The sequence below is a fragment of the Tauraco erythrolophus genome, chromosome 1, assembly GCF_009769465.1.
Source record: "Tauraco erythrolophus isolate bTauEry1 chromosome 1, bTauEry1.pri, whole genome shotgun sequence".
NCBI classification, from domain to species: Eukaryota; Metazoa; Chordata; class Aves; order Musophagiformes; family Musophagidae; genus Tauraco; species Tauraco erythrolophus.
The window spans coordinates 11,806,998-12,031,401 of NC_141465.1; the positions used below are offsets into that span (position 1 = coordinate 11,806,998).

The 224,404-nt window shown below is 43.3% G+C and overlaps 2 protein-coding genes across 9 annotated transcripts; one reads left to right on the forward strand and one right to left on the reverse strand.

Annotated features, from left to right (window-relative positions):
- Positions 1-5,366: 5,366 nt before the first annotated feature.
- BBX (BBX high mobility group box domain containing) lies at positions 5,367-153,022 on the forward strand. 4 transcript variants are annotated; one of them, XM_086617237.1, is made up of 18 exons: positions 8,191-8,222; positions 22,193-22,281; positions 40,198-40,337; positions 50,093-50,198; positions 91,924-92,094; positions 93,650-93,892; positions 100,001-100,199; positions 104,826-104,893; positions 112,534-112,614; positions 114,833-114,913; positions 124,589-124,669; positions 126,883-127,798; positions 128,713-128,851; positions 132,153-132,226; positions 139,684-139,770; positions 146,042-146,239; positions 146,714-146,906; positions 149,690-153,022. In XM_086617237.1, the coding sequence occupies exons 4-18, from the start codon at positions 50,196-50,198 to the stop codon at positions 149,775-149,777; spliced, it is 2,622 nt and encodes an 873-aa protein (XP_086473363.1). In that variant the 5' UTR covers positions 8,191-8,222; positions 22,193-22,281; positions 40,198-40,337; positions 50,093-50,195; the 3' UTR covers positions 149,778-153,022. The 4 variants fall into 4 exon arrangements, with proteins under 4 accessions (XP_086473380.1, XP_086473358.1, XP_086473363.1 ...); XM_086617254.1 differs by lacking the exons at positions 22,193-22,281; positions 40,198-40,337; positions 50,093-50,198 and adding exons at positions 5,367-5,384; positions 121,237-121,317 and having other exon boundaries at positions 8,150-8,222; positions 132,078-132,226; XM_086617246.1 differs by lacking the exon at positions 139,684-139,770 and having other exon boundaries at positions 132,078-132,226.
- A 40,039-nt stretch (positions 153,023-193,061) lies between these two features.
- Positions 193,062-215,667, reverse strand: CD47 (CD47 molecule). Of its 5 annotated transcripts, XM_086617265.1 has the most exons (11): positions 215,599-215,667; positions 211,643-211,993; positions 210,209-210,256; positions 207,985-208,074; positions 204,680-204,781; positions 204,197-204,289; positions 203,553-203,648; positions 201,319-201,411; positions 199,779-199,810; positions 197,409-197,433; positions 193,062-194,382 (listed from the first exon to the last, which is right to left on the reverse strand). In XM_086617265.1, the coding sequence occupies exons 1-11, from the start codon at positions 215,642-215,644 to the stop codon at positions 194,327-194,329; spliced, it is 1,032 nt and encodes a 343-aa protein (XP_086473391.1). In that variant the 5' UTR covers positions 215,645-215,667; the 3' UTR covers positions 193,062-194,326. The 5 variants fall into 5 exon arrangements, with proteins under 5 accessions (XP_086473391.1, XP_086473398.1, XP_086473419.1 ...); XM_086617272.1 differs by lacking the exon at positions 210,209-210,256; XM_086617284.1 differs by lacking the exon at positions 197,409-197,433 and having other exon boundaries at positions 194,334-194,382.
- Between the last annotated feature and the right edge of the window lie 8,737 nt (positions 215,668-224,404).

A 224,404-nucleotide genomic window follows, 5' to 3' on the forward strand; every position in this document is an offset into this window, starting at 1 on the left:
ATTCTTCTGAAACAGGAAAAAATGGTGAACACCTCCTCCAGGTGTAGTAATATTTCTCTGAAAAAGGGAGGCACTATGAAAGGCAAATCTCAGAGCAACAAGGCAAGCAGTGCACGGAGCAATGCATTGCAAGTTAGAAGCCCAGATTTGATTCCTGACTTTGCTGCTTCCATACTGTGAGATTACTGGCAAGACACTTCACTTGTCTGTTCCCCTTCCTACTTCTCTTGTCTAACTTGTCAAATGAAGCTGCTAGCAGCTTAGGCCAGAGGTTGCTTGTAGGATCTCAGTAGCTCTTAGTAGCTGGGTCTGGCAGAGGGTTGCAGTTGTTAATGCTCCACTAATAAAAAGAGGCATAAAAAATAAGAAAAAGAGTTAATAGGAGACAGTGGGAATTAGATGCACAGGTATAGAAAGAGAACGTTCAGAAGCAGCATCTCAAAATTACGAAGAAGCAAATATCCTGATTATTTTAATGCTGTGAAATAACAGGAGTAAGGAATAGGAGCAAAGAAATACAGTCAGAGTTTAATTGTGCCTTCCTACAGAGACACCAACAGAACAAGTTGGCCTTTCTTTGATTTCTACAAACTTCTGTTGAGTTCTCAAGAAACTGAAAGTGTTCCTAAAAGGGACTGAGGTGGGAACAATGACTTCCTAAAAGTGTAGCTCTTGAAGAATGGCTGTCCCACACTGATCCTTTGGTGCTCAGTTCCTACTCTAAAGTGGATATTCTGCAGCTTTAGTTCAGATAAAATGCCTCCTCCCTTCAGTGCCTGCACATAAATTGCTATTAATGTTACCATGTTATACAAGTGCATTGAGGAGGAAAATAGGCCCACTAATGCATTGTCCTGCTCCAGTGTTTTTTAACCTGGAGGATGCCACGCTATTCCATGGACTGTGGGTGGGCACAAGCCACAGGAAAGAAAGCAGCAGAGGTGGGACAGGCTCCATAAGGCTGCATCTGCCTCGCCCTTTCTTCCCCATGCTTCTCCCCAGGCTGTGTGCAAAGCTTAACGCAGATAAAGCATATGCTCCCAGAGTTGCCTTCTGGCCTTCCTTCCCTGCTCACATGACAACCGTCACTTGTAGTCAGCCATGGTAGCAGCTCAAAGGGATCCAGGGCCTGCAGGCTCGGGCTGCAGCTGGCTAGTCCGAGCCTCCTTTTTGTTATCTGAATACATTTGAAACAGCCATGGAAGCACGCGCCTACCTCAGCCCGGGAGAGCTACCACTGGTCAGCTCGGCCCCACGGGCAGCAGGTAGCTTCCAGCCTGGGCAGGAGGAGGAGGGAAAACGGTAACGAAGGACCAAACTCAGCACCCCCGCCAGCGCTGGTGAGCTCCACGGCAGGCCCCAAAGGAAGGGAACGGAACAAACCCTGCTTACTATTATTTATATCAACGCTATTATTTTTCCTGTTGTTATTAAATAACAACAAAGTGAAGAGAAGTTTTTTTTTTCCCTTTTGACAGAGCATAGACACATGGCTACTTCTGTCCTTTATGTTGTGCCATGGATTAATTAAGAGGGGATACGCAGCTGGGAGGGAGATACTCCACCGTCAGTTGAGCGTAAAGCAGGCAAACTCTGATGGACTCAAACAAATGCCACAAACACGCAGCTTCGAAGCCCCAAATCCTGCTGCGCGTGCATCTGAGCAAACTACTTTATCTGTGCTGAACGGCACCGACTCCGGCGGAGCACTGGCTGTACGCGGGAGTATGCGTGAACGGTCCACAAGGTAGGGTCGGGGCACTATTCTTTTGAAAATTAACATGAATTACACAGAAGTGACAGAAAAGTGCCATCTGACATTTCAAGTTTCTGCAGAAAAATCTGGAAATGCAATGTAGTTTTAAACCAACTAACAATCAGCAGGCAATTTTAAAAATTTCAGCGCTCGCTATTCCTCAGAAAATTCCTCACGGACTCTGGCTAGCACCTTATAACTCTTGGTAACAGCGACTGACTAAAGCTAGAAATATCTCCAAGTGGGCACGTAAAGGGATTAATTTGCTTAAAATCATATATAGAGAAATGGAAACCCAGAAATATTTACCATCCTCTACCTTTCACGACCTGAGTGTTTGCAGAAGGTCCTGGATTGATAGCCCAAGAAAATACAGTTTTCTCTTTCACTATGGACACAATAAATCAAAGGCAGTGGAAACTCAAGCGTTTTATTTTCTGACCATACCTTAGCTTACTCATCTCCCTTAAAGGGGGACAGAATACTTCTGCTCCTACAGGCCTAATAGGTGGCTGCCTTGCCACTCATGAAGCCATTTGTAACCGCACAACGTGGACACAAAACACAGCTGTTCTAATTAGCAGCACTGTATATCCGTTCCGTAGAGCTGTCAACATTACATTACACGCAAGGTGTCCCTATCTTGACCTCTTTTCTGAAATGGCCAGTAAAGGCATCGGGTGTAATAGAGAGTCCTGTTAACAAGAAATTGAAGCGTCCTTTAAAGTGAACTTCATGTATACTATCAGGCATCTACATCACTTATATTGCTCAGTAATTACCTACTTTGGCAGGATTTTAGCAATGAACAGGTATGAGAGGCTCCATGATGTACTATTATTAATATTGGTAAAGGAATCCAAGAAACAACGCGTTAATACTGAGAAGTAAGAAACTCTACCATGTAAGTTTTGACTGTCTGGCTTAGGCCTCTTACTCTCACAGGCAATTCCTTACCCCTGCTGAACACACGCTGCTTACCTACAACTGCAAAGCACTACAAACAGAGGAGGAAGCTCTGCCTAAAAATTAGGCCAACCTTTTCAAATGCAACTAACGAAATTTGCATGCCTTCACTTGCCAGTGTCCTGACCTGTGACACCTGACGTGCACCTGACTTCCAGGGGATGGATGGTTGGCTCTGCTTTCTTAGCACCGAAAATGAAAGAATGAGGCAGAATGCATGAATTACAGAATATGTTGATCCTATCATTTTTGTATTATTCAGGCACTAACCCACCCCTGCTTACAACAAGCAAGATCGTGGGGCATTTAGAGTACTTTTCTCACATCTTAACAAAAAATGTATGGGCTAATTTAAAATGACTTCTCAAAAACATGGATATAATTTAATTTTCTAAAAAAAGTTTGTACATTACCCCATCATTTGATTCAGACATAAGAAATATTATTTCACGGTTATTTAACATAATTCTGCCATAAAGAAAAATGAGGGGAAAACTGGAAGAAGAGTAGACAAGCAACGGGAAGATGCCAATATGAACCATACCACAAAGGAAAAAAGCTCAGGACAGAGAATGTATAGAAACATCCTTGGAGCGTTGGGTATGTAAAGCTGTTGTGAAGCACAAACATTGTTCTTTTATTGGAAAAAATGAATGAACTTCAGTTTCCGTTGCTATTATTACTATTATTATTTCTGACTTTCTTTTTTTAATACGTCAATTGCTGACTGGAAGTCAGAGTCCCACTTGGAGACAGTGCCACACAAAAATTAGTGCTTCCTAACTGTAAGAATAAATGCCATGTGTTTTCTCCTTAAAACCCAAAAAGGCTTAAAGGTGCATATATTTGAACCCTTGTGAACATTAATGTCATGTCAGTGTACGCAGTATGCTTTCTGTTGTGTGTGATTCCTGCAGCAGAAAGGAGCTTTTCCAAAAAAAGTTAGACTACATTTCCGTAGGGCTTTTCCAACACCCGTCAGCACAATCGCCACGCAGCCACCCAAAGGCTGCTGGCCTCACACTGTCGCTTTGTCCGTGTCAGCCTGCGAGTCACACAAATTCTCGGATGAATTCCACATCCATGTGGCTGGTACCGTATGTGAGGTGCAGGGCAGAGCAGCAGGCACGACCCGGAGCGCGGTGCGGACGCCAGCGTTCTACTTCACTAGTCCTGCCAAGTAAGCGCCCGCTTTCTCTACGGAAAGCTGATGTGAAGACCGCCGTGCTGTCGGTGCTGGGCCGGCGAGGGCCTCTCCGCCACGTTCGGGCGAGGATTACCACGGCAGCAGGCACCACCCGGTGCTCCGCCGTATCCCCGGGCAGCGCCGCTGCCTGAAACCCTCCGGGCAGGTCAGCAGGCGACCGCCGGCCTCGGCCCGTCTGCCCGGCTCCCCCGGGCCGCGGGGCTGGCTTCCCGTGTTTACTCCCCGAGCGGGGGCTGTGCGGATGCACTGCTGCCTCCCTCAACTTCTCCGCTCGCCGTGCTTCGGCCTCTGAATGAAACCCGCCCAACTCGGCACAGTAAGTTATCGGGGGGCAGCGCAGCGGGCCGCCGGGGCTGGGGCCGAGCGGGGCCGGGCCGCGCCGTGCCCGCCGCCCGCACCCCGCCGAGGCCGTTACCCCGCGGCGCTGCCCAGGGCAGGCGTAGTTCACTCTCGCAGCCCTCCCCGGGCGGCCAATGGACAGCGGCTGCCGGCGCTGTGGCCGGCGCGGCTCCGCGCTCCCTTCAGCGCCGGGGGCCGGCGGCCCCCGCTACCTGCCCCGCTCCGCCACGGCCGCCGCCGGCTCCTCAAACACCGCGAAGAGCAGCGCGACGATCTTTGTGTGAGTGTGTGCGGGGAGTGTGTGCGCCAGCGGCTCCTTCGCGGGCCGCGGGTGTAACGCCGCCGCTGAATGGCTGGCGAGCCCGTCCCTCAGCGCGCCGGCCAATGGCGGGCCGCCTTATATCCCGAGGAGTGTTGTGGCGCTGCCCGGGTTGCATGGCTCTGTGTGGAGCCGCGTTCCGCGGGCGCCGAGGCGGAGGGGCTCCGCTGCGCGCCGCGCCTCGCTCCGGCCCAGCGGCGCGCTGCCCGCCCGCCCGCCGGCCCCGCCGAGGTGAGTGCGCGCCGCCCGTCGCCCCTCACCGGGCAGCAGGGAGACGGACGGAGACGGGCAGCGGCAGGCAGCGAGAGAGAGGGGTGCCCTCGCCCCACACTTTCCCCTCCGCGTCCCAGTGGCGGGGCAGCCCCCCGGGACCCCCCCGCGGCGTTGGCGAGCGACGGGGAGGCGCGGAGCTTCCCCTACCCTGCGCGGCGGCTGCCGCCGTTCCCAGTCACTTTTCCTCCCTCTCGTCAGCCCTGCCTTCGTTTGAAAGTTTGGGCAGGGGAGGACGGGTGGGTTGGTGCCGGCAGCCCTCTGCCCGGCCGGGAGGGCAGGGGTGACCGGGGGTGTTTTACCGGAGGGGGGTGAGGGGAGGCGAGGTGAATTGCAATACAGCGCAGTGCATTTAAAAAAAAAAAAAAAAAAAAGAAAACAGAAGAAGGCGGCAGGGGTAGGCCAGCCAGTGCCAGGCTGCGTTTGAAACCAGGCACCTCTCGCCGCCACAGAGAGAGAGGCAAGAGCAGCGGCGGCCGCGGCGGAGGGAGGAAGGGGAAGGAGGGCGAGCCATCGGCCGCCGCTCGGTGTGTGCCTCCGGGGGGACTTGACAGGGAAATCGCGGCAGGCAGAAACGAAACTTCATCCCGAGGGGCGGCGAGGCGAGGCGCAGGGGAGAGTGCGCGGATCGGTATCGGCTGCCGCCGGCCTGGGGGGGCTCCGCGCCACCGCCGGGAGAAGAGGGGGATCCAAAACCAACGAGGGCGAGGGGAGCCGATTCGGCGGCCGCACGGGGCGGCGGGGGAGGCGGGAGGAAAAACCCCGGCGCCGACCCCGACAACAACAGCGGCCGGGCTCGGCCGGAGAGTTGGGCTGTGCGTTTTCCGGTAGTCATCAGCGATGCACCCGGGGCGCGGCGGCACAGCGGCCCCGGTGGGCAGCGGGGGGGCGGGGGCGGGCGGCCCTGCCGGGGTTTCGCGTGGATGTGGGATTATGTTGTGTCAATAAGTTTAAGGTGGAGAGGGAGAAAGGGAGGCGGGCGGGGGCCGGGGGGGGGAGGCGGCGGCAGGCCTCGGCCGCGCGAAGTCCTATTTCTGAAGGTAAGTTGTGACATTGGGTGGTCGCGATGACAGAAAACTTGGCGGGGGGCGCCCCGGGGAGGGGGCGGCCGCCTCGAGGGGGGCTCTCTCCGCCGCCGGGAGCCGGATGGGTGCTCGGCTGTTATTTGCTGCTGCGAGATCGGGTCGCTGGTAAATTACAGAAAGCAGCCCTCCTCCTCCTCGTCCCCCCCCCCCCCCCCCCCCGCCAGCCGCTTCGCTCTTCCTCCTCTCGGGTTTATTTGCAATGTATGAAACTTGCATGGCTGTGAGGAGAGCCGATCCAGTGTAGGTTTGCGAGGAGGAGGAGAAGGAGGAGAACGGGGAAGGAAGGGTTGGAGGCAGGGGAAGGGAGGCGATCGCGTTAATCCCGGGCGCCGCACGGCAGCAGGTTTGCGTTAGAAATATCGGTGGCAGCCCGCCGCCGCTGAATGAGGAAGGTAAAACGAAGCGATGCGAGAGCCGCCGAGGCGACATGTACGGCGGCGGGGCGAGAGGCACCGGCAGGCGGCTGCCCGCCCCCTCCCTCCCTGCCTGCCTCCTCCCTCCCTCCCCGCCGGGGCGGGGAAGGACCGTGCCCGGGTCTCCCCCGCTCGCCGCCAGCCGAGCCGGGGGGCCGCGGGGCTTTAACCGTGTGCGGGGCGGATTCGCCACTTTTTCCGGGGGAGGCCCGCGGTTAAAAGTTTTTTTCCGGAGGTGAGTGTGTGCGGGGAGGCCGGGGCGCCGCCAGGCCGGCGGTGGTCACTCGGGCCTGGGGCGCCGAAACCATTGCCCGTCCTGCTGGTGACACGTCCAAGTCCCGCAGCCCGCCGGGGCGGCGGAGGGGCCCGGCCCGGCCGCCGGGGCAGAGACGGGGTGCCGGTCTCCATGTGGCTCTCCCGGCGGCGGCGGCGGTGGCGGCACCTCCTCCCCGGTGGCAGCGGCGGCGGCGGCAGCAGCGGGATCATCGCCCGGGCCCGCGGGGAGGAGGAGGGGAGCAGCAGGGAGGTGTTTGCTGCCAGCCTGCCTCGCCAGATCCCGCCGGGGAGGGCAGCTGGGAGGGCCGGGGAGCCCCCCGCGCCCCCTCCCCGCGCCGCCGCCCCTTCCCTGCTCGCCCGCCCGCCCCCAAAGGTGTTGTGTAGACTTTTCCCCCGGGAGGGTGAGATTTATGCGCTGCATTATTGCTCCTCTCCTCCCCCCTCAAAGCAAGATGGACTCTCTCTTCTCTCTCTCTCTCTCTCTCTCTCTCTCTCACTCACTCTCACTCTCTCTCTTTCTCTCCCCCCTCTCCCTGTGTCTTGTCAGCCTTCAAGATCGACATTTTGTAACTAAGATGCAAACTTGATGGTGACCGGGGGCGGGGGGGAGGGGGGGGGGCGCGGGGGGGAGACGGGAAAACCCTGGGTCACGGCGGTCTTTCTCCATATTTAATACCTTTTCTTTCCACCCCACCCCGGAGCCCGGATTCCGGTGGCCCTACACTTTGCACGGGCGGGGGTGGGCGGCGGCCGCGAACGCCGCTCCCCCCGCGGCGGCCGGGGGTCTCGCCGCTCTCCCCGCGGGCTGCGGTGGTGGAGGGGCCGGCTGGGCGGTCGCAGGACTCCGGGCGGCTCGGCTGGGCTCTGCCGGGGGGGGAACGGGCATTACCTGAAACTGTGCTCCGGCGTTGCAGCCTGCCGTCCGTCCCTCTGTCTGTCTCTCGCTGTCTGTCTCCCCGCGTGGATCTCGTACCTGCAGTCTGGCGTCGCCTTCTTGTTGTTAATTTTGCGTTGTTTGGCTTATCCGCGCGCGGGGATTGATCGCTCACTTGTGTAAGTTCCCGGGGGTTATTGTTATGTATGCCTCCTTGCAGATGGTGGTCAACTTTCTGCCTTTTATTTTGATAATGCGTGCGTGGTTCTCTGTGTGTGCATGTAAATAATTGCGTGATGCATCCCCGTGTGTATGCATAGATGTCTGTGTGCGGGCATAAAAAACATGCATCCATGGGTACGAGAGACACAGAGGGAAAATAACCCACCCTGCCGACGCACACTCAGATGATTTGCTCCATTTGCCCAGTCCTAATGCCCTTTAAAGACACGGTGCATCTTTTGTTTGCTCCTTACGGTTTCCTGCGACTGTCATCTTGTCTAAACGACAACTTATCTGGGGTGGGGGTGAGGAGGAAGCAAGTTAGAAGTTTTGGGATCTCTCCTCTTGTTGGCGTTGCGGTGAGTTGCAATATTGTAAAATCATGGTGTGCTGATGATGTGCCTTTATTTGATACTTTATAGGTCACTATCACATGACAAAGGCTTTGAGACAGCTTCATCTTCGTCTGTCTGTAATTTCCATTTGCTTTTCTGGGTAAGTATGTACACTGTACACACAGAAAAAGAACTCGGTTGTTGTGGATAAGATAGAGGTCCTCGTGCTGCCACTTTTTACATGGAAGATGCTTGTTCAGGTTTTAGTGCCTCAGAAAACATGTCTTCTCCGGGTGCTCATAGCAACTGCTACATTACAAAGTTTGTACGTAGGGGTGGATCTGAATAACCTGAGAATTGAAAGGCTGTGCATATTCAGATCTCTCTTCACTTTTTTCTTGGTTTCTCTTAAGCGTTGTTTTGTAAAGATAATCAGCTGATTGACTTAGGGCAAAAGTTTTAAACCCAAGCAACAGCAGAATATGCAAAGTGCAACACACAGGTTGAAAACTTCATGAGAATGTAGAGTCCTTTTAAAATTCAGTGGAAGAAAAAATATGAAAACATAAACAGAATAGGTAATTAGAGATCTCTGGAGGTCAAGAATCAGTGAGAAGTTTAGCAGAACTGTAATATTACTGCAACAGGAGTTGGTTCAGTTTTAATACGTAAACTGAGAGCTGATTAGAATACCACCCTTGCTCTTTCTGTGTTACTGGTTTTTCTTTTGGCATTGATTAATGCAGGTACCTATCAATTTGAAAGATGAATCTTAGTGACTAATTTACTGGTATTCCTAAGCTTTCAGGTACACAACTTTTTTTTTATCTGTATGCTGGGAAAAGTTTTGACACCTTTGGAAGGGTTTGACATCTTTTAAGCTGAAGTAGAAGCGGTAGTTCAAAGAAGAGGTTCTCGATTTGTGGAGTCAGGTTCATAGATGACATAAAACGAGTGGCACTTGGAGTGCTTCTTGTACAGTCGCCCATGGTGGCACTGAACTGCATTTGGCCCAAAATGGGGAAGTGGAAGGTAACTTTTTTTTTTAAGATATTATTGTGTACATAATTAAAAACAAGACAAGACATGTATTTGGGATAAGCTTAGTACTCATAAATGCAAATGATTAATAACATACTCTTGACCTTTTCCAGGCAGTGTATAGCAGACATAGGATAAGTAATGGTCCCAAACATGCTGGCTCAAAGGGGGCTGTTGGGAGCAGCTGTTCTGGTGTGATATTATGACCACAAAGCCAGGCTTGAGGCTGGGATAACCACTGTGGGGAGATAGTTCGAAGGGAGGATTCTGACTGTTCTCCAGTTCCTGTAGAATTACACCCAAATTTCATTTTTTTCGGATTTTGTGGGCAGTGAGGTTGATGTGTGTAGGTCTGAGAGTATAAACACCAAATTAAATTACTGATATTCTTTCACAGGCTAGTTGCATAGGAGAGTATTACTTTCAGTTTTATAGCATTACTGACCAGGATCATGCTCTGTGTAGAGTAGTTGGTGCAACAAATTTTTACAAAGTAAAAAAGCATTGGGAAACTCAGAAACTGACAGATAGACTTCAAACGGTTGTTCAGAGCTGAATACAAATGCACTGATTTCTGAGCTTAATTTTCTCTGTTTTCAGGTAAGAGTCAGATTAGAGTGCTGTAAGTGCTAAAGACTTTCTTTTTTTTTGAGTAATAGTAAAGGATACTGAACAAGAATAGCTCAGGGATCTTGCTTCAGACAGTATCTTTAGTTGTTAACTGGTTTTAAATTTAAGTGATGAAATCTTCTGGATGCATGGAATTTTGATTCTAGAAATGAAGTGGTGATCCTGATCTGCCCACAACTTCAAGAGGAGTAGACCTTGATTTTTATGCACAGTGCTTAACGTAGGTCTCACCTGATGTTGTACTGGCATGAACACATTACAAAGAAAAGAAGGGTAAGGTATCTTTTTGACAAAAAAGGCTTAATAGAAGCTTTAGAGGAAGCAAAGAAATACATTTCCTCATAGCTTAAAAAAAGGTAATAAAAATAGTGTGCCTAGTAAAGGGGAGAGTAGAGATTTCATTGTATTTGTCCATGACTAGAAACTTCCATTTACTTTAGGGAGCTTTTATTTTGGTAGAAAAGAAGATTTCTTTTATTATACAGTTCTCAGTAAAGTAACTATTCATGAATGGAGTTTAGTAATTCAGTCGTGATGTGCAGGAGAGACACCTGGGTTCTGGTCTTGGTTAACAAGTGCCGAGCGCGGAGCTAGTGTGTCACGAGCTAAAAGGGAGCGAGGTGCTTAGCAAGGGGTCTTGTGAGTGCTTCAAAAACTGGCCCATGGTCTCAAGAGTTCGTTGCATGCTGCTGTCCCTCTTGGCACGGCAAATTGATCAACCATTTCAAACAGACACATAATTTATCAGAAATGTAACTGGTTTCTGTGTTGAGGCAAACTCAGAATATTTAAGAAGCTTGCCCTTGATGCTTTTGAGTTTTTTGGGGGCTGCTTGCTGTAAACCCCGTCGCCTGCAAAACTTCCATTGGTTTCAGGAGGAAGTTTATTTAGGAAAGGAGTGTAGGAGTGATGGTGAGAGGAATTTGTCCATGTTTTTCCCGTTCAAGGAAGAAAACCTTTCTCTTTCATAGCTGTTGTGTGAATAATTAAAGATGTTAAATGTCAGTTTTCCACATAAAATATCAGAGGTAGTCGTGCAGTTATTTTATGGCTAACATTTTTCCTTTTCATCCAGAATGATCTTAATACACTTTGTTCGTAAATTAGTGGTTCCATAGCTTGCGATCCCGTAAGCATGTGAATATCTTTAAGCAGGTGACAAGTCTTGTTAAATTCACTGATACGATTGCTCGTATTTGGAGCTTGAAGTTATCCCAGGTTGCTGCTGCTTGCGTTCCGCGGGCTGAGGATGCGCGACGTCTCCGAAGCTCAGTCCGTGTGGCGTCAGGCAGGGCAGTCCTCTGGCATAGAGCTGGTAGCAGAGCTGTACGAAGAAAAGGCGTTTTGACGAAGTTTGCTGGGAGAGTTGCTCTTCCACTGCGCGCCGCGGTGGGGAAGGTGCAGGTGGGGTGGACGAGGCTGCGGCGTGCAAGGCTGCGCTGCGCGTGAGAGCTGGAAGCGCACCTGCATGGAATCTGTGTGCCTGGCAGGTGGAACGCTGCCTCTCCTGCCACAGCACGCGGTGCTGCGGTGTTCAGGCCTCCCTCTTCATTCGAAGGTGGCTCCTTGGTGGAGGAAGGCGCTACAAATTACAGCTGGAACCAAACCGAAACTCCAGTTGTAGTTTCTGAGCGTGCCACAGGCTGTCTCTGTGAGCTTTGGCAGGTGGTGGTGTCAAAACCAGAGGCCGCCCCAAGTTTTGGACCCAGGTCCAACACCTTGCGGAGGTGGCCCGCTGCAGCTGCCGGTGGGGTCAGCGGCACTGCTGTGGCCCGCTGGCATCTTTCAGGGTCAGAGTTTACTTTTGGAAGCACAGCCATATGTCCCTTTGCTACTGGCAAACAGAGACTAAGGATGCTTCCCTGTATCATTAAATCATATGGTGTCCATATATTGGGACACTTTTCCTAAGGGAATGAAGTTGGATTTAAAGCGGTATGGATACTGTTTTACGTTACCGTAACCTTAATAATTTATGTTTTCTTTATTACTTAGGAGTCTGTAAAGCTGGATTGAAGTAAGTCGTATGTATTTAAAAATATTCTTGAGAAGAAACAGGAAAAAGTCAACTTTCTGACTTGTGTAGTATTAACTTGATTTCTTTTCCTCCTACCGTTTTCCCCCCTTTCCTGGGATATCATTGTCAGAAGCTTTTTCATTCTGTGCTGTGTCAAAAGATTGTTAGGACTTAGTTCCTTTTTATTTTTTTTTTTTTTTTTTTAAGATCAGTAATGATACAATGTTTCTGTCTGAGAGCAACGTGGTGAGCCTGATACTAGTGGAGGTGAGATTTTTCACAAAAGACTCCTAGAGCTGTCACCCCTTGTGACAGTTTCAGGAGGGGTAAGACCTGAACCAATGTAAGGATTACTCTTAGCTGTAAGAGTAGCTTGATGGGCTGCTCTTTGGTTGCATTGTTTGGAAAAGGTAAAAAAAACCATCACACATTACTCTCCCAATAATAATGATATTATTAATAGCTGGCAGTTGTAGGCATCGCCTTGTTCATGTGCTTGTGTCGTGTCTGGCGAAGTACATAAGCCATACTGTAATCACATACCTCAAAACAAGGAACAACAATTTTTATCTCCCTTTTGGGCATCTGAGATACAAAGCAGTCAAGGAGCTTAGGCTTGCCTGCAGTCACTTAGCAGGTTGGCATTAGCAGGGGATGGAGTAAAATCCACATCTGACTCCTTAGTTTTGTGTCCTTTCCCTTGGTGTACCCTACTGCTGTGAAGCTTTCCTGCTAAACGCCTGTCTTGGCATGTGAGTAGTCTCACTGAATTCTGTGCCAGGTGGGCATCTTTTGCTAATACTCAACTTTCATTCATAATGCTACTTAAAAAAAAAAAACAAACCCCAAAAAAACACCTTCAGAATAGTGTGAAGTTACTGACTTTCAACTCAGTTATATTTATTGACAGGAGAGTTTACTTAAGAGTTTTTTGCCACTAAACATGGCGTTTAAGCTGGTGTGTATATTACACTATTTATTATATTACACAATTTATTTCCTGCTAACTTCCTTGTATTAACTTTATGCAGTAAGAGTGATTTTTCATAGAGACGTTTTTAAAATATGCATTGGTCTGAAATAGTTCTTTACAATTAAATTATTTTTCATAATCCTAATCTAATGTGAAATCACAACTAGCTTTCTTACGAAACATGCAATTGACAGAAGCAGTGACTTTGACACTCTGGCAGTATTGTGATAAATAAGGTAACTTACTAATTTGAGCTTTTATTTCTAAACCTGCTAAACATATTTCATCCTGTAAGACTTTCAGGTTTGCTGATTACTGGTGTTTTGTTACTGAGAATATGGTTTGGATTTGATTTAAAACGGGCGTTGTATTTGAGGAGGAAAGTGTCCTTTACTTAATGCCTGAGCGTAAACCTAACTGTAGTATTCTCACAGTGATAGCAGCATTTTATTATTTTGAATATTTATAAATTTGATTACCTAAAAGATGAATCAACAAAGAGGAGAAACATGGTTTTGACACTTTCCTATGTTCGTGCCTTTTCCTTTATCACACACAAATGCATAAAGCAAGTCCTTATGGGCATGGACAATTTGGCATGTGAAAATAAACTAGCTTCAGGCATATCTGAATACAAAGAAAGCCAGTGCAACAAAATTTCAGTTTTTAGCGAGGGGAAGGAAAGTTAACAGGATTTTATGAGACTATGCTAAGAAAATCAGTTGCTTAGGAAGCATGGAATTTTTATTGTCAGAAATCTTCTATGTGGGTGTTTCAGTATAAGAGATTATAAAAACCTAGCGATCACTGAATATAAGAAACAGCATTTTATTGACCCTTCATGTCACACAGAGCCCCATTCAGCAGAGGTAAAAATAATTCAGTGGACTTGCACAACGTGGGATCTATGGAACTTAATTCAGGTGGAAGCTCTCTTGACAAGAAGCTTAACAAGTCCTGTCTGCACTTTCCCTGGCTGAGGGGAAGTGGGAAGGTCCATCTTCCCTGTGCCTGTTTGGTGGTTTTTGTTTGTTTGTTTTATTTTTTAATTATTTTTTCTTTCGAAAAGGCAATGTGTATATAGCAAATTGTTGTGGAGTCTGCTTTGAGACATTGTGAAAGCCACGCTAACTGTGTGCCCGGCTGTGGGGTCGCTCTCTGCTTACGTAGGTGTAGCAACAGGAAGATTTCTGCCATCCGTGCTCTCAGGAGGGGCTTCGTCCTGCCCTTCTGAAGCCCAGAGCTCCCCGTGGCAGGGCTGGGTGCGCTGTTGGTGAGAGCTGAACTGGCCCATGCCAGGGTTCAAGTGAGGAAAGCCTAAACCTGCTCCTGGGCCTCTGGTGGGCCGGGTCGTGGAGTGGTGACTACACCGTACTGCTGAGTGTGCCGGGCAGTACTTTGCTGCTGTTGGGTTGATGGCCTTGAACCCATACCTTTCAGTTCTTTCCCCAGTGTGTTTTTTTTCTGCCAGCTACATAAGAACTTTTAAATATAAGCCTTGTCAGTAGTTGTCTTTCTCTTTTTTTTTTTTTTTTTTATTTTGTTTTGTTTTCATTTGTACCCATGTCCTACACAATCAGAAGTTATCCAGCAGCGGGAGCAGGCAAAGCTTGTCACACGGTAATAGTTAGGATTGTATCTCTTACAGTAGAATAGTAAGTCTTCACTCTTCAGCCTGTATTTTCTTTTATGAAGCAAATAATTTTAGGTTTTTGTTTATGTATGTGAGAGAATGCATTTTTTTGTGGTTGTCAAAGCAGTATTTAAGAGAATGGCATCATGAGGGATTTGGAGATGAAGCCAGATAAAGAAAATCTTGGGAGAGAATGGAAGAAGTGACAGAGAACTTGGTGTCTTATTTTAGCCTCTTCAGTGTGAAGTAACTCCACGAAAGTCAGTGGAGCTGAAACGTTGTGATGTTCTGTGTTAAAATCTGTCTGTGAAAGTTGAGAGGAAGTTGCTCTTTTTTTGCCAGGTTGATGAAAAAGGCATTTTTGCGGTTGGCCGTGTTTGATTTGCTCTCCACAAGTGATCTTTGAGCGATAGGAGTTCTACAGTGAGCAACATCATGCTGATTTTATTTTTTTTTCTTTATGGAGTAAAGTACAGGGACATCAGTGTATCTTGTCCTAATGACTGAAGAGCTTGATCCTGCAGCTACAACTGTGCAATTGGATTCTTGAACAAAAAGCCAGAACCAGAGCTGCATCAGCAACATGCACTCCTTCCCAGATCTGCTGCCTGAAGTTGCTGGTGGCCTGTAATTCCTCAAGAAAGCTGCAGATTTCACATTATTCTTAATCACGGATGTGCAGATAGTCCTGCCAGGGTCATGTATGTGTTGTACTTGGTGATCAGTGGACAAGCTTATAGACAGTCCCTGACCTGATGATGAGTGATGCAGGAGGGGCCAGGAATAGAGACATTGCTGAAATACGTAGAGTTCCTGTAAATGAGAAGAGGGTGGAAAAATGTAAAGTTTGAGAATGCCATTTGGTAGATGATACATCTTTTGGCACGTATGCCATTTTGTTTGAGTGCGTTTGCTTCCCAAATTGGTTGTGTGGCTCGGCAGAGAAAACATTCTGATGTACTGCAAATCAATGGTTGGATATGATGGATTTGGAAAGAAGTGGCGTTATCACCTCCACTTCATTGCTAAGTCTGGCTTTAGGTGTTCTTTCTCTTTGCAGAGGGTTTCTTTATACCCAGATTTCGTGTTGAAGAGTGCAAACTTTCTGTCTGGTTCTGTTCTTCTAGTCAGCGAGTGCTCCATGCCACAAACTTATGAGTTTCAGGGGTTACCTCTTGTTTGAATGCATCTAACTTTTTTGGTGTTTAAGTAAAGTGTCTTTATTTGTGTTTCTTCCCTCTAATTTGTTTGAGATACTCTTTCATACATTGTGTTAAACATCACTCATCAAGTGCTCATAATGTATTTTGAAACAAGTATGCAAAATTGCAGCATGATCCAGCACTGATTACAGTGCTATGGCATACGAATTAATAAGAAAATAAAAATAGCATCATTAATTTCCAGCTGCTTTTGGAGGAGCAGAGGTGTTTATAGGGGGAAATTTGGTGTCTGTGAAATGAGGAATGACAAAACTGGTAGCAAATACGTTAAAGCAAGTAACTATTCACAATTTACTTCCTCTATTTTACTGATTAAAAATGGGTTCCAGTGCTGAAAGACTAAGCAGAAGCTCCAGTGCCATTCTTTGAAAACTGTTGGACTAAATAAAGAGCACAAGTGTCAGAACTAAAACAAGGAGAGGAAGCTTTTAATTTTATTTCTTAGTATAGAAAACCTTAAATCAGGGAAGTAAATTATGGATGGCTACGTGTGATGGTTGGTTGAATGTGTCCATTTCCCATTAATATGAGAGAGAACTGCCCGTGTGTGTGTGTGACGGGAAAGTTATCTTTCAAGTGTTTCCCGTGGTGTAGTAAATCAGTATTTTCCTTGCATCTGTGTGCTCGCTTGTGCTCGTCTGTGTCACCTCAGCATCACGTACCGAAGCAGCAGAAGGTAAATAAAATCTGTGGTTAAAAGTGACCCAGGCAAAGCCTCACCCCGTGAGGGCCCTGCCCGCAGCCTGGACCGTCGGTTTCCTTCGGAGGCAGCCGTGGAAGGGATCTGGATGCCGAGTGGCAGGTTTTGAAATCTCACGCAGTTCGCTGTTGCTGGGAGCTGACCTGTTGTTCAGGTGGGAGCTCCGGACAAAGCTCTGGGCCCGCGTGCTGGCAAAGTCTTCCTGGTTTTCGCTCGGCAAAGGAAGATCCTGCCCTCCTGAGAAACGTGCCTAGAGGAAATGGGGTTATTTATTTATATAGTGAAGCGGACTCTGGAGGATGTCCCTGTCAGGCTTTCCGTTGGGCTGTGCCGTGTGGCGACGGGCCCGAAGCGAGCGAGGGGGTGCCAGAGCGTGGGGAGGGAAGCGCTGGAGAAAACTGGCCAGATGCTGTGTTGTGCCTAGGAATTGTCCCGCTGGTTTCTGTGCCACGGGTGATTTCGTTCCTGTGTGCAGTCTTGCTTTCCTGGATGGACCCACAGGGCTGCGTTCGACGCTCATTGTTATTCTACCCTTACGGAGACAGAACGAGAGAAGTCGGAACGGGAGGTGAGGCGGTCGTCATAGGCATCCCCGTGCAACCAGTTGCAGGAGAGAAGGGCACAGTGCGGGTCTTCCAGTGAGGACAGTATGTGTTCTTATCCAAGGATCCTAGAGAAAAAAACCTTTGTGAGTGGGGGATGGTGTTTTGTGGAACACTAACGGGCTTTGCGGAGATGGAGCAGGGCTGAAGGAGAGAGTGGGGGCAGGCACACTGGGAGCCAGGGGTGTTCCTACACCTCCTGTTCCTGGTCCTCCTCAGCCCCCTGTACATACGCTTATGTGTCTGGTGCCTTCACGTTCCGGTTGCACCTATTGAACCAATTTAAATCATGATTTTGGGCAATAAACACTTGGTGTAAATTGGAGCTTTTAATCTCGTTTTGCTTTGGTATTTTTGTATTTGTTTTCTCAGAAGCAATCTCTATTGGTAGACGACTGTTAAAATATGTTGCTAAATATAGCCTTTACACTAAATTTGGCACTACTTTTTTGTTAGTTCAGAGGATGCACTGTATGCCTGCACACTTCTCAAGTGATTGTGTGGCTTACATGCATTTATTTAGATTGCAACTGTTAAGAAAGTTTTGATTTAGGACATGACAAATGATGATTTATTTGTTTTTTAATTGCGGCCTTTAAAAATGTCCTGTTTATTAAAGCTACCCTCATGCACGAACACACGTGCACACAAGTTAATGCAAATAGAGTTTGCACTTAAAATGTAAGTGAAGTGTAATCCCTAATAAAGTAACTGATTCCACTGTAACAAAATGCAAGCTTGTAGAGTTAGTAGAACTCAAACGTCTCTGCTTTGCTTTCTCAGATGAGGAGGAAAACAAGTGATCTTGCTTTTTCAGTTCACAGTTAGTGGAGATTGGTGTAAAGTTGAGAAACTAAGTGACTCATGGAGCAAAGACATTTTCTCTGCAAATGCAGTGGAAGTTCCTACTTTCAGGTAACTTAGTTCTAAACCTGTTTGTTCTTGGTCCTTCGCTGAAGACTTAACCTGTTCAGTATTTGAACTTTGTTTACAGTTTTGACATCAAACATCTGTAAGTTATTTTAATTTAATATATATTGAGTTGCATCGTATTACAGTAGAATTTAACATTGATTTATCATAATTTAAAGGTACAATACAATTAGATATTTTTTATTAAAATACATTTAGCATCAGTTAACAACTGATTGAGATTTGAGTCTGATTTCTTTGTTCAGAAAGGGTTCATTTGTAACTGTATCTGTTTCTGTTAAGCTGATCATATTTTCTCAGATGACTTCAGTATCTTTACCCAAAGTTTCTGTTTGTAATAACAGATGCCTTGGGCAGTATCTTCTGCCATTAAGAAATGCAGAGTAGCTCACTAGGTGACACTGTCGCCATATTTACCTTTTTTTTTTTTGTGGGAGCTAGACCCCTCTGTAACTTCTAGCAGATACAGATCAAGGGATACCCGTCTGTTTACACAGTTATGTACTTAAAGTTAAAAAAAAATGGAGGTGATTGTTTTAAAAATGCCGTTGCAAGCTTTCCTCTAGACTGTGTGGCAATGTGACACTGACTTTAATGGTTAAGAGAGGACTTTATGACTTCCAGGAATGAATCTAGCACCACGGGTGTCCCGAAACCAAAAAAGTGAAACTTAAGTTACTCAATGCTGAATGTATTACTAATGGATTAGATGGAGAAAGTAAGGAAAAAAAACAATGAAGTAAAAAAAAAAAAAATTGATAAGTATGTCATAATAACTCTGTGGGCTAACACAGGTAAAGAATTCTAACCCCCACCCTACCAAAATATTAATAGCATCTGGGCAGAGTCAGAGAGCTTGATAACATGTATTGACTCTGCAGCTCCACGCAGTTTTTCTGCAGCAGGGGAGCCATGTAGCAGTGTCTGTGACCATTAAGGAATGCAGAGTTAGACCTCAGGTAGTGGAAGGGTTGTGCTCAGAAATGTAGAGTGTGCCTGAGGCCTGGTGGCACAGTTATACAAACTACTCGTATGTTGAGTTTTGCTCCCACCTCCCACCAAGGAGGAGTTACGTACTTCAAGAAGTGTTTTTATGGCCTTCTCTCCCTAGCGCAAACATAGGCTTTGTCATCCTGTCTTTGTCTTGTTTTGCCATATTATTTAGCATCAATGTATAGAGTATTCAAACTCTCAGCAGTTACTGTGGTCTTAAATATATGTTTTATTAAATATACTTTATTTAATACTGTGGTATTAAATATAAAAAGATTAGAAAGCTAAATGGAAATTAGAAAATAATCAAAGCAAAAGTCAAAATGCTGTTGTAGGTCGCAAATGTTTAAATAGTCAATTTTTAAAAAGAAAAAAAAAAAGAAAACCTTCCTTAAAAAATTGAAATGGGAAGACTATGAGTATTACCAACTTTTTTTCTTAAGAGGAGAACAAGCCAAAGTAAGATGAATCACTCATCCTGAAAGGGTCATCATTTTCATTTTCACTTGCATTTGGTACAAGATCAGTAAGAAAATAAAGTAGTTGCATATTTAGGCAACTTTTCTGACAGAAGCTGTTTATTGCTGAAGCATTCATGTTTTATAAAGCTACCTTAAAACAATTAGCTCTTGTTTAGCATGTGTTAAAACAGAATGCTTTACTAATGTGACTGATGTTGTAGTTATTGCATTTCCATAGGATTGAACTATTCTTGTTCTAATTTGCCTTTTCCCCCCGCCTCAAACATGTGAAATGTTGAGGCTTTCTTCCGGTTCAGAAAAGAAGTATTTGAGCCAAGATTTTCTCAGGAGAATTGGTATCTTTGAGGGTGCTCTCTGAGATGTCTCAGAAGCCTGTTACTCAGCATGTGCTTAGCAGTGTTTTCCTGCTAGGTTACGTTGAAATGGGCTACTGGTCAGACTAATAAAAATGGGATATAAAATTCACTTTGGTCTGAATTCAGAGTTGGTGTGAGCTTATGCAATTCCACTGAGGCTGCTGAACAGAATTTGGCTATCTTAGTCATAGGGTTTGTGGCAAAACCAGCTAGGAGCAGTGCGTGTTTAAAATACTGCTGTAACTACATCAGTAACACTTGATTGGAAGAGCAAGACACCCTCACTCCTTTTTGTTTTTTATTTGTGGAGGAGGGGACTTGGTCCCATCACTGCAATTAAAGCTCCCTTCTTTCCCTTTGCTTTAGAGAGTTAGTCAGATGGATCAATTTAGTGAAATAATCCCACCACCAGCCATATTTAGATGACAGGCCAGTCTTTTTCTTGAAACAATTTTATACTCGGGAATCTTCACAACCAGAAGTATTTCTGCTAGTGCTGAACCAAACTAGTGTCGCTGCCAAGCAGTCTGCTTTCATGGCAGCTCTAGCCAAGCATAGAGGGAATGCAAAGGCAGGTGTGCTGTCTTAGCCCGAGCGCTCCAGGTTTGTATAAGGTAAGCTGAGAGGAATATCCTTTGCAAAGTATTGTACGTTTTATTCACTGGCTGCAAAATAGATTCTGTCACTTTCCCAAGTACTTTTCCCCCCACACTCCCAAAAGTGACAGGGGCAACTAACCATATGTGTGATTCCCCCACCGCTCATCCAAAAAGGAGCTATGCTGTTACCCAGGAGCTGCATCCCATTAGGTCTAATCACTGTCACAATGAGTTCAGTGAGAACTTTGCTATTGACTTCAGGGGAAATAAATTCTGGCTTGTAAGAAAGCCTTCATGAATCTCATAGATTCTTTAAAGATCATCTGTACTTCACTGGTGTAGTGATACTGGTGATTGGTGTGAATTTTACTGCGGTACAAATGTGGGTGAAAGTATGAGCATGGGTGCAGTAACCTTAGAATAGAAGTACAGTATGCCACTACAACTAAACCAAAACCCCCAAAAAGCAGTAAAATCTCTTTCACAACGGTGTGCTTGCATTTTTGTAAGTTTACTTTTTTGCCTTTTTGAGGTACACTGATATAATAACTGGTGTAGAAGTGAGCACACAAAAAAAATCCCTCGCTAGGTATAGAGTGGTGTCCTGGTGCAGTAGTACTTGTTCTGATTGTGTTCTGGTGTAGCTGAAACAAGACTGTTTTCTAAGGTAGACAAATTCGTGGAATAATGCATAAATTATGCTCTAATGGCGCTGGGAGTGAAGAAGATTGATCTTGGAGAGAGTTTCTAGTAAAATGTGTCGCAGACTCTGAATGAACTTCTTGAAACACGACCTGGGGCATATGCAATGCTATATCGAGTACAATTTACTATTAAAGCTCAAATGTATTCAGAGGGATGGGTGAAAATACATTCCAACTCTGCAGTTATATTTTAGCAAGCAAATGAAAGGTTAGCACTTCCTTCTAGGATTCTGGCAATAGGTGAAATTTGTGCTGAATGGAACAGGAGAAAAAATCCTCTGGCTGGTGCTGCAGTTTTTACCATTAACTTGCTTCATGATCTCAGGCAGGTCACTTCCTCTTTCTTTCTTTCTTTCTTTCTTTCTTTGTTTCTTTGTTTCTTTCTTTCTTTCTTTCTTTCTCTGTTTCTTTCTTTCTTTCTCTGTTTCTTTCTTTCTTTCTTTCTCTGTTTCTTTCTTTCTTTCTTTCTTTCTTTCTTTCTTTCTTTCTTTCTTTCTTTCTTTCTTTCTTTCTTTCTTTCTTTCTTTCTTTCTTTCTCTCTTTGTTTCTTTCTTTCTTTCTTTCTCTGTTTCTTTCTTTCTTTCTTCTTTCTTTCTTTCTTTCTTTCTTTCTTTCTTTCTTTCTTTCTTTCTTTCTTTCTTTCTTTCTTTCTTTCTTTCTTTCTTTCTTTCTTTCTTTCTTTCTTTCTTTCTTTCTTTCTTTCTTTCTTTCTTTCTTTCTTTCTTTCTTTCTTTCTTTCTCTGTTTCTTTCTTTCTTTCTTTCTTTCTCTGTTTCTCCATTTACAAACTTGGGATGGTGATGGTTTCTTCCTTTATAAAGTGTTTTGCAGTCTTGGGAAGAAAAACTTGGTACTGAGTAGCAGGGCTGAAAGTTGGAAAGAGTGGTCCAGGTTATTATTTTTTTTTATTACCTTACCTATCATGGAGTAAAATAGCAGTTGCGTTAGTTGTGGTGGTTATAATACTTGGGGAGAATTTTACGCTGAGGCTCAGTTTTGTTTGGTGTTTGTGAAAAATCTAGAAAAGATGCCTGCTTCTTTCTCTAGAGAGGTGGACTTTTAGCATTTCATCCTACCAGAGAGTCAAAACAGTTCACTTTCTAAACAGGTAAATAAACAAAGTCTATAAGAGTGTGTACTGTAGAATGCAGATGGTGGTGTCATTAGTATGTGTTACATATTTTGTAAAACAGTACATCATTAGGGTGTAATAACACTTTGCTCTCCTATTGTGTACTTTTACAGGCATCAGCTAACTACATTTTACAAACATTTCAGAACCAGTGTTACCACCCTCGTTTTGCAGATTGCAGAGTAGACCCAGGGATGTTCAGGTAAGACCAGATGGCTGGTGACAGAACCAAGTACAGAACTCCTGAAATTCCTGCAAGTTTCTACGTCACTGTTAAATTCATTACACCAACTACCTCTTTGTTACTGAAACATCTGCCCTGTGTATGTGCATATATTACTTTTCCATATTGGTAGATGAAAAAAATGAGAGTGAACTGTCATCTATCAGTTTCAGGCTTACTGGTTACGTATTTGAGCTTACCAAAAGTTCAATTCAGCATTCTTCTACAACATTTAAGTCCTTGTGCTACGTGATAGAAACATAACCTTATAGGTCAGAACTTTTGGACCTGGTGTTTTTTTTTCTTCCAAGCCAGGGTCTCCTCTTAACTCAGTGCTGCATGAATATTGCCCTCTGTTCTTCCTACTTCTCTGAAAGTGACTTTTGCAAGGATGCATAAGCGTGTTCTGTTTGTGGTCTGAGATGTGTGAAGGTGATAAACATATTTATGCTGGTTCCAGGCATGAGTTAAACTGTCGCTTGCCCAGAAGGGCTTCTTAGGCCAGGCTTGGTCTGTACTTACATGTTTCAGAGTGTTCAGTTCAGCTCTCTAGCCTGAGCTTCTTGCTCTAAGGATTGGCACAGGTAGTCTGGAAGGAAGCCGGCATTGTGGCAGTGTGGGGTTTTGTGGGACACTTCATAGTTCAGGTCACAGCTTTAAACTTGTAGTTTCATAGCAGGTCAGTAACAAGGAAGCCTAATGACTGACTTTTAAAGCAGATTAGACTGAGAATACACGGATCTGGTGCTTTCTTTTCATAGGCTAGTGCTGTTCAGAGCTGCGGAGACTTCTGTGCCAACCTAGGGTTTGAAGCATGTTCCACTTTCTCAGCTGGCACACTGTCTTAAGCTTACCAGAACTCAGTTTCACAGAAAACTCTTCATATCTTGTTCACCTTGTGATTTCAAATCCAGTCATCTGTGTCCTGTACTGTGAAATAAAGCAATAGAAAGCTAAGAAGACAATCGGTAAAATCAGTAGATCCCAAAAGAATTCTGTCATCCTTGCTCTACAGTTCCGGCCAGCACTATCAGGATTTTTAACTGCTGACCTTTCTTTAAATGCTGCCAAACTTGTATCTTTTGGACGGAGTTTTTGTGTGTTGGGTTTATCTTTAAGACAAGGGCCATGTAGGGTTTTCGTCTGAGGGAGATGGGAAAGAATTACTAGAATAAAAATATTTATCTTCAAGGAAAAAAAAAAAACTACCAACCTGGAAAACAACTTCTAAAAAAACCAACAAAACAAAAAATGGGGAAATAGCCTATAGATGTTAAGGAGCTTGGCCTGAAGAATGCTGGTCCTGCTAGCTGTCCAAAGAATCAATTTTTATTTCTCAAATACAGAAGTTTTTTGTTTGGTTGGTTTTTAAGAATTGTGCTTCAGTTGTGGAGAGGACAAAGATCTTTATATACTTGATTATTTTAGGGCCCAGTTCTGCAGTGCCTCTGTCATAGCAGTCTCCCTGAGCTATTGCAGTTGCAGGATTGAAGCCCTAGATGCAGCTAATCTTGCAGGGACCTGATCCTGCTCTGAGACGTTTTGGCACAGATCCCTGGGCACGTGCACAGTTCTGAGTAAGCTGTTGTGGCTTGGCATCGATGAAACAATTGGTGAAGATGGATCTGATTGTGGATTCTGGTTTATGAAGCAGCAAGGTTCCTCTTGGAAATCTGATAAGACTTGTTACATACAGAAGTTTGTAAATTCTGTAACCTGAGTGATTTTTAGGGGAGTTTCTTAAGAAATGGAGGCAATTACATTCAGAACTTTCCTCTTTTCTCCTCAAAATGTGAGGCTAAACAGTTTACAGCAAGAGGAGATCAATAGGGGTATAGATAAAATAAAAACAGAAGAGGTAAGTGGCCCGATAGTGTGTTAGGGTTTTTTAATACTTCTTCCTCCAGTTAATACATGAATAAAGGAATTAATTTATGTAACTGCTTGGAAAGTTCCCTCAACAAAAGTTTACAAAAGTCAATTAATGTTTTTGTAGAAAAATAAATATTCTGAGGCAAAAAGTAAAACAAATCTTACCCTGACAGCTAAGAAACAGTGCTTTAGATGGGAACCAGGCGGAAGCCGTGCTGTGATGCTTCCTTGACCTGGACCAGATGATTCTGGTTCCTTAGAGAACTTACAACTTTAAGGAAAGTTAATGCTGGTCAGTTTTTGCTGCTGGTGGACAGCAGTGAGAACTGAAAATCATCAGGTACTTTTCAGTCTGCTGCTTGAGAGCGCTGTTATTATCAGTTCCAACTCAGTTACCCTAACAAGAAGTTGTCCTCTCGGTGAGTCTGCGAGGAGTGTGTCTGTGCTGCCACTGGTTTCAAACCATCCTGAAGAGTAATAAGGTGGTAGCTCAGCTCCCTGGTACTGCAGTTAGACTGCTATGAGTGTGTAGACAAGCAGAAAGTTAGCACAGGGATCCTCCTCCTTCGTTGGTAATACTGCAGAATACAGGACTAGTAGAGAAATAAAATGGGATATGGCAGGATACGATTCACTTGTGTCAAAGTAGAATTTCTTGTAGGGTCCTAGTATTTTCCTCTCGTGCCTTATGGTGTTATTGAGACCTGCAGTGGGTGTGGGATCTGATCCATTCTGGTGCTAGAGCATGCTGTTTCTTTTTCTCTGTAGCCAAGGACTGAAGGTGGCTCTTAGATACGTGTCTGCAGTTACAGTGAGACTGACTTAACACCATGGTGCTCCAGAGCAGGCAAAAAGCTGAACCAAATAGCTCCTGACAAGGAGATGTCTGTATTCCTAATACCCAGAGTGAGGTAAGAGTATAGTGGTACCTGAGCAGTCCTTGCAAGGTGTTGGCTTTATCTGGGGTGGGTAGGGTATGTCCTGCAGTTCCGATTCCCTGATCATCCAGATTGTGGACTCTCTGGTAGAGCTCCCTGCCTATTTGTCTGTCTGAGTTTCCTGTAGTGGAGATTGGGATGGGTAAGGAGAACTCTGAGGAACATTTTGGTGTCTTCCAGACAGTCAGAACACAGACAGCTCAGTCTGTGAGGGATTCTCAGTAATGGAGCTGAGGTGTGGTCAGAGATTGTCACAGACATCACAACTTTGGCTTCTAAGTTAATTGTATGGCTAGTAGGACTTCAAGAGTATATAGGAGGAGGTAAGGGGAGGGAGGAATGTGATAGCTGTCAGAGACAACGCCACTTGTGAAGTTACCAGGGAAGCTAGTGAGATTGTAAAACTTCTTATTCAAGAACACAAAATTTCAGTCTCTCAGGTATGTTGTGCCAACTTGATTTGTTGCCTGACATTTTGTCATTGTTTCATCTTTTAGCAAAAATGCGTTTCGCTCGTGGATGAACACGGACATTTCTGCTGTATTTCCTTTGGCTGTGGATCTGTAATTATTGTTCTTGAGTTTATTTATGAGCTACTAAGGCCTTTACTAAAGATTATTTGCTTGTGACATCAGGAAGAGCTGTTCCTGTTTAGAGTCTGTTGACAGTTTTTCCTGTACCAGAAGGAAGTTCCTTGGAGTTAAGTTTGCTACGGTTGGCATCAAGTACACAGCATGGTAGATCTCCACCAGGTTCAGTGAAGCAGTGGCGGGATGTTGAGGGGGAAGAAGTGCTCCCTAACTGTTCTTGTATTTCTGTGCATCTTTAACAAATCACTTAGCTCCGAGAATGGAAAGGAGCAGGTTCATTGAGGCTGTTGATCAAGTTCATGGAGTCACATCATCTGTGCTCATCTGTGCTTTTTCATTTTTGAGATCTGGAGCAGCAGAGGTTTCGCTTAAATAAAAAGAGAACCTTGTATCTTCTCTGTTGTTTGCAGCTGCTGTTGTCTTTTGCATCCCCACAAAGTAGGTGTGATGAGTTACCTGTTTGAGAGGCAGTAGACAACATGTAAGACACGAGGATGGGGATCATGGATCTTCGCTTGCTTGTTACTGTGTTGAGAAACTTCTTCCATTCCAATTGTCTCATGTATCATTGGAGAGCTTCACTCATTCATTAAGTCAGCCACGTACAATAGGGGTGGAGGGGGATGAGGAGACGAAGAACATTAAATGGAAAGCAAAATTGCAGTTGAAAAGTAATCACGTGGAATCAGATCTTTTGGGAGAACTGGACATGTATTATCACCATATTAAAAGTTAAGCATATGCATAATTCCTTGTAAGACTGAGGTTATTATTGGGTTTCAAAATTGCACCTGACTGCAAGGATTTTCAGCCTAAATTCATATTATTTCTATGTGGAATCTATTTCAAATATGTGAAATTTACTGCTGGTGACAAGTATTTTATCATAGTGTTATTTAAACTTAGATGTATCAGCCTCCAAAACTTAGGATTGTTGACAGATATTTAAATATTTAAAACACCTTCCATAATATTACTAAATCCAGCAGCTCAGCTATATAAACAATGCTAGGAATAATGAACCAGAAAATACTCGAAATGGCATACCCTCTCCATAAATATTTCTCTCTTATATTAACATTCACTGTGGTGAAAGGCAAGGAAAGTAACTCCTGACTGCTTATTTGTTTTAACCAACTAGCTTGCTGCTGAAATAAGATTTCAGGGAAATCCGTGGAGTCCCACAAGGTGGCAGGAGCTTACTGTTGTATGCTAGAGCCCTGGTCTGAAGGGAAGTAAAGGTAATAAACTGATTTTGCTGGTTGCATGCATTTGAATCATGAGCAAGTTAGACCAAAATTTCAAAAACCCACCTTGCGTAGGTGTTTCTTGGACTTGTGAATAATTTGGGCAAATGAACGAGATGATCCTCAAGAAGATTACTTCAAAAGATTCAAGCAGTCTTACTTTGCCAACAAAAAGGACTTTTGTTTTCACTCGGTGGTGGTAATTTGCTTCTAACGTGAATCATCACTGTGAATGGAGAGCAGGGATGAAGCCATGCAGGAGCTTGCTGGCATGTGAGGTTCGCAGTTCAACAAACTGACAGTGAGCATCTCTAACTTGCAAACTTGCCTTGACATTACGGGAATGCTGATGAGGAGGTGGGACACAGCAGCTGGGGCTGAGGGACTGCTGGAGTAAAGGAATTCTCTGCTGCTTCAGTGAGGCTGTAGAGATGTTTTTCTTTGGAAACTCCGGAGAACCGAAACGGCACTAGAAGTGTCCAAGTTTGGGGGTTATTGGAAGTAATCAAAATAGCTCATCCTAACTGGTGGTACTGTTGGCTATAGTGTGCATAAGGCTGAAATGGATTCCTTTCTGTTCCCACTGCCCCGATATTTCTTTAGGCTGCTGGAGTTTTCGTTTCACGTTTTCTTGCTTTTGTTTCCACTTAGCTGCTGATGGTCTGTGCTCTCCTGAAGCGTTCTGTGATCAGGACGTAAAGCTCTGCAAAAGAGCGAAGGGGTTGATCAAATATGTGTAATCAAAGGGGTGATTTGAGACCTGTGGTTATGTGCTCATGCCTGCTTAACCTTGCACTTTGAGTTCTGAGTCTCTCGGTTTTGCCTTAGAACAAATCCGCGGGCCTCAGGGTTTTAGTTGGCAGAAGTAATGCCCAACAACTTAAGCTGAGAACATTTGAAATCAGTTCCGTAGTGACTTACAGACCTGTTGCACTAGCGTGCATCCTGCGGTAAAGTACCTACACCTCGCTGTACTGACAGGAGTGACAGGACGAGGTGTAGAGATGCATGCTTTCGGCAGCTGCCACAAAGAAGTAGCCTATACCATTGTCTTGCCAGAATATAGGAGTTGAGAAGCATTTATTTTTATACCTCTATTTGCAGGAATGCGTGAAACTTAGGAAAATATTTGTTGTTAGGGCAGACCTGAATAATTTAAGATGATGCTTATAATTTCAAAGTGAGAATTTTGTGATTTCCGGTGGTTACACCTTTCACTTGCCTCTAATTTGAAAAGAATTTTAGTTCTTACATAAACATCCTGAAATAATGATTAGGGAAGTAAATAACTAAGCAAGGATTCAGAGTTTGATGAGCACGCTACTGAAACCTGTTACATGCAGTTGAAAAGGCGCATGATTTATGGTTATGTACCAATAGGATTGGACTGTCAGTTAGAATTTAAATTAAATGTCTATCAGCTGTGAATTACTAAGCAGTTGGTGCTTATTGAAGCAAACTTAGCCATATCCGTCACTACTTCTGTTTGAAATTCTTCTGCCCCTCTACTCAGCTCTCGTGAGACCCCACCTGGAATACTGTGTTCAGCTCTGGAGTCCCCAACACAAGAAGGACATGGAGCTACTGGAGCAAGTCCAGAGGAGGGCCACGAAGATGATCCGAGGGCTGGAGCACCTCTTCTGTGACAACAGGCTGAGAGAGTTGGGGTTGTTCAGCCTGGAGAAGAGAAGGCTATGGGGTGATTTTATAGCAGCTTTCCAGTACCTAAAGGGGGCCTACAGGAAAGCTGGAGAGGGACTTTTTACAAGGGTGTGTAGTGATAGGACAAGGGGCAATGGCTTTAAACTGAAAGAGGGGAGATTTAGATTAGATATAAGGAAGAAATTTTTCACTCAGAGGGTGGTGAGGCAGTGGAACAGGTTGCCCAGAGAAGTTGTGGATGCCCCATCCCTGGAAGTGTTCAAGGCCAGGTTGGATGAGGCTTTGGGCAACCTGGTGTAGTGGAGGATTTCTCTGCCCATGGCAGAGGGGTTGGAACTAGATGATCTTTAAGATCATCTAGTCGTGAGACCTCACTTGGAGTATTGCGTCCAGTTCTGGAGTCCCCAACGTAAGAAGGACATGGACCAGTTGGAGAGGGTCCAGAGGAGGGCCACGAAGATGATAAGAGGGCTGGAGCACCTTTCCTATGAGGACAGGCTGAAAGAGTTGGGGCTGTTCAGCCTGGAGAAGAGGAGGCTCCGGGGTGACCTTATAGCAGTCTTCCAGTACCTCAAGGGGGCCTACAAGAAAGATGGGGAGAGGCTGTTCAGGAGGGCCAGTTATGATAGGACAAGGGGTAATGGTTTTAAAATAGAGGGAGGTAGATTCAGGTTGGATATTAGGAAAAAATTTTTTACCATGAGAGTTGTAGAACACTGGAACAGGTTGCCCAGAGAGGTGGTGGATGCTCCATCCCTGGAGACGTTCAAGGCCCGGTTGGATGAGGCCCTGAGCAACCTGATCTAGTTGGAGATATCCCTGTTCCTTGCAGGGGGGTTGGACTAGATGACCTTTGAAGGTCCCTTCCAGCCCTAACGATTCTATGATTCTATGATTCTATGATCCCTTCCAACCCTAACCATTCTATGATTCTATGAAATTTTCAGTCACACAAGTGAGGTGGGTGCCTCGTTCTCATTGCAACTCGGTGAGAAGGAGCGGGTCACTTACATTGACTTGAAATACTCAAATTCCCCCACCTATATGTACATATGATGAAAGAAGACAGTTTTAAACTTGAAGGTGGGAGACCATGTATTACCAAGGTGTCTGTGTTCACCAGTATTCTTTAAATGGAGTTCCTGTATACTATAGACACGTGGACCTTGATGTGGCTCTCGGTTTGCTACTGCTGCACATTCAGAGTAGGATAGCAAGGTAAAGTTTGATTCTTAAGTTTCTTCATTCACAGAAAGTCAGTGATCATGATCATACCAGAGGTAGAAAAAGTAATGCAAGCAACTTGCTTTAATTCGACCACAGAGTCAATACAGAAAAAGGCTCCAGAGTGTATGGTGACCCGTGCCTTACTGGGCAGAGTGGTAGCTTTCCAGAGAATGATGGATGCTGTGCTGTGTTTCTCAGCAGTGATAAATAAACAATCATGAGAGATTTCTGCTTTGTGGTGTACTTAAAATTATTACAGTGAAACAGGAGGCCTAGTAAAGATTACTGAATAGTTTGGCAATTGATAGCAGTTGCTGTATGACTCCAAATCAGTCATTGTTACTAAGGGAAATAGAAGTGGGAGGTGGAGAGGACTGCACAGGACTGTGCATCTCCAGTATAAATATCTTTCAGGAAACCCAGGGTCTTCCCATATCTGCCAAACTCTGTCTTTAATGTCTCAACTATTCTGTTGCTTGTGGTTAATTCGGGGACAATTGGAGTTGTCCCATCCACCAAATCCCCTACCGAGGTGCTGAATGCTTTTTTTCTCTCCATGACCTCCTTGAAAATGCAAGGCATCACTGGCCTCTGGTAAATGCCCAACACAGCTAAGGAGTTCAGCCAGACCAATAGGCAAATATACTGCCTGTTTACTAACAAAACAAAGTTTTCTGCATGCTTCCCAAGTCTGGTTTGCAGTTGGATTTGATGGATTTTGACGTCTGAAGAGTTGGCTGTGCATTATGCAGGGTCTTAAAAAAACCCAACAAACAACACAAAACCAACAACAAAAAAAAAAGTAAAAAAAAAAAACCCAAACACAAACCACACCACCAAAACCCAAACCTCAAAAGATTCATTATTACCAGCTTTTTAGAAGCACTTTGTTAAAACGTAGCATTTCAAAATCCAGCCTATGGATAAAACTTGGCATAATCTCCAACCTTAAGGGTGTGTCTACATTGTAGACCACTGTGTTTCGTAGTTAAGCCGGTGTGCTTTCAGTAAGGTAGAAAAAGTACCAGAAGTGGTTTGGCAGTGGTAGCGTGGAGCTCTGTGCACACTAGTTTATCCTGCATTGAGTACAGGTAAATTAGCTCGTGCAGAGCTGGGCTGGCTGCTGTACTGAGTCCGTTGCACTCAGTTAGTGGGTTTAAATCGGATTTCTGTGCCTTGGAGCACGGGGCTGCCGAAAGCATGTGGAGTCTTTGCAGCCAGTCGCTGGCAGTTGGTACCGTACGCAATGGGGGTGCGTCCTGGGCGTTTCTTCAAGATGCAAAATGTGTTTAGGCTGCAGTAACAGCGCTTTCTGTACTAGCAAGTTGCAGATCCTGTTTATGGACTTCTTTTATGGCACTGGATTTTGGAAAGAGTACTTTCTCTTGGGAAATTATTATTCAATTAACTTGGTATTTATTTTGATATTAAGTTTTGTTGTTGAAAGTGGGAACTAGTTTGGGATAAGATCTGCTTATTAGAGGGCTTGTTCTTGGGTTTTATAGGAGTGAGGGAGGCAGGGAAGGATCTGTGTATTGCCTTTGGTGCTCAGCTAGAATTTTTGCCCTGCTCTTCTGCCTTTCCTTAAAGAAGCTGTAATTGAAAACTGGAGTCCTTGGGGAATGTATGTGAAATACAGAAGTCAGTCAGCACTGAGGCCACGTTACCTGTGTTTATCTAAAGTGTCTAGAGTGTACCAGTTGATTTAATATCTATTTAATTCCCATTGCTTAAATAGACCAAGCTGGTCTTTTAGTGGCTTCAAGGAAGTCAGGTATGTCCAAATTAAAAGAAACTGTAAATGTAATGACTGACTAGTTTGTGCTCCAATTATTGGGCCAAGCCTTGTGCTCTTACAGCAGCATAATCCTTAAAGGCCATGTTTAACATTCTACCCCATCCTCCCTCCAGTCTCTTTTAGAAAAAGTAAAAATAACAATAACAATAATAAAATTAATACAGCATTTAGTGTGCTGAAAATTTAAATAAGTGCCTGTTGACAGGGATTTATTATGTTTGTGTGGTTCCTATACTGCGTTGATCTACAAGTTACGCAGTTAAGTTCACAACCCACATCTAGACCCAGGTCAGAAGATCAAATTACAGTAGTGGAATCGCTTTGACAAAAATGTGAACGTCAGAGAAGACGTTGGATTTCTCCAGCTTGCTTGTTCCAGCAGCCTCTTTCTCCTAGAGGAATGCGCTTGGCCTTTCTCGGGTCTTTTCAGCACCAAAGCTAGAAGCTACTTTTGCTCTTCCTCCTTCAGGACTGTACCAGGCAGGGTCCCAGAGAGTAGCGGTGGTGGTTGGCTCAGCGAGACCCAGGGACGCAGCCAGTGGCTTCTCTAAACTTAACCAGCAGCAACTGGTCTCCCATGGGCCCTTGTACCTTTCTGTGGCAGTATAAAATGCATCAGTAGTGAAAGTAGCAGTAGGTCAGCTCTGCAGCCACTGCATTTCAAGTGTGAGGTTTTCATGCAAATAGCTGTTATTGTTAACGTGCCTTTAACTTCAGGAGTGCAGGACAGGTGCAGGAATAGGAGAATTTGTGTTACTGGCAAGCCAGTGTTTTACCGTAACAACTAGAGCATTTGTTGCATTTCTGCGTAGACCAAGGTCACAGTTTGAACCTATAAAGCATTGCGTCCTTTGGTAATGAGTGGCCTAGCTTAAACCTTTTCTTTCTGTCGATTAAAAACAAAAAAACCCAAAGAACTGCTTGTTTTAGACTTGAATGCAAGCAACCTGTATGATTTTCCTTGATGAAGAGATTTGTTGTATTTATATGTGCATCAATCAGTACTTTACATAGTGCATTGATTTTTTTGGTGGCAGAATGTAAAAAACCTTTAGTTTGGGGCTTTTTTTTGGGAGGGGAGAGGTTGCACGTTTGAAGTAAAAACTCAGTTTTGAATGTTGGTAATCTGTTTTGTGTTCTTTTATAGTAAAGTGAAGTGTTGCATAAGAGAAACTTTTTTTTAGCTTTAGAGTGCCACACAAACACTGGGGGAGAAAACCACAGACCAGAGAAGAAAAAGCATCTTTTTTTTTTTTTCATTGAATGAGAAAAATGACTCATTTCATTTTAGATAGTATTCTGACAAAGTATAGAGAAACTTAGTTAGAGAAGACCATGGGGTAGCCACTTATTCACAGGTCTGGCTTTGGGGTCAGGTCTTTGGGTAAGAGTGGACATCATCACGAGAGTTGTTACAGCAAGTGTTTTGCTCTCGTGTATGAAACCCTAAGCAACACTTATTACTGGAGAGGAAATGATAGGGCTGTTTGTTTTGTTTTTTTAAAGTAAGTTTGCAATTAGCCAAGGCTAATTAATGGTTTTGCAGAAGCACCTTGACTTCAATTTGTTTGCAATCATTCAGAGGAAGTAGTTGCTGGTAAAACAAAAGAACAGCTGAAGACTGGATGACATGTCGTAAATCCACAGGGATGGTTTAAAATTTTACTTTATTTGCTGGATTTGCATGCTGAGTGTTGTATTTACACGTGGTTTTCTTGCTGGCGTAACCCCCACTCTCATGTTTCCAGGGAGGAGTCCTCTGTCCTTGCTCACAGCTGCAGTGGCCTTGGCTGGGGCCAGCCGTCCTCCTAGCAGCTCTGCTTCTCAGGGGAGGCTGTGCCAGGCCCGGCCGTTGCCAAAGCCGTGGTGTGTGCTGGGGTACCCCTGCAGCAGGGCAGGCACCCACGGGCAGGGTGGGGTGCCTGGGCCCCTGCTGCCGGAGGGTGAGGGCGGGAGGGGAGGTTGCGGAGGTGGGAGCGCAGCCGTAGGTTAAAACAGTGTAAGGACAGTTAAAGGTCAGGCCGGGTTTGCTCTTCAGTAAAACTGGGCAAAAATGATTTCCCTGCCATTTTTGCTGCCCTCCTCGCTTTTCCAGCAAAGCACGTTTATGGAGGAAGATATAACCTGGATATGCCAAGAACAGGATGGCAGCCCACCTGCAGGGACCTGACCTCTCCTCTGTGCTCGCTTCGTCTCTTGCTTGGTGCTGCCACAGAGACTGATTTCTGCTCCTGCTGTGGCTGGCACGGCCGCCAGCTGTCCACAGATGTGGATAAAGCACGTTTCCTGAAGGCACTTGCCTATTTTCTAAATCTTGCCCACTTTGTTACTTCTTCCTATGCTTATAGAAGTCTGTCAGGTTTTTGGCCCTTAAATGTAAAAGGAGCACATCATAGATTACAGTCCAAAACAAAGCTAAACTTCAGGTTTCTGGCAAGTGTCATACCAGTGGGACCAAGCTGCAAAAATCTGAGCTCTAGTTGTGGTGCTAAAGTCTTACATTGCACTTGATTTCTGTCTTAATTATGAACATTCAAATAAGTTCCGAACTTGGACTTTCTAATGTGCAAGCTAGTACTATAACCTGAAGAAAATCACAAGTGTATCCTGAATGCAGAACTAAGGCTGCCATAGCGTTTTTCCAGCATTTCGTTACAATAAATTAAGTTCGAAAGATTTATTTTTATACGTATCAAGATTTGAGTTCAATGAAGTACTTGGTGAATGAGATGTGAAGCTGGAGGAATTTTTTTTCTGAAGAAAAGATGACAATATTTGGCCCAAACACTAAAGGGTTCTGTAAAAACAATTAGGTGTACTCTGAAGGAAATCGTTCAAATAAATAGTTGTGTGTAGTGGCTGTTTCTAATTGGGCTTGATGTTTTATCACAGTTAGTTTTCCATTTAGGAGGGAGGATAGGAACCATAAAACTATGCAAATTAGCAAAGTGAAATAGCATTCTCTGCAACTGCTCTTTGAACCTTTGCATCTCTTTTAAGAATATGCTTACAGAATATTGCAGCAGTACATCTAGGACGAAAACTGGGCTGTTTTAAAAGACAGGAGTGTATGTCTTTCTAGTGAATCGTTTCTGATAGGAGAACTAGAAAATAAGAGAAGATTATACTAATGCAGTTTTATTTTTAAAAGTCTGTTTTGCATTTTAATCTCGTGGAGAACAACTCTCATTATTCTTAAAGCAAAAGCTAGGCAAAACCTTCCTAACTTAAAGAAATTTTCATATTGGACTGTGGTGGGGTTTTTGTGCTGCAGGTAACACGTGACCTTAATGTTGTGAGAAGTAAATTTTGGCATCTCCAAACTTGCCAGTGTCTTGTTCTGGTAATAAAGCTAAAAAGGGGCAACAGTGTTAGGTTTTTATGCTGCCACAGTGTATGTGGTATCTGAGTGCCTTCTCCCTGTAGCAGAGAAGAACTTGGATTTAACTTCTCAGGATAACAGTGTGGGGGAGGAATAAGAAGGGACAAGCACGCTGCTTGTGGTAGGATTTTTGGCTTGGGTATTTTGCACATTATTTACGTATGACATTTGTACCTGAAGTTGTTCTGATGCTCGTGACGGGTGGGTGTGTGTCGTAGGTAACGGTGCAGTGGCTTTCTGGGAGTAGAAATCTGCTGTTGCATGTGTGCTGTTCGTGTGCTACATAGCTCAGTAAGCTGTTGTGTCTACATGTACGTGTATGAAAATATCTGATACGACTTCTAAGAAGTGCTGAGGTCTGGGAATCATTAAAATGGTGGTTCTGCTATTTCTGAATGCACAGATAGTTGATGGTGTTTTCTGGAATGCTTTATGAATTAATTTATCTGTTTAGTGTTATTAACTGTGTGGTATTGCAGAGTTATATCAGCGTTGGATTGGGAGATTGTATCCATTTTGAGCTGAGTAGAGACTTTGTTTAGATTTAGTGATTAATACTGTATTTCTTTATGGAATTGGAACAAAATACAGAGCTTCAGTGGAGATTATAATTTATTGATATTGCTGCAAACTCTGTATGTATATGTGAGCACAATTCTTCTGTAGATTTTGCAGGAGGCAAGGTTACAACAGTAGACTGTTACTGCAAATTTGATTGCTTAGGGAATTTCTTGCATGTCTTCACTGACAGTCACTTCCAGGTTAAGTTTTGAAGTGTTTTAAATATGCTCTCAAAATGTTTGTTTGTTTGTTTCCATGGTTGTTTGCTGTTATATTTCCTTGCTGGTTAGCAGGAGAAACCTTTCAACCATGCAAGAATCACCAGTGTTACTTCTTCCCTATGTATCTTCTTTCACCAGGTCTTTCCTATCTTGGTCACTTTCTTAGAAACTTTAGTGCTCATAAAGTACCAGAGTAACCGGCCAGGAGAAGTCATGTCAGTTCAGAGGAAGATAGACGTACTGATGGTGTGAGTAAATTTGTGATCAAACTCTTTCCAGACTGGCTTGTTTTAAATAAATACAGAGACAATTTGGGGCCTGATCTCCACCTGCCTTTAATGCAGGGATGAGAGGTCAGAAATTGTCACATAAATGAAATTTGACAACTGTAGTTTAAGCGATACGAAGATTTCAAGTTAATGTTAAAACAGTACAGAGTAACTACTTGATGGGAAATGCCTGAACTTCTAAGTGTAAGTCAATGAATTTAAAGCACAGGAGTGCGTACAGTTCTAGGTACTTGCTACTTCCTACTTCACGCCTTCTTTCTGAGGTAGGTTTCTATCTCGTCTAGTAGCTAGAAGGTGATTATACATTAGATGATCCCTTTTCATGACGATTTTCAGACTTTCAAAAAATTTGTATTCTCCCTGCAAGAAAAAAGCTGACACAATTTAAAGTAGTGTTTTTTTCAACTTCTTTTTTATTGCTTTAAAAACACTAAAAAAGCATCCTATAGATAATAAGAATGCCTGAAAAATGAATGTAAGCCTACCAGCAGTGGACTAATCTTACTTACTTTTGCAGACCCGTAGGAAATAACGACTGCAGTGTAAAAACTGCTGATCTAACGCTGCATATATACTGAAGTCGGAGACCTCTGGACAGGCTAGTAACACCGGCTAGTGAAGATAATGACAGAAGTCTAACTGTTAGGTAGTGTTAAGCACAAACTCGTCTGCTTTGAGAGGAATGGTTGCCTAATAGTGGCATTCACAGTCCTGCCCCTAAAATCTTACAAATGGTAAACTTTGATTTTAAAATGTATTTGTTATTTTGATGACCTCAGTCAAGGAAACTTGGGAGGGGCAAAGAAGCAGAGAGTAATTATTTGAAGTACAAGCAGATGCTACTCTAGTTTCTCAAGGAAGTTTCTTGCGTAAAAAGGCAGAGTTAAAGAAATGGAGCTTTTTGTACTGAAAACAACAGAATACTTTAGCCAGTGTCTCTTCAAATTTCTCTTTGTATGACCTGTCATCTCAAGGATGAAGTGCTTTCAATAGTAAAAGACTGAAGTGGGCTGGTAGAGGAGGGTCTTTCAGAATACTTACAAAAAATTGTTTGCAAAATAAATAATAGCAAGTTACTTAAAAACACCTATGAGAGTGTTTTAGTTTGTTACTAAGTCAAGAGAGACTGAAGTTAAAGATATGCCTTTGTTGTTAAAGGTGTGCATTGCTGAAGTTAAAGATGTGCCTTAAGTGATTTCTTAGTCAACTTCATAAATTAGTTAATGATTTTTATTTACTAACTAAGAATACTTTTTTTTTTTCCCCCTTAAAGTGTTTCTGGTGTTTTCTAGGTTGTTGGAGTACATTGTCTTTGGCTGTCATGTCAAGGGTGCCAGAGATTACTCTTCTGTATCTAATGAAATACTCTCACTGATGTACATGTGTACTTGAACTGAAGAAGTAGAGAGGAGAAAGGAATACAGGAAGGTACACTGTAGGAACAGCATACCTGTCTGGTATTTGTGAGAATTGAGAAGTGCCCTTTCAAAGCTAAATATCAATCTGAATAGCAGGGGAAAACCAGTACGCAGTGCTGTAGACTCTCTCTTCTATAAAGCAGGTAGGAAACAGTTTCTCTGAAGTACACGCCATAATCCTGGGATTGGAGGTGGGCTTGTAAGCTCATTTATCCCTGGTGTGACAGACTCCCAGAGCTGAGTGATGCTGTACGAGTGTTGGTTTTGATTAGAAGAGAAGCCCAGGCATTTATGTAACAGTAACCGTATCAGAAAAGGTTTGGGAATACTTTTGCTGTTCCTCTTAAGTTGAGCTTTTACCTGTGTTTTAACCTAGCCTGCTGTTTGTCCACACACCACCGGCAGCACGACATCCCATGCAGCTTTTGTGGCTGCTTGGTTTTAATACTCACTAAATCTGTTCAGCTGAGCGTATAGATTATGTTCCCAGTTCTGATATAGTTCTGTCTTTAAACTATATGTTTTCTTAGTGAGGAATCAGCTGTATGTCACTTCAGTGCTAATAGTTTTCCCTAAAAAGAATGAGTAAGTTCTCCTGAGAGTGAAACTAGAGTGTCTCAGTATGTGAATGAAAAGGGATAAAGCTGCAGAACTACACAGGCACTAGTGCAGAAATGGCTTTGAGATTGAGGTGGGTAGGATCCGGCGTGCTGCTGCTCGTACACTGGCTGGCCGAGCCTGCATGCGGAGATTGAGGCTGCCTTTAGTCTCCTTGTGGCTCTGCTGATGCTGCTGCAGCACCTGAAGATAACTGCTGCGATGAGGCTTTGCATCCACCGTGTCAGAGCCGACTGCTCCATCCGAGTAGCTGTAGGTAGGGATGTTTGCCTGCATCAGTGACCTTCAGCTTACAGCCTGAGGAGTTAAGGTAACTGCAGTCACCAAAGGTAGCCTGGGAACTGAAAATGCTGAAGACGAAGGCATGGGGCCTGTCTTTCCACGCTTGGAAGTGAAGGCCATCAGGCTCTGCAGAGAGGTAGGGAGAGAAGTGTGTCTCTAGCTCAGTCTGGATTTGACAGCAGACTGAGTATAGGGCAAACTTCAAAACAGTGTCAAAAAGTGAACAAGACAAAGAGAACTTCAAAGGAGTCAGTAAATGCTGTGTCAAAAGTTGCTGGGTTTCATAATCTTCTGGAATGGGATCTTCTGAATGTGAGTTAAAGACATGCTACAGGTTCCTGTATTGAGCAGGTAATAGAAAATACGTGAAAGAAGTGGTAAAGATAAAATTGGTTGTCCACCTTGGTTCTCATTTCCCTTCTTCTGTCAGTACTAGTGTAGAGGATATCAGACAGGATTTTACAAACTTGGCTTAAACTGGTTTACTGTTTTGTTGTGGTCCTGTGAACCAAGTGCCCTGTACCCCTCAGAGCAGAATACCTGCAGGTCTTGCCATGCAAAGCTAATGAGGCAAAACATTGAGACTTGAGAGAAAGCAAGAGACGTGTCTAAGGAGGAATACTCTCTGTGGTTATCTCCACGGTCTCGTGTGGAAAAACTATAAACACATAGGGTTTGTCTGCTTTTGGCTGAGAGGTATGGATCAGATCCTGGCTGTGTGAGTGCTCGGGAGGTCCATTGACATGCTGTTTTCCATTATGGGTTTTAATTCTTCTTTTGGAACAACGGCTGATGGCTCCCATGGTGGTCAGTCCACTTTGCCTTGTATCTTTTTGACTCTACCTTGATGCTTTGTTTTCTAAGCTCACCTTTACTTAGAGGATTATGTATTGCTCTGTTTTAGGATGGCATTACAAAACCCCACATAGTGACATGAGCAAACCTCGCTCCTGGGGAACGTGGGGACAGCGTGGCAAGGGGCAGGTGCAGCCCGACTCTTGCAGAGGCCAGGAGGGCAGGCGGGGGGCTGTGGCACTGTGGGAGCAGAATCAGCCCTGCTGGGGGCCTGGGGGGGCGAGCGTATGCCTTTGGGAGAGACGGTTTGTGTGGAGCAGGGGATGCTCTTACCGAGTTAAAGCCCAGCTTGGGCTCGGTCTGAATTTGAGCCTGAAAAGCCTCACGGTTCTTGAAGCTGTTTTCCTAAAGAATGCCCCCCCCCCCCTTTTTTTTTTTAATAACTTTATCCAAATAAGTTAAGTTATGTGCAGAACAGGGCAGTACGATCTTGTAGAAGATACCATCATCTGTAAGAGTTTCCTGCAGTTCCAAGAGCAGGAGTGTTGGGTCCGTCCTGCAGGACGTGCCTTTTCAGAGCGGCTCACGCGTGGAAGCGGGCTCGGCGGCACGGCGTGGCGTGCGGGCAGCCTTCGCCCAGCCCGGGGCGAGCGTCGGAGGGCATGGGGGGCACCTCTGGCAAGGGGGGTGGGAAGAGGGGGTGTCGCTGGCACCCGTGTCAGCCATGCCACTGGTATTTCAGTCATGCAGCGGGATTCAGCCGCGCTGCCAAAAGCGAGCGGGAGCGGGGAGTCTTTGCTCCACTTTTCCTCACGCCGTGCCGCTCCGCCCCGTCCGTGCTGTCCGCGCTGCTGAGCTCAGCTTCCTGCTTCTCCGTGTCGTCAAAACGCTGTTACTCCTCCCCCAAAAGAGTTATTCTCAGCGGTCTGGAGTTAATTTTTATGGGTGGCTGCAGCCTTTTTTGTTGTTTTTTTTTTTTTTCCCCTCCTGACAGGCGAACGCGCCGAGCTGGAAAAGCGGTATCGTGGTGATTTTGTTGTGTTGCGGCGAAGCAGGGCTGTCGGCAGAATGGTGGTAGGCTGCTGCACCGCCAACATTGCTGTGCCAGCTCTGTGACCGTGGAAGGCGAGGGAGGTGAGTGCCGGTTTTACATCGCGTAGATCCAGGGAGTTGTCAGAGGTAGAGCCAGAGTCGCGACCTACCGGGGCTCAGTAACGAGAAATGAGCGATTATGCTGCTACGCCTCTCCCATTAGATGCGTTTGCTCCTACTAATACCGTAATGGAGTATACTCAGGAAATGATGGATTTTGCTCCAGCAAAGAACTGTAGTCAATGCAAGTTTATAGTGTGTAAATCTGTATTTGTCAGTGGGAAATGTAGATGGATATGGCACAAATACAGCAATAAAGGAGAAACGATAAAGCAAAAGTTCGCTCCAAACAACTTACAATACAAAAAACACTCGGATAAGTACTTTCAGAACTTTTGGATGGATCGAATGGTACCAGAAAGAGGCTTTGCAGTGATTTAGTAATAACTGTGGATCTAGAATAATGTTACATATGTGAGGGAATTACATGATTTTTAACGGTGGGAATAAAATTCTAGGTAGGAAAAATAAAAACAAAAAAACCTCACAAACAAAATTCTTTTTATAGTTGCTGAGCATCAGGATGGAAGCGAGGTTGGTTATAAAAAAGCAGATTTTATCTCAGTTGCAACAAACACGCAACTCGCATAGAAATGTGTCTTCTTACATTGTTGTGATTTAAAAAAAAAATATATATTTTTCTTCATGGGATGCAGAATGTAAATGCCACAGGTTCATTAACCAACTGTCAGCTTTTTAAACAAGCGAGCATCATTCTCCGTATACCTTCTAATGGAGCTCTAAAATCACTAATCCATAACTGGTGGCAGGTTGCTGTGGTCTTTCTTTTGCTGCCTTCTTGTTACTGCTGGTTAACAGTCAGGTTAATGGGATGACTTTGTTTGTTTGAGGTGCCCTGAGTGATTTTGCAGCTGACTACTCTTCATAAGAAGTCACTGAACAAGTGTAGGAGTGGTGGGCCAGCTGGGCGTTGGGTGTTACCATCGCAGCTACAGGGCACTGCTGCAGGTCTGAGGTGCTCCCCAAGTGACAAGGGACAACTGGAAGAAATCAAGGATCTTGTTCAGGATGATGGAAGACGTGATGTGTCTGACCAGAGTTGCTTGTGCTCTTGATCCAGACCAGAGTACATGCTTTGAGTAGCTGTTTTCTGTGATGCTGAGTTGAAATTATTGGTTCTGCCATAAAATGAAACAAATGTAGCCTTTGATGAGTTGTGGGAGTGGGGGATATCTCTCTTACAATGCAGTTCCTCAATAGCTGTGCTGAAAGCAGTTCTGGGAAGCTTGGGTTTCAAAGTTTGATGTGTTTTGATGAAAAATGGGAGAGGTGTACAGTAAATTAGAAACCAGGGTTTGATGTGTAGTAACATTTTGGGGCATGACTGACTTTCCTTTTTTCCTTGGTGGAAATTAGCACCGCTTCTTTCGGTTGTGGGGCAAGTAGGAGGGTATTTTCTTCAGAGTATGTTGCATTACTGGGCCACACTTACCGCTTGTAATTGAACAGCTTTGTAGATAAACGTTTATGGTCAAAAGAAAAACAAAAAACTGCTTTTATTGCCTAGTGTGTGGCCTCCACCGGGGTGGTGGTGGAAGAGCATTGTGTAGGAAGTAATAATGGAACTTCCAGTCATGTATGGCCCTGCATCTTTTGTATTTGGTTTCAGGCACTGAGCGTACTACACCGCGTGGTTTTGCCTCTGTGCAATCTGTAAATTCATTGCTGCTTAAGTCCACTTCTTGCTATAGACTTCTGCTCAAGAAATTAACCCTGTGTTATGCCATTACTCTGAGATGATGAGATGAGAGCGTGGTTAAAGACATCTTACGTGCTGTTCATGTCAGTATGTTAAAAAGATGATGCATGCTCATTTGCCTCAGTGTGTTGATTCTAAAGGTAATTCTAAATGCTAATGTTTCCATAAGAAATGTGTGGGAAATGTGCTTATCCTATAGATGCAAATAGGATGGGCCCAAGTACCCAACTCTTATTTGCCAAAGTTACTATCTTTTTACTTGCGTTCTGCCAGTAGAGAAACTCTGCAGCACTGAGAACGCAGGCATGATGTTAAGCGCTAAGCCCAACAGCTGCTGGATTTCTGTACAGTTTTACTAATTTTGTACTTATTTTCAAAACTTTCATTCTGATTGTTAGGAGGCTGCTGTAAAAAAAATCCAACCTGTATCAGTAGAGTCAAGGGTTCCTACTAGTGGCTTGAAAATTTGTATTTATAACTGATTTGCCAGCTTGCTGACAGCTAGGGTCAAAGCATTTGCTACTTCTCTGTCATGTTTTGGCAACCTAGTCTTCTGTTAACTTGTGGAAATCTGTTAATTTGTTTTGGAGTGTACTGAAGGGAGGTGGATAGTTCTGTCTGCAGGTTGGATCCTTCCTTGTTGGAGACATCACAAAGGTGTTAATAAGTGCTCTGTATTTGTAGGCATGAAGAGAAGAGTGAAGGGTATGGCTCTCAGAGTATTTTTTTTACCTTCAGTTCACTACATGGCTAATGCTGACTCCGTCTTCAGTATAGAGAGAAGATACGTTATTTGAACTACAGTTCCCTGACAAAAAGTCAATAAGGCTTATTTGACAGAGGTAGTAGTGAAGCACCATGTTTAAACGGCTGCACTGTCACTGAAAGAAATGATCCCAGCCTTGGACACTTGCATCCTACCCCAAGGGGCCGTGCTAGTGTTTTTGCAGTTGTATAATAAACTGGAGGACTGATCATAGCTAAAACTAATGGGTTTTATTAGCTTAACTTTTTGTGTCCACTAAAGATAGAACTGACCACCACTGGGTGGATCGTATGTTGTGTCATGAATCAGACCGGAGAACTGAACAGCTCTGTTGCCCAAAGGAGTCCTGGAGTGTGCGGAATAGAAGCAGGACAGGGAACAGAACTGCTTTTGGCTTCAGAGCTGGCTTATGCCATCTCACTGCTTGTCAAGCTAGAGCCTTAAGGGCAGGCTAAGTAAAATGCAAGAGGAGGAGGATGTATCTCCAGAAATAGACTACTATTGTCAATATTTCTTCTACTGGGGACATATATGCATCTTTTAAATGTGATTTTTGCAGTCTGGATAGTTTCCAGTCCAGATAGCATCAGTTAGTTACTGATGCTGAAGATAACATGTCTTAATTGTGATGTTGCTTTTATCTCTCTCCTGTGATCCTTCCTGAAGTAGGTGCTGCCTTGCACAGCTTTCCTTTGTGTGACCCAGCATAGCATGCTGCATGTAGGGCTCTTCTTAAAAGTTACGTGGGACTTTCAGTGAGTGTGTTTGATAATTGATTTTAGCAAGGTAGCTCCGTTGGGATGCAGAATACCAGTTTACTGCAAATTCAAGGTACTGGTTAAATTTTTCAGTCCGGAGTTCGTGCTATAAATTGTTCATATGATCAATTACTCTGAGATTTTGACTAGTGGCAGAATATCTCTAAAACAGAAGGTAGGTTCTCCTCCAGTGGCCTGTAGGAAGAGTACATATCTGTGGCCAGTACTTTAATATTTTTTGTTTGGTTGGTTTTTGTAGTTGTTTTTTTTTTTAAATAGCAGAGTGACAGTTGTTGGTTGTGTGTGATTTGGGGAGTTGAGAAAGCTTTTGTTAGTGATTTTTCAAGCTTTTTTATGTGTGCTAGGTGCTGGCAAAAAGCAGCAATAAATATTTCTATGTGAATTCCCTGGGGCGGTGTGTTGGCTAGAGTAGTCAAATATTGCATCCCAAGATAAAGACCCGATTTTGAGATTTGCTAATGTAGACCCATGCATTTGATCAGGGCCTTGTTACCCTCTGTGAGACTCCATGCAAATACAGGAATCTGTGCTAGTGGATTTTGACAAGGGATTAAAGGATTGACGTTTGCTTTGCTTGGAGGTTGTTCAGATAGTAGAGTTAAGAGTTGAAAATATCATCTCTACTCCTTCCCGTGCCCTACCAAAGTAAACTGAAAACCCTCAGCAAAATGTGGCACATTGACGTCTCAGGTTTTTGAGTAATACCTTCAGAGTACCGTAAGCTGTGAAAAGATGCTGTCCAATGAAAACTTTATACAAAACAAAAATTGTATTTGTGGGAGAGGAACAAAAGGAATGATAGTTTCAGGATGAGAAGGAAAACTTATTTAAATGTTTTTATCAAGTTTGCACAGCATGAAATTCAGTTGGCTTTTATAAAACCAGGAGGATTGAAAGAACTACCTAGATTCCCAAGCGTAAAAAAATAAGTAATTAGCAGTTTGGTTTGATTATATCTTTCTTTTGGAAGGAAAAAGAAGTCTCTCTTCTCTTTCTGTATGTGGAGAAGCTAGTTAATGAGAGTAAATCACAAGAATAACGCTTTATTTGTTAGGCAAATTACAGCAAAATACAAGGGACCTAACACCTTGAGAGTTGATGCAGCTGGGCAGTGACCATGGTTCTGGAAGTACACAGCTTCTGCTGGTGAGGACGTGGAGTTACTGCCCCTGTTGCAGCATCTCCGAACAGTGTTGTGTCCACCCTCTGCATGGACGTGGTGTAATGGCAGCAGCGTTCTCCACAGGTTTCTGTCCGGGATGATGCTGAGAGTGCCTTGCTGGGAAGTGCTGTCACAGCTGTGGAGAGGGATGTTGTGGGAAGCTGGTGTGATGTGCTGCCTCAGGACATAGTCTTCCCCGATGGGCAGCTAACCTAAGTGGAAAACCTGGCACCATCTGAGATTTTTCAGATGTGAAACTTTAGTATGGCAGGACATGTTTCTTATAATGAGGGCTAATGCTTCAGAGGGGACATATATTTTCAAAAGCAGCCCCAAAAGATGCTACTGGAAAAACTTGTGCATTTCAACAGGGTCCGCTGCAGAGTTAAGCTGCTCAAAATAGATCCCTTCCCTTTTATCTGTTAGATCACTACTGTATGGTCAAGTGTTTTTTATGATATCAGGAGGTTAAAATATTTTCAAATTGAAGTGATATCTTTATGCAGATGTTCAATCAAAATATGTTTCCCAAACTAATTCAAAAGGGAAACTGTCTGTTCCCAGCAGGGAACAAAAAAATATGGGTTTTAAGTTTAAAATTATAGCAGTGTAGCTGTAAATGTTTCATACTTGGCTAAATTTCTTTTTGTAACTGATGATGCCCCTTGAAGCTTGTTAGTGTATGAAGTAATTCAGAAGTAGCAATCAGGTGTGTGAACGCCTGGAAGTTTCTTGGGTAAAACTGCGAGCAAATTCCATGTGGGCTATGTGTGTTGAGGAAGTCTCAGTCAGCAGTAATACCTCCCGTGTCGGTGGAACTCGCTCAAGAAGCAGGTTCTTGTTAGCCAGGGCCAATAAGGAGTTACTAGATTTAAGCTATTTCCTCCTGCTTCAAGGCTGCAATAAGGCAGCCAGCTAGCCAGGCCCTGTTTGAAAAAGACTATGACATGTTCTAACAACACAACTGAGGCCTTCCCATCTGTGGTGGTGCTGTTCATGGTTTACTCAAAATGATCACAGGAATAAGACCGTGGTAGAGGCTTTCTGACTTGGATGCTGGGCTTTCGCTGAACATCTGTCTTTGAGTCTCTGCTCTGTGAATGCTGAATCTCCACCTGGAAATATTTGCCGCAGGTATGGACGTCTGCTCTGTGGTGGACCTCTAGTGAGACCAGGAATCCAGATTGCCGCGTTGGTGAGGTGGTGGTTAGGCAGAGGAAAAAGAGGTACTTTCCAGCTGAGCTTTCAGAAGAAGTGAATGTATTTTAAATATTATCAGCAATTTACACTGTTGCTTCTGATTAAATTTCCTGCAGTATGGGTTGACAAATGTATGTAGAAGCAGATATATCCTTTGCTCCTGGCAGTTCTGAGATGGGTATTTCAGCTTGTCCTGCAGATCAGCAAGCCGAGGAATGATAGGCAGGCAGGGCCCTTGGAGAAAGGCATCTTCAGTTGACTGATACTGTTCAGCTGATTTCTGCTGAGTAATTAAGGTGCAGAGAGAGGCTGTCTTGAGCTGCTTAGGCTTCAGTCAGTAACATATTTGTTTTAAGATGGTCAGCCTCCTTGAGTTATACCTGGAAATAATTCTGGAAAATTGTACCATCTCTGGAAGATGAGTATAATATGTTCCCTTTGTGAAACATCTTGGGGGGTTGCATCTACCCAGCTAACCACAGCTCCGAGGTAGTCTGTGGTAAGACCTTTAGGAAAGACAAATTATGGCTGTCTTTTGAGGTGATAAAAGCCTGATCAAGATAATAAACCTTTTATCAAAAGGAAGTATGTCAACCCAGGTCTTTGCGGCACTAAGAAAATATAGCCATGCTTTGGCTGATCTGCATATTAAGCAGTAGTAGAAGCTCCAGAAGGAGCTTCACATTTTAATTTTAATGTACAAAGGAAGGTAGATATTTTAAGAGTGACTGTGCTATTTTGCAGTTTCTTGTCTTTTTATTCCAGTCTGCCACTGTTTTTCTTCTGCACAGCTACTTTGCAGGCCAGCCTACTGTGCGGTGTTTGCTTCTATCTTGCCTGTACCTGCAAAAAAGTATGTATGGATGCATACACACATAAACATATATGTCTGTGTACGGTGTATATGTGTGTAATATAAAACGTGTGTGCATCTTTCTTGTAACAGTGGGACAGAGTGGGCCTGAGTGGCTGTTGCTGCTCCCTGTTCACTCTTTGCGGTTCACTGAAAGCATGGTGTGAGACAGGGCAGTGAGACTTGGCCTGACACAGATATATCAGTAGACCTCTGCTGTAGTCTACTGCTCATCAGTGGAATTTTTTGGCATGCTGTTCTAGACTAGTAGTGAACCTACTCATTCACTGCTCTTTCTGAAGAGGATCTTACATGTAAAATATGTAAATGAAATAAAGAAATAAAAGTAGAGTGAGTTAAATTTGTGTGAAAGTCTTGAGTGGCATTACCCTACATATGATGTTGGCCAGTTAAGACTGCAGAATATCAATATTATTTTTATTGACAATACTAATTAGGCCTGTTTAAAAACTAGAAAAATAGATCAAGGGTATGCTTGTGCAAACCTTGGAGTGCTGCAGAACTGTTTTCTAACTTCCAGACACCTCTGTGACTCATCCCCTGAGCAGTGAGTGGCAACAAACAGCTCTTAGTGATTTACTGACCTAAAAGGGGAAGATGTCACTCACCTTACAGAAATAAATGTGCTTTAGAGATAGTCTTTCCCCAGGTCCTCCATGTAAGGCAGATCTGACCATCGCTTGACTTGCTAGACCTGTCAGCAAGCAAGGTGGAGGTGTTGCCTGCTGAGATCAGAGGGTGGCTGAGCTAAATACTCACTTTCAACATCACTTAGCTGCTGCTTATGCCACACCAATTCGAAGGAGCCTTCTCCATTTAACTCTGACATTAAGGCTTGCAAGGCTCACTTTTCTTTCTTTCACCTGTTGGTGTAGTTGTGGTACCGCCGTTTTCTACCTTCAACTGCAGCTTAGAAAAGGTCAGAGCTCCTTAACGATACCAAAATGATAATTTGCACTTTTATAGCGCTTTTCACTTGAATTACTTGAGTGATTTATAGGATTGATGAAGAAAGCTAGGTGACACCTTTCTGACTGAGGTGATTGAAGCAGATAGAGGCTCTGAGTCACAGGTAGGTTAGGTATGAATTTAAGGAAGTATTTTGGCTTGTTCATGAGAGCGCTGAAGAAGCTATAGTTCCTGATTTTAGAGGGAGTGGGGGGAGGCTACTGCTGCCCAGATTCAAGTTATAAGATGTTAAACCACATTAGTGGTGGTGGTGGGGCATATTCAGTACCTGATGCTTGCTGCATTAGGTTCATCTCTGAGCAAGAGTGCAAGCATTTTAAAAGAAAAGATGTAAATAGCAATGTCTAGTCTTTCTTCCAGAGCCAGGCATTAGTGTTGGAGCAAAGTGATTTCTAGAAACAAAAAGAAAGTTAAGACAATCTTACTCTTTGTTCAGGTGCCTGCAGTTCAGTCACTCAACAGGTGACACAGATCAACACAGAGTAACAAAAGTTGATGAGAGTCGGAATTTGTTTCAAATTAAGGTGTTTATGTGACAAATCAGTACTGATTTTTTCACTCTTTTGTTTCTAATATAGTTGAAATGACCATTCATCTGAGGGATGAATATTTGAGGTTTTCCGATAAAGTTATACTGCCTTACGTTTCTGGAGCTTACGAGACTGGAGGTGTTGAACAGACAACTGGTACAGCATTACAAATTTTCACGAAGCTTAATAAGATTTTTATAGATATTAGTACTGTTTCTCAAAGTGTTATTTTAAATCATACTTTGGATGCCTGTTTAACGTATTACAGTTCTTGCTGAGTTTTGCATGTTATGAGGCAGATGGTTCTTCCATGACTGAGACACCTTGCCTAAATACTTAGGTGCTTTGTCCAGACCTGCGCAGGGAGCTTGTGGCAGAGCAGGGATGGGAACAGAGGGAGAGGAGTTAGCTTGCTGTGCCGGTGCTTTGCTCCTTCGTCGGCGGGCAAGAGACTGTCGCTTGAACTGGTGCTTCACGTGCGTAGCGACGTTACTCGGAAAATCTGTTTGCCTGACCCTGAAGAGGAACAGCGAGCTACATACGGGTTAGGAACAACACAGCCGTGTCTACTCCCAAGCGTGTTTAAGGACAGAACTTGAATTTGGCCTTGACGTGGGCCAGAAGTGGGAAACTGACGCTTAGGGTGTGATAGGGAGCGTGAACACGGAACATCATGAACGTGGATGCCAGGACGGTATCACGGTTCAGATGCTGGACCTTCAGTGGACTCTTGTCAATGCGGTGTGTGATTTAAGGGCTCAGAAATCTTATGTCTTGCCCTGACTGCCAGACTGCAGAAGCTGGTGGGGCTGCAGGAATTATCTGTGGCCACTAGATGACTCCTTCAGCCTGCCTGTAGGTAAACTCGGAGCTGAAAAAAAGCTGTGGAGGTGAAGAGCTGGTAGGGGAAAGAGCTGGTGGGGGGAAGAGAGGGCTGTTCTTGGTCCATACTGAATGAGATGCACCAAAATAAACGGGTCACGTACCCTGCAACTGAAGGAATTGTTAACATGGTTTTTAGTTTGAGTTGAAGTAGTTACAGGATAATATACCTCTATAAATCACTAATTTGTGAGGTTCGTTGATAATGCACTTCAAAAGCATTTGCAAAATAAAGTTCCAGACCTCCTTAAGGTCAGAGTGGACTTATTGAAGCAATGAACATGTGAAGAAGCTAATTTTACAAACAATACCTGGTTTTATGTTGAGCTCTGTTGTTACAACTCTTACTTTGCAAGCTTTCAAAAAAAGAAAACACAAAAAACCACACCCAAACCAGCAGCAGCATTATGCTATCTTTGCCTCTTCTTTGCATCTTGTAGATGGATGGATGGATGAATCCCATTAGGCTGGAAAAAATTTCAACAGACTATATTGAAATTAAGGCAGAATTTCCACAAACTCCCTATAGATTTCACTGTATGCTGAGAGGGTCCTCTCACCCTACGATACTCAGGATTAAATAATCTTCCTGTCATTTAGATACAGCATAAATGATGCTTCAGTTTCATAAACATGTATTTGCCAATGTCTGTACTAAGCACGTAGTCACTTTATCAAGGTAATTAGATGATGAGGTGGTACCGTTGTTGCTCCATATTTTTCTCTGACATCCATTTTTATTTCTGAGATGTAATAATGAATCATTAGTTTCCATTAAATATGGTGCAAAGTATGTGCTGGTTAAAACATTAGTGCACCTGGCTGATGATGTTTTTTCAAAATGTTTTTTGTCAGCCAAGAATCCCATAGAGATGAGACTTGGCCCTGAAGTATCGCTTGATCTGAGAAGATTTTGTGTTATTCCTTGAAGTTGTGATGTTTGAGTACCTCAGTGTTCATGGTAAGCATAGTGCTAGTCCTGTTTTTAAACTTGATACATATTAGGAGTGTATATCTACTTTCGAGTAAGGGTCAAGTGTACCAGCCTTTCTGCTTTTATCATGTTTGGAAGTTTTCTTCAGCTAAAGTTTTCCCTTTTCTCTCTTAAATACTTAAGACCTGTTGCTAAGTCATAGAATCATAGTCATCAAATGGTTTGGGTTGGAAGGAAGTCCAAAATCCCTTCTGAATTAGCTTCCAAAAATGCAGTTCTGGATTCAGTTGAGTCTTTGCAAACCAGGACTAGAATTTTCTTCACCCAAACCTATGTCCCTTTTGAGGGTTATGTTTACCCAGCAGCATCTTGACATTTAGTTCTTCGGATGCATCACAAAGTCATGATATAAAAGCTGCCGTTACATGGGATTTTCACTTACCTTCTAGTCATGTGCACGGGACGTGTGTGTAATACAATTCTTTATATATAGGCAAACATCCTCTGTCTCTTGCTCGTTCTCTCACTCTCAAAACATGCATACCTTGACATACACACCTAGGCATCCTTCCCTTCCTCCCTAGCTTTTTTCCTGCCCCAAGACCCCGTACTTAGGGATTTTTAAGTTTAAAAGCCATGCTATAGCAATTTTATACTAGTCTGAAGGGAAACTGCATCACCCATAATTTAAAACTTGACTAATAATTTGTAAATGGAAGTATGACAAAACTGATGAGGAAAAGTACTGAAATAAGGAAACTGGGTTTTTTTTGGCATTTGCTTGAATCATTTCCATCGTTCTTACTACTGATTCATTATACTATTTAACACTGAATGTTCTGTTTAGCTTGCTTTCTGAGATTCCCATGTTTTTATTTATTTACTTAAAAGCCAAAGCTCTAAGGCGATCCTTTGCCTTGCTTAATTGAAAGGTCAAGGAGGAAGGTTCAGGGGCAAGGCTAGGGAGGAAGCTGATTACCATCTATTTAAACTTACTTGGTGTAGGTGAATTCAGTGCTTTAATCTTTTACATGCAGTGAGAGAAATAAAATTGTGCTGCAGCATGTTAATATCAGACCAGTAAAATGTAAAAAAAAAAAAAAAAAAAAAAAAGGAAAGGAAAAAAAAAACCCCCACAACACAACCCCTAATACTGTAGTTCCCATTAACTTCTCACTCTTAAAAGTGTTTTGTTGTTGGATTTATGCCACTTTTCCTGCTGCTGTCAGTGATGGTTGTAGATATGAATATAAGGCAGCATGTAGCATGGATCAAAGTGAGGTGAATGAGCTGAATTGGAAATTTACCATGCTTGAGCTAATCTGGCAGTGGAAATGAGATGAGCGGCTTAATTTTATTTAGAACTATGCAAAGAGAGAGGCATTCATGTGTGTGCCGGTCCTATCTCCGCCCGCCTCTGACGGGTCCCTCTTCTCGTTCTCCTGGGCCCCCAGTGACATGCTGGGATGTGTACAGGTTATCAGCTGGAGGGGCATCTGGCATTTCAGGAATTAGTTGGGCTGCTGCAGCAGTCGGGAGCACAAGTAACGGTGATGTGATGTGTTTTATTTTAACTCCCTCTCCCAAGTGGCGGAATTGAATCAAGCGGCAGGGAAGAGGCTGAGCGAGTGGCATCGTCCCTCTGCAGAGCTGCTCGTGGACTCTGTGTGCCTGCCTGCCTTTCTGCTTCCTCCTTGTTCATCGGCTATCGTGTGGTGATACCGTAGCCAGTCCCTTCGATATTTCTTCCCAACCCTTTGCATAGTAAATTTTCAGAATGGTCAATTGGTGTACTTTGTAATGTTATGTCTTGTTGTGCAGAGGCCCAGGGAAGGGAGTGCTGGGAATGGTTGGGCTGAGGCAGATAATGAGGGTTTCATTGTGTTTGTTTAGAGGAAAAAAAAGCACAAAACAAACTCCTTTAGAGGCTGAGAAACTCTTTTGAATGAAGAGGAGAATTTGTTTGAGCCAAGGTTGTGCAGCAGTTGAACTTACACAAGTTACTGGATTTAGGATTAAGAAGTAAAGCTTCAGATATTTCTTACCCACTTCCAACAGTTTTCCCCTCAAATACGAGCATTTGATAGTGAAGTAAGATTGACTTGTAAACTTGAAATCCTGTTGAGGACTGATGCAGATGTCTTGGAAAAAGTTTGCCTTTTCCATTTATGTATTGGGTTAGGTAATTGTAAACTGAACGTGTCTTAAAACAAGGGCTCCTAAAAGTTTTAATTGGTCCTGCAAAAGCCCAGGATTTTTCGTGCCTTAACCTTGTATTTTCCAAAGGTCCGTACCTGTGTAACTGTCGGCTGAAGTGCAAGTAACATTGCTCTAGCACTTTTATGAAGTTTCTGACAACTGGAGTCTTTCCCAGCATCAGTTTTGGAAGTCAGTTTGGTTTCCTAGTGCCAATATTGACACAGTTCTGAGACTGGTGTATTTAGCATTCGTTCTGAAAGAGGGTATGTTCTTTGATGTGCATCCAGAAAATTGTTTTGTTGTGGGTGGGATTTCTATTGTACATGGGCACGAGGGTTCCCTCTAGGATTAGATTTCCTCATCCTCCCAAAGCTGCTTTAAGATGAATGCTTTTTGTACTGCTGAGAATTGGATTTGGCTTAAAAGCCTGTTCCAGTGCATTGTGTAGCAACTGCCTAGGCCACCCTACGGTGCATGAGAAGTCCTCCCCAACCAGGGTGGACCAGACTGCTACCATCTTCTTTACCCTTCCTGGCCTTCAGAACAGGAAACCTGTGGGAAAAGAGTGCTGAAATACTTCAATAGCAGTTGTTAGTACTAATACTTCATTTTAGGATGGTATTGGTGCTAATTTCACTGGTTTATTGAGAATCCTTTGAAGTCAGTCATAATCTCAGTCTGCCTTCTTTCCAGCATAATATTTCCAGGTAATTTGCAACTAAACAGCCTATTTATGGACTGTCTGTCTGTTTGTTTGGGTTTTTTTTGTTTATTATTGTGCCAGTACATCATGCTGGACACGATGACACATTTGCTTTTTGCACGTGCAGTAAGGAGGATCATAGAATCATAGAATGGCATAGGCTGGAAGGGACCTCAGAGATCATCTAATCCAACCTCCCTGTCATGGGCAGGGAGGATAAAGAATCCGTGTTTGTTTAATAAACCTTGGTTCTCTTAACTGAGGTTGCAAGAGAAACTCTGCCTAAGGTGATGCTAGAGACATCAAAGGAACACCTCACGCTGGCCAAGCTGGCAGCCAGGAGTCTTTCTCAAGCAGCTGAGAGCTGTCGATTGAGTTTCCGAAGAGATGAGCTGCTTGTAGGAGGGCTTTTACAGCCTGAGATAGGCTGCAGCAGATCCTATGTAGAAGTGGAGTCCTGATGGTAACTAGTTGATAGGTATTCTGAATTGCTAAATCCAGAGGGAGTCTGTTATTCCCTCTCAAATGTAAAGGAGCAGCAAAACAGACTTCAGATACAGTACTTGATATTTATTTGAATATAATAGCCATTTCATCTGTGTGATTGACAGGTTATCTCAATTTATCTCATGGTGTATTTCTGCATCAAGGCACTTTCTTTAAAGTTGATAGAGGTCTATAACACCTCAGTTTGTGACAGAATACAGACCAAGTTCCATAGATGTGATTGCACAAACCTGTTAAGTGTTATTCATTTAAAAAAACCAACCAAACAAAAAACAAACCACAACACCAAACACAAAAAAACCCAACCCTAGATTCGATATGCATGATTTTGTGTAAACAACAGTTCTGCAGTCATCCTTGGCGTTCTGCTGTTGACTCTCCGTACCGCCAGAATGGGTGATAAATACTGAACAGTGTTCTTGATGCTGTGGTGGTGGTGGTGTATTATTTTCTCAGAACAGCTGAATCTTGCTGCAAATGCTTTACAGATATGTTAACGATACATTCATTATTATGGAAGAAACAACTAAATTACATTTTTACTGTGCTGGAGACTCAAAAGTATGCCTTTTTTTTTTTTTGTCTAATAGACATGTACATATACAGATCAGGCATAGTAAGGAAATTCAGCTGGAAGCTTGAAGAGTTGTCTTGATGCTGTTTTTTCCTCCTCTGAAACTGAAAGTTTGAAGAGGTTTGTCCAGAAATCGTGAAAATTAGCAGTCCCATGTTCATTGATTTTGTTTTCTGACAAAATTTTATAAAAGACCAGCTTTTTTTATTAAAAAACGTTCAAATAATAACTAGTTATCTGTGGCCTTTTTGCCCACTCCCACAGAAACTGCTGTAGTTGACCACTCTGATAAGGTCTATAACTGCACGATTACATAGTGTTGAGGAATGAAGGAACATACCATGCTGTTCAGCAAATACAGTCTACAAATACAGGTTAATGGTTAACTGCATTTAAGTCTGGAAATGATCATATAGTAATTACAGTTAATTATGAGACGATATGAGTGCATTGCCATGCAATGTCCTCAGAACACACTGTAACTTCAAAACATGCTGTTAGGAAAAGGATTTGAGTGTTACCACATTGCCTGAAGACAGAAATACCGTTCTCCAGTATAAAATCGCCAAAGAGCCTTCATGGCTAAGTCTGGTGTTAACACGTGGCCTCATCTCCTTCTGTGACAGTTTCATACGTGTACCTCTAAAGGAAAATTGATCAGTTCTCTTTTTAACTGCAGTGATAATGTGTCCAGCTGTGTGGTTTGCTGCCTGTGCTTGGCGCTGGAGCAGCACGTAAAGCAAAGGTAGTTTCTCCTGATGCGTTTGCGGAACTACTTGGGAGCTTGTCCCTGTTAGAGTTGCTTTTAGGCAACTCCGAGCATGCTGTGTTTTGGCTTCTGCATATCTCTTGGCTCCGCACCAAGGTGTGATATTTAAGAGTGCGCAGTGCTCCCCTGTGACTGCTCTCTTTCTAGGGGCAGCCTCTGTGAAATCAGGATTTTTATAGCCGGTTTTCCCAGCCTGTCTGCCCTCAAATAAGAGACTGTGGCAGAACAAAGAATTGGATCTCTCGGTTACCATATTTTTATTTTTTTTCAAGGCAAAATTAATCTGGTCTTCATCTCATGGTATTTATCCTTTTTTATAATACTACTAGTAATTTTTGTTATTATTGGTTTGAACCTTCTGCTGAAAGCCAGATTCTGCGAAAAAAATTTAGCTTGTATAGCAGGGTCTTCTGTGTGCAGCCCATCTCACGAAAGTTTCACAAGGTCAACAAGAGTGCTGCAACGAGTCAGGGCTCAAAGGCCACAGCTCTCAAGTCTTGATCTTGAGAATATTTACACTTGGGCATAACTTCTCCACTGAAGCTCCCTTCTGTTGACCTCAGGGATTACTTGTGCGTTTGAAATGGAACCCAAACGTAAGCGCTCGCAAGTTGGTGACCACAGGAGGGGGAGGCAGTGTATAAATGCATGAAATTGAGATAAAGGTACTGCCTCATTGACTTTATAAAGTAGCTTTTCTGAAACTCTTAATAAAAATGCAATAATTACTGAAATCGTTGTCAGGGCCGTGACCAGCTGCTGCATCAATCTCCCAAGGCAGTCGTGATTATCCGAGGTTGTTCCCTTTAATACGCTGGGGATGCTCGCGGTGTTGGAACTCATGCTAAGGAAGAGGTGCAGGACTGATGGATGACAGTGGTTGAGTTGATCTGTGTGTGGTATTGATGGAGGCGGGGGGAAAATCCCAACGATATCCTTCAGCCCGTTCGGGTTGCTTCAGCTCCCTGACAGCCTTCCGGTTAATAGCATTGTTTAAGAAACAGCTCTGTGGTATTTGTAAATGCCTTTTATGAGGAGGGGAGAAAGTACTTACATAGATGCCTTCTCTAATTACATATTAAAATAAATACTTGTCTCTCTGAGTCACTGCACAAAGCAATAAAGGACCCATGACATCAACATTTCTTTAAAAAAATTTAAAAAATTATGTGGATTTTTTTGTTTTCATCCTTGGTAAGTTAGAATTGTTTTTCAAGTGATTTCTAACTGACCACTCACTGCTTATGGTGAAACTAATTTTGAGTAACTAAGCATCATTGGATTTGTTACATCGTAAAAGGCTACTACTGTAGCGAATTTAAAGCAGCTTTCTATTGTATAGTACAGAAACAAATACGTGATTTGGCAATGGAGAATAATAATCCCTAGCTGACACCTAATGCTCCTTTTTACTGCATTGCTGGGACTCTTCACAGAGGAGTTAACTGGTGTTGTCTGTTGTTTTCCAGAAAGCTGGAATAGGATGGATGTACTGGGATGGCAGCTAGTTAGATGCTGGAGTAGAGCCCTTTCAACACCTCCAGCACTGTTTCCAGTCTCAGCATGGCCTCTCGATTTTTACAGGAAAAGCCAATTATGACCTGCAACACTAAACATAACAAACTTACCTAGTTAAGATCCAGAATTTGGGGAAGACTGTGGAGCGGTACCGACTGAGAGAGTATACTTCCTTGAGGATTCCTGTGTAGGAAGGTTTTCCTCATACAGCTGGGCTCCTCAAAAGGGTGGGCACCATCACTGACCAGCATCCAAACAGGTCCATTTTCATGGATCTACATAGGAAAAGCTTTTGAGACAGGTATGAGACACTAAGTAGACATGTGGGCTACCTGGCATCTTGCCAGCAAAGCTCCACTTGATTCACAGTGAGATGATGCTCCCATCCCAGCACATCTCCTTTTTACTGCTCCCAAATTTATGTGGGGACTGCCTTGAAAGTTGAGCTGTTACCTTTTCTGCATAATTTCCATGGACCCGAGGGGGAAGGAGAGGACTGAAAATGTAACTGAAGACACACTTGGATAAAAATTATCAAAGATAACAGAGTATTGCAAATCCATGCATTTGTAGCAAGTTTATGTAATCTCTGTAAAACTTGGTACAGTTTTAATGTATGCTTGAGATGAAACAGGAAAAGCAACTAGGATTATTTTTTACCTTTTTAAAAAAAAACAGCTTTATTCTAAAACTTTTGTAAGTCTGGTTTTAAATTAATCTCTGTGGGCTTGTGGTCACTTAGAATATCTTTATTTCCTTAATTTAAATGCAGTGCCTCCCATTTTGAGACAAAACTGGATGGGAGAGGGGTTGTGAATAAGGCAGCCTCACTGTGAGAGTCCCTACTTTCCTTTAAATTAGTTTGGATCAGAAATCTTACTCGGATGTGGTTCTTTATTGAAACCATTGGCTCTGTCAGAGATGATATACTGGAAGCATCTATGGATACAAGCAAACCAGATATGTTTGGAAAAAGATCATTTTATTTTCCTTCCATTTACCTTGGTTGTAACCTTTTTGTATGTGGGTTAATCCTGCTCCTCTCAGTGTGTGTAGCTACTGGCTGTAATAGAAAGCCTGATACGGGGCGTGCACACAGTCTTCTAAATACACACAACAATGTGGGTAAATGTAGAGCTCCTGAAAAACAAGTCTTGTCTAAACTAACTAGGAAAAATATTTTTCCTGCAGTTTACTTCGTACATATTTCTGTGCTTTTCCAGATTGTCAAGAGTGCCTGGCATCTAAGTTTTTCACATTTTTTTTTTTCCCACTTAGGGCTTCTGTGGGAAATCTATCCAATAAAACTTGAACGGTTAGGGCAACACTTCTGAGATTTTACTTATTTTTGTACGCTAGGAAATAAGGGACTGCAAAGCTGTTAGCTGATGCTGGAACAGCATGTTGGGGGCAAAATAATTTCTTAATGATAAATTGCAGGTGTGAATGTGTGTATATATATATTTAATATATATTATATTTTTTTAATATCTGAGCCCATTATTTAGACCATCTTTTGTTCTCTGGTTGATCACAAGGTGTGAAAATAGAAGTAGGCACTCCAGTTGATTTTTTTTTTTTTTTTTTTTTTTTTTTTTAAACTGGCAGCTGCATTGTAGGAAAAGGTATTTCAGTGTCAAGGAGTATTTTGCTGCTCTGTGGTTTGTGGGGGTTTTTTTGTTTAGTATTTTTGGGGTTTGGGGGGTTGTTTTTTTGCTTCAAGGTTTTGTTGAGTGAGAATTTAACAAAACTTTTTTTGTTACTTCCTTCTTTCCCTGATGCATCATCAATTCAGTATTTAATAGTGTTCTGTAGAATTAAGAAGAATTAAGTCATAGTTTTTTCTCTTCACTGTACTGTTTTCCAATCTCATGTAAGAGCTCTAATTTTTTATACTAAAATCTGTCAGATGGTTTAAAAACAAAACAATGGAGAAGATTTTATCATTAATTTTATTTCTTTCTTTCTGTTATGAGGGCATACTCATGCTTTTCCAATTTATTTTCGGCGTTAAAAGAGAATTGAATAAGGACAAGGATCCTGTTGAGCTGAGCAAAGTGCAAATGAGCCTCGAAAGACAAATTGTGCTCCCAAGCACTAACCATCTAGAGTCACAGTTACTTCAGCTTATTAAGTGGCCTGGTTATAGTTCTGGACATAGGAGTGCTGCAGCTTGTCTGTCCATCCATCCCTTCCACCAAAACGCTTCTGCAAAACTAGAAATGTGTCTTGAACGTGGCTGGTGTGTGAACTAGCTGGGGAAGCTCGCCAGTGGGAGATGGAAGGGAGCACTCAGGAATTCCTGGTAAATTCAGCTTTACCATATGAAAAAGGCTGGTCAGGCTGCAGGCCAGTTGTAGGGTTTCTGTGACAAATCTGCTGAATGCAAAAGCTGGAAGAATGATAGGAATGTGCATTGTTTGTCCTGCTCAACGCAGCCTGGGGTGGCGGAGTTAATTGGGTTCTTCCTGGGGTTTTACTGTGCTCGATAAGGTTAATTTCAGGCCTGATTCTGCCTTGTCTGGCAGCTCTGTTGGGCTGAGCGTGGGAGAAAGGGAAACGGGTCACATGCAGAGAAACTGGTCTCGCAGACAGAACCTGGTGGGTAGCTTTGGTGATGCAGAGCCGAGGCTGCGATCCGCCGAGGCTGTTTATCCATCCGCCTGGCATTTTGTTGGCTCGGCGGTGCTGGTGGGAGCAAGAACTCGTAAAACTTTGTGTCGCTGAAGTGAGCGCTGACAGGGTGACTCTCTGCTGAGTCAGCAAATATCAGGTTCACGTCGCTACTTTTAGGAGTGTGTGCTTAGGGAAAGGATGTTTACTCCTAATGCAATTTCGTGCCTTTATACTTTCTCCATTTTGCGTCGTAAATAGCAGTTTGGCAGTGCAGTTTTTAACTTGGGACAATCCAGTTAAAATGTATGCAGTTAAAGAAATCCAGATGAGACTTTAAAGTGAGTATTCTTCAGAATAATAGAGGGATATGTGTTCATCTGTACTGGAGTTGGAGTGTCCTTCGTTCCTACTGTTTGCAGAATTAATGAGACACAGTGTATTGGTGTTTAATTTCTTTATGAAATAACATGTAGATTGCTGTTGCACATAGAAGGACTGGACAATTGAACCAAAAAAAGAAAAGTGTCTTGCGGAGTATAAATTAGCAGTATAACAGATTTCGCAGAACGCTTAAATTTCCCTTTTTTACGGTCTCTTGTTTGTTCAGGTTATATGTGTGTGTGTATTTATAAAATATAAACAAGTAAATAGCAAATAAATGTGTGTATATATATATACACATACTGTGTTTCATACTAAATAGGAGGCTTGAAAATTCCATACGCATCCCCCAAGTGTTCTCGTTATAGAAGTGAAATCTGAGTCCTTCCCAGTGTTTTCCTCTAAATATCTTCATGGTTCCATCAAACTCTGGCCAGGGAGTTGCTCCGTGCCTGACATTTTACTGTAGCAGGAGGCCAGGAGTTTCCATGTCGTCCTTTGATATGTGCTGGTCCTCCTTTAGCAGTTGAGGGGGACAGTTTCAACTGCTTAGATAATCTTATTACAAATGGGTTGAGGTGCAATAAATACGGCTTGTAAGCTGTATTACAGCTTCGTCCTGAACTCTGAACATCAGTGAGCAGCTGAAGCTTCTTGTTCTAGCAGAGGACCAATTCCAACCATGGGAGGGAAAAAACCCAAAACAAACAAACAAACACAACAAAACAGGCATCCAAGAACAATGGTTGCTTACCAATGTGTCCTTCTTTTTAATGAAGTTGGACAAGGATGCTTTTTCAACTCTGTGATTTTTAATTCCCATACATGCGACTTATGTTTTTAAACATTCCTCTGCAGCTATGAGCTTTGTCATCTTTTCTTCTGAAGGAAAGCAGAAACCGCTGGATTTCAAGAATTCGCAACGTGCTAATAGGATAATCATACCATCGGACTTTCCATATCTGTGTGCCCGAGTGGAACACAGAATACAGCTTGGAGGTGTGAAAGACTAGTTCCCCAAATACCAAACGATAAGCTATAAGGTTGTCTAATCTGACAACATGGTTGGAGGTGTTTGTTTCCATTCCCAGGGTGGCTTTTCAGCCTTCCAAGTGTATTCCATCGCAGGAGGAGGATCTTTGAGAGGATCGGGGTTCAGGAATTGTTTCCTCGGTAATCTGCAGAACACCTGAAGAAATGACTCGTCCAATAATGCTTTAATGTTCTTGGCCTTAACCTGTAACTTAGGGATGCTAAATGTTTGCTTTTGCAATACATAGTTACGATTTGTGAAGAGGTAATTTCCTTTTCCGCAATTGATTCAACCTCAAATCAAACATGTACTTCCTTTGAAAACCCAGTTCCTCTCATCTCCTTTTTTAGCGTTTGAATTGGAGTGTGTTTATTCAGATCCTAAAAAAGAGCAAACCTCACTTGCAGCTTGGTGGTGTTTATTTGTGGGTTTTGTGTGTGTGTGTATGTTTGGGGTTTTTTGTTTGGCTAGGGTGGTTTTTTTGGTGGGTTTTTTGGGGGGGTTGGTTTTTTTTTAATGTTACTATTTTTGCCTCGTTTACCATCTCTGTCTTACCTGGAGCAGTTTGCATGTCCATGCAGCCCAAGACCTTCCTGTAAGATTCGGGTGTTTTGTTTGTTGCCTTTCTCTAGCAAACCATGTAGCTTCCATGGTGCCAAAGAAAACCAAATCAGACTGGCTTAACTGTGTTCCTGATGAGAACGGGTTTAATAAACTACACTGGTCAGCTTGTCTTTATGATGTGAATCAAACCTTCTTATGTGCTTGTTTGTCTGTCCCGCCTTATTTTACAAGCAGGAAACATCAGGATTCAAATGTCGTAACGTTCAAAGTGGGGGAAGATACTGTTTTAATATCACTCAATTTGCATATTTTAGTCACTAGAGGGCAGACTTGTACTTCCCTGACTAAATTAGTAACTGCAAATAATAAATAATTAGATGCAAAGAAGTAGAAATAGTTGCCTAATTAAAAAAACCCCACATTTTGATGCTTTTTTTAAAATAAAGCAAACAGAAAAATTACTGTTTTAATTTTAGTTAAAGATGCTTCATTAAGGATTTCGTTGTTGCTATGTTTTCTGAATTGCTTCAGTGCTCTGAAATTTGCTTGCTCTAATTTGTTTGACATAACATTGGCAGGTTTGGTGGAGAACCTTGATTCCCTTGTGTCTCCCACTTTGTACGTACATTACCTTATAGAAACTGTGTATATGCATTTGTGCTGTGCTCATGGTCTACTGAGTCCACTAAATTTTTGTTTCAGTGAACTAACAAAAGAATACTGCAGATAGAAATGGGTCACTTGATATTTGGGGCCAAAATCACCATTATTGCACTATGCCTCTGTAATTCTTTTCCCAGTATGAAGATTGAAGATGGTTCTACCATGCAGATGTGAAGCATTTTGCACTGCTGTAAGAGATGGCATGCACCAACAGAATAAAGCCAAACTTTGTCTTGTTAAGGTACAACATAGGAAATATCTTGAGATTAATGGCTTGAGTGATTTTATTTGAAGTGACATTGAGATTAATGAAACGCAACCATCTCCCAGTCTTAGAATGTCACCACCACTTACTTGTGTTGACTATGCGTTCTCACTCATAGACCCTAATAGCAGGTGTGTTAATAAAATACAGTAATGGAATTGATTTGCTCAACACTGTCTTGTGGATCATAAACATAACTGTTTTATTGCTTGTTATCTCAGATTTCAAAACCAGTGAGAGAACATCTGGGATGAGCCTATATTGTAGTAAAAGGTTCATTTAGTAATGGTGTTAGCAGTTTGGTTAGTTGGTAGAGACACTAAGTGTGCTGATACCTGGCATAAGAATGCCAGTGTGGGAGGATTATCAGCTATTTGTGATAAAATTCCTTTTCATACACAAGAATTTATAAAAATAGTCTTCAAAGAGATGTTGCTAGTAACAGGTACTCCTTTCGTGGGTTTCATGGTATCTAATGACTTTTGAAGGTTCAGCTCTTAAAATTATGTTAATTTAAATTCTTGACTTTAAAATTCCTGACTTTAATTGAAGTAACCCCCTGTTTTTAAAAAAAAAAAATCTTGCAAGTCCTTGAAGCTTCAGAGTTAGACACCAAACTACAGATGGTTCAAACTTCATAATAACTTTTATTTGAAATCATACAATTTTTGACTCAGTGCCATTTACCTGCAATATCCTCTGGTCTTAAGACGTTCTCTCCGTAAGATTGTGTCTTCTACTTACCTTAATAATAGTGTAAGTGTCTTGACAGAGGAGAGCAACAACACCAAACCAGCCTTTTCTTATCTTTCTTTTTCCCTGAGCTCACGCTCTCTATCGGCGCGTTTTCATTTTCAGCTGTTCTCGTGTGAAGGCTGGTAAACATCCCCCTGCGCGGGCCCTGAGAAAAGAGCGGTGACCTCAGTTATGCACAAACACACCTCGCAGTTTGGCAAGGACCTGTTGTGGGTTGCAATGTTCGACAGAACCAAAGTGAAGGACATACACACTGTTCATGCATAAGATTTAAAATGCAGTAGGGTTTCTTCCTTTTAGTACAAAGAACTCTTTCAACGCTCTTGTGTTTTGTGCTTTTGTTTTATAGCTGAATAATTCCTGCAGCTTGCAAGAACGGACACTCATTTTGTGTGGCTCATTGATAAGGGCTAAAATGTGAGATGAATAACAGTAAAAATGGAAAGTATTTTCCCACCTCCTCTCACTTGCAAGCATGTCGCCAGTTGCCTAGAACAATAGCAGGTACAGCACACTCAGACCAAGTTGGGGTACTCGAAGGTGGTGCTGGACTGCAGCATTGTGCTCGGCTGATGAGAGCTGCAGCAGCAGCCAGCAGAAGGTGCCTGCTGAAGAGGTTGACTGTTGCGAGACATATCAGGATGGCACCTTCAATTTGAATAAACACTTGAGAAGTCGCAAAGACTTTTGAAGACTAATTGACACTTGTAGTTCAGCTTGTCTTTTCTGAATCGCTCTGTCTCCCTTTCTGCCTCCACCTCTCCACCTTCTTTTTTCGCTCTGTTTTGTGGTTCCCTGAACTGCTCAGCTCTGGCTTTTCAGATGCTTGTGTTCACTTGCCTTGCTCTGACTGCCCTCTCTGTAGGTACAAGAAACTTGATGTATGCTTCTTTCCTCCCAAAACATAAAGACTCGACTTTAATGTTTTGCTTAATGTTCTAGTTTGCCTGAATATCTGTAAAGAATTATAAAACTTGGGTGAATCAGGGCTGGAAATAACAGTTTCTTTCCTTACCCATATAATGCACTTTTAAGAGACGATGCTCAGGGAAACAAGCAATATCATTACATTCAGGTATTCTAGTATCACCAAATGATTAACCTTTGTTTGCAGTAAACATTTAATGCTTTAGGTAAATATTTTTCAGTGCAAAATGTTTTAGACTGCTCATTATGCTGATGATCCACAGCTGCTTGTGATGGATGCCTTTTTGGGAACACGTAGAAAGTGAAGAGAATTTGTTCAATTGAATTAAAATTTGCCCTATTCTGTTTGACAGTTAATCTGTTTATAGTTCCCAGAAGCTTTTCATTGAACAGCAATATATTGTATATGTGGTACTAAATAAATATCAAGTACTGCCAGCTGTACCAAGGTTATAGAGATGTTTAGGCTAGGGAGGGCACTAAAAGGTACATGTTTGGTGTGTTGGAATTAGACTGACACACCTTCAGGACCTGTCTTCCCATGCTTCAGGTGTCTGTGTAGAGGCATCTTCCTAGTCTCAGTAACTTCATTGCCACTGCAGGTACTTGTTTCATGGTTAATGTGTTCCCACATGGGTAACTGAGAGCTCTTGCTGTTCTCTCAGAAGTTGTTGCATACCAGTAGCAGTACATACCACAATTAGGTGGCTCTGCTGTGCCAGATTTACAGGCAAACATCTGCACTGTCAATCACCTCTTTTCCTGTGCTGAACAATCGTGTGTCTCTAGGAATAGGTCCCGTATGCTGGCTTGGAAAAGATTGGCAAGACAAAGAGGCTGATCCCTCCTAGCTCACAGTGGTCTGAAAGAGCCCAGGAGCACACTTAAGGAAATAGAAATACCACTGTTTTTTAAACTATCTTTTCATAGTCATGTTTGCAAACTTATTCAAGCCATGTAAACGTTCAAGTGAAAGTAACTTCTGCTCATATGGATAATGCTGGGAATCACTGTGCCTCATGCCAAGCTTTGTCTTAACTAGAAATTCTGTTGCATGACTATTTGAGGGTGTAAGCTGAATTAAACTATGAAAGTTACATTTTTCCATTAGAAATTGGTTATCAGTTGGACATCATCAGATCATCCCTTTTATCACTCAGCCTGTTCCTTCTCAAAGGGGAAGCTGCGGAGGAAGAAGAATGAAAAATTCTTTCGAAACTCAGGATAAACCCATTCTCTTCTCCGTGCTATGTTCCCTCTCTCTTCATCTAGCCTAAAGTGGGTAGCAACAACCTGTCCTAATTCTGGTGGATGCATAGGCATGTCAGTAGGTGTTCAGACGAGATGCCTCTGTGTTACTTCCCCCTCTCTCCCCCTTTATTTTTTTTCTTTCAGCCTCTCAGAATCAAAATCTCTTTGAAGTTAAACCAATGGGGTCCATTGGGAGGTGATGGTGAAGAGCACTTTTCGTATTTACATCACCCTCTGTTTGATATTCAGACAAAGTCCATGTGGATAAGCCTCTCATAAGTTTCTAGTCTGGATAATTTGGAACTATACCCAGGATCAAACCATGTAATATGATTAGCTGGGATGGCTCTTAGATCTCTAGCTTGTTTGTGAGCCTCTTCCAATTCAGAGATTGGTTACTGTTTTGTATAGCTTTCCGTGTCAGACACACAAGTGTCAGGTACTCTTTAAGCTATGAGGTCCTTAGGCCAAGCGTTATGTTGCTCAAGCATTTGGAAAAGACCATATGTGAAACACAGAAAGTTTTGGTATTGTACAACTCCCTCCTGGAAAAGGTTTGTAGTAGGAGATGACATTCGTTGCATCAGTGACTCTTAGTGAGCTGGTAAATGAGACTGAGCCACTGTTGTAGGCTGTAGGGATTCACCTACAGCTTTGCTTGCAGTTCCCACTCGCTTGATGGCATTTCTCAAACTTGATCTCTTCAAAGGGAGAGAGTATTTGAAGAGTTAGCAGGTGCAAAGCAAACAGGTAAGCAGTGTCCTGAGGGGCTTCGGGAGCAGCCATTTGGTTTCCGGTTACTTGTCTCTGTGATGCTTCTGTTTCCCATGGAGACAGTGGCCACCTGGGTCCAGGAGGGCTGCTGACCTCCTGTCCCCAGGCTTGAGTGGGCACCTCTAGCCTGCAGCACTTCCAGACTCTTAATATCTTCCCTAGGAATGATCTCTTTGCTAGATATTAGGTGAATGCTTCAAAACCTTGAAATCTTTCTTCTTTCTGGTTGGCGTTGGTTTTAGCAGCAGTCGCCATTCGTCCGGAGTCCTAATGGAGGAAGAAGGTGGGTAAATTTTACTCCTGTCAAGTCAGAGCTAGTGGTTTCTAGAGCTCAGGGGGGCACAAGAAGTTCAGTGATAACACGGGGCAGATCCCCTAGGCACTGTGAACCGGTGTAGTCAGTTGAAGAAAGTGGCTGTGAGGTTGTGACCTGTGACTTAAAATAGATAACAAAATTCAAGAATGTGGTGGTTAGTTGTGGCGTCTAATTCTGTCTCACTGTTCAGGAAGATGCCTGTTTCCCCATTTTCCTCCAGCTTAAGCTGATATTTATATTGTAGAATCATAGAGTGGCATAGGTTGGAAGGGACCTTAGAGATCATCTAATCCAACCTCCCTGTCATGGGCAGGGATGCCTCTCAACTAGACCAGGCTACTCAAGGCTCTGTCCAACTTGGCCTGAACACCTCCAGGGAGGGGGTATCCACAACTTCTCTGGGCAATTTATTCCAAAGTCTCACCACCCTCGTCCTGAAGATATCTTTAATATCATCTTAGATTAAGCCTCAGCGAATCCAGTATTATGCTGCTTCTTTCATGCAGAATTTGAGGAGTGCAGGGCACATGTTGAGCTTCAGACAATCCTTGTTTGCTTTTTACTCTGGGCAGCAGCTTTGTTGGGTTAGAGTGAGTTGGATAACCAGTATCTGGCCAGCATCTGATTCTGTGTCTGAGCCCTTTAACAGTGTGTTCATGGTCATGAGCAAATGGGTTGGGTAATGTCACTGATCTGCAAACCTGTATCTCAGACTTCGGCTGTAGCAGGATAGCTTTCCATTACTACAGTGCTGGCCAGCCTACTGTAGTCACTTGCCAGCCACTGCTGCATCCCCCTTTGTATTGTCAGGGATGCATTAAGAGCTGGCTGTTACGTGTTGGGTACATGGCCAGGCATGTGGTAGGACAAACCATGCACATGGTTTTCATGCATGGAGACTTCTGTATGGTCACAGTGGTCTCCAGAATGTGGACACCTGGTGGATGTTGTGGTGTGAACACCAGTCTGGTGCTCTGGTGGGATGGACCTTGCAGCAGACCACTGTTTGAGGATATGTTTCAGCAGAAAGTTTTGACAACTGCATATCTACAGCTTCTGCTGGGAACACTCATGTCCCAGTGGTACGGTAAAGTAGGTGGGCTCCACGAATCTCCTTTCATCGAATTTTCTTCATTCAAATCTCCTATCATTTGACTTTCATAAGACAAAAATGTGCTTGACCTGGCTTTTGCTGTAGGCTGAAGTGCACGGTCAGCTAACACGCTCAGCAGCTCAAATTGCAGTAACTTAGTCCTATTTCTAAGCTCATAAATCTATTTAACCTAAATCAAAGTAGTGAACTGTCTAAATTTGTCTTGTGAGGCTCCAGCTTTGTGGCTTCTTTCATCAGAAATCAGCTCATTTTTTGTGACACGCTGACGGTCACATGTCATGGATGTGAATTCCAACGTTTGGTAGAGTGTATTCCCCTGGCATCCTCTGAGCTTTGTGGTGTTGAGGAACCAGCCTGAGCTAACTGAGAATAAATGACTCATAGACTGACAGAATTGGAGGCATCTGAGTTTGTTTTGATTTACTAATGTGAGTTCCTGTATAAATAAGGGCTTATTCTTGTATATGTAATGTAACTTCCATAGCCTGAACAAACAGGAAAAGTCTGTTTGCTGATTTGTATTTCCATAATGGCCTGTGAAAAGTTGTGTGACATAGGTAATCCAGAAAAAGGAAAAATTTGAGTTACCAAATACTCACTCAGAGATGTAACTAGCTTCTAGTTTGACATAGAGCTTGCATACACTGTGTCTTGTCACTGAGCTCTAGCAGGCTGCAGCATGAATGGTCTTCTGAGATGCATCTTGCTAGACGTTAATGTCATAAAGCAATTAGTAATTCAGAAGAGTCTCTCTCTCTCTCTGAGGGTAAAATTTCCCTTTCCCAGTTCTTGTAAACATACGTGTACAGTAAAACAAGCAAGTCGGTGGAGCCACAAAATCCAAAAGTCGTACATATTAAACTGTATCTCAACTATTTCGATTTAGGTATTACTTCACTAGATGTGTAATACAAAAGAATAAAAAGTGTGATTTCTGACAAGTTACTTATTGTTTATTTTCTCCAGTGAGACCATTTAAAGACGTTCTCTGCATTCCGTATGCTTTTGTCGTGCAAAGCAATAAAAACTACATTAGAACTTTATCGAATATGAGTAAAAAAACCAGCCAAAGTCAGTTTTTCTTCACTAAATGCCCATTCAAGGCAATAACAGTGCTTACAGAATGCTCAGTTGTGTTGTAGAGCTATGAAATTACAAACCTGAATGTATTTATCTTATTTATACTATCTTATCTATCTTATTTATCTTTGGCTTTGACGAGGACTATATACGGTGAAGAGATGCTCCAGAACAACATCATAGAGCGGTTCAGGAGAGGTCTTCAAGCGTCATATAAGCTGTCAGTTTGTTTTCACTCTTTCTGGATCTTTCTTCTTCAATAAGATTTGATTTCTGTAGCCTGTTACAGGTATTGTAGGTCATTATGTGAATTGTAAAAGCTGCTTTTCCATGCAACAAGGCAGGCACAATCTCAAATTGTCTGAGGATGAATAAGAAAACTGACCCTTTGAGTACAAGCGTGTCAGTAGTTCAGTAATAGTCTGCCTGTACTCTCATCTTGTGCATGCTGATTTAATTTAGTTTTGAGTCTAAGCTTGGTGTGACCTTATATATTTTTATGGAGTTTCTCTGATAACACAATAGAGACTCTAGGGCTTCCTTAGCAAAACAAGACAGGGAGCAAAAAAGAAAAAAAAGAAAAAGAAAGAAGCTTGAGATTTTTGTTTGGTTTTGCCCCTTATCTGTTCTCCAGAGAGAAGTCTTTGTGGGGTTGTATTTTTTGTATGTGGTGGTTATTGTAGATACGACTTGTTTATAATCTTGTATGTGAGGGTATTGTTCTATTTTAATGAACGTCAAGGAAAAAAATTAATTACTTAAATGTACAGTCTTTTTAATAAGTAGAGATGTTTTCTCAGGCATTACACTGCTTTTTAAAGATGTTCTTGAAGCTGAACAGAGTAAATTCAAATCTACAATTCTGTGCAACACAAAGACCTAATATCATCTTCGGACTTCAAGAGATGTCCTCTGGAGTTTTGCCTGGAGTCATCCTGAGTACTAGCAGATACTTGGTATACTTGGTGTGCTGTTACTTGTGTAACAGTAACTGATGGCAGCTTTTACTACAAAAAAAGATGATCTCCAAGATCTACTGTCTAATAGATCTGCTGTCCCGTCACCCCTCTTCACACACACTCCTTTATCAACCTCAGGGAAAACATTTAAATACTAACTACTGGAAGGTACTGCTCTTTTAGGCGTTTTTGTTTTCTTACTCACTGTGCAGCCCCTTCTCTCCTAATCATTTTAGGCTGGTTTGTAGTCAGTTCGCCACTGTTGCAGGTGTGAGTCTTGCAGACAGGAAAGCACAGAAGTCCTAACTTTCAGCCCTGGGAGAGGGGGCTGGTGGTGTATCAGCAGCGGACTTTGCGGAGCGGATGGGGCCACGTACAGCCCCGCGCTTGGCACTGCTCTGAGGCAGCTGGCGCTGTTGCCAGTGAAATCTCTGCTGACTTCGACATAGGAAGAGCATTGCGGTACATAGTGAGGGAGCGAATCTGCAGCATGAAAAACCACAACGGCTCGAGGTTAATCCTGTATCTGGAAGCACTTGTCAGCCCTGCCACACCAGTTGTCATCTTTGGACATGGGAGGGATGCCCACGCTCACCTTCCCGCAGCCCCTGGATGCTGATCAGCTGCCCCAGTGACTCTAATGCAGTGTGTGGCCCTGTGGTAGCTGCAGGCAGGGACGTGGGTGGCCAGAGCCACTCACTGGCCACAAAGTAGCATGATTAAAAGAGCACTATGAGATGGCGACTACTGCATTGACCTTGGTGTTTTCAGAGAAAGCTGTGTTCATATGACACAGCAGAGTAAGGAAGACTTGGCGGTTATTGTTTGAGTGCAGCATGGGGTGTTGATTACTTCTTTCCTTGTCGACAATGGATGGTCAGTGTCCTGTCCTCTCAGCCTCTGCTCCTCTCTGTTGCAGGGGATGGGTGAACGTTCTGGGCAAGGCAAAGTTTGGGGGAAGGTTGATGAGCGACTAGTTTTCCTGCTGCAACAAGTGAGTTCACTGTGGGAAGGTGAAAAGGTGGAGGCTAGCTGTTCTGCTCTGTAGTTTAAAATGTCCTGCTTTAGTTCCTGATGCAAACAGGAAGGGGAGTTTGGTTGGCTTTGGAGAAAAACTAAAGGCAGATTTACCACACTTGGGTAAACCAAAATGACATCAAATAGGAAGTATTCCATGATCTGTGACTTCATTGTATCATTCACAATTACTTTGACATGATCAGTTCTTTAATTGATAATTGACTGTTCAGCAAATCATTACTAAAGTGGCAGAACTTAATGTCATTGCTGTGCCACTCAACAGAGAACAAGGGAAATTCTCGTCTGCTTGAAGAGAATCCAGCCTAGAGGAAGGAGCTTCCATCAGCAATTGTTCTCTTTACAGGAATAGTTTCATATTGATAGTTTCATTTCAATAAACTATATTTTGACTTATCTGCGGGCGCAGCTGCATTCGCTCCTTGGCCGGTGGCACAGTAGCTTGATGTAAAACCTTGAGTTTAAGACCTAACATGTATACGTAGTTAGAGGTAGATATATCTTGTCTAAATGTGTATCTGTATTTCCATCTAGGAATCTCTGCATAGGCATAATAATACATTTTATAAAGCTCATAAAAACTTCGGAGGCCTTCACAAAAACTCAATTTTACATGTGTCAAACAATCAACAAAGATCCCCAGTAGCGATCAAAAGAACTGGGAAAAAACAATATTCCCATCTTTGTTTCTCTGTGGTCATAAAGATATGAAGATAAAAACCATAATGCCTACCTGTAATCTTAACTACCCAATCTTGTTTGAGGTGTGGCTTACTTGTGAAGTGGCTTTTTAATGTTGGCTGGAAGTTTATTGTTTTGTTTTTTTTCCGCTGGAGAACTACAGAAGCAGTTTTCACCACCCAGCTGGAGCCCAGACTGTTAGAGTTTTTTTCATTAAGCCACTTCTTCTTTGACTGTTGGTTAAGAAATGTGAGTTTTACATAGATGATAATGTAAACAAAATGAGAACCCAAAGTTTAAGGAATCTATCTTACTAAGAGAAGTTCTCCGTTCTGTTTTTGTGGGCCTCAGGTGCTTTCTTGGTGGTTCTCCAGAAAACCTTGCCAAAAGGAGATGTAATGAAACAGTGCAGGCGGAGATCCTCTATTTGTGGCAACCTCGGTTTTGGCTGCAACTCTCCCAGTTTACAATTTTAGTGCATATTTTTGAGGTTTACAAGGCTTTACTAAAAAAGAATAGCTGACAACAACAAATAAAAAGGCAGCTGTTCTCCACACTTTTTGTATTCTTAATGAGCACAAAGCTGAATCCCAGGCCGTGTGACTCAGCAGCAGAGGGAACCTGTATGTGTTAATGCTCTCTTTCCAAACTTCGGTGTTAGGAGCGCCTACATCAAATATTTCATGCCATTTTTTTCATCCTTTACTTTTTTCTTTAAATCAGCTTTCTGGCTGGTTGAGTTGTTACTGGAAGTCGCTGTTGCTACCATGCGTGGTCCTGAGCCATCCTTCTTTTCGGGAAAATATTCAGTGTGTGAATGTTTTACTGAGTACTTTGCCTTTACGTTTTGGGAATCTTCTTGTGCTGTTTGTCTCTGTGGGTTTTTTCTGTTCAGTGGTAGGCCCGTGCAGTGGAAGTGCAAATTAAAGATAATTGACTTTGGAAGTGGTGTACTATTTCCTCTGTGCTGACTTTGCCGTTGTACTGAGAATATTTACAGTGATGAGAACTCACTTGCTCTTCCTAAGCTTTAGCCAAATGTTGGACTTGCCATAGTTTAACTGTGATATAGGGCAAACTGAGGTATTTAATGCCAGTGTCAGAAAGAGTTACCAAGAGCCAGTTTTCACAATCCGGTTTTAGTCTTCATGACTGGGATGAGTCATTTAATCTGACACAATGAAAACAGAAAAGCAGGAAAGATGTTGAAGCACAGAGGTGTCAGTTCATCTTCCACTTTTCACATTCCATAGAAAATCTTTCCAATCAGGAGAAAATTTTTAAGCTGTCTGCAGTGTAACTTCATGAAGATGCTCTGGTGTTTCCCAAAGAGCAGGAATTTGGGACTCTCTTACTGTTGATAGGGGAAAAAATGTCCTTAGAGTGTGCTGAACTAAAGGACTTCCCCTACTGAGTTCATATAGTAGCGTGAAGAAGGTAGGATTGATGAAACAACCTGGCATATCCACAGTTAAATCTGCTTCTTTCCCTTACCGTAACATCGCAGTTTAAATCAGCAGAGGAACTCGAGTCACAGATAATGAACACGGCGTAGGTGGTAGGACGCACTCTCTAGAGGAGCACAAGGCACAGTAAGCTGTGTAACAAGTATTTTCTTGTCCACAGTAGCCTGCCGTTATTGATACCCAAAGTCTTCAGGAGAAACCCATCTGTTTCCATTGGCCTTTGAAAACGTTGGATACACGTGGGGATAATTTTTTTTTGAGAGTGATGAGGACCTGAATGATTTATGGCTCATTGGCTGGTATTTTAAGAACTTTTTTTAACTGAGATTTTTCTCTTGGTTTATTGAATGGTAAAAAGTGTCCAGCTTTGAGTTGTACTGCATTGTGAATGGGCATCAGAAGATAAAAGACAAAGGGTCACTCAGTGTTTCAGAGATGGAGGTTTCTGAGTTACTACTTGGTGAATGACGTTTGTGTTCGTATATGCGTGAAATCCACCCGTTCTGAGAGGGCTCCGTTAAGAGACCAGCATTGAATAAGCAAGGATCCACGGTCAGGTTTGAGACGTTTTTTTTGTGTTCCAAAGTACTCCTCCGCTTAAAATCTTTTAATAAGAAAAGAAAAACTCTTTCCTGCTTCTCGAGGAAGTTCCAGTGCAAGCCTGTGCTGCTCGTAGAAGGAGCTGTCTCAGTTGATTTTAAGCATTTGATTCCTTGGTGGGCTGACTTCAGTCTCTTGCAGTGAGATCCTTTGTGTCACCACTTAAGGCTTATGAAAGACCAATATATCGCAGAGATTGCTGCCACATTAATGCATCCCATAGCAGTTCTAGAGTATTTAAAAGACCTTCCACTTGTTTTTTCCTGAACTATGGCAAACAGAGCATGTGAAGTTATTTTTGAAACTTGAATTGGAAAGTTCTGTCCAAGCTTATTGAAGTCTTTGGGCATCTTCACTGCTTCCAGTAGGCTTTTGATAAGCAAATTGTGTGGGATTGTCTGTCCAGTTGCTTACCAGCTCATCAGAGACCTAAACTTTCAGGGAAGACTTGTGTTTAGGCCCTTGAGCATAGAGCAACAGACTTCTAAACTAGCCTGTCCAGAGCAGATGTCTGAGGATGTTAAAAATCTGGATTTTAGAAAAAAATATGGTCATCAGGTGCCAGGCACTCTTATCCTATTCTTAAATTACACACGTTACTTGACCAGGAAGCTCACTTGTTTGCTCTTGCTCACTGAGGTTTTTTTAGGGTTTTCCTCAGAATCGTGGTAACTTCATGCTCTTCCCCCTACTGAAAAAAAAACTTTTTTAAAAAATAAAAAATATGAAGAAAAGCTTGGACTAAATCGAATCCCATTTCCAAGCACAATGAAAATACCACGCTATGTTTAACTCTCATAGATTCTTTTTTAATTATTATTTTTATTGAGTTGGGGGGAGGTGGTTGCAAACTTGGATTTGCAGTACTGGATAGCTTTCTGAAAAAATAACAGGAAGGGTTGAGCCAAACAACCTGTGCTACCTGTTCTGCAGCTACCTGTATTTCCAGCTCTTCTGCGTTTAGAACTGCTGACCAATATGGTAACGTGGTTGTAATCTCAGGTTACTGCAGGTCAAGTAAAACGGTGTCATCATTCTCATGAGTCATGCAAGAGAAAGAAGTCAGACCCTGAGGTGTTTAATTGTGCTCTAAGGCACAAAGAAACATCTGAGAGACAGCACACTGGCTGACCTCAGCTCAGACCCTGCGAGGATTGTGGCTTCCATGAGGACCAGTGCCATTTCCAGGCACATGAAAGATAAGAAGGTGACTGGGAACTGCCAAGCATGGATTTACCGTGGGCAAATTGTGCCTGATCAGTGTGGTGCAGTCAAGGAGACAAGGTGCTGTGGGCAAAGGGAGAGCAGAGGGCCTTACTTACTTTGATGGTACCAAGGTTTTTGACGCTTCCATTAGCATCCCTGGAGCCAAACTGGATACCAACTGGATGGATGGTTGGATGAATTACATAGTGTGTGAGAAATTGGCTGAACCAGTGGTTCAGCAATGAGCTGGCAAAGAGTTACTGGCGGTGTTCCTTGGGGGCTGATACTGGTGCCAGTGTTGTTTGATATTTTCATTAACGACACACATGATGAGATGGAGCACACCCTCGGCAAGTCAAAGGGGACACCAATTTGGTGGAAGTAGTAGATATGCAGGAGAGCAGAGCTGTCATTTAGAGGAACTTCAGGAAGTTGGAGTGGGCTAACAGGAACCCCATGAAGTTCAACAGCAAGAAATGCAGAAAACAGCTTTGCAGAGAAGACCTGGGCATCGTAATGGGTAGTAAATGGAACAGGATGCAGCAGCATGACCTTGTAGCCACAAAAGCAGACTGCAGGCTGAGCTGTGTGTGCAAAAACATAGCCAGCAGGTTGAGAGACGGGATTTCTCTGCTCTTCTCTGCACTTCTGAGACAGTGGATCTCCATACAAGAGAGACCAAAGAACTGGAGGGAACACAGTCGAGGACCACTGAAGTGGTTTGGTCTGGAGCATGGGACTTAGCAGGAAAGGCTGCAAGAGCTGGTTGTGTTTTGACTGAGAAGGCTGAGGGAGGCTCCAATTGACCCCAACTATCTGTAGGACAATTATGAAGAAGCTGGAGCTAGACTCCTTTTAGAGGTGCACAGTGAAAGGACAGGCAAGAGACAGTAGTCACAAGTTGCAGCAGGGGAAATTCTGATTGAGCATATGGAAAAAATATCCTCTGTTGTGAGGGTGGTGGAGCAGGTGCCGAAAGAGGTAGTGGATTCTCCATCCCTGGGCTGGCTCCTGAGCAGCATGATCCAGCTTTGAAGCTAGGCCTGCCTTGACCAGGATTAGAGACCTCCAGGTGCTATGAATTTAGCCTTTAATATTTCCCTTTTCTTGAAATAGTGATTTGTTAGTGCGTGAAAATTAATAATTATATTGTCTAGTTTTAAGAGGAACAATGCAAAAATATTTGCCTTCAATCCTTCACATGCAGCTCATGTCAAATTCCTAGCTTTAGATCTTTTGAAGTTGACACTGCTGAATCATGTGATTGTCTGTCCATGAATTAAAAATAAGCCAAGTCTCTTTCTCCTCAAAAGAGACTGTTATGTTCAGCAGACCTCGAGGTGGCGATGCATTTTTGTAACATTAGTGAGCATGCACATGCCTTAAGAATGGGAGCATTGTCTGTAACCCTGCTTACTTCTGGTGGTTTAGTTTGAAGCTTATTTGAGAGAGAGATTTTTTTTTTAAGGAAAAACTCTGAAAACTCTGTTTTATGGCATAAAGCTACCTCTCTGGCAAAGAACAGGTTTTTTTGGTAGCTTGCTTTCTTCCAGGAGTTCAGAGTCATCATGCCCAACATCCACTGAGCTTCAGGAGAAAGTGGCTCTAATGCTACGGTGAAATGCCAACCATTAAATGTAGGTGCATTGAGTTACACGCTTCTGATCTTGTGAATGTTGTTTACTGTTATACAGCATTTTCTAATTCATGCTGGTATTCATCAATTAAAGCAATTTTAAAAATCATTATATGAAAGACAGTAAAACACACTCCTTTTTTTTCTTAAGCTGTGTGTGTTTGACCTGCAGACCTTTTCCATCAAATGAAGTAGCTTGAGACTGTATGCAGAATTCTAGCCGACGTTTCACCTGCAGAAAAGCAGTAGACTTGGGCTTCGTGCTGCGTGGCATCCCAGGGGAAGTTCTCTGCCAACTTGGCTTGGATCATTTTGGTCCGTGGACTCTGAGTGGGCACGGCCCTGAGAGAATACACAAAAACACTCTTACCCTGAAGAGGATCGCAGCCACAGGGGCCAAAACTTCCATGCCTTCAAAATTAAATGCACATCTTTACTTAATGGATTAATTGAACAGTGAAGTGCAACAATTTCGACAATGAGATATGGAACTATGGGACTTAACAATTTCTGGTAGGGGTTAAAAGGAGAGTCTAAAATGCCGAATAGCTGAGGCTGCCTTTTTGAGGCTAGACATGCAGTAAGATAATACTCTTTCTTCTGAGGGTTTTTAAGTTATGTTGCTTATTCCTTTTTTTATCTGTGCATTATGAAATTTTATTACTCTTTCTGGCATTGTGTATGCCCTGTTCTTGTAGTCAGGGACAGCTTTGTGATTTCCTACATCTCCAAATCTTTGCATGGCTTTTTCTCTGATCCCCCAGAGGGAGTTGGCGCTATCCTATAAATTTTCCAGGCACTGTACGTGGATTATTACGCTGAGGATGTTGGATAAGCCTCAAATGAGACAGACACATTCCACAGCGTGTTTAAGGGCGTGCATGCACTACAAATGGGAGACAATGCTCAGGTCTGTCCACGCAGTATTTTGTTGGCACAAGCAACCCGGGTTGCCCAGCGAGCTCCTCGCTGCCGATGTCATGGCGGGGTGGTGCACGTGGTTTGCTCGGGCTCTGCTGCCCGCAGACTCTAGCCATCACCTGCACGTGGGGTGGGTTAGCACGGACCGTTCGGCATGTGGGCAGCGGCGTGCGCCTGCAAAGTGGTACGTGCATGTGCATGTCATTGTCTGAATTCTGCAGCTCTGCAGAAGCCCACCTGGAGGTGAATCTAAAACGTGCCTCGCTGGAGATGTTGAATGTCTTTGTAATTACCCATGTAACAAGCATGAGAAAAGATTGCTGAATGTGAAGGTTTTCTTTTCAGTTTCTTCATCTTACACCTTCTGGAAGAGAGAGACAGCAGAAGGGAGCAGGGACTGGAATCAGAGTCGCAAGCTCTCTTCCCAGTTTGACCATAAATTTGTTTCTTCCTTTTTTCCTGAGAGATTTCATCTCTCTCAGACTCTCTTTCCTAGTTGGAAAATTGGGAAGATATCAGTGTTCCCACCTTTTATTAAATTGCTTTGAAATCTTGATTCAAGACAATGAATAAGAGCTAAGCTGCTTTTTTTATTTTTTTTTTTTTCCAGTGAATTTCATTCTGCCACAGCGAGGTAGCTAACAAGTCTTTCAGTAGAAAAATAATAGAAGATGGTGTTTGGTAACGGTATGTTTTTAACTTTGGCTCTGTTTCCAACTCTGTGTTCTAATACTTTATAGAAATAGATACACACAAAATTATACATGTATTACCGTAGCTCTATCAAAGTATGTAACAGAGGTAGAACAACACGTTCCTTTCAGGCTCTCAGAGGTCCATTGTAAAGAAGCCCAGATATTTTCATTGGTTGATTGACTACCTGGCACTGACTTCCATATTTGTGTCTGGGGATTTCCAGGTGGAGATAGAAGCACATATGTGTCCTTGCATACACACTGCATTCAGGATTTGATGAGCTCTGCGTGTTTCGCACCGGCTGTCTGCATGGCATGCACCACAGGGTTGGTGCCTTCTTGGGCACGCTGTGTTCCATGCATGCGTTCAGCCATTTCTCGGGATACCTGGTCAGCCCAATTCCTTATACCTGGAGAATAAGAGGATATTTTAGGTGGGAGACAGAGGACCTGAAGTAATTGCTCTCATTATGAGACTAATACATTAACTCACCACACTTTGCCGAGTATCAAAGTTTTGGGCCTGTGTAAGATCATAGGTTGGGTTGAGTGTAAAACAGAAACCTTTTGATGTGATACGGTGGATTTTTGGCTTTATCTGGTGTGAGGAATGCTTAGAACATGCTTTATTCTCCAGGGTTTTCTCATATGTTTAGTTGAGGCTCTAATTACTTAAAGACTTAAGCATGTCAGAATTTTCTTATGGTAAGAAGTCATTAAGTTGTATTGAAAAAAGCTCTAAATAACGAACTGACACTTGCACCTTGTTTTGTTTCTATGGGTGAGATGAATAAGATTATATTTCCCTCCTTTTTCTTCTAATTCCTTAGTCCTGAAATCAGCTGTCTTCTGGCCCATAATCAGTCCATCAGGATGCTTAAACTTAGGCTTAATTTAAGCATCTACTTACCCTTGCAGGACCAAGAGTTGCATAACAAAATAATAGTAAGTGATAGAAATAACAAACTTGTTTAAAAGGTGAAGAAAGTTATTTTAAAACACCAAATTGAAATAAAAATAACCACTAGGTGGCACTTGAAAATTGTGTATTGAGATCATACATCTGCTCTCAAAATCATTACAAATTTTGATAGACCCAAAAGGATTTTATGTGGATCTACATAGCTCTGAGAGATGGTGGTGTTTCCCCCCCAAAAAAAAAGTTCCTTTAGCTATATCTCATTTTTCCATGATCAAATTAAACTACAGCACTAAGGAATCTAGTCTGCATTAAAAGCTTGACCCTGATTCTTAAATGCTGCCTTTAGAAATAAGAGAAATACCTGTGTAACTAATAAATGTGCGCAAATTTGTTTTCCATCTAATTATATCCAGCTTTTTAACAAAATTCTGCTCTGCCCTGGCATTCTGTTTACCTTCTTGAGTTATGCCTAAATTGAGACACAATGTATTTTGACAAAGTCTTGCTGCTTTAATATTTCTTTTAATATTGTTTTAAGTCATAGCGTGGGAGTTAACCAAGAGTCTGGTAGGAGAGGGTTCGGGAAGGGAATCGACTCCAAGATTCATGGAGCAGATTCTCCTGGGAACCATGCTAAGGCACATGGAGAGCAAGGAGGTGGTGGGTGACAGCCAACATGGCTTCACCAAAGGCAGGTCGTGCCTGACCAACTTGGTGGCCTTTTACGATGGGGTGACAGCATCGGTGGACAAGGGTCGACCAATGGATGTCATCTACCTGGACTTGTGCAAAGCTTTTGACACTGTCCCGCACGACATTCTTCTCTCTAAACTAGAGAGGCATGGGTTTGATGGATGGACCACTTGGTGGATAAGGAATTGGCTCAATGGCCGCACTCAGAGAGTAGTGGTCAACGGCTCGATGTCCAAGTGGAGACCGGTCACGAGTGGCGTCCCTCAGGGGTCCGTGTTGGGCCCGGCCCTCTTCAACATCTTTGTCGGTGACGTGGACAGTGGCATGGAGTGCACCCTCAGCAAGTTCGCCGATGACACCAAGCTGTGTGGTGCCATCGACACGCTGGAAGGGAGGGATGCCATCCAGAGGGACCTCGACAGGCTGGAGAGGTGGGCCCGTACCAACCTCATGAAGTTCAACCAGGCCAAGTGCAAGGTCCTACATCTGGGTCGTGGCAATCCCAGGCACAAATACAGACTGGGCAGAGAATGGATCGTGAGCAGCCCTGAGGAGAAGGACTTGGGAGTACTGGTGGACGAGAAGCTCAATATGAGCCGGCAATGTGCTCTTGTGGCCCAGAAGGCCAACCGCGTCCTGGGCTGCATCAAGAGGAGCGTGGCCAGCAGGTCGAGAGAGGTGATTCTCCCCCTCTACTCTGCCCTCGTGAGACCTCACTTGGAGTATTGCGTCCAGTTCTGGAGTCCCCAACATAAGAAGGACATGGACCAGTTGGAGAGGGTCCAGAGGAGGGCCACGAAGATGATAAGAGGGCTGGAGCACCTTTCCTATGAGGACAGGCTGGAAGAGTTGGGGCTGTTCAGCCTGGAGAAGAGGAGGCTCCGGGGTGACCTTATAGCGGTCTTCCAGTACCTCAAGGGGGCCTACAAGAAAGATGGGGAGAGGCTGTTCAGGAGGGCCTGTTGTGATAGGACAAGGGGTAATGGTTTTAAAATAGAGGGAGGTAGATTCAGGTTGGATATTAGGAAAAAATTTTTTACCATGAGAGTTGTAGAACACTGGAACAGGTTGCCCAGAGAGGTGGTGGATGCTCCATCCCTGGAGACGTTCAAGGCCCGGTTGGATGAGGCCCTGAGCAACCTGATCTAGTTGGAGATATCCCTGTTCCTTGCAGGGGGGTTGGACTAGATGACCTTTGAAGGTCCCTTCCAGCCCTAACGATTCTATGATTCGTGTGAATCCACGTGAAGATTCGTGTGAATCCACGTGAAGAAGTGACTCCAAGAGTTCACTTCTTAATAATTTTTCGCTTTACCTGCTTTATCTCTTGTTAGCGGGAGAGGATAGAAGGAGGTTGTGACAATTTGGTTCTGCAGGAAATGTGATAGTAGCTAGGAATTTATTATCAAGTGAATCTTGTGTTATTTCTCTCAGTGATCATCACACAAGCCTGCTTTATTTGCAGTTTTCATGTAGCCTCTTTATTGTTGCTTCTGAGATGCATAAGAGTTACATCACCATGATTTATGAGCTAGTAGTATTGAAGATGAGCAAAGCTGCGTAAATACTGTCTGCAGCCATTAATTTATCTTCATCTTTCTTCCATAGGAGGGTAGTAGTTGTTCGGAAGGGTTGTTTGGATAACAGTCTTAACCTATAGTATCTGAGTTGAAGAGAGTGAAAGTAGGCAAGCTATAATCCTCGTTTGTGCAAGGATGTTTTATAGCCTACAAAATACGTATTAAGGGACTAATTCTTTCATTTGCTCATGCAGCTGTATATGGTTCCCTTGACACTGGCAGTAATTATGACTGAATTTTATTATGAAAGCTTCGTTATGCACATGATAAACCTTAGAATGGATGACAATCGCGATGGACACAGCTGCGTTGTCCCGGTTTTGCAGAAGATGCTAGGACACAATCAACAAGAGGTGAAAAGGAGAGGCGAACAATTTTCCCATTCAGGCGCGCTCACCCTGCGACGTCTGCTGCAGGAACGCCTCCTCTTTTGTGCTGCTCCGAGCTGCGCAAAAGCACGTGGCCGTGTTTCTGCCGTGTCTGCACCCTACAGCTATTTGTGTGCCTACTAATCAAAGATAAAAAATGAAGAATGAAGCTTTGGATGGCAAGTCAAAAAGATTGCCCCCCCCCACCCCTTCCTTTTTTTTTTTCCCCCCATTCAGGGGGTCTCATCCTCTGAAGGCTGTGAGCAGAACTCCAGGCCATCCCTCTTGTTCATATAAAATTTCAGTTTGAGTTCTTACCCAGTAGGCCTTTCAGTGAGGAAGCTGTTGCTGAACTGCAGATGCCCTTGTGGGAATGAGGTGATGCTCTGAAATTCATTACGTCTTTCCCGTGGCCGTCTTACCTGTGATCTCACTGGCTCTAAAGCTCTTTACACTGAGATTAACCATTTAGAGATTTAAAAAAGCTAGAGGGAACCTCTGGTAATCCAGTTAACATATCACAAAGATTTTAATTTTAGGGCGATATTAAAACAATGGCAAAACACAGCAAGTCCAGCTGTATTTTTAGAAAAGCTGCTCTTCAAGCAGGCTCAGGTAGTCTGGATCAGGCAGGAGCACAAAGCAAATTTTTCAGTGTGTATGTGAATGTTCTCTCAGTTCTGGATGTTTGTTTTCACTGCTGTCAGGCAAATATTCTGTCAAAATTTCTCCCCTGCTTTAACTTGCTGAAAGTCAGTGTGTTTTGGATTGTGCTGTTGCTATGGTCCATGATGCTCTGCAGACAGGCACTCCTCTCCTGTCTGAGAGGTGGCTGCATTTCACAGCCTCTCCGTGTCCCTGGAGAAAAAGTGGGCTATTGATAAATTACTCTGGCGTCAGCAGAGGGCTTTTGTAGCAGGTGTTGTCATTATCCCCCTCTCCGTGGGAGGAAGCTTTGCAAAGTTGGCTGGGCTCTGCCTCCTCTCTGTTTTGAATTTCAGGCATTTATTCGGCTCACCTTTCCAGGTTTGTTGGCTTGCTCTCCTCTTGAGACAGCAGACATAGGAGCTAAAAGAAACGCTGCTTTGGAGCAAAAGGATGCCAAAGCTTTGCAGCTGGGTGGGTCGCATCTCCTTCACCGAGGAGCAGGACCAGGTTTAGGAGTGCAGGTGTCCCAGTGTATCCATCTCTTGCGTGACTGACCTCACAGACACATGTAGGAGGCCACTGCAACCTCCCTCTCCTCCAGCCCTGAGCTTGCAGGGAGCCTGCTCCTAGGAAACCTGCAGCGAGGAGAAACCCCTGCCTGATCCAAAAACTCTAGGTGAAGGAAGCCATTAGGTTAAGCTAATCCAGGTGGATTTTTGCAGGGGACACGGTGCATGGCTGTGGGCAGACCTGCTGTGGCAGTCAGTTGGCATGTGGGGCAGTTAGTGCCTGGTGTCTGGAAAGGCGGTTCTCACCCTCACAAGTGCTTGTCTTCTGCACTTCATGGCCCAGAAGTTTTGGCGTGGGCAGCGTGTCACCAGAGCCTCGTTAGCGTTTCGGCGCAGGAAGCGTAGCCGTGGGCTGCGATCGCCGGGTTTCTTGTTCTGCTGTTCCTGCCTCTGCAGCGGCTGAAGGCTGCAATGAATCCTGCAATAGCCAATGTCCTACTGTAACTTAAATTCGAGGCAAAAAAAGGGTCTGTTTCGGTTAAGACCTGAATCTTCAGACAACTGCTTTTTCTCAAGTGACTCTGGAGGAAAGCCATGCAATCTGGAAAAAAAAAAAAAATTAATACAGAAGGGTTATGGCTGGTTACTTCAAACTGCTTAAATTGCATTTTTCCATGGAGGCTCCTGTTCGGAGACGTTAAGGCGTTTGGATAAAGACGTTAGTGATTTACACCCCCAAAACCCACTTCTGGAATGTGAACCCTTCCCTGGAAGAGGCGCCCTGCAGAGACCACTGCACGCACATGGCTTGTGCGGCTTGGCCGGTGGTTTATTTCCACGGTGGGTGCTGCTTGATGTCGGGGTGTGGGGGTTTTTTTTTGTCGTTTTGAGTTTTTAAGTTTACTTTCAAAAGCGCGAGCCGTGGGCGCAGCTCCCGCTGCCTCCCTGCCTGCCCCTCGCCCCTCCCCCCCCTCGGGCCGCCGGTTTCGAACCCCCGTTGCCGGGGCCGTTCGGAACCAAACACCCCCGTCCCGCTCACCTGCCGCGGCTCCGCGTCCTCCCGCCGCTTCCTTGGCTTCCTCGCAAGCCTCGGCCGCCTCCTTGGCTTCCCCCTGGGCCCGGGAAGGTCCCCCCCGCCAGGGCATCGCTCGGCAGAGCTGCCAAACGCCGGCATGGCTTCTCCTCTCCCCCGCCGCAGGTACTTACTGCCGCCTCGCTCTTCCCGAAAACACTCGGCTGTTGGCACGTTGGGTGTAGGAGCCCTAAACCAGCCGACGTGCCCGGCCCCTGGCTCGGGGGGCGCGGTGCCTGGCCAGGCGGCGGGACCCGCCTTCCCCCTCCCCCTGCCCCCCAGCCGCCGCCGCCGCCGGGGGGTTGCCGTGCCCCGGCTGCCCCCCGGCCCTCGCCTGCCCGCGCCTCCCGGCCTGGCCGTGGCACAGCACACGGCTGCCGGCTCCGGCGCACCGGCGGGTGCCGCGATTCAGTCGGTTACCGGCCGTTCCGGCACGGGTCCCCGTTGGCACCGGGGAGCAGCAGCAGCAGTTCTGGTGGCTCCTCCTCGTTTACCCGGACCCGTCCTCCACGGCACGCCGGTCCCTCCTGCTCCCGAGTTGCTGTGCTGTTTGGGCAGGCGTGTTTCCCGTACCGCCCCCCCCATCCCATCCTCTTCCTCCTCCTTCTTCTGGATGTGAGGCTCACCCGCTGAACAGGCGTGGGGCTTGTGGATGTGCGTTGGTTTGGAGCGGTTTTGGTGTGGAAGCGGTATGTTTCTGCCAAACAGGAGCTGCGGGGCCCGAACAGAGCCCGCATTCCCTCTGGGTTGGTGGCTTTCCACTTCATCCACAAGGTTCTCATGCAGAGATTCTCCAGGCTCCCAGCCGACCATCCTACTTGCGTTCTGTGCGTTTTGAGTACATTTTAAAATACTTTGTATTTTTGTTACACGTTTGAAATGTCCTGCGCTGCTTAGTTTTCAAAATCAGATGAAATCTTTTTAAATTTAGGTTATGGGGTGAGGGGGACGACACCCAGCAGCTTGGGCAGTTCGTTCAGCAGCGCCGTTGCCCTGCATGCCGCAGCCGCGGGGGTCCCGGGGTGCTGGGTGACCCCCTCCCCAGCAGACATTTCCCTTCGGCTGCTCCCAGCCTGCTGCCTGCCAGGGAGCTCGCCAGGGCTTGGCCTCCGTTTTCCTTCCTGTCAGCAGAGGCCACCCGCTTGTGCTCTGCATTATGGATGTGGAAAATAGATTATATGCTGATGTCTTTTATCTATTCAAAGCCTCTTATTTTGTCTTTGTCGAGCTAAATGATGCTAGTTTTCACAGAGCTTTTCCTTTTATTTTTCTTTGCCCTTTTTCTTCATTCTTTTTTCACCCTTTTTTCTTTTCCCATCTTTCCTGGTCTTTTACTGTTTGCTCTTATTTCCTTTTTTAAATTTTTTTTTTTTTAGTGTATTTTCTAGACTACAGCTACCAACCTTTAGTTTAACGATTAGTTTGCTCTGCTGACAACAGGCATTTGCTGACAGTCCAACTGTGATATGCTCCTAACTTGGATTTCAAGTACTGTAGCTAATGTAGTACTCCCAAGTTTGAATTACATGCTGGATTTCAGGCTGAGTGTTGGTTGAAATACTCACTTGGCCGAGTAAGGTCCAGTCAGCTGTTTGTTCTCTGGCAGGGGTGTAAGGAAAACCCAATCATTGAGATCTATGCTAAGTTTTGTCTTTGTCAGTTTACTTATGCCCAGTAATGATAGGATCCAGTTCCTAAGTGTGTCTTTTGAGGGCAATTTTGTAGCAGGCAGTATCTGCCTTTCACTTATTTTAATGAGGACATTCCTAAAAGCTGAAGAACTCCCTACAAAGTAAAATATTATTGTATCATATTTCTTCATATTGTCTTTTATAAATGAAGAGAAAAAAAGAGAACAAGGAAGATAAACAAACAAGAAATCGTTATTTACAATCAGCCATTATTGAAAGACTTTTAATAGTATATTACATATCTCCTCAGGAGTTTCAGGCTTTATTTCTTGTATTATGTTTAAGTCTCATGAAAAGGTTCATATTCATTTAGTATCTTTTAAACACAGTTCCCTGAAATGGTGACACAAGCACATCTGGGCAGAATATCTTTTACACAGAATAGGCAAGTTTTTTCTATGTATTGAATTCTTGAGGCTTTCTTGTGCCATCCTGTGTACTTGCTATCTGCACGTGGTTTCCATTTTAAAAGCAGATTTGGAGACAGCTAGAGCTTGAAATGCTCTTACAACCGTTCTGACCGATAGCTCTGAAGAATTAACTATGACAGTATTAACCAAAAGCAAAACTAAATGATATGCACATGAAAAAAAGGCAAGTGACACTAGTAACAAATGTATCCTCTCCCTCCTTTTTTCTCCTTTTTAAATTTTTTTAAATTGAAGCATCCTGAAGTCATGCTAATGGTGAGAACAGTTGTTCAACATAAAGTGCATTTCCTACTAGACAAAACCTAGCTGGGTTTTTTTGCATTAAAAACCCTAAAGAACATCATATTTTTTGTGCATGTGTGAATGAGCAGGGAAAGAGTAGAGCTGAAGTTTAGAATCTATTGACTTTTATTATATGTTACTTTTATTCTGCTTTGGTAGGCATGAAAGATTCACTTAAAAAACCTCCAAACATTAAAAAAGTGCTGTTGACATTATTTTATTATTTTAATCATCTTGGGGTTTAATTTTATGTATTAGAGAACTAAGAAAGCAAGCCACTGAAGAGCTTAAGAGGATAAGGTACAATTTAAAATCATTTATGAAGATGGAAGAGTGTGTCATTAAAATTACAAGTAAGACTTGTTGCTACATTGCTAAGTCTTTCATGTGGTCGCAGTCTATCCCAAACCTCTGCTAGCAAACAGGACTTCATTGAATCTCAGCATGTCCCCCGTTAAACCATCACATCTCTGAAAGTTAGAAAGCTCATTAATGGCTTTCTGCTGTGAAAAAATGAAGAATATATTCACTGATTGGTCAGTAGTTGGTGCCAACTAGTTTTTGTCCTTCATTATAGAAATATTGTGGCTCAGTTATTCTGGAGCTAAAAGAAATTTACTTTTAAAAAAACTTACTATGTTTTACTGCTAGCAATCTCCTTTTGCTTTTATTTAAAAATTCAAATGCCTCATCAGCCCACTAGACCTGTGGGCTCCTGCTTCTTTGTTGAAAGTTCGGTTCACTGACTCGGTAGTCCCCAGAACACCAAGCCATTAGTGTCATAGTTCAGTCCTCTTTTCTCTCTTTGGTGTTTGTTTTTATAAAGTAGTAAAGAACTTAGTGTAAAACAGAGCAGAAAGTGTGGAAAATCCGCTTGAAATTTTGCCTTTGCTCCTTTGTACCAGTAATCTGCATGGAGTCAGCTGAAGGCTCAGCTGGACTCCAGAAAATGTGGTTTTAAGGTAACAGGAAAACAGAAGTTCATTTCCACTGTCTTCATAGAAATAAGATGAGTGTTGCTGAACTTCAAACGTTCTTCCACAAAGAGCCTTCCAACAGGGACTACACCGTAGTCACAATTCACATCCGAGGTTCTGCTTTTGCTGATCTCAGATTTCTTTCTAGCTTATATTACAATATGTGCCTTACAGCACTTGGTGTAGTATAAGGCATTTATAAGGATTTTGGTGTTTGTGGGACATCTGGTGAGTGCAGTTTGTGCAGCATAGGTACTAGAGGCTTTCTCGGTGACAAATTAACCTTGGGGTGAGATAGTCCCAAATTAGGACCACAGAAGTTGGTCACCTGTCTATATCAGGTTTTGTAAATAATAGAGGAAAATAGGAGGAAAACAAAACTTAAGGTAATCAAACACTTGTTGTTAATGAACACTTAAAAAATGAAGACTTGCATGTAGTTGTGTAACTGAAATAGAAATGTATGCCATAAAAAGCTAAACAATCATTCTTCTGCCCTGCTCTCCCCAACATCCAGCTCTTTTCGTAAGGGATCTTAAAATTTTTTTCTCTGAAGCCCTATTAGCTATACATATTTATAAGACATCCAAGGAAACTGTGGTTCTGATTAGTGTTTCTAAGACCAGAAAGGAGATAATACAGCCAGCACACACAAAAAGAAAAAGAAAAAGAAAAAAAAAAAAAGTAACATTTTTTTTACTGATATAGTACCTTGGTAATGTTTGATCTGTATCTGCACTAAAGGTAGGTGTAGAACATCACCCTGAAGGTGTCTCTTGCTGTCAGTGGATCATGAATGTCAGCCTTGACAGGTATCCTCTGGTGATGTTATAAAGCATATGTGGCTTATTTTAAGATAAGCTGTCCATGCTTTTGTCTTATCTTATTGGAATATTCCTACTTTCTCCCTAGTGTCTGTCACTTTCTTGCAAGAAAGTTGAGAAATATCTTATAAAATCTTGTTAGCTGGTTTTAGTTGTTTTTCTTCTTGCAGACTTCTAAAAGCTGTAACATCTGCCTTCAGATACATGATATTTTTACTGATGCTGTAGAAGCAATTGCGTTATTTTTTGTGTGTGTGTGATACCGTTCATAAATTCCAATTATTGTGAACTTTGCACTTTGGGTACTGTGTATCTTCTGTATTTTTAAGCCCCAAATCCTGCAAAGACTGCTCATGACTTGTTCTGTGACTTTTCATGGAACTGTTTAAAAGCCAAGCTTAAATGCATTCTTCAGTTCTTGTAGGGTCTAAGTCCGTCTCTCTTTTCAAAAGCTTGCTGGTAGGGATGCTTGCCAGCACTCAGGGATCCCTCAGAGGGAGAGGAGGAGCTGATACTTTTACTTGCTTCTGTCTGCCAGCTTCCCATCTCCCTTACAAAATGAGCAACTAACATGCTATTGATGATGTGTCCAGGGCAGAAAAAAATCAGGTAAATAAATAGAATCTGAAGAGTCCACTAAATGGATTCTATTGATGTTTTGCCATTCAACAAGTAAATAATGCCAGTAAAACTTTCACTGTTGTTTAATCATACTTGCGTTCACTTGACCGTGGAGCGTCTTGTCCAAGTATAGTTAATGCTATGTCTTGCCAAATCTTCCATACAAAAAATGAATGAAAGTGTCCATGTTAGCTGTGTTTTGCATTTGAGTGTTTGTTGTGTAGTTTGTTTTTTTTTTTTAAATGGAACAGCTTCTTTCATAATTATATAACTGTATGTGAATATATCAACAATTATGACAGAAATGCCCATGAAGTGTGGGGGTAGTAATATGGAAGATTAAGCAATCCAAAGGAAAACAAGTCATCTCACTATGTCAGCATTCATTTTTTAAGTGGAAAAGTAACATGCAATGTACTAGAGAATTAGAACATTTTTCATGATGCCAACCCTACATTTGACTGAGAGAGGCATCAGTAAAAAGCGAACACCAAAAAAGTCTCTGAAATGTAAGTCAAAACTTAAGAGAACTTGAATAAGCAAAACCAGGGAAAAATAATATGGAAATACAGAAGTGATAAAAAACAGGGGCTGAAATAGTTTGTCTGTTCATGTTATGAATGACCCCCTATTTTATAGGAAAGAAGAGAGGGCACAGAGGACAGAGTATATAACTTGACATAAGGGGCGGAGGACTTCCAGGCCATTCTGTGAAAGTAAAGTTTAAGTCAGTCTGTGGCCTCAGTCTTTCCATCAGTGGGGTTAAATCAGGGGATTTTGTTGTTGACCATTGCAGAGGTTCACTCGCAACTAGTGACTGTGTGTCTTTATGTAGTAAATGGTGCCTGTGTAACAGCCAGGATCTGACCTACTCTGTGTCTTGGATCTCCAAAATGCATGTTCAGCTGATAGGGTGACAACCCATCTTGCTAAAAAGCTGTGGTATGTTAGTTACTAGGGGAAAACGGTTCACAGCTTAAGACAACAGCCTAATGATTGTCACTTGAATTCCTCGAGCTGAGCATACATGTCTGCTTCAGCACTAATGTGCAGTGAGCTTTGGTTAATTTCTTTTAGGGGTAAGTCGGTGTTGAATAACTAGCCTTCATGCATGGAAAACAAAAATTATTTGTGAGCTGGGTGATAGTAGAGACGCAACGTACTGAGAGCCCCTTTGGGATTTCCAGGGTGACCAGTGCCTAGGGTCTGTGCTGCCGTGCCGAGCTCAGCGTGGAGGATAGGCAGGGCCTCAGGGGTGATGCAGAACACGTGTAAAATACCCCGTGGGATCACTTCAGTCCTGTGAAGTTTCCTCTTGCTCTCCTTTAGAAGGGCAAGAGGCAGAGAGGTGCCAGCGAAAGGTGATGCTGTTGTTGAAACAGCACTGAGATTTCAGCTGAGCTTTGTAAAGGAGGATCATGGAGCACTCTTCAAATATTAATTTAGTTTCACACTAATGAGGTAGAAGGCTAGCAGTAATACTCATCTTACTTAGGAACCATAGGATTAGCTCACCTGGATAAGTCGGTGGTAAGGGCTGGAGTATCTGACTGCCCATCGTACTCGTAGCGCATTTATCCTGCTCAGAAATAGGCCACGTCCTTTATTGACTACAGTAACAGTCAGATCTCTGTCATTTAACGAACTCTGAAACTTAACGAATCTCTGGTACCCACAGGAGCTGAAGTTCCTGCTCAAGTAGTAACTCAGCTGCTTTGTTGATGTGTATCCGAAAATACCCCAAACAAAAGCAAGTGGTGGTTCAGCACTTTAGGAAGAGAGGCAGCTGGGGAGCCAGGGCGCAGTGTGGTACCAGGCGGTCACGGTGGGACAGAAACAGCATCAAACTTGCATTTCGTGGTACTGGATTGCAGCTGGATTTTCCACGCTTTACTGTTCTTTTAAAGCCAAAGGTGTTTGTTTCTGTGTGTTTGGATCCGCTTTGCAAGTCACGGACAAAGATTTAGGTGAAATGGTAGGTGATTATGTGCCCTGTAACACTTGCTGAAAAGACAGGAGTTGGTTATGGAAAATGAACAGAGGAGCAGGTGCGGTGAAATCAAAGTTTAAATGTGCTCCATGTAGAAGTAGTGTGATGGGGACAGCAAAGTGTGGAGCTTGATGCCAAGCTGCTACTAAGTTATGGGGCATCCTTAACTGGTGAGGGCCAGGTGTACTGCTGACGAGCAGGGAGGAACTAACAAAATCTAATATGCACCCAGGAAAATGCCATTTTTAAACGTAGGTTAAAATTTCTGAACCGACTTCCTTCAGGGGTTTACTTGTTTCCTCTCGCAAGAGATGTCCGAAGGTCCTTCAGCTTTCTTTGCTGTTGAGAGTCCGCAGGGCAAGCATGTTTCTGGTGCAAACAAGGGCATATTGCCAAAATGCCAGTGAGTTAACCAACAAGAAATGCACACGGAAGAGATCAGCCAAAACCCGAATGAGTGATGGCTAATGGGTGCGGATACGTGGGAGCGCGGCCGGAGCTGTATGGGCTGTAGCTGCTGAGCGACGCTGTGTGAGATTGAGATGGTCCTGGCAAGGCATTCACCCCAACGGTGGCACAAGGGCTTGGACAATGGGTGTCATACAGGTGTTGCAGCTTTCCCTTCTGCCTCTGTAGGCTGAAACATTAGCACTCTAGCAGGCATCTTCCAGAAAGCAGCATCCTAAATGTGATGTGGCCTCACAGTACAAGACTCAACTTCTTTTCGTGCCCTTCTGAGAGTCAACAGCAGAGCTTCTGCTGGCTTCACCTGCGGGACCAGGACTTAGCCCAGCTTCTTTATCCTGCTGGTGAGAAGTCCCTGTGAGACTTCAATTTCTGTTGGCTTTATAAAGATCTAGTTGGCTAGCCACTCTCCAGTTTCAGTTTGTTTTGATGTTTGTGTTGTCTTCTTGGAAAGCCACCCATGCTCCTGTCAGGATTATCCGTTGACATTATACAGTGTAAGCAGAAGGCTACGCGGGAGCAGACTGTGTGCTGGCAGTGCTTGTTTCCTGTGGGCTTTGGTACTCGGAAGTGGTGTGCTGATTTTATTTATTTATGTTTATTTGCCTCTTATTTTGGTAGCAGATCTTTAAGCCACCCCTTAAATTGGTAGTTAGCATGTGTTAAGCATGTCTTTTTACTGAGACGTAGTTCTGAGGTATTTTTTTAGATAAGGACACACACACACACACACACGCACACACACGATAGGTGTGTAAGTAAATACGATTTACCTTCCTCATGCGCGTGGTTCAGCGGCGGATGGTTTGTTTTGTTTGCTGTGCAGGGACTTCTGTTGATGAGTACTTTGGAAGTGTCAGGGTAACTGCTTCTGGTTGATTGCTTCAAATTCGTGTGTTAAAATTTGCTTCTCTTGGGCAGGGAGTCAAATTTCCCTGTTGCACCTTTTAATGGCACTTGGGAAATCCTAGCTCATAGTGTCATGGGGTTCTGCATCAACATTGCTATATATAAGCGTATGATTAACAGATGAGTGGCTGGCGATACACTGCTAAAAAGAGGGATATCCTGACATTTTCAGAGGCAAAATGTGAAAAACTACAGTGGACGCAGGTGTGAGAGACCTGTGGAGTCCCTCACTCACTTGACTAGTGAAGTGCGAGGGCTTTTCTGCTGTCCTTCAGATGGGAGTGCATTCGAGAGCTGAACTGGCTGGTGTCCTTCATGCTCTTAAGTTGTATGTTGCTAGTTACCCTGGGCATTAGGTAGAAATGTTAAGATTGGAAAAGATACATCCATGCTGTTGTTGGTGACTGGAATAAATCTCTATCTAATATCTTGCCAAAAACTTCTGAGAGCCTTGCAGTAGTGCCCCGTGTATCTGTCTGTGGTTTGTTTAAGTATCTATATGATGGTTATTTATGCCTAAGGGTTTATTGTGAACTTACGACTATTTTTGCATGACAGGTCACAGTAATGAAAGGCAGTAGTAGGAATAAGGATCATTCGACAGAAGGAGAAGGAACTGGGAAGCGACCAAAAAGAAAGTGTCTTCAGTGGCATCCCCTGCTTGCCAAGAAACTTCTTGAATTCTCTGAAGAGGAAGAAGAGGAAGAGGAAGAGGAAGATATTGATAAGGTAGACTTCATTGGATGCTTTGACCCTAGAAAGTTAATGGCAGGTCAGGTTCTCCTTAGCTGTGTTTTATTTTGCTTGCTTCTTGCTGTTCTCTTTTGTGAATAAACACAGCCAATAAAAAGAAGTGATGCTGTGCCCATGAGGCTATAAGGGCAAGTAGCAAATAACACCAAAAAGTGAGTTGTCAATCATGCTTTTAAAATCTTGGACAAAACGTTCTTTTTTAGAGACTGTAAGGGGTTTAACTGGGTTGTTTTAACAACGTGTTGCACATCTTGATCTTGATTGCTCAAGGTGGCTTTTTGACGTGGTTTTGTTAGTTGTTTATTTTAGACATGAAATTAGCCTGTGCTTGATAGCTGCTTCTTGTGGCTCTGAGGGCATACCAAGCTGATAGTTTTCTTTATTTTTTTAAAGATTAGAGAAATACAAAGATTAAAAAAGAAAAGTTGTCAACAGTTTTTACCATCTTTGCATGTGAAATTCAAATTGTCCTGCAGAATGTGGAGATCACAGGTGGAATAATGTGTCTCTGATTTGACACTTGGTGTTTTGGTATTGTTCAATGACGTTGGCCTTACTCTTTTCTCGTAAGGACCCCATCATGTGGCTCCTCACAAATGTACAGTTAGACTCATCCTCTGTAACAAGAAGTAGGAATGGGTTAGGGAGACGTGATGTTTCCATCACGTGTATAACGTTCATATCTGCATCTCCTTGGTGCCTTCCTAAGGCAGGAAGGGAGAGGTCAGCACTGAGGAGACTGCCCTAAGCCACATACTGGTGAGGAAGGGTGACCTTGACAAGAATAAGGAGCAGCAAGGAGGCGCCTGATGCTCTAATGGTGCTTTACGGTGCTTTCTGTTGACCTCACAGGTTGCTTTCACAATGTGGTATAAAGGAGCAGTGTTGCAGATAGGTAGGAGATGGTTTTCCGTCTCATACAGTAATTAATTTAGTCAGAACTAGTCTTCTGTGTTGCATCCTTTGTAGGAATGATACACTGGCCTGTAAGTGGAGAGAGTGTATTTTGGCAGCATATTCTGTTGAGATTTGCCCTGAGGCTCTGACTGGGTGGCTTTGCAGTGGCTGCACTGCAGCACAGTTCGCAGGCTCAGCAATGAGCGGCGAGAGATGAGGAACAACGGTTACCTCTGCACTTTCCTGCCTGTGCACTCTGTAGTTGCAGACACATGTGACTGAGGTTCTCTGAGCTCTGCTCACCTCATCCCACTGAGATGATTTCTAGGTTGTAGGAAGGATCTTCTCCCTCCAGCCCCTTTAGGACTGTTACTAGAAAACGATCCTCAGCTTAGAAATCTGCTCCACTTGCAAGTCAGAGTTTTAAGTCTTGCAGAGAGCACGAACAAACCTTGGACTGTCAAGTGAGGAGTCTTGATGTAGAACTCCAGGTCCTCTGGATGGAATGGATGGCCTTTGGAGACAGCTGTGCATATCTGTGTGTGTCTCCCTTGCTCACAAACAGCATACGCAGACTCTCCATGAGAAGCGTGGATAACTGAGTTGCCACCCCCTTCCCTTTCGGTTCCGCTAGGTGCCGCTCCTTGGCGCTGATGGTTTAGAGCAGGATGCTGATGAAACCGAAGATGATGAGTCCTCCGAGCAACGAGCTCGCCGACCTATGAATGCATTTCTCTTGTTCTGCAAACGCCATCGTTCTCTCGTGCGAAAAGAACACCCTCGCCTCGATAATCGTGGCGCAACCAAGATCTTGGCAGATTGGTGGGCAGTCCTAGATCCGAAAGAAAAGCAGAAATACACTGACATGGCCAAGGAGGTATGTTCTGTCTGAATGGTGGATGTAAAGGGAGCTCATTACGCATTTGTCTATCTTCTGTTTCTCTATGTATTAAATGTTTTCAGTGGGGTCTTTCTCTTCCCTGGGTTCCTAAGCTTCCCCAGTGGGATTATGGTGCCCAGAGCTGCAGCTGTCCTTGCTTTGATTCATTTGGCCCTTTGGACCAGAAAGGAAAGAAACTGGTCTACGCAAACTAACTTAGTTCTAGAAGTCTTTGACACAAATACATGCACTTTGTGATACATCTCACCTGGTAATTCCTGCGGTAGAAGCATTAACACGTGGATAGTGTGCGGCCGTTGAAAACAGTAAGTTATACAGTTCAGTGTCAGCTGGCTGTAGTGATGCTTAGCTCAAGCTCAGGCATTTGCTACTGATACCACAGGTTGCTATTATAATGCAGGTGGCCCAAACCAAAAGCAGGTGGCCCAAACCAAATAAACGTAGTCCCTTTTTAACTTCGATGCTAAATAATTTGAAAATTATTAGTGTTTCATGGAGTACTCTCCCTATCTGTTGTTAACCACTTTCTGACAGAGCAACCTTTGGTGAGGCAGAGTCCAATACCCGAATCAGAGAGCAATACATGGTCAAAGTCTGTTAACTGGGAGCAGGGAAAAGAAATTTAGCCCCATATTTCACAAAGTATCTTTACGTCAATGTAAAATTTAAATGAGGCTTTTTAAGAAATAGCTTCCTTGGTAAGCTAGCCCCAGGAAGGCTGCGGATATCGATAGCAGAGTGAGAGACACACAGACAATTACTTAGGCTGATAATATCGCCCCAAAACAGATCCCTGTAATTACCTGTGAGATGTAGATTGCAGGTAACTATTGAATTCAATCTTAGCAAAAATAATAGAGGGCCAGTGAGAAGAAGGAAGAACATCTCTCTCGTTTGTCGAGTAGTGCTAGCACACTATGAGAAGCACAGATAGGTGTGAAATAATCGGGGAAACTATTATCCATACTTGCCCTGTCACCCAAAGTTGTCTGCTACTGTCAACATGTGTTTATACAGTCTGGCTGTTCAGCAGTTGATGTGAGCGTGGAAGGGTCCACAGGAAAAACCAAGTGTTCTGCATGGCAGGTCCTTTTTGAAGCAGGATTGGTAGTACCTCTGTAGTTCCCCATCTGTGACACTGTTGAAATACTAGAGTCTCAGCTTTGTCCAACCATTTCTGATTTGTTCTGCATTCCCACTTGCACATTAGCGATGCTTCTTGAAATGTGTGGGAAAAGGGCAATTAGGAGATCGGGTACAGATACAGAGGAAGCAAAGATGAAAAAGAAGAAATAATTTTTGGAAGAAACAAACCTGATGTGGCTGTTTTTCGTAGCCTTTTGTCTTGCCGAAGGAAACTCATTCATTAAGAAGGAAAATAATTGCAGAACTTCTGTATGAAGTGACAGATCTGAAACTATTAATCATATTGTTGTAGAAATCATTGTTCCAGTAGTGATTTATTTATTTTTCTTGGCACAAAGAACAAATTGCATATTCAACGTCAAAGCGAAACAATAAATCTAAGTAGTTTACATCATTACAACTAGTTCCAAGAATGTGTAGAAGAAAGATAGTGTATAATTTTTATTCTTTAAACCGTTGTATGTTACAGCAATAATTAGCAGCTGTAATGTGCTATTGAATATATTTGGGCCTTCTTCACCAACACAGGCCCATTCTGTGTGTGTGAATCGGTCGTTTTGTTTTAACGCTCGCTTTTGTATTTAGGCTTACTGCGGAGACTGTCAAAAAGATGTTAATGTCAACTCTAGTGCAAACTATTTATTGGTATTTTTCTTTTTCCTAAGGAGAGCTCATTTAAAAATCAAGAAGCTGAATGCCTTTGGAAGGACATAAAATTACCATTGTACCGATAATCTTCTGTTTGAGTACTTAGTGTACAAGCTTGTTGAAGTCTAAAATACAGCGGATGAGCTTCTGTTACTTAAATGTAGCTTTTTGGTGCCCTTTGGCTTTCAGTTTTCACCACATAGCCTCTAGCTACTGCCCTGGCAGGGCACACATCTCCCAAAGGACCCTGTGTCACATCCGCTACCCCCACAACGTGTCTTGTGTACCCTGAGCATCTGAATCGCTCTTCCAGAGATACGAATGGGCCTGGCAGAAGTGGTCCCTACTGCAGTGGCTACAACCCTGGTTGTTTTACAGTCTCAAGAATGTTTTTGCTGCTTGAAGCCACAGTTTACAAAGCCAGTTAGCTTAGATCAAGCGTCAAACAAGCAGCTTTCAGTTTCTTACCTGCTTAGTACCAGTAGTGATACTACTCAGCAGTGTGGAAATCGAGGCATTTATATATTTACTTACATATGTCTAGCTATATGCAAGATCTAGGATTTTGGAACCGAGAGTGAGACACCTAAACTTTTTGCCAAGTGGAATTATGAGAAGTTTTCTAGTGAGTTGGACATCTATCTCTGATTCCCATTGAGAGGATAACCAGGTCTACAGTTCATTTAGGCACTTCTGGAAAATCCCATTAGGTACCTCTCTGCACCTTGGGGTGCCTCAATTACCAAGAAAAACCAGCCCCATGCTCCCTCCATTTTCAGTCTTGTGGTCTAAGGTCTCTTGTAGGAACAACTGCCCTGGAGGCCTCATACTGTGCCTGCAGAGCTCAGTGTCAGCTTCTGCTGGTGTTTTCTTTAGGAGCAGGCTTTCTATTTGTATCCTGCAGACTTCCTAGATCAACTTAACTTTGAAAATTTCATTATCTAGGATATAAGTCCAGTAGCTGATAAATGCTCCAAGTGGAACCACAAGTGTTCCTGCCGTTTGTTAGCACTTCCCTTCACTGAGAGGGAAAATGAATTCTCACCACTCATAAATACGCTCCAGCGTTTTTAGTTACTACAATAATAGGAGTAGTGTGTTTTTTCTGTTAACTCTTACAGGATTTTCACTATAACCACCCTGTTCAGGGACTGGGAATATTTAGCTGCCTTGGAAAATAGCCAGCGAGATTATTATTGTTCAAACCTTTTTTCCCGTGCTAGAAAACACTTTGTTTTTAAAGGTGTCCCTGCATCAGCAAAATCCAGGCAGTCGGAATTGTTTCCTGTAGGGAGCAGCCTGATGAATCCAGGCTGCTGCTGTTCAGCAGCAGAGGTGAACATTTCCCCCACCAGTGCTTGGCCAGTGGTTTCGCAGGTAGTGAGCTCAACTGGGAGCTCGCCGGCCTTGCTGTGCTGCTGCTTTGGCAGCTGCCTCGGGCTGGGAGGGGACAAACGTTCTGGCTTCCCAGCTGGAGTCTGGCAAGTTCGCTGAGTGAGGTATGGACCATAACATGTAACATGAACCCTACGTCCCTCAGGAGTGAAAAATGGAGTGTAGTATTTTCTGGAGATTTTTTTGTTGTTGTTAGATCTCTGGGTTTCATGTGACATTTAATAGCCAGTTGGTGGGATTTAAGCATACATTTAAAGTTAAGCACGTGCTAACTGCTACCCTGAGGTGTAGCTGGAATCCGCTTGTGAGCTCCTGTTCCCACCACCCTGGAGAAAGCAAATCTTTTTTCATTTGGTGATGAAAGCAACTCGGGGAGTTGCACTGAAGTGCAGCACCTATTTTAACCTCAGCTCTAAAGTGGCACTGGTCCCATTGTGTAATGCATCTTTCCCCAGGCTTTCACAAAACAGAAAGGATACATCAAACAGATCCCACAAACATATCCTGTGCTTTTTTTATCTCACCTGGAACATCAGGACGTGACCCTGCCAGGCCATCCCTGCCACTCCTGTGCATTCCAGGTTAAGGACTTACAGAATCTATCATTTAATTTTAGGTCTTGGTATAATAGTCACAAAAATCAATCCCTGAAGTCTTTCTGAGATTTGGATCAGGCCCCTGTATGCATTTTATAAAACTACTTCTTGGCCATTGTTTAACTTTTTTCCCTTTTCATTTATCTCGAGCATTGAAACTGTGAAAGGGGCCGATGAGTTGCCCTCCCTGTTTGCTCCCTCCCCTTCCGAGAGTGCGGTTAATGTTTACTTCTTGGCTTTGCAGAGGAAAAAAATCCATTAATACACCACCTCACTTGAATTGCTCCTGTTGGAAACTGATTAAAAGCTTACTACTGCCTCGTCTCACAAATGGCGAGCATTCTGGTTCTCGTTTGATGGGCAGCCTGTTGGCTTGTCAAATTACTCCATAGAATAATCCAATCACTCAAAGCAGCGATGCTGATACGAAGAGCTTATGTACCTTGTTGCTAGAGATTCTGTGCTTTTCACTCTGCAGGATGGAAACATGATTTGTGAGTGGGCTGTGGCTTTAACAATGGAAGGCAAAGCTGCTGCTCTCTGTATTTCCTTTCCACCTCTTCCTTTGCCCCCTCCCCTTCCCTTCCCTCCACCAGGCTATTTTTGTGGTGTTCTGAGCTCCCGAACCAAACTGAGGGAAAGGGAAAAGGGGCGAGGTGAGAGGTGTCGCAGTCCTTTGGCTGCAGATTTAATACACACACCCTATTCAGAAGATACAGCGTGTATGTGGGTCAGCGGTCCCTGCAGATTTTTATTATTTATAGCCATTTCTATAAATACGGGGCTTCACACAGCGAGTTCGCACAGTGCCGTGCTTGTAAACTGAAACGTTTTTATCCTCGCTGCAGTCTGGAGGTAGCAAGTGCCAGCTGATGGGTTAGGATGGAAGTGAAAGTAAGCGACAGACGTGCGATGGTGATCCTGCCACAAGGCATGCCGTTTATTGATCTGGGAAAAGGCTGCAGTGACTCTATCAGAGGACAAGGTTTCCAGTGCTATTTCTGTGTTTGAAACCCAAGGGATTTTTTTATATTTTCCCCTCTGCATGTTTTTCTGTGGAGGCATGTGCATGAAACCTAGGTGCTTCTCTGTGCCGTAACTGGGACTGATGACAGCTGGGTGGGTGGCAACACATGTAATCATGGAAGAGAATTCCTGCAGCAGCCCTGCCACGTACTTCAGGGTAAAACAGCTCTTTTGGTCGTTTGCCGCCATCGAGAGCTACCTAGTGCTTGAGAAGGTATTGGATTCCTTCGCCCTGCAGTGAGCACTGGTGCTTACTGGGTGGGCTCCCACAGCAGCCAGTGCCGTATGCCCCTGTGACTTGTTAGGCAAACGTTTGCAGCTGGCATGCGTGGCATGTCCTCCGATTCACCCGTTCTCCACCTTGCATAGCAACACATTTAAAATACTGAAATTTTAAATACTGAAACTACTGTGCTCTTTTTATCACTGTTAACATTAAAAATGTCTTGTTCTGATCTGATCAGCAAGTTACTTGGAAAACATCACTGTTGTATTTTGTGAATAAAATAGATCCCTATTCTTCCCCCTATCCCCTAAACTCTGTAGGATCCGGACCTTTTCCACCATCACTTGTGTGTAGTCTGGCTTCGTTTGTTTTGCTGCCGCATACAGAGAATATAGCAAACAAATGAGATGTGTACTTTGTGCTCAAGGCCATGGAAAGTTTGAAATGGTCCCAGTTTATTTTATGCAGCTCTGCAGCATGGTACATTTTGGAAGGAATGCTGGGATGATGTATCAGACGTTACTGAAAATGAGATGATACTCGTAGTGGTTTATTTTCAATCCCTGGTTTGGGAAGGCATATACTCAAATATTCTAAAATACGGAACTATTAGAGAAAAATGAGCAGAAGGTGTGGAGTATCATGCTGCATTTATTGCTAAATGTATGTTTTCATTTCATTCAAACTAGAAAGTAAACAAAGATTGTATGTGCAAAAGAATTCAAATAGCTGGCTTTGTTTCCCAGAGAGTGAATGTACAGGCGCTGGGGAGCAGCTTGCAGGATCAGAACTTCAGAGTGCTCCGTGCGATAAACCCTCAGGAGAGGAAAGAGAAAACTCCACTTCTTTAAATACAGCTCTATTTATCCTAATGTTTCTTTTCATCAGATCGTGTTGGCGGTCAGACTCTTAAGCATGTGATTAAACTGTTAAAAAATCAAGATATTTAAGGATTATTTACTATATTAAATCCTCTTACACACAGTGCACTCTGTTGCCCTGTGGTAGTATAGTGTCATGACTGGTAATTTTCCTTTTCTTTCCTAGTACAAGGATGCATTCATGAAGGCCAACCCAGGTTACAAGTGGTGCCCCACAACAAACAAACCTGTGAAAACCCAAACGTCCACAGTCACAAACAGGAAGAAGCTATGGGCCTTTACATCAGATCCTGCAAAAGATTTGCCAAGCCCAAGGAAAGCAACTAAAAGCGAAGAAATGCCACAGCTTAACTTTGGGATGGCAGGTGAGATTTCCATTCATGTTACTCAGATGTAGCATCCTCGTTTTGTTTTGAGGATGCGGCGTTGAAATCAAACTGCGATACCGGTTTTCTTTACTGCAGGCGTAATGTAGTGCAGATACCTTTCATGTCACAAATAAGGTACCAAGACTCTAAGTAAACCTCTGCCTAACAACTTTCTAAAATTTTCCTTAGTGCATGATTGCTTTCAAGAGTTGAGTCCAGATATGTGGCATCATAACCCATACAGCAATCAGGGTCTGGATTTGATTTATTTTTTTCAATTCCGGCTTATCTGCTGTTAGAAATTTCCATTTTCTAGTCAAAAAGGAAAATGCTGATCGTGTGCATTCTTCTTCTCTTTCATAAAGCCTTGTACTATGCTTAGTAATTTGCTGTTTACAAAAATAATTTATGGGTGTCTATGAAGTTGGAGGTGTTAATGTTCTTGTGGATGCATGTACTGGTGGAGCTAACTTTTTGTATTTAAATCAAGAGAAGCGTAATTTAATTTCACTTAAAATACTCTCTTTTGCCCATTATACCTCAAAGGGGCAGATTCTACTTTTAAACATCTAAAAAAAAATGTAAAAAAATCCGTGAATAAGTGTAGGTGGAGCACCTGAACTGGTGAAAGGCAGATAATCTTTCACTGATATCCACAAATAGCAGAATTGTTGCAATAATGACCTTGAAATACAGAGACATTAATGTTAAATACTGGCAGCTTAATGTAACAGTCAAGGTAGAATATAATTTTTCCCCCAGCACCCTTTTTTTTTTCTTTTTGTGGTTTAAAGTTTCTAATTTTATAAATACTGATGCATTTGAAACTTCGTTGTATCCTACCTAGTTTATGACAAGTGTGTGGCAGATAGTACTACTCTGCTTAGAGAGATTGTGCGAGCTGAAGAGTGGAAAATGATTTTATGGAACAAATGTAAAAGGATAAAAAGTGATAAAGACATGTATACCTTTTTGCCAGTATAGTAGCATGAAAATTCCTGTAACGAAATTCCTTCTGGCTATGAAGGAACTGTGAAATGTGATCAAAATAATGTTTTTCATGCTGCATGGTTATGATATATGGGAGACCAGTTCTAAAAATCGCAAACCTCTTCATAGAATCATAGAATGGTTCGGGTTGGAAGGGACCTCAAAGATCATCTAGCTCCAACCCCCCTGCCGTGGGCAGGGAAACCCTCCACTACACCAGGTTGCCCAAAGCCTCATCCAACCTGGCCTTGAACACTTCCAGGGATGGGACATCTCCAACTTCTCTGGGCAACCATTCATCCCATTTTGCTTTTGCTATCAGAGGAGTAAGTTCTATGCTCCTTAAAGGTTTATCGACTTAACACAAAGACAGGCCTTGGTCTTCCTGTCTGCCATCCCCCACTGCTCCTGCTGGTGTCTCCAAATGTGGAGTTTCGGAGTAGAGAGAGATTTGGAATCAACACGTGTCAGAGCAGAGGACAGAGAACTTAAGAATTAATTAGAAACTGGTCTAATCCACTGTTTTATCTATGGAGCCGTTCGTTTCTGAAGAAGGTCCTTTTGTGCTACATGTGATTTAAATTTTTTTTCATTATTATTTATTTACTGCAAGCTGAGTCAATGAGCGTAGTATTTCGTAGGGAGTCTCACTCCAGTCCTCATGCCAGTGAAGACTGGTTATTTCTCGAGCATAACAATAACTTATAAAATAACAACAGCTTCTGACAGAGATTTTAGTAGCGTCCAAATCATGACAAGTCTGCCATGCCGAATGGATTACTGTTTTGTCAACTATATACCAGTTTGTGCTAATGATATTTTCTTGTGTTTTTCTCCTCTTGATTTCATGTAATGGTTCAATTCAATTCTGACTCTTCTATCCAGCACCACCTCTTTTAAAATCCAAGCTATATACTGGCTGGCGAACTAAGATGTAGCTGAACCACCTCAGAAACACTTTTACTTTTGAAATTCCATTGATTATCTTGCATCTTCAAGGCAGATAGCTTCCTTAGGACAGGGATTATATGATTCCAGAATGATTCCAGGAAACCGGTTTTACTTGTTGCTAGTTGTTAATCCTGTCTTGATTGCTTTTTGCATTTCCATTAAATTTTGGAAGATATAGAGAGTAAGATCTTCCTGGCTTTAAGTCCCACACAGGCCATATCTCTCCTTTATTTTTGGCATTCCAGCGATCACCACCCCACTTCTAAGTCTCTTGTGTTGACCTATCTTTGTGTCAAGAACCTGAGTCGAGGCACCAAGCAGTTGGGCTTCTGACCTGCAGACCTGCTATTGGTGTCCGTGCTCATCCAGCCTGGAAGTTGTAATTTTGCGTGTTTTTCTCATGACAGTGGCTCACCTGTGATCTGTCGTAGGGCATAGGGCAAAGACAACTGCTGTTCACAGGTGGACTTGACCATGGCAGCATTTACCCTCACAACTGCGGAGCTAAGCGAGCAACAGCTCTGCTGTACAAATGTGCAAGATTCCCTATACTTTCACATTTCTGCATCAGAAGAAAACCATTTGAGCCAAAAAGCTTTTTAGGGTGGAAAAAATACACTTCCTAGAGTAGGCAATATTGATAGAGATGCAATTTTTGGTTTTTAGAAAGAAGCTTAATTCTGCACCCAGGTAGAAGTTAGTTGAAACTGGTAGCTGCTGACCTTCTTTCTCCTTAGCTCTTCCTCAGTTTGTTCTCTCCTCCTGCTGAAAAGTTGCGATGATGAACAAGTCAGCCTGCTGAGTTTTTAACAAGAGCAATGCTAACAAAGTCTGTCATTCCCAAATAGTGAGATGGTTGTAAGTTTATTCAATATTAAAAGCTGTTGAGAACATTGCGCATCGCCTGCTGTTTTGCAAGTCAAATATGTGTGCTATTTTCTCACTACTGTGAGAAACTGATTTAACTGTAAATTGCTTTAAAATGGCACTTAAAATTCTTAATTTTTCATACCAGTAAGTTCTTAGTGCCATAAGAGAAACACTGTTGTGCTGAAAAGGCACTATAAACATATGGCAGTGTTTGTATATATATTTTGTCTTCTCTTAGATGAAGTTATTTTGTAATTTGAAACCTTAGTGGAAAGCTTTTTTGTTTCTATCATGATCAGGCATCTAAGTGCCAGCTCTCTGCTACAGCTGCAGCATAAGTATTCGAGTTGTTTAAGCACTAAATTAAACTTTCACTTTCCACTTAGCTGTAATTTTTTTCCTTCCTCTTAATTTTTATTTTTAAACAAACAGTTTAAGTATTTGCTTACTTAGGGAAAAAAAACAGTCCTATCCTTGTCCTGTTACGATAAGCTACATATTTGAAGGGCAGAAAGCTGAGACCACCAAGAAGATATTTAGAAGAGGGGGAAGAATTTTAAAGCCGTAAGCTGGGTGTTCTCCAGCTGGCCAAAACTGAGGATGAAGAAGAAGACCCACAGGTAGCTGAAGGGAAGCACAAGAGAGCAGCTGGGAGCCAACAGTGCGATATGGGCATAAGAAAGTGCTGTACTGCACTGTGTCAGGTGAAGTGTTTTTAGGAACTGTAGAGAAGAGTCAATGCCATTGAACAGAGCACAGCTTATCTGACATGGTTGCCCTGCTGATCATTCACGTACAAGAAAGATGAACTCCACCTGGAATAACCGGAGAAGAGAGCTGCAGGGATTGCTGGGACCGTGGGAGGTGGACATGCGCCCCTTCCTCTTGCACTGTGGCTGTTGCTTGAGACGTTTGGGGCTCAGACTGCCCCTCTCTCTACATGACTCTCTGTTAAGTCGGGCCCCTACATTACTTCCAAGACACTCCCCCAAAATCAGACAATTAGTCTTCATAACGATGAAGAGCAACCACTGTTCTGAGTGGAAAAACCACTCCGTGAGTAATGCAGTGCCAGTGTTTATTGCTTTCACTTGTTGTTTTCCGAGCTCCTGAGGTGCAGGAAGGCTGGAGGCGAGGAGCTGTCAGCGTCAAATACTTGGAGAAAGAACATTTATATCTCTATTCTACTTTCCTCAATTGTATATTTTATTGGCAGGGCAACAAGTAGGCAGGCAGCTTGCCTGGCCAGTGCCTGCACTGTTCTGGCACAGAGGATCAAGCACTTCATGCTTCAGAGCTGTCAGGCTGGCACTTTTCACCACTAAATGCAGCTCTAAATTAAAGCTAAATGAAAACAGAAATTTTGCTTCAAAGCTTGATCATGTAATTTTGTTCCATCCTTTTACTTGTTCAGTGGCCAAGGAAGGGAACCTCTCCCTCAGTAGGAGCATCCGTTGGGTTATAAATGTGCAATATTAGAGCATCTTCGTGTATATTTATGTATGAGATCATAACAGTTGCTGTTTTAAAGATACCCATCTCTGCAATACATAAAACCTTTGGCAGTAAAATTGTAAATCCTCGCAATGGGGTGTTAAGCACACAAATCCAATTAAATCCTTCAAACAGCTTTGAAAGCCTCTCCCAGAGGGTACAGAAATGGTTATTTGTGATTCTCTTGAACTGCCTTTTATGGCAGCTTGCTTAGAGTGTCTGTGGCAAGTAGTCTTCTGGGGGTTTAACACTGCAAATGGTAGGTTCTTTAAACAAGCAAATGAATAAACTTAAGACTTGGTTTTACTCTTTTAACAGATCCTACACAAATGGGAGGCCTCAGTATGCTTCTTCTGGCAGGGGAACATGCTCTGACTGCACAAGAGGTAAGGAACTCTCTTCTCTCCCTTACCACACGCCCTCAGTTTAGAGAGCTCTGAAGAGGAATATTTTGACCGGTGGGAAATGAAATTTAAGATACATCTTGGGTAACCTCAGGTGGGACTGAAGTGCAAGCCCTGTCATAGGAGTCTTGTATCCTGTGAACTTAGAGGTTGAGCCCAGTTTTTATGTTGGTTCAGTGTTAACTCTGCTGACTGAATATTTGATCAGACCAGGCAAGTCTGCCCCATGAGAGGATATTGTTGCAGGTAGAAGGGTTGAAATACAGTGACTGTGTTAACAAACAGGTGGTTTACAAGCTCTTTTGGGCAAGGATTTCATACGCTTGTGCAATGCCTCACACAACTGTGGCCTTGGCACCAATAGCAAAATAAATACCTAATAATTTCCGTACTGTCAGTGTCATGATATATGCATTCTGAAACCATGCAAGTGCTAACAGGTAAAGTATCGCAGTCTACTCCTATTCACGAAGTCTTTATGTCTAAAAAGAAGTTTTAGTTCAGTTGCCATCACAAACATTTTGTTTTCATGAAGGAGTCTAGTAAATGAAAGCGTTCCTGCTTATCTCCAGTAGTGCAGACACCTCTGGTCTTTCTTTAGACTGATTATTATTTGTGACCTATATTTTGGGCCAGCTTTGAAAATTGTTCAAAACGCGGCTTGTACGTTGGGTAGAATTGGGTAGTCACTGCCCTCAATCTCTAGCCTGGAAAGAATAGCCATGAAAGTGAGGAGGGTTTCTTTTTTGCTTTTTTGTTGCTATTGGGAGGAAAAGCAACAATTAACTATCCATATGTGATACCCTCAAAAGCAAAATGTGTAGTCCAATTGAGGTGGATTGCTCCTGTACTGCCAAGATTGACCCAAGACTCCTCAATGCTTTGCATACCAGTTTGAGCAGTGGAAGTCTTTGTGCAGATGTGGGTACTGGCTTTGTGCTGCAGCATGAAAAGTACGAAACGCTAGGGTAAGGTTGGCAGAGAAGTGAAAAGAAATTGATTATTTTGTGCTAAAATGAGAATGTCTTGTAGTTTTCAGACTTTGAATCTCTCAACTTGGAGTTTAAAAAGTGTTTTTACTATGCCGTTGCGTTTGAATGAGAAGGAAGGTGTATTGTAGTCAGGGATAATCAGTTCCATTAAGAGTCTTTGCTATGACCTTGTGAGTTGAGCTTTCTTGGTTTTACATGAAAAGTGCCTCAAGTAGTATGATTTCAATGGCAGTGAAGGAATAAAATCTACGTGTGGATTTAGAGAAAAATCAAGATGGATGTTGTGTGGTTGTTTTAGTATATGAACTTTTTTTAGTCAGAATTTTCTTTTTCGTTTTTTGTTGTGATCTTTTTTTGAGCTAAAGACACAGTTCCTACATGCCTACATAAACCCCGTTTTTTCTGGCAGAAGCACGCGATATGGCTTGTGATGTAATATTTACTTGATGTATAAGCTGTGCTATACCGTTCTCTTTTGAGCCTGTAGTCGTCTTTTGAAACCTGGCCCTCCACATCAGAGGTGCAAGCTGTGTAATCTACTTTCCCACAAAGTGTAGGGCTAAGTCATTGTCATAAATACAGCCTGAACAAAACTGAGTTTGTTGGCTGTTGTTAGCATCATGATGGGCCAGAAATCAGCCCATACTTACTAATGAGTTACTGTATTTTAATTGTCCTACACTATCTGAGAAGCTGGTAAGTAACAGAGCACTTTCCCAGGGAACAAAACTGCACATCTCTGATTCTTTCAGAGGGTCTCCTATGTAAATACATCCTCCAGAACAATCTGGGTGCTCGATATTCTAAAAAAGACCCAAATAAATGAAGTTCATAGAATCATAGAATCATAGAATCGTTAGGGCTGGAAGGGACCTTCAAAGGTCATCTAGTCCAACCCCCCTGCAAGGAACAGGGATATCTCCAACTAGATCAGGTTGCTCAGGGCCTCATCCAACCGGGCCTTGAAAGCTTCTATAGGTATGTAGGGGACAAAAGGAAGTCCAAGGAGAATGTAGGCCCCCTCCGGAAGGATACTGGTGCTCTGGTCACCCGCGACATAGAGAAGGCTGAGGTACTCAATGAATTTTTTGCCTCAGTCTTCACTGATAAAGCCTCTTGTCTTACCACCCAAGCTGTGGAAAGAACTAGCAGGGACTGTGAGGATGAACCACCGCCCACTGTACTTGAAGAGCAGGTTCGGGAACATCTGAGGAACTTGAAGGTGCACAAGTCCATGGGACCTGATGAGATCCATCCGCGGGTCCTGAAGGAACTGGCGGATGAAGTTGCCAAGCCACTGGCCATTGTATTTGAGAAGTCGTGGCGGTCTGGCGAGGTCCCCGATGACTGGAAGAGAGGGAACATAACCCCCATTTTTAAAAAGGGGAATAAGGAGGACCCGGGCAACTACAGGCCGGTCAGCCTCACCTCTGTGCCTGGCAAGGTCATGGAGCAGATTCTCCTGGGAACCATGCTAAGGCACATGGAGAGCAAGGAGGTGGTGGGTGACAGCCAACATGGCTTCACCAAAGGCAGATCGTGCCTGACCAACTTGGTGGCCTTTTATGATGGGGTGACAACATCAGTGGACAAGGGTATTTCCAGAAACATGTCACCACACCCTAATGAATCTAAGTTAGATACCTCCGAAAAATAGTACGGTCCATGTTTCTCCATTGACTGAAGTGGGAGTCAAGACAATCAGTCAGTCTAAATGTACTACCTTGGGTCAGCAGAAGTCAAGTGACACAACCACTAGTTCTTTTGTATCGGGACATGGTATATCGTCAAATCTTTCTCAAGGGCATCTGTGGTTACTCATTTAACCTTTCTCGGTGTGTCAAAATGAGATTTCAAATTGAGTGAATTTATGAGAACAGAAGATCTGAGAAGAGCTCTCAGAAAAGACAGCCATTGGGCAGGCTGACTGGGTGTCTCACCTGATGAACAAACCTCACGTGGCTTCTCTCCATGAAGGAGCACTACTCATCATTCAGTATTCCTCCCTCATAAAAAGTTGTCTAACTGCATCTCAGTAGGAATTAACTCTCCAGCTGTGTTTCTGCGCACTGGGAAATTTCCTCAGTTTCTTGGCAGTCCTTGTGCATCTTCCATTTTCCTTTGTTTCCTTTTGATTTGCTGTTTCAGTGGTGATTAGATGCAGAGCAAATATTTCTTAGGCTTGTGTTTCCCCAAATACAGTAAAGATCCTAAACCTATTTAGACTTGGATAACTGAACTGCCCTTCTGGCTTCCCATTCTCGAACATGTGGACAGAGATAAGACGTAAGATGTTCATCTCTGCATGCCTATGGGACAACCTATGATTCTATTTCCATGATTATGCTTGAAAACAGTTTCACCCTCAAAACAGCATTTGAGAGGTTAGCAGAACCTGCTGGGAGGTGGTATGACAGGCTCAGTAAGACACTTAGGAATTCACTGTAGAATTGGTAAGCTTTCCTCTTCAGTGGAGCGAGGTTAGTTGTGTTGTGTTAGAGTTGGTATTGATGTGGGGAAGAATTTGGTATACTAAGGTGACTGCTGAGGTATTGTCAGTGAAGAGGTTCAGAAGTTGCTTAACTATGGAAAACATAGATACTGTTATTATATGCATATAAGTATATGTTGTATATCTAAAACCCTGGCATTTCTGTTTCAAAAAAAAAGGACAGATGCAGCGGGGTTTTTTTGTTTTTAAAAGAATACTGTAAATGATATCATGTGGTCTTCATTGTCATTAAAGTGTGTGTGTGTACACGTAAGATGCTCACACCTATGTATGTATGGTCCTTACACTGGGAACCTGCTAGACATAAGATTACCTGTCAACATGCAGCTTGGTTGGTTGTCCATATGTACAATTGTGCAGACTTGGGTGGCCTTGTAAGCATAGGTCTTAAATACTATTATTGTCTTAAAAATTGTCAATAGAGAGGAGGGCAGCACCGGCATAGTTTGCTCAGAACTCGGGAGAAGATGAGGGGAAGGATACTTAGAGGTCTGGTAATCCCATGTAAATGCATTCAACGCCAGCCGATTTTTCTGTCAAGTGTATGTTAAGTGGATGTATGGGGACTTTTCAAGTCAGGTATTTAACCTTGGAGTTGTCAGAAGCTCAGATGTCAGGTAACAAAGTGGACAGACACCAGCAGGAGGACTGGAAGAGGCACAACAGTGATATTTACAAAAGTGCTTTGAGGCTTCAGTCACCATCTCTGTATATCACCAGTTGTGTTCCTATTTTTGTAACTTGTTTCAATAGACTAGACTAAAGTTCTTCTTCTGATAACAGAATTCGGTGTGGGTACATGAGTGATTTTCAAGCAGTGGCTGGAGTTACTAAGCAGATAGGCAGGAGAAGCTGCAGACCTTACCAGCAGTAGACGAAGGACTGGGACAGGCAGTGAGTTTCCACTTGGCTTCTGGGTCCTTCCGTCAGTTACGCAAGACTGTGACGCATATATGAGCATATTTTTGTTGGACACCCGAGCAGAAACGCCAGACGGGCCCGCTCCAGCTCCTGTCCTTGTGCTGGGCAAAGCCTGGTCCTCCCCGCGGGTTCGTTCGCAGAAAGGCTGCAGGTGGGTGAGGAGCGCTCCTCGCTTGCCCTCCTCTCCCTCCCTCGCCCGGCCGGCCCTTTGCTTGCCCTACAGCAGCACCTAGTGGCCTCTCTGGAGGTTACTGCCCAGAAATCCCGGGATTTGTAGCGTAGTCCAAAACGTAGCTCTTCTACCAGCGGCTCTTGCCGCTGGCGGGCACATCTGGACGGCGTTCCAGCCTGGCGTCAGTGGGTGCAGAAGGTGGGCCGGGGTCTGTCCTTCCCCTTCCTTCGGCGTGGGCTGTGTTAGAGCGGGTTACGGTAACCTGTGGGGAAAGGGAGGCCACGGAGGCGTTGTCTGTGCGGTTTCCTTCTCTTTGAGAACAAAAGGTTTTCTTGCGTGCGAGGCAAGGGTGGTCTTGCCCAGGGTGTAAATCAGAAGTGGAAAAATCTCTCAGTGCAGCTGAGGGTAAGCTGAGAGGAGGAAAGAGAAGGAGAAATGAGATGTTGAGGACGTTTTCTTGTAGCAGGAAATGAGAGGTATGCAATGGCACTATCTGTGCATCCATTCCCTCCGGTAATTCTTTTAACGCTTTGATCAGCTTCAGCTTGGCAGAGGGTAGAAGTCCTGGAGATAATAAATTTCCCACAAGTCAGGAGCGTGTGGGGAGCAGCAGAGTAGAAGAAACAAGCTCAAATTAGTGCTTCTGTTAAGCAAAGGCAACAGCATTAACTTCTTAAAGATAATGGAAATTGATAGGAAAAGTATAGTTGTTCTAACCACAAAATCGCCTCTGAGTTAGTGGGCACCAGCAATTTGTGTGTAAAGTGGGCACCTTTACACACAAAGCCGTAGGAGACGGCTTCACACCACCTTCCACAGCTCCTGGTTCCTGCACCACCGCGTGAACAAGCTGTGCCTGACATCCAGCACGTGGCCTCTCGGGAGGGCTTCTCCACTCTGGCACGGTGCTCCTGGGGTGGCACGGCTCAATGGCTCCCAACTCAGAGCTGGTTTGTGCCGTGCCGGCTTGGGCGCGTGTTGACACATCCATGTATATGTACCCCTAGATAGGCAGAGGAAGCTGCGAGGCCGCAGTCTCTGTTAGAGCGGGTGGGCAGAGTTCAGGCATGCGTGGCCCTGCGGCGCTTGCCTTGGGGAGCGGGGAGGTTTCACACAGCTTCCTCGCTCACATCACTTCTCCTAAGGAAAACAGTGCCCTTTCGCATGGCACGTTGAGTAGCCTCCGCTTGCAAACACATCGCTTCAGCAGACACCACAAACTAAGCTTCGTAAGGCAGCTGGTCGAAGTGCAGAAAATTTAAGTTACATGGGGAAGCAAATCCAAAATTTGGTTATTCCCGAGAGAATCCCACTGGTGAAGTGGCCTGAAATAACCAGATGAGCGCTCAGACATGCAAGCAGCATCCTGACATGTTTCTCCCCAGTGTAGAGACTCAGATCTTCAGAGACGAGTCACTCCGCATCAGCACGATCGGTGTGCGCCTCTGGTGCTGTCCACACTGCTGCTGAGGCACGGGCGTCTTGAACAGATCATACAGAAACATAAGAAAAGCAGTAATAAACATTACGTTGGTGAAAACAGTAGCACAAACCATTGAGAAAGCAAAAGACAGACCTTAAAAATATGTTATTTGTAACCCTTTGGGTCGGTATACTCCCATAGTACACTGATAGAACATCCTGCGTAGTGTTTAATAAATACAATGGAAGCAAAGATCGTAGGAGGCACTGTTATTGCTTGGCTTTACGGCAGGAAAGAAACAATTCCAACTGTGTATGTAAGCAAATTGTCATGTGGTATAGTTCCCCTTGACCTGTGTGGGTTGCTACATATGGATTTAGTGTTTTCAGGGGAGTATGGGTGGCAGGTTCCTGAAACGAAATGCCACTGGTGCTATTGTAGTGCTTCAGCATCTCGGACAGAGAGCAGCAGGAGCAGCAGAACGAACGGCGTGTGCTGTGGGCCTGCTTATTCTGTGGTGTTTCGTGCTTACCGGCAACAGATGCAGTTGCTAGCTAAACCTCATGTGTGCGTTCACTAATAAATGCTATTGGCATGCTTGTTTTGGTGATAAATAAGAGAAAAAGCATGTTTGCATCTCAGTGGTCTAAATAAATGGAAATTTCAGGAAAAAAAAAAATTGTGAGGGGAAAAAAAATTCCATCCTGTTACTTTTTCTAAAATCCCACAAAGCCTCCTACCTTTCTTCTGTTTCCTGTAAGCCGTGTTACATACCTGATTTTATACTAGCAATGCCTCGTGCTTCTAGGAGTTAGACATGTAAATCTTTCACACTCAAATGTAACATGTGATGAATGTGTTATAGTTAATACAATTCCCTTACAGAATGATGCTTGATTAACACATTTCTGGCTAATAAGAGTAGTACGGCTAAGCTCTGTGTTAATTTGAATAAAGCTGTTGGTTTTGAACAGTCATTTCTTTGTATTTTGATTTCAGAAGTTAGGACTCTCTCTTGCACTGCTTCTCATAAGCACCTCTAAATGGATGTTTAGATACGTTATTTGAGCAATTCTAGGCTTGTGGTACCCTTGACTACTCATTTTCATGCTGTTAGGTGATTGGGGATTATTTTTCTAATAAGTATTTCTGTTACTTAGCAACCCTCAGTGTCTTAAAAAGTTTTTTTTTACCTTTAAGTAATTTTCATGTTCAGAATAGTAGCACAAGTTACAGATATAGCAGTGTCAGTAGCATCACCAATACAGGGTAGCTGTGTGTGTAGCCCAGTATCATCAGTTGAGTATTCTGTTACACAAAACTCTTTTCCAAAGTTTGGAATTATAAAAGAAAAAAAAAATCCCTGGTGTTTTTGTGATCTTTCTTCTTAGGCAATTTTTGAATGCATTACAATGGGTGCTAAACTATATTTTCACCTATAAATTTGATTTAACCTGTCCAGGACTGTGAAACATTAGATTAACCATCTTCTCTTAAACACTGCTTCTTGTTACTACTGCCTGGGATTTTGTTTTGCTCGCTGTTGTTCTTGGCTTGAAAGAAGCACCTTTGATGTCTTACTCTGCACACTCCTTGTTTCAGATTTCCTCCAGTACTTGCCAGTCTGATGCAACTAACTCTACAGAAGCCTGCCAGAAGTCATCACTGTTTCAGTTTGCAGAGGTGAGTTTCTTTTGAAAAGGGTTGTCTTCCTAAGTGTTTCCTTTTAAGAAGCATCTGATGTTCAGCTGAAAGAGAAATCAAAAATCTTTAACTAAAATTCATGCTTTCATTTGTTCCTTTTTTTTGGGTTTATGGTACTGAATCGTTTCTCAGGTAGGTAGGTCAGACTTGAAGTGCAGGAGAGTGTGTTTAGGAACCCGGTGGAAACCCTAATGCAATAATGGAGCTCTACCTCAAGCAGCAATTTAGAGATATGTCTTTCCTGCCCTTAGTTTTAAACTAGAGTCTTACTAACCGAAGTTATAACACATATATTTGGATGTTACATCATGTCCTTTCTCTATTGTGGCTGCTTCAGTCGTTGACTCCCCCAAAAATAACTGCAGTTCTGGAATTTCCAAAATTTTCTTGTGTTCTTGAACCACTAAATAGCTCTATGCAACTATACTTTAGTTTTGCAATGTACAACATTTTTGTCAACATATTTCCAGTTATTGCTAGAAGTGCAACTGAGGTGTTTTGTTTATTTTAAAGTATACACTATTTCATCGAGGTTTTAATGAATTTCATTGACGTAAGTAACACAACAAGAATGAGGTTGCAAAGAATCCTGGTCCTCTGCAAGCATCACTTGCATGTTTATATTTTTACAGCTTTTGAAATGATCATAATCGAGTGACATAGAAATATTTACATGTATAAATATTGATTGTACAGGACACTGGGTGGTGTTTGAGTAAGTGCATATGGAAGAAAGTTTTGTCATAGCAGGGGCTTCTTTTTATTACCTGTTTTCACACCAGCTGCGAATCTGACTCCCGTGTCTTTAATACTCCTGTCTGTCTGCACCTTCATACTCCTCCCTAAATGTCATAATTTACTGAGCAGATACGTTGTAATCCTAGCACACAGAAAATATTATTTGTTTTGTTTTTAACATCAGCCTACAAGACCTTGAGTTCCAACTTAAGATCTGAGGCTTTCAAAATGAATTAGAAATAAATTAAAGCACTGATCCTTTATTTCTGATTAAAGGTAATGTCCAGAGTGAAGTACATAACCTGTAATTAGGGTCTGAAACAGCCTACTGGCTTTTCTTGTTAGGAAGAGGAAACACTTGGTCTGCCAGCAGTGAAAAGCAAAACTTAGAATCTTCTTAAAATTGGTTAATACCAGTGTCACTTACAATACTTCCGTGATAATAATTCAACATCCATCTTCCAGTATTTCTAAGATGCTTTTGCCTACTTACGCTGTCAGTTGAGCAACGTCCTATTTGGTAGTTCCTCTTGATAACAGTCTGTTTCTTGGATTTCACTGCTACGTCTTTCAAGAAGTAAGACAAATACCAGCTCGATTGTTTCAGTTCATTTTACAGTGCCCAAGCAGGAAAGTGCTCGAGCCATGTGGTAGTAGGCAGGAATTGTGTTGTGGGCTGCAAGATATGGTCTTGGTAAGGACTTGTGACCCTTGACTTTTCCTGACCCATCAAAGAAGAACTTCAGGGTGTGCCAGGAAACAAGCTCATCTGCTCTGCTAAAACATGAGGGTTTAGTAGCTCACTGATGATCAGTAATTAGAAATGCGTATTAGCTAATCTTACTCTTTGAAGATGTTTAAACAGCCTGTAGTGAGGCTGCATCTAACCAGTGCATGGTAGGTATGTGTGTCAATGGCAAAATAATTGGTACTCGTACTAATGTCTAACATTAATCACAGGTGTCATTTGCAACAAAAATAAATGACACAAGTTAAACAGTATAAAGTGCAGTTACCTTAGTGTCTGGGATAGATCTGTTATCTTGAAGTACCTGCACACATTGTCCCTGTCCACGCTTACTTTCCGTGGCAAGTAGCAATTTGTGCTCTATCAGCACCACCGTTCTGCAGTCTCAGGTGTTTCGTTGAGCTGTGAAATACAATATAGTGTTACGTTTTTGTCGGCTAGCCCTGTTTTGACATATCAGCAGGTAAATAAAAGCCCTTCAAAAAAATATTAGTCTGTTCAGTTGATCCTAGGAAAGATTTTCCTTGTGAAAAGTAATTCAAGATCACCATTACACAGATGCTGTTCTTTGTATGGATGTGCTGGGACTCATTTGCATGCTCTTAGGTACCAGCAGTCTTTCTGTACAATGGATCAGAAATTCAGCAGGTTGGAAGTTTGATAATGAAACTGAAGAGTTAGGTAATACAAACATAATTGTTTTCCTGACAGATCTCTTCAAGCACATCACAGCCTGGAGTCCCAGGAGCTGTAAAACAAACGGAGGAGTCTGCATTGTTTCAGTTTGCCGAGGTATAATGGCTGAAACATGGTGGGGGAGGATGGGAGGAAGCAAGGAACCAGTAAGAGTTGTCACTGAATGGCTAAGCACCCTGTCTTACAAGGGATTCTCATCAGTAGATGTTTATCATCATGACAGCGTTGTATTAAGAAAATTATGGGGGGAATAACCAGTGATTTGAAGAGATGTTGGCCAGTTCTACCAGCTGTAGCATACAAAAGATACTGGGCTTATGAACGTTAGCTGGCCTCCATACCAAAGAACCACTGCAGGTGTTTCTTTCCAAATGACCTTCGAATTTACATCTAGGGAAAAAACAAATAAAAGACGTTCTGAAATGATGCTGTGCACTGCCTATGGAAGAGCTGCAGCAGTGCAAAATGGCAACTGCCCTAGAGGCAGGAATCCTTTGAAAAATAACCTTGCAGGTCAAAGGAAGCTTATCACAACAGCTACAAGGGTATGCAACAGCATCGTTAGGTGGTGACTTACAAAGCCTGTAAGTTACCCGTAAGAGTGTAAGATACCCTCCTTCCTCCACGTTTTGAAGATTTGAAGTTCTTAAAGATTGCTTTTAAGAATTTCTTCTCCCATGTGTTCAATGTGCCTTTATGAATTGACTTTCCACACATACACTCTTCTTGCCCATTTGGGGGAGTCTGGTACTGCTTGCAGAATCAGTTATGCTAAAGGTATGTTCAGGGTGTGTCTGAGAAGACTGGGATTGGATCTGGTGCTGTTGTGGAGGAGCACAATGGGATTAAAAGATACCCTGTTTGTTATTCCATGTGCTTACGGAGGTTTGATTACATACAACACGCTTCTTTCTGTTAAATGTTAAGCTAATTGTGTACTGTGTGTTTTCAGCTTGATTAGGGTGGGCCTTGATGTGTTTCCTAGGAGATGCAATTGAGAAAAAACAATTCACTGATTCAGGTGCCATAAAACACCTGGCTACAAAACACCCCTGTAAAAGACACAATAGAGTTAATATCTCCAATCATGAAGATGTTTTCATATGTGCCACCTTTTTTTAAAGTTACAGGTTAATTTAGAAAGTTCTTCTGAGAAAACTAGTGAAATTGAGAAGGGTGAAGCCATGTGCTGAAGCTAACCTTTTAACCAAGTAAAAGATACAAGATAGGGAACGTCTCTTGTGAATTTTGTTGCAAAATATTACACGAGTGAATCTGCTCACTTAGTTTCAAAAGTCTTAGGCATCTTACATTTTAATTAAACATCAATTTTAGATACCTGCAGAGTTGCACAAGGTGTGATTTGCCTTTAGTACAACATTTTCAAATTGTCATGTAAAACCTAACTTCCATACTTTCAAAATTTCACAGAACCTGAAATCATTTCTTCTCCTAATTGAAAAAACAAAAAAGACAAACCTGAAAATTGTCAAACAGATGTGACAGTGCAACAGTGCATTGAGTTGCATACCACTATGCTGGGCCAGCTCACTTGGCACACTGAAGTGCATGTATGAATCATGAAATGTTAGGTAGAACTGGTGCTTAGAACGTTAATTAGAAACTGGAGAGGACAGTTTTAAAGTCAGGATGAATACCTTTTTCTTGTAAAAATATTAAAATGTGCATGCAGTCTGGAGGAGGCTGTGTTTTTTGGTAGTTTTTTCAGTGTCTGGAAATAAGGGACAGAGATCCGGAAAAGCGAAACAAAACAAAAAACTACAAAAAATCCTTGTTGGCCAAGGTTATTTCTCCTGTGTTATACTGTTGTTGTGAAACCTTGGTGGCAGTGACTAACATCATGTTTTATCTATAGCAATAGAGAGATGGCTTTTTTTTTTTAAGATTGCAGCCTTTAGATTGTTCCAGGGTAAAGTATTGCGCATGCTACAGAACCTCGTTAAGCTTTCTTCCCCCACTATTAAGCTGCTTGTGCTCTTTCAGATATAAGGGCTTTCATTTGCACAGGGTGTCTTTGTTGAGTTTGGCAAAAATCCCATTCCTTGCCGTGCCACTTCTCACTGGGTCCTGTCTATATGAACGCACTGCTGCATTTAGTAAGCTAAATTATGGTAAGCGATTTGTGGTAGGCTGCTGTCAGCAATGTACAGTGCTACAAAAGAAAAGAGGGAGGGAGGGAGGGAAAGTAGTTATTTAGCCAGCAGCCAAGTAGACCTGTGAAGAAATGCGAAGTGTGCTGTGGTCAGATGTGCCTGGAGACTTTTGGCAGCCATCCCAGCTCAGTTTTGGTTCTGGCTGGGTGTTCTTCGTATGCTCCCTTTCTCTTCGCCGCCTTTGCGACAGAGCGAGTAAGAGTGCCTCTTTGTGAAGACAGTGATCCCATTGAGTACATTTGCCATTTAAAACGGACACCTTTACCCCAGGAGTACAAGTCCCCGTCACTCAGAAACAGCTCATTATATGTAGATGTAGCATGAGATTCTTTCTTCTTCCCAGCCTGTGTTAGCCTTTCATCTGTTTGTCTGTCCTAAGTGTTATAGTCTTCAATTAAGGCTGCTGAGGTTGTGGCCAATGAGGTCTGCCCAGTGACTTGCCACACAGATAATGAAAATCTCGGGAGTAAGACTTGGTTGGGTCCTGCCCGTGTGTGCCTTGGAGGTCTTGGAAGATGATGTGACTTCTTCATGAGTTTTTTGAAATTTAGAGTTGTGCTAAGTTTACATGATGGAGTTTTGGTAGCACAGTAGGGGCTGTGAAAATGGCCCCTGAAAGTAGCTGTGAAAAGCTTCCCTGGCTCCAAAACCAGTCGGACCAGCTTCTGGCCTGGTCAGACCCCTCATTCCCTCAGGCCAGGAGACGGCCACAGTGGGCGCAGCTCAGAGAGCTCCTCAGCGCCCTGCTCCCAGGGCACCCGCTGGGCAGAGCTCCTCCTGCCGGGACTGACGGTGTTCATCAGGCCTGGCACGGCTGCAGCGGAGAGAGGACTGAGACTTGAGAGAAACGGCCACGCAGACACCAGGTCAGGGAAGATGGAGCGGGAGGAGGTGTGCCAGAGCTGGGATTGCCCTGCGGCCCATGGCGAGAGGGCAGCAGCCCCCTGCAGCCATGAAGATTAACAGTGGAGCAGAGATCCACCTGCAGCCTGCGGAGAACCCCACGCTGGAGCAGAGATGTCTGTGCCTGAGGGAGGTTGTAGAAAATGGTCTCAGTTTGCTTCTGGAGAGTGACAACAAAGACGGAGAGGCATCTGCAGCCCATGGAGAACCCCACGCTGGAGCAGGTGGCAGCGCCTTGAGAAGCCATGACTCTGTGGAGAAGAAGCCCGCACTGGGTAAGGATTGCATCCTGCGGGAAGGACTCCTGTTGGAGAAGTCTGTGCACTGTGCCATGAGGAGAGGATCCACTGCAGCAGAGGAAAAGAGAGTGAGGAGTCCTCCTTTAAAAAAAGGAGCGGCAGAAACAAAATGTGATGAACTAACCTGCAAGGCTGCCATTCCCCATCCCCCTGTGCTGCTGGAGGAGGAGGTAGAGCCGGGAAGAAGGGAAGGGTGAGGGAGAAGGTATTTTTGAGATCTGGCTTTGTTTCTAATTATCCTCTCTGAATGAACCGTTAACAAATTAAATTGATTTGTCCCCAAGCTGAGCCCATTTTGCCCAGGGCCATGGCTAGTGGGACATCCCTGCCTGTTCTTATCTTGACCCTCAGGCCTTTTGTTACATTTTTCTCTCTCCACGCCACCGAGGGGGAGGAGTGCGTGAGCGGCTGCGTGGTGTCTGAGCTGCCACCTGGGCTCAACCACGACAGGAGTGTTGCCAAGTTTTGCTCTTGTCTTTCTCATTCAGCTCTGACCTTGGAAATACTTGGCCCTACTTTTGTCCTTCTCGTTTGCACCTTTATGGAAAGCCATTATATAGGCCAGTGGTTTCTGAGCAGTGGGCTGTGTTCCTTAGCGTGGTGGCTGTTTGCAAGCTGTCTGCTCACATGGGCTGGTTGCTGTCATCCTCCTCGCCATGCGAAGGAAGCAGAGCAGATGGGACCCCTTGCTCTCTTGGTCTTGCTGGATGTGTGTTTAGCAAACGCGAACAGATGGTGACGACTGCTTCATAGAGAAGAAACACAAGTACCTCTTAGATTTACTTGGCTAAACTTTCATCCGTTATTAAAGAAAGAAAATGCTTCCTCGGGGTGGAACACATAAAATTGCTAGTTTACCCATCTTAAAAGCAAAATGAAGTCCAAAACCACAAACTCTTCGCTTTCAATGCTTCTGAAGTTTTTCTCTAGGTGATTTAATCAAAAAAACAGCGCATGAAGCGTGCAACAAGGTAGAATTTTGTTTGCTAGTCTAGTAGGTTACTATCATTTAAGAAAAATCTGTGCTGGAGGATGATTTTGTCCCTGCTGCATTCTTACATACTCATTGTGAGCGGACTTGCGGGCAACCCTTTCTGTTTATTTCTGTGCTGAACAGAAGGTTTGAATCCAAAACTTTTGATCAAAATACCTTGAAATTGGGAGTGTGAGAGCTAGTCAGTATCTTCTCTTCCAGCCTTCCCTTAGGTAAAGCTGTAGTCTTCCCAGGTAAAGCTGTTACATAAACCAGAGGATTATGTTTGCTGTTTGCCTATATACTGATATTAAATATTCGTGTTGAAGTGAAATACCTATTCTAGGAGAGAAATGAGAGTGGTACCATGACACATGCTTCTGATGCAAACTAGAATGTAATGTAGTAGCTAAAATGCTGACCTGCATTGTAATAAAAGATAATAACTTGATTCTAATGATCCCCGAGTTAAACCTCTATGCAAGAAGGGGCTATTTGTGTTGTCATACTGCAGGTTCTTATTATTCTAATTAAAACTGGAAGATGGTATTAAGACAGGGAATGAGATCTGTAATATCACTGAGAGCTGATTCATCAGCTGTCCTCTTACTTCTGATGTTTGGCCAGCAACTTCGGCGGAATGAGTTCTAAGTTTATGTCTCTTGCAGTTTGTTTTCTTGACTATGGAGAGAATTTTTTTTGCTGAAGTGAGATGCTGGCTTCCTCTCTTTCTGTTAGTACTACAAGGATCTCTCTTGCATTTTGTTAAGAGCACCCGTTCTATTGTCAGAACAAAATTCATTACTCTTTCCTCACATTGTGCATCAGGAGGCAAGATATGCTTGCATGTTCTGAGGTTGTAATTCAGTGTATGGGTGTTTTTCCTTTCCCTTTTCTGCTGTTCATATTGCGCTGAAGAAATCATTGAGCTGAGAATATATTATGCTAGAAAGATAAAAAGTTGAGGCCTTCTTCTTGCCAGTGCAGTGTACAAGATCACTTACTCCAGTGGGGTCTTGAGCATGTTCACTGAACTGTCTCAAAGCAAAACTAGGATTTTGAATTACTTCAGTTTAATATTAAAAATTGTTATTAATGCACACTGAAATATTCACCATATTTTAAATAGCTTGCAGTAAAACGGATGTTCTGGATTTGGGGTGGGGGCTGTAATGAGTCTCCTTGACAATTGAAAAGTAAACTCTTCAAATAATCTAGTTAAGAAGAAGGACATTAAATATAAAGAGAAAGGCTAAGCTGATAATTTTTGCATCTGAAGGATCTTGGTCATAGGCATGATTTTTGTGATGAGGCAGATACCATGGAAACACGGGTAGCCTTCCCCTAGTCTTACAGCTTTTCAGGGCTTCCAGGTCAAATACTACCATGTAATGCCGTGCCAGAAAGCTCAGATATGAGAAATAATGATTAAGTCTTGCATTGGTGTATTCTTAATGCTGCACTTGGAAGCAGATCAGAAAAAAATTGGCTGCAAAAGCAATTCCCTGAAGCGTGGTGGTAGTTACTTACTCAGTGCTGGTGCTGGCACACCATTGTCTATGTCGAAGGCTAGATCTGATCTCCAGACGTAAGGTCTTAATACTTTTTTCTAGCTAAAGAAGGTGAAACAAGCAGTGCCTGTGAGGACATATGGACCTCTTTTTTTATCTAAGCAAATGGGAAATACTGCCCAGGCTTTCTGGGAGAACTTTATTTAACCTTGACCACCACAGTTCATGTTTTTAAACAACAGGTACATCTTGTTCACTTAGTCACGTAAAACACACAGCATGATAGAATATTAGCTGTGGACAATACAAACGTAGAAAAGAATCCATGAGCCTAATCTATGGAAGAAATTCTGTATTTGCTTGTGTCTTGCTGACTTCTAAATGCCTGTTAAGTGTTTCTTGGATGGGATTACCTATCTGAAGTAGGGCTTTCTGCCAGAAAGATCTGAAAGTAACTGATGTAACTAACTCCTTAATTTTGTCATTCTTTTTCTCTCTTCCTTCCTGTCTTTCCTTTGTGCCACTGAAATATTTTCTCCTCTGATCATTTAAAACCTAGATCTCATCAAATACTTCCCAGTTGTCAAATCCTGAGCCAGTTAAGCACTGTGGGAAGTCGGCACTCTTCCAGTTGGCAGAGGTAAAGTTACACCCATCAGCATCACAGTGGGAAGATGTTTGTATCTTTTTCCCAAAAAAGTATGAATTGAATTGCGTAAGATTTGCACTAGTATCAAATTTAGTATTTCCAGAAGCATAAATTAGTAAATAATGAAATAGCAAGAGAATTAGGCGGAGACAATGGCCCCAGGGACCTAGCTTTTCTTCATATAACGTGTGTAGTTTCTTGGAGACGGCACAGAAAAAGCTACGCTTCTGTTTAGGAAAATTAATCTTATAACTGTAATAAAAACAATGCTTAGGACAATAGCAAAGAAAAGACAACAGCATTGTTCTTAAACGAGGAGCTGGATAGCAGGATTCAAAAAGTAAAGCTTTGGTAATAAGGACTGGAAGATGCCTTACTGACTCGGGGACCAAGAATAAGAGGAGAAAAGTAGACTTTGAGATCATCAGGAATCTCTATGAAGAGTTGAAAGTTGAAACAATGTATGGAGCTCTGAAATCGACAGCTCTCAGCAGTCATCAAGAATACTAGGTCAGGTTTCCCAACAGTCCTAGAAATTCTCTGAGTCTTAAATATAACCTTGTAGAGATCTCTTCTTTGATATGGATGAATCACTCAAAAAACCTTTGAGGCTTGGTGTGCAAATAATATTTTTCTTGATGATTGAGAGATAGGATACATGCTGTGTTCCAGGTAAATAAGGAAGGATGCTAGCACCTTACCTGTACACTTTGCTTGTTGGTGGTTTGGTTTTGTGTTTTTTTTTCAAAATTACGTCCTATTTTAGTGAGGAAAATGGCTTTGTGGATCCCATCTATTGGCATCCAGGCATGTATTCTTGCTGGCGAGGTTAATCTCTCTCAGAAAAAAAGACAGATATTAGAAGCATCATATTTCATGCTTTGTTCCGTGGATAGTAATGCTACTGTCTGACTTTATAGGAACTTATATGAGTGGAAGAAAACCTGCCTTACCCTACAGGCAGTTCCTGGCTGTAGTAGAGTTTGTGTGTGTGTGCTACATTCTTAGCAGTACTTATGCAAGGATAGTTACAGTGGTCCACAAGGACATTTGAGTATTGCAGAAAGGCTGATAATATTTAGTCAGGGACACCAGAAGTTTCTGAGGTGTCCTCTTACAGGACAGCAGCAGGCTTTGAGTAGTGCTCTTCTGGAGTAAGGCTGTTGCTGTGCACAGATGGACTTTTGGAAGTCAGCATTAAAAGCTGTGATGTGGCTGTGAAGCTTGTGAAGCCCTAATTTGGGGGAAGGACAGGTGTTTGTCCATAGGAGTGCAGAGTTCGTGCTGCAGTTGGCAGAAAAAGTGAAGCTAAGTCTGCCAGTGTGACGTTTGCATGTTGGACAGGTTCTCATGATCGCGCTCTCAGTGATTGCTCAGATGGATTCCTACAAGCCTAATTTAATGTACAAAATGAATGTTACAGACTATGATTCAAACTGAGAAAAGCATGGCAGATGTGCTAAGCACATCCTTCTTTTCTCTAGCTTTTGTAGGACATTAGTGCTGTTGATTTTATTTTTTTTTTACCAGTTTTGGAGATCTCTGTAATGTTGGGTTGTAATTGGATAAATAAAATGTGAGAGATTCAGCTTAAGTTTTCAGATGGCAGTTCAGAACCTGTTTTGGAGCATCCCAAATAAACTGTGTTCATTATCACCTCAACAGTGTCTTAGGTTTGCAAGTTCTTTTGGCAGATGGCTGTGCCGTGCCACTGTAACTCCACACCGCAGATGCTGCGCACTGGAGGGGGCTGGACTGCTGTCTCCGTGCTGCTGGCATGGCAGGGGGGTCTGGTGCGTGGGAGCCTGTCTGCTTCAGCACGCCATGCTGCTCTGCTCATCCCTCATCTCTCTGCTACATGGTTTATCCAATTTTATCATCTTTTTTTTTTTCCCCTTTTTCCCTGTGCCTTCTTTCTGATATTTCGCAGATGGTGATAAAATGCAGAACTGGGTTAAATTATTTTCTAAAAAATTCTTGAGAATTTCTAAGTTTCTAAAAACGGTTGGAGCAGCCGCTCTGCATTCCGAAGCCTGGGAGGCTGCTGCGGATGAGCTTGGCTGCATCTCTTGCTGTGCCTAAACGCATGCTTTGTCTTTAGCCTCCACGAGAGTGGAGGGCAGCAGCAACGAGGGTGCACGTCCCCTCCCCAAGGCAGGGAGGTCACTTCTGCCGTGGAGAGCCAACGGCACTAACAGGGCACCATTTGGAGACTTGAGCTGTAATGGTTGGCACTTGGGAGATGCTGTGAAGAGCTGCAGCTTCCAGGAGATACAGAGATAGCATTGCTAACCCTTTTTGTTTATTTCCTTTATGGCAATGATGGGTTGATTTCTGCAAACTCGGCTTTGTGGGCTGTGGTGGTTGAAAGCGATGAAAACTGAGTTTGAGGAGATAGGGGGAGCTAAAAGGTTGCAAATGCTTTAGTTCTCCAGTCCCTAGAACTCCACTTCTTTCTAAGGAAGCAAGTATAAGAAACCTGCGAGCTTGAACAGAGATTATGGGATGCGTCCTTAGAAATAGAACATTTTCTTCTTCATGCTGATGGCTGATCCAGACACCAGTGCTTTTAATTTGTTTAGAAAAAGTTCATTTCTTTCCACCTAGGTCAAAACTGATACAAAACACTCTAAAATATTGAAGAGGATCATGGCCTGATATAAGAAAAAGATTCTGGAGAATGTTCAGCTACCCGCTTGCCAGACAGCCTCCCATACTCTGAGGAGTAGTAAAGGCTACCAAAGGCTTGAGGGCTCCCACTTCGCTTTGGTTTCACAGCATCTCTTTCATATGAGTCCTATAGGACACCAGCAGGCAGTGCCATAGCCTGACAGGAATAACCTTCTTAAGCTATGACAATGAAATGGTTTTGCAATCAAATGTCCCAACAGCCTTCAAAAATGCCACCAGCTGGATGGCGTGCTGGTGTAGGTTGGTGCTTAGTCACCGGAGTCTGGTCATGTGTGAGACAGCTTGTGCTTCAGTTCATCCGACTCTTCAAAGGGAGTCCTGACAAGAAGATCCCCAAATCTGCAAATACCTTTTAGTGTCCAGTGGTATTATCCACCAGAGCAATGGTGGAGCAGGGTTTTATTCATAACAGTGTGCACAGGTCTGTGCTTCTTTTTCAACATATAATTTTATGAATGAATTTTGGGAAGAGGGAGGAAACAATCCGTTCAAAAGCTGTGTGATAAACATAAAAGAATCGTGCTGGTAAAAGAATGTTTTTCTTTTTCCTCCCCCTCTGTTTTTTCTTTAGATTTCTTCAAGTACATCCCATTCAGGACCTTCTGATTTAACAAAACAGTGTGGAACATCAGCATTATTTCAGCTGGCAGAGGTAATATTAAAATACTGGTGACTAATTATACCGCAGGTGCAGTGGGGCGGAGAAGTTAATGATGTTGACTGCCGAAGTCTGGAAGGCAGAGCAGTGCTACAGTTATAATTACACTGTTGCTTATAGAAGCATGAATTATCACAGTTTATGTGCCACAAGTCAAGATTTCCTCACACTAGCCATCAGCTTAGAGGTTTCTAAGAGTCTGTGCTGCTGCTGGGAGGTACCAGACCCTGATGGCAAAGGGACTTTCCAATCACCATTGAAATTGTTTCAATTCCTTGTTTTAAGGTTTGGGGTTTTGACTGTTGGGTTTGGCTGGAAGGGCACGAGGAGATGAGAGAGAGAGATGGTTTAGTCTGTCACTCAGATTAGGGCATTGCCATTACAAATACCTGTTAATGGTCATTAGTTGCTGCCGTTTACTTTTGCATTTGGTGCCTACTGCTTTTTGAAGTGAGGAGTAAACAAGTCAATAACTTCTGTTGAATCTCTTCTATGATACTTTCAGCAGATCTTCCTTCTGGGAACAGTTAAAACCCATGGCCTCTTATTGAAATGTTGTATTTCTCTAGTTTCTAAGCTTTTTTCTTTTTAAACTTCCCCAATCTTAAAAGACTGTGAATTGCAAGTTTTATTTAGAGCTCACAAAACAGAAACTGCTTTTTTTGTAGCCACATCCGTAGCTCTCTGTACTACTGGCTACTGCAGAAGAAGCAAAGGTATAAAGGCAAAAAAAATCCGTTGGCGAGGGCTGTGTTTAATTGACAAAACATTATTACTGTCCAGTGAGTTGCATTTTAAAGATTGATCTTTAGCTTTTGAAAATCACAGGCTATGTTTACATTGCAGTGCAGTAAAAAAGTCACAGAAGTACCTTGGTACCAAGAACCCACCTCTGCATAGTTGTGAGGTGATTCTCTGCATAATTTAACCTGCTTCCTAGTAGACACTGTGCTGCCTAAGCTTCAGTGTTTCCAGTGCTCGATGTAGCTTGACCTGAGCCAGATCAGGAGTTTCTACTTTGTGCAGCACAAATTTTGGAAACTTCGTGCAAAGCATTCTGTCATTGGTGTTGTACTTATATTGGTGTAAGAGACATTTTTAATTTGTAAGGAAGAAATGCCTTGCCAGTTTGAGAAATCTGAAACTGACCTAAAGAGAACCCAGAGACCTGGAGGTTACATGCGTACTAACCACATGGCCCATGGGCTGAGCTGCAAGATAGGGAAACTCCTGATGTCTGGTTGAAAGTAAGTCTCTTCCATCTGGTTTTGCTCCAGATGTCTGTTTGGATGACATTTGTTTTTAAAACAAAATAGCACTGGGAATTCAGCCAGGGGGCTTTGAGAGGGAAAGTAAGAAGAAGAAAACATGTCTTTCCGAAGGGCAGCTGCTTGGTGCTACCCTCTGTAGCAGTGTGAGGGTAGCTTATAGGTGATCCGAAACAGAGAGGATTGCCCAGGTCAGTGCTGCAGGGACATGGCAGTTTGAGGACTTCGTTACAGCTCTTTTTTTGAATATTGCTGCCCCTCAGACAGTATGAGGGTTTTAGTTTCCATTAATGTTATCTCCAGGAGGAGATAACCATGGCAACCACTGCTGCTTTGCAGTTCTTTGCAAAATAAGTCTGTGACATGAGAAGAAAGATTTGGAAGGCTTTTTACTACTTTCCAAATTATTTTGCACATTTGAGTAAAAGAAAATAATCTCGATTACTGAGTTTTGATTAACTTCCTCCCCACCCCCCTTCAGGGCCATTTGGAAAATGGAGGAAAGAATTGTATATGGGGACATTTGGGAGTTGAAGGGGGTATGGATGTGAGATTTCAAGTAACTTGTCTGTGGCAATAGTGAGAGATACTGTATTGTTCTGTTGCGTTTAGGGTATTCTGAAAATCAATCTAGCAGTGGGTTTCCAGGTTATATAAAAGGCACTAAAAGGATCACGGAAACACCATTGAGATCAGTTGGAGTCCTTCTATTAGAGCAGTAGAACCTGCCAGCCTTATTCTAGCACTTAGCCACCATGACATCGCATCAGTTTCAGTAGGGCTTCAGTGTATTTTTCAGTATCGTCCTTCAGTGTAGTTTGCTTTCCTGAACTAAGATGCCAGAGAGGTTCCTTGTGTAATGCTCCTGTTAATATAGGTAAGTAATGTTAACAGGTGATGATGTTTGTTTCATGGGACTATTTTTTTAACCCCTTTTAGATGTGCCTTGCTTCAGAAGGAGTAAAATTGAAAGAACCTGGGAAAACAAAAGTGGAAGCACTAGAAGATGTGGGAGGAGAAGTTCCAGAGGAAATGGAAGTAGAACTGGAGAGAACAAGAATAAGAGACTCCTGTAAAGGAAAAATAGAACAATCAGAGATAGAAAAAATGCAAAACTGGGATGAGACAAAAGCTGAGGAATCAGAAACTGCAAAATGCAGAGATTTTGCTAGTCTTGCAATGGAGAGCAGTCCTTACGAGAGAAATGATAACACAAAGGATTACATGTGTTGTTCTCCAGAGCTTTCAATGGCTGACATGAATCTCCTCGGGCTAAAGCCAGAAAAGATAAAGAAGAAAAAGAAAAAAAATAAATTGGACCGTCACACAAATGAAAAATCCACCCCCAAGAAACCTTGTAAAAAGAGGCAGTCCTCTGAGTCGGACATTGAAAGTGTAATGTATACAATTGAAGCCGTTGCAAAGGGGGACTGGGGTGCTGAGAGACTCGCGGAAAATCCCCGCAAAAAAGCCCGCCCTGTCTCAAATGTGAAGGGAAGTGTGTTGGATACAAAATCACCAAAGAAAAAAGTGAAATCGAAAGAGAAGAAAACATCAAAGGAGAAACCCATGGAGACCACCAAAGAATCAAAGCCTCCCGATTTCCTTAGTATTGCAGCCAGCAAGGAAGTACCCTGTGAGGCTTCCGATAACATTAAAGTGGAACCACTGACCCCAACAGAGGAGGTGGTACCCCAGAGCTTACCCGGACAGGTCAAAACTGAGGACAATGACTGTGTTAAAAAGATAGAAACCTGTGGCTCCAGGAAATCGGAGAGATCTTGCAAAGGTGCTCTTTATAAAACTCTGGTGTCAGAGGGCATGCTCACATCTCTGCGTGCCAACGTGGACAGAGGTGGGTGGCTTTGAGTGTTTCATTTACAGCATGAAACGCAAAAGCTTGCCTGGAGTGAAAGGAAAAGCAAAACTCCATGTTTAAGCTGGAATTTGAGCAGTGTGTGACGGGAATGCTGTGGGGTTGCCTGGGATGCTGGGGGCAGGTGGCGGGGAAGGACTTCCTGGTCCATGGGAGGTCTTCTGGAGTCCTGCTGTCTGTGCTCTGACTGACCTCACCAGCTCTTAACCTCTCCCCGTTTGTCGTTCATGATCTGAGATTTAACTTTTTGACCGAAGGCTTTGTTGGTTGATTTGTCAGCTTGCTGATACATGTATGCAGGACTTGTGTTGTATGTAACCCTGAACAATTAGCTTGTTTCTATATAAGCAACTCTTGGGGCTGTGGTTGTGAGCATAGTTCTCAGTCCTACAAGGGGCAAACACGTTGTGCTTTAGCTTTGGTTGTTAGTTTTGCTGTAGGTGGTGAGTGAGGACCCTTTAACTGGTGGAAGGATAAGTTTGAGATAATTTCTGGAAGCTTTCAGTGAGATGGCTTGAAGTGTATTTTTCTGATTATAATAAATTTATATGTGTAATTAGAACAGTCAGAAAAGTAAAAGACGTTTGTAATTCAGGGAGGTTTATAACTGTAAATATATTCCTATCTTTCTCCTCCTTTATGCCTTGAAAGATCCTGATTTTAGAGGTGGTGTAAAAACGGGGGCAGAAGGGAGGAGGGAATAGTTGCCAATATCATCATTATCCAGTTTAAATTAAATGGATAAATGTTTTCTAACCTCTTCAAGAAGAAGGGGTTAGAAGGTCAAGCATCATTAGTTGCAGTACTGAATGGGTACGCAAGTTCCTTCTGAACCCACTTTGTTTTGGCACGTTTTTCTAAAGATGAGAAACAATTTTCTACCTTCATCCCAGGAAAAAGAAGCGCAGGAAAAGGCAACTCCTCAGATCATGAAGGATGCTGGAATGAAGAAAACTGGGCTTTTTCCCAAAGCGGAGCAAGTGGGAACAAAAAACTGAAAAAGCCTAAGCCAAAGGAAGAGTTTGTTTTTGGGTAAGTTGTGGCTTAACACTTCATAGTTTTAGTTAGATCAGCCCGGTAACTTAAGAGTGAGTTGTCCTCATTGCAGCTAGTGAACTGCATCCAGCACCCAAATAACCACAGTTGGACAGAAATCCTGAAAATTACAAACCCCGCTAGGCTGAGTCATGCTCTGGATACCTGTTGTTTATATACCGAAGTAATTCCTTTGAGATCTTTCCTGGTTTGCACTGCTGTAAACAGATTTGAATTACCTTATTTGCTCACTTCTAAAAAAATCACGCAATATTTACCTGCTCAAGAGGTGGCAAAGAGGGTTACTTATATTTTCAGAGTGTGGGTGTTCAGTCATCATAAACAGAATTAGACTAGAAATAAATGTTTACCTGCTTAGAGAGGTTGCTTACAGAGGAAGAGTAAACGATGTTCTAATATTGGCAAATAATTATGATAAATAGATCATTTTTCCGTTGTAGAGACAAGATATTTAAACTGTTCACGTACATCATGAAATTAAATATATCAGATGAATAATTAGTGATTACAAATGCATTAAAATTTAGCAAGGCTACACAGAATTACTTTTCTAGTATATAAATAACGATTTTTGTCAGGGTATTACAGATTTATTTAACTGCAGGCGTAGTTGTTAAATCTGCTTAGCCATTCAAACTTACTTGCAAATTCTTGAAGACTTCCAGTTATCTGAATTCAGAGGTTGAAAATGAATTAAAAAAGAGTAGATTTTCCACACTTCATGCTCAAAATTGTAATGTGTTTCTTTTGTGCAGGCTTGGGGTAGCCTTTTTTTATAACCTAGTCTATGTGAAATTTAGCTGCAGCTCACTTTACAGCAAAGATACAAAATTGATTAAAATCTCCAAGTCTTGTTTGCTTGGAATAGTAGAAAAAAAATTAATGCAACACTTCTTGTATTTTTAGCACCTTGTATACAAGTTCTGTAAATCTTTTTTTAAATTTAAGTTGAAAGATTGAAAACTTTTCACGCCTAATGGTGTGAAAACTGAATGCATCTCCTAGCCAAAAAAAAAAAAAATGAAGTTACAAATGGTTTATTCAAAGGAGCTAGGAAAATTGTGTAAATAATTAATTCATTCAACAAATGTTCTACCATCATTAGCTGATTGGATGGGGAAAATATGTGTTTGCCACTCTTGCTTCTTGATTCAGTTGCGTCATCACTGAATATTATTTAGTGAACTTCTAAAGGCAGAATGGGTAATTTGTGGAGCGTAAGTGCTGGAGAAGGTATCCGTTATCCCTGTTCATTGCACTACCTGATCTTCCGGCTACTTGAAGAGCTAGGTTTACCTCTACCTGCTCCTCCTGACTCTTTCTGCTCCCTTCAGCGTCATCCTTCAGCCTCATTTTGTGTTTGAGTGTAGCGGAGGGCCCTCACCTTTTTGGAATTATGTCTTTCTGCCAGTGTCCTGTTACCTTCTTCTCCATTAGTAGTTGCCCACACTTCCCTGCTGGTCGCTGTCAGGTGTGCTTTGTGCATGTGCAGCCCACTTCTTTGCCGAGCAGCGCTCTGGCTGCGTGTATCTCCCGTCAGGACTAGGCTGTACGGCGTGAAGACCTCACCTCAGCTACGTGTGTCCGACCAGGCTTGTGACATGCTCTGAAAATCCATGACAATGTGAAGGATTTGATTTTTGTTTTAGATAATTAATTGGTGACGTAGCGATAGCACTCTCTGCTGCTTCCATGTCACACAAGCTATGAATTACTAGCCAGGATGGCAGCTCGTTTGCTTCCAGCATAGGTCCTTCCTAATTAGAGCTGCAGCCTCTCGTATGCCCCTGGGGCAGGAGACGAGGGAGATGGCAACAGGCAGTGGGAGAGGAAATGGGGCAGAGGATGGAATTGCATGACAGCTGTCAGAACAGAAAATCGGTTTGATTTGTGGTTGTCAGGGAACATCCATGTGGAAGAGAAAGGTAGCAGTACCAAGCACCACTAATGTCAGATATCTTTGTGATTTGAAAACAAAACAAAACACGCATGCGCACACACCAAAAAAACTCAAAACAAACAAACTCCACCGTGCAGGCAGTCTGCCAAGAGCCAAGGCCGCATTTTAAGGTGGAAGATTGTTTACTTAAGGAAGTAACGATTACAGAGGTAACATGAAGTATCGTTCTGTGTACCAAAGCTTTCAGAATGCAATTTGTTTGAAGCGCTGCTTCAGAGAGCAGAGAGAAATGCCATGTTTCTGGTGACACTTACAAGTGTACAGTGTGTAAGGGCAATGCCTCCAACAGTCATGCCAACTTCTGTCGAGTTCAGCTTTTCCGTAGCAAACAACTAAAGATGAGTAGACAATGTCATTGTTCCCCTGTCACTGCCAGTGCTATTTATAATCTGCCTAGCTGTGTGCACTGCCTTTTATTAAAATACCATTCCTTCCTGTGCTCCTGCCTGGCTGCAAGGATTTGCTGGAACAGAGTGACTGTGTGTAGTCATTACAGCCAGAAATGCCATGCCGTACCATCCTGTTGGAGCAGTTTTCATCTGGCTGTCGGGAACAACAACACCATGTCTGTGGATTTCTTGAGTTGTAGGTAATCTAGTTACACTCGTTAAGGTTGGGCTGAAGTGTGAGGGTTGTTGAGTTTCCTGAAAGCATGAGCTGGTTGCATTTTTCGTCTTGCAACACATAAAATATGATGGGAGAAAATATAATCCCTGAAAACAAGTACAAAGCTAATTCCCACCCCAAAGCGTCAGGTTTTAGAATATCCCCAGAAGATTGGAGTTTGACATTTTTCTTCTGGTTTGAATTGTCGTTGTTTTCGCTGCAGTGTAAGGACTTGCATGTGAAGTCATTTTACTGGTTTGTTTATTTATTGGTTTTATTGTCTTTTTTTCGTTCCCGTGTTGTACAGGATATTTGTCTGTTCTGTATCTGTGCAGCAAACAGCTACGTGTCACCAGCATGATACTGATTTTTAAACTTTTTTTCCTGATTTTAATATATGCAACTAATGTAATCAGTTTGTGCTGAGCTACAAATACAGAAGCTGGCGTGTACGTTCTCTTCCCAAAGTTGGGTTAATTTATACTAGTTCATTCACAGTGTGTGTGCCTTATCTCTTTCCCCCTCTCTATATGTAAATGGATTTGTATATACACACACATGCTCCTGAACAAAATATTTTTTTTTCCTCCAGAAAGGGAGTTACATTTAATTTGATTGGTTTTGTTTCCCCTTTAGCTTAGCAAAGTTGGAAGAAGAATTTGAAAAGAAATTCAACAGCCTCCCTCAATTCAGTCCTATTACCTTTGACAGGAGAAATTCATCTGTTCCCAGGAAAAAGAGAAAAGTTGGAGGCGGCTCGTCTGAACAACCAAAATCCAACAAAGGTAAATTACCATGCGCAATACATTCTTAAGAAACAGCAATGCTATGACAAGCTCAGGAATTTATACTTTCTTTACTGTTGTGTGTGAAAAGTATGAAGTCAAAGAAAACATTTTTCTAGCACTGAAGTTACTCGGTTCTCGCCTGGATTCGTTTCCAGGCTGTACCCTTGACCCCTGATTTTCATGCTGAGTAGAACTGGTTAGAGTTTGTACGTGAAATACATACCTCATAGCAAGCAAATTTGCCTAAAACATGAATGTTTGTGAGGTCAGTGAATATGACGAGTTTTCCCAGGAGAAAATGAGGTAAAATGGCAGATGATCAAAAGATTACATTTTGACATTTTTCAAAATGTAGTTTTATGGTTCTGTTGCTGAGGCTCTTGGAGAGAAACTCATGACATGTTTGGCTGTTGTGTGTACAGACAGCGTGTGACACAGGGGTGGCGGAGAAGTGAGAATATGGTACGGAAAACTCCTTTCAGACTGTGGCAGAAATACTGATGCATACGTACGGTACGGAAGCATCACAAAGGGAAGGAATGACGTACCAGTAATTCTACAAGACAAAAAGGACACTCAAAAGAATCCTCATTAAGCAGAGTTCCCAATGCGAAGCTGGTTTCCTTTTCTGCTGCTATGGTAGTGCCACTGACTGACAAGTTTTCGGCTCTAATACGGCTGTTTTAGCCAGGTGACACTGGATTAGGGCTATGCGTTTTGAATGCTTCACGAATAATCACATTACGGTATGCAGGATTGAGCAGCTGTTCTTTTCTAGAGCATGCCAATTTTGGTATTGATTTTTGTATTTCTATAATTAGATGTGGAACAGTCACTTTTGCAAAATTAGTCTTGTGCTAATACCAAGCGAGTTCTGACTTCAAATGCCTTTCATTTTTTTGTGGTATGTATTTGACAGAACCTCTTCGATGAGAATGAATGAATTGCTTTACAGTATGATAATACAGTGGTTAATTAAGCAACATCTTAATTGTTGGGAACAAGATCTCTCTATCTACCATGATTTGGCAGTTGAAGTTATAATAACAGCTCCTTGGATATCTCGCTGCAGTATTTACCTGTTTAAGTGTCTGTGTGTCTAAAAATTCTGCAGGCCCTATGTTGTTTCGGAATGGCAAGCTGGAATACTACCTCCAGTCAGGTAGCCCAAAATGGCATTCTGCTTTTGGCTAGGTTCATATGTGAGAGCCTAATTTTTGTCCTTCTCTGCATCACTTTAAGAACTTTGGAACATATTTGGCCATGCCTCAAGGGGAGGTCAGAAACATAACTGCAGGCAGGTTACAAGCCTGATATAAGTAGTTTTGGCACAGCCCTGCGGAGGAGGCCATGGAGCATTTCCCTCTAGCTGACCATAAGGGCTCTTTAAACTAAGCCAGCTGACTTTGCACTGAAGCAGATGGTAAACAGTCACATGAACTTTTCCACCAACTGAGCTGTGGGGTTTCAACAAGCAGCCCCAGGGCAGGGATATCTGATCGCGACACTGCTGTTTCTGTAGCGAACATCTAACTGCAGCCCCAAACTAAATCCAGACGGAGCTAGTGATATCTGCTCCTAATTTTAACGAATGTTGCATTCGTTCAAGTCAGCTGGGCAAGCTGTCAGCTTGTGTCAGTCATTCCACCTCCCTGGAGAGTGAAGTTCAGCTCTCAAGAGGAGCTGAAAAGCTTTCTGACAAACCATTTTTCTTTTGGAGAAGAAAGAGTGCTAAAAAGTAAATATTCCATGGCAATGGGTCGATTTTAATTTGTTCTGTTTTGTTAGGATGCTTAAAATCAGGATGCGAGTTGTGGATTTGAAATGACCTGAACCAAATTGCATACAAGCAAGCTTACTAGCTTAGTAGGGAAACTCTTCCAGCTGAGCCAAACATTCATTAAGTTAAATCCTCAATTTAATTTTTGGTGTACTGACAGGCCATTCAGCCTCGTCATGCTGTTGGCTTGCCTGTGAGCTGAGACAAGTCCAAAGATAGTTAGAGAATACTGACCTCCAAAGATGTTAAGCTTAGAGGTCTGCAAACTAGGTTCCTGCAAGTGTTGCAGGAAATGAAAATGGCATATTGTGCAAAATGATATGGTTTGGAATGGTTCTGGGGTTTTTGAGTTACCATGTTTTTAATCAGAGTTAAACAACAGTAATACCGTATTCTTGCAGTGTGATGAACATGAACCATGAAGGGTCAATATAGTCTTTTGGGTGTGACTGTGTTAGGATGTAGGAGACCTTAACTTTGCTCTGCTGTTCTCGGCATTACCATGTCATGTGGAGTGGTTTCTGCTGCCTTGCTCTTCCTGAGGATTGTCTGCTCTTCCTGAGGATTGTCTCTGTAAGGTAATTAGAAGAGATGTCCAGCGCAAATAGTGCCTACTAGTGGCTGAGGCCTCTGGATGTTTCCAAACAACAGATAATAATCACTAGGGGTAGGTTTAGTAAACACTCTTAAAAAATAAAAATCATTCCCTACTTTTTCTGAATAAACATGCAGGATCATAAACTTCCTAGGCATTCTCAGTTCTCAGATAGGTGCTTAATTTTTGTAATCTACAGATGAGTGCCTACTAAATTACATTTAAAATTTGGAAAATAGGTTGGAGTGCTGCACACTGAAACTTCCCCAGGATGTTAGGTGAACAAAAATGGAGAAATGTTTTGGTTTGTTGGTTTTGGGGTGTTTCCCCCCCCCTCATAACTAGGGCTGTATGCCTTAATAAGTTTTATTTTGGAGTAAATGGTGCCACATTGATTTTCTGTCAAATGTCATTAACCTATACCTACAAAAGGCTTGACCTGCTGCCTAACCCAAACAGCCAGGATTGTCAGGATGTTTTCCTACTCCTAAGCGGAAAATGAGTGAGTCAGTGCCCACTGACTCCATTCATTGTGGTCGTCATGTCCAGTCCTCGCTTCCCGTGTTTTTACATGAAGAGAGCTGAAGAACTGAGTAACATGAAAGCTGTTTCAAATCCACATGTATAAGAGAAAATTTGAACTTTCTTAAATGAGAGGCAATTTATTCCCCAGAGCTGTCCCAGTTGTCCAAATTGTGCTCCCATTGAAATTGATGGGGGATCTTTTTAGGTGGGAGCAGGCTTGAACAAGCCGTAATGTTTTGGCAATTCTACCTGAAGCTTTTGAACTGGGAGTATGTATATATAATAATAACATCACAAAATGGCTGAAAAATGTGGCTACACTGAATCTGTGCAGATGGCCTGCTCCAACGTTTGCTGGAGCTGTGACTGATTTCTTTTTTTTTTTCTTCTTTCCAACGGCATATGTGCCAAAACATCCCACCACATAGAAGTCAGCAGTCTGCAGTGAGTCACTAGCTGCTTGTATGCAAAAATGAGCAACAGGCGTAGTCATTATTCCTGCCTTGTGCTGTGAACTTACACACTAAACAATTCACTAAAGCTTTCATTTTGGGAAGGCAAAGAGAGGAATGCATGGTGTTCTTTTATTTGGGAAAGGGATTGTCTACAGGGTTTTTTTTGTCTGTGGCCTCTAGGACTAGAAATAACTCATCAGCTCAAAATGGATGCTTCTTTGTGGCATTCCTCTTGGTCTTAGCTTGAGGGTTTTTTTGGCTCAGTTCAAAGCATTCAGATGCCTGGAGATCTCGTGCTCTAATGTTCGAAAGATCATGACCTAAAAATACAGCATCTTCCTCCTGAGAGGTGTAGAAATACACAGACGAATCGTTTTTTCCTGGTTTTCTTAATGATCATGTTGAAGTTCTCTATTTGATCAGGCCATTTGAAATAGGGAACTTTGTGAGAACGGAGGGGGAAATGTGGAGGAAGTGCAGTCATGGTTCCTTATGTATGGTGGGCCCGTTTTCTCACCTGCTGCTTCCCCAAGCAGCTGCTGTTGGCCGTAGCGAGTATTCCCAGGAGGAAATCCCTACTGCCCTCAGTGAGCACAATGAATGAGCCCATGATTAGCAGGTGGTTAAATCCTGTGGCAACTGCTGAAGTGCTAGGGAAAGGAAGAGCCATGCAGAATATTTCCAATAGAGAACAATGAGCAGGAGAAAACGACTGAACTTTACACTTAGAGATGGCTGTATTACAATAGCAAGTAAAAAAATATTACAAGTGTTTTCCAGCTTTCTATAGGAAATCCCATCCAGAGTCCACTACCTAACAGCAGCCTCTTAGGTAGGTTACTTTTTTCAGTGGTGGATTGAATGTTGACAAGTGGCATTTGTTCAAAGTCTCAGAGTGCCTGCCTTTTATCCCCATGAAACAGGTGTAGCCCAGCCAGCCATCCTGTAAACTTCTACAGGGGTGAGTGTGCCTAAGCTGTGCCCCTGAGACACCTGCTAGAGTTAATATCCCTTTTCAGGCTCTCACTATCCCAGTCCAAACCAGCACATGATGTCAGGAATGCCTGCTTGTTCAGCCTTTCCTACATGCAGATGTCCTCTCTGGTGCAGACTATATTTTGCCTTCTCCATGTTGTTTTAGTTCAATTCATTTCTATTAAAAGAAAAGCTTTGGTTTTCATACCTGAATGTGCCCTGCAAACATCCTGCATTTGGTAGTTCGCTGGCTTAGGCCTTAATCTAAAGGCAGGATGGCATGTGGCCCCTTCCGAAGAACCACCAGATAGTCTGTTTCGTAATCAGTAGACCATTTGTGTGTGTATGTGTGAAAGTGATTTAATTTGACTTTTCACAGAGGGCAGTGAGCATATTCCTAGTTCACTCCTAAGTAGTTCAGACAGGGAGTGTGGATGAAGTTTCTCATGGAGTCAGAAGTTGTATTCTCAGGTCTGAGTGCGACCTGTTCTCAGGTCTAATTAGCTATTAGCCCATGTTCACTTTCAGTCTATTCATGGCCAAATGTTCAAGTGTCAATGGGCACTGTCTCACAGGAATAACAAATAAAAGGGTAGGAAATTGGAAGTTTCCTTGTGAAAGGCAGCTTCTGTTTAGACTCCAATGAAGTCAATGTTCTTGGGTTTTCCATTTGGGAACAAAATTCTACATGCAAGTGGCGTGTGCCTTGGAGTACCTAACATGTCACAGATACAAGCTTATGACAAAGGTGCCTTGGGTGGTACAAAAGAGGTGAAAGATCTTTTTCTGAGTTTTTTTCGTCCCAGTTGTTCTGGTAGCACTGGCTGACAGTCTGCCATACTCATTGAAGTGGTCTGTAGGATGCAGGTCGAGCTGTAGAAATGGAGGATTCTGTGATACTATGTAATGTGTTGCTTATTCCAAGCATCTGCAAAAATCACGGATTTGTTAATTTAAAAAAAAAAAAAAAATCATAAGAATCATCTAGTTACATACCTCTGTCTGTCTTCTTGTGGAATTGTTGTGGGAAGTAAGACTTGTCTCTGCTGATGTGGAGGAAGTGTTTGATCTTAGTCTTCAGAAAAGCTCAAGTTTTTTGCTTAGGCTTTTCTTCAACCTGAGCCTTTTCATTCCTTGTTTTGTGTTTTTATGGCACTGGCACCAGACTGCTTATCCAACTCGGTGATACTTGGGAAGCTATTGTAAAATTGCAGGGTGGCACTTGGGTCAGTTTGAGTGAATATGGCCTCTTCCATTGAACTTTCTGTTCTTTTCTGTACAAGTTCTAGTGAAGCTATTCGGATTCAAGCTGATGTAGCTTAAGACAGTGTATCGCTTGGATTGTATTTGGTTTGTTGTTTAACTTCTAAATTTTTGGGAGATTGTTAATCTTTTCACAAAGATTTCTTCAGTAGTAAAAAACAAGCAGCAGTGAGTCACAAGGCCAACATGTACAAAATCTCAGGGTTTCTATGCTTGTTTCTGACTGGATTTTAACTTTCAGCAATTTCCAATATTATTCAAACAATCTAGTGTCTATGAATAGTTTTCCCCTCGTAAGACTAGACTCTTCTTCCATGTGCTACACACTTTTCTCCTGCTTTCCCTGCATGTAGAGTCAGCTATGGCGAATTGCAGATGTGTGATGTAGACTTACCTTGACCGCATGTCACTACATGGTTGCGGTTGTATCTCAGTAGCCAGTGTGTGCATCTGGTTCCTTTTAAGGATGAGGAGGAGTGGAGGAGGCCGTTGTTTGTGGTGGGTAGAATCCTGTTCCAGGGCAGCTGCAGATGGGAAGGACACTTTTTTGTTAAGCTTTAAGCTGTCTTGTCACCTGCAGCGCATTGTGTCTCTGTTTGGGCCAGTCTGTTCTGAGCTAGCCTGAAGATTTGCTTGCCTGCCGTATCTTTGGAAGTAAGATTTAAAAGTGCATTTTCTGAAAAGTCACTCCATAAAAATGGCTTTGCAGTGTAGAGATTACACCTGTTGTATCTTTGGTCTGGTATGTCTATGGTGCTACTGTATTGTTGTTTACTCCATTGGTGAGACAAAGGATGGCTTTTTGATGACCTCTGCTAGTGGCATACTTTATGGTTTGATGTCATATAAGATGTCTTCTGACTACTATTGGTAAAGACTCTGCTATCAAAGTAGGAATGATACCATGAGCTGGGCATAACCTCACCTTCCTCTCCTGGGACCTTTTACTTCTGCACTTAGTATAAGCTCATTTCTGGTCACCAAAAAGGCAAAAGTAACTTGCATCCAGTGGTGGGTTGGCCCTGGCTGGTAGGTAAGTCTCCACCCTGTCACTCGCTCAGTCTCCCCCAGTGGGATGGGAGAGAGAATTGGAAGGGCAAAAGCAAGAAAAAAAACCTCACTGGTCAAGATAAAATCGACAGTTTAGTAAGTGAAGGGTGGGGTGGGGAGGAGCAAGTGATGCAAAAGCCAGGACTCACCACCAACAAACTGGTGCCCCACTGGTCCCTGGGCAATGACTACTTTGAAGAAAAACTGTCCCCTCAGTTTTATTGCTAAGCATGACGTCATCTGGTCTGGGATATCCCTTTGGGTCAGTTGGGGTCAGCTGTCCCATCTGTGTCCTCTCCCAACCCCTTGCGCACCCTCAGCCTACTCGCTGAGGTGGCAGAGATAAGAAAGAGAGATCTTGATGCTCTGCAAACACTGTTCAGCAGTAACTAAAACATTTGTGTGTTACCAACACTGTTTTGGTCACCGGTCTAAAACACGGGACCATCCAGGCTGCTATGAAGAAAGTTTGCTCCATTCCAGGCAAACCCAGTATGCATCCAAAAGAGAGCGTATCTGTAAACAAACAAGCGAGCAAAACCTGTGTTTTATTGTATGGCTAAGCTTTCCTGAGGTCATCATTCTCCAAAATGCTTTAAGGTGTGTGCTTAAGCGTTGGGAGCTGATGGGTTGAAGTACAGCCTGCTGAAAGCCTCCAGTGTCCAGTCTGGGCTGAAGGTCAGGTTTTGTGCTTCCCCAGGAAACAGCATCCTGTGCTAGTGGAAGGGGAGGTTGTATAGTACATACTGTGACTGTTGTACTTTTTTTTAAACTGCTAATTAAAAGTATGTATTATTAATGTTGTCTGTAGGTTCATTCCAGTCTAAGAAAAAGAACTTATTCCACAAAATTGTCAGCAAATGTAAGCACAGAAAGAAGCTTAATGTTCCGGACACAGGTACTGGTGCATTACTTAGTTAAGGTTTTGGGCCGCCTTCTCTCTCGATTCAGTCTCGGGGAAATGCTTCTAGACAGAGGCTACTCAGCTCTCTCGTCTTTGATTGCTTTGGTCCCTTATTTCCCTGTCTGCTTTGACTCCATTAGCTCCTGGCTCCAGATGATCATATTACCTTATTCCAGTATGATGCTGTTTTGGCTTTAATTGGCATCTCCCTTAATTGCAGTTTCCCTGCTCCAAATGCCGTGCAGCAGAGCTGACAAAGCAAGGGCAGTTCTGCAGTTGGCCCTGAACTCTTTATCTTCCACAGCTCATTACTCTTTAGTCCTTTGGTTGCTCTTATCTCCATCCCTTCTATATCAGAGACCGTATTATCTATCTCTTTGCCAGAGCATTTATCCATGTCCCTGTCTCCTCTCCCTGTGATTTCCCGCTGTCTAGAACTTCACTGACTGCCACTGGTCAGGATGTAAGAGCTTGCACCAGCTATCAGAAATACTAACCTAAACCAGTCCTCCCTCTGTAGAAATCTTAACCAGCTTTCTATTTGCCTCAGATTGAAGATAGCTTTGACAATTTTTAAGTTATGTCCTGGACTTGCTCTGCCCGCAGTCCTTCTGGTAGCTCTCCAAAGTCTTATTCTTGTTACAGTATTGTAGTCCTGCATACCTACACATTCACAACTCTGAAGAGCATTTTCAAGTGTACATATATACAGGATTATAGCTTACCTTGCTTCTCTGGGCCCCCCCCCCTTTTTTTTTGTAGTCATGTTGCCCACACAATCCAAATCACACCTAGGCTGTTCCTTAGCCCTTCCGCAATGGAGTTCTCTCCCACATTATCCCTACAGTGTGGAAGAGCCTCTCTGGTTCTGCTTACTTAGGTAGCTCCATGAATTTCTTCAATTTTTTTCACCCATCCCTATCTGTGTCTTTTTAAGATAATAAAATGACTATCCCCATCTCCAGTTCCCCCAGCTACCCTTATGCTTAATATCTTTCCCTAAGGGTTGGCCATGTCATTTCTTCTCCTTTCCTGATGCTGTTTTGTGTCCTCTTGTGGTGCATGTACACTATTTTCCCACATAGGCTCTGCCAGCTCTGCTGCATCAAGGGTGCAAATGTTTTGAAATTACTTGCTCTGTTACGATGTATTTGTACAACAAACACATGGTGGGAGTCAGTCATGGGAAGTAACTATCTTGCTTCCATGCCAGTGTGAAAAAGGCGTCATATATTAACATAACTTTTATTGGGCGCCATTCAGATTTTTGTCCCTGAATTGTTAATAGGCCATGTAGACAAATTACTAAGAAAAATGGGTGTTTAAATTCTCCTGTGGGAAAAGAAACAGGAAGTATTTAATACATGGTAGAGTAAAAAATACAAATATCTTAAAATCTGCAGATATAAAATATGGCTAAACACAATGTCAAAATCTCAATTTGATTAAAAGAAACCAGCCTGTTTTGATACAAAGTGAAGTGTGCACTATGATCAAAGATTCAAGCCTGGCAAGTGTTGAGTACCCTGGCCTCATTCCAGCACAACACAGAGGCATGTCCTTGGAAGTTAAGCATGTGAATAATGTCATCGTGCCTAAACATTAAAGATGTGTCTGTGCATTTGCTGGAGCAGGGCCAGTTTGCTAAGTTCCTCCCAAGACAGAAGCAGAAACACGAAGAACTTAGCAGCCTTACACAGCCCACATGGAAATCATCAAAGGAAATACAGTGGAGATATGTATATTGGTGGAGAACTGCAAAGGGGAGAAAATCTGGGGTCTTGGCCTGCTCTTAAGTGTACCACGTAGTGACACTGAAAGCAAAACGTTGATCAGAAAAGTGCAGTTTGGGTGTGGCCTTGGCATACAGCGTACGGCCTCGCCACCACGTGCTGCCTACGTAACTTCATGCTTTCGTGAGTTCCTGGGCAGCGTGACCCTAAACTCTTTGACTCCGCTGTCCCATACTCTGCAGCACTCAAGCTGGCAATCACAGCATCTTCATTTCAATTCAGATATAAAAGGTTTTAGTGAATCAAACACTAAATGAAAATTTCTTCTCCTTTTTGTGGTTAGTCTATACTCGTGGTGAGTCACAAGTCTATATGTGTGGTTTTGGTTTTTATGGAGTTAATTTTGCTGACAGCTGGAGAGGAGACACTTGGAAGGGTTGCTGTCAGCAGGGGTCATGCTGGATTCATGTTTTGTCATCTTGAAAAGTGTGTGTGTCTGTTTTGAATGAAGAACAGTAAGTGCAGTAATGAAATTGTCAGTGTGATTGGATTGATGTTGTCTGGGTCTGTCTCTGGTTTGAGCATCTGAGTGAATTTTGACTCCACGTTGTGCACAACATCACCATTACAAATCACCATTTTACAAGTTTGCAGGTGTCTGCAGAGATACAGCCCCGTAAAATACCAATGGACATGCCACAACCCCTGCTCCTAGCAGAGAGCACACAATAACACTACTGCATATATGCAGAGATACGTCACTGCCTTAGGAAGGCTGACACAAGCACAGCTGGACCCATCCCTGTCTGGGGGGCTTTGAACACCACTCAGCTGAGAGATGTGGTTTTTCCACATTGAAGGCTTTCCGGTGGGAAGCAATACTTTAAATAACAAGGGGTAAGCTGCAACTGTTGACTCCTTGCAGGTACATTTTAGTGGGCTGTGCTGAGGGTTCTTGCATGGCATTCGTAAAAATCAAATAAAATGCTGGCCTTTACACCAGATGGACATACGCACCAGTCTCAGCAGTAGCTGCTGTGTGGAGGAGCAGAATCTCCTGCGGCTGGTTGAGCCAGCTGCCTGCTACTGATCATCCACCAGCTCTGCCCCCTCACACACATTAGTCTGTACAGCCTTAGCACATGTGTTTGAGCAAGAACTGAAAGTGCAGAAAAGTAGCAGAATTACCTTCTTTTTTTTCTTTCTTTCTGCTGAGAAAACCCTGTTGTGTGGGGCCTGCAGCCCCGAGTGAGCCAGCAGCTCTGTGCCACTGTGCCTTTGGCATCCATCCTGGCAGTAAGAGGTCTGGGTCAGCAGAGGCTCGTGCAGCAGAGCTTCCCACCCAGGCAGCTGTTCCGAACACCTGGCTCGACCATCTGCTGCCTTGTTGGCCAGTGTCGCTCTGCTCATTAAGCCCTAGCCCTTGCTGCAGCTCCGTGTGCAGCCCAACCCCACCGGTGGTGTTGCAGCAGCATCCCGTTGTCAGAAGAGCTGGAGTGGAGCCTTCATGTGATTTCCTCCGAGTTAGGTTTATCTCTGCTTCAATAATAATCCATAAAGAAGTCAGTGAAATGATTTCTCATCCCAATGGTCACTAATCCTACAGGAGAAGAAAAAAGCAACTCTTCCCTTCAACACCCACCCCCACCACCTAAAAAAATACTCATTCACTCTTCACCCTTAATCCTTCTGTCTTCAGAGCTGTGTGGCAGCAATGTTACAACAAAGTGATAAAGAGCTTACTTTAGAGCTAGAAGTGGAAAAAAATCCCATAGAGCACTCTCAAGTCTCATTTCAAGGACTGAGAAAATGTAAAACATGGAGGAGTATGCTTGCTGCATCCTGAGTCTGTCAGCCACCTTCTGCCATTTCTTAGTCAAACAGGCCGATGTGGTATGCTCCCGCAACTAATCTGTTGCATATATATTTTACATAGTTTTATGTCTTTAATAACTACCGCCTCTTTCTATTTTTGCCTTTCAAGATTTTTACTTTAATTTCTTGAGCTTTTTGATGCATACAATATGAGAAAGAAAAACGTAAAAGGGAGCTGTCTACTGTGTTGGCCAATCAAGTTAATTTCCAGTGACCTGACATGGCCTGTAATATACGAGACCTCTAAATTAAAAACATATGAAATCAAGTTTATCTCTATCATATGGTTTTTTATTGTTTGAACTCATGCCTTAATATTTTTATTAAATGTTAAAAAAAAAGTGAGTTGTATTACTAAGATTAAAGCCATTATAAACTCAATCAAACTAGAATTAAACAGTACTGTCAACGTACTCTCTATTAGAGCAAATCCGTGAATCAGAATTAACAAATAGTGCTGTACTACAACCAAACCATTACATTAATACATAATCAACGCTTATGAATTCCCAAATCAGAAATCTAGGGAGAAAGCTGCCCGTTTAATTATATATTCCAGTTAAGTGCAGTCAGCTTATCTGAACATCTCAACTATTAGCCCAATTGAGTTACTTGAAAGTCACATCTGCAGTCATTAACGCTTCTACTTAATTGGACTGTTACAAGGCAGATCTTTTCTTGTGATTTCTCTTGCTCTCTTTACAAAAAATAAGTTTTACAGCATAACTCTGCTCTGGAAACATTAGCAGCTGTAGCTAAACACTGAGAAAAGCTGAGTGAAGCTATGTGCTTTTTTTCAAAATAAAGAGCGTGCAGAAGTTCAAAAAATGTTTTATAATAGAAGATAGGAAGGTGAATTAAGAACATAGATTAAGATTTGGAACACTTCCAAATGTTTTTACACATATGTAATAGATCTGATTGTGTTCTTGTGCCATAAAACATTAAAAGGTCCCTTCCCACTTAAAACAAAAGAGCAAAGGGCAACAACTAACAAGATAAAATGTGTTACAGCTGTTCTCTTCACCCAGTCCACATCCTCACACAATTAACAGTTAAAGAAGCTTGAAAAAGACAGAGGTTTTATTAGCCACGTCTTTGAATAGGAAGCTCATTAAATCTACAAAACAAACAATAAATAAACAGTAAATACACACTAAAATGAAAGAGGCCAGAGTCCATGCAGACGGCTTGGCTGTTGTGCACGGCTTGTGGGCTTGGGTGCTCCTGTGTGGCACAACCAGTCTCGGTGTAGGAGGTTGGTCTTGTTCAGTGCTGTGCCCTTCTGAAAGAGCAGTTGTTTGCACTCCCGCTAGAGTTTTGTAATTTTTCCTGGTCCTACCATCCAGAACAAATGGATCTTAAACATACCTTCAAAATGAGAAGAAAGATGGAAAGAAACTGTGGGGAAGAGAAGGCTAACTGTACACAGAGTAACAGCTGTAAAATCTATAGTGGCAAAGAGATAGGGTATAACCTGATGAGTAAAAAAAATAGCGAGCTGAAAATGCAGCAAGGGAGATGAGATACAGGCATTAGGAAAAAATACGTAATCACCCAGGATGACAGTGCACTGGGAAAAAATTCCCCAAGGACTTGGTGCAGATGCCATGACTGCCCCGAATTTCAAAACAGGTTAGACAGGCATCCATAAGAAATGACTTGGGCATTCCCTTTACTACCTTCAGTCCCTTTCTAACCCTAGCTTGCTGTGATCATAGATGGCGTAGGCCTCATAATATTTTCATCACAAGAGTAAAAAAGATGTCCCAGATTGAATTTATGGACTAGTGATACCCTATGGTATCAGCAGTATGGCTTATTAAATCAATGGAAATTACGAATGACAAGTGACTTTGGAAGATTAAATACATTTTGTGATTCCTGTCTCTGACCAGTTTCTTCATGAACAAGATTAAAGTGACCGTTTAGTCAGAGGAAAATTTGTGATCGTCTTCCAGTTCAGGGCAGAAGGTTGCTTTGAAACACCAACACTGGTACTGTTGAGAAAGATTCAAACCGTTCCTTTCTCACTCTCTGACTTTATGTAGGCAGTATTTCCGTCACAGTATTTTATCCCATGCTTACTTTCTTTTTTTAGCATTCTTGTCTTCAACTGTGATCCAGTTCTGCATTTGTATTTACTGCCCTTTGGGTGGTTTTTAAGATCTGTTGTTTTGTACAAGGCAGCTTTTCCTTCTGCTTAGAGGAGATGACATAGAGGGACTATAGAGAGAAGACTGGGCGTTTGGAATTCCTGAATTCTGCTTATGAGTCCATCTGTGAGCTAAGAGAAGCTTACATGAGCACCGTTATTGTTCCTTAAATACATTTATGTCTTAGCTAGTTGTTGGCATCCTCTGTTGCAGAGCATTTTATACAGACTGTGTGATACCCTGCTTCCACCGAAGTGCTACTGCCAATCTTGCAGTTTCCTTTGCAAATATTAGAAACTTGAACTCCCTGGCATGTCTTTTAAGAGCTGATGCTACTATTCCTCTGCAAATATCTGCAGCATTCAGATCATATCTTGCCATGGGTTATGCTCTGAGTACCTGTGAGGGAAGGCTTTATGCAGATAGATGGGAAATGGTGAATGAGCATAGCTAGTAGCTGAATTGTTCTACGTGTAAAACTGCATTTTTGTCCTCTTTCAGCCATACTCTTAGAAGACAGAAATTCCAGTGAGTCTGCCTGGAAGAATAAAATTTCTATATCTGCCCTAAACACTCCAGAGCCAGCAATGATGCATGAGCCTTTAGTTGGCAGCCAGAAAAGGAAAGCAAGGAAAACTAAGATCACACATCTTGTCCGAACAGCAGATGGTCGAGTGTCACCAGCAGGAGGGACACAGGGTAAGGAAATTGTCGTTTAAATTTTGTTAAAATTGAGTGGTTGGAGAAAGTTTTGGAGTATGAGCAACCTGTCAGGGAAGTATTTTTCAGTTAGCTTAGCTTCATACCTGTTTAGAAGGATCATTCTTTAAAATACAGGTATCAGTTGAGGAATCGGCGAGTCCATAATGGCCAGCTTTTTTTGTTTGAATGCCCAAATCTGTCTTTTCTCCCTGGATGTTTCTCTCTAAGAACTGAGAACTGATACAGAGAGAAATGAAAAACAATTACCTTTCATAATCTGTTTCCAGTACAGCAAAGAAATTACACTGCACGTAGTTATAGGATGTAAAAAAAATAATTTCATAAGAATGACAGTCAATGCCACAGTCCTTGCTGGAGTCCTCTGCTGTTAATTGCTTAACAGTTAGTATATCGATGGGCTGCTGGGAATTCAAGGGCTGGATTTGCAAGCTTAACTTTCTTTTATTGCAGAGGAGAAGCCAAAAGAGCTGCCACAAAAAACTCTTCAAAAAACATCAAGTACAGAGACAGATTACAACAGTGAATGCTCCAGAAATGCAGAGGCAGAAGGAAAACATAGTATTACGTCAGATATGCCAGCGGTGTCTGCGTTTTTTAGCTTAGCTGCTCTGGCGGAAGTAGCAGCCATGGAAAACGTACACAGGTATGGTTTTCTTTTCACCTTGTTGTCTAAGTGACTAGTATGTGACTGCCAGCTTGTTCAAAAAGCATGTGAATTGCAAACTGTTTATTAATTTGACCTGTGTTTCCTCTTCCACAGCTTTCTATGAGTGTCTGTTTTACACCACTTGTTTAGTAGTGTTAAGTCTTTGCTTAAAAGAAATGTAATCTATTTCAGTAGTCAGTACAATGATCCTCCCTGTTAAGCTTGCCTAACAATTTTTGTATATAAACAGTTTTGTGTGCTGCTTGAGATCCTAATGAGTGAACACTTCCAATTATCAGATACTGTTTGTCAGATAGTAGATTTAAATACCTATTGCATGTTGATATGTGTTTTTCAGTGGCCTAAGACTGTGGAGAGAATTTCATATAACTTCAGCTGAAGTTTTTATGGTGAATATGGCTGAAGGAAGCTAACTCTGGGTGATGGAAAGCCACATTAGTTTGTGTTGGTCTTCTCAGTGACTGAGTAGACTCTCCAAACAGATAAGGTGGAGAACGTGCAGGTTACTTAGGGCTGTTGGCTCAGTTCAGCATGGTCACATCCTGCATGCTAGACCTGTGTTGAAGGAAACCAATGACAGCAAATCCTCCTTGACTCTGAATTATCCAATATTGCTCTTTGATGCTGCAGCTTGTTGGAGATGAAATCCCATCCTTTCCTGCAGTGGAAAGTCAATGAGGAAATGCTTGGCCAGTTTGAAACCATCACAGCCTCTGCAAATGGCATTTGACAAATTGCTGGCTGCCTAAGAAACTCCACAAGGCAGCATCTGCTGAAGCCATTCACAACCTCATTTTACTGTTGATCTCGTGGCCAACCAACCCAGTCCTATGTGGTCAGGCTGCGCATCAAATATTGAAAGGCTTTTCAGAAGCTCGGGGGCTCTACAAGAAAAAAAGTCAGCTGAACTCAGCCTGCTAGCTGTTCTCTGCAGAAGCTATTGTCTTGCTTAAGCAACGTTGTTTTGGGTGAGAAGTGTTTTCACACTGCAGTCAGCCTGGCCTTTCCTCCCAGCTTTGCAAAACAAGTGTCTGCTATCAAGATGGCAAAAGTCTGAACTCGTTTCTGTCATTTTCTGTGGTCAGCAATCACGAAGTGAGGCTTAGGGAGTGCTGTGCTAAGCTCTGCTCTCACTCACACCACTGTGGTTTCACTGATTTCCATTAACACTGACCAGAGTTGCGCAAGAGTAGTAGGATTCGCTTCGCTGTGGTTTTTCCCTCTTTGTTCCTCTAAGAGTTGTTGTCCTTCTCTTGTCCCTGTTGAAGTGGGCTAATGTTTTACATAGCCTTCTGCTTGGGTCTTTCTTACTCCCACCTTTTGTCATCTCATCATGCAGCTAGAGCAATGCAGCACCTTCTGTGAGGCCTGAAAACAAAAAAGCAGCAAATGTCCAGCAACTGTTGCAAACACCAGCTTTTTATTATCCCAGGGGAAAGGAAAACAGGGAAGGACACTTTTCCAGCAGAAACTTAGCCATGTCTCTCACAGACTTGGCAAATGACAGTCAAAACAGAAACCTAAATCTGATGGGCGAACTGCTTCTCGATTTTCTACTCTGTTGACTGTTTTGTTATCTTTTCCAACTCACTTTATTTGCAAATAGCCAGAAATGAGAAGAATAGCATTGGTGTTTTGCTTGATGTGTTTCCCTGGTGTCTGAATTTAATTATTAAATACTTTTACAGAGCCTTGGGCCGTGGAAGCCAAACTCCATTTTAACTGTATTGAGAGCTTCTCTGGAAGTGGTAGCGTGGTTTTCATTGGAAGGCTTCTGTTTAGCTTTATTTACCTTGTGCATGCTTTGCTCAAGAGGCGTGAGCCTGCGCTGCATTTTGTGCCACGGCCGCCTCGTTTCACTCTGGTTGTGCGAACCACGTTGGCACCTCCGTTTCTGCTGGGGTCTTAGCTGTGTCCGAGCGAGGCGAAGCGGCCCTTGTGAGAAGAGGAAGCGGGCCCCAGATTTCATTGCTGCAAATGACACGTACTGTAACAAAAATAGGACCTGGCTTGTGAGATTAGATAACAGGCGGTGACGTACTTGTGTATGTGTTTTAAAAGACAAGCTGCAAAGGAGCTCTCCCAAGTCCATCTGCTACAATGATTGATGTTGATTTCCAGCACATGATTCTGATGCAGTTTATTTTTATGATACCCTGTGCCAGGGGATCGTTTGTAAATTAACACTGCTGAAGTAATGAAAGAGATGCTGTGCTGGGCTGATGAAGTGTTAAGTCATGAAACTTGGAGTAATCCGGATGTGCAGCTCTGCTGATGAGTACATTTCCATATTGCTTAAAAGCTGGCTATTGACTCACATTAACATGACACATGCCTCTGCATTTGCCTTCTTTTGCCACACATGAGCTGTACTCTTCACTTCCGAGGGCTCAGGCCACTCCCTTACAAAATGGGTAACAGCACTTGTGCGCTCTTAGCTTACTCTTCAGCTGTACATTTTATTTTGTGTAGCCAAATACCACCATGTCTTGGTTTTGCCTGACTTTGCATTGTGTTGCAGATATTGTGTTTGTTACAGAAACATACATATCTCAGGATATTGTGTTGCTGTTACAGAAATACCTCTAAAAAGAGCGTGTAACAGCAGTACGTGGGCATCTGTAGCAGCAGGGAGTTATGGTGCTGGAATGTTGGGTGTTAAACCATATCACGTGCTGCTTTCCATCCTTTCTGGTCTGATGAAAGCACCTCCCGTGCTCCAAATAATGATGGGTGGCTTTTCTTTTCTTCTTTTGCAGAAGTCAGAGGGCCACACCTCTCCCACATGACGGACAGCCAAATGAAATGTCTCAGGCTCCAGTGCTTATTTCCTGCGCTGACCAGTGAAGCTCCACTTTATTGTAAAACATTGTGCTTTACCTAATATCCTAGCCTTGTCTTTACCAAGGGAAGCTAGTCAGTCCATATGATGGAAACTATAGACTGCAAGCAAGTGCTTATTGTTTTGAGTGGCCCAGAATTCACTGGAAGCCAGACGTTAGCAACTTGGGCCAGGTCTTCAAATTGGAAACCAGTATGTAGGAGGGTGATATTAATTGTCTATTAATGAACAGAAATTGAATGATCCCAGAGCTTGCTTTCTATTGAAGGCTTTTAAACAGTAAATAGGTGGTTGGTGTGAAAAAGGCTGCCTTTACTGTTAGCTCACACAGCATCTCTTTTACCAACCGGAGAGTACGGCAACTAGTTTCGTATAATACCTAGTTATTCTAAATGAAAACGGAAGAAAAAAAAAAAAAAGACAACAACAAAAACACTGACGCACTGCACTAGTTATTATTAGATATTCTTAGTCATTTTTGTACATGAAGATTTAAGTTCTAAGATGGTTTATATTAATAGGTTATGCCTACGTTTATATAGTAGAATGAATTTAAAACCTGTTCCAGAGAACTCAAGGCAGCCTGGACAGATGTACCATTGTTAGCGGTGTTTGGGCAGCCATGTGGTCCAGATGTTCTGCACTTTTATATTTGCCACCAGAGTGGTAGAGTTTACTGGCAAAAATTCTGACAGGCTATGTTTGGGTTTGTTTCTTTTTAATTTAGCTTTGAATAACCAGGATGATGTGCATTAGAAAAAGGAGTGGTGTATGGAAAATATACTGCAGAGAACTGACTTGTCTTTCATGCCTTGGAGGGTTCCTTTATTTTTGCATAGATATCTGAGCGACTTGGTGAAACTTTCCTCTAAACAAAAAGTACTGCAAATGCGTTTTTCAAAAGTGACCTTAGTATGTTTTCACCCTTCTGAAAAACCTAAAGCCGTGACTTTTCGATATACATGTACACCAATACACATACCTTTTACATATACATACACTGGCGTTGTCGTAGTTACTATGCACAGTCCAAATCGGCTTGAGTTTGCGTGAAGGGCCAATTACAGTTTGTGCTGGTGAAGTGACAAGTTGTATATACAGACAAACTACAACCGAAGAGTAGCGTTTGACTGAATTCAGACTACCAAACAGATCCATCTGCCGGTTTCTGTCTTTGCCTATGTTGAGTTTTTGCGTTTTACTCTCACAAATACATCCCAAAAGCAGGCTAAGTGTATCACTTGCCCTGTTATCTTCACTATCTTGACTTACACTATTGTATAACCAAGCATCGATTCCTACCAATAGATGCAAAACGATCACTAGTAATTGATCTAAAGCTACAAATTCGACAGGGTACTTCTTCTACAGCACAAGATGTTTCCCTACTTTTCACATTGTAGCACAACAATTTACCAAATTGGACTCCAGCAATAATTTTCTATTAGTCTTCGTCATACCGGCTGAACTTTTGATAGTATTAGATTGAGTTTGAAGTTCTTTGAATTAAGTCTTTAAATGATGCGAGTTTACATCATTCTATCAGGCATTCTTATTTATACTTGACTGAACTGATAATGTGTTTTGGGGTTATTTTGTAACTAATTTGATGTAATAGCCATATGGACAGTAACTCTATTAATGCTTGCTAGGTTTAGCCTTTCATTGTTGTAGTTAAGTGGAAGTCTTTGGTTCAGTGTCAGGAAACAGCATACAACATACCACACGAGTTGTAGCAAAGAATCAAAGGTCTGACAAAAGGCAAGTAGCTGAGGAAGTGTCACTGAAACAGCACCATCGAGGATGCATGTGTTGGAAGAAGGGAACAACGACAAAAGAACAAGAAAATTTATGAGCCAATGAGTCAGTGAAAAGGCTTTTTAAAAATTCAGGTGAATATATGACTAAGAGCCCCTAGAATGCCATTGCAGCCTATGGCAGTATTTTTACTAAGATTTTATTAAAGTTTTATAAGTTATTTTAACAAGACAGGAAAAACTTAAAAGACTTAAAACTGTTGGGTCACAGCAAGGTGGCTGTTGGAGTTTTGGACCACTTTATAATTAGCTGAAATCCAAATATGTTACAGTGCAGGCCGTTCACGTTGACAATGGTACTAACTTATTTCTCTAGAAACCTTTAGAGTAGATATATTTTTGTCAAAGCACCCCATCCTTCCTCGATTTAAATTTCAATATTGTTCCTGAAGATATTTCTGTATATTAATGGTACCTTTTTTAAAAGAAACAGAAAATTACTTTTTTCTATATGAATTAATATCTTACTTGATCTGCTTTTCCTTGACTTTCCCTTAGAGAGGGGGTAGGGTTGGGTCAGTTTACTGGATATGACTGTTTTCAGATACTTATAAACCTTTTTGTAGATATGCTTAATTTTTAAGCGATTAGGCACTGAGAGTAGCAGAAATCCTGCAAAGCTTTATAGTTCACTAGGCATTTGCCTTTGTTGGTTCTCTGAGTGATGTCTTGATTTCAGTAGCTAGAATTTTCCCTGAATCTGCTAGAAGAAGGGGTATCAGTATTTTCAGGTAACAAAGTCTGTTAGCACAACAAAAATTTCAGACCAATATCTTACTGTATTGGGGTTGGGTTTTTTCCTTGTTTGTTTTGGTTTAATTTTTATTAATTTCAGCTGCTTTCATTTTGGAAAATTTTATTGCTATTGTGTGTACTTCAGTATACCAGCAAACACTGTTACCCGTTAACACATTGTCCACAAATGCCTCTAGAGAAGAAATTGTTGCACCTTATGTATATCTCAAGCAAACCAAAATATGATGCTTTTCTGCTTTGTTTATTCTGAATATGTTGTATCATACTTTACTGAACCCATTTTAACTTAGCTAAAGCTATCAATATTTATGCATTTCACATTATTTTCTGGATCTGAACCTGTGTATAAATCTTTCTTTAAAAAAAAGAAAAGCATTTACTGTAGTTGTCCTCTATGACTTATCCATGGGAGGGGGGGAATCTTGTCTCAAGTGTCAAATGCAGTACTGTCCCAGTTTTCCTTGGCTTTTATTTATTTAGTGATCTTTGATATTTCATACGTAGTTTTGAGGTATATGAAATACATTGTTGTAGCCGAAGCTACAGATCTAAGCAGCTGGGAGAAAATTACTGTAATGTCTTCTTAATTGTTCTAGTACTGTATACAAATATGGGAAAAACGTTCTGCAGAACATTTGAGATGCAGATTCTTATCCCCACAGTAGGTTATTTTCCAGATACTAGACCAAATCAGTCAAAACTCGATGATGTTAAGCGTCTTTCCCAACCTAAATGATTCTGCTTCTATGATTCTAAAAACATCTATGGAGATTACTTAATGCTCTGCTTATGGCAGTAACTACCCCTTGAATGTGCTGTGATTTCAGAAATAGAATATATTTATTTAAGATGACTGAATGCTCTTTTATACTAATACAATATCCCAAAGTCATGAACAAGAGACTTCTTGGTAGTTCAGGTTTCTATTTTATAGCATTGGTGCATGACTTTTGAAATTAAAGTTGATAAGCGTTGTTGGAAAGGGGCACAGGAACAAGGGACTGGTAGAAGCGTGTGAACTTGTGGTGTTTAAATTCCAGGTTTGGTCTTTGTTGTTTGGGTGAAAGCTGCCTTTGTAGCACAAGGCTGAAGAGCGCTCTGCAGTTTGTATCAAGTAGAAGCCCAAGAGTTTTGTAGCTCACATCAGAACAAGGGAATGCCTTATGGTTTGGATGCTGTCTTTTGGAGCAGGATGTTAAATTGAAGCAGTTTTAATTTCCACTGCCCATATAACTACTGTATGGATACTGAGGAGACTGCAGGCAACAGTGGGACAGCTAAGAGAGGGTGAAAGGAAAGCCGGCCTTTGTTCTCAGTATGGCAAAGTTATGGCAGCAAAGGGGAATTAGGAAAAACCATAGATGTGTATATATGTGTGTGTGTACGCGTGTGTGCCTGGGTGTGTACGTTCTGCAAAAGAAAATGCAGGGAAAACAAAAACATGATGGGTCCGTAAGAGACTGTGATGTATGTTGACCCTTTGAGTGCGCTCCCTTTTATTGAATGCTGAGTCTAATATGGCTACCTCTCCTAAAAGACTACTTTCGTTAGCTTCCATTTGCTTTCGGGCTTGATCATGTAATCTTTTCAGCCATCGATACGATTTGTGTGTCGCTGTGTGCTGTACTTTCCAAGAACGACGTTTATGGAGCACAGATGACGTAAAGGCTCCGTCTCCAGTGGCAGCCAGACTGTGTTGCTGGAGTGTTTTTGTCTGACCTCTGCCGCAGCCGTTTGTGTTGCAGGAGGCGGGCCCGCTAGCTCTAGTTGATTCAGTGAGATCGGTTTTTGTAGCAGCAGAAAATGCAGTGCTCCTGGGGTGGTGGACTTCAGATATTGCCAGAGGCGACGCAGTAAGCCAAATGCTGCTCTTGGAACTTATTCTGGAGTTTACGTTGGCAATCCTGATATCGCAAGGAAACGTAACCGTGCAACGTGTGTGTCGTGTACCATACATCATCCATGAGATGCTGTTTGTTTGCCGTGCTTGTTTGATAGATTGTAGAGCTCCTAGGTATCTCTGCCATGTTTTGTAATACTTGTGGCGTTCTCCTTACCTTGTACATACTGTAGAACCGTCACCTGCAGCTGCCAGGATGCTGAGGCACTTCAGGACACTGAGCGCCGTGAACGAGTGCGTTTAGGCTGTGAAAGAGTTACTTGCCTCCTCCCCTGAATTCCCCAGTAAAAAGGCACAGTGAGGTTTATGCTCTCACCTAAGTACTTTTATGGTCATTTATATACTCAGTATTTTCTACTGAATTGACAACTTTGAAGAAGCTTATGAGATGGATGTATATTTTATGTTCCCTCACTGGTTCTTCTAAGGCAGAAATCTAGGAAGACTTGACTTGACATCTCCACTCAGCAACACACCTAAGCTTACGCTGAAAGCCATCCTTACTTGAGGGCCAGCATTGTTGCGTGCGCTGTGGCAGTGCAGGAGCCCCAGTTATGGACCTCTACGCTCTTGGAGTTAAGCTTGGGCTTGCGTGATGTTCTTGGGGGAGGCATGTCACCGAGACCTTCATTGACACGAAATTTTAAAAAGGACTGCAAACGACTTAACATTTATTGAGTTCTTCCAAAGAATTATGTTGTAATTTCTGGGTCTTGACTGTTACCATACTCCAGCAGACCCACACCATATTCTACTGGAAAAAAAGACAGTCCGTACAGGCTAACTAACCAGGCTTCCGAATGTAATGGTCTGATCTACTCTTTTCACTCCTACAGCGAAACCTCATTTTCCCCCCACACACTGTTCCACTTTAGTGAATGGTCGGGGCTCTGAAGGTGGCAAAAGCAGGGGAGGCATGTGTGCGCACGTGTCTGCACGTGTGTGCACATGTGCATTCACGTACACGTCAGAGCGCAGTGACTCGCAACGTGTTCTCTGTGCAACAGCGTTCCCATGTTAGGTCATAAAACAGCATGGAGTTTCTCAGACGATAGTTTTCCAACTTTCTTGCTAGATTTCAGTCTCCTTCTTTCACATTACACCATAAGGTGTGATTTTCGAAAATCGCACCTGAAAAAAAAACACAAATCCTGCTGACCTGGATGCTACAAAAACACCGTCTTTCTCAGCAGTGCTTGCTTTTAATAACCAGTATCTGCTGACAGTTTTAACACAACTGATTCGCTATGATCTTTCTTCTTAGAGCCCAATCCTTCAACTTCTATTCGCTCACACATAATTCTTCTGAATTTCGACCCTGTGTTTGGCTTTATTATCTCCAAAGCTTGGTGTAAACATGCCTTACAAGTTTATCTCCGTCAATGGTATAACAGAGCTACTGCCTTCTTAGATGTGTATAGTTAAAAGTCAATAAGCACATTTATAGAATGTCATACTTTCTTCAAAAACCTCTAATTTGATATTTTTAAGTGCACATGTTAAGCCATGTGTATAACATACTAAAGTACATTAAACTGTGATAATGAAACTGAATAAAATATTTAATAAAAGATTTGAAATATTTGAAAAGGACCTTCAAATAGATTTCTTCATGTTCATTTTATTTTGGTTATCTAGTGTGTGCCTGTAAACAGTTTCCCATTTAAAACTAACGATTGCAAATAAATACTATTCAAATGGAGCTTCTTTGATACTTCATGTGCTTCACTATCAAATGATTGTTTGCTTTAACATATGGCTGAGTTAGCAGTGTTTGCAGAATTTGTTTTTAGCTACAGTGTGGATTTGTTGGCTTTTTTATGCTTAAAAAGAAACAAGCTCATTTTCCACCTGAAAACGGAAGATGCCAAAACCCAGAGATGGATCCTCAGAACTGTAAGCTGTAGTTTCCTGCCAGATCATCCATTCAACTTCTACACAGTGACTGTAAAGATGTTGCATATTTTGCAAAGAACTTCTGCCCATTTGGTCTTGCTTATGTATGTCTATAATGGGAGCTTCCATTTTATTTTTAAAAATTTCTGAGCCTAGTTCAGCACTGTTGACATTGTTGAAAAGATCCTGAGACCCATGCAAGTGCCCCAGAATTCAATGGATTTATTATATCGGCATAAAGCTGGAGATTGTGGGACAGAGAGAGCCAGGACTCAGTGCAGTTAGGATGTGAGGGTAACGTTTGCTTCTTCTCCTGAGCTTTCCAGATACCCAGTTGGTGTTTCTGGATTTTGTCTTCTTTGCACAGTTGGGAAGCTCGTTTATAGTCCATACAAGTAGAAGAGGCGTCATCTCATGTGAAGAAGCCCTTGCTGTGTTTTCAGTCTTTGGACACTAAGAGAACTTATCAGAAATGGATTCTCTTTTAGAAACAAGTAACAAGTGTCATCAATGTTTAAACTTAAAGGTCTCCACTACTTTGGACTCTCTTCTGCCTATATATTTTACCCTCTTGAGGCCTGAAAATCAGACTGTTGAGGATCTCGTCTTTTCCTGTCCTTGGATGCTGAAGCCTTCTTGATTGCAACATGTTGTTATGATCACAGAAGACCCAAGTACAAACTTAATGAAGTCAGTAGACGCCGGTTGTTCACATGGGAGGCAGAACTCCTGTCACTGAGTCAAAAGTAGCAGAAGGGAACCCTTCGGGTTCGTTTGTTTGTTTTTAAACTCCGTGCCATTTACTCAGGGAAGAAGAAATGTACACAATCTTGCACTGCCTTTACTGAGTAAGCGTCAGTATGTCTGCAAAGAAACGCCAGGAATGGAAGAGCTCCAGCATTGAAGGCCATGTAAAGGTCATACTTAGGGAAGGGGGAGAAAAGTCCTTGATTCAGTGAGGAAAAAAAAATGGAAGAAATCTTATGAAACACAGATTCTTTCAGTATAGGATGCCCAGTCAGAGACATTGAAGTCACTATTCTGTTTTGGTTTTTATTATTACCAAATTACCTTAAAACAGTCATCTTCGTTCCTCGAACTCCCATCTTTTCTCTTCCAACAAAAGACCTACTGAATTCAGTTGGTTCTCGGTGCATCTAGATCTGATTTGTTATCCAGCTCTCACATTGCTTCTTGGCAATTGCATGACATTACACTGGCACGTTCTTAACTGTCAGGTAAGATAAAGATAAATTTCCGCTAACGCTTTTGGAAAAACACGAGGTGGAAAGGCATCATCCTCCTCAAGTGCCGCACTTCTGCCAGGTCCTCCAACGTTCTCTCCTCAGCACCATTTGTTGAGTCCTTTTTGTTGTTCATCCCAGAGTTTTTTAACCTGCAGCTAACCCTGCTTTCAGACTTCTTTTTCTTACAATGTGGCAACATTAAGTGAGACACGAAGTATACTTGAGCATCCCTTAACCATGCTGTGTACCAGCTTGTGAAGCTGTCCGTTCTTCAGTAGGACACTAGCACTTTGTAACAAAATACAAGATGTGTTCCTATATCTGCTGCAAAGTTCTGTTTTGTTTTGTTTTCAGAAATAAAACCGGTAAGATGTAACACCTACCATCTATTCAGTGTCAACTTCTTTTTGTGGACTGTTACTGGCACAGAAACAGTAAGAAATCGAGCTCTAATGTAGTTGTATTTAAAATGTACTCTAGATTTCAGCTAGGCTTCATTCGTCACTTTCTGACAAGAGAAGATGGTGTTAGATCTTCAGCAGAAGTAAGCTAGCACAAGATGTAGCTGTCTCAAACCCAGCTGAAACTCCAGCTGAAAATCCAGCCTATACAAAAAGTGTATTCCATATAGAGCAGCAATTCAACCTATTAGTCAGCCCATGAAACAAGAGGAACTGGTTGAAATAGACCCAAAAATCAAACCAGTTGAGTCAGAATGTCAGGCTTAGCACCAAAGTGTAACTTTCTGAATGCAGACGCCTAATACTTGATCCACTCTGTAGCATTTTGTTTATTACTTTCGTTACCTTCGTGTTTGAATATGGAGAAATAACATCAAGAGCGTCAGGTGCATTTATTACAGTTTGCACACTAAGAGAAGGCTGGTATTGCCGTCAAACAACATCCAGTTTAAGAAAAAGAAAAAAAAAAAAAGAGGGGAAAAAAAATGGAGCTCTCAGGAGATGTTCTTCTGATCCAAAAGAAGTATTTGGCATGTGTCTTAACGTTAGATATATGGCCCACCAAAGGCTTCTCAGTCACAGCAGACCATCAGGCTCCAGTCAGATCAATCTGAGCATCAGTTCCCTTCCTTCCAAGGTCTGGGTGGGTTCCCTTAGTACCTGGTCAACACCTAGAGTTATGTTTTCATTTCAGGCATTCCTAGTATGAAAAATCTTGATTCCTAGATGTTTTCATGAGTGAGATTCTTAAAATGATATTGCTGCTTGGAGGTCTTAAGACTCAGCGGCATGTTGCCAAAAGTTTCAAGGTCTAGTATTTTGGATACCAACCTCAGAAAGTTTACTATAATGGGATTTCTGTTCTAATTGGGGCCCTCTAAATGCTGCTGTCTTGTCGCTGTGGATTATTAAAACATCTTGCCGTCTTTCAGGAGTTAAGGAGAATTTGGAAGTCAAATAGTCCCAATCTGTCAGTCGTTTAAGATACTTGGTTTTGGTGTCGGTGTCCAGTGATAGTGACCTTTGTAATGCCGCTGAGTCTTTCTGCAATGCTAGCTCTGAGCTACACGTGTTATGGTAAAGCTGGGATCTTGGGTTAGTGGATTTTCACTCTTGCAAAATCAGTGACTTTGATTCAGATGTCTTGCTAGCACACCATTGCCATTACGTAGGTCAGGGCGATGTCATTTGAAACAAATTCATTAAATATCTCTCTTTGACAGACAGATGGTTCCCTGTTACATTCTGCGATGTTCTGTCTGGCTTGGCTGGGTCAAAGACCCATTCTTGCCCATGGGTGAAGCTTTCTGAGACTCCCAGTTGTGGTGTTCGCCATGAAGCAGGGCTCTCTGGCTGAGGGAAGCTCTTTCCCCACACACCTCCCAGCCTCTCCTCTTCAGGGCAGCAAAGTGCATCTGTGCCACAACAACCGTGTCCATGTGGCTGAGATCCCTTCCTGCTCGCAGCTGCTCAGATACATTTTTGTAAAACAAAATGAAACAAACTCAGCTGGGAACTCGACGGTAGTGAACCTTCGTGAACTTCCAGGTTTCAGTAGGCGGTAGTTTGGGAGTGAGGGGTGTAATGTGTCTGCAGTTAGAGCAGCTATGGAAATTGTGTGCAGAGATTGACGTGTTACGGCAGCAAGGCTGGGTTTCCTTTTGTTTGGGAGAGCAGTGTTTTCTAATGGAAGTAAGGTGGCAGGCAAATTACCATCGCAGCAGATGGACTATTTCGTTGTCTTCAAGAGGTTCCAATTTCAAGAGCAAGGTTTGCCAACCGGTCTGAAAAACAAAGAGGGGAAATCGCAGTTCTAGTCTGTGGCTTGGACCGGGTGCTGTGTTTTGTAGCAGTATTTTTTCAGTCAGAAATAGTATGTGAGCTGCTTGAGGTGTGATGCAGTTCTAAACCATCCCATTCGCTTCGAGATGATAGATGTATTTGGCACGTGGCATAAGTGTTGCTAACAAGGGCTTCCCTGCATGGACGTCATAAATAATGCCAAATGTTCATCATCAGTTTAATCAGTGCTTAAGAAAATTCTTCCTGCTCTGTTTCAAGGAAATATGTTGTACTTGGCTGGCACAAGGCATAGCTTTCCCCTGGAAGGTAATGGAGGGAAGCATTCGCTGTGTGACTGTTTAATCTCGGTGCATAATTTTTTTCAAAACATCTTTACCAGTAACTCTCTGTCGTGTTCTGTGTTTAGGATATAGTTAATTCAGCTCTGAGATCTTTTAAAGCAAAGATGACTACTTAATTCTCTTGCAGAAATCCACACCAGCAAGGGAATCTCTTACGGGTGAAGGGTTGCTACAGGATGCCGTATGCAAATGCTGCATCTCCTAAGGTGTAGGACACACAAGATGTATGATTGCAGAGCTAGGAGCCAGGCTCTTGGCAGGTATCAGCACAGGTTCACAGCGTAATGGTGCTCACTTGCATGAGGGGAAAACAAAAGAGCCTGTGGTGTAAACGTCAGGACAGCTGTATTTAAAACCCATTTGATTCACCGAGTCCAATTCACCAAATCCACCGATTCACGTTGTTGGCACCATGTGCTCTTGCCGAGGGAGCTCGAGGGTTGCTGCGGTGGGAGGGTCTGTTGCTGTGCCGCTTGTCCTGAGCATTCGCTGTGCGTTGGTTTTCTGAAACTCGGCCATTTGTAACGTTCCACTGGCTCTACAGGTGGCCACAGGTTCCCAGATGGGTCGCGATTCAGGCGTGGTGGTGCTTGGTAGGACAGTGCTGTCCGCTGACGGCGCAGCAGCCCCGCTGTGGGTGCGAGGCAGTGAAGTGGTGACCAGCAGTTCGTTCCCGAGCACCTCGGGGGTTCCTCCTCGGGGTGGCCTAGGGCATTTACTGCCTGCTGTGGAGGACAGGGTGAGGTTGCATGATGGCAGCACTGACAAGCCTGGGACAGGCAGGCTCTGTCGCACTCGGTGCTGCGGGAACACACACGGAAAAGGCTGGCTGTCCTTAGGTCACTGACGGCTTCGCTTGGACCAGGCGCTGGGAACAGCCAACATCAAGGGTGCTCATAAAAAGTCCTTAGGAAAGTGAAGCAGAACACTATTCAGTTGCATCCGTACACACGTAGCGACAGGATCCATTCAGTCTTTTATGGCTTTTTTGCAGAAACTGCCTGGAATGCACTATGTTTGCTCACACAACCCTGACAGCTGCGCTACTCGCGCAGTGTGCGCTGTGCACTTGGTGATTTATAAACAAGTGAGGGGAAAGAGTATTTATTCATTACAGATTTCTGCGTCTGCCAGGTGGCAAAATGTACCTGACATACTTTGGTCATCTGGTGGTTAGAACACACTACTCTCCAGGTCATCTGTAGGGCTGGGTCGTTGTTTTAGCATTTTCAAACAGGTGCATTTTTAAAGTCACTAATTTGTGAGTGTTGCACACGGGATACGCATTTCGTGTGTGAGAACCACGAAAACACTGTCATACGTAAGAGTCAATATAAAAGCAGTAGTTTTGTGTTCACAGACTGTTAATCTGCAGCTCGTTTAAAAAAACCTGGTCAAAAAAGCAAGCCTGCTGTTCCACCTTGGCAAAGCGATTCTGTAATTGACAGTCAAGGATTGCCAGCAGGGATTTAAAAGTATCTTTAATAATGAAATAATAATTTCTGGGCTTTTAGACCATTCAGCAAACACTCCAAGTGTTTTACAAGATAAGTAACTTTTTACTACTTTTGGTTAATAAGAACACAAATAGAGTTAGTTTAACAAACCTCAAATAAAGAGAAAATGGTGGATGTCATTTCTCAGCTGCCAGGCGTTGCATCAGACCTAGATGGGAGCCTCTTGGCAGCACCAGCCCGTCACACTTGGCGGTGCTTGCAGAAGGACGTGGTGGCACGTCTGGAATGTGCAGCTGCCTTCGGCGTCAAACCACCGTCCCGTAAATCTCAGCCATTGGAAATGCATTGTCATCAAGATAGAAGGGGCATAAAAGCTGTTTAAAAATAAGAACTGATTGGGTTTTGTCACTTTTGTCAAATCTACTGTTCAGCTGAAAACACCTTTTGATAGAAACGAATGTCTTGGCTGTATGGTTTTGTTCATGTTGCTGGAAGTTAGGAATGTCAAGCTTCACTTAAAAATTTCTCACCTTCTTTTTCAGTCATCTTGCCTTTCCTCTCTTCTCTTTGCTCGAGCGGCCAAAAACCTGATGGACATCAGTAGCAAAACGCCCTGCTGATTTTCAGTGGGATGGGCAGTGTCCCACACCTTCCCGAGCTACTGCACAACTCTGAAAAACCCACGTTTTTTAAATTAGTGGTATTTTAACAATTTTCCCCAACTGTGGCTGTGCATCAAATGCAGCTTCTGCAAAAAGATAGGCACAAGGAGGTGGGACCCTCCAGCAAAGTGGGTTCAGCAGCAAAGTTGGGCTCCTCGGGCCATTCTCGTCAGGAACCCGTCAGGCTTAATTTATTTCTTCCTCCTAACAATTTATTGTTGAGAATAGATTCACAGTTTGTGAGGATTTGGCCTGGTTCATTTTTTAGTTCATGGTTTGTTATAGCAACTGGTGTACCTTGAAGTCACATAAACAACAAACCCAAACCCCCTCCACCTGCCTATTAGACCTATGACCTTTGCATTAACTCATACTAAGCCTTAACTTGCAAAAGAAAACTCTTAACACATTTCTAAATTTCTTTCTTAGAGGGGAAAAAAAAGCCCCCAGACAACTAAATTTTTTTTCTGCATAATTACTGAAGAAACTTTCAGATCAAATAAACGTAATATCAGATTTTCCAATTACCTGGCCCATATAGCCTCACCTAAGCCAACAGGTGCACGTGGAGGAAGCCTGCGGGATCAGGACCATGTTTACACAAAGCCCCATTGCTTTCCCTTCGGAGCAGGCACCCTGGCCATCGGGAGGGGCGGCACAGCAGCCCCCCTGCATCCGAACGGATCGGATGGGGATGCCCGCTGAAGGGTGGGACAGACCCCCTTGGCACCCGCGGCAGAAAGCTGCAGCGAGGGTTGCACCTGCAGGATCCGTGTGTCAGAGTCTTGTCAGTCGGTAAAATGTTGCTTTTAATTTCTGTATCCCTCGCCTGCCTCTGTTTGAAAGCTGTCCCGGGCACTTCGCCTGGCAGAGCTTGTGTCGGGTGAGCAGCTCTCCATAGTTTGGAGTTGTTGTGGTCGAAGATTTCATGCTGGCTGTAACAGCCATCGTCATCTCTGGCCATCCCCTGGAAATACTGTGGTGGTGGTGGTTGTCTCGAGGCCCTGTGCACATGGTGTTATTGCTGATGCGAAGACATCTTTATCCTCGTATTGTTGTTACTGGGAATTGGTTGCTTCAGGAAGCATGAATTGAGGAAGGATGCCACAGACTTTAATGATTGCATGTGTCACTAGATGGTCTTCCTGCACTCATGTGAAATTTATAAATGGGGTGAGAGGGGAATAATTCAGGGTGCAGACAAGCCTATAGGAAAGGCCAGCATCTCCATAAACCAAATTCTGTGTTTTCCGCTTGTGTTTCTATGGTGAGGACAGGTCAGCAAGCTGCTGAAGGGACTGTTGACTGCAGAAATGGATTCCCATGGCCATCCGTAGGCGAGTGTGGCAGGCCGGTGCTGCTGCTGCTGCTGCTGTTCATTGGCTTCCTTTCATCCCCTGTAGGCTGCTTGCTATTAATGTCGTTACATTAATTGCATACGGTGAGCCAGCTGAGAGGAGCTCGGTGCGTGAGGTCAGCCTTGGGCAATCGTGTTACGTGAAACGCAACGTCACAAATCATCGTCGCAGTCCTGTTGGTGTTTCCTAATGGTGTTTCATCTCCATGTTTGTGAGTGCCTGGTTAAAATGTCCCAGGCTCCTAGCTTGGCTTTTTTTCTTGTCGTTTTCTTTTGAGGCAGAGTCTGTTTCATGTAAACCAGGTAATTCTTTGGGCTACTTGTAGCAGATTTTCGAAAACAGCTGCTCTTTGAGCGCCCAACCCGTGCAGGCTATTGGCAAGAGCCAGCCGAGGATATTTAAGAGACACAGCGATTCTTGTCGGTGTGGGGTTTTCTTGCTCATTATCAACTTGCCAACAATTCGGTCAGCATTTTTCAAGACAACAAAAGGCCGAAGGAAAGCTTTCTGTGGCACCTTTTGAAATGTTAGGGTGAATGTTTCTCTGCGTTCTTCTTGGTTTGCTGCTCCCCAGGTTTTTTTCAGGGGGACTGTACAAGGAGACAGGCTTTTGGTGGTTTGTGAGGAAGACGGAAGCTGGCTCTTAATAGGATGTCTGAAGAGCTTGTGTGTGTTCCTGGACAAACAGCAAGCCAAAGCAGAAAACCAAGCAGCCGGTCAGGATATTAAAGACATCCCGGCTCGTGGCAGGATGAGATCTTGGCAGCGTTTACTTGGCACAGAGTCGCAGGGCTGAAAGGGAATCTGAGTCCTCAGCCAGGGAGTTTCTCTGTCCTAAGGCAGGCTAAGCTATCCTTATCACATACCTGAGGGGTGGCTGTTGAACCTGCCCTTAAAAGCCTTTAATAGTGGAGACTCAACCATTTCCCCATGCCGTTTTTTGCAGTGCATGACTATCCTTACATTTTGAGGGCGGTTTATTCTCCCAGTGCCTAAGTACAAAATTTTAGGGTATAGGAGAAAAAGACAGTGTTCTCAAAAGATGTTAGCTAGAGGAGCATTTTAGCTGTTTTTATAAATGCAACCCTAGAAATAATGATCAGATAAAATCTGAGATGAGATTTTCAAGGAGCGCCAGCCCAACCTCATTGCCAGCTGCAGGACTTCTCCATGCCTTTGAAAATCTCCTCCTTCGAATGGTGTGTCAGGTTGACAGTTAATAGCCATACCAGAGAGGTTCAAAGAGACCTTTCTCCTCGTGCTGTGTTTTCTATCTAGCCGTTGCCTTTTTTTTTTTTTTTTTTTACGGAGTTCTGACAGGAAAAAGACAGAAAACAAACAAACAAACAAAAGAAAACCCAACCTCAAACAACCCAGCTTGCCAGCTTTTTCCTCGGTACCCTTTTCAGACACTATGAGTCCATCATTAAAGCCATATTGCGAGGAGGAAACCAAAGGAGAACGGCATCTGTTTCATTAGGCAGAGCTTGTGCCAGCCACACCGAGAAGCCGGTGAGCCGGCGGCTGCCGGAGCTTGCCCTTGCTCTGTGGCCATCCTCTCTCAGCTGCCTCCAGCTTGGAAACATTTTCCTGACTGTCCTCTGGTGGGATCCTGCTGGCAAGACATTGCCTGTGCTCGTGGGGAGGTCCCTGCCTGGTGTCTGATCCAGCCTCTCCCCAGGAGGGAGACGTGGGAAAAGCTGCCAGCGATGGTGTCAGCAGCGCAGGGACCAGGATATCGCAGGGTCTCCGCTTTGGGATGGGAACCCATGTCTCTACCTGCGATACTCTTTCCAACTCCAAAACCAGGACTAGTGGAATAATTTTGAAACAGTTAGGAGACTCATGGAGCAAGTCCAGTGCGTTAGCAAGAGCGGTGTGCTCCCTTGCCGACGGTGCGCTGATGTACCCGGGGAGATGCCGTGGTTTGCCGAGGAGTCGCATGGGCACAGACCGTCCTTTTCTCTGTGCAGAGCACCCGAAACCAGCAACGGGTATCCAGTGGGGAAGCAAAGGGGAGAGCACATCCCTCAAGCAAGAGAGGCAATTGCCTTCATTTCCTGCCCGTGCCAGGCTGTTGGGAATCTCGCTGCCAGCACTCCCAGTCGCTGTGCCTGGCACCAGGGCAGAGTTTTGCTGCGCTCAGTAGAAGTTGTAGGCTTACAGGAATGGGTTGGCGAACCTCTTCCACACTAATGGTCCAGGCACTGGGCAAAGGTCATCCGTGGCCGTGCTAGCATATTGCTGGGACCCAGTGCAGGTCTCACCAGCCCTGCTCTTCTTCTGCATGGCCCCACACAGCTGGGAGGCACGGAAAGGCAACGGCAAAGTCCCCCGACTCCGGCAGCAAGTGGCATTAGCACCATCCACCACACACGGGCAGCCACTTGCCGGCCCCATGCTGCCATGGCCGGGGCCAGCAGCACCGCCGAGTGCTGTACAGGGTGCTGGGGTGCTGCTGAGGACCAGCTGTACATGTCCTTGGCTTTGTGACCCCAACCAGAAGCAGCAGCAAGCTGCGGCAGAGGTGGCCCCGCGGGTGCTGCCGGAGCCGTGTGGTGCCCATCAGTTGCCAGTGTGGCCACAAGGTCCCCTTTAAGCTGCTCCAAGTGGTGATATGAACCCAGGCACTGACACCCCGGGAGACATAACAAAGAAAAGCAGGGACTGGGTGCTGTACTGAAGAGCTCAAGTGAGTGAAACCATAGGCAGGAGACAAAGCAGAGGCCCTGGTAATGTTGACCTACAGGTGCTTGCTCCAGGTGACACCTGGCCCAGTGATGGGCGTGGGTACGGTGAGGAGCGTAGATGGCTGAGGGACCCGAGTCTGTTTAGTTCCAGGAAGGGCCTTTGACAAAACCCAGTGCAGCTGCGTACTGACCAGAGGCTGACTTTTTAAGGGCAGTATCTCCACAGACACCCCACTGCAGTCGTTGGCCATCTCAGGGTGTTGAGGGAGAAAGCATTTAATGGCTAAAACGGGTGCAACAGAGCAGCTCAGAAAACGCAGTTTTATCAACAACTTTGTGGGTGGGAGAAACGGCATTTTTATGAAAGGGGAAACGAGGTGTGCAGAAGGGATGAACTGATTTTCCCCAAGCCCAGTAATCACCCTGGCAAGGACGGCCTGGTGCTTGGAATTTCTGGCTCCTGGTTTCATACACAAACTATGAGATACGGTGGATGCCTATCAAGCTGCACTTCAGTTGCAAATTAACCAAAATGTTCATCGGTTCCCAGCTTTCACTATTGATAACACTCTTCAGCGATGCCTGGAGAAGTGTTTTCCTCCATGTTTCATGGTTTCTCTCTTGCTCGACTGCTGATCCCTTGTGCTCCCCCATTTCCTTGCCCCTGCACAGCCCTAGCAACTCTACCCAGGATAAGCAAAAATAGGTTGCGGTGGAGTCAGAAGTGATGAAAAAGGCTGCACTTTGCAGCGGGTCAACCGGAGTATGACTTCCAAATTACACCCTTTTCTTCAGTAGTCAAAGATCCGCAAGAGCAGCCAGTAAAGGTGAATCTTTAGTTGATTTTGGAAGTGCTTCTCTCTTAAAATTTGCTTTTTTTTTTTGTCTTCTCAGCATGGCAGGGTGCTTCTCGTATTTTCCCTGCTGTTGAGTATCAGCATGTGCTTTGAGTCCTGTAGAGCTGAACAGGAATTACTAACAGAACTGAAAAATAACACTAACCTTTGCAGGCACAAAATTCTTACCAAAATACCAAAAAGAGGAGCGTTTCCCTTCTCCTGTGCTTGCACATACATCTGCATAACACCAAGGGTAAAAGAAGGTCCAGATACATTAAAAGTAGTACTCTGTGGTGATGGAGGAACTGAAGTGATACGAGTTTTAAACAGAATCCATTTGCAGTGGCTTTCCTAATGTAGGCAGAAGAATTTACATCATACAAGTCAGCTTGTAGTTTTTGTGTGTGCCTCTCTTCTTCTGGTACTTACCTGCGTGCTCCGGATGGGTACCTGGGTGAGACAGAGAAGGATACCTGCTGCTTGGGTGGCGACGATTGCTTCTGAGGTCGCTGTGAAATATCAATCAGGAATTTTCTAGCTTTGCTGTTTCGTAAGCAAAGATGCAGAGGGTAGCGCTGAATTCGGCGAGGATGTGCTTACCTGGCAAAGTGCTAACGGCAGGGATGCTTTTCAGTAGAGTCCGCCCTTCCTTCTGTAATACTGCAAATACATCCTGTTCCTCCAGGGCGTCCTTCTTTAAAAATACCCATTTGTAAGCTCCCCTGTCAAAATGCCAGGCTTATTATGGGAAACAGCTTCTTTATTGCCACACGTTTCTTGATACACGCTTTCTGCTCTACTCAAGAGACAGCTCTGTTGAGGGTGTGCTGTATGCTTTTGGTCAGATGTCGGTGCTTGTAACTGAAGTTGTTTCTGCCTGGTGGCCCGTGCCAGGGTCACACGGGACAAATTCTGGCTTGTCAGGTCACAAGGAAATGTTGCAGGCTTGGGAAGGGATACCTGGGCATGTGTGGGAACAGAACCGAAGCCAGAAAACATCCCTCCTGCCCCCCCAGCCATCTCTCTCCATGGGATTTTCTGCCCGAGTGGGAGACCCCCGTGCTTGTGCTGCTGCGTTTCGGGTCTTTCCGGGGGCTGAGCCACTTAACTTCATGAAATCCCAGCTCCTCACCGCCAGGGTGGGACCCAAAGTAGAGTGACCATGTAGGACGGTGTCATCACTGATTTGGGAAGAGGCTTCTAGAAACCCATATGGCAAGGAATGCGTTAAGTGATGTCTGCGTCAGGAACAAAAGTGATGTAGCACTTCAGGACCAGCAAAGCCTGGGGAGGGTTGAGCTGAGAGCAAAATAACATCGCTTACGAAAGGGGGTCTTGTCCCTCCATCCCTGTTCTTAATAGAAAGTCCTGTTGGAAGAGTTGCTGCCTGTCTGCACGCACATGCTGCTGCTTTGCCTTTGAGTGGACCCCAGGATGCAAACAGGGAGCAGACTGGAAATGGGTGGCACATATGGCACTCTTGGTCTCCTCAGGTCCTAACGGTGTCCCCAGCAAACGCCTCTCCCTTCCCCGTCCCCTCCTGGGTGGCTTGGACTTGGCTCTCAGGCAGCAGCAGTGGGCAGCACTCTGCTGCCTGCCCACCTGCCTGCTGTAGGGAGCACAGGGCCAAAACAGCCCAGCTGGTGGTCTGGCCCAAAATGTCTTAAAAGCATTTCCTCAGATAGTCAGTTTTAATTTTAATAAGTCATATTTAGTAGCCCTCAGGACACTGGCTGTGGGAGAGGGAAGGGTTATGCCCTAAAAATAAAAATGGATGGATGGATGGATGGATGGATGGATGGATGGATGGATGGATGGATGGATGGATGCTGCGTGAAGGACTGCTGAGAGTTTGGTGTGGGGTGAGAGGCATCACATCTTCCTTAGAGAGAGGAGCCCTTGCGACGTGGTTTGAAAAACGGGTGGGGGGGGGTTGCAGGGGAAGCACTTTGACTGAGAAATGTTCTTTTAGATTAAACAACAAAACTCTGCATGCACATACAAACTAGATCTTCATAACGCGGCCGGGCTTTGACAGTGTACTGCAGCATTATTGCTATTTATAATCAACAATTACTAACACTATAATCCAGTAAACTTAGTGGTAGCAATTACAGCAACATAAATAGCAATCCAGATGACTAAAGGCACTGCTGTCAATGCGAGTGGCAGCTATAGCATTAGAAAAAAAAATTGGAGAGAAGATGCCGAAGGTTGATACACGAGCTTGGGTCTGCTAGTCTTTTATATACCATTTTTAATATACTTCCTGAAATGAAGCTTCAGAAAGGTACACTGCCTCTTTAAAATTAGTCTAGGAACTACAGGTAGTTCACATTATTTTTAAAATAATAAATCTATATATATCTATATTAAAATATATATGTATACATAAGTTGGCTAGCCTGCCTTGTGGAAAGGCTGCAGCTAAACTAAGTCTGAGCTAATATTGTATTACCATGGTCTTCTGGTTTGTAGATAGCCCTTCCTTACTAGATGAGGTTCTGTTCTTGCTCCACAGAAGGTGCCTGTGTATATAACTCCTTTGTATTGCTTTCTGCAGAGTCCCTTATATATTTCTTACTACTAATGCTGTGTAGAAAAGGAAATCCAGAGATTTTACTACTGATAATTAACCATATAATGGCCATTAGCAAAATAAAGATTTAGTTGTTTGGGAAACAGATTATTTATATTGTGTATGGTTTATTGCCTGATAACTTGTTTGGTGACTGGATATTCTTTTCCTTCTCCTGGTCCTTTTCTGCTTTTTCCAGCTATGGTGTTTACTCCTCACTTTGATTATCTAGCAGGCAATAAAGTATATTGTATGTTTTGAAGCCGAGCGGTGTGCTTCTTAATTGTCCGTTCAGGGGAGTCAGCACTGGTGGAGGCCGGACGGTGGAGCGGCGGCTGCTCCCCAACAGCAGGACAGCTCTCCAGCCGTGGCCAGCACCTCTCCCGTGGCAGCTTTTGGACAAGGCAGGGCCTGGGCAAGCGCCCAAGACTAAAACCTGGTGTTTCCTACTGAAAAGGAAGGAACTGCAGCTGGGAGCAGTCATAGCCTTGCTTCCTAGCCGTCCCTGAGGACACAAGGAGACTGTGGGGACACAGACAGCTTACTGCGTGTCTTCTGATCCCACTTCTCCAGCACGGACAGGAGTGGCAGGTACCATCACTGGCACTGGCAGCTTCTGGCTCTCACCAGCCCGGCACGCCGGCGGTGCCAGGTTTCCACCTGGAGATGGGCAGAGCTCGGTGCACATGCTCGGTGGCCCAGTGAGGAGCAGTGGGGGCACTTGGCGCTTTCACGCACGCGAGGCAGCGATGCATCATCCATCCTCAGCAGTGGCACACCCAGGCAGCGTGTGCCGAAACGCTGCTCCTGGGAATGTGCTCATGCACGTGTCAAACTGCCCCAGCTTACCTGGTCCGCTCCTTTGGGTTTTGGTTGCTTTGGTTTGTTTTGTTTCTAATGGAGAGTCAAGTTCTGCACAGCAATTCCTCACCCTCCTGACACCTGTGGCATTTTTTTCTGCCTTTTAAAACTTAAGCTCCCACAAGCAACTGGTGGGACCGTGCCCGCGGCTTTATTTGCAGGAGGAGCACGTCCTTCTCTGCCCCGTTCCCTTCCTCAGGCATTGCTACTCAAAGGTCATCTGTCACCTCCTGAGGGGACACTCTTCCAGCACCTAAAGGGAGCCTACAAGAAGGCTGGAGAGGGGCTTTTTGCAAGGGTGTGTAGTGATAGGACAAACGGCAATGGCTTTAAACTGGAAGAGGATAGATTTAGGTGAGATATAAGGAGGGAATTCCTCCCTCTGAGGATGGTGAGGCACTGGAACAGGTTGCCCAGAGAAGTTGTGGATGCCCCATCCCTGGGAGTGTTGAAGACCAGGTTGGATGAGGCTTTGGGCAACCTGGTCTAGTGGACAGTGTCCCTACCCATGGCAGGGAGGCTGGAACTAGGTGATCTTGAAGGTCCCTTCCAACCCAAACCATTCTATGATTCTGTGACACACAGCATCACCTCATGCTTGTCCTCCTCTCTGCAGAAGACGGCAGCCTTAGCGCAGCACGAGGGGCTGCAATCAGGTCGCTCCCAGTCCTTCTCCGGGAGCCAGGACGCAGGTGCGTGGCCCCGCTCCTGTGCGGTCGCTCAGGGAGATGTGGTGTAAGAGGGCAAATCCGCTTCCTGCCAAATCTCGTAAGAAACAGACAGCTTTGGTGTCTGGGGAGATGAAGCTGCTGAAAAACTCAGCCTTCCCCAGTCAGCATGATTTTCTGGTGTTTATTTTTCCCTTTTCCACCCTGAAGCAAAGAAGATTGAAGAGAGCTTCCCAAAAAGCAGTAAAAAACTCTCATTTGTAAGTCAAATGGATTTTTTTTTTTTTTGTTTCAGTGCTGATGTTCACCTGTTTGGCTAGTTTTTGTGGGGGCAAACGTGTGTGTATTGCATGCGGGACAGCTGAAAACCCTCAGTCCATTTGCCTGAGCACCGCTCTGGTCCCTGCATCACAAGGGGTTTTTTTTTTGGGGGGGAAGGAACAGGCACAGGCTGTTGCACTCCCTGCCCCAGTGCCCGGCCAGGCAGCTGCGAAGGGGCCCATGTGCACTACAGGGCAAGAAGCTACAGCGCTCCAAGGAGGGACGGAGACCCTGGGTGGGGGTGAAAAAGGGCCCCAAATGTGCCCTTGCCATCACACGGGTACAGTGGGTAGCCAGCCCCATGGCCAGGGGCTGCTGGCAGGGGGACCGAGGGGCTCCTCGACAGTAAATGTTTGAGGTGGGGATGCAGGGGCGAGGGGGGCATTGCTTCCTTTTACACAGTCGTAAGCAAAATTGCTCAGCGAGTCAAAAAAATGATTTTCTGCTTGTTTTCGAGCTGCCCTTTCCTTGTTTAGAAGTGGAAACATGACATGACCCCCTTGAACAGCACCTTCAGTTTCGTCCTCTACCATCAGCACACATCCTGCTGGGAAAAAAAAATACTTTGTCATGTGAATAAAAGTATGTGGAGGATTATTCAACTTGTTTTGACATTAACAGAGAAGACAAACCAGAGACTCGAATCCGGGAAATGCCTGGCTTCATCTTGCTGAGCTTGCTGTGTCGGGGGGAAAAACAGAAATAAAAGCTGGTTCCCCTTTCTAAGCAGTGGTGCCTCTCTCTTGGGCCTAAACCATGGCTCTTATGTCCTCAGGTGCCCGCACCAAGACTTGGCCTTACTTGCACATCCCACCTGGAGAAATCAGTTGGTAACATGGGAAGCAGCAAAGCTGGCGGCTCTGAGTGGGTGCAACAGCCCACAACATCTATATTCAGCAATTAGTGAGTGCTGGAATAAAACCTCAATTATGAAGCATGTTTTATATGCATATGTCTATATATTTTTTTTCTTTTTAAAGATGCTTATTATGGCGTATTTATGATTGACGGGTCTTCTTTCTTTTTTGTTTTTTTTCCCATAGCACAAATTGGATCCCACACAGGCTTTTTTTGCCAGCACAAATTAGATGTAAGAAAAGAAGGGCAGCTACTTGGGGAGGTTAATGCCTTCCTCTCCAGATTAATCCATCTGGCAGTCGCAGGGAGCGTTTGTACAAATGGAATGAATCCTGCATTTGTGCTGGGCCCTGCGTCCTCAGAGGGAAGTCCGGGCAGCAGATGCTCCCAGGTTGGCGGAGGGAAGGCTTGGGCGCTCGCCAGGCTCCTCCAGAAGCTATGGTTTGGCAAACTCTGGGTCTTCAGCCAGAGTCTGCCACGCTTCTGTGATTCAAGTGCTTCACTGTTTGGTGAACACTTTGAACCGACTCGCCAGCACAAAGGACTTGCACCCCTGCAAACTAAGCTGATTTGAAGTCTATGTGGACATGCCTGCTTTGGCTGGAATCGGAGTAGGTCGGAGAATGACGGGTCCCTTGGCTGTACCGACCCAGCGGGTTTGGGTAGTAGCATTGGTTGTGGGCTCAGCGGTCTCAGAACGTGCATCTGGCAGGATTATGGGGAGGTATCTTTAATTAAACCAACTGGTTTAGGGCAAAAAACAGACATCATTTCGTCCTGCAGGCCCTGGGGCTCAGCTGTGTGAGCATCGTCGCAGCTTGTCGCTTTCCACCCCACCGCACAGGGGCTGGGTTGGTCAAGACCCTTGAGATGGGTCCCTGCACCCAGGGCTCGTTTCCGACCCACGACCTTCCAGCAGTGAAAACCACCGGTGGTGGTTTGTGGTGAAACTATTTCTCCTCCCTGGTGGAAGGTCGCTGCCAGCACCAGGAGCTCATTTTCTGTCACTTTTAATGTTTATGGAGACAGCTGCTGCTGGGATGGAGACCACAGCACCCAGGTTCCCAATGCAAATCCCTTCATCCCTGTTCCTCCCAGCAGGTGTGGGGGGCAGGTGCACACCCCATAATGCAGCTGCCTCCCCACGCAGCCCTGGCACTGCCGGGACATTTTTTGGGAGGGTATCCGGCTGCAAGAGCGGGACAGGGTAGCCCACACACCTGGCATGCAAGGGCTACCTTGCGTCGGACTTGTCCTGCGAAAAGCGAACACCTTCCTTGTCACCTGATAACCAAAGGGAAGATTTGGTTGCGGGTCACTGAGCAGCGGTGACAACCTACAACTTAAAAAAACCCTGAAGCGAGGCACTGCAAGCCATTTGGGGCAGAAATCCTCCTCCTCCCACTTAGCACATCTCATCAGCTTCCTATTGTTCATTCAGATAGATCTGAGGGCATGCTTGGGCTGGCACTTAATTGCTTGTCTTAAGGAGCTGAGTCTTTTAATTAAAAGCCTGATATTGCGGAGGGGAATCCCGAGTGGCAGCGATGCTCATGGATGTAAAATCTTAACCAAAGTGCTCCACCTTCCCTGCTCTTAATTTCTCCCTGTCTGAACAAAAATGGATTTTTTTTCACTATTATGTTTCACTCCTTAAACTTCCTTGAGCTTTCTTTGCTGTAAATGGTTGATATCTAGCCTCCTCTTCTCCTGATGGCACACCATGAGACACTTAGGAAAGGAAATTTACCTGCAAACTTCCAGCAATTCCTTTTTATTCAGATAGACTTGGGGAAGGGGAAACCAAATGCAAATATTCTCAGTGCCAGCCATCCCTTTGGAAGGCAAATCTCTAATTGTACCAGGCTGGGAAGAGGGTTTTTTTCCCAGGGCCTCCAGCAGTTACGAGCAGCAGGAGGGGTCGGGGGCTCCGCCAGTGTCCTACTGTGCTTTTGCTGCTTTTAGTTACTAAGGGAGATTTAGCTGCGCCGACATCCCAGGATGTGTAAGGAAGAGGCACATAAGGCAAACACAGGGTGCAGAGCACAAGGAACCTGGTACTCGGGCTTCTCGTTATAGCCTCTTTCCCCCGTGTTGCAGAGGGAAAGAAGAAGGAAGCAGGTCTACATCAGCAGAGTTGCTTGAGTTTGAAACCGCGTGAAAACTTTTGGGGCCATTCGTGATGACAAACACTGAATTCCTTCTCTGCAAAGTGGTGCTCAGGAAGGGTTGCTGCTGAAGACCCCACAGGCTGGTTTCCCCAGAACTGGGTGCAGGTGGGCTCCTGTGGCTCTGCTGCCCCGAGCGGCAGCAGGGGGCTCAGGCACAGGGCTGTCACCAGGGCTGGGGGAAAAGGGACGAATTTGAGTCCCCCCAGAAGCGAGTTCTCTCAAAGTAAGCTTTCCAGAAGGGCTGTGGGCTGGGAAGCAAAGGAAGGAGAGGGCCACAGAAACCCACCCAAACATTTTTAAACGTTAGTAATAAAGCATCAGCTGTCAGAGGCAGACCCAGGTAGACATGGGGCTGGTTATTTTTTTAGGATGTTGTGAAAGAAAGCTCAGCTGTTCAGAGCAGAGTCCGAATTCCCCCCCCCTCTCAGTACCTGCTCTTCTCCAGAGCATGGTCAGTGCAGAGGTTTGGTCCTTCTGTTGGCATTTTACCAGCTGCGTTGTTGCATAGAAACAACGTTGTCTCGTTTTTTAGCTCCTTCCCACAAGTTGTTTGATTTGGGAGGCCACCAAGCCTCAGCAGCTGCTCCGCTTGTCCTTCCCAACCTGGAGTCTGTCTGGGCATTTCAGCAAACAAGCAGCCTCCCATCGCTCGCTTTCCACCTGCGTTCAACATGAGGAACTGCTGTGCCACATGCTGACGTCTCGGCAGCCCTGGTAAAAAACAGTGTGGTGGCACGGCGGCAACAGCACGCAGGTGCTCCTCTCTCCTTTCAGCTCTTGTGGTTTCCCTGTTGCTCACAAGCCAGTTATGGACCACACCGTGTTTGCCATCATCCACCCCAGAGATGGTTGCCTTCCATCTGCTATTCGCACCAGATCTGCCTTCAATCTGGAGCCTGTAAATCACTTTGCCAGGGGGTCTGGAGCCCCCGTTGCATGAAAGCAGAGCTATAGAAACCCAGACCGCTGTCAATAGCCCTGTATTTATGGCCTGCACATTTCATTGTCCAACGATGCGTTGCTGGTGGCTTCATTATCCATTGGGTCTTTTCAACAGGTGCCGTTAACGGTGATGGCGGGTTTGATGTAAAAGCTACAGCCACACAGTGGGAAGGCAGCACACTGGGCTGCCATCAGAGGACATTTAGCTTTCCCAGCGTTTTCTCATTCCTTTTGCTCCTGGGAAGGATGCTTTTGCTGCCGTGCCCTAAATGTGCTACAGTCAGTGGAGTTTTGCCACATGAGAAGTTGGCCTGGCCTGGCCCCTGGTTTTGATTTCTGAATCTCCAGATTATTTGTATAATTGAGTGACAGCCAGTAAAGATCTTCTTAAAACCAGATCCTTTAAAAGCTAATGGAAAATATTTGTATGTGTTTATGTGTAATACATTGTTCTCTTGTTTTGCATGTTACAGAAAAAAAAATGATATATATTCATAACACATGGACTTTTAAGGCAAATTTTAGTTGCTAGAGAAGTTGGGATTAGCGGTACACTCGATTCATCCTTTGGGAGCTGGAGTACGATTAATTCATCACTACAGCTTTAGCCAGGTGTTTAATGTCTTTTTTTCTTTCCTTTTTCTCCCAGCTGGCTGGATGTCTAATTCCTGATGATTTTAATAGGAATTAGACATGCTCATCCCTCTGAAATTTTTGAAAAAAATCTCAACTTCAATATTCTCCTTTGATAAGCACGCGGAGCACAGGCATGCCCCTCCGGGCACGCAGCCGCTGCTGCCATCCATCGCCAGTGTGCCTGGCTTGCTGCTTCTTCCAAAAGCTCCGGGGCTGGGTACAGCAGCTCTGGGAAAGCACCAGTGACAAAGATGATTTAAAGATTAAACTTGGAGAGAGGGCAAGATCCCCTGCAGTGCAGCTGGGGATGTCTGTGCAGGAGAGGAAAAAAAAAAAAAGGAAAAGCAAAGGGGAAAGGGGAAAATGGGAGCAGGAGATGAGTAATCCGGCCGGGAGGTTTATGCCTTCAAAGGCCGGGACTGCAGAGCTGCAATGGGTGTGAATCCCTCCCACTGCGGTGTGCCACCACCCCTCCTGCCAGCCCCTGTCCCAACCCCTACTCCCATTTCCAGGTGTTAGTGTTGGAAAGGCTCGGCTCGTCATCATGGAGAGCAGGACTAACCTCCTGATCGAGCCTCTTAATAGAAGGATACAAAAGACAGTGCTGCTTGCTGTTCCCTGCTCCCTGGCTGACGTACTTGGCCCCACAGATTTCTCCTAGGCCTGGTCAAAAATGGTTCTGTGAGTACTTTGATGGAAAACTCTTCTGCTGTGCTACGCGAGTTTAATGGGGTTTAAGTGGGCTGAGGAACCACATCTGCTACATGGAGCAACAAGTATATTCACTGTCTAACAAAGCCTTGCTAATTGAAATAAAATCCAACAAGTTCTATTAATTCAGTTACCATGTTACTGAAATTCATAATCCCAATTAATTCATTACTGTTAAGTTTTAATTATTTTATCCTTTCCACACATTGGTATGGCATGTGCTCTATATCCCTGTTTCTTTGCCAGAAGAAGGACATTGATGGGTGGACTTCTTGGTCAAGAGCCCATCTGAGGCTATTTTTCACACATTTTAAGCAGTCCAGTTGAGCAGTCTTTCCCTTTTTTTTTCTTTTAATTTGTCTGCAGGTGTAGTTACACGATGACCACTTGCGTGGTAAGGGTCTGACCAACCCTTGCTATCATTTCCTTGCACAAAGCGAAGCTGAAGCTAAAAGCGAGTCAGGCAACAGTCAGAATGTTTGCTTCTACAGCAAAACAGAAGCTAAATAAGTTCAAGACCCCCCAAAACGAGTTTGTCCAAGGCACCAGGCCTCATGGCACTGAGCCACCGTGTGTCTGGGTGTATCTTATTGCAGAGGTTACCCCGGGGCGCTGGCTCTGTCTCTGCAGTCGGCTCCGGTCCCCAAAATGTTCAACTTCGAGAGTGCCTCCAAAGGTGTATTTTTGCCCAGCAAAGTGTTTCCCAACAGATAACTGATTTTGAGGCACTTTTTCTTTATTTTTTCTTTTTATAACCAGCCGTTGAAGGGAAACCACCTCCCGTTACCCAGAGCGGTGGTGGGGAAAGCATCCCTCCCACCCGACTCAGCAAACTTTTATCAAATAGAGTCAGTTTAAATAGCTGCAAGCCTGGCGAGACGCTGGATATGTCTCAGGTGTTCCAGCTCCTGGGAGCTGTTAAACTGGCACCACTCATTTTCATGTAAATCAGTTTATTTCACCCTCATCTCTGTTCCCCAGACTTGTTTCAGTGATGTGATGCAGTCCGAACCACTGCCCGAACATGAAAAGGCTTTTGCTGGCTGGTAGCTCAGCTACGACGTTTGATGGTAATGCAGTTAATTACCAGCAGCCCTATGGAGGGAGCTGTGGCATGAGTGGAGCCTCTCCGAAGCAAAGGGCTCGAGGCGTAACCGTAGCGTATAGAGGCCAAGCTCTTAGGCTCAGCTATAGTTTCATCGGTTTTTGGAACTGCAGTCAAGATTTAGGGGTCACACTTCTGAGAGCAGCATCAAACATCAGGTGAGACACTCCTGGAGGTACCTCGGAGTTGCTGGGAGAGAAGAGTGCTATTGGGCACCTTCCAGACAAGACTAAAAACAGCACAGAACAATTAAAAGTAATGCAACCCAATCCGTACCTTTCTATTAATTTTGGTTATTCAGCAAATTCAATGATTCTCCAACTCTGCAAAGGCCCAGTGTGCCCGTCGATCACTTGTCTCCTGCGGACACAGGCAAGCACCGGTGCTTTTCCAGTTGTACTTAGTTGGGTAAGTACACTCACATCGTGGTTCTGGAGCTGCTCACACCCATGCAGTTTACACTGATCAGGTGCTGTTTCAAGCTAAGCTAGAACAAGGCACTGTTAAATCTATGTAGTACAAAACTGAAACGTAAACAAGCCCTGTCCTGATGTCCACTATGAATTTTCAGCTTGTTGCAAGCAAGCACAGTGGAACTGGCCCAAAACACTCTTTAGGGGTGGGTTAATCCCACCCAAACCCAAGGGATCCCTTGCAACCACTGAGTCTCCCCAGATTTGCTCATCCTCCCATTGCTGTTAATCTGGCGCACTTGGTCGTGTTTCGGCTCAGTTCATCTCCTCCTGGCTGTGCTGGTCTGGAGGAGCTGTGAGATGTTGGATCAGCTGCTGTGGTGACCCCCTTCTGCTGCGCAGGGTGAGGGGATGGTGGTGCATATGCACTAATTTATTTACTTCTGGCATTTAATAACCAGGCAGTTCCGGGCCAGGCATGTCCCGAACACAAGCCCTGGTCTGGTTTCGATGGGGACAGAGTTAGTTCTTTTTAGCAGCTGAAAGAGCTTCGTGTTTTGGTTTTAGTCTGGGACTCGTTATGAGAAGAATGCTGACAGCACACTGATGTTTGTAGTTGGCACTGAGACCTCAAGGACTTTCCAGCTTCCCGTGTTCTTGCCAGTGTGCAGGAGCACAACAGGCTGAGGGGGAGCATGGCCGGGACAGAGGGTCCACGACTCCCCTTATGATTTGAACTTAGATTTAGGATTGAGGGCCAAATTGGCCAATGAACTATTCCATATCATGCAGCATCAGAATAAAGATGAGGGTTAACTGGAAAGAAGGGCCTTTGCTCTTCTGGGAGTTCTCACTCTCAGAGTGCCATCTCTCTCTCACTCTCTTTTCTGGCCCCTCGCTCGTCCAGGATTGTGGTGTCAGGACTTACCTCTTTCAGGATCATTAGCTGGGGTGGGACAGGCGTTGGTCACCGGATGGTGAGCAATTACACTGTACATCACTTGTTGTATGTATTATTATCATTATATACACATATATATATTCATATATTATTATTATTAAATTGTTCCTATCTCAACCCACAGGTCTCCTTCCCTTTTCCCCTTTAATTATCTTCCCCATTCCCCGGGGATGGGAGAGGGTGACCAAGCAGCTGTATGACGTTTAGTTGCCAGTCAGGTTGAACCATGACATAGCCCTGAAGGTGACATATGGGATTCTCCTTTGGACAGCTTCCAGCCATGCACCTGCTGGGGATCTGCAGCGCGTGTATGTGGGGATGGACAAACAGACTACACCTAGTTGCACATAAAACCTCTGAAATTTCAGTGCAGAGTCCCAGGAGCCTCCCACCTCCACGTGCCAGGGTCTGGTGGCTGGTGTGCAGGTGGGGAGCAAGGCAGTGGTGGCATGGGCTGTGTGCCTCGGGTAACATGGGTTGAGCCAGAGCAGCGGTGGTGGCATCTCCGCTAGGACCGTGTCACTGTGGGGTCTCCAGCTGCAAGTTTGGGCTCTCTTTTCCTTCTGCACCACGTGGAGTTAGCATGCATGCAGTCTCAAGCACTGCTAAGGCAATAAATGCAGAAGACTCTGAAACGGTGGCTTTTCCTGCAGCCAGTCTACTGCTGTGCAGACATAATGTTGTTTCTAACTAATGGCTTTATGGTTTTCTTATACTGCTTCTGTGGAGCGTTTTTATTAGGTCAAATATTTTTATCAGACCAAATATTTGCAATTCTGGTGCTGTGTGGGAATGGTAGGGCTGGTGGTGGAGGCACAATGTGTAACACCACCACTAACCAGCACTGGTGGATTTTTTATATTTTTTTAAAAAACATCCTATTAAACAATATCCCAAGGCCGTAACTGGGCTGGGCACCACTGTGCGCCACATCCCAAGGCTCAGGGACTGCTGGTCTCAGACACGGGATGGATATGGTCACAGCTATGGGTGACAAGACGTTGCTGATAGAAACCCCGTGTGCCACAGCTTCCTCACCAGCCTTGGCCATACTCGCTGCCAGGAGCCTGGGCATCGGCCCTATGCAGAGATGAGTTTGGGGCCAGGAGCCTAGTGGGACTGAGACCACCCACCCTGCGCAGCCACGACGCGTGGAGGGGCAGCGGGAAGGTGGGCAGCCCAGTGGCACCGTCTCATGGGAGAGGCCGCTGCCGAGTTTCATGCTGCCAACCACGAGGGGAAGACACCCCGTCACGTGCGTCGCGGCGGCTGTTTCACTCATGGTTTCATGGACGGGAAGAAAGGAGAAGGGGAAGGGAACACCACCGATAGCGGGAAGTGAGGGAAGGAGCTCAGGCTGAAGCCACCCAAATCCTCGCAAGGAGGGGAGGAACTCGCTGTACTGAGGTAACGTTGGTTGTGAACCTCAAACAGTGTCCCAGGCATGGGTCAACGTTTTGAGGAACGACCACCTCCCCATTATGTTCTTGCAACCCCGAGCAATCTGCAGGGAAGTGAAGAGAAGTTGTTTGCAACTGCCCAGGAAGCCAAAAACGTTTCCTTTTAAACATTAATCCATAGTTCTAACCCAGCTTGAAAATCTGTCCACAGACCATTTTAATATTCGGTGGTGCTGAAGGTGGGTGAGGTGCACGGTTTAATGCCAGCAGGTGCTCGTGGAGGGAGGGTGAGGGAGCCAGGGAGAGGCCACTCTGCCTTTTTCTTCCAGTAATTGATCCCTACACAGGAGAACAAAGAAAACATCTAACTATAAAAGAGAGATCATTCACTAAAATATTTGTCTGAAACAGATGGCTCTGGTGACTCAGATAAAACGCTCCCCCTGCTACAAGCTCGCTGAAAAGCAACCATAGTTTGCCATTTAGAAAAAAAGAATGACACACTGTGCTGATGAGCCTATCTAGGAAAGATGGAGAAAAAAAGAGCGCTCACAGGTCCTATTTAAAAGATAAAAAAGATTAATTTGGACGACTCCTCTGGTCTAGCACCAGCTTGGTGGTGCGTGTGTGCAAGGACAGCGTGTGGGACATGTCAGGATCTGATTTGCTACTCGTCGTTTTTTGGGATGGAGTCATATCACTTACAAACTCCCAGGGCACAGGGATTTCCATAAATACCTTCAGCTTCCTGGTTTCAGGTTTCCTGCCTCACTTCTGTGGCATCATCGGGGTTTTACTTCATTTGAGGGAAATTATAGGATAGAGCTATTTTTGCCATAGCTTTTATGCCTTAAATTCCCCTTTCCTCCCCTTGCAAATTCACCAAATTATTTCCTTTTGCAGTTTTTGGCTACTGGTCGGCCCCAAGCCTGTGCTTCTTCCTTTCTGCTGGCTAATTCGTAAAACACCTGCTGCTCTGCTATCTCCTTCTGAGACGTGCTGCTTTCACTCCTCTTAGAAAACCTTGTGTCGTTCAGCAGCATTTGCATTTTGCTGGAAACCTTGAAAATGTCTGTGTATCTTCCTCACAGCTTACCGAACACGGTGTAGCTGTTGCCATGTTAGGTAGGCTTTGACTCGAATAAAACACAACTTACAGCTGCAGATACACTTTTAGTTTACCGGGTTTTGACTAATTGGTTGTTCCTTATAGTGTCATTTTTATGGCTAATGCGGAGTAGCTACATGGGCACCCCTCCTCAGACTCACACCAGAAATCGGGGAACCCAAGACCACGTTTGCCATCGGTGGGGTGATGCCAGCTCGCACCTCCTCACCTGCAAGCCCCTGGCCCTGACAGCGAGAAGCCCAGATGATGCTCTGGACCCTGCTGGAGGAGTTCTTTCCACGTCTCCATGATGGCCAAGGAAAGCTCTATATATGGCTTGTTGTAGGTAGAAGCTCTCCTGGGAGGGAAAATATAATTTTGGCCCTTAAAATATCTGGTTGGTCTGTGGAGTTTACTTTCCTGGTTTCTGCTGAAGATTTCCCTTTGGAACCACACATCAAGGGCTTGCCAGCCTTTAGCTGAGTGGATGGAAGGATTAGGCTTTTAATAAAGTCTATTAATAAAGCCTGCAAGCTATTGGAGTGAAGCAAAGGTACAGTGAAAAGAAAAGATCCGATCAACCATCTCTTTCCTTGGTTTCCAAGCTGAGGTACCATCGCCGGTTGCAAAATAAGGCCACCCTTGCCTGTGTTCATGGAGTATGGTGCGCTCACCGTTCGGATTAGTGTACATACCGTAAACGTATATGTATGTACGTACTTATGTATGTGCATATATCTGATAACTTACCTTATACACCACAGTACAATGGTAAAAGTCCCTCTGTCTCCTTATACCAGGGTAACTACTGGTTGCCATACATTAAATCAAGAACGTGCACCAGACTCCTTGTGTCTGCATAACTACAGCTTCAATGGGGGCCACACCACCACCACCATGTTGCTAAATCAGAATAAAACAGAAAAGCAGCTTTGAATCCCCCCAGTTTGAGTCCCACGGTGTGCCCTCAGCAGCGTCGCCCACGAGCAACGGAGGAGGGCACCAGCCCGTGGTGGGCTGTGCCAATGCCTGGCCGGCTCAGTGCCAGGAACCCCCGTTTCCGACCACGTTCCACTGCTCTGAGTGTCACAAACGAGTGAAAAGCACAGCACGGGGAGGGGGCTCGAGGCAGCACCAACAAGTACCTCAAGGCCATCTTTGTACCTGTTGTACCCTAATAACGGTGCCGCGTCAGAGATGGCACTGCATTCCCTGCACTTCAGCTCCCAGGGGAGTGAGCGGGACTTATGTCGGTGTGTTACACTGCTGGGTCTGGGAAAAATAAGCTGTTAGTAATACTAATTATTTTTTAATTTGTCAGTAGCACACCAGCAGGCAAAATGCCACCACCATCCCCTGCCCCTAGGGAACGAAGATCAAGGTTTTCCTAGACTATGGCTACTTGTAGGCTGGGAAAGACAGGCATGGTGCCAAAGTCTGTCGTGGCGTGCAGTCTTACCTGGTTTGTGCTTGGTTGGGCCAAAGCAGTACCTATAAGCATCATGTTTCTTTCACGTAAAACCCCCAAAATTGACTTTGAGACAGACATTTCCTTCTGCTAATTCTCCCATCCCACCCCCCAATCCCAAAGTCTACGTTTGGCAACGTGACAACATTTCAAAGCAGTTTAAGGAACTGCGTGCTTGTTGAAATAGCCCGTCCAAAAGCTGGTTTTTCTTTGCTTTAATAAGTTGAGAGGTTAAAATCCACTAGAATTTTTAAGCAGGTATTTTTAAACTGCTTATTTAAATCAGCTGAATTTAAATTCCAGCTCTATTTTTCTGCTTCCCTAAAGAAAAGTTGGTATTTCAAAAGCTTAGGGCTTCAGTTCAAGTGATTCACCCTGCTGCAGATATCATCTGAATCAAAACAAAGCATGGATCCAACAACCACACTCACTAAGGGAGAATTAAGGCACTAAAAACATTTTTTAATTGGCCTTTATGAATAATCATGGCATATTTCCCCAATTGCTCTCTTTTAGCTTTGTTTTAGCAGATATAATCCCCTGCATAAGAGAACCCTCACCAGTTAGAGCCTTATCCTCAAAGACAAACAGCCTCTGGAGGCAAGATGGGCCCTGCTCTCCAAAATGCATGGACTGGTCATTAAAATGTAATGCTGGCCATCCTCCTCCTCACAGGAGGATGGCTGTATGCCTTTTTGGCACAGGGCATACACGTATTTTCAGAGGTATTCCCAGGAAAAAACAGTGTTTTGCTTCTCTTTTTGTGAGTCCTGCAAGTGGTTCCCCAAAAAAAGGAGCTGCCACAAACCAAGGCAATAGTGGGGTGCAGATACACCTCATGGAAATTATTTTCACTGCTCCCACTGACCTCATGACCTGTAATGATCCAGAACCCTATTTGGCCTTATGCAGGAGTCATCAAGTCCTCGTTCTTCTTCCAGTGAAATACACACCTTGCCCAACCCAGGAATCAAAAGTTTTTTCCCTTTCCATGAAACTTAGTTTCAGACCCTCTGTTGTGTCCTTTCTCAAACACTTTTCCCTGTAGTCGCCTGTCCCGTCGTAAGAGGAGGTTTTGCCTGGAGGTCTCACCCTCAGAATAGCAACGTCCATCTTCACAATGTGATTACCAATTTTACAGATCTCTCTGATCTCCTACACGTTGAGATAAAGCCATGGGGGGCTGTAGTGTGGCTTTGCAAAATGGAGAAGTCAACCAGTGCAGCTCCAAGTCCTATGCCACCGGAGGCGTTCACATCGAGAAAACCATACTGCTGCGTCGATGCATTATTCGTGGAGCTCAGTCCATTCTGTTTTGATCTTATAAATTCTCACCATATCAACCCTTGAAATGCAACCTTAGAAATTACATGCCAGGTCAGACAAAACTCATTAGATGTCTTTAAAAATAACTACACCGGGATACTGCCTAGCTGGCGTGAGTGCGTGTGTGCACATATAGGTATGTTTGCGATAAGCGGAAGGTTGATGTTTTCAAGGATTCAATGGCCAGGAGGGCTTTTCTTCTAATGAAAGCAGAGATTCCCACGTAGCTATGTGACAGCAGGAACTGAGCCTTTAGGAAAAGCATCGCCAGCAAAAAGACTTGTGAATAAACTAAGAGTGGCCATTCCCTTTTTGGGACATTCAGCTAGTGGCTGTCCCTGACGGAGGCAATCACCTGGCCCAGCCTTGTCCTTCCAAAAGGTAATCATCTACATCTCACCTATGAACATCAAAGACTCACCTGAGGGTGATTTGTTCCCATTCTAAAACAGATGATGTATCTTGCCTCGAGGATGGGCCTTTTCTCTTTTTTGGCTGTTGAGGGAGCCTAGGTGAGTGGCTGACACTCAGCTGTTCAGCTGCTAGGTGACCACTGTGGGATGAAGCAAGTCCTCTCCCCCGCCATCAGATGTAATCTGGAGGAAAAGCAAGGACTCTCCTCCGTGAAATGTGAATGGGGATCACTCTGGGCACCACACATGCTGTATGACATCAGGAAGAGTTAGAAACTGAGCATGGTCAAAATTCAGAAAGAGGTTCAATAGTTGTGCTATGCTCTGTCTTGATAACCAGTTTTCCTTTTGCAAGGAAGAATTCTAAGTAAGCTAGAGGAAATGCAAAGAGCACACAATTCCCATTATCACAAGTCTTGTTTTCAAAAACATCTGAGATAGAAATTAAAAAAAAAAGAGAGAGAAAAAAGGTGCAGGTTATTTTAGTTTGTAGATTTTGCAGCAGTCGACTTTCCCAGCCATGGTCATGGGGGCTGCAGAGCTACGGCTGTTACTGTTGGTCTGGGAGGGAAGACTGGGATTCCCATGTATGCTGGTTTTGGCTGGGATGGAGCTAATTTTCTCCATAGTAGCTAGTATGGGTTTTGGATTTGTGCTGAAGAGAGTGCTGGGAACACAGGGATGCTTTCCTGCCCGCTGAGCAGTGCTTCCACAGAGTCAAGGCCTCTTCTGCTTCTCCCACCGCCCCGCCAGCCAGGAGGCTGGGGGTGCACAAGAAGTCAGGAGGGGACGCAGCCGGGACAGCTGACCCCAGCCCACCCAAAGGGATATTCCAGACCAGATGCCATCGTGCTTGACATCTAAAGTTGGGGGAAAAGAAGGAAGGGGGCATGCTGGGAGTGATGGCGTTTGCCTTCCCAAGTCCCCATTACATGTGATGGAGCCCTGCTTTCCTGGAGATGGCTAAACATCTGTCTGCCGATGGGAAGTGGTGAAGGAATTCCTTCTTTTGCCTTGCTTGCGTGAGCGGCTTCTGCTGGACTTACTAAACTGTCTTTCTCTAAACCTGACTGTTTTCTTGCATTTATTCTTCCAATTCTCTCCCCGTCCCACTGGGAGGGAGCAAGCGAGTGGCTGGGGGGCACTGAGCGGCCTGCCGGGGGTGACCCACAGCACCGTGCAAGCTCGGAGTCAGCACGTCCTCGGTGTATGCGATGGGAGAACAAGCAGTACGGATTTCTGCCAGTCTCCTCGCCAACGCTCCAAAAATCAACCACTTCATCAATCAGACAGGTTAATTTTTTAAAAGTTGGACAAATATTTAAAATTTGCTTCCTTGAGGTGCAGCTTCACTGATCTCACCAGTGGCTGCAGAGGAAATAGCAGAGAAAGATATATTGCCTCATTTTTATCATGGCTTTGAGTCCGTCATATTCTGCAAAAACAGCAGTTCCCAACCATTATTTTTAAAGAGCGTCACTGGTGCCGCTCCCCCGGCTCCGTCCTCACCATCCCTTGTCATCAACCATTTTGTGCCCGGGCAGTGGCGGCAGCTGAGCAGCTCTGGGATGAGGGCAGCAGGGACCAGAGGTCTCCACTGGCTGTCATTCCCACCACGTGCTGGTACTGTGCCGTTGGGCGAGCCCGCGGAGCCTCTTGGTGTGTGCTCCCGGCACCGCATGTGGCAGTAGCTCCCTGCTGGGATGGCTGGGAAGGAACCAGCGGACAATTTTTTCCTCGGTTGCTCTTTCTGAGCTGTTAAAACATCAACATTAGCACTGGAGAAAGGTGGCTTTAAAATCATCTGGTCCATCTCTCCATCCCAGCGCCGAGTCAGCTTTTTGTCCTCTCTGCTGCAGGTCTGGGGAAGTGATTATCACCCCTGTCATTCCTTGTGTTGTCGTGCCTTGCCACAGACTTTTTTTTTTTGCAAATTAAACAACCTGTTAGTTCCGATCCTTCCTCTAAGGCTGTGTTTTTCTAGACTTAGGGTTGTTTTTTTTCACTAGGCTCTCCTGGATCCCCTCCAGCAGAGCCACAGCTGAACCACAGCTCCCAAAATTCAGCTGGGGCCCTGACACCTCTGAGCAGAAGGGAAAAGTGACAAGCACCTATCAGGCCAACCTCTTCTTCCTCCAGCCTGATGCAATGCGTTTCTCAACAACAGCACGAGATGACTCAGCCAGCTTGGATTCAATCAAATGCTTCAAACGCGAGAGACGCCTCTCCATTCCCACCGCCTGGATTTTGGTGTGTATCTGCCTGCTGTGTGTATCTGTGCACCTCCTGATTGGGAACATGCAGAAGAAGTAGTTGCATACGTGCATGAAGACATACATACCTGTAGGTGTAGGCTCAGGTTAAATAGTTTAACATCTTCCAAGTTATTTATTTGATAGCAATGTTTTGTCATGTTGCTCTAAGCTTTCGGCTTGGTCTGCTTGCTTTATTCATCGCTTGGAGCTTCTCTCTCTCTCTCTCAGCTATGGACTACACAATTCCTTCGAGACTCAAGAGCACTGGCAGCTCCCAAAATGGGGACAGGTTTAGGACTACAGCACTGGAAGAGACTACAGATTTCCAGGCAAACAACCTACATTTCTTACCACAGCAGGCTCAAGCCTACAAGCAGCTATGGAGGTTTTTTATTTCTTTATTTGCCTTTACACCAAAGTGAAAGCAACTTTTTGCTTTTGTTGGCACAGGCAGCTTTATGGGCAGTTTCAGTTTCCTCGTGCAGTGCCAGCAGATGAAGGCCGGCTATTAAATCAAAAGCAAATTAAACCTGGTACTGGTGCCATGCTGTAGGAGTCTGGGATGCTTCACGCTATCACACACTAACCATACTTCCTCACTGATGCTGTAACCAGCTTTGTTTCATGCTCAGTATGACATTTAAAGCTACTTGTGCTTTAGTGCTCTGGTGTACTGACATTGCAAACACCAAAAGCAGCCTCATGGTCCAGAATTATTTGGTGATTTTTTTTTAATTCCCCAATTGCCTGTTACTATTTGATCTGTATCATCCACTGGAGAGCTGATGTGAGGGACAAAGGGTAGCATAAAAGGCAACCTATGGTAGTATCAAGGCATCACCTTTATTAAATACAGCTGTCAGGGCAGTAGGTTGGCACATCTACAAGGCAAACCTTGCATCCTGCTCTACTGCACATCTGCCCCTACTCCTCATCCTCCTACATCCCTCATCCTCTTCCTCAAAGCTAGGCTGGGGCTCCCTTCCCGGCCTCTTGGTGGGTAGCAGTTGAGAAGCTATATGCCCACCTCTCCACCACAGCCTGAGAGAGGACCCACCATGCTGCCACTGTGGAAGCAGAGCAGGAGGGACCAGAGGGCTCAAAGCTGGAGGGGGACAACAGCAGGGGCCCAGCATCCCCTGCCCAATCCTGTTCTGCCGGAATGAAGTTCTCCAGTGGCTGCAGTATCGGACGAATGGGAAGATAAGGGGTACTGTAGAGAAAAAGCAATTGCCCTCTTCTTCCTCTCAACCTTTTTTATCCAAATTTCTTTACGTTGTTACAATAAAAAGCAATATCATGGTACCATTCAGCTTTCTCAGCCCAGCAAAACCAACTTCTTTTTTCCTACCTACATACCCGGTAAGGGAGGAGGAAGCAGGAAGAACATTTTAGGTTCCTATAGTTGTACCTGCTTATCTGTTTCTATGCCAGCCAAAACCTCACAAACTTGCTAGGATAGAAACTGTCTCGCTCTGTCAAAACCCAATATACTTGATGCAACATTTCCATTCTTAGCTGTAGTTCCAGCTATAGAGGGACTGTGCTTCCAAAAACCTCACTACTCTGTAATTGCAGTGCAGGGTTGAGAAGCATCTGTTTCCATGCAGGGCTCCTTCAATTGTAATTTATATAATTTTATTATAAACCTTAAATTCTCAGTGTTTCCTGATACAGGACAAATCAAAGCTTCCAAGTTCTACCCAGCCCGATGCCCGGTACCTGCAGAGGTCTGTACAACACCACATAGCGCCTTTACTTCCACTTCATGAATATTAGATTCAATAGGGTGAATCTTCTTCCCACAGGTAAAATTCAGAACTTCTTTAAACAGCTTCTAATTCAAGTCCAAGGTGCACCAGACCTTACTCCGCACCAGTTAGTTACTACGCCCAAGGGACACTGCTGAGGTGTGGAGGCAGCATGCTGACTTCGCACAAAGTCCTCTACTTGGTCAGTTGGTTGGTTGCACACAGAAGCTAGTGCTAAACAGTCCTACAACTCCTGAAGGGTCTGAAAGTGCCACTACTAGAGTCAAGCTGGAGCAACTGTTCCCACTCTTCCAGCAAATCTGCAGTTCCTAAGCTCTTTAAAATACTTCTCCCACCACATGTGTATTCCTGACAGTCTCTTCCCTTCATCGCACCCACTCTCCAGCCCAGTACTTTCAAAAGCCTCCTTTCTGTGGTCTTTAAAAACAAGCAAGCAAGCTAAAGAACAGAAGGAAACCAAAACTTGTTTCAACACTGCAGCTCTCCTCCCCCAAAAGAGATGATCCTTGTCTCCATGCAATTTACATTTGCGTATTAAAACTTCCTGCCAATTCATCCATCCCCTGAAACATGGCCTGGTTTGACCCTTTTCTCATACTTGATGACTACTTCTTCCCCTTAGACCATAGCTGCAGCAGAAAAGGTCGCCTGTGAAAGCCAACCCTCAGTGCAGACACAGAGGTGCGGGCATTCCCAAATACCCTGTGTGGGGTTTGGAGCACACCCATCAGTTCACGCCCAACCCTTGCCAGATTCCAGGAGCATGCACAGTAGGCAACAAGACAACTGTGAGCACTGAGCAAAAGAGAGAGTCCAGCTCATGCACTCTTCTCATCGTGAAAGTTTTGAAGCAAGGTGCATTTAACTCCAAGATCCTAGTCGTATCTATGACAAAGGTGAAAAACACTAAGCACAAAACAATTATTTACTGGAGGAAGAAAAAAAAAAAGGTCTTCTGTTAAGTGGAAGGTGTGGATCCAGCTGCTATCAACTATCAATTAAGGTGAAGGCCCTTCCTACAAAAGGCAGGCCATTTCTGCCTGGCTGTGGGAGATGCAACAACCTGTTTTGGAGCTGCAGTCTGAAGCTTTCTTCTGGTGACCCCAATGTGATGTGATATAATATAGAGAACCCCAAAGAGACCCTGCTGGAGCCAGTGCCAGAAGAGCCGGAGCCACAGCAAGAATTCCTTTGTCAAAGAAGGTAAAGCTGCTACCCCGAAAGAGGGAAGCAAGAATTCTAGTCAACCCTGAAGGAGGGAAGGGAGAATTCTATTTAATTGGGTCTCTGCTCACCATGAAGTTCTAAAAACTAGTGAACAAAAAGGGGGAATTGTGGATCCAGCTGCTATCAATTGTCAATGATCAATGAAAAAACCCAAACAAAAAGGGAGAATTGTGGATTCCTTCATCAAAGCAGATAAAGAAAAAACTTAAACAAAAAGGAATCCACAATTCTCCCTTTTTGTTTACTAGTATTTAGAACTTCATGGTGAGCCGAGACCCAATTAAACAGAATTCAATTAGAGCCAGAGCCAGAGTGAGAATTCCTTCATCAAAGAAGGTAAAGCTACCCTGAAAGAGGGAAGTGAGAATTCTCGCTTCCGTCTTTCAGGGTTGACTAGAATTCTCACTTCCCTCTTTCAGGGTAGCTTTACCTTCTTTGATGAAGGAATTCTGGCGCTGGCTCCAGCAGGGTCTCTTTTGGGTTCTCTATATTATATCACATCACGTTGGGGTCACCAGATGTCACTCACCAGAAGAAGGCTTCAGGCTGCAGCTCCAAAGCAGGTTGTTGCATCTCCTGCAGCCAGGAGGAAATGGCCTGCCTTTTGTAGGAAGGGCCTTCACATTAATTGATAATTGATAGCAGCTAGATCCACAATTCTCCCTTTTTGTTTACTTCATCAATACTTCATCAATAATTGATTAGCTGGATCGATAGCAGCTGGATCCACAGAAGGAACCAGAGGATGCCCACTTTTGCTATTAGGCAGGTAACTAGAGTAGTGAATGTTCAGTGCTTTAGCAGAGCTCCGTAACTGAAGTTCTTTCAGAAGGCTTCTGGCCCAGACAGTTCAGGTTTGGGTTGGTTTTCCTGGTTTACCTGACTGGAACAGTCTGAAATACCGGTATTAGATGCACTGAGATATTCTCCCACCACCTACATTTAGATTCGCACCATTTTTCTCACACCAAGGTTCAAACATGCAGCTTTCCTGAGCTTTATGACCAGGGTCACTCTGAGCTTAAGGTTCACCGTTCTAGTTCATGTAGTGGTTGCAGTCAGGCCCCCGCACAGCAAAATTCTAACACTTCTACATTTCATAGCTCAGAGTGTGGTTCACTGCTCCTTTAGAGAGGAAAGCGTGTGTGTAGGGAAAACACAAAAGATTCCAGAAGAGATCTTGAAGTAACAGCCCTGGTTCAAATCACCCTGAACAAGCAGGGAACCACTAATAATTATAACTGTTCCTATCATCTCAACTCCACTGAAGGGCATGCGGGAGCAGAAACACTTCCGGACAGGACTTGCAGCCTTCTCTCATTTCTCCACACTACCAAATGTCAAACACAACTTCAGAAAATCTGGAACTTACGCAGTAGTGCTCTAGCAGAAACAAAAGAAATTCTGTTCTTGCAGAAATGTCATTTGAGTGCTGCGAAGACTGACTATAAGTATGCACTGCTCTGCTGTGGTTTTGAAGTTACACTAGGAGCTTGTTATTCCTCAGCTCGTACTTCCTCCCACAGCGTATCTGGGTGACAACATTTGATGGCTAAATTCAAGCTGTTAGAGGGCAATCTACATACTTTCTTCCCCAACTGGATGACCTTTTTAAGGAGAAACACCAAGATCTCCCAACCAAAACCATCTGCAGCAGCCTAAGTAACACTGAGAACATTCTTGCGTATCCAGTAAGTAATCTGGGGGGAGAGAAGGTGTACAGGCAGGGAGAAGAGCTATAAACTTACAGAAGCAGTTACAGAAGTTGAATGTGACAGCAAAAAAAACCTCTCACAAAAACAACTTTAAATTACTTTATTTTTTAAGTATATTAGGACAATATTTACAAAATCATGTTTCATAAATAAAAACATTTTCTTGGGTAAAGACTATAGATCTATAGATATTTAAAATGTCTATATATTTATATATACACATACGTACACATACAAATGGAAGCATGTGGTTATGAACAACTTTGGTTTTAAACTACTGGTGGGTAAGGGCTGGGTGTATCAACGATTTTTTTGAACTCTCGCTTTTTAAATTTGCACCCACAAGAAATCCAGAGCAGAGCCCTTAACACAACAACAGGACGGTGGGTTTCTCCCATTTCTGGGGCAATTGATTCTGCAGCCAGTAAATGGCCACCAGGCTCCTCAGGTTTCAGCAATGCCTTGTAACGGCTTGGCCTCATCCCACGGTGACACAAACGGGTTCTACTGCAGTTTTGTTTACAGGAGTTAACATAAAGCTATTATACATAATGGTTTTTATAAGGCAGAATACCTCAGCAGAATTCCAGTTGGTTTGTTTTGCATTTCTCAACTTTCAACTTGCCAGATGAAATCACTAGTTATAAATAGGGAGCTCTGCATGGTACTTACTTCTTACACTGAATGAATTGTTAGAAGGGAGAGTAATCTACCATCTTTAGGTAGACGGCTGTGCCTATGGAAAAACCTGTAAAAATTCATATATAGGAGCTCAAATCTTACATGAATACTCCCACTGACAAACTTTAAGGTATGAAAGTAAGTGTAAACCACACGTGCTTCTTAGATGTTTTATCATGTGAAAAACCCTCTTCGCTGCGGCCAGTTCCCCTGATTTTAGCGAGGGCTGGACTGTGGGTTGCTCGAAGCAGTTCAATCCCACAGCCCTAGCAAGAGGACTGTTTATGAGAGTAAATCTTGTAAAATCAGATACCTCCATTTTCTTTTGTTGAATTTGTGATGCAAGGTGTCTGCATCAAGACTTGGAGCTCAACATGCAGAGACCCGAATCTCTGCGACATGCACCCACAACATAGATACAAAGCTTAGTTTATAACATCCAACTCTGAGACATGCCAAATCACTCAGAATCTTCAAAAGCATGGATTTTATTACATTACTGTTTGGCAACAGCTTTCCAAACAAAGTTTTAAATTGTTAGAAGGAGAAAAGCATGTGTGCCTTTGAAATATATTACCTTAGTACAAATAGGAGACAGTGTCAAGATTTCTACAAAGCATACATAAAGTCCAAGAGAAGTCAACTATATTGGAACAACTCTCAAAACAGTTGTAAAACGTGGTAAAATCTCATGGAATGTGCAAGTCCTAAAAAACTGGTTTTTAACTGTACTGCTTACATATATACAGAAACTGAGCCTCCTCGCTTCTCATCGGCTCCTCCTACTTTTTATTTTATGTATTTGTGACGTAATGGCAGCATCACAAACTTGGGTCAGAAATTAAATAGCTCCTTTTTCCATTCAAGAAAACAGACACTAAAACTCTAAAATAGGACAACTGAAATAAATAGGACAACTCCTATTTTTATGAAGGATCCATGAGTTTTACAAATTCACTGAGATAAGAAAGTCTGAAAATTGCTTCCAGTACCACACACTGCACAACAAGAACACACACAAGAACCACATTCGGCATGAAAATTACTAGCTGCTGTGCTCCAGAATTCCAGTGCTGAATTAGGCTCCAACAGCTGAGCAGTTTCTCATCAAAGAATACAGAAGAGGCACGGAGAGCTCTCTCACTGGACTAAAACATCAGCCACCAGAGCGTACATGACTACTGCCCATGGAGAGGAATACTACTGTTTCGTGGAATTAGGAGAAATCGGTTAATAAGGAGAGCTGGGAGTAAACTTTCTACTTACGCAACTTTGTGTATAAGCACTTTATTTATTTTTGTATAAAAGTTTTGCTGAATGTCAGAAAAGATGTGTTTGTACAGTCTCTGCTTCCTGCTTGTATCACAGACATATGCCCATACCTTGCCCATGCACACAAATAAAGAAAACAATAGTCTAAATGGTATTGCAATCCTTGGGCTGAGCAGGCCCAGTATCAAAGCAGTGACTAATGATAGTTTTTGAAAATAATACCACTAAGGATTACTGCAGGGAGACCCTGTAGCGAGTGGGCAAACAGTGCTTTTTATATTCTCACTCTCAACCATATCATATATACCATAACAAAAGAAAATAAAGATCACATGTGGGCAAACGCACATGTTCCTCGCTACAGCTGCTGTGACTATAAAATTACATCGTTTATATCAAAAGCACTTTTGCCACACATGCAAAACAACTAGTTTCCTGAATTTCTTCTCGTTGAGTAGTGCATCTTCAAGGCCACGGTGTAACAACGGTGTACTTTTCACACATCACTTCGCTCTGCTGTTCTGGATTTAAAAAAAAAAAAGACGACTGTTTGGGAAGAGCAGCAACATTTTGTGCTGCCTACACAAGTGACAGCTTAAAAAAATGATTTTTTTTTTTTTTCCACTTCAAACTTTGAAAGCATGCTTAGCACTGCAATAATGGAGAAGAGAAGTACTAACAGTAAGCAGTTTCAGTCTTTCCACAACAGAAAAGCGGATGCAGTCTTGGAGCTCCGACTCATGAATTGGAGTAAGCTACAGCAGTTCCCAGACTTAGCTGTCTGATCCATGCTACTTGCAAGCTAGCATGCTTCAGGATCTGACTCATTGTGTGTGTGCATGCATATGTCTGAACTTCCAAGGGAAGGTTAAGGTAGAAAGCAGATAGAGCTCAAAAGGTTCCTGCCTCCAGCTTGCAAGTCAGAGCCCTTGCTGACAATCTGTAAAACATTGTTATTTTTAGGAGCCATCTTTTGGGGCAGAAGCAGCAGACAGATCTCTAACCCTACCCTAAAGTCAAGATTAAATGGGTAATTAGCAATTTCTTTGCTTTTGGAAGCTCTGCCTCAACACTAGAAGAGGAGATAGGTTTTTATAAGGCTAAAGGAGACCCAAGAAGAAACAGTCAACTTATTTAAATTGGATCTCCAAGCAAAACTCTCCCTTGTTCTTCAGTAGTACAAGATCCCACCCTTATCTCCCTTCTGGTCAGTTTTGAATACAATAGACTGGCAAATACCTATTTGTTTCCTGATCTCAAATCACTGCCTTGAAGAACAAGCAAAAGACACTTCAGAAGCAGGACCTTCCTTCCACTCCTCCTACTCCAGACTATACTAACTGGTAAACATTTTATCAGTGCATTTAGGAGACACCAATGCAGTTGCCCTTTGTACTGCAAAAGTGCTCGTCTTCCTAGCGGTTTAGAAAATGACGCTATGGCATATTTGGATGAATCTGCAGTAGTCCTAAGTGACATAAACCTAGCAGTGCATGGTATTTGTAAGGAAGCCTCTTTTTAAAATAAACTGATATACCTTTTTCCAATTAGGGCTAACTAGTACCTCATTCATTGCCACATTGCCAATTCATGCCTTCTAGAAGTGGCACGATATAAAAATTCTTCAAGTAAATTAACAGATTTAGAGCGACCTTACTCTTTATGTTGACTAGCAAAAATGCTGTAATTTGATGCAGGAGTACCAGGCTAAGGGTGTAGTGATACCTTACAACAAGTTTGCTCAGTTTCCAGAAAGAAACAGAAGTACCAATAGCATCAACAAGTGCTCTTTTATCCAACTCCCACAAAAGGAAGTATGGCTTCTGAATGGAAAAGAATCAACAAAAGACCATTTAACCTTTTCAAACCCGAGCATCTAATCTCAACAATAGGCCACCCACTTTAGGTATCAGTTTGGGAATCTGGGGCCAAGTTAATACAGTCCCTCTCATTTCATGGCTTATTATAATTAGGAGGAGTCTATTTATGTGTAGTCAGTGTTGCAATCTTACAGGCTGTTAGAAAATCAAAAAGGACTAATCCCAGCATTGAGGACATTTCAAATTGGAAGAAATCTTACGTTAGGCCAGGACACTGCAACATACATCTAAGTTTACAGTATCTGGTAGATCTTTAAATATCAAGCATAACCAATGGGCAAGAGCCACAGTGCACCTTTAGATCTTAAAGTTCAAAATTCAGGTTTGTCAAAAATAAGTTGAAGTTATTTAAGCAGTTCTTAAATTTTATTAAGATGTGTTTCAGTTCTGTTTGTTTTTAAACACTACTATCTGACCCTGAAAAATAATAAATTGTGTGAAATCTGTTTGTAATACAAACAATTTAACAAAACCCAGATAATTTAAACATCTAAAGCGGGGGGGTGGAGGAAGAGAGAAAGTCTGCTTTTAAACCACTTTCCTGTGAACTTCCACAGGAGATCACCAATTAAACACGTAGAGAAGGCTTAGTTATATTAACAACAACAAAAACTACCCCAAAAAACAAATACAACAACTCACTACCAAGGAAACAGTCCATGCATCTTACATACTATATAAACATACAGGAAGCATTCGAACTATTTGACTTTCCACATTTGATCAGAAACATACAATTTAATAGCTATCTTTGACTCATCTTCTCCACTGTTTAGAAATACCCATTCTTCCCTATGTATGATACAGAAAATATGTATTCTTTCCTTTCAGTGAAATATAATTTGATTAAGAACAGCACCCGCACTGAAACCTCTCCTCCAAGTTTCATCATTGTAGCACTGGGTAACTCTAAACATCAAAATCCCTAAACACTTTAATTAAAATAAATATCTGGAGATATATTTGGACTTACCATCATTCTAACATCACTCCTTTTGCATCTTTAAAAGCCAAGCAAATGGATTAGTAATGAGCCAAACAGCAAGAAATGCTTTATAATTAATATTCAGATTAATTCTAGAATTCAGGTTAGAATTTGCTACTACTCAGCATGCCAATTAGTGGAGAGAATAGCAAAAATAAATAAATAAATAAATGTACAATTTCAGAGTCACTTCATTCTCACCGTAAACTTCATGCATCTTAAGTGCTATCAGAGTTTCCCTACACCACGGCAGAATTCCCCCAACCCAAAGAAATATCAAAAGAATAGAGTGACAAGAACAGATTTTGCTATAATCTTAAGTATTCCACCAAGATAAATGTTTATGAAGAAGAATTAACATCAACTGTCCCTCTTTTCCTCTTAAAAGCTTGACTTTTTGCAAAGTGAAGCAGGTGTATGTAATATCCAGAGATAACAGATTTGTCCTAAAAGAGTTGGACAACACAACTGGGTAGCAAGGACAGCAGCACAGAAGAGGAGATCTGGAGCTGCAGGCATCGTTTCATTGAGACACCAAACGCTTACGGACTCACAGAGCCATGTAAACTGACATACTGATCTGCTACCTCAGTGCTGTTGTATTGAGAACTATAATTATTTTTTTATTTTTTCCATAATTAATCCCTTAATTAGAAGATTCAAAGTCTTGAATATCACCTACCATTTAGTGGTTCTTCTACAGCTTTCTGCAAAACATTTAAAAATATATATATGTATAAAAAGCCTTCATGTTTACTTTTGGCTCGCCACAGTTAAATTACTCTAATTGACATATACAGTAAGTAGTGATTCTACAAAAATGAAGAAAGCTGAACGTTAATAAAATTAATGACTACAGTTCTGAAAAAAAAAATAAATCAATCAATAACTGCATTCTCCAGATTATTTTTTTCCCCACTGTAAATTCTTCCTCAGACAAAACACCTCTAGGTGGCAGCAAAAGGCATGCAGATACTACTTTTAAGCTCTAAAACTCTAATTGATTATTTCTGTGATTTGATCAATGGTTAGTAATAAAGCAGCATGACTTAAAAAAAAAAAAAAAAAGAGTAGCCAAGCAATCAAGTGTAATCTCCTCAAAAGGAAATACACCACAGTTGTGCATTTAGTCTGGTAGACACAATCATCAGAAACAACACACACAATCTACAGAAATGTTAAAAAAAAATCAGTAATTGGTTAAGATGCAGATTTCAAAATACACACCTTTTCCCTCTCAGACTCAAGAAAATATCAAGCATCGTTTTGTTAGTGTGCCCCAGTGCCAAAATTAAGCACTTCATGGATACTAAGTTTTTTCCATAGTCTTTAGATTACACAGAATCAAAGTGTATTTTCAGAATTACTTCACAGCTATTTATTGCTTCATAGTACAGCAATATAGGACGAACAGTCCTTGATGGAAACCAGCAACCTATTAACACACTTAATTTTCCACTAGATCTTTCCATAACTTCCGTAAGTTCATGGGCACAAATTATCGTCACCTGAATTTCCGTGTCTGACCCTACACTAACTGCAGACCATCTAAAAATACAGTGGCTGAGATTTCCAATGACCTCTGAGTTTTTAAAATTTCTTCTGATTTCATTCCTGTCTCAAATTCAGAAAGTAATATGGTGTTCACTACTAATTGTGGCTATTTCTTTGTCAAATCCTTGCTACATTGCAAAACCACCTTGTGAAGCCAATAGCTCATAAAGAGAACAGAGTTACACAAAGAACGTTATTTAGCATGTTGGCTTCTATTTCAAAGCTTATTTACAACCAAAAACTAAGTCAAATAAAAAATTAAAACCTCCTCTTGCCCTATTTGTCTCTATCCTGCAAGTAAACATGAGCATGTTAGATAAAGGCAAGATGGTATCTTGAAAGAAACCTATCTGTAATACACTTCTCAGCTCATTTTTATCAGATTATAAACTTGTGAATCCCCTCTTTTTCTTTTTTTTTTTTTAAACTCCGTGCACTTACATTCCTTCCATTAGTAAGAGACCAATCCTCTGAAATACTATTCCTTAAAATGAAAATGGATGAGAAAAAGCAAAGGAGAATAAAATTTCTTTGAAAAATATCTCTGTTGTCCTAACTGCAGTCAGCTATCCTGCCCCACTGTCAGAAAACATCTTTCTCCAAAAGCTGAGTTGCAGGCTGTAGACTGAAAAGGAGACCTGGAAACATGTCTCAAATGAATGCTGCCAGACAAGAAATTAGATGACTTAGTATTTGCCACGCTTCCCTGCTACAAAGAAATTTTACTGGTATTTGACAGTTGTGCTTCTTTACTTGCTTCTGCAGAACTCCAGAAATCAGGAAGTTCACATTCACGGATCACTAGAAAGCACTGCGTAAGTCTACAAAAATCACTGGTTTAGGAATGATTACTCTGGAGTTCAAAAAAACTAACTGGAAAACCTTCTTTAAAAAAAAAACAAAACAAAACAAAGTGCTTTTACATTTGTTCTGTGTGACCTAAAGACAGACACTATGCTTATAGATGGTCTCATCAAATTAGAAGGCATTATCAGAAAAGAAGAAAAGATCAAGGCTATAGCACTCATATAGCTGGGAATTCAAGAGAATATTAAAGGCTTCTGGTGTAAAAGACTACAAAAAAACTAAAACCACTTAACTCTTTGTTATAAGCTGCCTAGATGAAAAAAAAAAAATCAACAGTATTTTGCGCTCAAGGTGAGCACAAGGTCTTTATAAATTCATGTGAAAAAGCGCATTGTAAAAGAACATGAAACTTCTCTTCACATCCACCACCTTTTTGTGACAGCCCTTAAAACTCCATTTGAGCACAACAGTTGGAGTGGCCAGGTAAGGGCAGAAATTACAGTACTATAGACACACTCAATAGGGACAATGAAGACCACCAACTCACTCAACATTAGACATCTGTTACACAGCCAGAACTTTTGCTTGCTACCAACCTGGTCTGAATTCGAACTAGTGAAGAAAGGTTCAGTATCTCACTACAATCCCCTGAGCCATCTAGTCACCCCAAATTTATTAATTTTAAGCTTACCCCTGGACGAGGATGATCTTTCATTCTGGAACCTAAAATAATTACAAAAAAGTGACCAGGCAGATGAGGAAATGTCATGATCAATCAAAAATATCTACTAATAAAACTTGGATCAGAGTACCAACCACAAAATTGAAGCTTCCCCTATCCAAAACTACTTAATATGGTGATCTGCAAATTCTTAAAATCTTCTAAGCACTCTTCTGTTTAGGAACCGAATAATCTTATCACATTCGGTCTGTGAATTGTCTCACTCATGCATTCAGCTCTAAAAATGAATTATGCTCCACACTATTCGTTGTGCGTATTTTGGTGTGCTGGAATCTACCCCAACAGTCACATTTGACTTCTTCAGCCAGAATAATCAAACTATAAATGCAATATTTATGCAGATCATTAGCATACAGCATCACAGTTGTATATACAAGTAGTCTAAAGTCAATAAAACACACTTTTATCATTGTTAAACGGCTTGCTTCACCTCTGTCACATTTTTGACTGATCTTCATCTACCTCAGATATCAAATATTCAGCATTCTGCCTTAATTTCTCTTTAATGGAAATCCTCCCTGTCCCAAGGTCTATTATTTCTGACCATGCTCCCACATGGCGTGCAGATACTAAAACTGGAAGACTGCATAGTTCAGCGCAGACTAAGGACAGCGCTGACTGTACACACATACACATCAGCTTGCGTCTAGAAGCAATACATCCTCAGTTGGATGGTTCTGTGTCCAAACTAACAAGCTGTTTGAAGAGCCTTCGTGCACAGCTTGAAACAAATAAAGTCACTCTGCTCTCAGACCCAAGCTGTGAAGTCCACATAATGTTATGCTGTGGTGTGGCAGCTTAGACATGTTTGCACCACATTGCAATCACATAGCATTGCTTGGTTTTTTTGCTTATTTAGCAGGCCTGACTGGCTTTTATACCTTTAAATCTCTCCTCTTTTTGAGATCTAGTGAACAGACCAGTTTCTGAAACAAAGTATTGCTATCATCTGCTTCTGGCTTTTAAAATAAAGCACAAGAAAAAATATGATTCATTAAAATGAAAGGTGTGCATTCAAATTGCTCTTATTTTAACCTACCTCTAAGCAGTGGAAAATCACTAGGCAGATTTTGCTTCTTTAAATTCATACTCTGATAAGCTTTTGTGTGCACCATCTCGTATCTCACCCTATAGAATCCTTTTTGCTCTCTCTGTTATAAGCTTCAGCTAGCCAACTGTGTAAATGCAGAGCTTAAACAGCAACATCTGTCCTACAGTTGAAACACTTAAGAAAAGTGGTTGTGTTGATCTCTAGACAGTTTACTATAATAAACTGTGAATTTGTTTACTCACGATTCCCCGCAGGCTCTATGAAACAAAGTCAATATATAGACAACTTTTCAGTAATTTTTTAAACTATGTAATAGTAAAATCACACCTTATGTTCAAATAAGCTATGTCTACCTCTGAAAAGTACAATGGAGAAAATTGCTCTTCTGAATAATTTAAGTGTTAAAAAAAATAACGCAGAACATTAGGTGGTACTTACCCATAATAAACACGTAAGCCAGACTAAGCAAATTTGCAATAGCCATAATAGCTAAGCCAGCAATCATAACAGACCCATGTAACGGAGGACAGGCTGTTAAAAACATGGTAAAAGAAACTGTATCATCTGACACAAATAAAAGCACAAAGTTCTATTTTTGGATATAACTGAATACTAAAATAAATAAGCCTGATCAAAACCAGACGCAATTAATTTCTCTTTCAAAGCTGTCCCAGAACTACTTCTGCATCTTTCTTCTTCTGTACACATCCTTTAATGATAGAGGCATTTACTGATTTATCCTGCTTAGCTGTACTACGCTACTACAGTTTAGCTATTCTACTGTCATTCACAGCAATTGACAACATTCTTTCATTAACTGTATTTTAAATTTAAACTTACATCTTCAATCCCAATTATTTGAACTATAATTGCGTTAGATTACAGAATACAATACTGCTACTGATAAAACAGGATAAAAAAGGAGAAGAAGGGAGAAGAATAGAAGGGTAGCTCTGAGGCAAATCTGCCACATAACAGAAATGCTCCATGTTTACAGGGGTATCGCAGAGCAGGAACTGGCTATTACAATCTAACCATAGTTCACTATAGAAACTCCTTGTTCTTTGATCCTTGTTTCCAGGGACTTGAAGTCATTGCAATTACCTGAGAGCTCAACCTAGGATGAGCTATTTCTACTGACGCTTAAGGGTCATTGAGCTAAACTTCCAAAGATACAGATAACGTCTACCTTATCCGACTCGTGAAAAGGTCACCCTGAAAAACTAGGGAGACTTTCCACTTGAGAGCATAATAAAAACATCCTCCATTTTGTGTTCCTCTAGAGGATTAATGCTTTACCAGAAATCTCCCATCAGTTTATTTTACTATTACATTTGACAACACTTAGGTGCCCCTTACAAATCCTTCTGTAAATACCAAACAATAAGCATAAAACTCAATTCACAATTCCGCTGAAAGGTCTATCATTTCACCCAGATTAGACAAGCCTTCAGAAACTACTTCAAGGAAAATTAGTTTCTCTTAAATCCCCAACCAACCAAACGATTAAAATTAAGAATGTCTCTAAGAAACAATAAATCAGGAGTATAAAGTGCTTTCAATGAACATGAGTATGTATTCTACTACTATATATACTACACCAAGGATGCCTAGTCCTAAATTCATCCTTTTCTCTGCTGGGAGGTTTTCTGCTGGGGGCAGGCAGTCAGGGGACACAGAGAGGGTTAGAGGCAGGGATGAGGGGTATCACTGTGGGCATGCAGGGTTTTAGTTGGCGTTCCTTTACAACAGAGACTGTTTTCCAGTGCTGAAACAGAATGCCAGCCACAATCAGACTTAAGACAGACCAAGAACGCTTCAAGTTTACTGTCTCTGCATTTGCCTTCTGAGGCTGTTTCAATGGTATTTGTTTCCCAGCGGCTCAGTTGCCAGTTGCATACAAGCGGAGATTAACAAGGAACTTCTGATCTCGTCACTGAACATGAGAAAAGTGTAATGACTCTGGTGTAGTTTCTAAATACCCTACGACTCAGTAAGAATAACAGTAATAAAGGTCAGTGCTGGTTTTAGGTGACTTTAGAGCACTAATAGTTGCAAAATCAAAACAATTAATGTTTGTTGGTTTTTTAAAGCAACTATCATAGAACATAGCCATGCTGTATATAGTTGAACTAGGGAGATTTGTAGGGAGATGGGGGTCCGTCTCTTCTCCCACGTTATGAATAACAGGATGAGAGGGAATGGCCTCAAGTTGCACCAGGGGAAATTTAGGTTAGATATCAGGAAAAATTTCTTTACAGAGAGGGTTGTGAAGTATTGGAACAGGCTGCTCAGGGAGGTAGTGGAGTCCCCATCCCTGGAGGTGTTTAAAAACTGTGTGCATTTGGTGTTGAGCAACATGGTTTAGGGACCCTGACAGTGCAGGGTGAATGATAGGACTTGATGATCTTGATGGTCTCTTCCAACCAGATGATTCTATGATACTAATGAAACTAATATATGTAATACTACCCTTGGGCTGTTCTTCTTGCACCAGATAAAAGACCATTAACACAGTAGTCCTGAAGTACGTTCACAGAAGTTCCTTGCTAACACTCAACGTAGGGAAGCCATTTTCACAGCATTTTAGTGTTGGAAACAAACAAACAAACATCCAAACATATGGACTAAATAAAGTAAAAAGACACTTTTACAGAAGATAAATTGCTCACCTGAGACACAGAGTGCAAAACCAACCACAGCAATTATATAACCAAGAACTTGCAAACCTATCAGAGCAAGTGTTGCTTGTGAGAGACTATCGAAAACTGGGAAAGACAGAAAGAGAAACAAAATTGTAACTTTTAAAGATTAACTAAAGAGATACAAAAGGTAGGTCATTCAGATAAAGCCAGAAATCAGATTCTCCTAAATTTCAAGCTCAGCTAGCCAGTGTGGTAACAAAACTCACAAGTCACTGCAAGTCACTCAGGGCTCTTGTATGTATATATATCTACACACACACACGTATATAAAAATATATGTAAATAAAATTATAAATAAACCATAAGTTGAAAAAATTAAACACATACATTCTCACAGTTATTCGTCTCAGACCCAAGACAGAACAGCAGGAATCACTCAGATGTCCTACCCTAAATCTCATTTTTCAAGCAGATAACTTACACTTCTTCCCTGAAGCAACTTAGCCAAACAAACACAGGTTAAGCATTTTGGTTTGAGACACTAGGAAGGTCAGGAATCCAGCATGCTGTTGTGGCAGCTATTTATCAAAACGAAAACAGTATGTAGATTATGAGGGAGCTCAGTTTTTCTATCAGTATTTTCCTGAGCTAGTGAATAAATAAATACTCACCAATGCCAAACATAGACCATTGAAGTGGTACCAAAATCACAGCAGGGACTATGATTAGGCTAAGACCAGCTTGACTCTGTGCAGTATAGCCATCTGCAAACATTTGTATGGAAATTAGTAAGACAGAAATCCTTGATTGGAAAAAAGCACAAAGCAACAAAAATAAATCCTTAGCCTCATCGAGTTTTTAGGGTCCGGAAAAAAATCCCACTGAAGAACCAGAAGTCACTCCCTAGCCCCTAACAGTGACCCAAGGTAGCAGGGCAGAAAACAGAAATAAATTTGGAGTCTGTATCTCCCTACAATCATCTGAGGGCCTGACAACCACAATGCTTTTTTTGCTGTATCCTGTAATATTTTTATTTTTTTATTTTAAAATTACTAGATTGCAATTGATAGGTGGCACTAATTTTCACACTACTGCATGGAAAAGATTTGTGCTCTTATTCTCTTAAACTAGGAAGGCAATTTTAATACACTTACCTTGGATAAAAAAAGCAGTGCCTACAACAGCAGCAACTATGGAGATGATACCTGCTGCAATAATACCCATTTTCTTTGGCGGTACAATTTCATATTTTAATCCTTAAAGGTAAAACAAAGAGAGACAGAGAGGAAAACAATCAGACACATAGATTCTCTCACTAAAATACACAGCTTTTATTATTATGACTGTTCTCCTAAAAGAAAACTCTTAAAAAATTAGAGCTATACATATTACTAAAGTTTCATTTGTTTTCATTGTTTGCTAGGGTTAATGTAGCTTACTCAGATAAATGAAACCTGGCACTGGTGTTTTAGTCAAATTCTTAATTCCTTCTATACAATTGAGGTGATATGTTATCAAAACAACTTTGGGACATGGTACAGGTTAATTCAAGTCGATGAACTACTGACACTTAAATAATGTTACAGTGAATTTTGTTACTCAGGTGAGTGTCGGACAAAGATTTAGAAATTCCAGGTTTAATTCTCTTCCCTGTGACACTGTGCGAGCTCAAACGTATGACCTCCGTCCCCAAGGCAACAGGGTGATTGATGTTCTCATCTCACCAGAATGCTTTAAGGATGAGTAGATATGGGATGACCTACATGCTCAGTTGCCATAGACGAGACTAATTTTCACTAAAACTGCACAGCTAAATAGCTGCCATCTCAGAAGTGGTTGATTCCAGTGGAGGGTTTCAAATCAGCAGCACTTTAGTAGTCTTTGGAAAAGAAGGGACAGTACAAATACAACATCACAACAAGCCATGTTTGTTTCTGCCTTACACACTGCTAAAACTAAGACACAGGAAAAGGTAGCTCTTGCTCCAAGCTTTAAACTTTATATACCAACAATCTTGGTACATGTTGAAATTGGTAATTGCAAGCAGAGAACAAACAAATACTGTAAGTAATTTCAAAAAGAAAAGCAAGGAGCACGTACAGAATTAATATCCCACTTACATGCACTGCATTAGCACAAAAAAAAATCACGAGGATACAGTAAACATTCTAGGGGGTACACGACAAAATATTTATTAGTATCTTACCCAAGGAAGAGTTGCAGAATATTCTCTTTTGTAATTAAAACTCTTTCATCATATTCACATTGCTTAACACAATAGGACCCCAGACATACTCCCAAATACTACTGTCATTTAAACCAAAAACTTATTTGGAACAGCAGTAATAGTAAAAACTTCCTTCGTATCTGTTATGGAAATTTACATCTTTTCATATTATAAATATGTTAAAATAAGGAAAGCAAGACACCAAGGCAAAAATAAGTAATGGATATGCAATACTTAAATCCTAAAAGTCAATCCTGTAAGCAAAACCAAAAAAAACTAAAAACTCCACCCTAAATCAACCATAAGAAAAAAACAAAAAGCCAAAGCCCCCATAAACCACAAAACCAAGACAATATATATTCCCAAGTGTTACACAGAAAAATCAAGCCCAGTCTAACAAACTGCTTAAAGGTATACTATAGCATTGCTGGATTCACAGGCTAACTAAAACGGTGCAAATTAAAGAAAAAAAAAAAAAACACAATAAAACCAAACAGTAAGTACATCTACATTTACTTAGAGGTAGCATGATTATCTTTCCTCAGAGAGGTCACAGATCTCACAATGAAAGATGCACAGATGCAAAAGAATCCAAGCAGGCTCAACCTACTCCTGTAAAATGGCAGTGTTTCTGCATGGATGTATCCATGCTTATTTCAGGACAATTGTTACTTTCTATTAAATCCTAAACATGTTAAAGTTCTTCTACAAATGGAAGGCAATGACATTTCCTGAACATATCAGGACAAATCAGAGACTCCTAAACCATTACAAACAGTAACAGAAATCAGGAACCTAACACTATGGAAATAAAATAATTTAAAATATATATATATATTAGTTGTCAACCTCTGACCATGGATGGACCTTCGAAGAGTCACATACCACTTTCAGAGGTTCATGAAAAGGTAATAAAGGAAACTATATTTAGATGGCTGAATATGTATGGGATTATTATAAATCGCTTTAAGCGCTATTTCTTATGGACTCCACTCTAAGCAGAAATTTTTATTATTATTATTTTTTAGAAGTCTACAAATGGAAAAAGGCTGGTTCAAACTAAAAGACGGATGTAACAATTTGCACCACAGGGAACCATCTGGAAGACTAGGACATAAAGCACACTCTACATTGCACACATATCGGACACCAGTGTGCAAAGAACATCTAAGGATGTCTGACACTGGTGAACGTAACATCACCTCTGAAAACGTTTAACAAAATCCCTTATGTCAATGTTAAATTGTAACTCAGCGCTGAAAGACTAAGAGCAATTTTACATTAAGAAGAGAGCATCCTCTTTCTCTAATACTGATTTTATGACCATAAAACAAATCATGGTGTTTCTAATGGTTCAATGTCACGGTGAACCATCAGTGAAAAAAAGCTTCCTTGTTCTAACCAACGACAGTAGACATTATCAGTTATACCCCACAAAAATTACACACATGCGAAAAAGCTCATTGTCTGCAACAGTAGTGGCAGCAGAAAGGAACATCAAGACATGGCAGGCAAGCTCTAAACACAGACCCTTTAGGCTGGACGTCATACCTTTGCCTACAAAGACACAGAGCTGCTAAAAATCTTAACCCTAGGAAGGAACCCCTGGCCTCCAAGCAAGCAGAGCAGACTGGCCCAGATACCACTGCCTAGGGCTAGACGCCCTTCAACAAAATGTCTGTGTCCACACTGCATGTCTGGGGCACCATATGGCACACTGAAGTCCCAGAACACACATCTCTCTGATGAGGTCACGTTTGTTTTCAGGTCAAAGGTCCCAAACTCTGCAAATGCTATGCCAGACTAGTGCTTTGGTAGCTTGATGTCAAAAACATATGTTACATGTCCTGAAAGAGTGCAAGGCTCCCTGAGAAGGAAATGAAGACTGTTGCACAAAAAAATGCAGCTTGGTGTGCTCTTACTGACAAGCCTCTAAAAGTGCTTATTAGGAACTGAGAACTACGTAGGAGTTAACCCTCTCCTGGTGTTGGCTGACTCATGCCAAAAGAAAGCCCACAAGTGAACGCAAGTAATATAGTGTGGATGATCAGGAGAGGATTCCAGAGCAAACCAAACACCCCACGCTGTGACACAGCAGACGTATCACCCCTCTGTCAATTCTACAGACATCTTTTAGATTTAAGTACCACCTTTCATCTTACATGGATGCCTTCATGCAAGAGATTTTAGGACAAATCAATAACCATAAAGAATTAAAGAGTCAATACTTACCAATAACACTTAACTGAGCCCAACACAAAATAATAACTAAGAACAGCAACGCTATGATGACAGCCTTTTCCACTAGAAGAAACCATGATCCTAGAGAACAAACAAAGAAAAATGGTAGGAAGAAAACAAAAACTGAGGTTATTAGCTTTACATTTATTGCTCCTTTTAGGCTACACTCTAGATTGCTCAATACTGTACGTAACAGCATTAAGAGCTACAATAGGCTAAGAAAGCTATGACTTCTACCTATGTATTTTTCACTCTGATCTTGTATGTGACAACCTATTTTTTCAGTACTTCTAGTTACCCTAACATTTTCCAAACTGGAGGTCTTAACCTCCAGTGCAGCAGGGGATACGTTTATGCTATTGTCTGGCAGTACAAGCTAGCTGGCTTGTGGAAGTACAAACAGCACAGTAGCTCAGAAAAACGGTGTATTTAAGCTAAGCAGGGAAGCTGGGCAAGATACTAAAAGTCCAATTTAATGCTTCCCCAGCTATTCTATTCTACTTCCAGCTGCTGCAATTTCTGAAGAAATACAGATGTGTGATAAGGAATACAGGAGCTAACCTAAGTGAGAACGAAATACTCCTTTGTTAATTTTAGAAATCACACATTTTCCTTCAGGTCTTCCCACCATCATCCATTTAGCTTTTTTTCCCCTGCATCTTGGAAGCCTTAGGCTGTTCAGTCACTCATGTCGTAAGACCATGCAAGCCACCTTCTAATATAAAATTCTGAAAACATCTCCACTGAACTAGAAAATGCAGCTGATTCTTGCATCTCTGCTCATAACTTCATTTAGACTCACTCAGTGGAGTTTGAAGTCTCCATTTCTTACATTATACGTGTCACTGTTCCTCTGCCAGCACACCTGCTTCTAAAGGAATTTCTAATCTTCGTTTAGATGAATACTACTTGCACTTACTCTTCACATTTAAAAGCTCCAGAAACATGGAATTAAGCAGCAATACCTTGCAATTTTCAATGCCAAGTAAATACCTCAAGGACACTTTTAAATTCACAAACTCCCCTCTTCCCCCTCCCTTCTCCCTGCAAGGGGTCACAGAAGAAGAGACTGTTGGTAGAATATAAATACAAGGCAATCACTAAGTATACTAAAGGCAGAGAAATGGAGGAATATCTGTAAGCTTCCTTACGGCCAAAAGAAGCCTAATTTAATGAATTGTTTAAAGGAAGGCTTTTTGTGTCATATGCATTTCAAAAAAGCAACTAACACTGAACAGTAACGTCAATGCACGGTTGCCATTCTCTAGATTAGCCAAATCTTACAGGCAGATCCTAGCGATGGTACTCAGCGTAAATGAGAATTATTAATGAATAGAAAGTATCTGAAAGCAGAGACTGAAAAGGAGCTTCACTTCCTCTGTAGCATTTCCAGGTGACGCCATCAGGTATTACAAATAGAAAGAAAGCAGCCTGTATCTCCTAGGACTTCAGCAGTGGGGAGGGGAAGGAAAAAAACAAGGACAGGAAAAAAAGGGACAGGAAAAAAAGGGACAGGAAAAAAAGGGACAGGAAAAAAAGGGACAGGAAAAAAAGGGACAGGAAAAAAAGGGACAGGAAAAAAAGGGACAGGAAAAAAAGGGACAGGAAAAAAAGGGACAGGAAAAAAAGGGACAGGAAAAAAAGGGACAGGAAAAAAAGGGACAGGAAAAAAAGGGACAGGAAAAAAAGGGACAGGAAAAAAAGGGACAGGAAAAAAAGGGACACTTCACAGTCGCTTTCCTGTGAAGACAATTGATCAGGAAAGAGTGTGCCCAAAGACAAGCACAGTAGCATGTAAGTCTTGCTAACTCTGCTACCCACTTCCTACACGAATTAACGAATTCCATAAAGTGAGATGGAGAATAGTTGGCCCTTTTAAGACTATTTTTGCAAAGCATCAATTGAAACATATTAACAGTGACAGCATGAATTTGTTAGTCAGACATGACGGAGTGAAGACTGGTATAGGATTTCCATTATTCACTAACCCTTTCAAAACTCATTTGCTCCACTTTCTTCTATTAGCTTATTATCTCAAGAGTCTCTCTAGAAAACTGAGGAACAAACAAGGAAAAATTATGCAGAAGAATTTAAAGAGAGAACAAGAGACTATTTTACTTTCAGCTAAACCCTCAAACTTAGTCTTAAGTTTTACATTTTCCAGCATACACTCTCAAACCTAATGTGACCTCGCAACTATAAATTCTTCACCAACCACATTTATCCTTTGGTGTTGGGGTACTTTCCTCGTCGCAACTGACAACTAGAAAATGAAATTAGAAAAATTACATCAGTTTCCTGCTTTGTAGTCTTTATACTGCTTTCAAAACTCTAAACACAGCTAAAGTGAAAAGAAAACAATAAAACTTTCAAATGGGACTTGATTCTACTACATCCTCAAGCCTCGTTTACTCTTCTAGAGCTTAACACTGAATAGCAAAAACAGTCCCAAAAGGTTGAGTAAGGAAAAAGCTGTAAGTGAAGGAAAGAAACTGCCTACACCTCTTCCCCTGTTTTTGCAGTGTTCTAAGAACCAAATGGTTTTGTAGCATCCTCGCTCTTTCAGTGGCTGTGTCCTATTCAATCTGTCTCAGGATCACATTAGTTTTGCAGTGTATATGGTTAACTCAATAATTAGACCCAACTGTGAATTACACAGATGTTTGCAGCTGGACATAAGTAACATCTGTTTGAGCTTTAAAATAAATATTTTAATGACAAATGCAAAAACTAATAGCAAAAATTTCCTAGGGCAATTCCACAGCGCATGGTTAAGACTCCATGTGCTACACATATGTAATACACCCAGTGCTTCTGAGAAGCTTTCCAGAAGCAAGGAGCAAGCCTCCTGTGCAGAACAGACAAGCAAAACACACGTATGTTCAGTGAAACTGTCACCTCTGCAGAACGGTAGACAGGCTGCACATGTACAGCAGACCCCATTACTCAATGGCTGAGGCACTAGAGCACACAGGCTGCGTCTGACAGGATACGGCAAAATGGCTCACGAAACGAGAAATGCATCACTTAGTCACCATTATTTTGAGCATCGTCTTCTGAAGACGACATTTAATGCTAGACAATCGTAACAAGCTACCATCTAGTAGTTGCATTTGCAGCCTCACTGGAAAACTGCATACCTTCAGATCAAGTTTCTGAGCCCTTATACAGAATTTCTGTTAGTTCTATCTGCAATTTTTTCCAGCAGAGGTAAAGATTGCAAGATGCAATTCTTCAAAGACAAGACCTCTGCAGCCACTGTGATGGATGTATACATCTCCGTATTAACACAGATACGAGGAATATGTTTCACTATGTAATGCAGTAAGATGAGGGTGCTGAAAATATCACCAACTATATAATCTAAACGACGAGGGAAAGCATAGATTTTACTATATTTGACAAGTGATCTTCAGACATTATTCCAGAATGAAAAAATGTATTCAGATCTTTCCTGCAGAAGCACTCCTCTATAACTTCACCCAAAATAACTCATATTAGCATTCAAATTGGAAGGCCTGGGTGCTACGTTTTTTGTATTTTTCATTTAAAGTAAAACATAGTCATATTAGTTATGTTTTTCTCTTTCCCATAAGATTTTGCTTGCTTTCTCTCCCAAAAGGTTCTAAAATAATGGCAGGCAACTCACCTGATCGGTTTATAAGTTCAACTCTTGATTCTCCTTCTGTGTTTGATTCTGTTACTTCACAACTGTAATTTCCAACTTCTGCTTCTGCACCGTTAAGCATTAGAGAGGCAACACCCTTGGGTAAATCCGCCTGAGATACAAAGTTAGCTGATGGAACCGTTGGATGTCTCAAAAACTTTTGGTTTGGTCCATCAAAAGAAAATATTATTTTTCCTTGTCTTTTCCACCTAACAAACATGACCTCTGGATTGTTGTCCTTTAGATTAGTCACAATGCAAGGTAAAATGACAGTTTTATTACAGTCAGTTCTTTCAACAACATCTGTCACAACAAACTTCAACTGGGCAGAACCTATAAAGAAAAATAAAAATTGACACATTCAGAATTATTTCTTAATATACAAGAGAAGAAAGAAAAAAAGAATTACAACACACGTCTTGGGAAAACGGAACAAATTCTCCCACGAAACCACAAAAAGAGAACCATGCTTTAAGGGAGTAACAAAGGAAAAAAAGCATTATTGTAATTCTGCTACAGCCCCTCTACACAGACTTAGCCATTCTCACATCCATTTAATGTACAGATACCATAACCTGTCCTAAGCTTTTTAAAAAATGTAATAAAACTTTGGGCTGCCACTCGCTTGGACACTTCCCCTAAAATGTCATACTCAGAAATACTGCATTAAGGCCTGGTTTCTGCAAAGCACACACGTAACATGAACCACAGGTTGTTCCATTGATTTTCAAGTTTTTGCTGATGATCACACAGGTATCCAAAAACAGAGGTCATCAGCTCCACACAAGCATCCTTTACTGGGAAAAATTCTACTTTTACACTTCTGAGAGAAGGCAGGCACGGCAGCTCAGTCAATAAAGGTTTGTCATTTGTTCCTCCTATCTCTGAAGGTTCACATCATTTCTTGCAAATTCTCTTTCCGTTTCCAAAGGAGGAGGTGCACACGCAATACCATATATTAAATAAGACTATTACTTAGTATTTGAGTGTACACACAACAGAATTGAAAATGGAGCATAATAAACGACCTGTATTATAAATCATTGTGATTAATGTTACTGACAACGGCATTCAAAGCAGGTAATGAAAAAACAGCACCACACGGATTATGTTATCACTGCTGGTTTTCACCATTTCCCTGCCACACTGCACCACTGTTCCAAAGCAGTAGTACTGACTGAACGCTGCTTCAAGACAGACATAAATCCTATGCCAAGATTTTATCTGAAAGCAAGATCCATTCATCAGTTCTTGAGAATACCAAAAATTACAACATCAGTATTTAAATTACACCAGGAACCAGAAAAAAAAGGTTAATTAAACTAACTTGACTGCAAAACATGAAGGCTTTGAATCCTGCATTTTCTATGTGTTTTCTTGTTTGTCTGAAATCCCAACTTAGTTTAATAGCTGTCCTAATAGTCCCAGTGATATTAATCATTCAAAATGTTTGACTTATATCCACCTGATAAAATCAAATATGGGAAACGATATGTACTGAAAAACAAGACCACAACCCCTAATACTGTAAGCACACAGACTTACAAACTAGTGTAGCTCCAGTGACTTCAGATTCACATGTCTAAACCAGCTCAGAATTGTGATATGTATTTGATGACTAAATTAAATAAGGGAAAGGGGAGGAGAAAAAAAAAAAAATCAATGAAAGTTGTGCCCCTATTTGCAGTAGCTGAATTTTTTTAAAGCAACAGTCTCAGATCAAATTTAAGAAGCACTGATCCTTGAAACATTGCTTTAATATTCTCACACAAGTCACTATATTAGTGCTGAATATCAAAAGCTTGTAATAAACTGATTAAATATGCATTATGCATGACAGCACTTAATAATGAAGAAAGAATTATTCTCTGGTTTACTCACTATGTTGCGTTTTTTAAACTGCACCTCAAAAAATAGCAGTAGCAAAAGCACAACAAAGGGAAACTGTACTCAAACCCCAAATTATGCACTAATGAAAAATAAATGCACACAATAAAAAGCTGCAGTGCTTCAGCGGTTCTTCCTGAAACAGATTTCACATCTGTTTTATTTCAACACTACCGCACAATAAAAGGTTTCTGAGCATGGAGTGGGTTGGGTTTTGGTTTGGGATTTTGGGGGTTTTGGTTTGGTTTTTGGTTGGTTTTTTTTTTTTTCCCCTTTGGAGCTAGCACATTTACATTTCCTAGGAAGAATTTATTCTCTGCTGGCTCCATCACTGAGAAAAGTGATTTTCAACTAAAGGAAGCAACTCTACTTCCACATATTTACCAAAGCAAATAAAAAACCACCATCTTGACAGGATTAAAACAAATCGATCATGATTTTCTCACTAGTATTAGCACAGAATGGCAGGAAGCTGTAAATTACTGATTCCACCCAATTGCTGTTGTGTAGTCTATGAAAGCTGGCATATTTTGCCTGGAGCCAATTACGAAGTACTCATGTGAACTGCTCCACCAGGAGACTGCTGGGGAAATAATAACAAGCAGGCTGCAGACAGGCACCAACAGAGAAGCACACAGACAAGTATCTGTGGGGTCTGTCCTCTGAAAATCTGAATGCTTTGGTTGCACAGCTGCTGTCTCATGCAAGGGACCCTCTGACTGCTTACTACAGAAGATACTTCCTCTATCAACTTCTGACATCCTTCTCGTGGCGTGAGAAAGTCATCATTTAGCAGCAGTTCCCAAATCCTGCAGGCTACTAGGTGGGCACTCAGCCTCAAACCTTCTCACGGATTACAGCTTGGAGGTGTGACGTTAAGGTGACAACCTCAGAGCCTTACTGGGCAGTTTGGGGGGCCTGCTTCTGAAGAACGTGCAGCTGTGAAGCTGCCACAGAAAGGTTGTTCCAAACGATATATGCAGCGCAAATTCAGGAAGGCCGCACATTATGTCAAAATTGTCCAAGTTTGGTAGTTGCACCTGATGGACACCTGCAATTCTCGCTGAATACAGAACGTGCCAGGGCACTCAGCAATTAAGCCAGTCTACAGCTAACTCGGGAACTCGGACAGGAATTCAGACACTAGCTTTAGACACGCAGGTTTGGACGAGCTGCTCACCGACGAAGAACAACCTCGCATCTGCACCTCAGTGAAAATGCTGTAATTTTTTAACTCTCCCTGCCCCCCCCCGAGTTTCAACTCGAGGTATCGAAAAATAGGAAGTTGCACTGCGAGGCGTCATCTCCACATCAATGACACCCAAACTTTTTTTTTTTTTTTTTTGTAAGATCGAGAAACGCCGCCAACCCTAGAAACCGTACAGCAGACGACCAGTTCGATCATCGTCATCTCCTCAAGATAACCTGCCCTAACGCTTCCAGGCACACGAAGACGAGGAGCTCCGCGCTGGGCACGGCGTCCCTCCTCTCCCCCGCAACTCCTGCGCGAAGCAGCGCACCGGGCGAGGGGAGCGGCGAGGCGCGGGGCTGCAGGAGCTCCCCCCCACCCCACAACGGACGGCGAGCGGCCGTCAAACGGGCCGCAGTCCCACGCGCGCCCGTCACCGCCGCTGCTCGGCGGTCACCGGCGACGCGAACCACCGCGCCGAGCGGCGGGAGCTGCACCTCGGGGCCACCGCGGCGGCAGGGCGGGCATGTGCCGCGCCGCGCCGCTCCGCTCGCCCCGCGGGACCGGCCGCCTCGCGTCCCCGCTCCCCCTCCGCCACGGCGACACACGCCGTTCCCTTTCCCGAGCGCCCGGCGGCGGCGCGGACCAGCGGAGGCGGCTCTGCCCTCCTTCCCGCACACCCGCACCCCCCCGCCCCCGCCTCGCCCACCGGGGCGCCGCTGGGGCCACTTCCGGGGCTGGCGGGGCGCCTGCGGCGGAACCCGCTGGAGGCGTCTCGGGCGCGGCCGCCGCGGCCTCGGCCGCAGGGGTCAGGACGACTAGAGAGAAAGAGAAAGAGAGAAAGAAGGCGGCGAGAACTCACCGGCGCCCACGGCGCTGAGCAGCACCCAAGCGGCCAGCAGCCACATGGCGGGGCGGCGGTGGCAGGGAGCCCGGCCGGGCAGCCCCACGGCCTCCGGAGCGGATCGCCGCAGCGGGCGGGTGGGCGAGCGGACTGCTGGGCGCAGGGGCGGGGCCGGCGCGGAGGAGGAGGGGGGGGTGGCGTCCTCGCGCCGCTCATTGGCCGCGCGCCCCTGCGGCCCGCCCCCGCGCCGCCGCTGGGTGTTTTGCCGTGTTGGTGCCGGGAAGGGCTCCTCGGGGCGCCGCCGGGGATCGCTCCGCTTCTTTCCTTTCCCTTCGCGGGGAAACCGAAACAGCCCGCGGCAGCAGCTTCAGAGCTCGGGTTTTGCGTGTTAATTAATCGTGTTTTCCGTGACCGCTTGAGCCCGCGATGCTTTGCTCTCTCCCTCTCTTCGTGCACGCAGCCGAAAGTCGCGCTTCGATTCACGGCTGGGTAAGATGGCTGACTAGCGCGGCCGGCGCTGCGAGGAGCAGGTGCCCAGCCCGATGGAAGGAGAAGCGTTGGCAGGGGAGCGGCAGCCCCGGCTCCCCTTCCCGAAGCGGCTCCCCCGCCGCTTTATTCATTCTGAACGTCGCCAAAACCCCCTTCGAGGAGCCGTCCCCTCCCGCCGGCAGCGCGGAGTCCCTCCCTCCTGCCCCGCTTCTGCCCGAAAGCGGGGCCGGGCGGGCGCTTGCGGCTTCCGTCTCCCTTTTCGCGTTAACCAGGCCTCTTTAGGACTGGGTGGGGTTTCTTCAATGGTAGAACTGCCTCAAAATTTTGGATCTATACTTGCATCCTAAATGCATACCTTGTTCACAAGCATATGTGTTGGTGGTGAAGCATCGAAAAAAGGACTGCTAAATATATTTGGGGAACACACACACGCATGTACATATATATACATATATAAAAATAAGTGTTTTTACAAGTCCCAAAGTTCAACAGAGGACACAAGCCAGGACAGAATCAAAATTCTGTGAGAAACTGAATTTATGGGGTTTTTTATATCTCACATGGCTTTACCTCAATTATTTTTTTGTTAGCTGCAACGTTAATATTGGCTTGAGTGGTTCTTCCCCCCAACCCCTGCTTCCTGAGACTCTATTCTCTTAAATGCTTCCCCAGCCCTCCTTCAGCGATTAACGGACACCGATGCCTTGACTACCGCGTTTGTTTTCTCCAGATATTCATAAAGCACTCAGTCATCCTCCGGCGTTCAAGTTCTGTAAAAAGCCTTGAGCAGTGGGAGCCATCTGACTCCAGAAACGATGGAGGGGGCTGGCGTGAAGCAGCTGATCCTGCTCCTGCCAGACTGATTCACATGATGCTCTCTGGAGGACAGAAGAAACGGGCTGGAGCAGAGGGTAGTAGGAAGACATGTCCGCTTCAGTTGTAGCTCAGGCATCTGTGCCCAGACTGTGCCAGCGCGTTGAGAGCTGCAGGCAGGTGTTGGGGGACAGGGTCAGCTCTGTGGAGAGCTGCGCAGCGTGGTGTCTGTAAGGAAACTGGGGATACTCCGCTCCTGCCGCAAAGAGGAGAAGGCTACAGCTGCAGCACGCATTTGTTCACTGTTGCTAAGGCAGCACGTAACACACCCACGCTAGCCTAAAAGCAAAACAGCGCACATGGGAGATTTCGTACAGCCAGGAGTCTGGCGTGAGAGAGTGTTGCTCTCTGTCAGGTGCTCTCTCCTGTACTACTGAGCGAGGTTTCACAAATCCCCGAAAGATAACTCTCTGTGCCCGCAGTTTCCCTGATTTTTTTGGAGGTAGCTGTGCCATCTAGGTAGGTGTGCGTCTCCAATACTTTGTCTTGTAATGCCCTGCCTTCTGCTGCCCAGAAAGGTCTGCAATGCCTCTGCTTGCTGATGGTTTCAGGAAGCAGGGTTGTGCAGCACAAGGTAGTTCTGATGCTTCTGATGCCTACTGAGAAAAAGGTTCTCCTTTCCTTTCCGAACCAGGTACGCCAAGCAAACCCTGCTGTAGTAGAAGAGCTGCGTGCTTTTAACCACTTTTTCCAACATCACTGTCCCCATTTCCCTCTCTTTTTGCCCTGCAGTACTGTCGCCCAGTACATACACGCTCCAGGAGCTTGCACAGAAACACACCTCAGAAGCTGTGAAAGGGATAGACCCATCTCTGACTCGTGTATCGGGTTCAAGTGCTCCAAAAGTGGTAGGTCATATGTTTTGAAAATTGTTCTTGAGGCCCTCATTTATGACTTCTGAGGCACACTTTTGCTCCTTAAATTAGGCAACTATTTTATTACCACTACTAGGCACTGATCTGCCATTTTATACTGGTTTACCACTCTTTGGAGTGCCATTGATCGCTATCTGGGGTCAGCAAGTGTAGCTGTGACAGGCACAAAACACACACACGAGCCAACGTACAGCAGGCAGCGACTGCCGAGGCTGGCAGGAAAATGCTGAAGAGTGACATAAAAGCCCACGGGCCTAAAGGAAAGGGTGTCAGTAGCTGTGATTTGTCAAACTGCCTGTGAGAGCTGTCTCCCTCAGCAAGAAACGCAGTGGCCAGGCCTCCGTCTGTGTTCACAGCCTCACTGGAGGTAGGTATGGTAACACTCACAAAAGTCACAGTGCAGCAGCAACGTGATGGGTAGTACTTTGTTCTCTCCCAAGCACAGCAAAGCATTCGCGACGGAGCCTGTTATCCCTCTCTTTTTGATCTGGAAACCGAGGCATGCTGAGATTAAACGAACTGACTAAGGTTGAATAATCAGCCAGTGGCAGAGCTGAGAATAGACTCCATATCCATTTCTCCAGGCTGAAGATCTAACTCTAAGACCCATCTCAGGGGCACGGGCAGGCTACCAAAGCTATATATCACAGCTCTATAGAATATGACATTTTTAGAACAGGCTTAACCCTGCACTTACTATAGTTCTAAAAAAAACCCCACCACACAAGCCAAGAAAAAACAGGGTGTTTTTTTTTTTAAAAAAGGAAAAGAAAAGCAACAGTATTTTCTTCTCATGAGAGATCTTGCCTGGGCAAGGGGGTAAAAATGGGATTCAAGTGACACATAAGTATTAATGGATTTCTAAGCACTAGTACTTTAAAAAAGTTCTCAAAGATCAAAGCCTGAATTAACTTTGAGTAGTTACTGGAGACCTAGTCAAAAAGAAAACAACTCTGAAAAAGTGCTAACCTTTTCCAGTTGTTTGATAGGGCTAAAATGCGGTCATTTTTCCTACATTTCAAAACTACTTCAGGGAAACAGTGCTTCTTTCACCACCACCCCCCCCTTTGTAACTCACTCCCTTTCTATTCCTGTTCTGTATTTGAAGGCTTTTTTTTGCATTTCCAGTTTTATTTTGCATTCTGTATTCACCTGCCACTGTAAGCTGCTGGGATTCATCACGCAGCTTGTCCCTTTAGTGACTTGGTGGCCATCAAAAACCCAGCCTGTGAAACACTCCCTGCCACGAGGGCACCTGAACTCAGTGAGGAGATGGACAGTTGAGGTCACCAAACACCTGCCATGGGCCACTGCCTGGGACAGCTACATAGAGCAACTGCCTTGGGTGTTACCTGCAGCTGCCCTCCACTTAAATAAGACTCCTGGAGAACTGGATCAGGTTATCAATGAGCTTAAAGAAATTACATGTTATGGTATTTAGATGGTGAAGATGGTGATCTGCTTTCACCCTAGGCATTTTGCCCCTTCCAAGAAAGTTCTGTAATGCTGAAACAATATGTATCATTCCAGGGAATGGTTCAGTTAAGCAAAAACTGTAATTTTCTACTCAGTTCTCAAGGGCAGTTCCAGAAATGTCTAATTTCAGTCAAGATTCACTCAGAGAGAGGGTCAATTCTTCTAAAATATTTAAGAAGAAAGGTTCATAGCTTTAAAGCTGTTAGAGACATGACTTTCCGTGCAGTGTAATTCATAATCCCTCTTGATGTCAGAGAGGATTGGGCTCTCAAATATCTTGGCTTAGTCACCTAAACGCATTTACAAACCTGGCCTTAGCGGCTTTCATTAGTGTATTGGCAGGTCTCTGAGCACAGAGAACACATTGTCCCCCACGTTACAAGGATTTGTTAGCAACGCACCTATGACGTTCAGTTAGTTACAGCATGGAGCATTTTCTAACCATGCCTTGCACTGAGCCAGTCTGTCCTCCCCAGAGGCACCTACCAGCCCAGCCCAGCCTGGTTTTGCAACCTGCAAGTCCAGGCCAAGGGCAGAATAGTGCCAGCACCTGCATCAAAACAACATCTCCTCCCTCCATCGCAGCTGGCAGCAAGACAGTCTGTGCCTGCTCTCCCCCAGCTTTTCATTACTATGGAGTAATACCTGCGGGCAAGAGGCGGTTCGTCTTGTGAGCCAGTTTGGAGAGACACCCATGCCCACTGACTCCCCAGTGCCTGCAGGCTGACGGGCTGCCTTCGGCCAGGACGGGCTGAGGATCAGCGGAGGTCTCCCAGATTTCCTTGACATGGCATTGCTCTCAGTGTGGTCGTGTGCTCTGTCCTCTCCCTCTTCCTCCCGAGCCCCAACCCAGGCTGGGGCTGCCTTTCACAAAATCCATAGAAATATAATTATCTTGGAGATGTCTGCCTCTAGCGATGTTTTTCTTTGGAAATAATTATAATTGGCTGTGGCAGTTAAAAACTTATTGTTGTAGACAGATGACAGACAACACAATCACATAAGCTTCCCTCCGAGAAAATAAAGCTAGAACTCATTTATCATCCTAGCTGGGAACAAAGGGCCTTCCTCTGAAGACCCAGGCTGTGAAAACACGACGAGAAGACTGTTGTGCTCACAAATTAAATCTGTGGCAGGTAACCAAGCACAAGCAGTCCATTTCATAGCAGGACGGTACTGTAGTAATTATAACAATATCACCTCTTTCATCTGAGGAGTCCCCAGCTATCCATTCAGAGGCAGTGACTGTGGTCCCAAGAGGTTAATTAAGTGGCTGGAAGCCACATGGGCCTGAGGAGTGACTGCACCACAGGCACAGAAAAATTTAAGCGTATCCCCATAGTGTCTGTAAGGGCTACTTGCATTGGCATTCGAAGCTGGACATAGATCACTTATTCCTGGAGTAAGTCATTAATTGCCCTCTGCCAGGGAGCGGTGACATTTCGATTCCTGGGTGGATCATTGAGGCACAAAGTCTCCTGGAGCCATCTTTCCCGTGACAGCTCACATGCCATCCCCAGGAGGAGCCTGCACTCTCTCCGCTCTGCTTCCCAGCAGAGCCGGGGCAAGGACTGTGCAGCCCTTGTTCTCCCTCCATCTTGGTTTAGCTGCTACATATAGGGAGCCGACAGCTTTCATTCTCCAGCAGGTTGGAATAATCCTGCCCACAGTCCAAATACGCATTTTTTTCCAAATTATTTTAACATCTGGCTCTCTTTGGGCTGAACGGGTTTCTAATGGCACGCAGGTTGGGGGCAGTTGGGGAGGTGAGTGGGAGGGCTTCTCTTGGTACTAATTTAAAACATTTAAACAATTCATAACCATTCCTGAGATATTTTTTAGAAAAATGAAAGCTGCGTGAGGAGAATGGTTGTCCTGTGGAAGTTAACTACCCAGTACATGCAAACAGATGATAATCTCAAATTCCATGGGATATGCTTGAATCCAACGGTATTTGCATAGGCACAAAGAGAAATATTGTTAGTGTGCAACCAGTTGTTGTATGGGGGAGGGCTGAGAGAGGATGGAGGAGGAGGGAGTATGGGAGAGATAAGGACAGAAGAATACCAGAAACAGAACTGCACAAAATGTTTCCTGTAGGTCGAGTTCCCAGGAATACAAACAACCCTCCAACAAATTCACTAGCTGGCAAGCCTCACATGCAGCCACATTAACATCACCACTACTTCGCTTGGCCCAGTGCACGCATTTCACTGACAAACTCTTCTGCCTTTGGATGAAATCGTGGATTGTTTCTACTTTTCTTCTTCTTTTTTTTTTTTTTTTTTTTCCTAAATAGTCATCTTGGCTCCCAACAGCTTTGCCTGGTTAGATTTCCCCTTCTAGCTAAAAAAAGAAATTAGACTGATCTCTTTTGGCAGCTGTGAAATGGTTGCATATTGTGTATGTTTTCTTGATGAGCTTGCGTGAAATGGAATTTGGTTTTCTTTTGATGGATACACCACTTTTAGCACAATGTCCCCACAAGATTAGCAAGTGTTTCATTTTTTTAGAGGAATTTTTATGTGCGTGTAATGTCACGTATGCCATTTCTGTACAGCATTATGAATAGCGCATAAAGCTGCTTGAACTGGGAGACGGAACTGATCGCAGAATGTTTCCCCAGTGGATGCACATTATGATTGGTGATGGTGTGTAAAGCTTCAGTCAATGGCAAAAATTCCATGAGATTCAGGTTTTAATTCCTACCACTTCCCAGAGCCAAATTCAGGTGCTGTATAATACATGAAACTGGCTGTGCTGGGTCTGCCCTAAGAGCAATTTAGCCCCATGTCCTGTAACGCCAGCGCCCAGATGTGGATGCCTGGGGAAGAGGGCAAAAGTACGTGGTAGTTCTTACTTTCTTGCTTCCTCAGCCTCCGGTCTTTTTTAGCTCAGACTCCCTGAGCCCACAACAGAGTGAGAGAGAGGAGGTGCAACTTCCACTGAAGATAACAGATATTACACTGAAAAGCACCGTGGGTGAATGTGATTGCTCTGTCTTGTATGGTGATGTGCATGTGCCTCAGTCTAGCCTGTGTTTCAGGGTAATGCTATTATTAAGAATAAAATCAATGAATGACATAGGAGATGTTCTGAGACAACAGAGAAAAGGCCAAAATGAGTATTAAAAAGTAATAATATTATATAATATCTTTGTTATTATAGTATTATGAGACACAGTGGCTGGCATTCTTCCATTCTCTTGTTCAATGTTGAATTTAGCCATGAAGGTGTTTTTCAAAATTGCATTCCATATGAGAGTCCAGAAGGGGGTGGGGGGCAAGGAATCTATTATCTTTTGAAATTAAAAGCTTTTGTGAGGTGGAGGTGGAATTATTTAATTGTTTCTCTGACAGGACTCCTCAAGATCAAATTCAAATGTAAGAAACATTAAGCACTGGAACAATTAGCAGAGTATTTTGGGTTTAGTTACTATGTACCATTGGCCTGCCTGCTTGGTGAAACTCTTCAGAACTGGTAGGAGCCATTAATGGCTAATGGGGAATCACAGACTCTGGTCTTGTAGGCTGCTGCTGGACCCACCAGCTGGAGCTTGTTTAATTGTGCAGCAAAAAACTCCTCCCGTGCCTTCCTGTTTCCCATTCTGTGTCTTCCCAAAGGGCTGCTGAGCCAACCGCGTGGGGTGGGCAGACAGAGGGGGCTCCGACAGGATTAGTTTTCAGCCTGATCTGTGAGCTGTTCCAGCTCATCGCTCTGCTGTACGTTGGCAACTCGTGCAGAGGAAGCAGCAGAAAGGTGCAGATGAGGAAACAAAACAGGCAACTGACCTTACCCACAGCAGCTTCTTGTTAGATCAGCTTAAGCTGAAGTCCAAGGGCTGTATGTTTTTCCTACCATGTCTGTCAGCAGAGTGCTGCATCTCCAGACATGCTTCATCCCAGCGCCTACCTGTACAGTCAAGCGGCTGTGAAAGCGGGAGCTTACAAGGCTTTCAGAGTCATGAGGCATTGCCATCTCCAGCTTGATGGATCGCCATGGAGCCAGGAGTCTTTCCAGGCAGACTGGCCCAGGCCCAGGGCACGGAGACATATGGTTGGTCTGTGGTTCTGGGGCAGGATGCCAGGGATGCAGGCAGCATGCCAGCTGAATCCTATCTTGAACTCTGCAACCGGCTTCTTACAAGTACAGCCTTTTGGCCTCATCATGTGGGCATTTTCCACCTGAATTTGGTGACACAGGAGTATTTTCAACCAGCTTGTCATCACAAGTCTTCACTTTGGAGTAGCGACAAAGAAGAAACAAGGAAGAAGTTATTTTCTGAGTTATACGAGGCAACTTTAAATTTAGCTTATGGCTCTCCTCAAGGAGCAGGTGTCCAATAGATATTTTTTCAACTAAATTTTATTTAACTTTCTTTAAACCTGTTTGAAGTGATTAATTGTGGGTTCTGCCCTTTGACATCAAATTTGAACTTGCAAACAGGAAAAAAAAAGGAAGTATTTGAAAGTAACTTCACTGGTGTTACCACTGGTCAACTGAAAAAAACCTGTAGCATGGCTTCAGTTTTGTTTGAAATTTTCCTATTGCTTGTAAAAATTATACTGGACATACAACATTCAAGAATGAAATCCTGTTTATCTACTGAATAACAGCAGATAAATGCAGTTAATCTCCAAAGAGCAAGAAAAAAAAAAAAGCAAGAGGGAAAACATAGTGCCCTGGAATGGGTTACTGTAAGAATTTTTTCACCCTTTCTCCTCTAGATAGTAGCCAAACAACGATTTTATTGACTTGTAGCTGTTGCAAGTAGGGTCTTGCTTGTACTCCTGCAACAGTTTACACTGTGCTTAACTGTTTCTTTGTGGCTGCAGCAGATAATGTAATATCTCCCTGCATAACGGCTGGAACAGCTCCAGCTATTCAGAGACCAGAACTGGAAGAGCTGTTAACAAAGGAGATCTATGCAAAAACCAGCATTATTTCAGCATATTCAGCATACTGGGCTCTGCCTTCCTCCTCCTCCCTCCTCCTCCTCTTCTCCTTCCGTTTGTTATTTCCTTTGCTTGTGTATCTGTTTCTGAAGCCGCTTAGCCTCTGTCCTCACGAAACCTTTTGACTTCTTGTTTTTTCACCTCTCCTTATTTCCT

Coding starts and splice junctions, on each gene's coding strand:
- BBX (XM_086617232.1), top strand. CDS start 6,370: ATGTACGGCGGCGGGGCGAGAGGCACCGGCAGGCGGCTGCCCGCCCCC. Junction 104,894..112,533: donor ATGCTCTGACTGCACAAGAG/GTAAGGAACTCT, acceptor TCCTTGTTTCAG/ATTTCCTCCAGTACTTGCCA. Junction 146,240..146,713: donor ACCAGCAGGAGGGACACAGG/GTAAGGAAATTG, acceptor CTTTTATTGCAG/AGGAGAAGCCAAAAGAGCTG.
- CD47 (XM_086617265.1), bottom strand. CDS start 215,644: ATGTGGCTGCTGGCCGCTTGGGTGCTGCTCAGCGCCGTGGGCGCCG. Junction 201,412..203,552: donor TTTTGCACTCTGTGTCTCAG/GTGAGCAATTTA, acceptor TGTTTTTAACAG/CCTGTCCTCCGTTACATGGG. Junction 194,383..197,408: donor TGTAGAAGAACCACTAAATG/GTAGGTGATATT, acceptor TTTTAAATCCAG/AACAGCAGAGCGAAGTGATG.